Source organism: Grampus griseus, assembly GCF_964374135.1.
Source record: "Grampus griseus genome assembly, chromosome: 6".
Lineage (NCBI taxonomy): Eukaryota > Metazoa > Chordata > Mammalia > Artiodactyla > Delphinidae > Grampus > Grampus griseus.
This window is the reverse complement of record NC_139000.1, coordinates 71,659,887-71,948,244: the sequence shown is the minus strand read 5'-3', so window position 1 is coordinate 71,948,244 and position 288,358 is coordinate 71,659,887. Positions and strand designations below refer to the sequence as shown.

The 288,358-nt window shown below is 39.6% G+C and overlaps 1 protein-coding gene across 7 annotated transcripts; it reads left to right on the top strand.

The window, feature by feature from the left end:
* Positions 1-54,731: 54,731 nt before the first annotated feature.
* ELAVL2 (ELAV like RNA binding protein 2) lies at positions 54,732-184,299 on the top strand (the record flags this gene model as incomplete). 7 transcript variants are annotated; one of them, XM_082657528.1, is made up of 8 exons in its annotated part: positions 54,732-54,814; positions 112,476-112,566; positions 115,352-115,595; positions 146,842-146,945; positions 172,335-172,488; positions 175,752-175,977; positions 183,330-183,368; positions 183,969-184,299. In XM_082657528.1, the coding sequence occupies 8 exons, from the start codon at positions 54,732-54,734 to the stop codon at positions 184,297-184,299; spliced, it is 1,272 nt and encodes a 423-aa protein (XP_082513654.1). The 7 variants fall into 7 exon arrangements, with proteins under 7 accessions (XP_082513654.1, XP_082513658.1, XP_082513657.1 ...); XM_082657532.1 differs by lacking the exon at positions 54,732-54,814 and having other exon boundaries at positions 112,495-112,566; positions 115,355-115,595; positions 183,972-184,299; XM_082657531.1 differs by lacking the exon at positions 54,732-54,814 and having other exon boundaries at positions 112,495-112,566; positions 115,355-115,595.
* Positions 184,300-288,358: the final 104,059 nt, after the last annotated feature.

Genomic DNA, 288,358 nt, shown 5'->3' with positions numbered 1-288,358 from the left:
TGTTATCCTTTTTACAGATGAGGAAACCAAAAGGCCTAGTAGTTTTTCCAAGTTTACACAGCTAGTAGTAGAGATGGAATTTGAACAAATGCAGTTTGATTCTAGAGCCTATCCTTTGAACCACTAGACTATGCTGCCTCCAACTATATATTGTGAACTTGGCAACTGCCACAACTTGCAACAAAATACAATTTATTCCACATGAGCTTTTTACCTGAAACCCTTCTCACCAAGAGAGGAATTCTGAGGCCAATTGCTAGGATGATAAAATATTTTCTCATCTCATTAAACTTATATTTTTAAAGCTTGAGACGAAAATCTGGCATGAAACAAACAACAAAAATTATTATTTGATCACACTAAGGATATTTATATTGACAGAGCAATACTTAGACTCAAAGCATGATGATCTCCTTGGGGAATAGAAGACAAGAGGGAAGGATGGGGAAAGGACTGGGAGCAGAGAGGATCTGAAATGGAACTTGTATCCTAAACTGAGTTAGGTCCTAGGGAAACTGTCCTGGTTGCAAAAGTAAAGCCATGTAAACAATGTTGTATCCTACATATATAGCTTTAGTATTCTCAGTCCATTAATTGGAGATCAGAGTCAGGAAATATAGGAATCAAACAATAATTAGGCATTAATGAGCTAGATGGTAGAAATGCAGGAATTCATTGTTCAGTATAAGTTCACCTGAGGGGAGGAAACCGGTAATATAAGATCTAAGGCAGAAGTTAGCTTTATTGACTGGACAAACACAGAGTAGGGGAAGCTACAAAGGAGTTCCTAAGAACATTAGCCCCTGAACATGAGAGTTATGTGGGCATCTGGAGGTTTTTGTACCTGTCAGGGTTCTTCAAAGTATCAGAAATAATAGGAGATTAGATAGATATAGATAGATAGATAGATATAGATAGATAGTTGACATTGATAGATAGAGATGTTATTTATAGATCTTATATTATTCTTATATAGATAGGTAGGGATATTATATAGAGAGATAGATAGACACATATACATGTGTATATATATATGGAATTGCCTTATGCAATTGGGGGAGCTGGCAAGTCTGGATTTTGAAATCTGTAGGGCAGATCAGCAGGCTGGAAACTCAGGCAGAATTTCTACATCACAGTCTTCAAACCGAATACCTTTGTCCAGGGAAACATTAGTTTTATGCTCTTAAAGCAACTGATTCATGTTATCTAGGGCAATCTCCTTAAGTTAAAGTCAGCTGATTGTAGATGTTAATTACAGCTACAGAATATCTTCAGAGCAACAGCTAGGCTGTTGTTTAACCAAAAACTGGGCCCTGTATCTTAGCCAAGTAGATATAAAATAAACCGTCTCAGTATTCTTTGGAGACATTAGATTTTACATCTAGCTACTAGGGGAAAAAAATGTGGAGCAACACATGCGATTTGCCTCAGTCAAGAAAGACTCAGGACTGAGAGGAGGGAACTAGACTGGTGCTGGTTCTTTGAGCTGGACCTTTCTCTGAGAAGCTAGTGAAATGGGAGGCAGTACAGAATAACTTAGAGGATCATGGTTCTAAATGTTAGGTTAAATGGGAATCACCCGGGAAATTTGTTAATCCCTGCGTTTTTATTCTGTAAATGTGTGCTGGAATCTGTATTTTAACAATCATCTCAGGTGATGCTGATGCAGTTCACACAAAAATGACACTTGAGGAACAACTGAAGTTAATAATGACATTCATCCCATGACTAAAAGAGAAAGTTAATTCCTAAACATAATACAGTCTCAGCGAGGACAAGCTTCACCCACCAAAATGATAGAATGACCAGCTAGACCCGAATCTTATCAGCCCGCTGAAGGAAGATAAGCTCTATAAAACAAAAGGAAGCGATGGCCTAGATATGCCAAATGAATTTAATTTCAGAAGAGCCATTTTTGAATGTACAAATGGAATCAGAACAAGTCACAATTGAAAGCCAATTAAGGATATGGCCTGTACCCTACTTCCTATCCCTACGCCTTTCATTTGTTTGTGGTAATAAAATTAGAGCATAACACAGAGAAATAGAACAAAGTAACTGCAATGCTAACTGAACAGTTTGTTCTCTGTACCCAGTTTTCAAAACTGCTGTTTATGAAAAAAAAAACTTCATTCTTCTTGCCAAATGAGATACTCACCAGTTTGAATGACTTACATAGGGTATATTAGACTGCAAGCATACCAAAGACAAAGCTTCTAATAGAAGATGAGCTTGAAATAAAATTGTAACTGAATTATCGTTGGTTATAGAGAATGGAAAGTAGAATCAAACTTTCATCTTATGGCAAAGCATTATTATTATCACGTGTTTGAAACCATTGTTGTAGCCATGCAAGCAGAAAAATAAAAACTTCTCCCCGTTTGAACTCGATCTAATTCATAATTGCCATCCACGGACCTCTAACCAGTTTCCTATCTTTTAGAATCATGGATTTCTAGAACTTTTAATTTGTAAGTGGGCTTGATACAGGCATATCTTGTATATATTGCAGGTTTGGTCCCAGACCACTACAACAAAGCAAATATCGAAATAAAGCAAGTCACATGATTTTTTTGGTATCTCAGTGCACGAAAGTTATGTTTGCACTATACTGTAATCTATTATGTGTGCTATAGCAGTACGTCTAAAGAGATAATGTGCATACCTTAATTAAAAAATAATTTATTGCTGGAAAAATACTAACCATCATCGGAGCCTTTCAGCAAGCCCCAATCTTTTTGCTGGTGGAGGATCTTGCCTCGATGTTGACGGTTGCTGACTGATCAGGTGGTGGTAGCTGAAGGCTGGGTGGCCGTGGCCATTTCTTAACATAAGACAACAGTGAAATTTGCTACACCAATTGACTTTTCCTTTCACAAACAATTTCTCTGTAGCTTGCAATGCAATTTGATAGCATTTTACCCACAATAGAATTTCTCTTAAAATTGGAGTCAATTCTCTCAAATCCTGCTGTTGCTTTATCAACTAATTTTATGTAATATTCTATATCCTTTATTGTCATTTCAACAGTCTCCACAGTGTCTTCACCAGGGGTAGATTCCATCTCAAGAAACCACTTTCTTTGCTCATCCGTAAGAAGCAACTCCTCGTAGGTTCAAATTTTTATCAGGAGATTGCAGCAAATCAGTTACATCTTCAGACTTCACTTCTCATTCAAGTTATCTTGCTATTTTCACGTCTGCAGTTATTTCCTCCACTGAAGTCTCAAACCCTTCAAAGTCATCTATGAAGTTGAGAATCAACTTCTTCCAAACTCCTGTTAATGTTGTTATTTTGACATCTTCTCATGAATCACGAATGTTCTTAATGGTATCTGGAATGGTGAATCGTTTGCAGAAGGTTTTCAGTTGACTTTGCCCAGATCCATCAGAGGAATCACTATCTATGGCAGCTATAGCCTTATGAAATGTATTTCTGAAATAATGACTTGAAAGTCTGAATTACTTCTTATTTCATGGGCTACAGAATGGATGCGTTGTTAGCAGGCATAAAAACAGCATTAATCTTTTTGTACACCTCTATCAGAGCTCTTGGGTGACCAGGTGCACTGTCAATGAGCAGTAATATTTTGAAGGGAGTCTTTTTTCCCTAGCATCAGATCTCAACAGTGGTCTGAAAATATTAAGTAAACCATGTTGTAACAAGATGTGCTGTCAACCAGGCTTTGTTGTTCCATTTGTAGAGCACAGGCAGAGTAGATTTAACATAATTCTTTTAAAGGCCCTAGGATTTTCAGAATGGTAAATGTGCACTGGCTTCAGTTTAAAGTCACCAGCTGCATTAGCCCCTAACAAGAGAGTCAGATTGTCCTTTGAAGCTTTGAACCTAGGCATTGACTTTTCCTCTCTAGCTATGTAAGTACTAGATGGCATCTTCTTCCAATAGAAGGCTGTTTTGCCTACATTGAAAATCTATTGTATAGTGTAGCCTCCATTGTTAATTATCTTAGCCAGATCATCTGGATAATGTACTGTAGCTTCTACATCAGCACTTCCTGCTTCACCTTGAACTTTTATGTTATGGAGATGGCTTCTTTCCTTAAACCTCATCAATCATCCTCTGCTCATTTCAAACTTTTGCTCTGCAGCTTCCTCACCTCTCTCAGCCTTCAGAGAACTGAAAAGAGTTAGGGCCTTGCTCTGGATTAGGCTTTGGCATAAGGGAATGTTGTGGTTGGTTTGATCTTCTAACCAGAATGTTGTGGCTGGTTTGATCTTCCATCCAGACCTTTTTCTATATCAGTAACAAGACTGTTTTGCTTTCTTATTCATATGTTCACTGGAGTAGCACATTTAATTTCCTTCAAGAAATTTTCCTTTATATTCACAACTTGGGTGACTGGGCCCAGAGGCCTAGCTGTCATCATTGTTCTTTTTGTTGTTTTGAGTGACCAAAAGTCAAAGAAAAAAAGATTCAAAACAAAAGCAGAAACATTAGTTTTTAATGTGTTTATGCCAATCATTTGATTTTAGAACTTGTAACTATTGAAATATCATTATTGATAATAAAAATTCTTATATTTAGTGAGTTTCTAGGAAAACCTTTCATGATAAATATTATAATTATTTTTAAATAAATATTAAAAGAGGTGGGAATTATCACTATATGACTGGTCCTTGGAGAAGTCACTGCTTGATCAGGATCACACAGGTAGTGCATTGAAAAATCAGAACTTGGGGCAAGGTCTTCTGAAATAAGGTTCAGTCTTTACAGTGATAAAATAAGGAAAATCAGAGTTAAAAAAGAAATCTATTTTCTATAAAACAGGAAGGGTCCAATCTGAGAACATGAACCAAAGGTATATAAGCAAAGGCATTTTGAATCACTGTCCATTATCATATATCTCAAATAAAAAAGATTACCTCTTTCAATTGACATTATGTTCATATAGTAATGAAATCAAATGAAGGATCTGTTTGTTAAGATATCCCCGTGAATGTTTTCATTATTAAGTATTAACTATTTTAACTATAGTAATTATATATTAATTTATTAATATATTAATAGAATTAATTTTAATTAATGTTACTGTATAATAATTATGTTTTTATAATATATAAATGTATTTGTGTAATTATACAATATCATAAATATTTATATATTTTATATAATTATAATATATATAATTATATTTGTTACTCATCAATTATTCTAAACATTTGTTGGGAATCATATTGATATAACATTCACTACACTTAGAAAAAGTCTTTTGGACTTCCCTGGTGGTGCAGTGGTTAAGACTCCACGCTCCCAATGCAGGCAGCCCGGGTTCTATCCCTGGTTGGGGAACTAAGATCCCACATACTGCAACTAAGCCAATATACTGCAACTACTGAGCCCACCAGCTCTACAGCCTGCGTGCCGCAACTAGAGAAGCCTGTGCACTGCAAGTAGAGAAGCCTGTGTGCCACAATGAAGACCCAGCACAGCCAAAAATAAATAAATAAAGATAGCTTTAAAAAAAAGTCGTGTAAGTCAATATTCATTAAAGTACTCTCCACAGTCCATTTTATTTATGAGGTGAATTATTACCTTATGATACCTAATGTAAACAATTCCATTACTAATGATTTATCAAAAGGAATTATTTTCTCCCTTTAAATTTCAGTCAGTCAGTCCGTCAGTGTGTAAGTTAGACTACTGCCAAATGGTAAAACAAGTATTTTGAATTATTTATTTTCAGTTTAAGTTTCAGCAAAAAGATAATATAAGACATCCCCCTAAAGGAATAGTTCACTTTTTGTGAACCATATCTTTAAGCATCTAATTATATTTATATAAACAAGATACATTTGTTTTCTATATTGCTTCAATTCTCCTACATTGTCAAAAATAATTTTTATTAAATATTTTGATGGACACACTTCAAACTTGAAAGAATTAAGCTAAAAATAGCTAACCCATGTTTCTTAAATATAAAGTCATAGAAAAAGAAACATCATTCCAAATTTATATTTCTGTAATCAATGTATTTTCAACAAATTAAAAATTCACAGTTCATTTGTATAGTTCTTTAACTCATGAATGCTGTGTTTTGTTTTCCGTCATAATATTTTGCACTAGATGGTGGAGGAGAAAGCAGGTTCATGAAGAAAAGAAAAGAAGAATGGAACAAGGACAGGGTGATTAAGAACAGAAAGGCTAAGGAAAAATAGAGGCCTTGAAAAGTCAAGAATAAAAGTAAAGTAAGAGGCAATTATCATGTTTAGCAATAGAAAAGGAGCCAGAAAACTCTCCATAGGGAAGGGAAAAAGGAGCAAATGGAACATTACAATTATCCCTGTTTTGGGGGCAGGGAGAGGGGATTGGGAACTCTGGAAGTAGTATAATCCCAGAGTGAAATACCATAATACGACAATAAAAATGGACAAACTACATCTATAAGTAACAACATGGATGGATTTTATAATATTGAACAAAAGAATACATATTGTATGATTTCATTTGTATAAAATATAAAGCAAATACAACTAAATGATAATGTTAGAAGTCAGCATAGTAGGCAGAGGCAATAGCGACTGGGAAAGGGCACAATCGACATTTCTGATGCTTTGGTGCTGTTCTATTTTTTGACCTGGAAAGTGCTTTTATGGGTTTCACTTTGTGTCAAGTCACTGAGCTATACATTTGCATTTTGTGCACTTCTCTGTGTAGGTGTTAAATTCAAAGTAGAGCTATACAAAGAAGTATTGAGGGAAAAAAAGCAATGAGATGATGACAGGATGCAAAGCTAACCGCTCAACTTCAGTTATACAATTATTAAGGCTCAAATACTAACACTATTTCATCTGCATGTGCATAACTGCCAAGAAAACAAATTTTTTAATTAAAAAATAATTAAACCAGTAAGCTAAAATAGTTTTTAAATGTCAATTTTTTAAAATCCTTTCATTGAATTAAACAAAATAGGTTTTAAGTAAATTTTAAATGCCAACTACACAGCATTGGTCTTAATGGGGAAACAATAAAAGCATTCTCATTAAATCAGGGACAAGTAAAATACATTCTTTACCATCATTATTGTTGAACACTAATTCATTCATTCAACAAACATTTATTCAGAGTCAATTGGTGCTAGGCATTATTCTAGGCAGCTGGGACAAACTTTGTCCAGAGCAGCTAAATATCTTGCCTCCATAAAGCTTACAGTATTAGGGGAAAATCAATAAATAAGCAAACAAATAAATAAAGATTTGCCCATGGATAACTTCACAGAATAGAAAAATGAATAGTCCTTATGAAATGATTTTACTTTCCCTTATAGTAAAAGAAATGCAAATTAAAATAATAAGATATAATTTTAAAAATTTATCAGAATGACAAATCAGGAAAGCTGAATACACACTGTATTGTATTCTCCTGTGTATCAGAAAATAGGTACTTTCATAAAATGCTGGTTGGGGTGTAAATTGATATACGTTACCAAAATTTTTAAAGTATAAATCATTTTACTTAGCAATTCCACTTCTAGGCATTTTTTCTACAGATGTGCTTGCACAGATGAAAAATGACACATGTAAAAAGAAGTACAAAAATGTTGGTAATAGCAAACTATTGGAAAAAACTTAAATGTCCATCAATAAGGAACCAGACAGATAAATATTACAGGATTTTAAAACTGAAGTTTCCACCAAGGTATATATGAAGTTCAAAAAAAAAGTTGTTAGGGCTTCCCTGGTGGCACAGTGGTTAAGAATCCGCCTGCCAATGCAGGGGACACGGGTTCGAGCCCTGGTCCGGGAAGATCCCGCATGCCGCGGAGCAACTAAGCCCATATGCCGCAACTACTGAAGCCCGTGTGCCTAGAGCCCGTGCTCTGCAGCAAGAGAAGCCATAGCAATGAGAAGCCCGCACACCATGATAAAGACCCAACGCAGCCAAAAATAAATAAAATTTATATTTAAAAAAAAAACAAAAAAAAACCCCCAAAAAACCAAGTTGTTACATGTTGAATTTACAAAGCACATTAAAAAACAATTACTTCATCAAACCTAAAAATTTTTGTTCATCAGAGAACACAGTCAACATGGTGAAAAGGCACCTTACAGAAATGGTAGAAAATATCTGCAAACTATATATTGGAAAAGGTGTTAATATTCAGAATACATGAAGAACTCCTAAAATTCAACAACAAAAAATCAAATACCACAATTAAAAAATGGGCAAAGGGGACTTCCCTCTTGGTCCAGTGGGTAAGACTCTACGCTCCCAATGCAGGGGGCCCAGGTTTGATCCCTGGTGGGAAAACTAGATCCCGCATGCCACAACTAAGAGCCAGCACAGCCAAATAAATAAATAAATAAATAAATTTTTTTAATGGGCAAAGGACTTGAATGGACATTTCTCCAAAGATGATATATAGATTGCCAACAAATGTATGAAAAGATGCTCAGCGTAATAAACATCAGAGAAATGCAAATCAAAACCACAGTGAGATATCACCTCACCCCCATTAGGAAAAACAGAAAATAACAAATACTGAGTGGTATTTGGAGAAGTTGGAACCCTTGTACCCTGTTGGTAGGATTGTAAAATGATTGCAACCACTATGGAAAACAACATGGGAGTTCCTCAAAAAGTAAAAATAGAACCACTATATGACTCAGCAATCCCACTTCTGGGTATATAGTCAAAAGAATTGAAAGCAGGGTATTGAAGAGATATTTGCACACCTGTGTTCACAGCAGCACTATTCACAACAGCCAAGTAATAGAAGCAACCCAAATGGAACCCATTCCAATCTATACAATGGAATACTATGCATCCTTAAAAAAGAAGGAATTTCTTTCACATACTACCACAGAGATGAACCCTGAGGATATTATGCTATGTGAAATAAGTCCAAAAATGACGAATTCTGTATGATTTCATTTATACGAGGTATCTAAAGCAGTCAAATTGATATATATAGAAAGTAGAACGGTAGTTACCAGGGAATACAGACAGGAAGCAAAGGGGAGTTGTTGTTTAGTAGGTATAGACTTTCAGTCCTACAGGATGAACAAGTTCTGGAGCTCTGTTTCATAACAATGTAAATAAACACCACTGAACTGTACACTTGAAAATGGTTGAGATGCTAAATTTTATGTGTTTTTTACCACAATAAAAAAATTAAAAATAACCACTAATATTTAAACTGGCATTACTAACAAGCACTTTATATGAGTTAATTCTTTTAAACCTTACAGGAACTTCGTGAGGAACATAATGCTATTATCTCAATTGTACAGATGAGGAAATTGAAGTTCAGAGAATTTAAGTAATTTCACTTGTAACTGGCAAGACCAAGATGTGAATCAAGCCAGTTGATTTCTAGAGCATATTTCTCAAAGACCTAACCATACTACTTCTTCACTACCTACTTAGAGCCAATTTCAAGACTGGTGGATGCCTCAGCCAGATCAAGGTATGAAAATAACTTAGAGAGCCCAGAATTAAACCCACACTATGATCAATTAATCTACAACAAATGAGGCAAGAATATACAATGGAGGAAAGATAGCCTCTTTAACAAGTGGTGCTGGGAAAGCTGGACAGCTACACGTAAACCAATAAAATTAGAATATTCCCTCACACCATATACAAAAATAAACTCAAAAATGGTTTAAAAACCTAAATATAAGACATGACACCATAAAACTCCTAGAAGAGAACATAGGCAGAACACTCTTTGACATAAATTGTAGCAATACTTTCTTAGACCAGTCTCCCAAGGCAAAAGAAATAAAAGCAAAAATAAGCAAATGGAGCCTAATCAAACTTATAAGCTTTTGCACAGGAAAGGAAACCATCAATAAAACAAAAAGATGACTTACAGAATGGAAGAAAATATTTGCCAATGATGCAACTTATAAGAGGTTTATATCCAAGATATACAAACAGCTCGTACAACTCAATATCAAAAAAACAAACAACGCAATAAAAAACTGGGCAGAAGACCTGAATAGACATTTTCCCAAAGAAATACAGATGACTAACTGGTACATGAAAAGATGTCCAACAGCACTAATTATTAGTGGAATGCAAATCAAAACCATGATGAGGAATCACCTTATACCTGTCAGAATGGCTATCATCAAAATGTCTACCAAAAGGGATTTTTGACCCATTTAAAAAAATTTATCAAGCATTTCTCAAGATTAGCCATTTGATTTACTCAATAATAACAGTCATTATTTTTAAAAAAATTAATGGAATAAATGAGAAAAAAATGCCAATTTGAAAAAAAAAAGTCTACCAATAATGAATGCTGCAGAGGATGTGGAGAAAAGGGAACCCTCCTACACTGTTGGTGGGAATATAAATTGGTGCAGCCACTATGGAAAACAGTACAGAGATTCCTTAGAAAACTAAAAATAGGACTACCATATGACCCAGCAATTCCACTCTTGGGTATGTGTCTAGAAAAAATGAAAACCCTTATTTCAAAAGATACATGCACCCCAATGTTCATAGCAGCACTATTTACAATAGCCAAGATGTGGAAGCAACCAAAGGACCCATCAAAAGATGACTGGCGGGGCTTCCCTGGTGGCGCAGTGGTTGAGAATCTGCCTGCCAGTGCAGGGGACATGGGTTCGAGCCCTGGTCTGGGAGGATCCCACATGTCGCAGAGCAACTGGGCCCATGAGCCACAACTACTGAGCCTGCACGTTTGGAGCTTGTGCTCCACAACAAGAGAGGCCGCGACAGTGAGAGGCCTGCGCACCATGATGAAGAGTGGCCCCCACTTGCCACAAGTAGAGAAAGCCCACACACAGAAACGAAGACCCAACATAGCCAAAAATAAATAAATAAATAAAATTAAAAAAAAAAAAAAAGATGACTGGCTTAAGAAGATGTGATATATACATATGTGTGTGTGTGTATATATATATATATATATAAACATATATGTATATATATATAACGGACTATTACTCAGCCATAAAAAATAATGAAATATTTTTTGCAGAAATGTGGATGAACCTAGAGAATAATTGCTTAGTGAAATAAATCAGAGAAAGATAAATACTATATGATATCACTTATATGTGGAACCAAAAAATAATATAAATGAATCTATATACAAAATAGAAACAGACTCACAGATCTAGAAAACAAACTTATGGTTACCAAAGGGGAGAGGAATTGGGGAGGAACAAGTTAGGAGTATGAGATTAACAGATAAAAATTACTGTACATAAAATAGATAAGCATAAGGATTTACTGCATAGCACAAGGAATTATACCCATTATCTTGTAATAACCTATAATGGAATATAATCTGCCAAAAAATGAATCACTGTCCTGTACACCTGAAACTAACACAATATTGTAAATCAACTGTACTTCAAAAAGAAAAAAACTCAGAGTATGGAAACAGAGAGGATTTTGTGAAGAAAATTTTTTGGAGAGAAGTTTTGCACTGATGTGAAGGGGAAAGAATGAGGGATTTTCCCTCTTTCAGCTCAAGGAAGGAGCAGGGCCAAATGCAAAACTTAAGGGAGCTATCTTTTGGCTATTATAAATAATGCTGCAATGAATATTTTTGTGTGGACATATGTTTTCATTTCTCTTGGGTATATCAATAGAGACAGTAAGTACACTAGTGGTTGCCTAGGGCTGTGGAGAAAGTGGGGGTAACTGCTAATGTGTTTTTTGGGAGGTGATTAAAGTATTCTAAAATTGTGATGGTTAAAAACTCTGAGAATATACTAAAATCCATTCAGTTGTACACTTTAAATACATAAATTCTATGATGTGAATTATATCTCAATAAAGCTATTATTTTAAAAATTTAAGAGGATGCCAAAAACACAGTAATCAAGATAAATAATAGTTAATGCAAGATTTTTAAAAAATCAAAATTAATGCAAAACCAATCCACATTGAACAAAATTTCTGGGAATTCCCTGGCGGTCCAGTGTTTAAGACTCCGTGCTTTCTCTGACGAGGGCACAGGTTCGATCCCTGGTTGGTCAGGAAACTAAGATCCTGCAAGCTGTGCGGCACAGTCAAAAAATAAAATAAAATAAAAAACAGACTGAAAACTACATATTCTGGTGGCATCTAAAAAAACAAACAAAAAAATCAAATTTTTAAATAAAGATAAGTTGTTTGTTTTAGGACCTTGCATTATTGTGCAAGGGAAGAGTCATTTCTAAACAGCCCTCATTCCAGGACAGCACAGTCATTGTGTTCTTCCCTCTGGGCATGTTTATGTGGGTTGGCAAAAGTGTGCAACCACAATGGACAAAAGTGAGGCTTTATATATAGTCATAAGGGGAAGCTTTTAACTTTCTTTCACTTGGTTCAAAACATAGGAGGATATTTAGTTAACTATATATAGGGGTGTACATCTTCTTTTTGCCTCAGACACCATTGTAGTTCAGCAAAGTACTAGAAAGGAGCTTTCATTGAGGCTGGTGGGAGAGCTTGAGATGTGTTCCCTGTAGAGAACCCCATGGGAGCTGAGAAGTTCAGAGGGTAAATAAAGGGGGCTAACTAACCACTTGATGATAAAGCCAAGAGAGTTCTGTTGTGTTTAGGGTAGACCACAGTCCCAAAATTGTCAGGGGAAAAGATATGATTCTCTATGGACCAGCTATGGACATTAAATAAAGAACCACACTGGGGCCATTTTTAGTTTGGCCTAAGAGGGCATCTAGAAACTGGCAGAGGGTGAGGGGACCCATCATTGAATAATTATGTAGGGTGAACTGCCTGCCAGGGAAATGTAAGTTGAGGCAGGATAGGAAGGGGCCTGATGAAAGAAAAGGTACGTGGCCCATGTCAAGAGGGTCATGTTTGGTGGGACCCCGCAGGGAACCTCTGAAAAACCCACTAGAAAGTCCACTTTAAAAATATGTCTGGCCTAGAGGGCATGAGGAAATGCAGCTTGAAAGGGATCAGTCCATATGTCTTGCCTTTCCCATCCTCCCAGCTCTGATCCCGGAGGGCTCAGAAACTAGCAAATTTCAAGTGGTTAGGGGAAGGGGGTTGAAGGGGCTCCATACGGAAAAAGAGTTTCACATCAAAACAACCCTGTTTCCCTTAAGCTTGGCGTGTTAAATCAATTTCAAATTGATTACCTCTGAATTTTGACTAATCTCTAAGACAGTGCATTCTGATTTCTGAATTCAGTCTCTGTGACAAAGTGAGTATAGAACTATATAATTTCCTAAAAGGGAGCAAAAAAGTCTTGGGGATCTGCCCAAGCTTCCACCTTAGGAGCAGGGGAAGATTATGCCCATTAATTATATCTTATGAGTCTCAGTGACACAATTATGCATGGATATAAAATAAAATATTGTGCACAGTTAAAAAGAATACATCAAAAGGGAGGAGATATGGGGATATATGTATAGCTGATTCACTTTGTTATAAAGCAGAAACTAACACACCATTGTAAAGCAATTATACTCCAATAAAGATGTTAAATAAATAAATAAAACCAAGCTGTATATTCCATAGATTCTTTTGTATTTTGAATAAATCATTCACCAAAAAAAAAAAAAAAAGAATGCAGCAGTTGTATATGTTTGTATATGGAACTACCTTCAAGATAAAATAAGTTTTTAAAAAGTATAAAACTGTATATGCTGTATGCTATTATTTTTATTTAAAATACTAAAAATAATATTTATGCATACATGTATACATATATATATATATATATACACAGATATATATGTATTCTGTATACACAGAAACCATTCATTTCTGGAGATTTACACTAGAATTGGTAACTGTAATTGCCTCTAGGGAAAGTATCCATATACATGGAAGACAAGAGTAGGTAGAATACTTACTTCTCACTATACACACACTTGTATATTTTGCATTTTGTATTGTGTATTGCCTATTTAAAAAATTAATGTTAATTAAAAAGAAAAAAATGATTTCAGACTCACATGTAAGGATAGTCAAATGAAATTAAATTACAGAATTGACTACAAAAATAGTAAAAGCCAGACCAAAAATGTCATATATACAAGAAAAAGGGCATAGCCTAAAGGCATTAAAAAAAAAAGATAGCCAACAAAATAAGTAGAGGATTTTGGAAGACAGCATGATGTATCTCCCAACATCAACCTCCAATCTGCCCTATCCCCACCTGAACTATACTGTTGAGGTCTCTGAGGGGGTCTTTCTGGCCTACCTGTTTTCTGAAGGGGAAAAATGAAAAATAACACAAGGTGTAGGCAGACAAGAAACATAAATATTACATTTATAGCTGAAAGAATTTAAGTTGATGACATAGCTTAGAGTAGGAGCAAAATGAGCTACCAACTAAAATCCAGAAATAATCATATTTATCTACCAAATCAGAAGCATCATTACCCATCAGAGAAGTAACTCTATCACCTTTGGCACAAAGAGAGTTAAGAAAGGCCAGAATATAGGCTAATGGATCTCATTCAATAGGAAAATTACCATCAGAAGTGAGCAACTTTCTCTTTTCCTTATCCTGACTGGAGAGTAGTGGAAATGATTGCTAAGGAAAAGGAGATAATACAAACAAAGTGAATGATGTGGGCTCTCTCTTTGAAAGAGGTGAGGTCTACACTCAGAATTAAGAGACCACCCTAATTGCAAGTAAATTCCCCAGTAAGAGTGAAATACACCACCCCTGCCCAAGCAGGAGCAATGAACCCTGGTAGAAGACCTTTAATAAAATGTGTGAAGTGATAGCAGAACCCAGATGTTCACATAATCTTGAGTTCTCCTTCTTCCTCACTTTGCCTTCTTGGTCTAGGAAAAAAAAAATCTAGAACACTAGATCCCTAGCCATCAACTATTTATAAGAGGAGAAAGCAAGCTTGTCTTAGTTAAGGCAGCAAGTTGTCAAAGCATTCCTTTAATTACAGGAAAACAAAGGCAGGTCTGGACAGATCCCAATGCACATGCACAATGAAAATAAATAGCAGGCAATAATACAAACACACTAGGAAGGGAGGAAAAATATATTAAAGACTGACATTGAACCAAGCCTAGAAAAAACATAATGCAAGAAAATGAATTACGTTCTCTGCAACGGCTTTGCCATTTAGAATAACTTAAGAAAAACAAAAACACAAATTCAAAAATGAATTTTAAAATAGCAGAATGAAGAAAAGAGGGATTGCAAACCTAAGGAAGTAGAGAACTGAAACAATATTATTAAAGAACTAATAATAAATATTAAAAGCAAGAAAGACCTGAGATAATCATAGAAATGCAAATGAAAAATAAAGAAATTAAGAAATTGGAAAGAAGGTAATAGACACGGAGGACTGAAAAATTCCATGCAACAGAGCAGTGTCTCTTAGGTAGAAAACTCAGGAACACAGCAATGTACCCACAAAGATGTAATTTTTTTTTTAAATTAAGAAGAAATTTTCTTTGAATTGAAGCAAAAGTTTAATCTGTAGATTGAAAAGAAGCATATGTTTTGATTAGGAAAACTCATCTCTAAGATAAATCCATAGTTAAATTACCAGTCCTCAAGGATAAAGAATTCTTCAGGCACCCAAAAAAGCAGAGCAAATCTCCATCAAAGGGAAATATCTATGCTAGTCTCATGTTATTCCACAGTAACATTCAGTAACAGAAGCCATTGGAAAATATCTAAGAAATTTTGGGGACTTCCCTGGTGGCACAGTGGTTAAGAATCCGCCTGCCAATGCAGGAGACATGGGTTTGAGCCCTGGTCAGGGAAGATCCCACATGCCGCCTATGCACCACAACTATTGAGCCCGTGCTGTAGAGCCCGTGAGCTGTGGCTGCTGAGTCGCGCGTGCCACAACTGCTGAAGCCCACGTGCCTACAGCCCATGCTCCGCAACAAGGGAGACCACTGCAAAAAGAGGCCCGCGCACCGCAACGAGCGAGGACCCAATGCAGCCAAAAATAAATAAAATTTTTTTTTTTTAAAAAGAAATTTTAGAGTAAAGAAATATAACAGTAATATAAACATCCAAAATACACAAAGTATACATGTATACAAAGTATACAACAGCAATATGTAGAACAGGTAGATGTTTTCAAACATGAAAGAAGTCTGCAGAATACAACACCCATGCACACTTCTTCACCAAAACCAACACAAAACATAAACCAAAAAACAGGAACACACACTACTTGCTAATGAAATCCAACTACTTAAGAGATGAGGGAAAAATAAAGAGGAAACACATGAAAAGTCTTGGGTGAACATTGAATCAATTTAAAATATATCTAATTATAGAACAGAATGTAAATGTAAAAACCTTGTCAATATATAAATAATAATATAAATACAAAGATTGAGAGGTGGGAAGAGGGGCAAAGAGAGAAGCTAATGTCTTCATCTTTCAGAGCAGGGAAACAATGGATGCCATCTACAACTGAAACGTGTAGGTTTTAAAGCTATGATTTCAACATTTTAATGTTTTCAGTTATCTCTTCTTAACTTTAGAGGAATCTCTCAAGAGATAATGTTCTCTGTACTGGATACAACATTTATTTGAAGTTTAGCAATCCATTCCAATTCATTTCAGCTTCACTTGGCTTCTTTCTAATTCATTACTTATTTATAAAAATAGCAAGCATTGTGTGCTAATAATGGTAAAAAGGGATTTAGGGTGATTTTTTTAAAAAGCTCTTTTTACTTTTCTGCATGACTTGAACTCATTAAAATAAGCAAGTGTTACATTTACAAAATCAATAAAGTAATTCTTCTTTTAAAAATGAACAGGAAAGATAAGAACGGGGAGACATTTAATTTTTTTTAATAAACTGATGTTGAGCTCAATAGAAACAATGTTGTAATTTAATTATTTCTCAGACTTAAGATTTTCTGTGCACTTGGATAGATCTCATCTCCAAATTCCAGATAAGCGCTTCCATTTGAAAATCCTTTGATTCTGTAAACAGACTTTCGCATGCAGCATAAGTCCTAACACTTAAATTACTGACTTGGCTTCTAAATCAACAGCATAGATGGGATCCAGGGCTGGAGCCAGAGAAAATGATGAAGTTTGAGAGTGGAATTATTACATTATAATAAGAATTCAAAAAAACTGCTTCTACTTTTACAAAGCTATCTTCTGTTCCTTCTCCTTATTCCTGCACCCATTTGAATTGGTCCCCATTTCTTTGGGGGAAGCTCGTTTTTACAGATGCTCTCCTCATATACATAGGTGTGATGCTTTCAGGTTAAAAACAATACTCACAGAACATGAACTCTAGAACAACACAGGAATTTAAAAACATACATTCCTACAAGCTACTAACTGCATTACAATTTCCTTCTCAATCTCCTTAGAATTTTCAGTGCACTACATGAATTCCCTAAAGTCAAAGAGCCTGTGATAGTTTTACTTGTATATTGTCTTTGTAAATCCTAGTGAATAGATATCGTTACAGATACTTGTTTACCATGAGAAATTTGTTTCTTCACTACACAGATGTGATAGGCAGAATAATGGCCCTCCCTAAGATGTCTATGTCGTAACCCCCAAAATTTGTAAATGTATGGCAAAGGGGAATTAAGGTTGCAAATGGAATTAAGTTTGCTAATCAGATGACCCTCAGATGAGGAGAGTATCTGGATTATCCAGGTGGACCCAATGTAATCATAACAGTCCTTATAAGTGGAAGAGGGAAACAGGAGAGTCAGTACCAGAGGGGTACAACGGGAGAAAGACTCCACCACCATCACTGGCTTTGAAGACGGCAAGGGGTGAGCAGCCAAGGAATGTAGGCAGCCTGAAGAAGCTAGACAAGTACAATGAAACAGATTCTTCCCCAGAGCCTCCAGAAGGAACGCAGCCCTCCTAACAACTTGATCTTAGCCCGGTAAGACCTGGGCTTTTGACCTACAAAGTTTTGTGTTGTTCTATTGTGTTGTTTTAAGCCAGTGCTTGTGGTAATTTGTTGTAGCAACAATAGACAACTAATTCAGTAAATAAAAGGTGAAGACATAGCACAAACTTTCTCCCTGGACCATGCTTCTGAATTTCCATGGATCCAGGGCAGAATTTCCATGGATCCTTAGGCAAAACATAAAGTGGCTGTCTAGGGCAACTTGCTCCCTGTCAGCACCTTACTGCTCCTTTTGGGTAACTTTGCCTCATAAAAACCACAGAATTTAAAAAACGAAAAGGGCACTGTCTGCTATATACCTGTACTACACTGCCTTTCCAGGACCAGGCAAGTAACTCATGTTTCACTTTCCTCCCCCTACCATTCATTTCTAAGACCTGGGTGGTGGGTGAAACAGCTGCAATGAGAGAGACTGCAGTGCACAAAAAGAATGGGTGTCTGAACATAGAAACAAGGCAAGAGATTCATTATTCAAAAGATAGGCATTCCAATGAAAGATTTCCATCTTTTGCCTTCTTGGGGAAAATGTAAGGGGGATAAGGAAGCAGAGCAGACAGGACACAAGGACAGCTGGCAAGTAAATCCTGTAGCAAAAAATGATCAGATACCTAGGCAGGTAGGTGTTTGTTTAATATTGGGGAAGTCGAAAGGCAGGTATTGAGCACTATGACAGGTTATAAGATCTGTGCACGGGCATACCAGTCAGTTAATTGCACATAAGGATTTAATAATAACCATTAGCAAAGAAAACGGAGAACAAATCAGGAGAAAATTATGGTCAAAGTAGAAAAACCTATAGACTGAATCAATGCTAAGCTAAAAACTTCAAACATAGGGATCCTTATATTACCCTACCCTGAGACAGGTGTTATCTAAATGTGGAGTTGGAGTTACATGCTACCAACAGGTAACGGTTTAAAGCTGTATGAGCAGGACCCAAGCTCGTCATTTTATACTTACCGTGTTCAAATCATAATACTTCTGAGTCCTATTCTCACTGAAGCTTTTATTCATTAGATTTTACTGTGTGAGTACATTTAGCCAGATAAAATAATTGAGGCAACACAACGCAGTGCAGTAGTACTTCTCAACCTTTGTCGTTGTTAACCCCTACACACCTGGGGGCTGGAGATGATAACATAAATCTATCAATGACAGTAGAGTACTGTAGCAAAGGTTCTCATTTGGGGAGAGTGGGGAGAGGGTTTGTCAGGTGATCTGAAAAGTCCCCTTAGGATGATTCTATCACAAACTGCCTTCTGCCCACACTACACCACCAGAGGGAATCCTCCCTATCTTTTGAAAATCACTGGTGTAGTTTAAAGTTGACCTCACTTGAGTCCTGGCTCCAGGATTAGTTTGACCCAGGCTTTCTCGGATAATTCCTAGCCCACCTGCAGCAGAATCACCTATTATGCTCACTTAAAAATGAAGCTTTCTCAAAACAAAAAAAAAATGAAGCTTTCTCTAGAGGCCCATGTTGAAACGACTCATTGCTCAGTGTCTAATTTTGCAATCATAGGTGAGTATTTGGCACTCTAGAGATTGAAAACTTTATGTTGTGAATCACTTTAGCCAAGTTATTGCACTTCATTGGTTTCTTTATCTGAAAAATAAGAGGCTTGGGCTGGGAGGTATTTACAGTCCTTCCAGTTCCTACACTGTAGCAGAGTGGGAAATACAGGTGATTAAAAGACATGGGTTCCAATATCAACTCCACCACTTACTGTGTGACACTGAGTAAATTATTCAACCTATATTACTCTCATCTGTAAAATGGAATATTATTAATAGTAATATCCACTTCTCTGCAGGGTTGCTGTAAGAATTAGCAATGGTGTGTATAACTTGCTTGATTATTCTTAAAATGATCTTTATAAAGCAAGTGTTAACACCTCACAAATAATGTGATATCTTAACCTCATTAAAGTGTTATCAACGGAAAGCTTCTTAACGAGGGACTAGAATAGAATGTATTCTACACTTTGGGTAGGGTGTATCAATCAACATACTGCTGCATAATGAACCACCCCAAAACTCAGTGTCTTAAAGCAGTAAGCACTTATTATTGTTCATGGGTCTCTGGGTCAGCTGGGCAGTTTCACTCTTGGCTGGCCTTACTCATGCATTGGCTGTGGGTCCTATAGGCAGCTCTCCTGATTTTGGCTGGGTTCTCACATGTGTCTGGGAGTTGACTTGCTATAGCCTGGTCCTGATGCCCTCAGCTGGGATACCTGGGCTCTTCTCCGTGTGCTCTCATATTTGAATAGGCTATTCTGGGATTGTATACATGGCAGTGCCAGGGTACCAAAGGAGAGGAAAAATGAAAGAATTCTTGAGGCCAGGGTACACAACTGGTACACTGTCAGTACTGCCACATTCTGTTGGTCAAATCACTTCACAAAACTAGCCCAGATTCCAAGGGTGTTGATAGAGATGACTTCTCTTGATGGGAGAAACTGCAAAGTCACATTATAAAGAATATATTCCTTTGCTCAAGCCTGCAGCAGTCGTTCTCAAATTTTCATATGCATCAGGATCTCCTGGAAGGCCTCTTAAAACTTAGATTACTAGGTCTACTTCGGTTTCTGATTCAGTAAGTCTGGGATGAGGCCCAATAATTTTGCTTTTCTAACAGTTTTTCAGATGATGATGATGATGTCTGCAGATACTTTGAGAACCATTGGTCTGCAGTTGAGTCCTTTCTATCAAAAAAAATTTTAATTTAACATACATGTAATTTTATTTCTGAATAAACTATTTCCTGCATAGCATAGCATATATTATTCATGCTATATTTCTCTTCTAGTAAAATAAGAAAAATCTAAAATCTAAGTAATTTTTAGAGGATTTTGTTTTTCCCTTTTTCCTGAAAAATTTAATTTCCTTTTGGAGATGGTACCCTAAAAACATAATAAACTCTAGTCAATCAAAAACTATTGAAAGATTTTCTTTCATCTCTCCCCTTGTCTCTCTCTACCTTTCTACATCCTATCCTCCTCCATACAACTATAATTAGGTCAGTGGGGGGAAGGTCTTGTTGAGTCAAATGAGAAAATTTTATTTTATATTTTGTTAAAATTAACTAGAAGCAAACAATTGAATAACTTAAAAGCATATTCATATTTCACTTTCTTATCTAATAGGTCTTTTTATCTTAGGTTTCCAAGTAATGAAATGCTTCTGGAGATCTTTTGTAAACTCCAAGTTAATTGTGACTTCCTGGTTCTTAGCAAAGGCATCCAGTTTTCTATTCTTTACTTACAAGGGGTAAAGAAGTACTTACTGGATTCTTACCTATGTTTTGAGAACACTTCCCTGGAACACAGACATTAGTTACACTACACTGAAGAAATGAGATTTAGGTAGGTTAAGTGTTTTATCTAGATTCATACACTGAAACCAGGACTGCATCAAACAAAATAATAAAATATCCAGATTAGTCCATGTTAACTATCCATGATTAACTCATAATTAACTCACAATAAACATATTGTGCATTTCTTTAGTCTTTTTTTCAAAGTGCCAAAGAAAACAGCTTTATTACATTTAGTTAGCATACCGATTCCTTCCTTGCGGGCCTCTCACTGTTGCGGCCTCTCCCGTTGCGGAGCACAGGCTCCAGACGCGCAGGCTCAGCGGCCATCACTCACGGGCCCGCGGCATGCGGGAACTTCCCGGACCGGGGCATGAATCCGCGTCCCCTGCATCGGCAGGCGGACCCTCAACCACTGCGCCACCAGGGAAGCCCCCTTCCATTTTTTCTTTCCTAATAGATGTGGTTCTAGGTTGGAGGACCTGAAAGGGAGATCAGGGAAAAATGAACTCAGTAAAATATGTTTTTCAGAATGCCTTCAAAACTGTTGAAAGTTAGAATTGTAGAATTTCATGCAGTTCTTGGTAGCAACTCCTATAAATGGCCTAATATTATTTACCTTTTAAGTATTCCAAAGACTTCACTATTTGCCTAACATGGTATTATCCTAAGTGATGCTTGTTGATCACCCACTACATCCCAATCATCACACACAAAGCCCATATATATTATTTAATATTCACAACAACTCTCTAAGATAGGTACGACTTTTATCTTCATTTTATAGATAAAAAATAGGCTTAAATGATTGAATAATCACTTAAATTACACAGCTAGTGAGTAGTAAGGTTGGAGCTCAAATGAAATTCTGTTTTATTCAAAATCTTACTGGTGATATTATTTTGTCTTGCTATTTGTACTTTTTTTTTTTAAAGAACTATAGTAAAATTATAGTACAAAAATGAACTATATGAACTTTGAATCAAATGAACACTGAACCTGTTTCAGAATAAGAAATTTATGACAGAATGGAAGGGGAAAGATGAAAAGGAAACATCTGGTTTATTCAAAGAAATTGCAACTGAGCATAGCTATGAAACTGATGAGTTTAGCTAACACATGTGACCAAGTGTGTGGACCTCCAAAGCCGCCACCTTGGGAAGACGTATGTTTATTTAAATCATGCCATCATTGCTGCAACACATTTTAAATTTGATTATTTTGTGTACATACCTAATTGTTTTTAACAATAACAAAAAATGTGTATTATCCAGTTTGTGATTGCTTACTTAATTTACTAGAGTTGACTCTGAACAACTTTTTGGATATTCTCCAAAATCGAATTCAATCTTCAGAGTACATATTCGTTGATATTGCTGGCATTCCCCAAAATTGGGATTCAGATTCTGAACATAATTCCTAAAAAAGGGCATTTAAAATTGTTTTGGCTATGACAGTAAACTGGAGTCATCAATTAAGTAGGTGTTTATAGTCTTCCAACATGAGTATTCTGAATATTGCAATATGAATACATTCCAAGGTGACTATACCTATATGTTTGTTTGGAAACAAAAGCAAAGAGATATTTTATTATGAAAGGAAGGGAGAAAGACATTTGGATTAAATAAACTTTAAGTTCAATCTATTATAGGACAATTATGGGATTTCCTCAAAAAGAATTGTCAATTGCAGGATTTCCTCAAATAAATGGTCCTTAAAAACCTACTCCTGGCTCTATAATTTGAGCGAGCAGATTATCCCACCAGTACTAGTGACCTGGTTATGTGTGAAGTCTCAGAGAAGACTTTACCTGGAATTCTTCAAAATGGTTGATATCCAGAGTCATTTGAATAATTAAGCAGATTTTATTTACAGGCAGGAAACCACAACAACAGTAGCAGATATGTCAGTTAGGAAAGCTTCAAGTTACAGAGTATTCAGCTAAATACAGATTAAATAAAGAACAGTATGTTTTTTCATATAAAACAAAAAGTCCAAAGTTAGGCAGTCCACGACTAATTGAGCAGCTCAAATATGCCATCAGGAATCTAGGTTCTTCCCATCTTTCTTCTCCACCATCTTTCAAGGATTGCCCTTCGATTTATTGCTTCATAAATGCAGATGGCTGCACCACCTCCCCATCACACAATATCCAAGTAGGAAGAAGGGGGTAGAAAGGGGGGAAAAAGTGGTGGTAGCTGTGTCTATTCCTCTTTCATCAAAAAAGCAAGTTTTTCCAGAAGACCCCTCAGCAATTATGTATTAACATTTGCTTTTCCAGAAATGTGTCAAACAGCCATGACTAGCTGCAAGGAAAATTGGAAAATCAAATATTCAACTTTCTAGTCTCTAAATTAGTTTAAGACAAGGAGAAAGGAGGTTGAGAATTTGTGTTGAGTGCGCCCAATTACAATGTTTGTCTCAATAGTGCTTACACTTTACCAGGCAGTGTTTTTTCACTCTTCGTATCGTTAAATCATCACAACAGTAGTTTATCCTTGCTCTTTTAATTTTACTAAAAAGAGAAGTGTAGTCTAGAGTGGTTAAGAGAATTGTCCAAGTCATCCAGTTGATAAGAATTGGAACCAATTTCTATATGACTCCAGAAATGCTGCTACCCAACATGGGTCAAGAAATCATAATAGCACGAAAATAATGCTTTCCCACAGACTGAGTATTGAACTTGCTCTTAAAAAGGCAGCATGCAGGAGAATCTTTAGATTCCTTATTGGAGTCTTACACAATCACCTTGTTCTTACTTGTAACAAAACTCATGGAGGAGTTCCCAAAAAGGGGAGAGTCAAGGTCTCTTGGGATTAACCACTGTATTCCATCAGTCACTGAAGCCTTAGCATGACTCTCAATATTTACCCACTGGTGGGAGATTTACAGTTGGTAAATTACTTATATAATACCTAGCCTATATATTTTCTAGACTTGTTTTGCTTTTATTGATTATAATCTAGTTCTTGATGTATGCCAAAGAAACTATTTTGTCCTCTATTTTTCCCTGCCACGTACAACAGGGAAAATAAATCAGGCCCCTAATCATAATTAAATAGATTTAATAAAAATAGAAAATATTATCTTCTTCGGGTATTAAACATCCTCTTTTCAGAGTGTACTAATGCTATCATATAGGTCATTATGGAACGGACTAGAAAATTTTGGTAGGACAAACACTTTTGCAGAATGGTAATTTTTTTGTTTGTTTTGTTTTAACATATCTACAGTTTTTCTTTGGGCTTGATATAACCTTCTCTCCTAGAAAAATTTCAATTTACATTTAGGTATACGGTTCTTGCCAGTTTGGTACAACTGTTTTCCACACTAGGCTCAAGTTCTCATTAATGCTGAGTGAGTTGATACATCTTAATAATCTCCAACTGTGTTAACTTCTCCCAGGTGCAGTCTTATGTTTTGCAAGGTTAATACATTTAATACATACATTTACTGGAGATATTTTTATCACATCTTAAAATTTTCATTTGTTAAAAGACCCAGTTTCTAAATTTATTGTTCATTTCTTTAGTCTGTTTAGAGTGTCGAGGAAAACAACTTTATTCCATTAGTTAGCATTCTCATTCCTTCCATTTTTCCTCTCCTAAAAGTTGTTCTAGTTTGGAGGAGCAGACAGGGAGATCAGAGAAAAGTGAACTTAGTAAAGTACATATTTTCCAGAATGTCTTCAGAACTGTTGAAAAGCTCATGGGAGTGTGGGGGGAATTTACCCAGCCACCTAATGAGCTATTGTTTTTTTTCTTTTTTTTTTAATGAGCTATTCTTTTAAAAATGTCCTGGTTGCCTTCAACCAGGGGAATATGCTAAAAGTCCTTAGTGTCTTGCCCATCTAGGTCTTGAAGAAATGGCTAGTTTTAAGAACAACATAAACTTTTATTCTTTATTATTACACTTATAATTAATAATATAATACAAAAGCCATTCAAGCTCTGTTTCCACTCAAAACTGTCTTTATGAACTAACACTTGTACATTATGCAAATTATTAGTAAAACAATGTAAGAGGAAATGTCTTTTTAAAAAGTTTTCTATGTTCTTAAAAGAGCTGTTTACATGGAAACAATTATTTTGTTAAGTATATATAATTCTTATTCTTACTCATTGAAGTCTATCTTTAAGGAGTTCTAAGCATGTTTTAAGTCGGTGTTACTGTTAGTCAATAATTAGTCGATTAACTTAGATTCTCACTAATTCCAACTGGTCTTCTCCCCAACCTCCCCCCTTTATTTAATTATAAGAAGTAAGTGAACATAAGTCAGGTACTACCTTCAAATCATAGAATTGTAAAGAGTTGTAAAAAGTAATTGGTTATAAAGGGGGAAGGTTTTTGTGCCCTTGAAGGTTTATAAGAACTGAAGGAACCACGTAAAGTCAACACCACACCCTTTTTTCTCCTATGTTGAAAGTCTCTGACAAGATCTCTCCTTCCTGTCACTAAAAGTGGTTTCTTATCAGAAGCAATTAAAACCTGCCTGTTCTTTTGCTTTCCCTATGGATCAGAAGCTCTTTGAAGAGTGGCATAAAAATCGTCTTCAGTGCTCTCCCACGGCCTAGAACAGCCTGCACAACCTATATACACAAATTTTAAGTGATAAATAGCAGACATAAAAAGGGAGAGATGCTTCATTAGACATAAAGGTCCTGTTTTCTCTCTGCTTCTTGCTTTCTCTTAACTGCTATCAGGCATCAGCGAAGAAAATACATAAGTCGATTACAGTGTCAGAGAAGTGGAGCCATAAACTCTAATAAAAATAAATAAATATCATCCACGCGGTTCTGGAGAAATCGCTCAGGATGTTCGGAACAGGTGCTTTGTAGACACATCGAGTGGATAGCATCACAGTAAGTTGGAAATGGTAAGCTGAGTGTAAAATAAGTCTATTTGTCCACGTAGAGAAATAGACTGTAAGGCTTTCCTATACTTGAAAAATCAGTGCCTGTGACTGGGAAAAAAAGTATCCGCGGATGTTTCCAACGGGGCAATAGGACGGCAGCGAAGCAACGATTCAAGACTCTCCACAAACGGGGCGAAAGGAGAGGCGTTTTCACGTGCTTTCTGCCTTCTGGGGGCTGCAGGGGCGAGACTGAGGAAGGAGTGAGACTGGGAGGGATGGCAAGGCTGTCAGGACGGGAGAGGAAGAGGCGGGGTCGCGTCCCGCAAGCTGAGACTTAGTGGCGCATCTGCGGCGCCGGCGCTGCCGGACCCGGGAGCCGCGCAGAACTAGCGAACGGGACGGGGCGTCGGGCCGAGCGGTACCCAACGGCCGGGGACAGAACCCCTGGCCCGCCCCTCCCGTCTGGGACCCGGCACTCACTCCAGCACCCCGGCAGCCCCTGCCCGGCCGGTCCGGCTTTGCGTCGGGGTGCAGGCTTCCTCTCCCACTGGCTGCACGCGGTCCGGGTGCCGGGACCCCTCCTGCAATCTCCTCCCGGTCGGGGTCCTCTCGGGTGGGTTTTATCCCCTCTCCTCCCCTGAGCCCGGCCCCCAGGTTGGTTCTGGGGAGAACGCGGGGCGCGGAGAAGCCCGTCCCGTGCCTCTCGGAGCCGCGCGGAGGTGCTGGCGCGAGTTGGCTGACAGCTGTAAACTATCGGCCAGTGAAGGTCCCGGACGCCTGCCCCGGACCCCGCCCCACCCCACTCTTATCCCCACTCCCCCTTCCGCCTGTATTTTTCGATTTTAGGATCTTCTCTTTCCTTAAGGATAAATTCGCTATCCGTTCAGATGAAAATGACACGATGGTTTTCATACTTTTTTGAACGCTGACAGCAGAAAATCCCATAGGGAGGTGGGGAAAGAGGGAAGTGTGTGTGTGTGTGTGTGTGTGTGTGTGTGTGTGTGTGTGTGTGTGTGTGTGACAGAGAGAGACAGAGAGAGAGAGAGAGAGACCGTCCGACCTAGGGGTGGCAGGGGGCTTCCCTCTCCTGGAGGACAGACAGAATGATACATACTGTCATTAACAGTTTTGACCCACCCAGACCCCACCCTTCGGTTGCATCCATCACACAGTCATTACAAAGGGGCAGCGCTGTCACACTGCCTGCCCTGCTCTGGGGCTCTCGGGCTGGCTTAATGAGGTGCACCCAGCCGGGGCTATTGTGCAGCGCGAATGAGGCAAGAACGAGACGGCAACGATCCTAGCAGCTGATCGCTGCCGCCCCGCAGCAGCAGCCAAGCCCAGACCTCAAGTGGATGGATGCCTCTGGAAGTGTTTTCCTGAACGAACCCAGCAGGCAGTGGAAGACTGTGGCAGGGCTAGCGAACTTAGATGGGGCATTCCTCTCCTAAGGTTGAGCTGGCTGGAGGCAAGTGCAGTCGCTCGGGTGATCGCGGGGGTGCTGGAGGCGGGGGAGGGGTGATAGTCGTGCTGGTTTTAAGCCCTTCCTCAGTCTAAGGGCGGCTTGGATCGATTTCCCTTCCAACCACTCAACTCTCCCCTTTACCTTTTGTCTCGTTAGCTTGGCTTTTTCCACCCCCATCCCCTCCCCTCCCCGGTGTAGTCTGAACCGTGCGTCTAGCTCTGGGGGTTGTGCATTTTAATGTAATTCTGATTGGTGAATGTTCTCTCCTTTTTGTTGTGATTACTAGAGATACTTTAGTCCTGCCTTCCCAGTTCTGCGCCCTGCACAAGCAGTTTTGAAAAATTAAGTGCAAAAAGCATGACAAAGCAATATGAGGTTGCCGTGGTAAGTGAACTTTTAAACAAAAAATTACCATTTCTTCTTGGGTGCTCGGTCTGTGGGTGGTTTGAAGGGGACTCATCACACACAAAGGGCTGGCGACTGGGAGCTGTGAGCAGGGGGTGGTGAAACAGAAAATAGTAGTTTTAATTTTTTCTCTTTACTATGGGCAGTAGAGGTGTTCCGTGTTTATCTGTTTGATACTCTTGGGAAGGCAATGGGCTTGATGTATTTCAAGTGGGTGAGAGTTGGCAGTCAGCAGGGTCGAGGTGCAGAGGATGGAGGAGAAGGGAACTAGGTTATTGTCTGGTTTCAAAAGAGCCGTGCCGTTCTCACTTCCTGAACTCAGCACAGTAGCCGGGTCATTCCTGACCAAAATCCTAAGGAGAAAAGGAACAATGGGGTCACGCTAACTTACTACAACTATCTCTGTGTCCTCACCTGCACCGTTAGACTTCCCCCTTTCTTCCTTGCACTTCCTCAGGTAGCAACCTTAGAAACCATCATTCTTAGACAAATTTTAAACGCTAACTGATGATCACATAATGCATTTGGAAAGTTGTGATCTTAAAAGGTATGAGGCTGGAGAAAGGGATTGCTTGCTACCCTCCTTCCCACTTCTCCCTGCTTTCCTCCCCACCCCATCCTCTTTTTAAACTAAAATGAACAGGTTCATATACGGGTCCTTCCTCAATCTCCTCTCCTAATCCCTTTTATTTGTTTTAAATGGGAGGTGTATTCCAGGGAAAGATTTCTGAGTCTTGCCCCTTTATCTCATTCACTTTCTGAGAATAACTATCCAACTTAATATTTGTGGTAAAATTTAATAATTTCAAGTTTGGTAAAAGGCTCAACCTTTCCTCTGGAAAATTCTAAATTGTTTGGCCAGCTCTCAGTAGTCTTAACTTTTTCTGTTTGTGAATGTAGTTGCCTTTTGACTTGTCAAGGGCTGTTGCCATGGAGATGACTGGGATGCCCTATATTGCAATGGACCTGCACATTCTCTGCTGAGGCAAGGCCATCCAAGTTTTCTCATTTGAAGGATGAAATGGAGGCAAAAATGCCCCCTTGAAAGGAATTGTTCTCATGTTTTGTTGAAACCATACTTAACTTTATATGTGTGTAGATGTATAATTGTATGTGCTTACATTTCTCAAGATCTATTCTGAAATAAAGATTTTTTAAGTTATAAATATCTTCTGATCATAAGAAACACAGATAACTTTTAAACTGATTATATTGCAATAATGATTAATGTATTTTATTGGGCATATACTTTAATAACTTATTTTAACAACTGACTTATTTTTTGTCTATTCTACATGAAGCTACTGTAATTTACCAGTAACTATCACAAGAAAGTGTTACCTTATAGCTAGCTTTCAAAATCATCACTATTTCAATCACCATCCTTAAAAAACAGTTTTCAGTTTGAGAGCTTAAACACAAAATGACTAACTAAACTACTGATCTGTTGGTACAGGAAGAATCAATTCAGTAAAGTTTTGGCTCTCAAAAGAGTTTAGATTAGAATATAGTATTTTATATATTTTTAGGATATATATTTAAATCCCATTGAAATTAGGAAGTTTGTTTTTCTTATGTACTGATATTCTTAGAGTACAGATAGTCAACTAACAATGTTTTTAACTATATAATTTGTTTTGGACCATACTACTCAACTCTCATACCTATTTAATTTAAATGTATGGCCTGTACATACGTAAAATTAGATTGCTTTGATATTTGAATTGAGAAAAACATCTTTAATCAGATTTATTTTTATCATACTCATAATCTCAAACAAACCCTCAACTTTACTGTAGTTTTTCATTTGCACATTAAAAATACTATTTCAGTTGAAGATAATCATAACAATTATTATTTAAAATAAGTTGGATAATTGAGAGTTGTCTTCTAAATGATAATTAATACTAGTGCATATGTTTAGTTTCCTATATAAGTACTTAGACTAGAGCTGTATTTTCCTGGCACTTTCACTTACTAATACCCTAATTCTGTGGCTATTGTAGGTTTGCTAAATATTCTCAATATGGAAATTTCTGTATATCAGAATATGATACTATAATCATTTCTTTCTTCAGTGTTCTAATTATATATTATTGGCACATTGGAAATACAGTGGCCATGTTTTGATATTTTCCCTAAACCTCTGTCCATTAGAATAAATTTTACAAATAACAGAAACCTTATAATGTTCATAAGAACAAAATTCTAAGTGTTTTCAACTAAGCAGTATTTCTATACTCTCATAGAAATATGCATTGTTTCCCATAAAGGAGAAAAAAATGGGTGAGATATGGGGGCAGGGGGAGGGTAGCCAGGGTCATCTAATGTTACATTGTAGGTTTTGCCTCTTATACCATTCTTGGACATAAAATGTGCTTGCAAGCAAAAAAAGTAAAAAAGAAATGGCTGAAGTGATACTATGATTTTAAAAATTCAAAATAACTTTCATTTATTATGTCTAATTAGTATTAAACTTTAATGTGTATCTTATATCAAATATAAAATGTAAAACAGCTAAGAAGCTAACTTTAATAATTAACATTTGTTGTTTCTCTACCATGATCCAATCACATATGTAAGTGCTTTACATATATTATCTCAGTTAATCTTTAGAACTCTCTAGGTGGTAGGTTTTAGCATGCCTAGAAACTGAGTAGTTAAAATCAGACAGCTCATAAACCATAAAGTGAGGATTTGAATCTATCTGACTCTAAACTTGGGTCTAAAATCAAGCAAAATGAGAATCAAATAATAGAAAATATGAGCTGATTTACTCAATTTAAAGAGACCTTCCACATAAAACCCATATAATCTCCCCAATTCCAAACATAGGAAAGATTACCTGTTAATCTGGGCACTTTCCTCAATAAAACATTTTGAAGAAAAAAAAATCCTACTGAAACATTCCTAATTATATTCCCAGATTGGGATTGGATACTTTATGCTGGTTTGGCCGGTTGTTTCTTTTTGGGGGCACTAATGGAGGATTTATTGCCTCCTCTGTCCCACCCCAAAAATAAACAAAAGGAGAGGAAGATTAAATCAATTTAATGACAGAAGTATTTTCAAATATGTACCAATATATTTGAAACATACACAACATACACAGATATGTACCAACAACTTAATAAAAGGAAAGCCTAACTGAAAACCCAGTTTTCCTTAAATATAAGGGACATAAATAAAATAAGCAGAGTGATTTTTTTTCATTTTACCAACTTAAATTCAGATTTAATTTTCCATTTTAAAGACTTTAAAAATTCAGTTACAATAACATTTGATAGAACAATGAAATATTGTATGCTTTTATAGGTAGTAAATCACTTCATGATTTTTTTTGCCATATATTTGTTTTCTAAGTTAGAGTTTAATCAGTTAAGTTTTACACTAATTATTCAGTGAATAGGGGCCTCCATTTTAAAAACTACCTTCATTTAGTGAACTAAAGAGACTTAAAGATAGAAAGTGATATAGAAAATATGGGGTCTCATTTTATGATTCCTTTTTAAATATGAAAGATGATAGACTCTGAAATACTGGGGGAAAAAACCTTTCCTTTTAAAAAGCTCTAATTTTGCTCTTTTTTATTTATAAAATCTTTGAACCTAAGAGATTGGGACATAGATATTAAATGTAAAAATATTTAAGGCCATCATGTACATTCAACAGAAAACTTCAATTTTTCACTTTCACCTGAGAGGAAATGAAAGCACTCTATCTGCAATTTTTGCAGTAGATGGGCTCCTGAGTTGTTTTGTGTGGACCTTTTTTTTTAAAAAAATGGAGTTACTTTTTTAAAATGCAGAGAACACACATATTTAAAAAGGCATACATACATATTTTAAAAGGCACACATATTTAAAAAGGCATACATAATTAAAAATTTTGAATTAATGCTCCTGATAAGTGAAGGACTTTTTAAAAACTGATTTATCTATTTTGTAAGTTTGATTTTTAACAAGTGAAATTGTCCAGCTCTATCATGTTTAAACCCTATTACTATGAGAATTCCAATAGCTTTTTTAAGAGTCTGATAATTTTGGACTTTTAAGAACCATGTTATAAAGGGCTGAATTGTGAGGCTTAAACATTTCAAACTCCCAAATAGTCTAGCAGTCAGTCACATATAACTCAATTCTACTTCACTTTGACCTTGGAGACCATAACTTGAACTTTTACCTCTCCAACCTAATTCTAGTTATTGTCTCATTTTAATTAAAATTCAGGCTGGGTCTTCATCATAGTTAATAAAATATTTGTATAATCTATTTTATCCTTGATTTGGAAATTTACATTACATTATTATGTACTAAAATCATAGAGTTGTATGTACAATTTTCTTTCCCTTCAAATTCATCAAAGTACACAAGTCTGTATATATGAATAATAAATGTACAAAAAGTTATAGTTATATTAGTATGAAGCAAAAAAAGTTATTAAAGCAGTTTTTCAGTTTCAGTTTGTGGGATAATGCCACGAAACTGAATTTTACCTAATGATAATATTAACATTCGTTATTAACTAAAAATATAAGAGTATTTTAGGATAGGTCTGTGGAGTCTCTTCTTGTACTTCACCACCCATCGCTGTCCCATAACCTCGTACAAAATAATAATTTCACTTGAAAAATTAGGAGGAAAATGTGGAGTATGTTTAAATTAGGAAAAGAATGAAAGGACCTTAAGATAGTTCCTGCATAGGTCCTGGAATCCTTCATGTTATGCATTTCAATTATCCCTTTAAATTCTTTCAAACATGAAATCTTTACATTTGTGTTCAATGTAAAGTTACACGTTATGAACTTTCAAAGCCTCTCAGAGCATGAAAAGTTTATAGGAAAGGGCAGAATACTACTAGCTAGGTACCACCAAACCTGACAGACATTGACAAAGGCTGAGAAAGCAGTGTTAATGGTTCTAAATTTAAAAAAGAAAGAAAGATATGTAAAGCTAGTAAAACCTGAAGACGTCATTACCATTCAGAAATGAGAATTCCGTTTTTTTAGTGTTTCCAGTAAAAATAACCGTTGGACACATTATAAATATTTAATAAAATCTAAAACATTACCCTTATCCTTTGCTAAAGATAAGGGGAATAAAGATTGCTACGGAAATCTAGACTTTGGAATTTCTAATTTCTCATTGCTTAATATATCACCATTAAATTTGATGTTATGGCAGAGATGGTATTTAATATATGGTTGAGCCTTAAGTCACCATAACATTTTGATGTGTCTTGGAATACAAAAATGATAAACTTCACTCAACAAACATTATTGCATGCTTATTAGGTTTAAGGTACAGTGCTAGAGCCCAGGAATACCCTGCTGAAAAAGATGGCTTTGCTGTCAAGCAATGCAGTCTGTATAGGAGACGGGCATGTCAACAAATGGTTATACTGCAGTGGCATAATTGCTATCAGAGGTGTGTACAAAGTGCTTTTAGAAAGATAGAAGAAGCCATCACCAGTATGCCTGCAGTTGGCTTTTGTGTGGGTATTCAGGAAACGCTTCCCAGTGGAGGTGAAGTTTTGCATCCCGACTTGTTTTTCCATTAAAAAGAAAAGTGTAATAATGGAACTTCAAATAATATAAAGAAAAATGAAAGTATTCATTTTCCTAGTCTTTACATTTTGATATGTACTTATTATGAGGGAGAACAAGTTGTCTGTGTAGGATGCTGAATTTTTCAAGATTCATTAGTGTAATTTCTTAGACACACTGCCTTTGACAAATGTGCACAGCCGGGAAAGCCTTTAATATATTGATTATGTTAGTGTTTTGTTGCTAGTAGCATAATGGAGAAAGCAAAGGCTCCATTTTTATTCTTCTGTGCTCTACCAAAAAAAAAAAAGTATCTTGTAAACCATGAAAGGCACACAAAAGCAAAAGTAATTAAATAACATAAATGGTGAGGGAGATTGCCTGTGATCTGGGCTAGAATTAGAAAGAGAGGTGTAAGAAAGAGGTTATTTGAGAGGAAATGATATGAAAATGTTTTAAAATAGGAAAAAGAGTTCTGCTTCATAACAATAGGGCATCAACTTAAGCGATTTCACTTTCCTTTGTATTGCTTTCACATTTACAGTGGAGGAGGAAAGTACTATTAATCTCTAATTTTCCTTATTTATGATTAAGTTTCATCATTAATCAGACTAAAGCCACCCTATTTCCTTTTTTAAACTCCCAAGTGCATGAAAAATCTTCTCTTGAGAGTGATTAGTCCTTCCTGTGAATATCATTTTGCATTTTGCTCTCTGATATCTTGACAATACAGTTTAGCCCATTCCTGCTGGGATTCTCTGCTGGCAACAATTTTTTATTTCCTTGTGTTCATTTTTAGGAAAATCCTCTCAACATTGTTATATGTATTATTTTATAGGAAGGAAGCATGTAAAATACTCTTGAACTCATTTTACTTGTGAGTTTGAATAGCATTCAGATTAGAATGATTTTCCCAGAATTTTATAGGCTTGCCCAATCCAGCTGTATATTTTATATGCTAATGTAAATTCTATTTTTGTTCCCCTTGGGGGTTTAAGTGATTATAATTGTTGCTCTTCAAAAGCCAAACAGATGATGATTGCTGCTTCAGGAGTATACCAAAAGAAACTGGCTTTCATTAAACCTGCTCAAACACTTCATAATTATCTCCATTTTATCTAGCTAAGAAGCAGGAAAAAATGGCAAGTACAGTTCATTGAAGCCAGTTCAGTTATTTAAACATCGCTTTATTGAACTAGCAGGAGGTGTTAAAGCAGGGGGAATGTTTTCGTTCTAACACTGATATGTAGCCAGTGGCCCAGCTCAAGAGTTAGTTGAGCATCAAATGCCAGAGGCCACAGGGCATGAGAGGGGAGATATTTAAAGCCATTCTGAGAGGTGTCCTCTAGTGGATACAGTAAATAGTACTGCAGTGGCAGCTATTCTGAAACAGTCTTTTTGCTTGTTCTTCTTTCTGTAAGTTCAAAACGGAGTTAGTTATTTAGTATCCATTAAGAAACACTCAGAAATGCACGCTAAATGAAAGGGAAATTTCCTATAAAATGTAAAAAAAAAAAAGGGGAGTGGATATTTATAAAGTCTAAAAGGATGCTAAATCCTGAGACTGACTGACATCAAAAGTCCTTCATGGAATCTTTATGGTCACATGACCCTTGTGATCTAACCATGGGTCGGAAAGAAGACTTTTATGGAGGTTGGTTTTCCTCAACTGAGAGAATATTTCCCACAGGTGACACAAGGGCTCTGAGTTATCTGTGCCCCAGTCCTAGTGAGAGGGTGGAGGGGTAGCCTTGGAAATAGGTTGCATTGGAAAATATTTCTGACCACATACATCGCTGGCTGTCCTCCTAATGGCACAGTGAGGGTCCATGAACTCTCACCCAGAGGAATAGAAAAGTGCCAGAGTCAACAGCTGTTCAAGCTTCCAGCTGTGAGAAAGCAATTCTCTGCCGGTTAAATGAAAAATTCTGAAAGGGCTCTCTCCTCTAAAATTTCAGAGAGCCACGTTTTAGACACCAATTGTCTAAGGCTAGACTTAGATAAAACATTACATTCATAAACCAAAAAAAAAAAAAGGAAAGTTTCACTTTTTCTACAGATTTTCACGTTCCAAGATAGTTCAGCAAGTTTGAGGCAATTTCAATTTTTGAAGTTTTAACATAGGTTTATTATCTTACAACTTGATTTTGAAACTTTGGGGGAATCGTATTGAAAAAGGAAAGAAAAAAGAAAGTTTACTTAAGAAAAAGGAAATATGTTCCTGAAAGGCTTTGGATAATTTGCTAGTAAGTTGTGTACATTAAAAAATAATTTTTGGGCTTCCCTGGTGGCGCAGTGGTTGAGAGTCCGCCTGCCGATGCAGGGGACACAGGTTCGTGCCCCGGTCCGGGAAGATCCCACGTGCCGCGGAGCGGCTGGGCCCGTGAGCCATGGCCGCTGGGCCGGCGCGTCCGGAGCCTGTGCTCTGCAACGGGAGAGGCCACAACAGTGAGAGGCCCGCGTACCGCAAAAAAAAAAAAAATAATAATAATAATAATTCTTTTCCTCTCCATTCTTATGCGACAACAATAAACGTTTTCTCCAATTTTCATATATGTCATCTTATTTTGGCTTCACAATAACCTCATAAAGTAAGAAAATCAAATACTATAATTTCATTTTACATATAGAAACGTAGAGATTTACAAATAGTTTTAAAACTAGAATTTGGGTAAACCAACTTCTTGATCAACATCTTAATCAACATTAAGATTTGATCTACAAAGAGCTTGGCAATACATGATGTTGAATTGTACCTAGACTATTCTGAGTCATTTCTGAACCCTGAGGTGGGGTGGGAGGTAGAATGTTCCCAGGTAATATTTTCCCAACTAGATCTTATGTGAATTTGCATGTTTAGATCCAAGGAGAGAGTATATCAATGGCCCACTCTCTAAAAACTCTCTAAATTCAAAATTCTGTTTGGTGGTATGGTAGTATCGGAATATTCTTGGATTCCTGCACAGAGCTGTGCCGGGGTATAAATAACTCTGGTTGCCTACAAGCAAGGAAGGCCTTAAGTCTGAGACCATACCAGCTGCACCTAGAGCTACCCTAGGCAAAAATGGTGACAAAATGGTGAATGATTGGTTATCTCACCTCCCCATCACCTTCTCTTGATACCTCTAGGACCTGCTATCCCATATGTCCCTAGGCTCGTGCTGCCCCCTTTACAGACATTGGTAAAACCCAAGGTCTACTAGGACAGTCTCTCTTTCCCTTCCAAGGTGACAGACAGGTTGTTAATCTAATAAACTAATCTCCACTAATGGGAAGATATTAAGGAGAGTCCAGGTTTCAGTTAATATTTAAAGGTTGCTCCCAGGTAAAATGCCCTCATTTTTGTTAAACGATCATGATGAGTAACTCATGGGGTGGTCATGTCAGGCCAAAATACATCTTTTTCTAGTAACTGCTTTTCTTAACTGTGTGGCACTCCTGATCTCTATCACCGAGGAGAGGAGACTGCTTACTTATCTCGAAATAAGACAGTTAGAAATGAACTCAACAGGAAGATATAACGCTGAAAAAAATTGATTTGGTAGTATTGGCTTATCTGCCTATGTTATTAAACAGAAGCAAAAGCTACGAGATGTAGTAAACACTGAAATATATCCATGCCAGTGGAATGACTGTAATCTCCCAGGGTTATCTCACGTGTCTATTCCTATAATAACAGGAACTTTTGGAAAATCAAGCTTACTCTGTGACCTCACAGACATCTGAATGTAAATAATATATTTAAAGAGTCTCCCAGGTAAATCTCTTTCAGCATTATCCAGAATACATATTTGGCAATAACTCCAGTTCATCTGCTCAGTGGTGAAAGCCAAACCAAAATAGTTCAAGCCAGAGTTTACTTTAACTCCATGTTAACTGAGCAACTGAAAAATCTGTATCAGTTTTTGCTTTAAATCAGTGGCTCATCAGAATCATGCATAGAAGTTTTTATAAACATGTATGCTTAGACCTTACCTCGGAGTCACTGAGTAGAATTACTCCTGGGGTCAAGTCCAGGTATCTGTACTTTCAAAGAAAGCCTCCACAGGTGGGTTGAGGTATAGATGCACAGCTGTGTGTGAGAACCACTGGGCTTTCACCTCATCTCACCAGTTCTGTCATTCATGGAAGATCCACTCTGTGCCAAGCACTCTCCTAAACACTTGACAAATGTTTTTTCACTTAATGCTCACAACATCCCTAAAAGGTAGCTATTATTTTTATACTCATTTTACCAATGAGAAAGCTGAGGCTTGGAGAGATCAGGCAACATGCCTAGAGTCATATACCAAGGACAGGGGAGAGGCAGAACCAGAATCCAGGTCTGCTTGAATACTTTGAACAGCTATAACCCTGAAAAGGCCTTTTTAATATACAGATTGAAAATGTATGGCTGCATTTTATAGCTGTAATTTCCAACCTAGAAGCTTCCATTTTGCTGCTTTGATTACCCTAAGATTATCCGGAGCGCACAGGGATTGTTTCATTTTACGGCCTTAAAAGAGAGCCACTATATTCATGTGAAAGGAGACGTGGTCTAATAGGTAAAAGATACTTTAAAATTATAGGTAAAATGTTTTGCTTTCTTTTGTATAAAGGTCACAGATGGCTTTCTACCTTAGTTCTTAATTCATAAACTCAGGAGCTGCTGTAAACTACCTTTTAATTTTGTGGCTAAAAAATATTTAGAAATGAGACAATGTTAGAAGAGCATGATTTTCCTTCCAGGTCAGTTTCTTACTAAAAAACTTTAAATTGTATAAAATCATTGCTGAGAAATGCAGTTTCCAGTGTGGAATATGCAATTTTAGGACATGTTCCTTCTGATTTGGGGCTTAACGCCATTATTTAGAATAGTGATGACTCATGTCCAGGACTGAAATCTGTTTTTCATGGGTTTATACATTTTTCCCCTTGAATTGCACCAAAAATGGTTTTTTAATTGGCTTTAACTCATGCCCAATAAATTGGACGAAAATTGATTGCCGCAGTCATGTTTGGTTTAAAATTATTCAAGACTGCACCATGAGTCAAATGAGTCCATGAGTGAGAGCAGCAGCATTTTGTGTCCTCTGTTTATGACGAATAACTTTTTTTCCAAAATGGCCACAATTCATATATAAAAGTTAATATACATTTACATTTTATAAAGCTTAAAAGATAGTACCAGGGTCACATTAAAACACATCATGTTAAAATATAAAATTCTCTTATTTTGATATTGTTTCTTAGTACCTTCTTTTTCACTTCTGTCAATACAAATGTATTCATAGCATTCCTTTAAAAATAAATAATACCTGCATTTAACTCTTGTTAGATTCTTGGTCATAATATTAGAATATTTTTAAATGGCAAAATTAAATAAATGAGGATGTTTGGACTGTACCATCCTATAGACTTGAGACAGTGAAGAGTGATTTTAAAGACAAAAATTAAACAGTATGAAAATTGAATTAACTCAGGTGACTGTTTAGGGCATTGAAATAGCAATTCACTAAATGGTACCTGTCAGGAAGCCAGTTTTTGCTCAATCTCATCATAATTCTTTACTGTATTATGGTTATGATTTATTTATTTGCCATAGAAATATAAGGACTTTGCTAGTTGGGAATTAAAGTTCATTTTATGAGAATCTCCAGCAATTGCAAGAAAGGATAGAGCAGGGAAAAAGAAATGATTAATTAAATGAAAAGAAGAACATCCCTTGATCATAATATAGATAGGCAGTGAGTGAAGGAAATAATTGTTGTTCCTGTGTATAATTAATATTAGGCAATTTGGGACTTCCCTGGTGGCGCAGTGGTTAAGAATCCACCTGCCAATGCAGGGGACACGGGTTCGAGCCCTGGTCCAGGAAGATCCCACATGCCGCAGAGCAACTGGGCCCTTGCTCCACAACTACTGAGCCTGTGCTCTAGAGCCCGTGCACCACAACTACTGAGCCTGTGAGCCACAACTACTGAGCCCGCGTGCCTACAGCCCGTGCTCCACAACAGAGAAGCCACCGCAATGAGGAGCCTGTGCACCGCAACAAAGAGTAGCCCCAGCTCGCCACAACTAGAGAAATGCCATGCGCAGCAACGAAGACCCAACACAGCCAAAAATAAATAAATAAAATAAATAAAATTTTTTTTTAATGTATACATTAGGCAATTCTAATGGGACAAGATAGTTACATCTGATACTGTATTATTCTAAGAAACTGATAGAGCAATTTCTGAGATTTTTTTCATTTTCCTCTATTAATTTATTTTTCATATGTATTAAATCTCAAGATTTGTCTTTATGAATGAATATTATTTTGTTTAAACTATACAGCTCCAGGGCTGTTAATCTGTGCTTCTCTAAATCTAAATTGTCTTTTAAGAGGTCACTGGTCCTCACGACTCAGTATCTACGTCCTGCTCCCACCTGGTGGGTACAAGGCTGAAGCTTGAGCTCTGGAGCTGTAAAGTTTTTTTCCTCCTCAAAACACTAAACTACCTGTTTTTCTGATTTGTATAAAAGAATGCATGCTGAGAATTTTTACAAATTCAATAATGCAGAAAATGTTAAGAAAAAACTGAAAGTCCAACTCCTATTACCTCAAAATAGGCACTGTTTAATGTTCTAGTGACCATCCTTTATATGATGTTTAATACTTTTGACAATTCCCTAAAAAAGCTAAATAATTAAAATTTCTTCAAACCCCCCGAAATTGCTGGTGGTTAGGACATCTTATGTAATATTTCTCAAAATTTTATTGTATTTGACCTGAATAATTTAAAAGAAGCTAATCATCCAATTATCACTTTTATCTCTTTTTCATTTGTCAGCAATAGGTAGCACGGCAAGACAGTATAATTATTTTCATTATAAAACGTAGAGTTTTGTTTGTTTATGTTAACTGTAATATCTATTTTCTTGACACTTTTTTTCTCTTACAAGTATTAATTTCTGCTATATTTTTTTGGAATTACTGAATTTTACGTCTGGAAAGTACCTTACAGGTCATCTAATAAATAGTGGTTTAGGACTTGGGCCATAAGAATGGATACTTAAGGTCAAATCCCAGCTCTGTCAAATTCTGGTTGTGTGATCTTGGGCAAATTACTTAACTTCCTCAGTTTCCTCATCTTTAAAATGATAGGATTATTGTGAGGATTAAATGATTTAATGCACGTAAAGCATTAGAATGCTGCCCAGCACATATTATATACTCAGTTCTTGTTACCCATTATTATTATTAATCCAGTCTTCTCCTGGGAATCATGAGGTTTAGTCAGAGGGACTTGCTGAAGGGAATCAGCTAGTTAGTGGGAGAAAGAATACTAGGACTCAAGTCTCCTTTCTTCAAGCCTAGGAATCTTAGCATGATGCATCCTCTCCTAGCATTGTTTATACAGCTCCCTCTTAGGCACAAAGGTGTTTTAGGGGCATCCATAGCTAAGCAGGGTGCAGCATGATAGGCTCTGGTTCCTGGTTTCTTTCCCTCATAGCTTTCTTGGGCATTTTGGCTCAAAAGTATTATTTGTTCAGAACCCTATCACTGTCCTAATACCTGCTGTAAATATTTGGGCCATCAAAACATTTTCATTATTATCAGTGTAAAAAACCTGTAAAGAGGCTCAAATTTTCATGTATCCTTTTGATATGACTAATATGGAGACACACCTCTATTTTAGTATTCATTTTACATCTAGGAAATGTTAGTATTCTACAAAACAGTGCTCTATGAGTTAAAAAATGAGCCCTGACATAAAAGAAAGACTTTTCTCTTTATTGTCTCCACAAGAAATCTAGAAATATCAGCAAGAGAAAAGAAGAAATTTCACAGTAAATTGTGTCAAAATAATTCAAGGAAATGTTTATTTGTTACTCAGACAGCTTAAGCAGTCTGTAACACCATTCATTTATGTTACATCTTCCAACTCATGTTTACAAAAACTGACATTTCAAACAACGTATTCTCTAATTTCTTATACTGAAATGACAGTGACCAAAGACAGTGAAATGACAGTGACCAGACATATTTCTATTACAACAGTATTCTCAGCCTTAAAATGCATATACATATGCTCAATCAGAGAAATAGATTTTCCATTTAGTCACATCAACATGAAGGGTTAAAAGGAGTTGGTGTGAAATGGCAATAAAGAGTAGCTCTGGCTCTTCTGTGTGTATGCTTCTGTTTCTTCTTGGTGCTAATTACACTTCCTCATAAAAGTCTGGCATTCACATGATTGGGCTTGACTTTGAGTGGGTCAGTCCTATCAAATTATAGGATACATTTAGGCTATAGATAGATACCTATTGAAGTTTAGAGAACAGTAAGTTTGTTTTTCCATTGTAACCTATGAACTTAGACATCCAAATATTTAAAGTTTATTCTTTTATCTGGTTTTTATCAAGTTTTGTTTCCTTCTGTTCTAGTTATTCACTGAAAGTCCACACCTGTAGCTGAATCTATACCAATCCATGGCAAAGTAAGCCCAGGAAGGAACTGAAAAACTATAAACCATACACAAGTTTTACTATTCTTCTGACATTCTTTGTTTTACAATGTCAAGTGGACATTGTCTCCATTTTGTTTCATTCAAAACAAACTATTATAAAAAGCATAGTCTCCTGTGCCCTTTACACAGTCTACCTCTATGTTCCTTTGGATATTTATTTTGTTAGATTTTTCAAGCACAGAAACCTAAGAAATAGAAAACTAGAGCAGAAATTACTGTTAGCCTATGTAAATGGAATAAATATAATAGCCTATAAAAATATATGTGGAGAGAGGAAATGAGCCTGGGGAGAGGCGAGTGATGAGGAGATTGAAACTGATTTCTTTCAAGGCCATAAATGACTAGTAACTTTGAAAATCTTGCCATAGAGTTAACATAGAATGGTAAATAAGAATGGATAATGTATGCATATATATGACACATATATATTTGAATAATAAAAGTTTCTCGGCATAAAATCAAAATATTTTAATTTGATTAGACTGTGATAGTATATATTTGACTCAACTTGATTTCAGTGAGTAATTAACTGAATTATAACCTATACTTAATGGCAAACACTAACATTGTGAGCCTAAATAAAGGAACAATGGTTGTAATTAATGCCAAAGAGAGTAACATTGCAGAAAGACTGACATTCAGGAAAGCTATTCTGTATTCCTATTAATCTTAGAACTGTTACCTAAATTCCCAGTGCCTCTGCTATGCTCCTGAAAATGAGAAATAATTTATGTCCTTCCTTACCTCCTGAGTTACAATGATAAATATGGAAAAGTGCATTGAGCTTTTTGTGATAAAAGGTACTATAAAAATCTAAGGTGTTTTTATTATTATATCAATCAAATAGGTTCTCAGACTAAGTTCCTTTTTGAAGACCCACAACTTTTTATGGGTGAATCATGAAATTGTATTGGGAAATATATTGAAGCTACATAACAGGGCAGACAGATTTTATGCCTTTTGGGGCCTTTTAAACTTGGTTACAATTAGAAATGTGAGAAGATATTTATCATAAGATATATCAGTTAGGAAATTAATGAGAGCAAATGAAAATGTTTAAGAGACATTTTATATAAACACAGGAATTCTAATCCTCGCTTCATCAAATAAATGTGCTAAGTCACCATTTTGTTCCATAATCGTAGTTACCGTGTATTGACTACTTCCTCTATGCCAGGAAGTTTGAGTATTTTACACTCATGACTTCGTTGAACCTCACAGGGATCCTAAATTAAGGATTATTATCACCATTTTGTAGATCAGGAAATCAAGGCTTAGAAGATAAAATAACTTGTCCAGGACCCCACAGTAAGTGGAGTCAGGTTCAAATCCAGATGTGTCTGAAGTGAAAACCCAAGCTCTTAAAATTTTCAAAACTGTAGCTCCTAATAAAGCAACATATCAATTTCCATTAAAAGGATTAATTTTTGGACAAACCATACTATTAAAAAACTTATAAAGAGATATTGTATAAATATAGGCACTCAAAAGATGATTGAATCAAACTGAAATGGGTCTTTTGTCAAAGATCAGGAATAAATAGTTAGAAATAGAAAATGATTATGTATTACTCATTTGACCCTCACCTGAAGATAAATGTTATATCTGGAAAGACAGAATTAGTTGTCTGATTGGTTTTTTTTTTTTTTTTGGTAATAAAATCATAATCAGTTTTAAATAAAAACATTTATAACTTTTAGGTATTTCCAAAGCATCCAGTATTTTGCCTTTATACATCATAGAGAGACTGTTTACCTTAAAAATCTATGATCCCATTTCCCACAGAGAAGAATTAATAATGGGGAATCACTTGAAAAATAAATTTTGCATTTAAAATTTTAAAATTATTTTTCATCTTTCATAATGAGTTGTTATGCCTTTAGAAATTGTATCATTTGTTTGAGTAAATACTCAACAATACTGTGCTTTGTAACAAGCAGAAAAATGTCTCATTATCAGAAGATAATATAACATTGCCTAAAAGTTTGGGATTCATTAAAAGAATATTTCTTAAAATGCCTATATAGCAGCCATTATTTAAACCAACATGATAACATTATGGAAAATGATGTTATGGAGGGGAAAAGCTAGCTAACGTAAACTTAGATTTCTCTCTCATTGAAGAACCCCTACAGCACTCATTCATTCGTGTGCTTGAATATTTTTTAATACCTCTCAGTGTTACAAGGCATGAAGGATTTTTGCAAAAAATGTTCAACAGAAACATGTTTGAGATTCCATGACATATTTATTTGATTACTTCCCTATGAGTAATCAAATGACAATTTCAAAGATTAAAAGAATTGTTTTTTAATGTATCTAAATAGTTTAATAACTATTGAAACGTATACTAGCATCTTACATTTTTTCTCATCATTTTTGCCCAACAGATTTATTTTTAATTCTTCTTCACCCCACTGTGATTTAAGCAATCTTTATATTGCCAGTTAAGTGCACTCTGACATTGATCAAAATTTTGGGGTTAAACAAAGTAAAAACTGATCGATTTTCTAAAACTGTGTTAACCATGTGTTATCAGCTGAAGGTACGCTTTTAGAAACGTTGCTAAAACTTAAAATATAAATGCTGCCTGGAAAATGCACTGCATCCTCTCATACTTACACACTCTCATAAATGCACACCAGTGAATTTACAATCTATTCAACCACATGGAGAACCAGATACAGCACAGAGTCATCAGTGAATCAAGGCAACAGGGTCACTGGCTATATTCTGGTCATTTTACATCTTAAACTCTTTGTGAAACATTTATTCAAATAATGCATAGAACTTCATGCTCCATACCCATAAAAGCAGACAGAAGAGTGTAGATATAAAGTGTGCTGAAAGAATCAAGTGATGTCAAAATACACATGTGGAATTTCTTGAGTTTCCTGAAATACCCCATAGTAATTATCTAGGTAAAGGCAGAGGGGATGAAATATAACTCTTATTCTTGTAAGTAGCTAAAGCAGATTCGTTTCTGTGGTTGACAACTTCTTTGGCTATTCTAAAAACCATCCTGGAATCTCTCCTGTGGCCCCATCACTTCAACAAAAAGGTCAGGTTTACCTCAGTTTATGGTAACTCCTCTGCATCTGATTGATCTACTTTTCTTACAACAAAAGGAAAACTTTAGAGCCCATTTGGAATCTGTTTCTAATACTGTAGTCAGAGAGCTTCCTCTGCCCTATGCTCTGATAAAGACACAATTCAGTTTTTCATCAGATTGGTTTAAATTGTCCCTTAATCTCTATTACACCAAACTTCACACAACTTTATTCTTTTCAAATTGTTTCTACATCGTAGTTATGACTAGGAATCATGACCAAGATGATGTGTCCCTTTGCAACTTTTCCTCACAGCTTCCTCTCCCCAAATAATTTTTAAAACCGGTGGACTTTTTCTCTCACCGCTCCCCTCCCCCCATTAAAAAATATATCCCATTCCAGGCGCCCCCTCTCTGCCTGCCGAAAGCATTTTAATGACAGTTTACTTTAGCGGTCTGTCAGCCGACTGCTGCCTCTGCCACCTGAATTTCAATTTCTTAATTTACAGCCCAGATAAAACAGAATGGAGCAGGATCTGGGCTGCTCTCTACATTGGGTTGGCCTTATCAAGCGTGAAGTTTGGCGCATTGCAAACGTATTCAAGTGATTATCTGTTGAGGACCTCTCGAGCCATCTCCATCTCTGCAGCGGGCTGATAAGACAGCTGTTTCTCTAGCCGCTGTCTCCCCGGGCCTCAGTCTTCTTCTGCTACAAACTCTGCCTTTGTCCCCGGGCCCTGGTACGGTCACTTGCTCTATGGGGCAAGGGTTTGATCTGAACACACGTGGGGGAAAAGTGTGAGTGTGTGACAGGGCAGAGGAGAGAGGAAATAGGAGGGGGAGAGCAAGGAGAGCGAGATAGAGGGGAGGAGGGAAAGAGGGTTAGAGATCCGAGGAAGCTGGGGGCAGGGCTGCGTGCCGAGCGCAGTTGATAGCTCTGATTGACTGGTTGCTCAGCCCGGCTTTATTATTTCAAATTAGACGTGCATCGCACACAAGTGGAAACATAAATCTTCAATATAAGAAAGAGCCTCCGAGCATCGGAAGCAGAAAAACCGTTTCTTCCCAGGTCCCGGTAAAGGGGCCGGCGAAAAGACTGATTGCCACCAGCTGAGACAGATGGTTTCCTTTAACTTTGGAATCTGCTATTTTTAATTACTTGTATTAATTTTGCATGAGATGTATCGGCTCCAGGAGGAAGCTTAGAGAAGGCTGTTATCATCCCTGGAAGAAACGGACACAAAGCTCCGACTTGCCCTTTCTCACCTCCAAGTTTTTTCTTACCTCACCCTCCCTCGTCGCCTAGATCACCCTTTGCATGCTCAGGAAAGACGTGAGTTTACCTTGCTAAAAGTTGGTCCTGAGTAAAAGAGAGGAGGGGAAGAAAGCTGAGGGCATTTGCAGGAGCGTTTAACATAAATGATCGTTGATCCGAAGCTGCAAATAAATTTTCCGAGACACTCCGGGGCACGTGCAACAGATTTCAGCCTGAATATCCGCAGGCAAATCATCTAAAGGAGAATGCACCTCATACACATTTTGCTGAGAGGAGGGGGAAAGGCGGTCGTAGTAGGGGGCGGGGGGGAAGAACAATATAGGCTGGTCTTAATTTACCGCGACACATTACGTTTAATTTTTTTAAAAACCTGTACAATTCACGTGTCTTTAAGTGTAAACAGTAACCTCGGAATTTAGGGTAAATTCTCGCTGAGTCTGCTCCTTTTACAGCCTTTTCCCTTGAACAGGAGTTTAAAGGCATGATGTAAAGAGAAAGTAAAGGATGTTTGTGGTCCTGCTCACTGCCGTCTCTGGCACTGTTCCTAATGGAAAGTGTTTGCAATATAAACGGTTCTTTGCGAAATAGTCTCGGAGGTCACTCACCTTCGGATAAAAGGCTTTGCCCCTTTGCCAGGAGATGGAGGGAGCCGGGGGAAGAACGGGGGGAGGGGAGAGAGGGTCGAGCGTGTAGGCGTTTTTGTTGCGATTCCCTCTGGGAATTTCGAGGATTAACAAATCTGGAGTAGGTTTAGCTGACTTTTCGATGACTACCTGGATTTGCATGTATTTTGTATGACCTCTTTGATGACTGACAGGCTCACTAGGGGAAGAAGTGTCTGGAAAGAGGACAGTGGAGGGTGCGCAGCGAGTTCGGGGCGCTAACCTTCCTGGCGGTTTGTCACTATGGCCGAGTCCTAGCAAAAGCCAGCCTAATTCAAAATAAACGTGTTTCTATGGAGTAGGACAGCCCTATAGTCTGTAGAAATGAAATGTTCCCAAGAACTGTAGTTTCTGTGTCTCACTGGGAGGGACAGAAAACTCCAACAAGCTTTGCAAACCTTTATTCAGGCTCGGCTTGTCTCTGTCCATGGTGCTAACTCATGCCTCTTTCTTTAGCCCGGTTTCATGTTCTAAACTCACATTGGTATCAATTTTCTCGACATTTTTTTTTCCTGTTTTCTAAACTGTGGAAGTAAAGTTGACGTACTTCTTTAAGAAGAATAAATAAAATAGTAATCATCAAGCTATATAATAGCTCTATTTCTCACTCAGGCAGTAAACTGTCACACTTCTAACATTATGAACAGCAGACACCCCCCTCCATCATCCCAAACAGCCCAACAAATTAACACAGAATAATATTTTTATACATCTGAGAGGGTATAATGTTTGGAACTATCATCCTAAGCCAAACATTGTAAACTCATTTAAATAGCTTAACTGCTTTCTTTACTTTAAAAAAGTTACAATTGTACTTTACAGCCACCTTTATCATAAAACCCTAAAAGTATCCTCTCTTCCTCCCCAGAACTAGTGTAGGGGGGTTATTTACCATAAAAGACATTGCCCGCAATAGCTTACGAGTATTCCTATGAATGACTGTTCCTTTATAAAGATATTTTAGTAAAATAATCAATTGAATTCATTACTTTTTCTGCTTTGAGAACTATTCTTTTTGCAGCTTTCTCCACGTCGAACTTTTTCTCCAAGCTCTCAGTGACTCCCTATATCTCTCCCTTCTCTGTTGTGGTTTAATATCAAGTACTTTGAAGATATATCAGAGCTAACAAGACAATCATAATTCAAATGCTTTTCTAATACAAGATCAGATGCTGTGGATAATTCTTTACCTAGCTATGAATGAAGAGGGATTGATTACAATTGCTTAATGTGGAGTGTGATGTTTACACATAGTCTTTATTAATTGCAAGATAGAGTATGTTAATATTTCAGGCTGTAACAGCATGAATTTCAAAGTGAAATATATATCCAGGTATCATTTGTGTTAAAGTGATTGTATTCAGTTTTTATTTTTAAAAGTTGGAAAAGTACGTGTTACTTATACTATATTTATCCATTTAAAAGTTTTTAAATGTAAAAACATCTGTTTGAGGAAGTAAACTAGTATTTTAAGACGTTTTCAATTTCTTAAATAATTTAACTCCACTTTATCTACATAGAAAAAACAACTTGTTGAAAATGAAAACATTCTGAAAAATATTTGCTCCTCTGAAAAAACTGAAAAAAGCGTACATACTGAAGCCATAAAATTTAGCATTTTGCATTTGAATGGACAAGTTTGCCATTTTTCAGGTAATTTCTTTAACTACATAACACACAGGCTGGATTTTCATCACTCCACACCACACCCAGCTTTCCATACCCACCCTCCCCCAATCCTTGCAAAAATATACTACTGTAATCCACAAAATCTTTCTTGTGGATACAAACATCAAAAAATAAAACAAAGTATTAGTTTCCACATAATTAGATGGAATTTATGTAATTGTAAGTTAATGGTAAAGATTTTCTTCAAATTGTTGAGAATATTATGTGAACAAATGCAACTAATTCAATATTAAGAGCATATTAACAAGGATAAAAGACAATTCACTTCATTGGTAATTCTGACTAAACAGTATTACACTTTTATCCAAATTGTATTTATTACCTTACTCTTTGTACTGATCTAGGGGTGAAGGGAGGGGTTGAAGGAGAATGACAGCGAACTCAATCTTCCAACTGTTTATTCATACAGTGATTACTTTATTGTAGATGAGGTGGAGGTTTTCTGTTTTTTCCCTTTATTTGTTGTTCCCTCAACCCCTTGACTCTCTTTCTTCAAACAGCTTTTCTTTCTTCTGCCCCTGAGTTCCACCCAGGTCTAGAGAATAGTTTTATGTTGAAATTAGGACCCCAGGCCTGTTGTTATATAAAAAGTAGGGGTGGGGATTAAGGCATGATAATTATAAATGTCAGTTATATAGATTCAGGCCTCCTTTCCCAAGTCCCAGTTATTGTTATCCAAAGTATAGAACTCGGACATATTGTACGGGCTATATGGGACATAAACAGGTCTTCTGTTCTTTGCCATTAAGCATCTATCAACACTCAAAGACACTTTCAAGGAACTATGATTTACTTCAACCCTGACTTTCTAGTCATTTTGCTTTGTGACTATCTGTCCATTTTCCCTGCATTCCCATTCCACCCCCCTGCAGTCTCTAACTCTTACCTGTGCCTCCTCTTTCCGGCATTCTCAAAGATAGAGGCTAGTAATAAATAAACAAGTAAAGGAATTTCTTTTGGAAAGGAATGAGCTTCCAGAAAGATGTTACACTGTGCAAGAATTGTAAGTACTGTGTAGGAAGCTGGTGTTACCTTTCAAGATTAAAAGAAGAAATCCAAGCTGGAAAAGAACCTAGGTCAAGTGAATATTGTCTCTACTTATACATCAAGTCGATCCTGAGAACTACAGTTTCACTTGGAGGAAGAAATAAATACCATGAATGAAGCTATATTTCATCCTCCTGAATGTTATTAAAATATGAGGTTTAATAAAGTAGCCTTCATCTATAAAACAGAAGGGTTGACAGCACTTGGTCTTCTGGTTAAACTTTCTAAATCCTCAGAGTAAGAGTCCAGATAAAGGCTTGACTATCTTTACTGTCAGCAATACATGTGTGGCCCAAGAACTGTACTGCCACCAAATGCAGAGGAGTGGCTTGTTCTAATTTTATATACAGCTGCTCTTTTTGAGTGTCATCATACACCCCAAAGTGAAGGACCTTAGCTCAACTCAGCACCTCTTCCCCTGGACAGGATGTTTATCCTGCACTTTTCTACTCTGACATGAAGTGAAAGGTAATTCAAACAGTGCAGCTTTATTTGAAAGCATTTCTGACTTCATTCTTATCCTAAAAGACGCTTAAAAAAACCCAAACAAACAAGAGAGCAGCAATATGCATATATTAAAATAGAGAAAGACATTAAATTACCTAATATCTAATATAGAATGCTGGAACACAAATCGAAAAAGGCATGCGTGCAAGTAATGGATGTACATTCATCCCTTTCACTCAGTTCAAAGAGAGGGAGCTCTCAGTGACTCATACATAGGGGACAGAGTTTAATGTTATAAAGAAAAGTGCCATAGATGAGGCAGTGATGGCAAAGGAAATGAGTCTTTCCAAAGCAGAAAGATTTAAGAGGAAAGGAGATCGTGCCATATCGCAAAAACTCTGATAGTACTGTTCCAACCCTCCCACGTTGCTCTCTCCCCATCTCTTTTTGCTTCTTGCATTTCCCTTCGCCACCAGTGTTAAGCGTGTACCTCCCCGCACAACTTACCTTGAAACGGGACTCCATTGAGCTCTCGAGAGTGACACAAGGACCTAACCAATCATATCGCGCGGCCTCTCCTGGGCGGCCTCAATAGAAGCGTCTGGACCAATCAGGATCCTGGGTAGATGAGCAAGTTGCGTTGTGGCACGACTCAGCGTATACTTCCGCGCGTGCTGCCCGGGATAGGAGCCTGGCAGAGCAGCTGCACACACGGCAGTGCGGAGGCAGAGAAGGGGTTGGTGATACGGTGCTATAAATCTGTGGTCCAGTCCACCTCCCTTTTAAGACGTCCTCCCCCCTTATTTCTGTTCTCAGTTAGAGATGCAGCAGCTTACTCCTGTAGCGACCTACTAAAAAGCAACAAGGAGAAAGACATCGTCTTTTTGAAAAAACGTTCTTTCGTCTCTTTCTTTGTTCCTTCGTTTGTTTTTCTTGCCCCTTTTTGTTTAGTTGAACGGCAATAGGAGGGTAGTCTCCGTCTTTTTAAACTCTTTTTTAAGTTTCCCCTCCCCTTTCATATATATTTTTTTCGCCATTTCTCTTAGCGTTGGACTTTGGGGTCGAAAGCATTTCTTTTTATTTGCTTCTTTTAAGCCGAGCACAGTTTTAGGTTTCGTGCTGTCTTAAGAGAACTATCCAGCAGCCTCTTGCTCATCCTTATTGGGAGAACTGCACCGTTACTTTAAAAACACATATACACAAAAACCTTAAGGGAGAAAGGTAAGTTTCGGTTTGGTTTCTTTAATCATTAGTTGCAGCGATGCGCTGGCAAACCCAGAAAACCTGTAAGTGAGCAGAATACAGAATACGAAGTTAATTGCACATGTTTGTATTATTTCAAAGATACTGCTCTGCTTTTTAATTCTAGAGACCTAGACTAAAAGACCGTGGACGCATGCTTGACGTACTGAATATTCACAAATGTCAATGGCAGAAACTTAAGTGGTAAATGTGGCCAGGGAAGAACAGGGGTACAATGGGAGTCTAGATATTGAGTGAGCTTCGGGATTGAGGTTGGAAGTTCATTTCGTGGGAAGAGAGGGATAACTTGGGTTTGGGGGGGCGGGGGGATGCATGCCTCTACTTTCGCGAAGCAACCGAAGGACCGGAGAGGCTTTAGGACCATTAAGGGGAATCAGAAGCCTGGACTTGGAGATTAGACCAGCGAAAACCCCCGACTTAATTGCATTAACCAGATAACATGTGCTGGGGAGATGGGATTGCCAGATGGAATTTATATGCTGCACTAGGCAGCTAGTTGTAGTTGGCTGAAAAAAGTACATGCCGCCTGAGGGCTGGGGCTGGGCTGGGGCTGGGGTGGGTAGAAGCTGTCAAAGCTCATCGTTGCGAGGTGTGCGGGCTCTAATTCACGGCCGCCAATGATCATGGTTGTGTTTAAAAAGAAGATAGACAATTTAGGGCCGAATTCTTAAGCCTGTACCGGATATGAGATTCCCTTTGTTCAGAAAAGCGTAAATAAGATCCTTGGAGCTGTGTCTGTTGGAGGGGCGGCTGCCTGGGAGCCTCGCTGTGCTGCGCGCTGGGAAGTGGATTCCAAGCCCTGTCCTTGGTCCTACGCGGCTGACTTCGCCTTCTGGGTGAGGGGGGAACCCCCTTCGCAGCCGACAAGGCTTCGCAGCCACTCAGTAGCCAACTCGGCTACACATCCCTCAACCCCTTCCTTGCGGCCCCCCACCCACCCCTTTTCTCGAATAGCTATTGTTAAACTGACGCCTGGAGAAAGATGGTTGGGGATGAGACGCTGGGCAGACACTTGCTTCATTTTAACTTTTGTGATTTCTCAGGGTTTAGGAGAAACCAGCTGGCTTTCTACTGCGAAAAAGAGAACACAGGGTAGAGGTGGGAAAGGGGGAGGATGTTCGCGGGGCGGGGAGGGTGGAGGGAATGGTGGTGGCAGTGCCCTTGCCTAAGAGAAGTTTAAATTATTGGCACGAGGGGGTGTGGGCGAGTGTGTGCATGAGAGCGCCCGTGTGGTGCTTGAGAAGGAGAGGATTGGGAAAAGGTACAAAGCCGGCTGGCTTAATTTCTCTCTGCTCTCCATCCCACCCACCCTCCCAGTTCGAAAAGCCAACGCGCGGCCGGTCTTCTCCGGACTCGACTTTGCCATCTCCGGGGTCCTGGGGGCTGGGGATAGCAAGGTGGCAGTGCCCACCCCGGGATCTCAGCGGCGAACAGGACTTCGCGTGGCCATTGTTGCTTAATTTATGCCCAGCACGTTGCCACGTACGCACCTATTTCACGTCTGTAAAGAATTAATATGAGAGCTGTATAACTGTGGGAAATTGGAGGTTGGATACATTCTCTGTTTTCCATTTGCAAGTACGGGTTAGCGAAACTGATGTCGAGACTGGGTATTTTCTCTCGTAATTACCAGCTGCAGATCTGGCTTTACTGTGGCCAGAGTGAGAGAAATTGTCAACCATTTAGAATTTACTCTTAACACCGCTGGGCCAGGATGGATGTCTCTGTACTTTCTCCCCGAAATGAACAGGTTCTTTCCCCTCCCCCGCTCATGTACAACCATCCCTGTTGGTTAAGATTCTAAACCTTCAGCCCTTCCCTACACCCTATTTATTATACCCATCCTCTGGATGTTGAGAGTGGACGGGAAATGGAGGTGGTTTATTTCTTAGGCCTACAGTGCAACCTATAAAATGTAGGCTTAACATGGGGGGGGCGGGGTACAGAGCAGACAATAGTAACCTAAGAAATTATTTTCCTAACTGGAAATCAGTTCCTAAAAGTCAGGGGGAAAGGTGTGAGTGTTTGGGGGATGGAAGGGTATGAAATCTGTTTAGGGCCCATAAGATTTCCTTGGTAAAATGGCTTCTTAAATGGGACATCTGAAAGATTTGTTAGAATCTAAAATAAGTCAAAAAAAAAAAAAAAAGACGGAGAGAAAATGTTGAGGGTTTAAAAATCACCTTTTGGGGGATTAAGAGAATAACTATTTCTCTTAGTTTTTGCTGAGTCTGTCTTACACCAGGTACTCCTGGGTTCCCCTTCCCTCTTTTATCCAAGTGCTTGGCAGCCCCACTTTATAAAGCTTAACCTGTTCTGGAGTTCTCCACGAAAACGCAGTGTTTGCCAACTAGAAGTGGTTTGGAAGACTTGGGGAACTCTGTTGAGAGAGAGGTCTCCCATGACTTCAAGAAGTCAGTTTCGGGAAGTAGGGCATCATAAGGCATTCTAAGAGTTTTAGGCTTGGATTGGCAAATTTGGTAGGCCCATTTTTGCCTAACGTTTGGAAACAGGCATTCTTAGCAATCCCCCCTGCCTGGGATGGGAATATTATAATTAACTGTTTAGAGGGAGGTCAAAGAGGCGCAGGCGCTTTGAGCCGTTTCCCCAGGAACCCGTACAAAGTCAATTAAGGTCATTTAATTGCAAATCGTAATTGGGGTGACAATAGAAATGCTGATATAGAATCAATTAGCTATTTCTGGTGTCCCCAGTCTGGGTCCCCCAAATTGAGGGATGGACTGTCTCCATTTCGATCATGGCTGAGCCCCCTACTTTACTGTCTGATTTGACTTCGCCCAGGAGGGCAATTTTGTCTCCTCTACCTCCCGCCCTGGGTTAGAGGAGTCCTTCCCCGCTTCTCCCCCAGCCCCGCCCGTCGCGTGGGGGGCGGGGAGCGCTGGCCGCCCTTAGCGGACCTTGCTGCATCAAACCCGCATCATGCCCTTGAAGCTGTAACCTCGGTCACGTTCTTGCGGCGACTCAGCCGCCCACTGCTCAGTTCTTTCTCTTACCTCGTGCGATTACAGGTAGGTTTGACAGGTGATATTTTTAAATGTAGTTTTTTAGGGGGAAGGGTTAAAACGGAAGACTTTGCATTGAAAGAAAACAAACACACAAAAAAGCCCCAATATGACAGGTGCTCTCGTAATTAAGCGGATGAGCAGGTGTAAAAACGTGCTTCCGCCGCGTGGTTTGGGGTCGGTTTTGACTCCCAGTCTTGGGTCTGGGTCTGAGGACTGGCACAGGTTTTTCCTGGGGAAAGCGATTGAACTGGGCGTGGGGGCGGGCCAAGGAAAGGCAGCGATGGGACGCCCCCTCGGTGAAGAGTTGGCCGTTTCAGGGCTTCGGTGGGGGGCGTTGGAAGGATGCGGCGAGCGACAGGCGCTTATATAGTCGAGTGCAGGATTTCCTACTTTGTGTTTGAAGCAGAGTATAGCACCCCACACAGGTACTCGGGGCTTATTTGAACATCAGATTCCATCTAGACAGGCAGAGAAGGGCAGCGGGGGCAAACCTTTAGTTTTTCGCGGAGGGACCGGACCCTTCAGCTGTGAAGTAGGGAAAAAGCCCTTGAGCTTTGCTTGCAATATGTTAATATATGTATGTATATATGTTTGATATACATATATCAAAGTACCCCCGCGCGAATCGCTCTGGCTGCCCGTTAGAGTCCGGAGCCTCGGGCTTTGCAAACTTGCACCTGGTATCTGACGCCTCTGGGCGCGCGACGCTCTCCGCGCTGCCAGGGGAACCTGGTCCAGGAGCCTGCCTGGAATCGGAAGCTGGGAGGGAAGGAGCCAAAGAGTCCGCAGTCGGGCGTGTGCTCCCAGGCACCGACCCTCGGGGCTGCCGGGCAGGGCACGCGCCGGCAGCAGTAGCCGCGGCGCCGCGAACTCGCCGCCGGCCCCGCCTCCTGGCGCTCTTCCAAGCAAGCCCCTCCTCCCCGCCCCGCTACAAACGGCGGGACCGCGGCGCCCGGGCGTCACTGAGGCAGCTGCGGGCCGTGTGAGGAGGCCGGTTGCTGGCGCGGCGCGGGTGGGGCGGGGGTTCCGCTGGGTTCCAGGCCGCCTTCCCGCCACCGTCAGACCTGGGGACGCCGCTGCCGCCGCCACTACCGCCTCTCCGCGGAGCCCGCCCGGAGCGAATCCTCCGCGGCTGTGTGACGGTCGGCAGCGCGAGCCGTAGTAGCTGCAGCTCTGAGTCACAGCAGGCAAGTGCGGGGGTGGGGTGGGGTGGGGCGGGGGCGGGCACGCCTCGCCGGGCCGCGAGTCTGTTTCGGACGCCGAGGCTGAGGGCGGTGCGCGCCGCCGCGGCGCTGTGTTGCGGAGTCCGGCCTCGGCTCGGCGGGAGCCCTCGTCCGGGCTCAGGGCGGGAACGTTGGTGGAGGCGGCGGAGGTTGTGCACGGGAAGTTCCTAGAGCTCGACCCCTGGCGGCGGGAGTCGAGGGAATTGGTCGCCTCGGGAGGTGGCACCGCCCCTCTTGTGGGCACAAGCTGGTTGGGGGCGGCGGGAGCCGAGCGGGGCCAGTTGCGCCAGGCAGCGTGCACAGGCGTGGACGTGTCGGGTTACGGCCGCGGGTGGCGCGAGAAGAACTGCGCCGAGACGCAGGTGAGTGTATTGGAGGGAAAGTGGGGGAGGGGGCTTTTCTAGAAAAAGGGCAGGATTCCTGTGGTGGACTGGCACCTCCGCCTTGTGGGAGGCTGCGTGCACTGGGTTCTCCAGCCGGGTGGTGTCTGGTGGCGTGCCCACTTGGTACGGCGCCTCCTCGCGCGTGGTCCTTTGCGCTCCCGGGGCGTCTCGAGACTTGCTGCGGCCACGCAGTGTGCGGAGGTGGGTTGGGACCGTGGGCGCCCAGGACAGAGCAGGGAGGATCCTCGGGCCGCTCTTCCCCTTGCGCCGTGTTAGGTGAGATCGGGCGCAGCCGCGCGAGGTCGCAGCTCGAGGTCGCATCCCGGGTTTGCGCGCGAGCCGTGCGCTGGGCGGGAACCACGGGGCGGGTCGGGCCGCCGGGCGAGGCAGACTCTGGGCTTTCGCTTGCTCGCGGCGGTTGCGGCGGCTGCCTCCAGCTCGGCCAGGAGGGCTGGCCAGCGGCGCCCCGGTGCACGGACGTGTGTGCGCGCCCTGGTGAGACTCGTGGAGTCTCGGGTGGACCAGCCTCTGTTAACCAGCAGGTGCTCCTCCAGTGGTCGTGACAGTGACCAGCACACAGTCTTCCCACGGCGTTTCCTTAAAAGCTGACTTGTTATCCTAGAGGGCTGGAGTGCAGGACATTGCCTCTAGATGTGAGCCACAGGCACGGAGCCGTAGCTGTCCAGGTGGTCATTTAAAATAGTGTGCATTTTCAAAGATCATCTTTACGATAAAATGTTCATCTCCTATCGTCTATGTTTTATGAAAATGTGAGGAAAGGAGGGTTTGTTACCGGCTATCCTGTCTCCTTTATTCCTTCCCCAAAGGATGGTGCTTAATGCCACACGAAATATGTCCGGCAAGGACAAAGAGCTTTTTAAAACTTAATATTTTTGTGGACCTACCCATAATAATTGTCTTAATAAAAATGTAGCTCAGCCCCAAACTTATGGCAATTAAGTCCATTTAAAAACTCTAATAGCAGTTGGGATGTAATTTTCCCATCCTTTTAAGTAAAATCGGTTTGTTTGAAATACTGTTCAGTTGCCCTTGAAGACAACATTGTCAAGAATCGTTTCCCCCAGAGTCGTCTGAATTTTTCATTTGTGCTAAGGCCGCTTTTTCTTGCGGAAGCTGACCTGGAGTCTCCATTTTGGTGAGCGGGTGGAAAAGCTTTCCTGGATCTACTTTCTCATCTGGACCTTTGGTTCTAGAAATGGGTGACTCTTGATGGAGGAACTGCAAAGTTACTGCCTTTGGTTTTGAGCTGTTCTTCATAATACGTTTGTAGGAATGTTGGTTTAACACTGTTCAGGTGTGTGTGGGGTACATACTTTAAGTTCTCTTGGAAATGGGGGAGAGAATAGAGGGGGGAAGAGGAAAACAGTTCTGGAAGATCATGGCTGGGGTGCGGTGGGGAAAATTAGATTTTGAAGAAACACGTTCCATCCAATTTTCTATGCTTCCTCTACTTTCTTTTCCTTCTTGAGAGAATGTTCTTGTGTTTGTGTGCTCAAAGCTGGCCCCTTAATGCCCTTTCGGGTAACTTTGTGCTGCCACCTTTCGGGGGAGTAAGGTTTTTTGTTTTTTCTTCAAAGACCCAGCCTTAGGCCTTTAAGGCCCCCCCACACCCTTTCTCCCTGTCTTTAGGTGTTTCCTTCACTGTGTCTTGTTTGCTGTTAGAAATCATGTCAGGTCAGCTGTTTAAGCTGCCACGCACTCTTTCCCCGTGGTTCAAGAGAATTTCAGTTTTAGGATATGCTACTAGAATAGAACAGGTACCCAAAACTGGTCAGTGTCCGCCAGGCCTGTCTGTTATTTCCTACTGAACCTTATTTTCCTTTTCTAGGCTCAGAATGTATTGGTTGTTAGAGTTCCTTTTTTGGTTTTGGTTTTTTGGTTGGTTGGTTCTGGTTAATGCTTCTTCACCAGAGAAGCGAGGTCCTTCTCTGTCTGGTTCAGCGCTTTTAGTTAAGACTCAGCTCCCAGCTGGTTACTGAAGAACAATGCTCTAAGTGGCATTTCTACTTCCTCATTTCTTAATCCAGCTTTTGGTTCTTTGTATACGGACAGGTGTTCCTGGCTGAATCCTTGTTGCCACTTTCAGCCATTCTAGCCTTCTGTGCTTTTCCTGTTGATGTTATTTTAATTAAAAAAAAAATACTGCTTTGCCCTCTCAAACGTCTCTTTCTCTTCTTCTCTTCTAGAAGGAAGTCCCAAGTTCTCTTTAAGGACACAACAGAGCCATCCAGAATACCCCAGCTTCTAGGCTGGGATCAAACTTTTCCTCTTAATTTGATTGGAAGAAAAAATATATTTTTTAATTTATGATGCTTTTCAGGCATCAGCATGGCACAAGAGCACCACAGTGGCAAATTACTCTTCGCGTTCTTTCTCCCCAAAGAGCTGGGTACTCCTAAATAGCATCTTATCAAGACTGACTTTACCTTCACCTTCTTGATGGCTTGGTCTGCATGGTAGGGTCAGTTCTTTTGCTTCTCGTTTGAAATCTTTTAAAATCTACCACATTATTACATTCTTGTTGCCACCTTTGTCACAGATAATGTTTATTTGGAAGTAAGGGAGGTTGGAGATCCACGGTATTTAGCCTGGTCAGGTTAATTTTTTTGATGGCATTGGGAGGGGCTCTATAGGTGAGATGGTATGGGGCCTGGGTGGTGTGCCACCCTGTGGAAAACCTGCCCATAGCAGTCCTCCCCAGCTGTTTCTGATTCTTTGGAAAATCAGCTGAATGGGCCAATAATCATAGTAAGCTACCACATTAAAGTGTTGATGATGTTGTGTTTTTTCTTTCTTTTTTTAAAGCATGGGTATTTGGTTGGAGGCAGGGCCACTGAATGGGCACATGACCATAATGCCTCCGCATTGAAATTCTTGATTTTTGAACAAGGGAGCCAGTACTTTGATTTTGTACTGTGACCTACAGATTATGTAGCTTATCCTGCCTGGTTAGAGGCTTTCTTGATTGTTAATATTTAGCTGGCAGCATTGCTGCTTTATGCCAATACTATATTATAGAACTGTTGGAAATCCAAGGCTCTGTGCACTAGTGATGCCACACCCAACTCTTGAATTAACTCTGGAGGACATTAGATGCATAGAATGTTTACTTGCTTTGGCCAATTTCATTTTACTGATGTGGCAGTCTTCACTGGTTCTTGTTACTCACAGAACCCACGTGTTGTGTACTCTAATGCCAAATCCATTGTTTTGTTTCTAATTTGGGAAGAACATTTATCGTCTATTTATTTGATTCTAGATACTGGTTGGTTTGCAGCCCTTGTCGATTTCAAGTGCTAAGTGGAAACAGAAGGTGCTTAAGCTTGAAAGGCAATAATTTGTTTTAAGCCTTTTGTGTGTTAAAATATACACTTTTTTTTTTTACTGTTTAAGTAGATTTGGTAACTTGAAATCTGAATTAAAACTAGGAATTAATGTCTAGTAAAAGTCTACAGAGGTTTTATGGTGTATTTAGGAAAATTTTAACTAACAGGAAATGAACAGATTTGGCTTTTAGCATTCATGATGTATATCATGACTTTAATTTTAGTAAGGTCAAAGGAGAACTTTTTTTTAACGGGGAGACGACTTTCTATATCAATAGCCTTGTAGTCCATCGTATAAAACAAAACAAAAGGCTACTCCTCTGTAACAGTGGGTTAGGTGCATTTTCATAGCCATCATCCCCGCTATTACCAATGCTATGTTTCCCAAGATTAGTCTACATAAAAATACCTGTTTTTGGTAAAGGTGTTATTTTCTCAGAGCTATGGGTTTGGTGTTGAATGCATCAATTTCATTAATATTCTTAGCCGTATGTTTCCCTTTCGAATGTTGCTTGGTAGTTTTGTGTGATGACAGATAAGGGTTTTCCTTGTAAGCAGGGTTTATGAGGAGGAGGATAGGTGCTTTGGCAAGGAGTGGAATAAGGAGTAAAATAACTGAGAAGGTCATAGGAATAGGTGGCGTGGGGTTAAAGCCAAACCAATTTGGAGGTTGCCTTATTAATTGCAAGTAATTGTGTTTTATGTTTTTTTGTTTTTTTTTTAAAAACTTGCACTTTCCTAGTACTTGTCTATATTACTGATTTCTATTATGTCAGTTTCTGACTTAAAATGAATAGCAAAGAAGGTTTGACAGGGAAGACCCTCTTTCCCACTTTTAGAAATTGTTTATTTGAAAAAACTGGATGATTTTTCTCAATAGACTTATTTATCATGAGACAGTTATAGTAAAATGTTAGATTTTTTTTTAAAACATGAAGGTTTTGTTTTAGCATCAGATAAGTTTTGAACTACTAGGTTGAGTTTTCTGTATATTTTTCCCTTGTCTAATCTAATAGTGATAGATTTATACCGGCCTTTTTCCTTGACTTAAAAAAGGAGTCTGTCTCATAAAAAGGAAATTTATATTCTATATGATTAGCTTTTCTTTTCCTCCAGAATTTTTGTTGTTGTGGGCTATTCATTACTGGAGATTATTTCAGCAGCTTTAAAGACTATATTAATGGAATATCACAAAAATCCCTATTTTCACAAATATCAGACCCATTAACTGTTCTTTCAGGATGGATTTTCATTTTATTTTGTTTTGCATTTAGTTAGCAGTGGTCAGACTCACTTCAAGCTCAGTATTTTCACTAATTTTATCTCCTTATGAGAATATGGGCAATAGTTATTTCAGAGTTCTCAGCTTTCCTATATTTCCTTATTATGGAGCCACTGTAAAATTGAAATTTCTTGTTAAGATTGAGGAGTTTTGAGTCTCTTTGAGCATCTGAAGAAAGCTGCGGGCCCTCTTTCCCAGGAGAAAGTCACATATCCAGAAATTTCCATACAGTTTCTACCATCTTGCCCTCTGGAGTAAAGACTATTAAAATAAGGTTCTATTTAGGAAACAGGACTTTGAAAATTGGAGTTGTCTTACATTGGTGAGAGCAGGGAGAAATTCAGATTGGTTCTTGTGTGCCGTCGTGTTAGTGGTGTGGGCCTTTAGCTTTCATCCAAGGCAGTCTCTAAGCTTCCTTGTCTCCTCATAGGTTGTTTTAAAATTCATTCTGATTTTGTAAACAAATATTATACATGTAAGGTCTTCTTGTGAACACAGTGCTGCCAGTTTAACTACTGAGTTGTCTTGCCTGAATAGATTTTGTCACTTTGGTTGAAATTCTTAATTTAGCAGATCCAGGTGGAAAATACTAGGCTGGTATTCTGAAGTTTCCGTCATCTGGTTTTGGCTCAATTACCTATGTCCTTGGTTTTTTAACCTTTCTTTGAGTGTGAAACCTCACACCTCATTGACGGGGTGAAGATGAGCATATTGAAGTATGAGATTTCTGGCAGCGGAATGACAATGTTTCCTGAATTGGAAAAGTGGTAATAGGTGGTCCCCATAGATGAGTTTTATATATTTGGCCTTCAATGTGTTATTATGAACCATTGTTTTTATAACATACCATCTTTATAACATACCATCATACAATGTGTATTTCTGCCACAGAGAAAGAAAATTCCCAGACTGTAGGGAGGTTTTGGGAGAATTGTGACTTTGAACATTTCAATATGGAAATAGATATAAATATATCAATGGAATTTGGAAGGGAAGTTTAAAATGCATTTTTTTTTCTTGAAAATATAAATAAAGCTAAGAGATTACATGTGAAATTATGAGAAGTTAGCCAGCTAACATTCCAGGAATATAAATATCTTAATTTAAATTTTCCATCTTTTTTCAATGAGAAGTCAAATTTTAAAATTGAAGCATTTACATTAAAATAATCAGCCCATATCTTCTTGATTTGAATTTTGTTTGATCTCTTATCAAGGATCTATTCCTATACATGAAAAAAATGAAATTTACACTGAAATAACATTTTTCCCCTGTTGGTTTCAATATCTTTTTACCACCCCAAGTGAAAAGTCATTGATGGATGCCCTATCAAGTAAGTTATTGGAAATGGCTCACTTGTTCAGTTTTTAAAGGATGTTTAACACTTTTTTATTCTTTAGGCATCATTTGTGCATATCAGAAGTATAAGAGGTATGTCTCAAAGCAAATAAGTCACAGTGTGTTTGAAAATAAATTCACCGAATTGGGTAAGGTAGGGAAAACACTCCTGGAACTGTTTGTACTTGATCTTGAATTTCCTCTGAGCTGCTTTTCAAAAGTGAGCTTTTTCTATTTCACTGTTGCTGCTGCTCTACTGGGGGTACCTTTGGTGACACGAGGATCATCCATCTTTATTGCAGGACTATCTAGAACATTTTAAATATACAAAGTTTATTATAGAGTGAGCAAGTTTTTATGACCTCTTCCCCGGTAAGGCCTATTTCTGTATGAGTTTGCTCAACACCACTTTCTCTCCCCTAGGTGCTACTTAACTGGTTGCTGGCTTATTTTGTTTAAACCCTTGGGGTCCTTTTTGGCCTATGGCTGTGAATGACTCATGGACTTTTCCCAAATACCAGGTCATCAGTGCTTTAGGTTTTCATCCCTTCCTTGCCGTTGTCCCTGCAAAGAACTTGAACCACCCACAGCCTTCCACTCCTCTCTGTGACGCCTCTTGCTAGCCCTCTGTCCCTTAGTCACCTGTCTATGCTTCGGAGCCCTGTGCCAGTTCTGCTGCTAGCCTGGCAGTTCTGGGTCAGGCATAACCTACGCACTTGTCCCTTTCTTTTCTTATTCAGCTTCCACTTTTGCATTGGCTCTTAAGCATTTTGTTACATTTTATTCACTGAAGGTTATTTTCTGTCATCAAGACAGTTGCCGCTATTAGAGGACGAAAGGGAGAAATGGGTTATCAACTGACAAGTGGATTCTGCCACGGGTCCCAGATGGTGGCCCATGGGCTGCATATTCTGGGGCTGTTTCATTTGGCCTAAACTGTGTTTTAAAAAAAGTAGTGAGTTGTTGATTTAGGCATTGGCCAATATCATGTAAGGATCTAGAGCCATATTTTGTGTCTCTGGAAAACGTGTGAAGGTGGAGCAACGCTGAGCCCATATTCACTGCACTGTTTACATGGAGCATGGTTTATTTCACTTCAGAATACATTGTTGCTTGGCCTTTGTGGGTATTTGAGTTTGTGATTCTAATGCTTCAGTTCCTAAAGCCATGGGAATTAAAAAGTTTATTAAAATATCTAGACAAAGGCAGTAGTTCTGAAGACTTCAGTTCTTTTGATTTTCTTTGTGTTTGCAAATAACGTTTGAATTATGTTAGATTGTTCCTTATAAATTTACATCTTGAAGTCTTCTTTATTTTACATAGAGAAGTCTCGTCTTGGACCTCCTCTTCCTTAATGCCTGGCTGCAAGACAGCTTCTCGTTCCTTTACAAGATGTGCTTGCATCAGGGTATCTTACCTTTTTTCCCCTCTCCCTGGGATTTTAAACTTGCCCTCATTGGGAGCAGAGATTTCTTCCTGCCTGTTGCCTGCTTATATTTGTTCAGATGCTTTGAGGTCAGCAGAAGTTGCTTGGTGCTGTGAAAACTAATAGGATGTTATGAGCTGTTTCAAAGAGCCCCATGGCCCACCTGCTAACCTCATTGCTGATGATGTCAGCTTAGAAAAGACATTCTCCCCTCAGAATGCTGTAAAAAAGAGCTGATATGAGAGGTTACCAGGTGTGAGGTTTATGTGTGTGTTGTTCTTCTCTCCTTTTCCCCCTTATTTTTTTTTTTTAGTTTTCAGCCTTTTCGAAACCCCCTCTCCAGAAACAGCAGGGCAACCCAGCAAAGCTTTCTCCCACGTGTGCAGTAGAGCAAGCTGATACGCCAGCAGAAGTAGAAAGAGGCCCCACATGTCGTGTTTGGACCAGTGTTGTAATTTTATTTTACAATAAGGAAGGTGGATATTATTAATCTACTCCTGAGCATAATAGCACAATTTGAATAGCAGAGAGCAACTTTGGTGTGCGTTAATGTCTAGTGAGATGAATACAGATGAATGGTAAGTAGGTAGAAAATGTCAGTGTAGAGCTTTCCTTTTGGTGACTTTAAGCACTTACATTTCCAGTTAACTTTTTGTTCAGCCCAGCACACAGATATGAAGACCTGTTTTATCAACCCAGCATTAATGTAGCTTCTGAGGATGGAACAATGCCTATAAAGCCCTGCTCTCCTGGCAGCCACTTGAGCTGGGCCAGTCATAACAAGGAATTAGAATGTGTCCCTGTATTGAACATCTTAGCAAAACCTTTCAGAATAGTAGGAGCTTAATGCTGGCAGTTTTAAAAATTGGTGCAGTTTCTAGCCCAGCCACATTTTTTTAATATTTGGGAGTGAGTGAAAGTGTGTGCTTAATTTGAAAAAAACTAATTTTGAATTAACTGTGTGTATAGTTTAAAAAATACTGTAGGTCTATTCTGAACTAATTTTTAAGAGGCACTTTAAAAATAAACTCTTGGTACCAAGCATCTTCCATGATTATATGATTCTTTTAGATGAATATATTGCTTATTTTGACATGCCCTGGAGTGTCTTGTTGAGGGGCTTCCAGGGTGTTTTCATTGTTGGGTGGGGTGGGGCATTGAGAATTTGTTTTTTAAAAAAAGAATCGTGTTTTATCTTCCTAAAGGTTGAGAATTATTGTCATGGAGCTTCTACTGTGCTATTAGAAAGGCTTTGGTTTTGGTGGGCTGGTAGTTACCTTGGAGACTAGACCTTTTCCAAATTCATCTAAAGTTTTTTCTTCTAGTTTTTTTTAAAAGGATCTTAAGAAATGTCTTCACGTTTTTTGTATTGGGACCATGTTCAGAAGCCAGGGAGTTTGTGTAGTACTTATGGTTTCATCACACATTATTACTGAGTGCTAGGTACTGAGAGAGCTTTAGAGAAATTTATAAAGCATCCTTGTACTCATTCCTTGGTCTGCCTGCTTAAGGAGATGCGGCAGAAAACGATATCACAAGCCTCCCCCTCTAACTTTAATAGTAGTTTGAGGACTTGAGAAAAGGGACATATCTCTATAGTCTGGGCATTAAGGATATGGCCAGGATTCTGCATATTGTTTTGGGGACAGGAGTGTGGTTTTCTTGGTCTCAGTTGTTTTGTGTGTATATTTGCTTAGTTTTTGTGTCTTCCCTCCTCCCTCCCTCCCATGTCATTGTCATTCCTTTTGGGTCTCTCTTTTGTTGTATGAATAATTACTTCCTAGTTTGCCAGGAGTCCGGTCACAGGTAAAGAATGTTTATGCAATGCAGAACCTGCCAAGTTTAAGTTGTGGCTGGAGAGAGACACCACTGCGACTGTCTTAATTCTGCTCTTGTCCAAAGAAGATCGGATCCCAGGCATGTGTGTGTAACCACTTGAAGCCTCCAGTGTTTCCCCCATGGTTTTACTCTCTTGATAGCATGATGTGCCAGGAGCTTCTTCTGTGTATAACATTTATTTTTCAAAACATTTAGGAAAAAGTCATAAGGATGATAAAGTTTTTTGGACTCCTTCCCTGTTAGTATAGTTCCAGTAGTAGTAAGCCAGTGACAGGTTAGAATCTGGGATGCTTTTAAAAACACTGATCTATACCTTCTCCTTGATTCTTGCTCATGCCTAAGACCACGTCTGCCAGGAACAAGGGTTCTTAAGGCTGCTCATTGTAGCTTTCTCATGCCAGTTCTTGATGTTCTTAGGTCTGCCTGTTGCTTTTCTCCATTAATGGCATTTACATTTCTTACTTCGGAAAGGTGATTGGACAGCCTGTATGCTGCTTCATCTCCTTGTTTTGCTGGAGAGGCTCATTCCCTCAGGTGGAACTGGCTCTTGATTCTTGGACTTTTTAAAAAGGATTTGGCTAATCTACCTGTATTGTTTGTGGACAGTAGGGGGCAAAGTTTGATTTCTTGGTGAACAACATAGTTTGTGATCCAGAGAAGAAAAGTGAAGGGGTTGGTTTTTCCCCTTTTGTACAACTTCTAAAAGTAACTTCTAAATTATTGCCTCGTGAGAATGCAATTAGAGTAAGAAATTTTGTATTTGATGGGACAGTAAGGAGCTGCCTGTTTTTAGTTGCTGAAAGCCCTGGCTGTTAGGACAGAGGAACAGGTGGAATTAGTAATTGAAGGTGGTGTACTGCCCACAATGATGGAACCAGGAGACACGAGCATTGTGTTTTCTGTTCTTCCAGGACTTCACCACAGTTCCCTGGGATAATGAGTTTACAGATGAGGGAAATGAGGCTCAGAGGTCAGGTGGTTTGTTAAAATCATCCTGCTGGGTGGGTGTGAAGGACTTAGGTCTGTGACTCCTAGTTCACTCCCTGTTACCTTGGTCTCCAGAATGATGTTTTTTCTACCTCTGGTAGTTCTGTTGGTTGTAGTTTCAGGTGGCTGAGGACACAGAGACAGATCCGACAGGCAGCTCGACGACTGTGTCATCTCCAGGCCTTATTGTTTGGCCCCTCAGTGGTGGGGCTGTTGTAACCTGTAGCCACTCCCAGCAGAATGCCCATACCTATTTCCCCAGGGCCAGGATTCTGACCTTGCATTTTTTTTTTTTTTTTTTTTTTTTTTTTTGCGGTACGCGGGCCTCTCACTGCTGTGGCCTCTCCCGTTGCGGCGCACAGGCTCTGGACGTGCAGGCTCAGCGGCCATGGCTCACGGACCTAGCCGCTCCGTGGCATGTGGGATCTTCCCGGACCGGGGCACGAACCCGTGTCCCCTGCATCGGCAGGCGGACTCTCTACCACTGCGCCACCAGGGAAGCCCCTGACCTTGCATTTTTTAAGGTCTATGACCAGATGACTTCTGGAAGAATTCCATCACAGGCTGGTGTCTTGTTGCCAGCTGGCAGTCTCCACTTGCAGGATTACTTTTTGGAACTATATAAAGTATAGATCTATAAGTGAGGAAATGAAGGCACTGTCTTCAGACTTATTTTAGGATTCTGTTAAAATCAAGAAAAAAAGATTGTGATACTGTGAGCTCTATTCCTGGCGAAGGTGACATTCTGATAACCCTAGCTCGTTGTAGTAGAGAATCTGTAAGGGCTATTCCTTAAAGTTGTTACGTTTCTGGGACTAATATGTTCCAAACCTGATGGGCTTTTAGAAATGCACCTATCTTTGTTCTGAGAAAAAGTTGCAGGTCAGGTGCTCCATAGGATGTATGATGTCCAAACTTGAATCAACAAAATATCTACCCAGTAAAGATGGTTATTGATTTATCTTGTTTCTCCAACTTAACTGTCAGAAAAATCTGTTGGAGGGAGGGGGGATGGTGAAGAATACAGATTCAAGATAATCTTTCTGTTCTTCCCTAGAAAGGGGACATCTGTCTTGTTTATTATTTTATCTCTTGCACCTAGTGTGTTACTTGTTTGTAGTAGAAATACAGGAAGTTATTTTTTTAATTCAATTGAATTCAGAGTCTGGAATTGAGATAATACAGTACTTGAAACTTACTGTCAATTGAGAAAGTTTTATTTGCTTCTGTAGGTAAACCATGAATGATAGGTGATCTTATTAAAATTTTAATCACTACAAGGAAATTTTAGCAAAAAATGTTGGTTTAACTAATGCCATATTTCCTCAAGTCTTAGATGTGCAATTTTTACATAGTTTTTGAATCTCATAAATATGTCCACTTAATGTAGTGATGTTTATTTTTCTTACAGCTGGGAAGCTAGTGGTGCATCTTTCAATCCAAGATATTGTAGAATAGAGACGCTTCTTGTTAACGTGTCCCTTGGTTTCTTATCTTTGTGTATATTTTACTCTTTCAAGCCTATAAATATTATCCTTGTGCTCTGTGAAGCTGTTGTAAACCTAAAAAAAAAAAAATAAAAAGAAAATCATCTCTACATATTTCAAGCAAGTGTCTCTGGTGTAAAATTGGCCCAACAGGCTATGCACATAGCGAAGGAGTATAGCATAGCAGTCAGGTGGAATCCTGCCAAGGGTGCTCCATGCTGTTTAGCCAGATTTAGGACATCACAAGATGAAGCAGAAGTTAAGATAGGTATTGAGAATTCAAAGCTGAATAGCTTTTTATATCATTTCATCGTATAGGACACTGCAATCCTAACCTTTGACTTTAATAAATAGCCTGCACTTCCTTTTAATTTCTGTAAGTTTCTTTTTTTTTTAAAGTTGGCCTCCACTATCAAAAGATTTTGAGTGAAAGGTTTCTGTAGTTCCCCAGTTCTCTAAGAAATTCAGAAACATAAAGAGATCAGGGGACTTGTTGTCAGGTCTTGGGTATTTTATATTGAGCTTCCCTAAGGAGTTTTATGGAACTTTACCTGTAAGGAATTTTTCATTGTGGCTGGAACCTCTTTCTCTTCCCCATTCCCTATGATTATTTCCTGTTTGTTATTGTCTAAAGAAATGAAGCAAATTTGCTGACAGTTTATTAAATGACTGTTTGAAAATGTTCACTATTCCTTTTTGCTAGAAAGTGGCTTCTTAAAACTTTAAACTTTCCTCTAGACCTACAGCTTTATAGGATTTAAATTTTTATGCTTGTGTTGTGCCTGGCCTCCTGACCTTAATGATATTTTGTTGTCTTCTTGATTTCTTATGCATTCACTTTTTTTGGATTGTTTATCAACCTCTTTTACTCTGCAGTAGTTTAAAAACAATTATTTTTCCAGCTTATACATGAAAACATCTCAGTTTCCTTAGTTTCATTTACTTAGTAAACATTTTGTTCATACTGTGTACCACACACTGTCTTAGATACTGAGATATAGTGGTGAGTGTGATCTAGTCTTTGCGGACATGAAACTCAGAGTATTGGGGGAGACACATGTTAAAGCTCTAGAAGTTATTATTTATAATGGTGATTTGTGTTACGAAGGGCAAGAGTCTTTGGGGCTCCTAACTTAGTGTGGGGTGGTCAGAGAAGTTCATTTGTTAACTTCATCTTACCTCCCATCTACCCTCTCCCTGCCTTACTCCATCAAAGGCAGACGTTTTGTTTTTTAATTTTATAGGCAATAGAATATTAGAATAGAAAGGGGTCCTGAAGTTGAACTCTCTTTTTCCCTGATAAATTCATGGTGAACTTTGAATCCTGGATCTGATCCCTGCCATCTAGTTTATATCCCACCAAAGGTCTGGCTTTTTTTTTTTTTTTTTTAAACAGCCAAGAAACAAACTGTAATGTTCTCAAGTATACCAGTAATTTAGCAGCTTTCACACTAAAAACTATACAACCACTGCCAAGTCCAGCAGTGTTATCTGCATAGTCTACATCTTTCACTCGTGGCTTTGAAAATGCGCTGCTCTACTCAATTTTGAAGTATAATTTATCAACATTTTTTTGATAGTACTTTTCTAGTGTATAAATTGCGGTTGTAAAAACTATAAAGAGAAATGTCTGTTAGGCTTTTTGATTTGGTCTAAAGGACTTTACCTACTCGCCCCAAATTATAGTTTGTCATTGATTGAATTGTTTGGTTAATTTATGAATAACCTTTTATAGAATCCCTCTGCCAGATCGAGGCAACCCACCCCATTTCTTCACAATACTGTGTTCCTCCCAGTATTCATTTAAATTTGAGCTAAAATCAAATACCATATTATTTTGGAATTGTCTTTGAAACATTCGTTGGGATGGGAGAGGCTTAGGCAGTTTTCTTTGTAGAAACCTTGGAAGACATTTATTGAAAAATACTTCTTTCTTAAAATGACCTGAATGGCTTTTGGGCAGTCCCTTAATTCTAAAGGGCTATGTGTGTTTGTAAGAGATTGGTAGCAGAGTCTGGGAAATTGCTCTAAGTAATCAGAAAAAGACAAGAAGAAAAAGAGGTTAGAGAAAATGAGGAAGCGAATTCTCCATGTGGCTTGTTTCCTCAACCCACAAACATCATCAGAACTATAAACAGTACTGTGAATTTATGACATGGTATTTTAAAATGATACCCCACCTACTTATTAGATCATTACATTTACTAGAGTATATTCTTAACTCATTGTTTTCCTCAGAGAGGTAGACTCTGTTTGCATTTTTTGGACACTTATTAAACGTTGTTTTCAAATGCATTGGAAGCTCCTTGATGTCAGTGATCCTGTTTACAGCTTTGTTCCTCGATATAGTAGATCCCTATATTTTTAAAATAAAGTTTAAAATTATAAAATTACACATGCCAAAAGTAAATACTACATGTAAGTTTTTTTTTTTTTTCTTTAAGGCATACTCAGCTTTCGTACTCAGGTTAGTGAGAAGTTGCCATGTGTAACATACATATTTGACCAATTGTAGTTAATCAGAATTCTTAACATTTAAACTGAGCACTTTGAGATTTTTTATGGACATTAATTATTACTATACAATACTATTTAAGTGCTGGATAGTAGATAATACAAAAAGTCATCTTAGAATATTAAGTTAACAGTGCTGTTTGTCTTCATCCATTCCTGTGAATAATTAAGACTTTACCATATCTATTTGCAGTCTCCTAGTTGGTGAATTTAACAGTGGACCACACAGGAAAAGATCTGGGGTGATGCTTCTGTAACCACTTTGACAAGACTGAGATTATGCCTTTTACATGTATTTATGACCTGTTTTATACAGCTTCAAAGCATGCTATATTAAAAAAAAAAAATCCCTGCTTTAAGACTGGATTGAAGTGGCCGTGTTTGCCAGGATTAAGGAGGCAGGCTCCAGGGATGACTGCCAGGCTGGTCTAACAGCAGTGTGAAACCTCCTTTGGCTGTTGGGAGAATGGCTGCTTTCTGCTCAACACTGAGTCTTTTTGGAAGCAGATAGAGAAGTTGAGGTCCAAGGTGGATGCTCTGATCAAGGATGGCTAATCTTAAGAAGGGTTATTGGGCTGGGTATTCCTGAGGTATATGTGTGGCCCCTGTACACACACACACACACGCACGCACGCACGCACGCACGCACGCACGCACGCACAATCCAGGGTACAGCGGCAGCTCCATCTGGTATGTTGCAGGCCTGCCGTGACATAGAACTGTTTGTTCTAAAGCAACTCATTTTAAAGCTGCAATATGTTAAATGGGCAGCCCTTCATTTGAAGGCCCGGGGTATGTTGGCAGTTTATCAGCAGCAGGGTTGTGATCTTGTCACTTCTTGTTAATAAAGGCTTTTATTTAGCTTAGCAAATCATATCTCCTGTTAACATCCACTCTTTCAAATGGTAAGCTTGAAAGGGATGTTTGTGACTTTTTATTAATTAGTAGCCATCAGGGTGCTTTGGTCCTCCCTTGTGATAGCCATTTAGCTGCATTTCTTCTACTGAGATGGCTTGTCTTAACTAGGAAAACCACCAGATGATTAAAATGATCCTTTTTTTGTTTGTTTGTTATTTTTGAAATGGTTTTTTATCTTCCCTCTAAGGTGGCCATTTCCTCCAGTCTCAATTTCACTTCCATTTTTAAATTCCTAGCAGGGGTTTTATCAGAGCATTTACTTTCCCAGTGCAGCAGTTTGACTTTCCCAGCACTTGTTTTGTTTATTTCCGGGCAGCCCAAGAGAATAAGTATTTTGTCTTCAGATTTAATGTGCATTTCTTATATATAGCAAATTCAAGGACATCAGAGAATGTCAGAGCTGGAGGGGCCCTTACCCACAGTGTTGATGAAAACCCTCATTTTATAAACATGGAATTTGTGGTAAAGGTGTTGCCTAATGTCTTATAAAAAGCGATAGCGGTTGGTGACTCTAAACCCATAGCTGGTTCCTGACATGCCTTTCCTTCTCCCAGTTCCCTCTCGGCACTGCTGCATTATTTCCATTTCATTTTTAAAAATGCAGGCGAAGTCTTGGTGGGATTGTAAGTTGATAGGATTTTTTAGAGGGCTTTTTGGCAGCAACTTAGCATAATTAAAAATATAAATTGACTATGAACCAACAGTTTCTATCTTTAAATGTATATTTTTGCTCTCTTGTATAAGGTATTTATTGCAAGCATTGTTTGAAATAGTAAAACCTTGGATATTTATCAGTAGGGAATCATTTATATTAATTTGGGCCATCTCAGTTATAGTCAGCTCCTCTGTATCTGCAGGGAGTGGGTTTCCACGTCCACAGACTCAAACAATTGTGGACTGTATACTATGTTTACAGTCGGCAGATGCAGAACCAGAACCGGATATGGAGGGCTGACTTTGGGACTTGGGAATCCTCGGGATTTTGGTATCTGTGGGGATCCTAGAATCATTACCCTGAGGATACCAAGGGACCACTGTATAGCCATCTATAAAGAAAGAATTCTCTTATGTGCTGATATTTAACTGTAAAAAGCAAGTTGCAAAGATCATTACAGAAAGATCTACCTGTGTGTATCAACTAAAGTATTTGCTTTCCTCACCTGTGCTTGTACATGTTTGTATTGGCTTTGAAAAGGTTCGAATTGTTAATGAAACTGTTAACTTCTGGTGTGTGCGTTGGAAGAATTAGATTTCTTTCATTTTATAGTGTTCAACAGTTATCTTTTTGCGTCATGTATACATTTTAGTTTGCAAAAATATTAACATGCAGTTACTAATTACTTCAAAAGATAATCCCCCTTGTATTTTTCAAAGCATTTTAGCAGATTTTCAGTATTCTCTGCATCTCAACTGTTTATTAATGTTTGGTGCCTCGATAGAGCCTAGCACTGTGCCAGGTCTTTGGGAGTTCAGGAGCAGTAGGATATGGATGCTATCCTTAGGTTAAGTCTAGTTGACAGCCTGTAGTCAGGAAGTGTGATGAGTTGATTGTGGGAGAGGGGGTTTGGTGAGGGCTGCTGCATAGTTGGGAAAGGTTTGAGAAACTAGGTAGATGTGAGTAGCACTTTGGGGAGGTTTTATAGAGGTAGAGGGAGACTTTTTTCCTTGGAGAAAAAGAGGGGGATTAAACATGATGTACTCCCAGCATATTGAGGAAATAGCTTTGACTATTAGAGTGTGGTTAGGTTTCTAGAGGGCCTTGAAACTCAGGAAGGAACGTTTCCCTTTCTGTATGGTGTAGGGTGTTGTAAAGCCTTTGGAATATGAGCATAGTAGGAAGAAAACTTGAGAGAAACCAGATTGGGGACAATTTTGTAGGATGACCTGGTGCAAGGAAAATGGAAATAAAGGATGTGGGTTGGTATGGCAAAAGCAGCCCTAGAAAAGAAGGAGCAGGACTTCAAGAGTGAAATGAAATGTGATTTGGTGCCTGACTATGGTGGAATCTAGCAAATGGAAAACTACTACTTGGCATATTGTATACTGTTAGTATTCGCTAAACCAAAGTAAGTATGCAACATGAAACATAACTTATTATGCTTTATAAAGTGTCTTTTCTGAGAACCAGAATATAGAGTTTATTCATGGTTCCCCTATCATGGTTTTATAGAAATTCTATATCAAAGAAAGTTGAACTGATTAAAGTGAGTACTGGGCATAAGAAGTACTTCACACAGTCCCAGGGCTGGAGAAACATGTCTTTGAAGGTAAGGAGAGGAATAGGACACCATTCTGAGGTTTACCTGTATATGCTTAAAAGATTCACCATGGGATTTCCCTGGTGGTCCAGTGGTAAAGAATCCACCTTCCAATGCAGAGGACTCGAGGTCGATCCCTGGTCTGGGAACTAAAATCCCACATGCCTCTAAGGGACAACTAAGCTCACGCGCCACAACTACTGAGCTCGCGAGCCTCAGCTAGAGAGGCTGCATGCCGCAAACTACAGAGCCCTCGTGCTCTGGACCCCACTCGCCACAGCTAGAGAGAGAAAACCCGCACGCTACAACTAGAGAGAAGCCTGCGCGCTTTGACGAATACCCCGAGTGCCACAATCAAGACCCATCGCAGCCAACAACGACAACAACAGAAAATCACCACGGAAGAGAACTTATTTAGCACTGGTGAGACTAGCAATTCTCAAACTTTTTGTTCTTAGGACTCCTTTTTACACTTAAATTATTGAGGACTCGAAAGACCTTATGTTTATGTAAGTTATGTTTATCAATATTTTTTGCATTAGAAATTAAGATGAGAAAGTTAAAAACAGATATTTAGCTCAAAAAACTCCAATAGCATTAACAAAAGTAACATTTTAAAAATGATGGATATGTATATTTTGCTAAAACAAAAATAATGGTAAGTGGCATGATTTTACAGTTTTTCATCTCTTTAATGTCTAGCTTAATAGGAGTCAGCTGTATTCTTATATATTGCACCAGGCTGAATGCAGAAGCAGCTGTCACACATCATATAACCTTTGGAAAGCTCTAGTGTACTTTTTTTTTTTTTTTTTTTCTGTATGCGGGCCTCTCACTGTTGTGGCCTCTCCTGTTGCGGAGCACAGGCTCCGGATGAGCAGGCTCAGCGGCCATGGCCCAGCTGCTCCGCGGCATGTGGGATCTTCCCGGACTGGGGCACGAACCTGTGTCCCCTGCATCGGAAGGTGGACTCTCAACCACTGCGCCCTCTACTGTACATTTATGAGAGAATGAGAGGAAAAGGTATTGTTTTGACCTTCTGGATCTGTGAAAAGGTCTCAGGGACCTTCAGTGGTTCCTGGACCACACTTTGAGAACTGCTGGGTTGGACTCATGTCTTCCTGGGATAAATAGGGCAAAGCTCACTTGAGCCTTAAAATTTAGAAATCTGTATTACAGGTATTAATGGACAGTCATGTTTCCAGTGGAAGTGCAAATTTAAGAATAAAGGCATGGAATTAGAATAACTGAAGGTGAGATTGTGCTGGGAGTTGAAGCCTCGAATAGTGTGACCAGGTTCAGTCACTAGCAGGTTTTACCTTGGTCCAAATCTTGGTACTTATCTTCCTTACCTTAAAATCAAAGCTGTGACTAGCTTTCAGAAGTTCCATGTAGCACAAACATTCTATGATTTATTCATGTATTTTTTTTTATAGTGCTCTCAACACTTTCTTTCTATAAATACACACATGCCCACACATCTACGTACACACATTTGGAGCACTGTAGAAGGTCACATGAGCTAAAAATGCACTTTGGAGTACTTCACCTAAGCATTTTCTTTTTCCCACATTGGCTTCATTGTCCTAGTTTGTTTTTAAATAGAAATTGACTAAATTGTATTGTGGGTGTATATAGAATCTTAACCTCTTTTGTCAGCTGTTGAACACATCTGCACTTTTTTTTTTTTAACCTTCCACTGCATTTATTCACCCCCCCCCCCCCCAATTTAGTCAAGACTAGGTGGGTAAGAAGGAGGCAGGTGAGATATCATCCAAACCACTGTTGTCAGGCAGGGCTCCGCTTGTACATTCCAGGTTGCTGAGGTCCTTGAGAGAAGAAAATGGCACAGTAGTCCCTTCCTTTGAAATGCAAAATGGGATTGGTGGTGGTGAGGTGGTGCCCATTTAATTTTTTGTGATACCACATTTGTTTAATATTCTGATAGAATTAATTACTTTCAAGTCTAAATGAGCAAATTTGAAACATTTCCTGGATTTTAATTTGGATAAAAAATTCCTGAACATTATGTTGTTATATATTAAGGCCTTCATATGTCCAGACGGGATCAAGAAATATCCACTTACATGTGGAATCTAAAAATTACAACAAACTAGTGAATATAACAAAAGAGAAACCGACTGAAAGAGAGAACTAATTAGTGGTTACCAGTGGGGAGAGGGAAGGGGGGAGGAGCAATAATACGGGTAGGGAATTAAGAGGTACAAACTATTATGTATAAAATAAGCTATAAGACTATGTTGTACAGCACAGGGATTATAGCCAATATTTTATAATAACTATAAATGGAATATAACCTTTAAAAATTGTATAACCAATATAAATTGTATAGCCAATATTTTATAATAACTGTAAATGGAGTATAACCTTTAAAAACCTTTAAAGTGAATCACTTTATTTAACACCTGTAACTTATATTGTGTATCAACTATACTTCAATTTTAAAAAAGTTTAGTTAAAAAAAAGAAATATACATACCAGCATTGTCTAACATTCTTTTTTTAATTAATTTTTATTGGAGGATAGTTGCTTTACAATGTTGTCAGTTTCTTGCTGTACAGCAAAGTGAAACAGTCATACATATACATATATCCACTCATTTTTAGATTTCCTTCCCATTTAGGTCACCACAGAGCATTGAGTAGACTTCCCTGTGCTATACACTAGATTCTCGTTAGTTATCTATTTTACACATAGAAGTGTGTATATGTCAATCCCAATCTCCCAATTCATCCCATCTCCCCCCCTCCCTCCTTGGTAACCGTAAGTTTGTTCTCTACATATGTGACTATTGTTTCTGCTTTGCATAAAGGTCCATGTGTACTGTTTTTCTAGATTCCACATATCAGTGATATTGTATGATACTTGTTTTTCTGACTTTACTCTGTATGACAGTCTCTAGGTCCATCCACATCTCTGCAAATGGCACCATTTCGTTCCTTTTTATGGCTGAGTAATATTCCATTGCATATATGTACCACATCTTCTTGGTCTGTTCCTCTGTCAGTGGACATTTAGGTTGCTTCTATGTCCTGGCTGTTGTAAATAGTGCTGCAGTGAACATCGAGGTGCGTGTATCCTTTTGAATTATGGTTACTATAAATACTATGTATTTATAGATATACTTATAGATACTGTAAAACTCTTAGAGGAAAATATAGGCAGAACACTCTCTGACATAAATCACAGCAAGATCTTTTTCAGTCCACCGCCTAGAGTAATGAAAATAAAAACCAAAATAAACAAATGGGACCTAATTAAACTTAACAGCTTTTGCACAGTAAAGGAAACCATAAACAAAATGAAAAGACAACCCTCAGAATGGGAGAAAATATTTGCAAACGAAGCAACTGACAAGGAATTAATCTCCAAAATATACAAACAGCTCATGCAGCTCAATATCAGAAAAACCCAATCCAAAAATGGGCAGAAGACCTAAATAGACATTTCTCCAAAGAAGACTTACAGATAGCCAACAAACACATAAGATGCTCAACGTCACTAATTATTAAAGAAGTGCAAATCAAAACTATAATGAGGTATCACCTCAGACCGGTCAGAATGGCTATCATCAAAAATTCTACAAACAATAAATGCTGGAGAGGGTGTGGAGAAAAGAGAACCCTCCTACACTGTTGGTGGGAATGTAAATTGGTACAGCCACTATGGAGAAACAGTATGGAGGTTCCCTAAAAAACTAAATATTGAGCTACCATATGACCCAGCAATCCTACTCCTAGGCATGTATCCAGAGAAAACCATAATTCAAAAGGATGCATGCACCCCGATGTTCATTGTAGCATTCTTAATGATGTTGTTGATTTCTATTTAATACCAAAGTCCCTTTTCCAGGATACCTCTGGTGGGTGGTGGTGAAGATTATTGATGTTTTGGAATTTCAGGTTGCAAGAAACTTAGTTCTCTGAAAACTTTGAAGTCCTTGAGAGCAAAGAGACACTTTTATATTCTGATAGTTCCGTGTACATAGAGCTTAATATTTATTGAATGAATGACAGTGAAATTTTTATTTCCTTTCAAACACAAAATTCAGGACAAGAAACATTAATCACTTTTTATTTTGGAAATCCCTGTAGCTGTAAAAATGAAATCTTCAACCTGAGAAAATTTCTGCCTAGTTTAAAGAAATAAGGCCACAGTTAAAAAAAAAAGAATTACACACACACACACATATTAAATTTGAGACTATTTCCAGTAGTGCTGCTTTTGTATGTCTCTGGGGCTTTTATATTTCATACTTGCAGGTGTCTCAGGGTAAGGGTGACTCTAAAGGTCAAGAGCTGTTTGGAGAAAAAAGCCTGGAGGGCAACTGTGTCTGTGTTATACAGCTCCAAATGGAAATGAAAAGTGAAATTAGAAGGAATAAAGGGGTGATATACAATACATGATATTTCGGCTTGAAACTGGGTCCAACTGTAAGGTTTACTGGTACATAATGTGTTCTTAATCTGAAAAGCCCAAATGAGGTGTTTTTGCTTCAGAAGAGCAGGAAGAGGATGTTAATGCCAGTTTTCCTGTGGTTTCTGCTTAATAAATGAGAATGAGATCCTCTGAGGAGATTTAAGAAGCATATTCATTGCCCTTGAAGGCACCCATATCGAAGGAAGATAGATCTAAGTTAGTATTTGGGTAAGAATTTCAAACATGGTGTGCTTCTGCAAACTAAATTTAAAAATTGGTTTTAAACTTTTACTGTAACTTTATTTTAAATAAGTTGATTTTTTCTAATTTTGCAGATTCATTTGCTAAGAAGGATTCTAGACTGATTCTGCACTCACAGACACCAAGTCATCTGAAGTAGCTTTTCTTTCTCACACTACTTAGATCCCAAGGAGTTACTCTTAGTAAAGATGAGGACCTCAGTCCTTTGAAAAGTGTTTTAAAATTTCATTTTTAGTTTTTTAAGAAAGTGAATGGGGCTGCAGTCCATTTCAAGTTACCCTTAAATGAGAGGAAATGAAGTTGGGGGAAGAGTTGCACTGCAGATTTCAGAGTCACTTTTGGCATTGAAGCATGCTCCTACCAGCTTGGCACAGTTGCTCTTTGGCTGCACCGTTTGGGGTGTGAGGTGACCCACCCATGTAGGACCTGACAACCTGGTTACTTCTGCCAGTGTTAGAAAAGCTAAGAGTAAGAAATAGGAATGCTCTCATCTTATAGCTTGATGGTTACACCTGAGGTTAAGAATTCAGGGACCTTATTTAAGTCACCCAACCTCTCCCAGCCTTCCAGCTTCTGACCTACAAAATGGGAATGGTGATGATACCTATGACGAAAGGTTAAGTGCGATGCTATAGTAAAGCTCCCCCAAACAGTAGCTGTTTTCTTTTTTCATCCCTGAATTGGAATTCTTTGGAAAACTGAAGATAATGAGATTGTCTTAGGAGAAATTTAAGGCTCTGTTTCTACAGTAGAATCCTTCGAATCCTGCATAAAGATCAGATCTGTCCTCTGCACTAGAGTTCTTGGACAGCTAAGTTTAAAGGCACAGCCTTGGTTTAGATTTGCTGGGAGACCTCTCATAGCTTTTGAGAAAAGAAAAAGAAAGGAAAATAAAGAGATTTCTCTTTTCAGTGATAAATAGAGCCCTCTCAGTGTTTTCTAATTCTTAATAGATTTCTTGCCCAACTGTGTGTCTCTTGTTTGGTGTATTAGGGCTGTAAAGAAGCTTAGTCTAGCCAGAAGGGACTTGGGTGTGGTAAGGCAATTATAGGCTCTCAATAGATGATGCACTAATTAGTGATCTGCATCCCTTTCAAACTAGGGTGTTGGCTGCTGAGAGTAGCAGGAGTTACTATTAAGCATCAGTAACTAAGAATTAATCTTATTTGGCTGGAAATGGGGATAGATATAGTATAATTAGATGTGAGAGACACAGCTATCAGGCTTGAAAATGTAGGCTCTCAGAATTATTTCAATTTTCTGTACTCCCATGATGGAATAGAGGTGTAGAGTACAAAATACTGTTTTTTTTTTTTTTACTGGAGGAGACCTAGGTTCTAGCCTGGTTTGACCCTGAATGTCTTAGGAGGGCACCACTTCTCAGGGTCTCTGTTTCTTATGTCTAAAATGTGGGATGGGAAACAAGCATAGGGTTGCTTTTCTCCTTTCAAGGTCTGATTTGCAGATGTCAGAACCAGGGGAAGGGTTGGATGCTGTTACCAATGACTTTGTTTTCTTGTTTAGAAGGTAGTAGGTGAGAGTTAAATACTACCTTCTATATTGGGCTTTTTGTGCCCCGTTGTTTTTCACCGAGATGGAGGTGAAATAATTAAAGAAAAATGCTGCTATGAGATTGCATTAGGTTGTGTTAGGCTTTCTCCTCTCAGATTATGTCTGTCATAATTGGGTAATAATTAGCACTTTAGGCCATTATGATAAGGGTTTTTAATAGTTCTTATGCCCTTCACTTTACATGACCACCACCTGGGAGAAAATTTTGTGCACCTATCAAGGAAGAAAATGATCAAGTTCTGGATTTAAGAACCTAATTGTTAAGTCTTTATTAAATGATGCCTGTTAGGTTGTAATTATATCCACCCATAAAAAAAGATGATAGCAGATTTGATTGCTGGGCTTCCTAAAGCAGTCTTTTAAGATAATGAATTTTAATTACATATGTGTGCCTGGGAACCATTTTAAGCCATTGAGAAGGGAAAAATGGGCAAGACATATTGAAAAAGGAAAGTGTTCACCTAGGTACATAGCTTTTGGCTTGTGGTTTTGGAAGGATAGGAACAGAAAAACATGACTCCTCACTCCATCCCCACACACAGACTCCTCTGCAAAGGCTCCTGGATCAACATTCCTTCATTTTATAGGAAATGTTATGTAACTTTGATCAGATGTCAGAAGGATGTGGCATAGTAGAAGTGGTTGTATCAGCGTCACTTGGAAGCTATTTCTCTGTGCCAGGCCCTGTTGTAAGCAGTCTGCATTCTTTCACTCAAGTTATCAGAACTCTAAGGTGTACGTAGTAAAAATTCACCAGTTTTGCAGCACAGAGAGAAGTGGCAGCACAGAGAGGTTTAAGTTACTGGCCCAAAGACACAAAGTAAGTGGCAGAGCTAGAATTAGAACCTGGGCAGTCTGGCTCCCGAGTGCATGATTTTAACCATGCTAGAGTTCTCTGGGCCCAGGTATTAGACGTAAATTGTGGATCAGCTGGAGTACTATTCTGCTTTTGTAACCTTTTTAGCATTGATTTTTATGAACCATCTCCTGGGATAAAAGTAGCCCTGTAGAATTTAGACACATTTGAGTCAGAACTTTGTAGAAGACAGGTAAAGGGCAGCTCTGGCTGTCACTCCTGCCTGAAACCTTCCTTGGCTCCTTGTGGCTTTCAGAACAGATTTCAAGGACTTTTGAACATTCACATTCTCCATTCTTTCTCAAATGCAATGTTCACTTTGTGAACTAGCCAAATACTCTTTTTTCCCTTGAACATGGTCAATGAATTCTTAGCCCATACTTTTTATTCACTCATATATCTTATTACTGCAACCCTAAATCCTACACATGTTGCCTTTTTTCATCTCCTCTCAGCCCATCTTTTACTAGTTCTGTCATCACCTCCCCCACTGCTCCATCCCCCCCAGCACTTTAACTCTGTTTTGAATTCCCATTGCCTGGCATTCAGGTCTCATTTAAATGTGTATTACATGAAATTTACCTAATAACAGGAAGATGACTTACAGATTCCTTCACCTGGTTTGTGTTTACACTGCTCCTACTCAGTATGAGGAACTTCCTCAGGGATCACACATTTACTTTGGGCAGCTTATATTTTAAGATTCAATTAATGATTTTCAAAAAATACTTCTCTTTTCAAAGTGCTTTTGTTGGTTTGCATTGTGGGAAAACTGCTTTTTTCTTTTTTTTTAGTAATAGGATGACGGTTCATTTTTGGGTTTAAACAAAAAGTTGGATTCATTCTGGATTTTGGTTCATTTTTGTCTCAGATCTTAGGCCATTTAAATCCTATTGTTAGCAGCTCAGGACTCAGCTGGGCAGATAGTATCGATTGTATAAATCAGGACATTGTAGCATAAAGGTCAGGTTAATTCAACCTGTATCCACTTAGCAAAATTGGCTACTGTGTCATGCTTGTGGGTTGGACTCTACATCATCCAGCTTTGCTTTCCATTACCCTCTTCCTCATCCTTTATGGGTTCCTGTCTATCAAATGCATCCTTATTATTGGCCATAGGGAGAATGTGGTTAAAGTGACAGGATAAGCAAACTTAAATTTAGTCCCTCTGTTGTATTTCATGATCATGAAATTGAATCAGTAGGGAAATCTATACAAAGGACACAAGCAAGTGCAGTTGTTCTCAGAATACCTTTTGCATATTGGGGATATTACTCTTCGTTTTGAAGATTCTTAATTATAGAACTATGACTAAATGCCTTTTTGTTCAGGGAATCAAATCTGTATGTAGAATTGACAATGGTAGTGTCAAGGCTCCCTGTAAGGATAGTAAACCCTGAATACCTTACTTACAGAAAATCATTGCTCCAGTGAGGTAAATCACAGATCTTTGGACTGTAATGACTATGTAGCAGAATTATAATCTGGCAACTTTGGCTTTACCGTTAAGAGTGTGAAGCTGTTTTTGCCTTTTGGCAGTATTTGCTTTCATCAAGATGATCTCAGCTTTCATTAAGTTTTCATCTAATTGAAAAGATTGATTTTTGAGTAGGTGAGAGTCCTTTTATGTAATGTCTCAGAGGACAGAGTGGGGGTCAAATCACTCTTCAAATGGATGGTAATTGTGAAGAAGAGGCTTTTAAAGTGGAGATAGCAAGTTATCCACAGCTTATTGGAACTAAGAGCTTTTATATGTAATAAGCTTCCACATTTGTAAATAACCGGAACCTTAATAACCCAGTAAAAGCCGGGAGACCAAGGTTTGAACCACAGTTATGCTTTCCCGTTCATCACCCTTTGAACACTTGAGTTTTGTATTAGGCACTCCTGTAGTAGGACCTGAAAAGTTCGTCATTCTTCCTTGGATTGCTGAGGTATTTTACTCTTTGTAGTTTTGTTTCTTGTAAAATTAAGACTCAGAAAAATCCAGGGACCAAAGTGAGTATACTTCCTATGTATGATATTCCACAACCTGGTGGGAAAAAATATTGAGATCAAGTAAGTCATTGAAGCATTTCCCCTGATCCGTATGGGGGTGGGGTACCACAGAGCAGGTTGTGAAGAGGAGTCAGCATTAAAAACTATTGCTTAGCTCTTGGAACTACTTCCTTGGATACGCTAAATAGCAATAAATCCGCTTTCAGGGAGGAGACACATTGCCATTAAATGCCCTTTTTTTGTGTCAGCTTTGTAAGAAACAAAAGAATGTTCTTTCTTAAATGCATGGAATCCTGGTATTTTAAATTCCTTTCTAATACTGGCAATTGAAAATTTCTCCTCTGTGTAAGATGTTCTACATTTTATAAGAGTCCCATTCCTTTGGGGTAATTTTATATGCTGTTAATTGTTAGGAACTTCTTATTGTTCCATACTTAAAATTCTGTCTTCTCAGTGTCTTAAATAGTCACTGGTAGGATCTTGGACTCTTTGGGAATCTTTATATAAAATGTGAACAAATAAATTCCCCACTTAATCATGAGCTATTACTCTTATGGTCTATGAAGGTAGGGGCTTAATTTAATTTTCAAGGTTGTGGGCTTTGAAAATATTGTTTAAAAATGTGTTTTTAAATGTCTAAAGAGCAATAATGTTATTTTACTCCTGCAGTTTATTTTGATAGCTGTTGATATGTAGAGTGTGTGTGTGTTTTATGTATGTGTGTGTGCACGTACATGTGTTTTCTGTGTGTGTAGAACAAAATAAGAGGGAAAATTTGATTAAGGAGGAATGTTAATCGTTTTAGCTTTCATTAAATATTATTTTTCTAGGAGCTATATATACCAACCAATATGCTCCTGGCACTCTGTTTATCACTGTAACAATAGAGGGTAGAAATATTAATACTTACTTTGCCATATTTTATCTGTATTTCATTGGTCAGGAAATCTCCCCAGATTTTAGAAAGCAGTGCCAAGTGGTTGGTGTACTGGCACTGAAAAGATTAGGTAGCCTTTAACCACATGAATTTTAAAATGATTTCCCTAAACACTAGGGATTGATTGTACAAGCTTTGTGGAATTTTAATAATTAGTCTGGTTTGACAAATGTAGTTACTTGATCTGAAAAGGGTTGGTATTTTGAAATTCTCAAATTGTAGGAATTTTTAAAACAGAAAGGTAGTTTATTAAGTCCTGAATTTGAGAAAGGGTGCTGTCTGTCAAATATGGGTTAATATATATCTTTGCACCTCTTAAAAATTGCTGTTCTCAGAAGCTTTTGAGAACTCTGGCAGGACAGCTTGCCTTTTCCCCTTTGAGGCCTGCTGTACATGTGTTTAACAGTCAATCTGTCTTAGAAAGTGGGTGGTTCTTTCCCCCTTTTGATAGGAAGCTGATGGCCCAGCCCTCTTGGGCACTTGGTGTCCCAGGAAATGAGAAAATGTGAAATAGTCACTGAAGTCCCTGAATGTTATACTGTCAATTTGCTTCTGATTCTGGACCTAGATTGTAGATCTGCTTGGTATCATTTCTCTGTTCTTTCACTCCTGAGTTAGAATGGGAAAGATAAGCTCATCAAGCAGTTTGAGTGCTCTTAGGGTGCTAATCAATGACATTGGAGTATCTCTGGGTGCTGCTGACTATAGGGTACTTTGATTTGGGTTGGAGCAATAGAGCTAAGCCTCTTCTGATATAAGTTTCTACTCTGGTTAGGTTTCTATTCAATACATAAAAACTACTACTTAGAAGTGAAGTTATTGGTGGGGTATTAAAAGTGTCTGTATGATACAGTACATGCTAAGTTAACAGGAAAAATCTCTTGGAGGATAACTTTTAAAGGAACGAGGGATTTGAAGGTACGTGAAGTTTTTATAGTGATGAGCTTGTATGTGTGTGAATTGGAACTAGGGGAGGGAAGATGCCAAGTGGAGAAAATAACAGTTATGAAAGTATGGAAGAGAAGGCCCAGTGAGTGGGACAGAGGCTATTTTAGTGCATGCAGAATTAAGAGCCAGGCATTCACTTTGTGGAGATCTTGGCATGTTACTGTTTTTTTTGTCACTCACATGATAAAAATCAATAAGGATATAATGTAGGTTATGAAGCTCAGTTATGTCCTCAGGAAAAGAGGGTTGATGAGGCTTGGGAAGTTCTTTGGAGAATTGATAGGGGAAGGGATCATTGAAAATCGGGAGAATCCAAGAGAGACTCTGTTTAGAACTTTCATTGCTGGGATTTAGGTGCTGGCTTTGGAAATAAAGTAGTGTGTTTGAGAGGGGAACTGGTTGAACTTGGAGATCAAGTTCTTGGGTGCCTCATGGTGTCTCTAGACCTTCTGTGATGCTTACTAGGATGTAAGATTTAGGGGGAGATAAGAGTCTTCGGAAACTTTCTGAATTTATGTGTGATCTCCCCATTTCCTATTTATATGGAGCTGAAATTTTTATGTGTTGTGAAAGTTAAACATCATTGACTAAGTAGAGCATGTAGTCTGTTTTAATGACTGTTTTCAAGGGCCAGTTGAAAACTCATGGATTTTCTCCTCTCTACTCCCAAACGAAAAATAGTTGGGATGGGGATGTATTATGAAATGCATGGACATGATGTGGAATTTGTGGTGTCATGTTGCCTACTTCTCTTTTACTGGATGGTACCATCTTCAGATCTTGTGTAAGACCTTGGCATGATGCCTTGGTGAGGCTAAAAGCCTATTTGAATAAAAATAAATCGGCAGGCAGCATTTTGGAGTAGAAGATTTTGCCACAGCCTCTTGTATAATGTTCTTCAGTAACTTCTCTTCCAGCCACCATTTAGAAAGAGGAAGTAGAGCAGAGAGGACATTCTAAGTTGTAACAATGAGAAAAAAAAGCGCAAAGAAATAGGCAAATTTGAGAGGTATTCAAAGGATGGCTATGGGTCATTTTGACCTTGTGCAGGGTTTTTGCATGAGAAGTTGGAAGAAAACATGAGGGCAGGTAAGTTGCTATAAAGTTGAAAATGCCCTTGAATGCAGGCCTGTATGGATGTAATTGATGGTATTTGAGCAGGTGATAGAGTGAGATGTTTTTGGGAAGTTGAAGCTAGCCAGATGGGGATGAAATGTAGGTGATGGGGGGAGACAAACAGGAAGCAATGTATATGGTGATAAAGGTTTGCCCTTGTGTTTTGGAAATTGTAAGATGGAAGTGTGGATGTCAGTAGTGAGAGGAAAATTAATGGTTGTGAATTCAAAAGTAAGGAGGTATTGTTTCGATGCCAAGGTTCAGATGCCAGGAGCCTGTGAAGGTTGGGTGGCAGCATTAGGAAGAAAAAGATAATCGAGAGGAAGAATTAGTTTGGGGGTTATATCAGTCTACTTGGGCTGCCATAACAGAATACTGCAGACTGGTTGCTAAAACTAAAGAAATGTATTTTCTTATAGTTCTGGAGGCAGGAAGTCAAAGATGAAGGTGATGGCAGGGCTGGTTTCTGATAAGGCCTTGCTTCTTAGCTTGTAGAGGGCCGCCTTCTGAATGTACCCTCACATGGTGTTAACTTGTGCACACTCCTGGTGAATCTTCCTCTTCTTATGTGGGCACTAGTCCTGTTGGTTTACAACCCACCCTTATGACTGCATTAACCTTAATTACCTACTTAAAGGCTCTGTCTCTCCATATACAGTCAGTCACATTGCGGGTTAGGACTTCGACGTTTGAATTTTAGGAGAGACATTCAGTCCATGACAGGGGTAAAGGTATTTAATTCCTCCAAGGACGAAGAGAAATTAATCTCTTTTTCCTGCATTTCTGATCTATACTTTTCCTTTTTTCAGTGCAGAAGAGAACTGCTTTCTGATCCTTACAACCTGTCAAAAACTTCTTTTCTTGCTTCTACCCTAGGGATTGGGCATTTCCAATGTGGAGAGTTTCTCCTCGCTTTCACCCTGTACAACAGTTTCTGACCAACTCTACCTTTTAAAGTTGCTTTTTGACAATTGATACACAATTGATTTCTTGTCTCTTCAATTTTATAGTCTGACCTCTTATAAACTGCTTTTAAAGGCACGGTGCTTAAGCTTTAAAAGCCACTTAAACAGAACATGTATTTAAAAGACATGATGCTTTTGCTACAGGTGTCAAGACAGTCTTGGCAGTGGTTTCCCTGAATGTCTGCTGAAGTGTCCGTGCAGCTCCGAGATCCTCTGGGCCCCCTTTACTTGGAGAACATTAAGAGGTCAAGTGTTCATGGAACTGGTGATATTTGTGTTGGAAATGTGAAAAGATGTGAGGTTTGGGGTGCCTTCTGTTTCTTTTGCTTTGTGTACTTATGCAGAGTGCACATCTGCAAGTCACAACTTCTTAGTGAGGCCCTGGTTTTCAAACTTAAAGAGAAAATGAGCAGTGGAACTCTAATACAGAAACTAAAATCAAAGCTCTGGGATAAATGACCAAAACCTAGTTAAGTTATTAGCTAGTCCGTTTGTGGTTATTGGCCCCGACCTTGCTTAACTATTGCTTTCCTATCTATCTCTTCAGGGTAACTATGAGAGATCCAAACCTTTAAGTTTCTTCTCTTGTGGGAATGTAGCAGGATTTCTAGCTTTCTTTGGGCTGAGTTATAGGTGTTAGTGAGATTGAGTTGTGAGAACGGAATGGAGCCTGAGATGGATATTATCCCATTTCCTTCAGTCAGGTTTTTACATGGCCTCATTTTATTTGAAAGTAAACTCCCAGGGCAGCCGATATGCCTGTAATTAATCTTAAGTAGAAAATCCATTCCAAAGCCAAAACTATATTTTTGCTTTACCTGTGCAGGCACAGAATGGGAAAGGACATGTGTGGGTCTCTGAGAATGTGAATTCAAATGATTTGGTGAAAATATCCACTGCCCTTTCATCCAAGCAGTCATTTCAGTATATTTTTGTGTCCTCTTCTACGCTTTTCACCAAAAAAAATGTTGTCAACTTCAGGATTCCCTCTCTGATCTCTTCCTGTTAGATATACTCTGTTTCCTGTACAAAACAGGAGAACAGCGGTAGGACACTTCACTTGGTTCTCTAGCAAAAGGATGATTTAGGAGAAAACTTCTCACTTGCTGAAAGGCTTTTTTCCCCTTCTTCCGGCAACTACCATTTTATTTGTGTCTTAAAGAGTTACCCAAAGCATTATAGTGTTTCCCTGTGAGAACTGGTTTCAGGGATTGGAAATTAATGTAATTACTTCACTGTAGGAACATGAGTTCTTCTGAGTTGCCCTACCTTTCTACAGTCAAGAGAGGGTTAAAAGAACACAGCTCTTTTAAAAACACCTTCAAATATCTTTTTTCTAATTTGTAAGCTATACTTAAAGACTTGGACAGTAGAAGAAATTAACTCTTTTTATATCTATACATCTTATTTTTTCCCCATGTTGGCTCCCCTCCCCTTTTTTAAAGAATATTTATTTTCTTAGAGAAGGAACCCAAGTTCTTTTCTAGTTACCAAATCAGGTTTCCATCATAATGACCAGACATGGTAGCTTATATCAATATATTGTAATATAACAAATTATTAAGGAAGCAATTTTTTGCCATTCAGAATGTGGGTTTAGAGGTCACTTAGCTAAAGGATTATCCACTAACTGTGTGGGAAATCATCTGAAGACAAAATAAGGTATATGAAAGTGAAAGTTAAATGGGAAATCTTGCAGACTACAAGCTTTATTTTGTGTAGGTTATTTTGATGAATAATTGACAGTTTAACCAATCCTATTACTAGATTTGTTTCCTAAATAATATTTGTCTCCAAGAATTCAGTTGAGGACATACAGAGTATATCTTAATATATACTTTTCTATATAAATTATATAAAGTTAGTATATTGCTTAATATATAAATTCACTAACCATCTGTAAAATGACAGTCACTTGTGGGCGGTAGGGTACATTCCACCTTACCATTTAGGAAAAATTACCATTTTTTAAAAGTTATTTATTTATTTTTACATCTTTATATTGGAGTATAATTGCTTTACAATGGTGTGTTAGTTTCTGCTTTATAAAAAATTACCATTTTTAAATGGCTGCATCTTAGCTCCTTGGGTACTGGCCTGGACTGATGTAGAGAGTAATTGAAAATAGAAACTAAATAGACAGGTCATGCTTCTATTCTACATTACTGAGTCTTTAAAGCTATCAAGGGCATCTAAAGATGTACTGCTAAGAAGGAAAAAAATTGGGGTACTATTTTCTTATACTTCTGGAATACAGACGCTCCAAGTCTATTTTCTTTTATTTGGATTATCTTCTCATTTATTCCTTCCAGTAAGTGGGCAAGATGGCGTGATTATTTTCTCCATGTTCTAAATGAGGAAATCGAGGCTTAGAATGGTGAATGTTAGAAAGGATCACTGCAGAGCTTGTCGTTATAACTACTGAGCTACATCTGATTGCTCAGCAAGCCCTACTCGTTATCTGTCCCTTCCTATATTTTGTATCTCTGCCCATTTGCTTTAGATTAGTCAATTATTATTTCTTATCTTGCTAACATTCAAAGCTCTTTTGTCACATTAGCTATAAAAATCATTTTGTGCCCCTTTCTTACTATAGTCTTCTAAATACAAATTTCCCAGCCTGTACCTTGCTTGCGTTGTCAGCAAAAAAGATTCCAGTTGACTTTCTCTGCCTTTTAGTCACTGCTCTGGTGAGACTCCCTGAATGACCTCTGGCCTGGCTCTGCCTCCACAGCTTCACTGATGCTCAGTCCTGTTTCCCCCTAAAAGTTGGATGCCTTTCCTTTCTCTGATTATTTGGATCTTGTCTGTTCTGCACATCCCAGCTGATACTCCACTTGTTTTATGAAGGTCTTTGCAGTGGCTCTCAACCTTGGCTGCACATTAGAATCAAATGAGGTGCTTTTAAAAATCCCAGTGCCATGGGCCCTTTCGGGAGAGATTCTTATTTAATTGGTCTGGAGTGAAGCCAGGCATTGGTTGTTTCAACTGCTTTACTGAAGTGGTGCAAAGAGCATGTGCTTTACAGTCCGATAGACCTGGATTTGCAAGTTTTGTAGTTCAGGGCAAGTTAATCTTTTCTAAGCCCATATCCTCATCTGAAAAATCGGGATAAAATGACCCATTTCCTTAGGTTGTTAGGATTGCATGGAGATGGTGCCCCTGAAAAGGGTTTAGCACACTGCCTGACACACCCTAAATTAAACCAATACTACCTAGTGTCTTTCTCACCCCATCTAACAATGCTGTCTTTCTTTTCAAAATGCCCAGAGTTTTTGTCACATTTGCCATTTATATATTGCCTTTTCCCCCATGTTTGTATTTTTCTTTCCCATTAAAATTTGTTTACAGGTCCAAGGTTGTCCTCAGTGATACTTTATTCCATTGTGTGCTTAAGTAAAGCCATACCTTTTACCTCTTAAAATATATTAGATATGAAAAGCTTCCAAAGAAAAATAGATATATAGCATCAGAATTCTTTGAATAGAAAAGTACTGGGTCATGTAAGTGTCATTTTAAAATTTCAGTGGCTTAGGTTTTTAAAGGCTTTCTTTTCTTTTCTTTTTTTCTCTTGCCACTAAAGACTGTTACTGAATCCACTGCAAGTTTCCTGCTAATATGCTTTTGAACACTTAGGTCTTAGTTTTTTGTCTTAATAGGCCCCTAGTCCTATCCTTACCAGAAGTTTAATTCCCCCCCCCACCCAAGCTTCTTTATAGCTTCAGGGTGACTTTCTGAGTGACATATTCTATTTCCAGTGATAAAGGGCAGATCAGCACCAGTTGAAAGGGATAACTCTTGCTATTTTTTAAAGGTGGGTGGGTTTTTGTTGAACTGCCTTTTTTTTTTTTTTGAGAGTAAAACTTTCTTCTTCAGAACTCCCATTGATTTTCTGATATGTCAGTAATCACCTTTGGGTTGTCACCATTTTAGTAGCTCAGGGTCCATGTACATTTCTAAATCATTCATGTCTTATAAATCTCAGTATGAAATAAGCATCCATCCAATTTCCTTGCTTAGAATAGTCTGAGCTATGTATTAGTTTGTCGTGATATAAATTATATCTTTATTGCTTACATTATTTTGATAAAATTAGATATCAAGGTTTTAATTTTCTTAAAGTTCACCTTGACTTTCCTTATATATAATGGAAGAGCGTTTTAAACTACTTCTCCTGTTCTGTTACTTTTTTATTAGTGCACATGATGTGGGCTTTCATGGCAATTCTTCTGGAAGGTGACTTTCCTTCAATAACAGAGATAAATGCTCTGGTACAAAAATGTTTCGGATGTCCTTGAAAGATTTAGAAATCTCTCAAGTTCAGGTAGCTTGAGACAGTGTCCAAAATAGAGTGTGGCATCAGTGAAGACCAGCCAGGCTGTTCTTCCACTAGATCAACCCACATTCTGGGAGAATTCCTCTTCAGGGTGACCTTATCTGGTGACCTTCAGGGCACAAAGGTCTAGAATTCTTACTTAGGTCACTATTTTTTCCATTGAGACTGTAAATTAAAGTGAAAAGGTTGAGAGAAGCCTTCTTCACGTGGGAGCCAGTGTCTTGTCAGCTCTATGCAGAATTCTGTTAAATGGATTAACTGTTTTTCCCATTTCTTCTCTCTCCACTTCTAACCTGTTATTCTGCTCAGGCTGAACCTGGTCATACGCTTTAGAAATGCCTGTTTGCAGGTTGACCTGGACCTTGAGCAGCAGTTAATGGGCAAAATAGGTCCAGGTTTCTGTTTTAGGGCTGATTGTGTTTGTGGTGGGAGTTTTGGGTTAACCAGACATAAGGCAGTGAGGGCTGAGTTGTAATGGCTCCAATTTGAAAGGCATTTCCCCCCATGTTATTTTTGTTTCCACATGATCCTTAAAGTATAATGTAAGAATTGAAAACTACGTGATTAAAATTTAATGATTCTTTTTTTTTAAATTTATTTATTTATAGCTGTGTTGGGTCTTCATTTCTGTGCGAGGGCTTTCTCTAGTTGCGGCGAGCGGGGGCCACTTTTCATCACGGTGCGCGGGCCTCTCACTGTCGTGGCCTCTCTTGGGGAGCACAGGCTCCAGACACGCAGGCTCAGTAGTTGTGGCTCACGGGCCCAGTTGCTCCGCAGCATGTGGGATCTTCCCAGACCAGGGCTCGAACCCGTGTCCCCTGCATTGGCAGGCAGATTCTCAACTGCTGCGCCACCAGGGAAGCCCCTAATATTTCTTTTTGACTATATTTGGTTTATAAGGGCAGCTGTAATAACTTAAAAGATTATAAATCCCTTTTTGTCCTGAAGGACACAGAATTAAATTGATCAAAATTCTGTTGTGCTATACTTTTGTCTGTGCGTGGGCCCTCTTATTTCACTGCTGAATAATATTCAGTTGGTGAATGTATGACCATTTATTTATCTTCACATCTTCCTTGCTGTTTATCTTCCTTTGATAAGCACTGGAGTTGTTTTCTTTTTTTGCTTTAATGAACAGTGCTGCTATGACCTTTCCTCTTAGTGGCTCCTCACATTCTCCCTACTCTCTGTAACTCAGTGTTTGTATTTCTCAGGCAAGTACAATAAAAAATAAGTATATGGAGGGGAGGGGACTGATAGATTTGCCAACTCTTTTTGCCAAGGAAAGGCATTGAAAATAATCTGACAGAATTGCTATTATCATCATTTCCTGGATGCTTACATACCCCAAAGTAGGATGCACATAACTTCAGAAGAGAAAATGAATACATTTCACTTCACCAAAAACTGGCTACATTTCTCATTGTGTTCTGATCAGGGAAAATTATTCCACAATGTCTAGTGAAGTGCTTGGAGCTTAGATCAGAGTCCGCTTATTTTCCCTACAGATATTAAGCATTCCTTGTACATTACTAATTTACTGAGCTCTGATTGTCCAAATGAGTTTTCTGATCAAAAAACTAATGGGCAGTGCCAAGTAATGAGAGTTAATAATAGGCTAGTGCCCCACCTCTGCCTCTGCCTAGTTCAGGGACCCCTGAGCCAATCTCTGGGCTTCATTTCCTTCATTTAAAAAAAAAGGAATGGTTAAGCTAGATGGGTTTCAAGATCTCCTCGGGTCCTTAAGGTTCCATACCGGTAGAACCCTGCTTACTGGGTTTCCACATTCTGCATGTGCCTGCTTCCCTAAGATGAGATTCCTCCGGGCGTAGGTTGTATCTTATTCACCGTTACCTCCTGGTCCTCCATACCCACAGCATCTACCATGTGGCATGGCACCATCCCCTCCCTCCAAAGAGACAAGTATTAATACAGCTAAACATGTTCCTTATCTTGAGGTCTCAGTTTAAATGTCACTTCTCTAGAGACGCCTTTCCTGATCACCTTCCCCATTTTATTCACATGGATGCTTTTTTTCTTTTCCCCATGGCATGGGTTACAGTTTTAAACAGTAGTTTTATCCTTTTGTTTGTTTAATCTCTCTACCACTAGGTTCCCCAAGTGCCTGTTTTGTGGACTCTCATAGTAGGCATTTATTAAATGTCTGAATCCATGCGTGTCTCATCCCCTATGTGAACATATGAAAACAGATAGCTTAGTGCATATGTCCTTTCTGTTTTCTGAACCTTTCTGATTTTTTTTCCTCTGTCATCGAGAAATAATCCCTCCTCCCCACAGGTTGTGTCCTGTGTTGTGGTTCTGCATGTGTTCCCTTCTTTGCTAGACACTAAGTGGGAACTCCTTATCTGAGCCATCTGAGCCATCTTGAGTATCCAGCACAGAGCCCTGCATGTTACAGGATTTGCATATTAGAATGAATGTGAATGTCTTTGTCCTTAACACATGTTTATTTGAGGCGCATCTATTTTTTTCTGTGTCCTTTTAGTTGTGACTCAAGCCTCATTCGAAAGCTCCATCTCAAAGGATTCCTGATGCCTTTTCTTATGTAACGACCCTCCTTGTTTGCAGGCTCGTAGATGGCCACTTTGTAGTTGTCCAAATCACACGGGTTTGTCATGCTGTCCGCAGTGATGTGTGTTTCTTCAGTTGAACTTTGGTTTTGCTTGCAGTCACTCCATTTAAGTGGCTTCTGGATTGTAAGCTGAGATCTTGCCGTTTTCCATCCTTAGCCCTTTGAGCATTTCCTTTCATGTTCACTTTAGCTATTTTCTTTTGAACAGTAAAGGTTAACAGATGAGGTAAGGATTGTTTTGCCCAGTGGTTCCTCTGGGAATGGGATGACTGCATCCTCCAGAGAGTAGATGTTTGGCTACCTTTCATAAGTATTGGAATACATTTAGAGGTATTTCTTGCCTTTTGAGGCATGAGTTTGTTGGATGCATAGAAAATGAGATGGGCTTCTTCTTTCAAGCCAGGTATTTACCAGTTAGTGTCTTGGGGTATTATTTGGGGACCCAGCTGAACTCTCACATGGGAGAGGGGATGAGGGTTCATTGAGCAGCAGAGATGAGAAGCTAGGAGGGAAAAAAGGGTTGGTAAGATAAGTACAAGACTGTCAAAGAAGTTTGGCCTCCCTGCTTTTCTTCCGATTCCCCCTACCTCACCCCCATTTTTCAGTGCTCTGGGATTTCCATCTTCAGTTATGCTTTACCTTTGTGCTCAAGTCTGTTTGGTAGGCTTGTAAGTAGTTTCTTTATCAGTATCAGTATGATACTTTATCAGTATGTTCAGGTAGGAATGCCTCATCAGCAGATGATACCAGAAAGTATTTGGCTTTGTAAAGTGGTTTTCTTGGTGTGGTATGGTACATACTAATCATCCTTAGGCTTAATTGTAGTTCATAGTTGTAGCTCTCTAAAATGGCCTAATCTCTTATATGTTTTAAAGAATGCTAAACATTTAACATTAATTACAGGTAACTGTCAGTATGTTGACCATGCTAATAAGACCCTATGTTATATGCTAGGCTCCGAGCAGATGCCTACCATGTACTTTAATTACTGATTATGGCAGGATATCTGTAGTGCATGGTTCTTAAGTCGGCATCTGAACATCACTGTCAACTGTTTAGCAAGAAAGTGTTTTGACTTGGTATGTGTTTAAACATTTTTATGTTAAACTTTACTCAGTCTATTACGTCTGCTGTTGGTGGTTTAAATATTTGGAACTTAGTATACGAGAGTTTTTGGTCTGCTTGCAGGTCAGTTTAAGGCAGATACTGGCCTTATTATTATTATTATTCTTTGGACCAAGTGAAGAAAGCACAGCCTGGCCTATATGCAGGACTTTTGTTTATTTGAATTTCCCAAGTTACAGTGATTGTGACAGCTTGACCTTAGCACAAATTAGAAATGTGCTGTTAGAGAGAAGAGGAGGGCAGAAAACAGTTCTATAGAAGGTTAGTGTCTTAAGAGCAATACTGTACATAGTATTTTACAATTTTTATAAGCTATTTTTTTCGTTTTAATCAAAGAATTTATTTAAAAAACAACCTGTATATAAGTATATATTAAAAGTATGATGAAAACAATGGAATAATATATATCAAGCTGTTATCTCTATGTCAGGTGGGGCAGGAGGGGTGGTTTTAGAGGAAGATTTGGGAGGGAGATTTAAATTTGAATGTGTAAGCTGTTGTTTTATCCATTAACTTATTTCTTATAAAAACTCTGTTTGCTAGGCGAAGTGGGAAAAATCTATACTTTATAGATGAGGAGAGTTACTAAGGTTAAAAATTTGTCAAAGATCACAAACTACAATATTTGCCCCCTGCCCCCAATCAGTTCCTAGCCCTAACTTTGTTCGATGGCGAAAGCTTAAACTCCAGATTTCCCTCAAATGCTCCGTAGAATTGAGACTTGTCTTTTCTTGACCTTGGTTTACCTGGCCATCACTTAACTCTTCTGAAGAACTAAACTGAAGCCTTCATTTTAATACAGGTGGATGCAGTTTGTATCCATTTTAGGATATTCTGATATTTTAGGTATGGGAAATAGTAGCCATACTTGGGAATTGCTGTGTGTTATAATGATAATTTTGATTTGAGTACAGACTGATCCAGTGCACTCATTTCTGTAACCTTGGCCCTTAATGAAGAATATAATAAGAATCTTGACATGGGCCAACATAATTAATGGGAGCTAAGAGGTGTACCTCTTATCTGAAATTCACATATTCTAGAGTTTAGCTTTCATAAGGTTATAGTAAACTGACCAAAAATATGAGAAAGTGATTATGCAAAGACCCATAAGGAGTCAGTGCTTAAAAACTTCCATTAAGTTGGAGGTATTTAGTATGTGGAAAACCATTTCCCCGGGTTTATTAGGCTGAAAGCATACCTTAAGAGTTTATAACAACCAGGCATCAAGGGGAGAACATAAATAATTGACAGTGTTTAAACCTGAGAATTTCAGATTCTGTTCGGTAAGTTCTCTATTGTTTGACTACTTTCTTGTTTTGGAATCTCATACTGGATTAGTAAACAAAAAAAATTTAATGCCAAGTGTTGGTCTGTTCCCAGTTCATGTTTTATAATACAGTCCTGGAAGAAGAGAGAATCGACCTAGGTTACGTCCGAGGTTTAGCACAGTGGGCAGTGTACCCTGCACATTTAGGAACTCATGCCCCTTGACCTTATTATAAAGATTGGACTCGAAGTTCATGAGGAGTTTTGTTTTTAAGGAAAGTTACCATGGATTTTGGGGGTGGTGGTGGAATCAATAGCATTAAAGTAATACTCTGCAGCCTAAAGATTGGCAGTTGATAAAGCATAATTTAATGTGCCCTATAAAACCCTTAATCTTTTAGTTCCCCTGGCTTTTTATTTTTTAGCTGTGGCTTTTAGTTAACGAGAAGAGGTGAAAACTGTAGTTTTCTCTTAGTCTCTGCAATTACTGAAACTTTCAATGCTGAGACAGTTCAGGAGATCCTTGGGGGAGACCATTATTTGGCATTGGGTGGTGGTATCTTCTGCTTTGTTCAGACCTCTATTTCTAGAGAATTCTTTATTTCTGGAGAATTGGAAAGAATGGTGAGTTAATTATCTTAGGACTTTAACCAAATTGTAATTTCTGTGATGTTGCCAAATGGTCCTAGGGACAGTTTTGCAGTTCTTTAAAGACTTACAGTGGAAACAAAATAGCAGCTTTGGGGCCATGGAAGAATACATTCAGCCTACCCTCTAGTGGTTCATTCCTTTAACCGCCTCCCAACGGGGGCATTCACCCCACTGGGAAAGCAGCCAGTCTTTAGGCAGGGCTTTCGCAGGCTCAGGGATCACCTTTGTCCCACTGCCTGCCCACTCTGCAGGTTTGAAGCAGGTTTTCATGGGAATCTATTTGGGTACACTGAAGGCAGCAGGGAAAGTGCAAAGTAAGACCTCTTTACGCTTCTGTTCTGTCCCTACTTACCCTCTATTCTATCTCCAAATATAATTCGTGGTATGTCATGAGACAGTGTTTAGAGATGATGACCTTGAAATTTGTTTATATTAATTCAAGGGCTTCTGGTATAATGCAAGGTAATTTTTATCTTTTTGTATATGGATCACTTGCCGCCTGCCCCAAATCCTGGGGATAAAGCACTTAATGTGTCCCTTCCCTTCTTTATGGTCTCAAAATATTTAATTAGGTCTGAATTAACTTTCTCCTCAGTCTCTGGAAGGGACAGGATATACTTAATTCTGTATGGACAAGATAGCTTTTAGTTAGTCCTAATCCAGAGTAGTATAACATGCCAAAATCGATCTCCTTTTAAGAGTGCTTTGAATGTATGTGGAAGACTTATTAGGATGTATAGTAACACGGAATTGATACTTTTTGTTTGTTTGTTTTTGGCCACGCCCTGTGGCATGCGGGATCTTAGTTGTCTGACCGGGGGTCGAACCCACACCCCTTGCATTGGAAGTATGGAGTCCTAACCACTGGACCGCCAGGGAAGTCCCGATGCCTATTTTTGCTTCTTTATTATGCTTAGTCCTTGGAATATTTCATAGATAATTAGCTCTAAAATTAAAGAACTTGAGTTTAGATGAACTTGATATGTCAAAAGTAGTTAAGATTAATTCATTCCACTCCAGGCCATCCTTAATGTATCTCTGTACTGTACCTACAGTGACATTTTCACGCATTTTACACTAGGCATTATTGTCTTTTCTATTCCCCCACCCACTTGCCAATATTGTAGTCTTCTGAAACTTTCCATCACCATAGTAGAAAAGCTGTGCGCCCTTCAGCATGTTTGACCTTTAGGCTGTGATGTTTTACTTGAGATCCAGCCCTTGCAGGGACTAGGACAGTCAGGCTGAAGAGAAAAGCTGGTACTGGGAGAACAGCAGAGAACATGCTCCATTTGAAGGGCAGCCTGCTGGCTCATAGCTCTGTGGGAATATGGCCTCTGTTGCCAATCTGTTTGTTTATTTTTTTAAAGAGAAGCTGGGAATTTTTTTTAATAAATGTGAAATCGCTAAATTGGTAAAGTTTTATATGCTGGACACTACTAGTTAAAAAAAAAAAAAAGGACATTGAATAGACCAAATAACACATATTTGCAGAATAAATCCCCCCTCTGGCATCCAGTTGTGACTCTGGCCTGAAGATCTTGAGCGTTCATTGCCTGACTGCTTGTTTCCATCTATCTCTTGGCTTTCCTCCAAGAGGCATATGCATGATCATATGTGGTTACTAATGACTATATTTTTGGCACCTTTCCTTACTTCTTCTTTTAGATGTGATCCTGTAACCTCTTAATGACTTTGTGCATGAATTAAGGGAAGTCCATTGTTGCCTTTATTCTTGGTGTTATTTACTCTGATCATCTGACTTAGCCATGTACTTGAATGCGTTATACCTTAATTAGAAAGACTTCTGACTTCCTACCCCAGATTTTCTTCCTGCTGGTCAGAGCCACTGTTGGGTATTATTCACCATGCCATTGGTATATGATGAACTGTATACCACGAAGAATGTCAGAAGTGGCCACCTGGCTGTTGTCATTTCTGTTGGCCATGTTGAGTAGGTCTTAGTTAATGTGTAGCCAACCTTGACAGATAAATAAGAGGATTCATTTGTTTGCGTTTTGGTCCGTTCTTTTTTTTTTTTTTTTTTTTTTTTTTTTTGTGGGCTGGTTCTTTTTATTTTTTATTTTTTATTTTTTTAAACATCTTTATTGGAGCATAATTGCTTTACAATGGTATGTTAGTTTCAGCTTCACAACAAAATGAATCAGTTATATATATACATATGTTCCCATATCTCTTCCCGCTTGCGTCACCCTCCCTCCCACCCTCCCTATCCCACCCCTCCAGGCGGTCACACAGCACCGAGCTGATCTCCCTGTGCTATGCGGCTGCTTCCCACTAGCTATTTACCTTACGTTTGGTAGTGTATACATGTCCATGCCTCTTTATTGCTTTGTCACCGTTTACCCTTCCCCCTCCCCATAGCCTCAAGTCCATTCTCTAGTAAGTCTGTGTCTTTATTCCTGTTTCACCCCTAGGTTTTTCATGACATTTTTTTTTTCTTAAATTCCATATATATGTGTTAGCATATGGTATTTGTCTCTCTCTTTCTGACTTACTTCACTCTGTATGACAGACTCTAGGTCTATCCACCTGGTCCGTTCTTAAATGTAGGAAACCAATCGTTTTTAGTCTCAGCAAGTCAAGAGATGGGTCATTTTCAAATAGAACAAGAAGTTACTTTGGTGAAATACTGCTTTGTCTTGGCCAGTGATGCATAGTGATTGTTCTTTCTTGATCTGATGGCAGTGAAATTCACTCTAATGACTGTTCCAATGCAGTGAAAGTTTTGTCCAGTCTTAATTTACTACTCCTGCTTCTACCTCAGTGATTCCCTTCCTCTGTTCTTGCTCTTCTTGAAATACAGACCGAAGAATAGTATCCTGATTCCTCAACTTACTTCCAAGGGCTGCACTCCCCTGACCTTTGCTGTGAATCTTGGGTTTTAGCCTGAGACAAGATGGCTTTAAAAAGCATGCTTGAGGGGGCTTCCCTGGTGGCGCAGTAGTTGAGAGTCTGCCTGCCGATGCAGGGGACACGGGTTCGTGCCCCGGTCCGGGAGGATCCCACATGCCGCGGAGCGGCTGGGCCTGTGAGCCATGGCCGCTGAGCCTGCGCGAACGGAGCCTGTGCTCCGCAACGGGAGAGACCACAACAGTGAGAGGGGCCCGCGTACCAAAAAAAAAAAAAAAAAGCATGCTTGAGCAGGGCTAAGGGTATAGAAAATCACATTTTTAAACCATTCTACTTCCCTTATATTGATGATTCTCAAGCAGAGATTGGCAATCAAAATCAAGTCAAGAAACTCTTTAAAATATGTCTTAGAGCGTACTCGAGTAAATTTCCACTGTCTTTACAGAAAGTGAAAAATTTAGGTTTGGGGCCATAGGCTCAAGGATGGCTTGAGAATCTCTCTTTTTTTTTGTTTTTTTTAAATCTATCTGAGATTAAAGTAGTAGATGATGGTAAAAATTTCTTTCCTTTTAGGTTGATCTGAAAGAGATTGCAGTCATAACTGCTCTGGACTAGGATGTTGCTTGTTACATAGTAGGTACTTTCTGAAAGTCTTGTCAGTGGTAAAATACAGTGCATTTCCTGCTAAGCAATTTATGTGTTAAATCTACTGTACTGAGAGAATTCTTTTAAAGAAACTTGCTCTTTATATGGGATAAAAGTATAGCAGGAAGTGGGTACCAAGAAACTCCTAGCAGTCCTAAATCAGGAAAACTTTTCAGCTTGTGATTGTAATTTCAAATTTTCATAATACAGAAATCCAGTTTAATGTTGAAATGGGAAAGCTGTGTACAATCTCCTGTTACCCTCTAGCATTTTAAACATTGGGAAGCAAGATGCTTCATTTCTGCTCAAATATATGTTCAGGCTCAGATGTTTAAGTTAGCAGTGGTAGTTTCCATGGCAGCAGTGACTTTGCCCTTTTATCTTTTTCTTCGACAGCTCAATATTTAGCATAGGTTGTCCAGAGGGATTATTATTCCTGGCTTTGTGTTCTTAAAGACTTTTTTGGGAGCCTTTGACTTCTCTGGGTGCAGGTGTGTTCCAGAGAAGCTCCCTGAGAGGTGGAATATGAGTCTGTTTTGTATACCCTTGTTTTCTTAGCATCTTGCACAGTATGCCTGTCATATCCAGTGAATCAGAGATGTTGCTTCTCTCTCCTGGGTGGTTTCTTCTGTACTCGCAGCTTCCTGAGACCTTGGCTGTGCTGGAAGAGAGGTGTTAACTCCCCAAGTGGTCTTGGTTTTTCACATTGGTGGTGAAGTTTGCTTTTTTAAACTGTGATGTGATGACAATGGACCACTCCTATATTCTCCTCTCTTCCTTCCTGAGGCTTGTGTTGTTTTAAACAAAGGCTTGTAGCTAGGATTTTTTTTTTTTTTTTTTAAAGCTGATTCAGCTTAACGCTTGAGCTCAAAATATAAGAATTAGTAGGTGTATCTGGAAAGGTGTGTCTGGAAAGGGATGTGTGCATATGTTAGTGGTGGGGAATGACAGCATACTATACGTCTGCCTTCCTTCCCCTTCATTATCAACCTGCGGTGACTTTGGCTCCTCCAGGTATGTAGAGTTGCAATAGAAGGTTTCCTGCATGGCAGGGAATATAAAACCACGTGAAAAATTCCATAAATAAATGGGATTTTTTTTTTTTTACTTGTCACCTTGAATTGCACTTCACAGCATTGATGCTCTTTCTTTTATGGATCTCTGTGCACATTTATTGCTGAAGAGACAAAGGTGAGTGTAGGCTAATAGGAGCACAGAGGAGGAGTGTCTGGCTCAACTGAGTGGTTCACAGAAGCCTTCCTGGAGGCGTTGTGCCTCCTTTTCATGTGCTGAGGATGTTTCCATTACCAGGAGAAGAAAGGTAGTGAGGCTCTTGCGGGTGGAGAAAAGACCGTGAGTAACAGTGGGAAGCAGCCTGTGTGTGGGAGGAACCGCTGGGAGATTGTTCGAGCCTCATGTGTGCAACGTGGAGGGGTGGGCATGGAGCGGTGGGCATGCCCGTGGAGGGGGAGGTGGGAACCAGGTCAAGTCCGATGATGCCTCACTGCAGACTGAGATGTTACTCTGTATGCAATGTGGGGTCAGTGAAGGCCTGAAAAAGAGAAATGGTCCTGGGATGCTGACTGTTTTTAGGTAGATCACTGTAGCAGTGGAATGGAGGATGGATTGGAGAAGGGACAAACCTGGAAGCAGAGATCAGGTAGGAGGCTTCAGATGGAGTCTCAGCGCTGGTTACAAATCCCAGTTTCTCTACTTAATAGCTGTATAGTTTTGAAATCCTTATTTGTAAATGGAAACTAATGTATATAGCTCATAGTGCACAAGGTGATTAAATGGGATTTTGTCTGTAAAATATGAAGCTTCAGGCCTTGCCCAGAATAAGGAATCAAGGAATGCTACTTTTCCTTCCTCACTTTTCCCTACTCTCTTTCAGTCATAGGATTCATTAAATTCTACTACAAGAGGCAGTCAGATCATCTTTCCTGTAGCAAAAGATACCCAGATCCTTCGGAGAGTTCAGGAGGATGCCTTTTGTATTTTTATTTTAAGTAAACATGATCTTAAAACCAACATTAGTGCAGTCTTAGAAAATGTGTAAATTCAGGTCATTTTGAAAATCATGATAGGAGAAAGATGGTAGGAGGCCATACAGTTGTGTGTGGATGTATATGGATCATTGCCCTGATTTGTGAATTGTAGCAACTGTGACACTATGCAGAACATCTTAGTGTGCAGATTATCGATCTAGCATACAATCATGGATGAGACTTCTGCGTTCTTTTTCTGCCTTGTATTGTAAATAATAAATCTGAATTTAAATAGAAGATGCTTATGTCATCCTTGGAGTTCTTAGCAAAAGGAACAGTGAGGTAGCAGTTTCTAATCTTAAATACTAAAATTCCAAGAGGCTGAGCAGCTGATGATGAGAAGATTGAATTGGGGAGGATGGAAGGCATGTGTACTCTTCTGTGCGTTGGGTGCGGGGTTTTACTCTTTAAAGTAAGGTAAATTAAAATAGACAAGGCTGTAATTCCGATGTGGAACATTTAGGCTATTGGCATCCTTTGTACTTAAATATAGTATTTGGAGGTCAGGGGTCGAAAATTGCAGCATTTTAAGTAAAAATTCTAATCCTCCTTAGTCACCATTTGTGACCATGTGCTAAATGTAGTTTAACATAGCATGTGCTTCAGGGGCCCTACACAGGAGTTGACAGTCATGATTGGGCAGTCTGCATACTTCACTTTCTGTCCGGTGTTCCCTTTTCAAGTTAAGAAGCTCCCAACACAGCTCTGCACCCTGTTGCCCATTGAGACATGGAAACAAAACAAAACAACTATGCCTTAACCTAAAAGACAGATGAGCAAGTTCTCTATGCCAACACTTTAAGGTGCATCTTCCTTTGCCCAGCAATAGTGATAATAGCACTTCAGAATTTGTAAAGTGCTTTGACATATCTGTCTAAATTATATGCATATAATTGAAGCTTTTATAGAGAACAGGCCCCTTTACCTCCTCTCCCTCTTACCAGAGTGGAAATAATTCAAAGGCTAGATGTGTGGGGTTTTTTCTTTGTTAAAATATAGCCTGTGGTTACACGTGCCCCCTTTCCCAACTTCAACCTATGGGTGATGGAGATTGCTTCTCTTCAACTTTTGGAACTATGCATGTACATACACAAATAGGTTCTGTATACATGTATATGCTCACACCCTTGCTTCATTGTTCATTTATACAAAGGGGGAACTTGCCTCAATGCACTTTTAAAGATCCTTAACTGTTTATTTAAAATATTCTTTACCTTAGTGATAAGAAGGTAATTTGCAAAGTGGGAAGTCTGACAGAAGTTGAAGTGACAGTCATTGACAGGGAACCCAAGCACCTTAACTCCTTTTTTTCTGTTAGAGAGGTATCCAAGATCTGGGATTGGGTGTGTATGCCCACTATGGATATAAGCAGGCAAGGTCTGAGGCTAAGAAAGACCTTACCCTCATCTGTAGTGTAACGCATTAATTTTCTTTTTCTTTTTAAACATTAACTCTTATTTTTTTCTTAGTTTTTCTTTTTTTTTTGGTAATGAAAAGCATCACTCGAGATAGATTCATTTATTTTGTGAAGGTAACACAAGTATGCACCATGGCCATGTGAAAAGAACTTAAAGAGTCTTGTTTTCTGTGTCTTAACACTTTAGAATGCTGATCCCTGGAAAGGGGTGAATCCATACGCTGAGAATCTTTTTCTTTTTCTTTTTTTTTTTGCGGTACGCGGGCCTCTCACTGTTGTGGCCTCTCCCGTTGCGGAGCACAGGCTCCGGACGCGCAGGCTCAGCGGCCATGGCTCACGGGCCTAGCCGCTCCACGGCATGTGGGATCTTCCCGGACCGGGGCATGAACCCATGTCCCCTGCATCGGCAGGTGGACTCTCAACCACTGCGCCACCAGGGAAGCCCTTTCTTTTTTTTAAATTAATTTTTATTGGAGTATAGTTGCTTTACAATGTTGTGTTAGTTTCTGCTATACAGGAAAGTGAATCAGCTATACGTATACATATATACACTTTTTAGATTTCCTTCCCATGATTTCCTTCCCATATATACACATATATACGTATACATATATACACTTTTTAGATTTCCTTCCCATGATTTAGGTCACTAAATCATTAGGTCATTTAGATCATTGAGTAGAATTCCCTGTGCTATGCAGTAGGTTCTCATTAGTTATCTGTTTTGTACCTAGTAGTGTATATATAAACATTAACTCTTACACACATTTCTAGGCAGCAGATTAACCAGAAATTTCCTTGTGATTCTCTCCTTTAGGCCCCCTCCCCCAATTGGAATCACTAGAAGTTAAAATAACACTTTGATTGCCAATCCTTGCCCCCTCTTGAAATGTAGTTAATAACCATAAGCTTAATTACCATAAGAAGTCACAGATGTATGTAGCTTGTTTTTTCTAGCTGCCATGTAGCTTTTAAAGAAAGCCATCTTTTGGGGAGGAGGGGAAGAGATGGACCAAAGGAAATAAAGTATCTTTCTTAGTGTGAATCATGTTTTTTAAGATGCTCCAACTTTCTGTACTAAATAATTCGTAGTCATGTTTCTAAATCAAACGCAGTTATCTCTTGGGAGTCTCAGGACTTTAAACATCAACTGAAAAGAAAAATACATTTCATAGGTGAATACCAGTGAAATGTTCTACATTTCAGAGAGGAAAGGAGCTGGCCCTCTGTGTTGATCAAGGTTTACACTCTCACAGTCCTTCCGTGGATGGGGGAGAGCCCCTTGTTCTATGCGCCACAATGCATTAATGAACTACAAGATTTTATATGTCCTAGGGTAGCGTCTCTTAATTTCAGTTTCTTTGAAGTTCAGTAGAAATATTTGTAGCCCCTCAGCATTATTAAGGAAATATGCCTTCTTCTGTTGACATTTTATTTTGTTCACTTTATTTTGGTATAAGCTACTTGGGGTTAAACACTAACTATAGTTTTTAGTTTTCTGTGTGATGACAGTTAAGAGTAAAATAACCTTAGTGGCCAGATGGAGTATTGTGGCCCTTTATAACACTTCTGAGTTAAAAAAAACCAACAATATTCGTGACCATAAACCTTCCTTGTCTTTTATACTCCCTTTAAGACTAGGCATACTTGCTGTTTTGGAGCTCAAATATGACAGTATTCTACTGTCTGTATCCTACAGAGGAGCTATGTTTTTAACCTACCTAATGAAAACACTCAACTAGTGGGATTAATTTGAGGATTTCCAATCAATCTTTCACAATTTGTACTACCCTGAGGGGGTTCCTGTTAGCTGTGACTTTTGTAGAAGAATGTGAAGTTAATCCAATTTCTATGTTGATTACTATTTTAACTGTCTTAATTTAGCAATTCAAATTTATCTGCCTATACCAAACAAGAACTCTGCTACAAAACTGTGGGAGTAGTTGATTTTATTCTTATTACGCTCATAACCTATTTTAGGTTCTACAGACAAATAATGGCATGGAAATTAATAATGCCCACTGAGGTTGGAATGATTCATCACTAGATGGTAGTGTATTCTAGCCTATAACCAAGATTGAGTTAACCCCTGGCTTAACCTTGCTATGGTGGAGGTGTGTAAATGACCCTGTTGAAGAATATGGATTTTAAAGTTTAATTACACGTCACAAAAATGTAACTTATTCTCGTTATCTTCATCTACTTTGTCTTTCACCTATTGGGGTGAACTTTGAGATTTCTTTTTATTTTGAATTCTGACAGCTTTAAGGGGCTGTCGTAGGTTACAAAGCCAATTTCTGACATGCTATACTCTTAGTAAGTAGTTTCATCTTTTAAGTTATTCTGAGTTTTTAAAAATTTTGCATTTTCTATTAAATGAATCACTTGCTTAATTCTTTAAAGAATTCATAGATAAAGTGGATAACGCTTGATTTAATATTATAAACCCAGATTTTCATATATTGGGTTTTCTTAAGGAGATCCCCCCCACCCCCAAAATAAGACATAACTTTCTATAGAAGTTTAATCCCTTTCTTAATCGTCATGTATTCCTAGTGCCCAGAAAGTAATAAATGAGTTGGTTTGTTTGAATGTGAACAGTTAGAATCTAAACCAGTTTCTTGATAATGAATTTAAATAGTTTACTGATGTAATTATAGTAAGTACTATAGTAAGTAATATGTTTCCTCCTGCCTAAGTCCACTTCTCACCCTGATCGGGGTCACTGTCATTCTACATCTTGGTTACTGCAATTATTTCTTGATTGATCTTCTTGTTTCCACAGTTGCTTAGTTCTTCCACACAACCATATCCAGTTTATTTTCACAATAGCCACGTGCTACTGTTTTTGCTCAAAACCTTTCTGTGGTTTCCTTTCTTTTTATGGTGACCTCTGATGGGGTTTAGGACACACTACCCCAAAGTACGGTACCTTGGCGTATTGACTATCTTAAGCTGAAGAAGTTTGAGAAAACTGCAGAAGCAGAAAGGTTATTCTGACCGTCTCTCTCTCTCTTCTTCCCTGAAACAGGTAATAAAATTCCCATGTGGAAGGTACCCTCCCTGTACCAGGAGGAAGGAAAACATTCCTATCACCCGTACAGGGATTTGGGACCTGGAAATCTGTATATGAGCAAACCTTATTAAACTAACCCATATCTTTTTAGTTTAATCCTTATCACTTACGACCCCCAGCCCAAACCCCTTTGTCTTGTCAATTCTTCACAACTTTATTGTTTATTTATCTAAAAGGTATATAAACTTTCTGCTCAGATCGCTTCTTTGGATCTTCATTCTCTTGTGAAGATTCCCATATACATGCACAAATTCGATAAAATTTGTATGCTTTTCTCCTGTTAGTTTGTCTTTGTCAGTTTAATTTGCAGACCCAGCCAGAACCCTAAGGGTGTTGAAGAAAACTTTTTCCTCCCCTGCACCTCCAAGATCCTATGTGGTCTGGCCTTATACCTCTTAGACTCATCTCCCTCTGGCCTCCTCCTAGCTTCACCCTAGCTGGTCTCTGCCTGGAGTGCTTCTCTTCTAGATATCCCTATGGGGATGTATTTATTTACTTTTAAATCTGTAACAAATAACCATGAACACTTGGTGCTTAAAAAAACACAGATTTATTATCTTACAGTTCTGAAGGGCAGAGTCCCCTGATGTGGGTCTCCTGGGCTGTCATCAAGGTATTGGCAGGGCTGCATTCCATCTGGAGATGCTAGGGGAGAATCTGTTTCCTTGCCTTTTTCAGCTTCTGGAGGCTGCCCACATTCTTTGGTTGATGGCTCCCTTCCATCTTCAAAGCTGGTGACTGTGGGTTGAGTCTTTTTCAGGTTGTACCACTCTGACACTGACTCTCCAGCTTCCCTCTTCCATTCATGTGGACTCTTCTGATTACACTGAGCCCACCTGGATAATCCAGGATAATCTTCCCATCTCAAGGTCATCTGATGAGCAACCTTAATTCCATCTGTATCTTAATTCCCTTGTCATGTAACGTAACATGTTCAAAGATTTCAGAGTTTAGGATGTGGGCATCTAAGGTGAGCCGTTATTCTGCCTACCACAAGGGCTGGCTTAACTGTCCTTTAAATCTTGGCCGAAAGCTCACCTTCTCAGTGAGATCTGCTGTTTAATACTGGAAAGTATCCATCCTCCATCTCCACATTTTCAGCACTCTTACTCTGCTCTACATTTTCTTTTATTCCAAAGCACACTTATTTCTAGCTAATGCACTGTTTTATACATGTGTACACCTATTGCAGATGTACACTCCAGGGTATTTCTTCATTGCTGTATCTCAAGTACCTAGGACAGTCCTTAGTTCATGGGAGTTGTGAACAGATGTTTGGTGGATGAATGGATGAGTGAACTGAGTGTGAAGATTAAGCCAGTCTTCTTCACTGGATCTTTGTTTTCCTGTTGCCCAGCATAGAAGCCAGATACGGACCTAGAATGAAGGAAGGGACTTGGGACCGACCCCCTAAACTCACTTGCTTTACTCTCTAACTGCAAAGCTTTTAATTCTGCCAGCTCTAGAACTACAAAACCTCAGAAAGACTGGCGTCAGAAAGACTGTGCAGTTTGCCTGTAGGAGCCATAAAGGGCTAAGAGACAGAGAAATGTTAACATTCACTGCCAGAGAACATTCTCCCTGTGACTTCTGCAGCTGTTTGGTGCAGTGTCTCTGGCAGCTCTTGGACCCTTGTTAGCCCCAAGGCCAAAAATCTGAGCTTGACAAGGCTGAGGAATCCTTGGAGCTGGTGAGGCAGCTAAAATGGTATGGGGGGGTAGGATGGGGAGTTGACAGGGATTCCAGGATTGAGGAGCTCTCTTGAAGTTTAAAGCCACAAATGTTTATTACTTTAGGAATGACAAAGCAAAGTGAAGAGGCTTAAAGAAAACAAACTAATGGCTTATTCTTAGAGCTGACATGTCTGCCCCATGAGTGCTTGGTTGACTCTTCTGTTGTTTTAATTCAGTAAAGCCAAATTTTATCCTGAAAATGCCACTTTAGTGATTTGAATGGGAAAGATAAAACATTCTGTAGGAATGGTGTCTGCTAGACAGATGACCCCACCTGCTGCTTACCCAGCTCTCATTTGTGAGCTCTCATTACTCACTTCACTGAGTATTTCGAGAGCTTTAGCTACTTGCCTTGAGTTCCTCAAAGGAAGATGCCTTTTGGCCAAGGCTGCTGTCTTTATCTTAGTGGGTTCTGCTCTTAAACTTTAAGACAAATTGCTTCCTTTCATCTTGTGACTTGGCCTTTAGAGAGGTTTGATGTCATCTGAGGGAAGGCTTTGCACTATACTGATTCTGCCCCGGTTCTGTGTTGCTCAAGGCATTGAGAACCCTCTAGCTGTAAATAAGTATCCAGACCAAGGTCACTTTATCCAGGCCAGACCTTTTGAGTGTGAGAGATGCTTGCCCTTTCCCCTAGCTATGATTCTTTTTAGAGATGTTACCTTTTGTGTTTGCTTATTACATTTTCTAGTTTCTATCAAATTAAAACCATTTGAGATCCACAGCTTAATTACGATGTTTTTAAATACCTTTGAGTTAAAATTTAATTTTTTCACATTTACCTGTACTTCTGCTGTTTTCTTGAAGTTAGACCCAGATTCCAGATGCCACAGCTCCATAACCCTGCTGGACAGAGGGTTACCATGTTTTTGGATTTGTCTTGGCTTCCGACTTTTTTGTCGTGGGCATATGGTCATAATAGGCTCTTGAAATAACAATCCACAACTGATCACTCAAAAGGTAGTTTCCTTTTTCGTGCCATTGAACAAGAATTTGGATTTCAGTGGGTGAGGGTGGCTGATGGAGTGTGCCAAAAAATGAAAATATGCTTTCCTGATTATCGATGGTTTGAAGTACTTGAAGTGAGATAGAAGAACAAGCTACCAAGTTTGCATGTTATTTAGAAAGGTGATTGCCCTTTCAAGCTCCAGTTTTTTAAAAAAGGAACTACTCTTGTCCTTACATCTGTTTTTGAATGCTTAGTCTGTACAAACCCCTGAAATGGAAGTGGGATAGGTATGACTGAGGGCCTTCCAGGCAGCTGGAACTGCATGAGCAAAGCCAGAAGAATGTATGGTTTTCAGTGCACTGTGATTGCATGAAGGACAAGGAGCAGTTCAGATTTTCAGATGCTTGAATAAGTGGGCTGGTAAAAGCAGTTGTAGAGGATCTCAGATGTTTATACTCTTAATAATATAAGTAGTTTGTACTTTATTTGATAGGCAGCAGAGAGCTGTTGAGAGTTGAGGAAAATCTACCTGGGAAGAGTGTAAAGTGGGGATTAGGATGATGGAGGGACCTTTTGGGAGGCTGTAATTTGGTGGTCCAGGTAAGAGATGAGGGCCCAGATCAGGATGGTATACGTCACAGTGGACAGACAGGCTGGTGCAGATAGGCAGGCCTCACCAGGGTATGTGCAGTGACCCTTTCAGCAGTCCTGCTGTGACTTTAAACCAGAGATCTGATCCCTGAATCAGGTGGGTTCTAGGTCTTGGAAACCTTTTTTTCCCCTTGCAGACAGTGTACTTAATGAGAATTCTCAGACTATATTTAGTATGTTTTTGATTAGCCATCTGTCTTGTTTGGTGGCTGTCTGAAGGAGGTTTGAAAATAGGAAAGAAGCTGATTACTTTAGTTTTCAGAATTTTTTATTAGGAAGTTTGGAAAATAGAGACTTTTCTTTTTCTCTTCATGTGACCAGGAAACTGTTAGTCCCAGCTATAAGCAGTCAAGCAGTAGCATTGGTTTCCTAAAATCCATTATTGTAAGAAACTTAAGATATGAAAGTACATAGAGGGCCATTTAAGTAAAAAAGGAAAAAAATTCCATTTTAAAAGTCTTTATAGAAATTTGGAAGTAAGCTATGAGTGAAAACATAAAGGCCACTTCCTCGCCTGTCCTCCACTCCCTTCAAAATCCATGCTCCCACCAAACTAACAACTCATCATTATCTCTCGGAACCCAGGGAAAGTTTAGAATATTCTAGACTGATCTGTGCTCAAGTGTCTTTTCATAAATTATTTCATGGAGGATAACAAGAGTTAGTCTCAGTTGACACAATTGATGTCTAAATTAAGAGACGAACATATATTGAGACATTTTTTTTTTAAGCTTTAAAATTAATGGTTCTTTGTTGCTGGAATATGGCCTTTTATTTTCCTTCCAAAGAGTTTCAGAGCCAGTAGAATCTATAAATAGTGCACAGCCTGGTTGTCTGTGGTAGATTGAGTAGAGCAGAATTGCCTGTCCTTAAGCGAAGGGGAAGTAGCTTTACATTTTTAGTAACTGAATTGTTGGCCAGCATAAAGGTAAGGGCCATGTGAGCAACTTATTTATAACTTCCCATAAAGGTATGTGTCTGCCTCAAGCAGAGAAACTGTCTGGGGTGCTTGAAATGTAAAAGTGCAGTAGAATCATTTTCCATACACAGCCTTCCTAGCTAGTTGGTGCAATAAAGTGATTGTTCGCATCCCTGGGGCTTTCAGAAAGAGGGGTGTCAATAGATTAGCTCATTAGCGTCCGCTTCCTGTGGAATGGAAGGGATGAGGCGATTAAATTCGAATCTATGGTTTTATGTAGTGAAGAATGTTTAGGTATTAACTCCTGAGGGTATGGAGGACATAAATTTAAGCTTGGTTTAACCTGTTAGGTGTGGTCCTCCTAACTGTTCTACCCATGTAGTCTAACCACAATTAGGTTCTTGTCAAAATACTTGATGGCTATGAAAGCACTTTATTTTTTCACAGGTTCAGTTCAACTGTGTGTTCTTTTTTTTTTTTTTTTTAAATAAAGGACATAGAATCAGACTGAATTCCCTGGTAACAGTGGGAGAAGGGAAGAAGAGTAAAACATTTTCATGGCATCCCGTAAAGTGTATGTTAAACCCTTTAGATAGATGCCGGAAAATGGAATCTGTTGTCACATGTTACAAATTTCATCGCACTTGCCTCAAGAGTAAATAACGTACAGCCAGGTTTAACTCTAAGGATGAAATTTTTATAATCATAAATATGCACATAAAAGACATTTTCAGCCCTCCTTTGTTACTCATTTATTTTCATAGACCGAGTTTTTCTGAATATTATGTTGACCATTTAAAGCATCTGCGTATATGGCTAAAATGTAAACCTTGGCTTTTGTGCCAGTATTGTGGCTCTGTTTAGTATTTGGGCAAGTTGTAATAAGTGGTAAATGGCCCATTAACTATATTGGAGGCCTCATAGCAACACTCATTTCAAATTGTGCTGGGTTTACAATTTACATATTAAAAAATGTTCACTTGATTTCGTTCAGGGACAAAGCTGACATCCTATATAAACATTGCTTCAAACGATCCTATTTATTGGTCCAATTATTTCAATTGAAGGATGCTGGTTTACTGCCTCTTAGTATATGTGAACAATTCTCAGCAAAACTGTTAGAGATCCTTTGACTATAGTGGCAGAAAAATCTCACAGGGTTTTGATTCACTTTTAATTTTAAGTCCCAGGATTAAGGATCATTTATTTATAGTATAATGTGACAGTGTGGGCAAATATAGCTTCTCTTAATGCCCTTTTGATATTTTGGGGAAAGAGTGCTTTTATGCAAAGCATTCACTAATGACTGCCTTTTCTCACTCTAAATATAATTTCATTCACATTTCCTCCCTTCTCCCACATCCTTAAGAGATAGGACAGCATGCAGCGTTTTGCTTCATTTTATTATTTAAAAAAAATTTTTTTAAGATGTGGTTTAAGGTAGTTCTTTAGGATAGATGCCAAGGTAACTAGTTAATACTGTTTTAAAATCAGGCTCTTAATTAAAAATGCTTAATTTGTGCAAGAAAACTACATGTTAAAATGAATTTGGAAAGATTAGATTGGAATTGCCTCAAATTCAATTAAGCCACACTGCATGGACGTGCTGGGAATATCAATACAATCACTGTAAATTTTGTACAAACTGATTTGTTGCATTATCTTGCTCATCTAACATACGGTACTTTTTGTGTCCATATTGCAGACGGCAACTCCAAACTAACATGGCAGTCAGACTGTGTGATGTGGCTTCTCTGCTTAGAAGTGGTTCGTGGGCAGCAGAGCCTTGGACCGGGGTCTGTGGGATTTTTCTTAAATTCTGTAGGCTACTTTTTTTTAGCATGTTGCAGGAGTGCTGAGGCCATACCAAACACTTGAACTTTTCATTTGGCGTACTAATTATTCTTACATTTAACCTATTGTGGTATGGCCATCATTAGGATGTAAAGCACATTGCAATTTTAGTGGTACATGTAGCATCAGAACCTGCTTTTGTATGTAACTTTTTATTATCTTATTTAGGATTTAGTACAGCCTCAAAAGAGTGACAAGCTTTTTTTAAAAAAAAAAAAGTTTTGGTATGGTCTGAATACTAAGTTACCGTAATTCTTTACATTCTGTTTACTATGTATTTTTTTGGTTACTAAATTTTGAAGTTATTTATAATTCCTGATGCTTAAAAAAAAATGTCGAAATTGTAAATCTGGCTGAAAATTATTTGCCCAGTAACTGTTGAAAGAGTTTGCATTCTGTGAACAGTTGTGTTGAGCCTATCAATGGAATATGCATTATTTGTAAAATATAGCACATTAGTATCATTTTATTCTGAGCAGATGGTCCTATAGCTGAGAGATGCTGTAATTTTCAGCGCACACAGCCTACTGCAGCTGTTCACTTGAATGTTGGCTTAGGAGCTCATTCTTGCCACCTGAACATGGAAATAAATGTGCAATTAAGTGAGGAGTGTTTGTTGTCCTTGCTAAATCCTGCTAATTTCTGTCAATGAACGCTTATATATTTCAAATGCCATCCCAGTGAGCTTTAGTCCGAATCTCTTATTTGGGTCTCATATAGTCTCCACATATACCCTAAGGTTTGAATAGTGATTTGTTTTAATTGGCCTTGGCCACTCTCATCTTGTAGCTCATTGTTTTCCTAACTGCTGGGCAGAGGTTAATCCCACAAGCATTTTGCTGTGGAAAGAGTGACCCATGGCTAATATTCTATAAAGTGAAACAGTTATGGTTTATTAGGAAATCTGAAACCTCCTTTCTCAGTGTCAGATAAATTTGTTAATTATAATAAAATGCATATCTTGAATTGTTTCGGGTTTTTTAAAATATAGATTTCCAAAGGTTCCTTTATTTTCCTTCCCCCCCCCCCACCCCCAAAGTATTCTCTGAAAATACTTGCTCAAGAGAGGTAGCTTGCAGTTTGCAGAGTAAACAACCCATTTCTTTGAAAAGGAGATGAAGTTATGGAAGGGTTATAGGTGGTTTGGTATTTCATAGATAGCCTGGATTTTTGTCTCCTATTTTTTATCCTGATAACACTGATTCTTGTCCAGTCTGACCAGTCTCAATCTGTCCTATGCTGGCTTCTTTTATAAATATCTCTTGGCAGTAGAGATTTCTTCCTATTGCTTATCCACGGTTGTGCCCTTTTATTTTTCTTAGGCAATATGCTTTTAAAAGACTTTTTTTCTCTTTTCTTGTAACAGTCTTTGCCTCTACTTTGCTTTTTTTATTTTACCTCAAATTCTTTGCCTTTTATATGTTAAAACTTCCCTAAAACTAGCATCCTATCTATTCAAAATTGTCAATTTTGAGAAGTACTTCTTTGTGGAGCTGAGAGATGGATGAAGTATGAAGGATAATCCTTTCAGTGATGCTTTGATTTTTTTGGATTCCCCTACAAGCTTGGCTGTCCAAAGTAGATAGCTATTGGAGGATGGTTTTAGAGAATTTGGGGCTGTGGTTTGTAGCTCTGTTGCTCAAAGAGCATAGGATTGGTTTTTAGGAAACTAGATCCAAATTTGCTTACTAAGTGATTTTTAGAGTAGCCTGAAGAGTTTGAGGCCAATTCCCCCAACTCTGCTATTTATTCTGTATCTGGAGTTTATAGATACCTTATCACTTGCATTTTCAACAGGCTTACATGCTCAAATGAAAATTCCTTGGGCTCGTCTGTTTGCAAAAGTTGATATATTTACATTGTTGTTTGGTGGACTGGATAGGGATTTTTTTATTTTTATTTTTCCTTTAAAGTCAGAGTCAAGGCAAAATACCATTTTGAATTGTTTGGGGATTTTATTTTGACGCTGTAGGTCAGCTACCTTGTTGGTGATCTTTAGCTGCCAAGGTTGACAAGAATGGCTTGTTAGATTCTACAAGGTACACTAAGTACTCAGTTTATTATTCCCCAAGTTATCCTACAAACCCTTTTGACGCCCTAACATATAACATTTGCTATTTTCTTATTTCTTACCAACGATAGAGGTATAAGATATTGTCAATTAAAAACATTTTCAATATGTAACCAAAACAGTACATGTTGACAAATTTATATTTTTTTAAAGTACTCTTGCTTCTTGATTTTAAGTTAATGGATGTGTCAGTTTTAGAATATTTGAACTTTTAGGCTAACTGAATATCTCTGCAAAGTTAGGTAGACCATTTTTGGGGGCTTGTTTTTGGCAGCATGTTAAGCACTTTTATTTTCTGGTATTTTTAGTCAGGGTTTAATTCTATGCTCTTTGGTACTAAATTTCCTCAAGTCTGTGGACACATAGCAGGTGAGTAAGGGTATGTGAGTAGACCCAGAATGCGGTTCTAGAGAATGTTAAAGATTTAAATTGTGCTTATGTGCATGTATGGAATATGTATGTGAAAAGTACAATTGTGATCTTAAATCGAATAGCTTAATGTGAAGTAAGAATTGCATAGGTGTCGCACTTTTTGAAGCTTTGTTGTAATTTCAGCTGAACGACTTGTGTTTAGTGACAAGTGTTTAAATTCTTCGATGGAATCTCTAATAGTTTGTGAAATATGAATTCTGACATTTCTTATCTTCTGTTTTTAGCAGGTAATTGCTGCCATGGAAACACAACTGTCTAATGGGCCAACTTGCAATAACACAGCCAACGGTCCGACCACTATAAACAACAACTGCTCGTCACCAGTGGACTCCGGGAACACAGAGGACAGCAAGACCAACTTAATAGTCAACTATCTTCCTCAGAACATGACACAGGAGGAACTAAAGAGTCTTTTTGGGAGCATCGGTGAGATAGAGTCCTGTAAGCTTGTAAGGGACAAGATAACAGGTATGCAGTTTTATGTAAGGTTCCTCACGTGTAGAGGATTGTGTTTTAAGGTATGGGAAAATAAGTTTACTGCTTGTAAATGATTCAGTGCTCGAGTTTTACACATCTAGATTTTCTCTCTGTTTCTGGCTACATCAACAGTATGAAACTTAGTTTTAGAGAGTTTTAAGTTTTCCTTTTAAAGCATCAAATAATATAATAACTAGACTTTTTTATAATCTGAACTATACAATAACATCTTTGAAAAATGCTTTAAAGGTGTGTGTGTGGCTGGAGCAGCAAGTATCATGTTAACCTTTAGTTTTGAGATCTTTGAGCTTACATGATTTAGCATTTCAACAATGAAATACAAGGAGAATTGTTTTAGGAGAGGAAAAAACCTCTTAAAATGTCCTTTTTCTTAAGTCTCTATAGTCCTCCATTTGTATGGCCAAGTAAATGGTAATATTGACATTGTCAGTACGTAAATATTTGTACTGATACAATTTGAGTTTGGTAAGATCTTAGCTTCTGGAAAAAGTGGTATATGAGTGCTCCTCTTATAAAGGTAAGAATGAAAAGATGAGTATTTAGCCTTTAATGATGGTATATTTTGAATATTGGGTAGTGGAAAATCTCCTTAGTGTTTTGTAAGATTTGACTAAATTTTTAGAGTAAGGCAAAACCTAATTAAGGAGAGTGTTCTTGGCAGAGAAGGGTTAATGCTTCCTGCGGGAGTTGTTTTTAAACACTGAAAACAAATGAAGTGTAGACAGACTCTAGCTTTTTCATGTTACTGTTAAATTTGAGTGATGGTGTGTATTAAATGGCTTATAACCAAAATATTAAGCTAAATATTTGAAATGAGGACAGGATACTTAAAGGCAGTTTGAGGAGTTGGACGAGGAGTCTGAACTTTGACTGGTCGTATGATGTTGGTCACGTCAACCCTTGGCTTGAGCTTCAGGTTTCCCTTGGTAAAATGAGGTAGAAGGCAGAGGAAGGGGCGCCTAGCTAATTTCTGAGGCCAATTCTGACTTTTTCTGAGACGGTACCTTTAGCTGTTCTTTTATCAAGACAGCAGGGCTTATTGTCTCCAGGGTGACTTAGAGCTGTCACCTGGGCTTGGCCTCATAGTCGTATTTACTTGAGATACAGATTGAGGTTCACAGAGAGAATTTATTCATTAAACTCAAGTAAACCAAGTAAAAACTAAGTAAAACCTGGTTGTCATCAATCCATACATAATTATATTGTAACTAATTATGTTACTTAGACGTTCACCATGATTATCAGGAAGGTTTCTTTTTTGTTTTTGAATATTGATGTTTGAATGGATGAGATTTTTCCATTTCTTTTTCCAAAATCAGTGTGAGCAGCATATGTAAAATTTAGACGTGAAATTTATTAAAGAAACAGTTTTTGAAAAGTTGGGAAAAGTAGAGAACAAAGGCTTTTTATTACATGTGTCTGTCCTGGTACTGAATTTTATTTTATGTTTTTAGCAAAACAGCATCCTTTTATATGTGAATTTTGCAGTCTCTTCAACATAAATGTGATAAATGGTTTGAAGGTTTTGACATAAATGATGAGGTTTCTGGTTTGATTGCTTAGTAGTTATTCTTATTATTTAAAAAAATGTTGCTTGAACTAGGCATAAAGGTCACATTTTTTGTTATGGTAGATGAAAACAGTAAACCAATCATACATCCTTTGTATTAGGCATTTTCCACAGGAAACATTGCACAGATTTTCATCTCTTACCTCTGGTCAGTCTTGAATTATCTTACTCTTCTGTAAACCTTTTACTAGAACTATTATGTGGCAAAATTGGATAAATTTGACTTCTGTATCTTCAGACCCTTTGCTTCTCTGGCTTTACGTGGAGGATGGTAGTAATAGAACCACAGCGCATGGGTAATCTGAAAGAGTACCTGGTTAGATACTTAGATACTGGCAAAGTGTGTTAACATTTGTTGTCCATTTCTTTCACTCTCTCACCCCATTGCCTTTTCAGGGAGAGCTGGATAATGGAGGTTTCCACCATAGTGAAATTTCTGTTTAAAATCTCTCATAAGCTGAGTACCCAAGAAAATGAACAGTGAGCACCAAGGTCAAAAGATGTTTTTTCTAAGCGTAGTTCCATGATTTAGTCATAAATATTCCTCAAAATAACTGTTGCACTGGCAGACAAGTTTGAGAAAAATCTGTACTCTGTAGTTTTTAAGAACCATATTGCAGATCATTAACATAATAAAAACTATATTAAAATCCTGCAGTAAAGAAACCAGTTTGATTTACAGTTCCCCAGTCTTATTTAATCACAGAACTCATGGCGGCGGGTGTGTGGAAATACCTCCTTGACACTAGATTTCCATCGAACGTGTTGCTTTGGAAGTCATTTGTTAACTGGTTATCAGAAAATCTGTAATTCTTCCATAAAACTTGTTCACGTCAATAAAATATGAGCATGTTTCGTAAAATGAACATCCATGATAATGAACTATAAATTAAAAAGTTGAGTAGGCACATCGGAATACTAAGGACCTCTTCTAGTAACCCTGTTTTGATTTGGCCCACTAATGTCTTATTCTTGGTATGTGTTAAATCAGTATTTAGACGGGTCTGAATTGTTTAGCTTCAAACATAAAATTACCTTAGTTTTTTTTTTTTTTGTTATTCTGAGTTTCTTAGTAAGTACTTGTATTGAACAAAATAGTCTAGTACGTAGATTTCTAAAACTGGGTTTTGAATTGTTGCACCTGGCAAAGTGGGCATGTCTTCTGAAGAAGCTACTATTAACATATCTGTAAAAAGGTTTTGAAAGAATCTGTGGGGATTTGGACCCTGCCCTGTGGCATTTAGCATTAGTCATCTTGAGCAGTTTTTCAGTATATGTTTTTAGGGTCAGGGCAGAGTTTCTCAGTCCCTCTCTAATTATCCAACTTATTCTACCTCCTGGGGAGCTACCAGGGCAGTTCCTGGTATCTGATTTTGTAGGAGCGGGAGCATTAATTGATTGGGTTGTAAGAAGACTGGGATCACTCTGTGGGAAGAAAATTTAAATCCCTCCTTTTCACTTTTCTTAAGTCTTTCCTTACTTACATGGTGCTAAAACTAAGAAACTGTGTTTCAGGTACAAAATACCTAGTTAGGAAAGTATGTACCTCTTTCCTAAGTCCTAAAAGAGAGTATGTCATTTTTAGATTGTGTCATTGTTAGCAAATTAATGTCACTATTTTGATAGAATGAGGATTAGGGCAATACATTAAGAAATGTGTTCAGTTTCAAATACAATTATCTTCTCTCTAGTCGAAATTCTATTTATTATGTTGTTCATCAGGCTTGCTTTGGGCTTATGCCAGCTTTATGCTTCACCCTGTTTCCTATCTATAGGCATTAATTATGAGAAGCTAATGCTGTTTGTACAACTTAGCTGATGTCGGTCTGTCCCTTTGAGTTCTCAAATGCACTTCAGAGTCCTTGACACCTGCTGATGCTGCAGGAGTGAAATGGATTTTATGAAGCAGGGAATGAATAATAGAGTGTTGAGAGTCAGAAAAACCCTTGAGGTGACCTTAGCCAACTCCCTCGCTGACAGGTGAGGAGAGGCCCAGCTTTGTTGACATGTTGAGTCCAAGACTACACATCTATTAAATGGCAGAGCAGGGACCCTAATTCTGGTTTTCTCATTCTTCCCTAGCATGTTTCCTCCTTGCCTTTGTTGGAGGGCCAGAACTCACTCTTTAAAAGCTAAGCACAGGACCAGCTGATGAATTTCTAGTGAGACGTATAACTTGTACAGGGGTCACGAAGGGGCGTCTTCTGGTGAGTGGTGAGTCTCCCACAGGAGGAGAGTGGAAGATTTTTGAGGGTCAAGGAGTGAGGGATACATAAAACTAATGAAAGCATCCATGCTTCTCTAGAAACTTTAAATCTATGGTTGTCAATTCAGATAGTCTAGCCCTGTGGTTCCCAAGTCTGGCTGCATATCTTTACCTGAGGGAGTTTTAAATAATAAAGATTTCAGGGCTTCCCTGGTGGTGCAGTGGTTGAGAATCTGCCTGCTAATGCAGGGGACACGGGTTCGAGCCCTGGTCTGGGAGGATCCCACATGCCGCAGAGCAACTGGGCCCGTGAGCCACAACTACTGAGCCTGCGCATCTGGAGCCTGTGCTCCGCAACAAGAAAGGCCACGATACTGAGAGGCCCACACACCGCAATGAAGAGTGGCCCCTACTTGCCACAACTAGAGAAAGCCCTCGCACAGAAACGAAGACCCAACACAGCAAAAATAAAAACATAAATAAATTAATAAACTCCTACCCCCAACATCTTCTTAAAAAAAAAAATAATAAAGATTTCAGAGGCCCTGGGAATCTGTTGTCAGGAAAGCTCCCTAGGTGATTTGATGGGCAAGTGAGCAGTTTGGGGAATCATAGTCTTTATGGTCAGTAGAGTACCTGCATTGGAATCGCTTGGGATGACTGTCAGAAATACAAGTTCCTGGGCCCTGCCCAGATCTACCTATGGAATCAGTCTCTGTAGGTAGGGCCTGGAATGTGCCAATTACCTGGGAGTTATTGACTTCTTTTCCTGAATATTTTGCAGGGAGATAGAACCAGGGATTTCCAGGTTTATCTGAATTCTGGCTGGAGGTGGGTGGGACAGGTGGGTGTAACTGCAGTGCCTAATTGTATGGCAAACTAAGTTTCAGATGCTGTTCCCTCCCCAGCTTTTGATCTCCTGGGGGTCAGGACTAGAAACGTTGAATGTAAAAGTCACTGGGCTGTGTCTTTACTGAATGCCTGACCTGTCCTTAAAAGAGTGTGTGCGTATGTAGGTATGTGCATATGCACATATGTGTCTGTAAGTGTGTAATTAGTTTTCACGACTCCAGGATAGCTTGTTCTGTAGCTGTTAGTTTTCCTTCAAAAAGAGGAGATAAGAGAATTATAGTTGAAGACCTCAGGTAATGAGTGTTGCTCTTTTTAGTTTTGATGTGATAGCTTCATTCTTAGCCTAGGAATTGCTTGAGGTGCGCCCTATGCTGACCCTATAAGCTGCCAATTAGAAGCTTTCAGACAAAATGGAAAAACAAAGGCCAAAACAAACATATAAAAATACAAATTACAGGCGCCCAGAGGAGGGGAGGGGCTTTGCAGATGTAGATTATCTGTGGACAGGCAGTGCCTTGGCTGGGGTAAACTTCCTGAGGGCCCATGGGGTAAAAAATCTCATATAAAATGTGAGGGTTCTTAACTTATGTCCCTGTTGCTTCCTGAGAACTTCAAAGTTAGTTTTAATGCTGGTTTCTTTTATGAGGATAATGTGATTTTCAAACTTTATTTTGATGACACGATATTTTCCCCTCCTCTTTTTAACAAATATACTCTTAGCTCCTCAGGATTGAAACAGATAAGTGGTATTTTATAAGTCTAATGCATACCTTCAAATTTAATAGCATTTATTTACTGTGATGAAGTCAGTCAATCACAGTGAGCCCAAGGCTGTGATGAACACTAATTTGAAAATGTGGTTGTGTGCATCAATTACAGTCTTAAGGTCAGCTGTTAGTTGTAGGTATCCATAGTATCAAGAGATTAAGAATTCTGATTCTTGCAGACAGGTACTTGAAAAGATCTGGGCGGTTGGGTGGGTGGGTAGGTGAGTGGTGGTAGCTTAATAAATACCTCATTTTGCTGACTCTGGGTGCTATTTAATTAGAAATTTGGCAGAAAGGCTGGGTGTATGCCCAGGTATTCATAAAACAAGATAACTTGGCAGCACAGGGTAAATGCCGTGATGTCTAGTGTATTAACTGTGGAATATACATTTGAATATGGCTGTCTTTAGATATTAGTGGCTAAATTTGTATAAAATGAAATTTATATAATATGAGATGAAATTTACTTTTTTGTGGTATTGAAGAAACTATTTGTCTATTTATCAATATATCTTTAAACCACATTATTTTTCCATGTACTCTTGTTTTTTCCAAACATCATGACTAATCAGTCATTTCAAAAATTTGATGTTACTACTTGATGTTACTGGTTTTTATAAAGTTTCAGGGAAAAACTTTAAAATTTATTCTTTCAGGTTTATTTTTCTCCACTCAGACCTAACTTGGGTGTCTTATAGAACAATTTTCAAAGTGTCAGTCTTGATTAATTTAGATGAAGGATTTCAGGATGATGAAATTAGAAATTTATAAGATTTAAGAAACCAAGTACGTTTTTTTTTTTTTCTTTTTTAAAAAAAATCGTCAGGGAGGAAAAACTTTCCTCCACCCTCTTAGTTTAATTTGCAAGCCCCCAATTATTGAACCTAACAAAAGATAGGTTATACAATGTTATATGTCCATTGTATCTCAGTGAAACTGGGGGAAAAAGGGATTAACAGGAGAAGAGGCAACACAGTTTTTAGTAATATTTCACATGCATTGGAGTTCACAGAAAAAAAGTGAAGCAAAGAAGTTGTTAGACTCTGAGGCTTATATACCATTTTAACAAAGCAAAGGGGGTTTGGGTTCTGAGGGTGGGTAAATTGTAGGGGAGTGACCAAGAAAATATATAGGGGGAACTAATGGAAGATGAGAGCTATTTTAGCAAGGTTTATCTATGCAGATTCATCTTGGTGCTGACTCTCCATCCCCAGTGGTAAGAGTTGCTCTCCTCTTCCTGGTATAGGAGAGGGGAACACCTTCATAAGGGAAATTTATAACCTGCTTTTAGGCAGAAAAGAGTAGGGCAGAGAAAAGTACTCTTCCTGCATCTGTTGATTCTTAATTGCCTTTAACTCAAAATATTCCTTATGCTTACAACTGGCATATTTGAGGGGTGGCAAGGCATATTCTGACTCTCTTCACCATGAAATAAGTTTAACTCTCAGCAGACTTAGAAGAGTTTCTTCTTCTGATAGCCTGTGGTAATGAAACCTTAAATGACTAGTTTCTGGGAAGAAAAACATCTATTGTGAGGATATGGAAAAGTTTGAAAGAGAACCGTTCCTGATTAATTTGTAAATCATCTGGATTTTTGTTTCTCTGATTTCTTGATGGTGATCTTTGTATTAATTTGTTTTATTCCACTAGAAGGAAATGAAGAAAAGTATTGTAACTCTCAAGAGCAGGTTGCACAGTTCTCCAGCAGCTTTTGAAGACTATTTACTGTGAAAATAAGGTTGAACCTGTTGGTTAAATGAAGTTTAGGAGTTTTGACTCTGTGCTTTCTTGGCCCTTGTTGTCACTGGGACGTTTTGCCAATAGATTAGGAACATAGTGTTTTAGTGCCCTTGACCTTACTGCGTTATTAGTTTGATACAAAACATAAACTTTGTTAATGTATGCAAATTCGTAGAAAACAGAATACAGTTGAAGTTCTTTTGTAAGGATTCACCCCTTGAAATTTAACAAGATATGAATGCGTGTGTGCTCTTTGCTATTCCAGACCTTTCCACAGTGTTTCTTCTAGTTTTTGTTTACTTTTACATCAGAAAAAGTGTACATACGTACATATATCTATACATCAGGTGGTATAGAATAGAAACCATTTTCAATTTATTACTTAGTGGCTGTCATCATAATGATGGAAAAATGTAGATGAGAAAAAGATGAACTAAATGGAAGAACATAACGAACAAATTCTGATCCAGGAATCCTTCTTCTTTTTAAAATCTATAGAATGCTAAAATTCTGTTTCTCAGGTACGCAATTGATTTATCAATCTGCTTTTCTTTTGGTGGATTTTACTCTATTTTACTGCCTTATCTGTTACACTACCTTAGCACCAGCCTTTGCTTTCTTAACTTTCTAAATTATGAGTAGAGCAAAGTGTTTTTCTTTTGCACCTATTGGAACATTTCCTTTTAAGTATTACTTGAACAGAATAGTTGATCGTTGAAACTAAAGCTGTGCTTCAGAATTTGCCACCTTCTTTTGAGCTTGTTCTAAGTTACTTGACTTTCAAGTCCACTGCTGCTACTGGATTTTGAGAGCTGGGGAAACCATCAGAGTGTCCTTTCCAGCTAAAAACACTAACTTTAAAAAATATTTTCTGTCATTTTACTTGTGAGTGTCTTTTGATCTGTCAGGCCTATTCAGTGACTCATTTAGCATGATTTACTTCTTTTTTTAACATTTAATTAATTACTTATTTTTTGGCCGTGCCACGCAGCTTGCAGGATCTTAGTTCCCTGACTCAGTGATTGAACCCGGGCTGTGGCAGAGAAAGCATCAAGTCCTAATCACTGGACTGCCAGGGAATTCCCTAGCATGTTTCACTTCTTAATGTATCTGGTTTTGCTTCTTAAAGTATCAGAATGTCAGTTTTTGACACCATTGGATATCCCTTTTGTTGGTTATGGTATCTGTCATACATTTTTTGAGAGACTTCAAGCTGTAAAGCAGCATTGGCAGCTCTTCCAAGTATTGTGAAGAAATGGAGCCTCATTTAAAACTATATTTCTTGTGATCTAACTACTCAGTAGTCTCTTACATCATACATCACCATAGGTAATTGAGGGGTGATGGCAGAGGCCACGGTCTAAGACCTGCTGTCCTCCCTGTTGGAGGACCCCTGCCCATCCCAGAGGGTCTTAGACATAGCCTTCCTTGGCTGGCCCAGCCCTACCCTGAGCCAGAGCACAGGGTAAGTGTGTTCAACCAGAAGAACCAGGAGGGCTTTCCTGTCTTTCAGATCAAACTGTCATCCACTTCTAGCGTGCTGTGCCTGTGCTGAAGAAGTTCATTTCTTTGGAATCCAAAGAGCAAAAGTTGCACAGGGTTCCCTGAAGCCTAGAGCCTCTGGGTGGGGCTGAGTGGGAGGAGGGGAGACAACCATCTGTACCTCTTGCGGCCCAGGAGACTGTCTGACCATTTAAGAAGAAGAAGAAGAAGAAGAAGAAGAACAAGAAAGCAATATTCAGTTTAAACTGTGTTGATAAGCGTTTCTTCCCATCTTTCCATGTGAAATGGACTTTGAATGCAGGGGTGGTAATAGTATTTACCAAACCCCTATGTACACTAGGGTTGTTATTATGTTATTAGCTTAGCTTGGCATCAAGTTCTTGGGATTAACATTGAAACAAAATGCCTGCTGTCTTCAACTCCCCTGCTAGGGAGGTGGGCTCATGAGCACTACTTTTAGAGGTTTTAGCCTAGAAAGAACGCATTACACTTAAGTTTAAGTCCCAGCCTAGCCACTTACTTTATATGAGCTATTTGACTCCCAACTTGAGTTTCTTCCATAAAGTGCCTAGCATGTTGGGGTACTCTCTGTGTCCCCAGTCCCTTCTTACCAGTTAATATTCATTTGGTTAGAAGACAGTTGTAGATGTTTTTTTCTTTGGGTAAACTGATTTTTGAAAAAAATCTCCAAATAAATCTGTTGTTTTAGAATTCTTAGATTTTCTCATGATGTGGGAAGTTTGCAAAGCTAATTTCCTGTTCTTTGCTTTCTAGGTGATTTGACGAACAAAATTGATTTTCTAGGAGTGGGACAAAGTGGGACTAGGAAATACAAGGCAGGACTTGTGAGCCCAGAAAGATGATTGATGATATTACACCAGCTTCTCTGAACTAGAGCACTGGAGTATGGAGTTATTGCTCTGTGTGGTATTGTGTGAATGTTATTCAGAATGAATTAGCTTGACTTAAAATATGGACGTACTCTAAGCCAAGCTTCCCCAGTGGAGTGTTATTGATCTGGAAGGTCCGCAAGTTGTTAAATAGAGCCATGAGGTATCAGATAGATGAAAACTAACTGAGGCTTGTTTTCACTGTTACTGACAGCTTCTTCCTTAAGATTAATACCCCTTTAATATAAATTGTAAATACCAGTACTAAATATTCTAATTTCATAAAGTAAGGTTTTCAAGTAGAGAAATAGAGATGTGTGTGTGTGGATATTAAGAAGCCCAGTATTCCTGTAGTGTTAGCAGATCAGAGGACTTAGAAAAAAAATTGCTGTCCCTTTGTTTTCTTTCTGTTGAAATATTCATTGAAAGCATTTAAAGCATTGCTTTATTCAGTCATCACAGATTTTACAGATTCTAGTTTGTGTAAGGGGGGGTGGCGATTTCCATGAGGGCATGGTTAACTTAGCAGATGCAATTTTACATCTTGTTTTCCTTTTTTTGTTAAATCCTTATGCATATTGTGAATTAGAGTTTATTTTTAGCTCTTAATGAGTTCTTTTCTCATCATTGTACTTTTTGTTGGAACTCTGTTTTCTACATAATGCTTTGATTTTGAAGGGGGAGTGTATATGGCTCACAAGTCTTGTATCCATCCCCAATCCCCACTCCAACTCAACTAGAATTTGCATTTTTTTCATTTGAGGCAATAGATCTGGTTATTACCTTGTAGAGTAGATGTGGTGATGCCCTTGACTCTTCACAACCTGTTTGACCTTCGGGATTTATCCTGAGAAAGTCAGATTCTCCCTTTAAAGTAAGGTTTAAAGGAGACATATCTGCATGTAAACAGGTAAGCCAGAATCATTTCATTGTATTCAAGGTCACTGGAGCCTGAGGGAGCAACTTTATTTCTTCACGTTTTGAGCTTTAAATCCAGTCTTAAGGAGTCACTGGGTCATTAACACTGGCCTCCAAGATACTGTGTTCTGAATCCTTCTTCCTAACCCTGATACTTGTCTCTGAGAGCTTTTTTCATACCACTAAAATGAATTATAGTTGCTTTTAGTCCACTTTAAAATGTATCTAAATAGGCTGGTTATGGTGTGTCAGATCAATTGATTTCTATAAAATAAAGGCACTTTCCTAAATGATCTGAAATCGTATCTAGCCCTAGAATTCTGTGACTTTTCTCTTGTGAACATAACTGCAAAGTTACTTCTTCTTAAGCATAGTGCTTAGGGATTCTGACATGTATGGTGCAGACAGCATATTACCTTTTCAAGCAGAATGATTTGGGATCTAACATTTAACCTCAAGATATTTAACCAGGGTTGTTTTTTTTAGACCCTTATATTCTTGTTATTTCTGGGCCTTTATTTCAGGGGTAAATTCCCTTCATTCATGTTGTAATCAGGTTAAAATACAGAATTGTCAATACTGATTTGTTACTGTGTTTTTTTATCAATACATTTCCTTTTGTAAGTGCTGGAAATTGGAAGCCTTTCCAAAAAGGGATGATAAGGTTGTTCACTGCATTATATTCCCCAATTCCATATTTGGGAACATTAAAAACAGACCTAATGAGCTATTAAAAATCAGAATGTGGAATCTTCTGAGCTTAGGTTCCTTGATTTTTTTTGAAATTTTACTTCTCTAAGTGTTTATGGAAAACAACATTATGTGGACATAGCCATCATGTAAGGAGGGCATCTAATATTCTTTCCTGGTTTCTAGAGCTGGACAGCAGAGTTTTAGAGTCCCTCCTGCCTTTTTTTGAGGGTGGTGGTGGTGAGATATTGCAAATGAACTTAATTTAGTGTATACAGTTCTTAGGTGATTTTGGGTAGGTGAAAGTAAACATCAAAGAGGGAGGAGTGAGGCTTAGCTGTTTCTCAAGACCAAATTCTGCCACATGTACAGACATCTAGCAAGCTGGCCCTAAGTGACTGATATAGTTACTTTGCAAGCTTAATGAAGTCCCAGTTCTCTGTTCTTTTATAGGTGCTTCGAACACACCTTCTGTGAAATGTTCACTTGAGGCTGACAGCATTCCAGAGGTGTGGATCTGTGCCCTCTGTTTGCATATGCAAAAGGAAATCCTTCTAAACAAAGGCTAAACCCAGGACCATTTCATATTTAGGGGTCCTATCCATAAGGGTACAAGTTAAAGCCATCTTGGATTCTTGTGTCCTGTTTATACAGGGGTGGGTAGTGTTTGTAAACTACTTTAGCACATCTGCATATCTTGAATACCTTTGATTTTACCAATGAGACCCCATTTCTAACTCTCATTACACTAATTAACAATAAGTAGCTTAAGGAACTAAAACCCATTTTGACATTCATTATACTAATCAGCAGAGAAATGGTTGTTGATTTAGATATGGATAGTAGATAGTCTTGTTAACTAGTCATTTTTGGATGTTGGTCCTTACTTGTGTTTTGCTAGTTAATTATTCCTGGGCTGTGTGTGCATTCAGGATAGTGTGTTAGATGACCACTCCTAGAATTAAAGCTACTGGCACATAAATAACATCACACTGATTCATGAAAAACTAAAAAAAAATTAATTGTGGTAAAATATATATATAACATGAAGTTTACCATTTTAACCATTTTAAGTGTATAGGTCCATGGCGTTAAGTATATTCACAATGTTGTGCAGCTGTCACCACTATTTGTAGAACCAGTCCATCATGCCAAACAGAAACTCTGTACCCATTAAACAGTAACTCCCCACCCTGTTTCCCCCAAGCCATTGGCAACCACCATTGTACTTTTTATCTCTGTGAATTTGCCTATTCTGGGTACCTCATATAAGTAAAAAGTGAAATTGTACAGTATTTGTTATACCAAAGTACTTTATTTGTTTATTTTTTATAAATTTATTTATTTATTTTTGGCTCTGTTGGGTCTTCGTTGCTGCGTGTGGGCTCTCTCCAGTTGTGGCGAGCAGGAGCTACTCTTCGTTGCAGTGTGTGGCCTTCTCATTGCGGTGGCTTCTCTTGTTGCGGAGCACGGGCTCTAGGGTGCATGGGCTTCAGTGGTTGCAGCTCAGTAGTTGTGGCTTGTGGGCTGTAGAGCACAGGCTCAGTAGTTGTGGCACATGGGCTCAGTTGCTCCACGGCATGTGGGATCTTCCAGGACAGGTACTCAAACTCGTGTCCCCTGCATTGGCAGACGGATTCTTAACCACTGTGCCACCAGGGAAGCCCTACCAAAGTACTTTAAAAGTAAATTTTTTTTATATATATATATACACACACACACACACATATATATATAATTTACTTCTAAAATACTTTTAAAAATAATATATATAATATTTATAACATATATATTGTATATACAGTAATAGTTTCAGGAGATACTAAATTTCTTTCTTTGGACCATGGGCTTTTTCTGTGTATTTTATTTCCTTTCATTTCAACTTGCCTTTAGGAATCAACCCCTCCCTTTGAAATAATTTCTTTGTTTTCAAACTTAGTTCTTGCTAGTTTCCCATAAAAGGAATATCCAGGTAAAACAGTGAATTTGTGCAGTATTTAATCAGATTGCTCACTACTTGCAGGGATTTCATCTCGCCCCTTTGCAGTGGTCCCGCCTGGTTCAGGCTTGTTTTCTTCTTTTGGAAGTTGCCTGCAATCTCCATGGCATAACGGCAGGCCACCTGGAAGAAGAGGCAGTGGCACACACGGTAGATTCAGAAAAGAACTAAAGCAGCTTTGCTCTCCAGCAGTTTTCTCTGCCTTCACACTTTTTTTCTACTTCCTCTTCTCCCAGAGAGTCACAGCGTCCAGGGATGACCGCCTGTGGGGTGTCCTGGGACACAGGGCGATGGCTCCAGACTTCTTTCTCTTTATCTCACTTCATCCTTTCCTCCACTGAGAACCTGAAGGAAATCTTGGCAGAAAGCTGTTGCTCAGTAGAAGGAGCCAAAGAGGGAAAAATAGAAATTCTCTTCTATAGTTTTAGCTTTTCCTTCCATTTTTCTTCCTTCCCCAGCACTCCTTCTACCCACCCCACCCCACCCAATCCCACCTCCCCTAAAAAAAAACCACCAAAAAAAACAATTAACCAACCAACCAAAAAAAAAAAACAAAAAAAAACAACAAACAAAAACCCAGCCAGGGACATTCCTTTTTAGACCACAGGAACAATTACTGTAGTAAAGAAAGCCTTAAGCATCTTCCTGCAGCAACTTTGGGAGACAGATGCTGATGTAGGTTGAATTTAGAGGCAGGTGGTGGCCTGTTTCTGCCTTTACATTATTTCAGATTCTATGCTACTGAGTAGAGCAGTCTTCCTTTAAAATTTTCGGTCTCATATCTTCGCCTCCTGCCTTCTCTGTTGGCATCTGCCAGATGCCTGCTGGCTACAGGAACATCATTCCACGCTTAGTGACTGTATTTATTTTCAGTGCTGGCTATTGACAACTTAAAGAGCAATTCCATGAGTTGAGACTTAGCAGAAAGGCTCCCCCGGTGGAGGCTTTAATAAAATAATAAAAAAAAGTTAATACTTTTTATAGTTTAAGGTCTTAATTCAGGCTTCATGCAGACTTCTCCGCGCTGCGTTCTTTGTGGCGAGCTACCAAAGACCTCTTATTGGGATAGGGAAGATGTTCCTCTGGAGCTGTAAGTTCTTGACCGGTATTAGTGGTGAAAGTGACTCAGGTTAGCAGCCTTTGTCGGACTAAGAATCTTGGCATGCTGGAGAATATCAGCCAGTGTTGGGTACTTGATTCAGGGTAGTGACTATCTGTTAAAGAGATCCTGAGTCACAACATACTCTGATAATGTAATTTCTTACATTTTTTGCACCTTATTTTTAAGGTGTGGTAGAGGTGGAGGGAACTGGTCATAGTTTGCAGAGGGAGATGCAGAATGTTCTAAACTGGTGACTTTCTTTTGTTTTTGAGCTAGGAGTTAGAAGCAATGCTTTCTATATGCAGGGGATGGTCTGGTCCACTAGTGATTTGTTGATTATTCCATTTTATGGTCAATCTTTGAAGCAGTCTTTTATTTGATCAGAAATAAGAGAGGTATTTCTTTTCAGTTTGTATGGAGAAATTTGTAAGACCCTTCATGGATGCAAGAGAAGATTGTCTCTCTGATTTCATAAGACCATTCCATATTGAGGTATTCTCTTTCCTGCTGTACAGTTGGTGGGAGTATAGTTCCAGAAGCCAAGAGACAGGTTCTCTCTGTCCTTGCCTTAGTATAGACAAGGGGCCAGTATGGGACCCAAGCAAAATCAATTAAGTATTTTCTCCCAAGACCTCAAGGAAGTGATGGAAGGATGAGATGGTGATGGTGACCCATCTCATCAGACTGTGTGTTTTAGATCTGAGATGATGGCTGTTCTTTTCACTACTTAGCCCACTGGAGCCTGGTTCCTAACCCCTATTGATTCTGAAAATTTCTGTGCCTCTTCCAATAAATTCCCTTTTGCTAGTTAGCTAGAGTCAGTTTATGTTACTTATAATATAGAACTCTAGTGAAACAATTCTTGCTTAATTCACATTTCTGTCTCTGTGTGTCAGAGTTTACTTTTCTACACACCCAAAAGTAAGCTTACTGATTTTTTTTTTTTTTTGGTTGACATCACATTGATCCATAAGAAAGTAACTTTTGAAATTGCTTAGAAGTCCCTGTTTTGAACTCACTGTCTTTCCACACAGGGCTGTCAAAGAAGGTGCAGGTTCCAGGCCTCACTTTCTAGATAACATCTTGTTTAGACCAGAAAGTTTTCCATTAGGAAGTTATTTGAATCGAAATGGGAGATTGAGCCCTTTTTTGGCTCAGGTCATATTTCCAGTTAGTTGGATACCTTTCACACCTGTATCATTCTAACCTGAATTTTTAGTTCTTTAACATACCATGTGTGTTCAACTAGATTCTCTAAAGCACCTATGATGTGGAAGAAGTTAAGCTGCAGTCTAGAGTCATCAGATACTCAGACATATTACTGCTTCGTAGGGATAAAGGTGTTGTGATTTTTATTTTTATTTTGGTTTGTTTGGAACAGCTTTTACCTCTGATGGAGTCTGAGGGTTGTTGTTTAAGGACTATCTTTCACTTCTAACAAAACAATTACCCCTTTTTGTATGGTACTCTTTATTGCCAGTAACCCTCCAGGGTTCACATCCTGACCATTTTCCCAGTGTCTGTAGGGTAACAGTTTTCCCTCCCTTGAACCTGTTAAATTTGTCATAGCTATAGTAGATGAACTGCCCAAGCTGACCGCTTACTTGCCCTGAGACTTTTAGCTTTGAGGAAATCAAAAGCTATTGGTAAAGACGTCTGTCTCTGTTTTGCGAGGTATATACGTATGTGTATTTTATAAAGTCACTTGGCTCTATCTTTCAAAGAGTTGACTCATATTTGATTCACATTGTCATTGGTGGAGGAAACCGAAGTTCTGATACAATTATGCAAAAGTCGTAGGTGCAATGAAGATAATTGATATTCTGTCCTAAATAACATCTTGTGACTTCTCCCCCATTTCATTATGTTTTGTGGTCACTACTTTCCTCCTTGAGTGAGATCACCGGTAGTAATGGCATTCTCTGTGGTCACTCAGCTGGTTAATCTTCAGAGGTCAGTAATGTTCGGTGGCTCCTGCTGTTTATAGCAGCTGATGAGAGGCATATACCTTGTAGAAAAACAAGTTTGCTTGTGATTAACCTTCGTTTATTCCCTCTGCTTACTTAGTCATCATTTAATTAAAACCCCTTGGTTTCTAGCCATGTGGGGACATAGGTATGCTTAGAGGCATTAACTTTCTGTGCTCCATGGAGTCAGTGGTATACATCATCAGTATCCATTTTTTTGAACAGTCTTCAGTTCTCTTCGAAAAGATTAAATTCTAGTTTTATCTTTATTTTTAGTATTTTTATTTCTAATCATTGATGCAGAATCTTAACTTTGTTTGAAATACGATCAATTTTATGTTCTTACCATGCAACCTGTTAAGATATTTATGTAAGCTTTAGAGGATTAGATTGGGATTTCTGTTCAAGTAGCTTTAAGTAAAAACACAGCATGGAGGTGGGAAGAAGGATGGCCTGGCCAACATATTACCAGGTTTTAGGAAATGATACAGAAAATCTTTGAATAACACCTTAATTAGGCTGTAGATTCTGCATTCAGAAAACAAAATCCTGTGGAGATTGTAAAAATCTCACTCAGCTCCTGGTCACTTGATTTGAATTTCCATAGAAATTTTGCTTCACTTTTTTTTTTATCCTAGATGAAAGTGATAGAAAATTAAAATGAAGGAACACCTTAGCTTTGTAAGGAATGATGGAATCAAAGGCTTAGGCAGCAGTCAAGATTGGGAAGTAATTATATCTTATGGTAAGATTTAAAATTTGACCAAGGACAATTATTTGACGAAATTTGGTAACTAATATAGTTATCACTATGGTTAACCTTTAGGGTTTTTTTTTCTGGATATTCAACCAGAAGTCTTGAATTGCTAGGAAAGAGAAGAAATTATGGGTTAATTCCCATGTTTTAAGAGTGGAAGGACTATAATTAAGATGGCCAAGTAGCATAGAATACTTAATTGAATTTTTAAATTATATGTTTAATGTAATCTTTCATATTCTGGAGGCTTATGAAAAATAATTTGCCCCTCTTCCTTGCTTCAAAAGAATGCTGTTTAGAACCAGTCAATCTTTATCTGAATCTTAACTAAATCTCAGAGATGTCTGAGGTTTTTACACATACACAAGTCACAACTGTAAGATGATAAAACTTTTTAAACCATAATACAAGTTTTACTTCCTTTAGTTTTAGGTGTATGTTTTTTAGGGAAGAGCAGAGGATCAAGAACCCAAATAAAGTATAGAAGGCTTTTGGGTTAAGGAAATGCAATTCAGAGTATATATATGTGTGGTTTCTTGCTAGGAAATATTCTTCCTTGGGGAAAGTAAGATTGGTAATTTAGGTATATATGGAATACCTTAATAATGTTAGTGTTTATTAAGAGAAGTAGAATAAGCATTATATTATATTTGGGAATAGGACTTAACTAGTAAGTGATCTGGCAGCATACATGAGGTTTTCAAGTTTTTCCCCAAAGAAAGGAGATTAGTTTGTAATATATAACTATTTAGTGTTCTGTTGCTTTATAAAATAGCCAGTAAGAAATTGTCAGCAACAAAATAGGAAAACTCCTCGACACTAAAGGTTATTGCATACTAGAATGAACTAAAGACTAGTGTTTAGTGAAACCTTTGAGTGATGTACTTGTAGTCAAATACCTAGTGTTTTGTATAGCATTCTCCTGAATAGGATGCTCTTTAATGTGACTGATTCGAATGCACAGGTCTGAAATTATTTGTGAAACTTACTTGACAAGAGCAAGGTAGATTTTGTCACTGATGAGGTATCATTTAATGGATCTAGGTCTTAGACTTAGCAGGAGGCCATAAACTCCTTGACCCCTTTTCTTTAAGGGACGCTTGGTGGCAGAAAGATGAATTAGTATGAATGAGAGCTCTTCTGTTACCTGTCTTTGCCCTAATCTTGAAATGTGTTTGTAGAATTATGTAATATGGCCCCTAAAACCTAGAAGCTCTGTCTGTAGAAGTTGCTTTCTCACATCCAGAGGGTCCTTAATACTAATCTGGTGCCATGAAAACACAGCACTTTCCCCAAGAGTGAACCTCAGATATGAGAATAAGCAAGTAGTCCAGTAACTTTAGTAATAGCAGATGAAAGAAAACATTTTAAAAGTTCCTAAGTTGAATTAGTTGAGATGCTCTTCTTCTTTTTTTTTTTTTTTTTAACATCTTTATTGGGGTATAATTGCTTTACAATGGTGTGTTAGTTTCTGCTTGAGATGTTCTTCTTGAATAAAATTTTTTACCTGCACTCTGCTTGTAGATTTGTGGGTATATGAGACAATAAAATGGTAATAAGTTAAAAAGATTATTTTCGTGTTTAGGTTTTTCCTGTCTCACAGGGTTAATGTATCCAGGAGTTAGCAGCAGTGGTCAGGTATACTAAGTTGTGGACTATATAATTTGAATATTTCATTTTTAATATACTTTTAGTGGTAAAAGACACACCTCTCTAGTTCCATGTGATGGTGCTTTTGCTGTGATGCTGATGTGGACAGTGCTGCATCACCTTTGTGTGCTGAATGATTGTCTAGGCCAAATCTTTTAAGCATTTGCTTTTTTGTCCTTGTGTTTTTGTGAATTTTTAATTTAGAGGATTACAGGACCTAATATTTTCAGCTTTTAAACTAGGTGATTGTGGAAGAGATGCTTCTGTGTGATATGAATGTGGCAGTTGCAAGAGCTAGCCCCTTTTGTATTTCTGTTTAGATGCCATCTGTTAATTGGTGGAGAAATTGCACTGGGGTCTCAGAGTGGTTTGCTGTAACATAGCTGTCTCTTAGCAAGAAACAAGGCGGATATTTATTTTTGTCAGGGCACCTCTTTGACTTAATGGTAGCCATGGCTCCCACCTGACTTGCAGCCTTTACCACTTTTACTGTGTCCTGCTCAGCTTCCTCTATAGATTTTGTTCCATGGGGATTCTTTCCTCTTTACTGCTTCAGAGAGGGCTTTTTTGAGGTCCTTGAAGCTGTATCTGCAGTATTTAAATAGGTTTCCTTTATAGTCAGCATTTATACCCTAACCTGCCAAAACACAATTGGTCTGTTTGGGGATTTCTCCTAAGTATAAAAATCAGTGCTTTTGTGTGACTATTTTAAATTGAGGGGGAGGAAAAAAAACCCTGCTCCTCACATCGTCTTGGAAATGTAACTGCCTTTCTTTATTAAATATAGACTAAACAAAATGTCCTGTACAGAGAGAAGGAAAATCGTATGTTATTTATACCTAAATCTTTGTGTAGATTGGGGACAATGGATTCCTCTGGAATTTTACTTCCTTTGTTGTTGCTAAAAATATCAGTAATTTCATTCTGGTCTGTCTTTTTAAAATAAAATGAACTAAAGTGGAGAGTTGTCCCCAGATGGAAGCCTTGTCACTTGTATGGAGGATACTTTATCAGTGATGCAGATAAGAAGGTGAAATATGTGCTTTTACTTTATTTGAAACTTTCTTTTCTTGATGATACAGTGCTCTCCAGTGTCTCCTCCTTAAATGACCTGGCCTTCCTCCCTCCCCATCTTTATTTTTTGACTTGGTATTACCATATTATATGTAAAGGACTTAGATATGTGTGTGAATTCAGAAGTCGTGTATAACTTCGTGATTGCTACACAAAATGTCAAAGTGAGGTTTGTTAACACTTTGCGCCCACTTAGGGTGGTTATTAACACTTTCACTCATAATAGCAGCTTAACTGGGAGTTGGGGAGCATTCAGGTACGTATGTTTTTATAGCTTTGTAAAAGAGATCTCAGAAATCGTAAGCCTTCCCTGGGGCAGTCATCTTGAGTGCTGCTCTTTGTTGTCTGGGGGTTATCTACACCCTGTTAGATTCATAGTGAATGAATATTTGAGAGGTCATTAGGTGGGTGGTTCTGTATTCATGTCAGAGTATTAACCTAAGGTTCTAAAGGTTCCTTGTGTCTTATTACTCTTATGAAGGTGAGATGTTATCGCGCCAAGGAAATACAGACCCTCCTGGGGTTTGAGGGGTTGCTTTCGATTCCAATCCTGGCCCTTAATCTGGAAGGCCCTCTGAAGGAAAAGAGTACTTGTTCCGAAAGTTCAGTTTTGGGGGAAAAGGCCACTTGGATTGAGTTAATCAGGCTCATTTTCAGATACGAGTGTATTTGGCAGGGACTCAGAGAACTGTAATGTGAACCAAAGTTTTTGTGGAATAGGAGAATTAGGAATAGAAGGTTTGGGCTGGGATTTGTCCAGATGAGAAGTTTGTGATTTAGGATTGGGGCGATTTGTAGGGACTTGTGAAAGATATGATGAGTTTTCATCCTCTCATTTTTGTCTTTTTAGAGATCTCTGGAGACTTTATTGAAAGGGATTTGGGGTCAGATCCCAGTTCTGGGTTGTCACGGCTTCTTCCCCAGGAGTCTCCTTGATGCTAGATCTGTATCTCCTTAGTGATTGTTCAATCTGCCGAAGTTAACCTCCGTAGGTTTCTCTCATGTGTTTCATCGTCACTTCCTGCTTGGTTCATCCTACAGTATGACCAATACAAGCCTTTACATGGGGTGCCCCAGTTCTCAAGATGGAGGGTCTGCTTCTTACCTCTGCACAGACTACTTGTTGTTCAGTATGCCTTTGGTCTAACAAACTCCTCTGTACTTCTCCACCAATTAGCTCTTCTCCATATGCCTGTTTCCACAGTTTCTCTGACAAGAATCTCCTTAAATTTCACCTCCTCTGTTTGAACCAACTAAAGCTTTCTCTTCAAGTTCATCCTGGTTAAGCTTGAAACGCCAGTGATTAAATATAGGTGTTCTGTCTTCAATAAGTGCCTGCATCTCTCTTGGTTATTGTCTTGCTTTAAATTTTTGAGCTAAGATCTTAGAGGGCAGAGACCATGTGGTACTGATCCCACCTGCTTTTCTACAGCTAGAAAGCCATGCTATGCGTATGAAAGCATTTCAATGCAATCTGCTGATGAGGGAAGTGTCTTGTGTGGGAGACGATTTTGGCAGTAGCAAACACGTTTGGCTTTAGCCATAAGAATTGCTTTCTGAGTTTCTGGAAAAGGAGTATGTAAAGCAAGTCCTGTTTTAAATGAATATTTTTATAATGCGGAGATCTCTAATCTATGCGTTTTGTAGTGATGGATTTGTTTTTGAGGGTTGAAGTGGTTTGTGTACCTGTGGGGCGATAAACCTTTTCGTGGTTTTTTCTTTTAATACATAGTGTCTTGATGGATTGAGAAAGAATGGTGAAGTTCCAGTCAATCAGTTACATGACAAAGAACAAGAAAAACAATGCAGGTGTATTTGGAGATTATGAACATCCTGGTTGAAAAGTTGTGTACTTTGGATGCACAGGACTCTGCCTCAAAATAATTCCCAAGCTTGGCCAAAGGCAGTGAAATGTATGCTGAAAAGACCGAGTTTGGATAAGTCAATTACGGTTTCGAAAACTACACTACCACTTAACAGCTACCTCTGTGCCTTTTGAGCAAGTTAGTTAGTATCTCAGGACCTCCATGTTTTTACTGTAAAATGGGTTACAGAGAGCTTTGTTGTGAGAATTAAATATGTTGGCTGTATGTAATACAAGGCTCATAAGATGCTTGATAGCAGTCAATAATTAGATAGTGGTACTGTTTGCTTCCAGAAAGCTAGAAAAAAGCATTTATGGGGCAGTGGGAACAGACTTCTCTCCCAGACTTACCGAGCTTTTCCTATTGGAAGGTTTTGGCTGGTGAACCTTTAACTTTGGGGCGAGTGAGAGACTTTTTTAAAAAAAAAACATTGTGTGTTCAAGAAGAAAACTTACCCTCTGTAACAATTTTTTTAAATCATGTGGACCTGGTGGGATTTGCACGGTCTGACTAATGTTTCCCATTCTTCTGGACAAAACACCACACCATAGTGGTTGGCAAAACTCTCTTATACAGCTCAGAAAGGGCACTGGGCTAATTATAGTGTTTAGGGCCTTTACATTTTTTTTCTTGCAATATCTAAATTTAAAAAATCTCTTACAAAGAGAGAAGCACATTAAGAAGCTGTACTGCTTTTTGATGGACTGCTTACGGATTTCCGTGTGTGTGTAGATTGACACCAGCTGGTAGTGCAAGCAACAGCAGATGCCCTTTTTACTACTGCAGTTGTTAACTGGTTTCCCTCTTTATCACAGTAATATTTTGAGGAGTATAGTTCCCTGGCCCTCATCTCAAATGATATTTATTTGAACAACTCTACTGCTTTTTAAGTAAGCACAAAATAAAGCAGGTAACACAAGCCCCTTTTTGTTTTTTTGGGTATTTTTGGCTGTGCCCTGCGGCTTGCGGGATCTTAGTTCCCCAGCCAGGGATTGAACCTGCGCTCTCGGCAGTGAAAGTGCAGAGAGTCTTAACCACTGGACTGCCAAGGAATTCCGCACAAGCCCCATTTTGTGTGTGTGTGGCAGGGGAAATCTGTATAGAGTTAATTATAAGAAACAAAGAAGTGAGACTATTGTAGCAGACTCAGATCTTTAACTGAGAGTTGATTTTGCCCTAGCTCAGGGTATGTTAATATCCTAACGTTTTTTGAATGGTAAGGTCTGACTTTCTGGCCAACTAACAGTTTTCTGGCTTTTGCTTTCACCACGGGGATAGCTCCAGTGTTTGAAGGTAGGCCTGCTGAGTTTTCTTTTAGAGCAACTACCTAAATCAGAGAGTAATGAGAACTGGTTTTTTGTTGTTTTTTGTTTGTTTGTTTTTAACAATGGTGTTGAGATGCTATAATATCATATTCGAATACTTTTTCTCAAGCTAGAGAACCTGGTCCAAGTTAAAGTCTTCTCCTAAGATGGGTGTACTAGAAGAAATAGTTTATTTTCCCACTTTAAATAAAGATCATTTTTCCTATTCTTCCTGGTCTCCGATGCAAGACATCTTAGTACCCATATGCACTATTTGAGAATTTAGAGGATTTAATATGCTGTTCTCAGAAGCCTAACACTGAATTGTGTGGGAGTTCTTAATGTCTGAAATGGTGATGTATTAAGAACCCACAGTTTTGCCAACTTAAGCAAGGTCATGCTGCATTGCCAGCAGATTCATAATTACTGGGACTGGAACTATAGGAAAATGGAGCTCTACCAGTTGTGTAATCGGAGGACAGATATGGCCATTAAAATTAACTCAGTAGGAAGATGCTCCGGTGCTTGAGGTCATTAACTGCTCCCTCTCGAATTAGGCTACTTAGGTAATATTTACCAAGTGATGACTGTTTACAACTTTGATTTCAGCAGAAAAGTTACGATTTAAACTCTTCTATGTTATCTGAATATATCTGTAAAGTCCTGAAAACCATTTTAAAATATTGGGCTCTTTAGTCTCAGGCCAGCTTTATTAGCAGTTGGGTAGAAGATGAGTCTTCTGGTGAGCCATCTGTTTTCTGTATTATGTGAGTGTCTAGGTTGAATTCTCCATCCTGGTGATAATCCCTGGTAATATCCTTTGGGAAGCTGGTAAAAATGCTCCAAGCTTTCAAGGGAGTCTGGCTTGGTCTGTAGTAATAGGATCTCACCAGTTCTCTGCCTCACAATTCGATCTTTCCCATTAGAGGGCGGTGAGGAGGACCTGTTTAATTTGACCTGAGTTAGTTGAATATTTAAATGGAAGGACCTCCTGCATCTGGCATCTGAGGAGACTCAGGCTAAGTCAGGAATTAAAATTTGGAGAGACTGGAGAAGATGACATCCCTCTGTTCTTCTAAGATTCTCTCAAAGCTTTCCCCTGATGTGTGGTACCTGCATGGTTTTGTTACACATCAGATCTGAGATGTTGAGAAAGCTCCTTTGTAAAGTCTGATGCATGTTGTTGTGGTGCCAGAGCTGCAGTGCACAGCCTGTCTGAACAGACACACAAAACCAGTGCCCAAGAACAGAAAGTCCATCTGAAGAAACACAACACATTTGCAACTTCATTTTGTGTTTGGGGGAGGAGGGAAGAAGGGTGTTAGAATGAGGGAAAGGAGTGGGTCTGTCTTTAAAAACAAAAATTGTACCCCCTTGGAGTGAAAACTTGTTTTCCTAAATCAAATTATTTGCTTTTTTTGTTAAGGGATGCAGTTTTATATAGGGACTATGTTTAGAAACAGTGTATCTTCCCAATTTGCTTTTTTGTTGTTGTTGTTAAGTGTTACATTATTAAACCTCAGATTGCAAATAGTCTTGCTTGTCAGAGAGGACCATAGTGACCTGTTTCTGCTTACTGGGGGATTTAGAAAATAGTCATGCTGCTTTTGTCCTTTTTATTTCATAAAGCATTACTACTGCTTTAAATAAAATAATAGATACACATCAATCAGCATAGTCACCTTTTATTGTTGATTCAACTACTAGGTTTTTACAGAATTCACTCTGCATTTTATTTGACTTGTACATGAATAGTCTCGGCAGACTTAATTATATTAGTGAAAAAGCACTTTCAACAAAATTATATGCTGACATCCCATAATTTATACTTACAGATTTGTGAAACAGATTTATGTAAATCTATCAAATTACTCTAGGTGACATTATTTTTTTAAATTGAGATTTTATTTAAATGGTATTCGTAGAAAATTTTCATATGAAAAATTTTACATGAACTGTTTGAAAAAATGTATCTTTACATCACTCCCTTATAAAGACAGAATACTGTAACATTTGAGCATCTTGTCTCCTTTTGTTCTGTAACCATCTGGTACGATGTAGGGACATGGGGAGCATGTTTATAAGGGCATCTCTCTTCTAAACCGTAAGTTCCTGGAAGGCAGATGGCTGTTTCTTCGTTTGTTCATTCTTTTTTTATTAGCTTGTTCGTTCATTCATTGTTTCAATGAGCATGTTAATAATCTATGCTAAGGTCTTTTATATCAGGAACTATGCTCAGCTTGCCCTTGCTCAACAGTCTAAGGGAGGCGACATCCAAATTGACTCAATACCCATACGTATTAAGATAAAGGTATATAATATAAAGGCTGTGGAAGGACTAGGGAGGGGCACTGAACAGTGAGCATTGGGAGTGGGACAAATTGTGGCAGGAAATGGTCTCAGAGAAAGTCCTAAAGGATTTGTCAGGGCTGGCCAGTTGGAGATGTGTATTCCAGGCACAGGGAACTGATTATGCGTTTCAGGGTATACGTATGTATAGGAGTAGTAGAAGTAAGCAAGAAGCTGATGGTGACCTTGGAAACCAGAGTGTGATTGGGATTTTATTCTAGAAAGATAACCCAGACAACATTACAGTTGAGAATGACTGGTTTTGGAGTTAACAGGAGTCTAGGGAAGGGATGATGGGTTAGGATATTGTAGCAATAATCCAAATTAGAATAATACATGAGGACCTGTGCTAATGCCAAGGGGCTGGGGCTTGGGGTGGGGGCAGATTTAGCTGGTAGAACAGACGGGATGTGATACCCCTATGGTAGAACTTGCACTGAAATGAATCTGCTTGCACAGCTTCCCTAGTAAACTATGAGCTACTTCCTTGAAGTGTTGGATCAAATGTTATCTTCAGGGTGGGGCCTGCGCTCACCACTATATTTAGGTCAGCAGCCCTGACCCTGCACTCCAAACTCTCCTCTCTCTGCTTTTTTTCTCCTTAGCCCTTAGTCTCTTGTAATATATACTGTAGAGCTTGTTCTTTTGTTTCCTTCTACCAGAATGTAAGTTTTACGAAGAGGAATTTTTTGTCTCTTTGCTTATCCTCAGGGATTAGCAAAGAGCAGATTTTCTATAATCACTGAACAAATGAATGCTGAATGTTGGTGAGAAATATGTAGGATGACTTTTTTAGAAATTTATTTTATCTATTTTTGGCTGCGTTGGGTCTTCGTTGCTGCGCGCGGGCTTTCTCGAGTTGCGGCGAGCGGGGGCTACTCTTCACTGTGGTGCGTGGGCTTCTCATTGCGGTGGCTTCTCTTGTTGCAGAGCACAGGCTCTAGGCGTGTGGGCTTCAGTAGTTGTGACTCGCGGGCTCTAGAACGCAGGCTCAGTAGTTGTGGTGCACGGGCTTAGTTGCTCTGCGGCATGTGGGATCTTCCTGGACCAGGGCTTGAACCCGTGTCCCCTACATTGGCAGGCCGATTCTAAACCACTGCGCCACCAGGGAAGCCCTAGGATGACTTTTAAATACAGAATTTTATTTTTCACAATTCCATGTTGAGAAGGGTCTCACTTAATATAGGTTGGATAAAATTAAATTTATGTACCAGGTTTGTAATCAAGAATTGTGGTGATCTATTGCTTTTACCTTTAAACCTGAGGGGGTAATTTGATACTTAGGACATTGATAATCATGTGAAATAGAAAAGACTAAATAAAGTGACCTTTGAATTAAATGGGTCCAGAAGATTGTGTATTTTTAATTAAAATATGCAATTAAATTTGTAATTAAAGTATGCTATTAAAAGCAATGTAGGTGGCAAGGGAACGGCTGCTGCTTTGAATTATGCACCGTTTGGGATAAATTGGAGTTTACTGTGTTTCCCACTAGCACTTTGTCACTAAACAGATTCTATTCCTGCTCTGACCCCCGCGCAGCTCTCAATGTGCCTCAGTCCCATTCAGAGGCCTTGGAGTGTTTCAGCTCTGTGCTTTAGATCACTTGACCATGGCTCTAAGCAGCCTGTTTATAACTGTTCTCCTTATGCCAAGGAACAGTTTATAAGTAATTGTTCTGCCTCTTGTGAAGAAGTGATCCTTCTCTGTGGCATATATTTAGATTAAAAAGAAGGGTGCAAAACAGAAGGCATCCACACAGACACTGTCTACAGAATACCATGCGCGGAAGTGCGGTATTGAGCTGGAGCTTTCAGTACCTGCTTTTGAAGGTTTTAGTCCTATGACTGTAGAGATACCTTCCTCCATAGTGAAGTTTTAGAATCCCAGCTGTGACTATTAGGACCAAGACTTAGATTAGTGCTTCCAAAATCCCTAAGAGCATGGGACCACGAGTAGCTTGTGAGGATAGCTGGGGACGAGTGGCATTGACCTTATTCTTGATGTTCAGCTACCAGAGGAATTTTTTGGCTTCTAAAGACAGGATTTATTTGTCTTGAAGGCTTTTTGGGGTGAGCCTTAGCTTTGTCATTTTGTTCAGAAGTTTCTTTTGATCATGTTGGTTTCCATAATTGTTATACTTGGAATTTAAATGTAGAGCTTTATAGGTTTTTTAAAGAAGTGATTCTTGGTTTTGAGATTGTCAATATGCACATTCTAAATTCAGAATGACGTGAAAAATAGATTTGGAGGATATGGTTAAATGATGCTTGGTTTCCAAGCCTTCCTTGGTAGTTTATGAGTGTTACTAGCTGATGCATACAAAAGTGGGAAAAAGTGGGTCCAGGCTAAATATTTTTTCTTGATGTTTGACTTGCTACTGCTTCTGTTTTTTAAAACTCTACTCATAATAACCTGAAACAGGCACTGTATAAATAAGGTGCCTTTACATTGTCATAGGAATGAATAACAGTGTAGGAATTCATATATACTGAAATTGATATTTGCACAAGAAGTACTGGAATTTGAGACAGTAGGCAACTGTCTCAAAACAAGTTTTTCTGGTAGAGCTCTGTTAGAAAATGTGTGGTTACATTATATTTCAGGCATACTGAAGGTGACCCAGGTTCAGATATAAACTAGTTGTGAATTGAGGGGAGAAGAACATAGCATTTCAGAGTCTTGGATTCAAGTCCTGACCACTACTTTCTGCCTGTTTTTTCCTTTAAGGAAGCTGATTGACCTTGCCCAGCTTCAGACACCATTTCTTCCTTACAGGGAAGAATATGAGTATCTCACAAGATCAGTGTGAGGCTAAAATTAAACACTAGAACACCACACAGCTTAAAGATGAGAATGGGGAGAGTCTTGCCTATCTTTATATCATTTGTGATGCCTCTGTGTATTTTAAGCATCCAACACATATTTGCTGACTTGATTAACTCACTTTAAAATGAAAATCTGTGAAGTTACTAACTCCCTTGTAGTTCCAATGCCAACATGTTAATGCATCTACTACAGTGGATTTGGGAATGCAGCCGTTTAGCAGCAAATATCTCCTTTCATATTATTTTACTTAGGGTAGTAATAACATTTTGCTTACCTTAAATACTAATTGGCAGGTGTTGCTCTTCCTAATACTACCACTAAGCAAATTAGAAACTTTGTGGCAGAGAGCTCATCTGGGCATAAATATTGATTTTACTCAATTTCCAAGAGTTGAAATTTGGTTGACTCCTCATTAAAACTAGCCATGGCTGCTTGAGGGGGTCAGGTCAAAGACCCATTCATTCAATGGCTAGACCATCTGATGGTGACATTGATGATAATACCTTTGGTTAAATTAATAACACCACTGCGCTTCTCATTCGTGCATTTAGCAAACTTCTTGAGTGCCTACAATGTGCTAGGAGTAAGAGCTCAGAGGACAGGGCAAGAGACAGCTAAGCAGGTTAGGATTTTTTACTTTACCCAGTGACCCAACTCCAGCAGGCACTGCTCTGCTAGAGAGTGACCTCGGTAGGCAGTAAACTGTTTCTCTGAAGTGATGGATAACTTGAAGATTTTAGAAGAAAGACATCTACTGGTTTTTTAAAAATGCATCGGTAAAAAAGGCAGTCTTCTTGCAGCGTCACTTCGCATGCCCAGACCATCAGCATCTGGCCCCTCTAAGAGCTCCCAGAAGCCTTATTTGCAGCCTCAGAGTATCTCTCACTATTAAAACTGTGATTCTCAGCCTTGACTGCATATGTTAGAGTCACCAGGCTTTAAAAAACCTGGTATCAATGCTTCATAATAGACCAATTAAAAAAGAAAAACTTGGGGAAAGGGACTCAGGCATTAGTTTTTGTTTTTGTTCTTGTTTTTTAAGTAGATGATTCCAGTGTGTGCCAAGATTAAGAAAGGACTTTGATTAGAAGCTGCCAAAATACAGGTGTGAGGGTGGTGGAGAGGGTAGGTAGGAGAAATGGACTCAATGCTAGTACAATTGATAATTTGATTAATTTTGTTATAGAATAGCAGTGTGACAAAACCACTCAGTGTTCACTTTGCCTTTCCTTCCCCTGTTATATTGGTAGCATCTTTCTGGTTTAATTTTAAATGAATACATGTAAACTCCTTAACATGTAGTAGATATATGTTATTTTTCCTCACTTTATTTTTTGACTGGAGTGGTCTACCTCCGTCAATAGTGAATGTTCTCATCACTGCCTTAGCAACCTCACTGGGTAGGAATTATCCTCATTCTAGAAATAAGGAAGTTAATGACTCAGAGAGGTTAAGTAGTTTCTTCAAAGTCACACAGCTGGTAAACAGCAGAGCCAGGATTAGAACTTCTGTGTGTTTATCTCCAAAGCCTGTATTCTTTTCATCATAAACAGCTTCTTTGAGCAGATTTTTTAATGTTCAGCCTATTTGAATCCTGCTCAGTGACAACAGAACTGCAGCACATTTCATAAGAGGGCACTGGGCATGCAATAGACACATGATAAATGTCAAATTAGGAAAAAACTGAATGCTTAAAAATGCAATGGTTTCACATGCAACTTTTAAAAAACAGAGCCTCGAGTAAAACACAATCTATATGAGTAGTGTGAGAAAAAAAAAAAGAACTGAATTAGTTTTAGCTCTCTCCTAACCCCCTTTTTTAAAAACAGAAAAAAATATAATTTGATAAAAGGGTATAAGCTAGCAATGATTATCCCCTCAAAATTATTGTGGTCCCCAAAATATAATCCCAAGTTTTCATGGTTATTAGGCATTGTGTTTAGCCTTCTCTCTCGCTCTCTCTTTTTGTATACTTATAAAGAACCACATTGACCACTCTGGTTAGCCTATTCTAAATATCTGTATTCATAACCACTTGGACCTAAGGTGCTGCTTAAAAGAAAAAAAAAATCCCTTTTTTTTTTTGCTATGAAATTGATCCAAAAATGGTAATTAATAAGAAGTATTTGGACCTTTACTGGGAATCTTCCAGGAAACCCTCAATTGGTTTGGTTTGACTTTTAGTAGACTAAATCTTTTTAATGTCCATTTTTGTCACCACCCGTATAGTGTTTCTCGCCTTTTCAAACTGAGAAACTTGCCCTTAGTTGAAAAATGGAGACCTTTAGGATTGGCTTTACTTGTCTGTGCGTTCCATTGATTCCGATCTCTTGTTACTTCCTATAGAGTCGGGACACATCAGTGAGCCAGAGGCGAGAGGGCTAAGATGATGGATAAAAGCAACAATAGACTCATTTGGAAGCAACTCTTACTCCAGAATTATTCTGTTTTTTATCTTTGTTTATGCTTTTCTTTCTTTTCCACATGTTCTCATGGGCTTGGATGTCCTCAAGTGTAAATCTTTGTGTTCATATTTCCCTGTATTCCTTAGCTAGGTCTTCAGACCCCTTTTAGAAAATTGGATTCAGTTTATTTGAATAAGCTCCTCTAAAATTAATGTACTTATGCATATACACACATATATTACATGTACACACACACATACTCACGATTCTCCACCGTTTTAGAATCTGAAATAATTGTACTTGGTAAAGGCTGTAAATTTGTCAGGGTAATGTGTACAGAACACTGACAGATTCTTGGTTGATGCTTTTCGCTTTCCAATTTTATGGGTAAGGAAACTGAAGCTGAAAAAGTCGTGCCCATGAAGCCCACACAGCAGCTCAGCGGAGACTTGCACCCACAGTTTCCGAAGCTGAATGTTGCCTTGCTGCTGGGTGCTCTGGCTCAGGCAGGACATGTATGATGGAACACTTTGGGTATGTGTGTTTTTTAAACAGCACAGCTTGCTGAGTTCTAACTGATGTTTAAACTTGCAACTGTAATAGACAGGAGATGAAAAAAGGCCACATGTATATTTCTAGAAGAATTAATGTAGACTTTTTTTTTCTATTGAGAGAGTGTGCTGGCATTAATGACAAGACCATATGCCAGAATGAAAGTGGATGTCTGTCATCAGTGGTGTAGAGCTAACGTATGCCTTTTTCCCATTCCCTTTCATTAGGACAGAGCTTGGGATATGGCTTTGTGAACTACATTGACCCTAAGGATGCAGAGAAAGCTATCAACACCTTGAATGGATTGAGACTTCAAACCAAAACAATAAAAGTAAGTTTATGGTTTTTTTTGTTTTTTTTTAATATCTGCTTGCAGAACAGAGGTTAAAAGAATTAAGGTCTACTTGCAGTTCTTTCCTTTATTCATTTTGTGCCCATATGGACACTTCTCTGGGAGGCATAGCAGAATTTTTTTGTTTGTTGCATGATGAGGGAAACTTTATTCATGAGTACTACATGTAATTACTTACGTGTTAACAAAGGGACAGAGCAGCAACTTTCTCAGATAAGTACTTTATGAAACTTACTGAATTAAATTTCCTTCTTTGATAGAGAATTACTTGCCTATAATTTGAAGAAACCTTATACCATTTCTTCTAGCACAGGGGTTGGCATTCTTGTTCTGTGAAGGGCCAGGTAGTAAATATGTTAGGCTTTGCCGGCCGTGCAGTCTGTGTCACAACTTCTCAATTTTGCCCTCATAGCTTGAAAGAAGATATAACCTCCATATGAACAAATAGATGTGGCTGTGATCCTATAAAACTATATTTATGGGCACTGAAACTTGAATTTCATGTAATCTTCATGTGTCACAAAATAGTCTTTTAATTTTGTCCCAATCATTAAAAAATGTAAAAATCATTCTTAGTTCTTGGGTCATAGGAAAACATGTCCTTGGGCTGTAGCTTGACTCTGTTCTGGCAGATTCAGTTTACTTTGAGGAGACTGACTAGAAGAGTGTACATGCCACACAGGTTATTTTTTCTGTTACAGTTTTCTTTTCAAGACAAATGGTAAATAATTTTACGGATGTTTTTCCTGCTTTTTTGAATTTTTGAAATTCTGATGTAAATTCTCTCTGGATAAGAAGTTAATCCAGTTTGCTGTGTAGATTTCTTTTCCTTTAGAATATGAAAGGGACGTTGCCTCTGGAAGAAGCTTAGTTCACGTGCCATCAGTTTTCCCTCTCCTGCCCAGTGCATCAGTCTTTCTCACTGAGTCTGGATGAGGCTCCCAAGTATTTTTTTCAAAATAGTGTTCCAGACAACCTCTGTCAATTGACTCAAGTTGGAACCTATTTTCCACCCTTGATTTAAGAACTCAGCTCAGACCATCGCCTGGAGTGGTAAGGGGAAGTTAGTCACAGCTGACTGTGGTATCCATCTTGCTTAGAGACGTGTCTAGAAGATTTCTGCTCATTTTCTCAGGTATCTGGAAATGCAGTGTCATCTTTGTGCTTAAAAGTTGCTTCTCTCAGGGCTTCCCTGGTGGCGCAGTGGTTGGGAGTCCGCCTGATGATGCAGGGGACATGGGTTCCTGCCCCGGTCTGGGAAGATCCCACATGCCGCGGGGCGGCTGGGCCCGTGAGCCATGGCCGCTGAGCCTGCGTGTCCGGAGCCTGTGTTCTGCGACGGGAGAGGCCACAACAGTGAGAGGCCCGCGTACCGCAAAAAAAAAAAAAAAAAGTTGCTTCTCTCAGAGTTGTCAGTTAAGGTAATTCACTAGCCCTGGGTAGTTTTGACATCTTGTTCTTTATATTTTTTGGCCCAGAGGGAAAATGCCTCCCACCACTGTCTCATCTAAAGGAAACTGTATGCAGTGGCCCCCAAATATACTTGGATGTAAGATGTCCGAGATTCTGCATGTTTCTTGGTCAAGAAAATGTCCTACGTACAAACCGTCTGATTATTAGATTTCTAATCCATTCTAAGATTGCAAACACTTGTTTATTTTGGCCTTGTTTTTTCAATCTGGATGATTTTTTCTAATTGTCCACACTTCTTTGCACGCTCTCTGTTTGTGTCACAGAGATTAACCTTTTAATAGTACTGTTAAGTGTAATGATCAAGTGTCCTTAAAAAGAAGACATTCAATGTCCAGTTACCGTCAGATTGTTTTGTGAATGCTGTATCCTACTGCAGATTTTTGTGAGGCTCCCAACTTAAACTGACTTCAGGATTGCTGCTAATTTATCGTAGTTTTGAGGTCCTGAGTGGTGGTTAAGAAGAAAATGGAATAGATGGTTGGATTGACATACCCTTTTCTCCATTCCAGAAGTATCACCCTCATTTCGTTCTACTGAGTCAGCTCTTTTGCTCTAAATCAGTTCTTTTGCAGTAAGGTCCACGAGAAGGTAGAAATGCAGGGGAAACAGGTCTCCATAGAAGAAATACCCATGGCCTGCACAGAGACCATTGGTGACAGCTGCTTCCTCACTGTCCATCACCCGGCCTTCTCTTCAGGGCCCAGCTGCTCAGGCAAAATACGTGGAAGAAAGGACAGTAATGCCTTGTGGCTTTTACGCCACATGTGGCATCTGCTACTTTTCTTTGGATTTTCTGAGATGGGGGTGGAGGTGGTGGGTAAGCAGCAGGCTACTTCTTTCCCCACCCCCATTCAGTTCCTGCAAAGATACCAGATAACAGCTGGTGTCCTCAATTTGGCCCACATTTCTCTGAGGCAAAGCAGACCATTTTCCAAAACTACATAGCACCATTTTTGTCTATTTGTTCTTTCTATGTGTGTTTTTTTCCCCCCTTATTTTCAGTTAGATGTGTCTTGTGTTCTTATACAACATTTGAGCCAGGTTTTTCCTAGTGTTCACTGCTCTAAGTACCCTTTGGAAGTTGTATTTAAGCCTTTCCGGTCCCTATTCTGTAAATTAGTCTCTTTTTCCTTTCTCCAGTCTGTCCTGGTCGTGGCCGTCAAAAAACACCACTTTCCTCATATTGCTTCTCACTCAAAATTCTCTCATATTCCCCTACTCTTTACCATATCATTTGGCTTAACTTTGGAGTGACCCAGTGTTATTACTGTTCTCTATGGTAGTCAGACTGGCTTTTTGCTTGCAAGCGGATCTTATTCCCAGCCTCTGCATATATGCTCGTACAGCTCCCACTTCCTGGCATACTCTTTCTCACTCAGTTTATTTTTTATTTAGTTTTTAAAATAAATTTATTTATTTATTTTTGGCTGCGTTGGGTCTTTGTTGCTGTGCACGGGCTTTCGCTAGTTGCGGTGAGCAGGGGCTACTCTTTGTTGCTGGCGGGCTTCTCATTGCGGTGGCTTCTCGTTGCGGAGCACGGGCTCTAGGCATGCAGGCTTCAGTAGTTGTGGTGCGTGGGCTCAGTGGTTGTGGCTCGTAGGCTGTAGAGTGCAGGCTCAGTAGTTGTGGCGCACGGGCTTAGTTGCTCCGTGGCATCTTCCCGGACCAGGGCTCGAACCCGTGTCCCCTGCATTGGTAGGCGGATTCTTAACCACTGCACCACCAGGGAAGTCCCTCTCACTCAGTTTAACAGCAATCATCTCATCTTTTAGAGCCTGTCTGAAGTTCTTTCTTCAGCTGCTGCCTTCCTGGGTTGTTCTAACTCGTGTTGGGTTCCCCCCTTCTTTGAAATATGTTCTCTTTACCCATGAGGAATCACAGAAGTTTTGGGGTCGAAGGGACCCATATATGATTTAGACTTAAGCACTAACCTCTGCCCCCAGTAAAAGAGTTGAGACCTAGGTAGTGGTCATAGAGTTTAGCTTAGACCAGGCAGTTGAAGACAGAGCTGTGACTCAAATCCTTGTCTTTTGATATCTACACTAAAACTCTTGCCGTGACACCATGCTTTCCGTTAGAAAGCTGCAGTAGATTAATTCATATATACGTTATGTACAAGTGTACAAGTGTTTGTGCACCCTTGAGTTCAGGTTTCTCATATGTCTTCCAGACCACCTAGCATTTATGCATTTTATAGATTGGAATATTAAAACAGTGAATCAAGTGCTGTGAAAGGTGGTTTATTTAGCAGTTTCTCCTGGGGCTTCCTAGTAGCATTAGCCCAGTAGGGTTTTGTGCAATAGAGGGATGGTATGTTGAATAAATGACGAATATTCAGTATTTCTGCAATGAGTAAAGCAAAGTCCCTCAGGCACTGTGAAATCCTAAAGCAGTTATTCCCAAACTTGGTTGTATCAAAATCACAAGGAGAGTGAGTTAGAAGTACAGGTTCTGGGACCCACTTCAGACCTACTCAATCAGTGTCCAGAGGTGAGATGCAGGAATCTGTTTTTAATATGCTTTCTAGGTAATTGTGACAGTGAGTCTAAGACCTAGCACTTAGAAACTACCAAAATGTACGTTTTTTTGAATAGATGGTTTCTCTAAACACTTGGTATTTTTGCATGCAAAGTTCCATTTGTCTTCATCTTTTACCTTGATAATCTTCTTCTGGATAATTCACTTAACTGGAATATTAACCATGCTTTTTTTTTGAGCGTGCTGAATGCTAGTTTAGTATTCAGAGTAAAAAGCAGTTCATGCAGTTTTCACTTTTTAAGAGGTGTGGCTTAGAAATTAGAAAAACTTAATATGTTCACCTTATGTTAGAGAGAGGTTTATTTATTATGAATAGCAGCATTCATAGGTTAAAGGTTCAAGATGAGGATCACTTTTTTTTCCTGGTTGGGTTAATGTCCCAGCAGCTTACATTGCTGGTGACATCACACCATCCTTGAACTGCACAGGAGACAGTTATGATGGGTTAAGCCTACCCGCGTTGTCCCTAATAATCAGCTGGTAAATAAAGTGGATATTACAAGATGTTTTTAACTTTTGATATTAAGGAGGGTAGTAAAAAGGGAGTATATGCACAATTCTTTCCAATCCTAAAGGAAAATGTATTTTTTTGCCTAGGTTAATGGCATCAGACTTAAATTCATAATTAGCAGAGTAAAAGCATTCATTTCTGAAAATACTTAGACTTTCCCCCCACATCAAGTACTGTGAATAAGAGAATATCACATACACAGTAAAATGGATATCTTGACTCCCAGCATCTCTTCCAACTCCTCCCCCTCCTACAACGGGCCTAGGAAGCTTTATTCCACAAAGTGGGCTTGCTTCATCTGAAAGTAGTAGGAGCTATTATCTCAAGGAATAGAGAACTTTTCAGCATTATTGATAGGTACTACCCTTAGAAATCCATGTCTTCTGTCTCACAACAGAAGAAACCCTGTCTAGAAATGCTACCAGCATAGAAAAACTGCCTAGATTTGGTTTTGATTAAATTGATTTTTCTTAATCATTCAGATGTAAGTCAGATTAAATCTTACCTTGGCTTAAAAGTTATTAATTGACATACATTAATTTGGAATTTCTCATATTAAAACTAATTAAACTACCATTTCAGTCTATATGGAAAAACTGTTATAAAAAGTTGGAATATTAATTACAAATAGTAATATCCATTCCTTAAAGTGTTCAGTTTATTAGAGAGCAATTAAGTAAAGCTTAATAAACCTTTATTCTAAGCTACTGTATTGCTTTTAATTTTTTGTTAAATTTATACCATTTCCTAGCTTATCCTTTTCTCAGTAAATGTCATGTTTGCAGACTCTTTTGCTGTTTAGCATGAACTATATCCTTAATCTAGGAGGAATATAGAACTACATTTCTGAAATCTTACCCTCCCTGGCATTGCTTAAGTGATTTAACTGGCTCTGCAATCTTGGACTTATCTTTTAACCATTTAAGTTTCTATCTATATCTGTAAAATCTTTAAAATTAATGAATTAACTTATCACTGAGTATGTTTATTACCTGACTCTTAACTTTCCGTAGTCTTCCAAATTGCATATTAAGAAAAGGTGTAACTGTTTTTAATGAACTCATGGTTATCATATAGAATGGTTTAGTTGAGAATGCATTTAGAATGAAATGAAGCACCCTGTCCTGAGGAGGTAACAATTTTAACCGTTTCCCTTTGCCACTGTTGAATGTGTAGCAGCCACGGTAAAATTCATACTGGAAACACTTTTCTGGCTCAACCTTCTTTTTGGTTCAGGATTATCTGGGATGGGGTTGGTTTTTATTCATTTAAGTTGTTCATTTATAAATGTTCTGAACATGAGGAAATATCTTGTAGATAGACTGCATAAATCTGCTCCCCACTGTAGAGAAAGAAAGAGCATGGAAGCAGGAATGGGAGAGTGAAGCTTGGCTACAGGCTTGCCTCTTGGTGGGTGCTCTGTTTAAAATATCTGCAGCACCATTCTGGGGTGTGGGTTTTATAATAGTAGGAAAGCTGAGAGTTCATACTTTTGTCGGAAGTTTGAAAGCGGGTGTTAGGGAAATCACATAGATTAGCTAGAGGAGAAAGCTGGGTGGGGGTGATGCAGAAATGAGCCTGAGAGCAGTTAGGGATCCGAAAAGGTATGGTACGTGTGGTTTTATAGTGTATGTGAGGGAGAACCACCAAAGAGTTTTGAGCAGAGTAGTGACGGAATTGGACTTGAGTGTTTATTAGGAGGGGAAGATCTGCTTTGCATTTAACTCCACATCTCTCTGAGCATCTCAAGCCACCCTAGTGTTCTTGTGGCTTATGTAGTTGATATTTCCCTTGAAGGTACAAACTGTAGGTGCTTGTAGAAGTGTGGGCTTCACAAATTTATAAAGCATCTTCTATAAAGTGCCCATCAGTTCAACACTTGAGTACAGATCATCATTTACCTTTTACCTTGACCAGATTTGGAAATTTTGAAAGTAATAGTCTGAAGGACAGGCCTCAGATTAACTGGCAACTTGTGAGACGTTATCCTAAATTGTTATTTAGCTGGTCAGATCTCTGAGGGGAGACAAAAAAGTTGAAAATGTGGAGGCAAAAATGGAAACTTTGAGTAAATGATTTCTTTGCCTTTTAAAAAATACAGACTGAGTGCACGTTTTTCTAACTTCATTTTTAACCCATGGTCTGGAACTTTCTAGAGCCATGTGCCAAATTTTAAGTGTACTGCCATATCTGATTATCAGAAACTCTTCAGTGCATTTAGATAAAATTCTTGTATCTATATTGAGTCCAGTTTACATAGTCCTTATATGAAATGAGGAATAACAGATTTTTTTTGAGTAATGTGTTATTTGTATAATGCACATCATGTGTTTTGTGGAATGATTTATTTTCAGCTTTGATTTTTTAAAACATAAAAAGCCCCAGAGATTTTTACTTATCTCAGGGACCTAGCAGGGTCCAGACTTTGTTTGTCCTGACTTCAGGCCTGTTGTGTTACTTCTGCTCCTTACAAGCTTTGTCCATATTGGGAATTAGACATTTGAAAGTTCCTAGAGGGCAATAACTTGGCATTCTCTGAACAGCTTTTCTGTAGATACTTTTCCACAGTTGTTGGAGCAGAGGCTGAGACTGTACAGAGGAAAGGGTGAGGAGGATGGTTCCTGGGGGCAGTGTCCTAGCTTACTTCCTGTCCATCCCTGCTTGTGAGCCATGGAGGGTGGTGGTGGGAGAGTCTTAGCAGCTGAACTAACCCATTTTCCTTGGGAGGGATTTTATAGATCACTTTATTACCCAAGCATGGCCCTACATTTCCTGCCTGTTTCATAAACGTACATCAGCAAAGGCATTTCTGCAAGGCACTGTTAGCACTTGTCTGCTTAACTTTTCTACTGCTCTTTAAGGGTAGGGTAGGACTTGTTGTTGTTCACGTATAACTCAGGAGAAGTAGTGCTGGGTCAGTTTGGTGGCTTCAGTCTGTTCTTCCAGAGCTAGCTGGAGAGGTTAAGATAGGTGTGCTACCTTCTGAAAAAGTCTCTTAATTTCTTGCTCTATCTGCTTTGTATAGTATTTTCATAGGACTTTTAATCCTTTTGCTTGTCTGGATTCATGCCAAAACAATAGTGTCTTGTAGCCAAATACTCCCTTTGGCCAGTGAAAGGAAGCTCAGGTTAAGGGACTTGTTCAAAAACGATATAGCTAATAATAGTACTACTAGGACCAGAAATAGGCCACATTGGCTGATGCTGGCACCTTTTATGGTTTTCTTTCCGTTTCACATTATTGATGTTCAAGCGTCCGTACACTATAAACAAACTGAATATTCTCTTGAGGACCTTGATTTGGGACTTTTAGCGTCCTGAGATTTTCTGAACCAGGCCTCTGTTAGGTGCGAGGGAGTGGAGCTGTGCCTGGTGGTAGAAAAACTCTTTCAGGCTGTGCAAGTGAGACAGCCAGACCTCCGGTTTGAGAAGAAAACTGGTATCTGGAGGTCCTACTTAGCAGATAGGTGAGTTAACATCGATTTAAGTATTTCAATGGTAATGGACAGTAAAAGAAGCATTATAGTAACTTTTTGAATCTCTGTTTTATAGGAGACCACTCATTCTTCAAGAATGTTTTTCTGGTAGGTTCCTTTTGAGTCCTAGATGCTAGTTTAAAAATCACAGAAAAGTGCATTTGTCTCTCTTTAAATTTGTGTGGGCTCTTTACAAAAGCATGTGTAGTCGATTTTCTTTCACTCCCACCTCTGCCAGGTTTTCCTGTAATTGCCTTTAGCATCAGTTCTCAGCCATAAGTACTACATCAGAATTCTTGGTGGAGCTTTTGCTTCGGGAAGTTTCTTGGCATGCTGTTTATGAGCAAGCAAGAGAGGCGGCTATATTTTGAAAACAATACAGGAAATTGATTACTTACCCCTGTCCCTCCCACCCCACCCCACCCCACCTTTGAAGAACTCCTTCGAATGCTGCATCAGGACGTGGAGTCACAAGTCCTGGGTTCGTGTTCTGCTCTTGCTCTGTTGGCCTAATTCGCTCATTTATAAAATGGTAGAGATGGTCCCAGGTTACATAGTTCCGGTGAAACGATTGACTTGACATCTAGAGGTAGAAAATACTTGTGTTGACCTGTTGTTTTCAGAGACAGAATATCAAGAATATTCCATTGTTTTTCAGTCTGCATTTTCTATATTAAAGTGGTATTTTAGAAGTCTAGTTGGGGAGGAATTAAAAAGCTACTTTTACTCTGAAGAAAGTAGTCACAATGTTTAATTCTTTGGTGCAGTTTTGTTGGATATTTTTAAAATGGCTCTAGTTACCTTGTGTTATAGAGAAGTAGGTTTTGAAAAAAATAAATCATGCTAATAGGCTTTCTTTTGGGTCATTAGTACCAGGTTACCTCCTCCCAGGGGAATGAGAAGTTTAATCCTTCCTGCATAGGTTCTGGGCTTGCTAATGAGTCTTGAAATGACCCACAGGTGAGCCGAAGGAAGGGCAAGCAGAGTGCCTGCCTGGCCCTGGAAACTTATAATTCAGAAAATGCTTTAGTTTCCACAAATTTTGTTAAATGACTCTTTAGAAATTTGACCATTTCTGACCACCCAAACGACCCTGTTCACCTTCCTAGAAAGATTCCAGAGCCATTGAGAGAGGCTCTGACCTCATAGAATCAAGCACAGCAGCCTTTTCGAGACTGGCTATACTGATGGGCTCCCCAACCCAGCTGAGCCGCTTGCAGCAGGTCCGGTTCTCAGAAATACCTTTGGATGGGTTTTATGGGCTTTGTTTTACTTTTGCATTTTTGTATTTGTTGGTGATTTATAGTCACATACACTTTCAAGCTACCTGGGAGTTTGTGTTATCCAGAAACCAACACTGGTGGATGGTGAAGAGAAGGGCTTGACATCTGTAATTTTTATGAGCTCTCCAGGAAACCCAAACACGCCCCAGAGTTTGAGACTTTTACCTATTTAAAATCCCTCAACATAAGAGACTGCTAAAACTTTAATGTTCATCAAAATCACTGGAGTGGTCTGGTTGATAAAATGCAGATTTCTGGACCCTAGTCAAGACTTACTGAATATGATTATCTACAGAGTGAGACCAAGGAAATTGTAGTTTAACAAGCACCACAGGTGATTCTTAGCAGGTGGTGGCCTGACCTGAGAACCATTGTTTAGTGGACCTTAATAGTTTACACTTGGATAGGTCTCTGGTGCTTGTTTCAAAACAAATCTATTGATATATGTAAGTAAGATTTTCATTTGTGGGTCCTCTCATAAGCTATCTGGAATGCTTGTGATTAACAGGTGTAATTTTAATGAATATAATGTCATACTTACCCTTTCTCTCACACACATTCATTCTCTCTGTCTCTCGTACACAGATGCGCGTGCTCATTTTCAGAGCATTTGAATGTCATTAAATACTTCTAGCGTTACAAGTACGTAAACATCATTTAATGTTTGATTCTGAGAGTGGAGAATTTGCCGCATGGTTCTTCTGGGGCTCATTCATTTACAATGGGTATTTCATAGTATAGAGTTTAGGACTTGAATTTTATGATCCAAGATGGTTGTGAATCCTTAGATTATAGAGGTTGCTTTTACAATACAATAAAAGTTTGTCACATTTTTATAAACTTCTAGCAACACTCCTGACCCACCCTCCCTAGTATCTGGATACTTGAACTTTCTAGTCAGGGTCTGAATAAATGGGAATTTGCTCTTATCATAAAGGACTCTTACACATAGCATGTTGAAAATATTTAAAGAAAAAAAATTTACTGTGTGCTACCTTAATGTATAAACCTTTTGACCTATAAACTGTATTTTGTCCCAAAGCTGTGGGAAAGTAGTGTGTGCATACTGTTGCCCAAAGGCTTAGTATGTCTCTGTTCTGCTCAGATTTGCAAAAATGGGTTAATAAGTACTTGTCACCAACTTGCAGGGTTTTCCTTAGTGTTCTTCTTCATTAACCAGTGTTCTTGGGGGAATTGTGAAATATGCATTGTCTGCAAACTCCTCTGAAGCACAAAGTCAAATGAACTGTGAAGGTGAGGGCTAAAAACACCTCTCTCACCTTTGTACTTTGTTCTTTGAGTATTAAAGAACATTGATCTGCCAAGTGACAAAGGGGATACTATTTGGCGGTTTAATTACAGCCAGTGAATGTTATTGATGCTATCAATCAGTGAGACCCAGGGAAAGGGCATGGTGCCAGACCATTCTGTGCTCCCAACAGTGTAATTAAATACCGTAGAACTGGATTCTCAAGGTAAAGTGAGGTCATCTGAAGCAGGGGAACACTTTGTCTTGCAACAAAGGTAAAGGTGGTTATCTCCTCCTTGCTTCCCCTCTTTACATTTCTGGAGGAGTTCTATGAATGGCAATGAATGATATACAGTCTCTTCTTTGTGTACAGTTAAGGTTGTTGGTGTTTTCCTTAAAAACCCTCTCTCGTAAAATCTTCACAACTGTCATACAAAAGGCTTTAGGAGTACAGTAATTACTTTCTGTTAAAGCTGTTTGGGGGAATATATAGCTCAGGTGTCTAATAGATATTTGGAGAATCAGAGATTGTCTTTGAATGAGACTATTAGTCCCGCAAATCAGCTCATTTAAAAAAGCTTTCCCCATGATTATTCTCTAATGTCTAATCATGTTGAGAGAAAAATATCTTGGTAGGTTTGAAGTTATAAAACATTCAGTAATATTTCAGGGGTTATTCCTTTTAAATTATCTATTGAACACTTTTCATAGTTGTATAACTTAGGTCAGGTCTACAAAATATATGTAGGTAAAACTTTCTTTGGCTCTGGGGAAGGCTTTTAATAACATTTCTATTATCCTTTTGCTGTATGTTTTATACACACACACACACACACGTATCTGTTATGCAAATCTCCATCTAGGCCTATTTGAGAGGTAAGAAATGCCATAGCTAATCCAAAATGTTTTCTGTTACTGCCTCTTTTTTTTTTTTAATCGATGTATAGCTTATGATGATCAAGTCTTATTTACCAAAGACAGTCTACCCTTGAAAGAGATTTTGGTTTCCTAATTTTTTTTTTTTTTGAGAGTATAAGTGCATACACACACACACCAGATCCCCGACAAATGGGTCAAAACAAGCCCTAAAACAATAATAAATCTTGGCTATTGTAGTATACTTGTAATACAGGTATGGATTGCAGACTGTTTATATTTCTAACAGGTGTTTGAAGGGGGATTGTTGAAATAAACTATCTTCTCCTTTGTTTAAAAGAGGAAGATCATTAGAAAATTTCCTTCAGAAGTTTGAGGAATAATTTTTTAACATACATTAAAGGTTTAGTAAAAGAGTCTCATCCTATTACAGCCTTATTACATTATATGGAACTATAACAAGACCAGTGGGTCAGTCTCCAAGTTTGTAGGGAAGGTCATGTGCTTTAAAAGTTATTATGTTCATTATACATGTGCTTTTCCCCCCTGCTTCTCCCCCACCCTAAAGGCAAAGATATCAATCATAATATTAAAAAATAATTAATCGCAAATTATTGTAAGACTGTACAGTCATGGTTATACAGTCTTGGATAGGGAACACCTATGAGTAACTAATTAATTCTGGAGGCATTTTGAGTGGTTAGTATGTACCAGCCAGCTTTGCTAAATGTTGGAACAGTGCTAAAATGTGACAAGATGTAGTCTTGTCCTTGATGTCATTGTGTAGCAGGGGAGACAGCACTTGCTTTATGTGACCATTATTTGGATGTATGGTAAGTGAATGCAGAGTGCAATGGAAAAGGATATGTCACCAGCTGTTGAGAGGCCTCTGTAATGGTTTCAGAGATGATAGGGTTTTACAAAATAGGATTTATCAGGGAGAGAAAGAAGAAAGATATTGCACATGAAGGAATGTCTCATCCAAAGACACAGAGGCCTTTATGTGACATGTACTTTTTTGGAGGACACTTGCATCTAAAAACTGTAAGTGTGCTTGTTCTATCAAGTAATAACCTTCTACAAAAATGATTGGTAGAAAAATTTGATCCATCCTAGCCCCATATTTTACATTTATCCTTTTTAAGTGGAGACCTAATTTATAAGAGGAACTATAGGAATGAATTTGGGGCAGATTAATTCATTTGTTCATAGACACATATCTGCCTTGTTTTGAAAAGATCCACTGTGACCTTTGAGACTCATTTAAGATATTTACAGATGGTACCAAGAAGAAATTTCTCTGTGGAGTATTTAGTGTACACACAGAGATAGGATCATTATAATTTCATTACAGTATGTATAAGTAGGTCAGAGAAGACTCAGATATCTGAGGTAACATTACAGTGAAGCAGTTTTTTTCTTCTAGTTATAGAACAAAAGGAAACTTATTGTAGATGGTATTCAAATTAACTTTTTTTTTAATTGCCACACTGATTTTTTTTTTTGTTGTTGTTGTTTTTTTGTTTTTTTGTTTTTTGTTTTTTCGGTACGCGGGCCTCCCACTGCTGTGGCCTCTCCCGTTGCGGAGCACAGGCTCCGGACGCGCAGGCCCAGCGGCCATGGCCCACGGGCCCAGCCGCTCCGCGGCATGCGGGATCCTCCCGGACCGGGGCACGAACCCGCGTCTCCTGCATCGGCAGGCGGACCCCAACCACTGCGCCACCAGGGAAGCCCTTTTTTTTTTTGCGGGCCTCTCACTGTTGCGGCCTCTCCCGTTGCGGAGCGCAGGCTCAGTGGCCATGGCTCACGGGCCCAGCTACTCCACGGCATGTGGGATCTTCCCGGACCGGGGCACGAACCCGTGTCCCCTGCATTGGCAGGCGGACTCTCAACTGCTGCGCCACCAGGGAAGCCCGCCACACTGATTTTTGACTATTCTCCTCACCTAGCTTATGATGGAAAAACTATCTCAGTATTGTATATGTATATGACAAACGCATATACATTTCTGTAACCTGTTACTCCCCTGCTTATAAAAGCTTCACCTTGACGTTTAGGGCTCTACCATTACTATTCCAGTGTTGTCACTGTCCTATAGAAATTTTTATCCTGTCACATCTGGGTTCTTTACTCTTGAAGATGCAAGTCTGACTCTTACCTCCTGCCTTGCTTGGGTCATCCCTGCCTATACTGCCTTATACCACCATCATTACTTACCAAGTTTTATTTGGCCAACAAAGCACTTATTTTTCGCTGCACGTTACCTTTCTCTCCTATTCGGTGGTCTGCTCTCTGAGGGCAGGCATCTTCATCTTCAGAGCACGTCATAGAAAACTTATGCTTTTGTCTGTAATTTCTGAATGAGGAAGTTTCTATTTATTGTTCACAAGAAAGAGTGGGAGACCTGCTCTATGTACTCAAAGATGGGAAAATTCACAATTTAAGTGAAATTAAAAGTGAAACTGTGGCTTCCTGTTAGGTGTTAGGATTCAGTGAAGATACGGGCAAATGATGGGTGTATAAGGGACCTACTGGCTTTTTTTTTCTTTTCTACAATAAATGAAGATTTAGCTGTTATTTTTTTACGTGAGATTTTCTACATAATGCACATGAGCCTGTGTTGTTGTCTATCATCTGTGTCTCTTCCGTATATTCTTTCTCTCTCAAACCTTAGATGGAGTATGTGAAAGTCCTAGAATGTGTAACCTACCAAAATTGGCCTGTTGAGAACCTTTTTCTTTTTCCACACGTTACCAACCAGTAAAAAAAAAAAAACTAATTAGCTTTTATTCTAAACAGCTCCAGTTTACTTATATCACATGTAGCGTGTAGTCCCTTCTTTAGGTTTAACTTTGTAACTCAGCTATTTAATCTGTTGACAGTGCCTTAGACACGCTAGATGCTCAAATATTACATAAATTATATTTTAACTTTATTTTGGGGGGTAAAGTTGTGACAGGTATCCTGATAGTATGGTTTTTGTTGGAGATTGCGTCTGATGAAGTTTCAGAATCTTGAAAGAACCCTTAAGAGCTTTTACTGCAGAATAGCTTTCTAAGAATTGGGTGAGTACGGCTATTTTTCTATAAGCCAATTTAACTTGTATTGTTTCCAGTGAAGCACAAAAAGCCAGATTGTTTGGACAAGCATCACACCTTCTAGTCATCTTGTCTGAGAGGTACTTTAGAAATAGCCCCTGCAGGAGGCCGTGGAATAGATTCACTCAGCAGGTATTGGAGTGCTTACTTGGTAGATGGGGCTATCCATACATACACACATATAGGCAGCCCTCGGGTTCACATCTGCAGATATGGAGGGCTGACTCTCTTTGTTGTACTACACTGTTCTATATGAGGACCTTGAGCATCTGTGGATTTTGGTACCCACAGGGGCTCTTTGGATACTGAGGGATGACTGTATGTATAAGAATAAGTTTCAACCCTTTAGGAGCTTAAAGCCTAATACTGTAAAAGCGTTGTAAGTGAATTGCAGTGCTCCCAGTTACTTGGGGGCAGCAGGGAGGCTCTGAGGCAGTCTGCTGCTCTGCTAGTGTTGGAGAAGCCCAAGCACATCTGGGTATTGAGTCCTAAGTACTGAAATTTCCCTTCTCTAAATCTCTCTAACGTCCTCAGAGTATATTTAGTGAAAGTGTCTAAAATGAAAAATTTACAATTCTCCCTGCTAGTGTAGGATTCTTAGTGTTTTTTCATAGTGTGAATTCACATTGAGTCATTAGGCCCTGGTTTCTTGGTGACTCTTGTAACCATCCCATATTCAGAAACATTCATGTAACCCTAATCTAACTTGATGTTAGGCTCTATTTCATGAAGTCCATTTATTGTGTCTACTACTGTCTACCAAAAAAGTATCCTGTTTCTCATTCTGCATTTCACATTAAGCTCTAAGAGACCTCTGAGAGGGAGTGAAGAAGTAGGAGGATTTGATATGTGGCAGTTTCTTTGGAGAAATTGTTGGCTTTTCTTATCAGCCCATTTAAAGATGCTAGATGGGAATTCCCTGGCAGTCCAGTGGTTAGGACTCCACACTTTTACTGCCGAGGGCCTGGGTTCGATCCCTCCGGTTGGGGAACTAAGATCCCACAAGTGGCACGGTGCAGCCAAAAAAAAAAAGATACTGGATGTTGACCCTGTGTATGACAGTAGGATGGTCTTTCCATCATGCTTTGTTTCAGCCAGGCTCAGGCTTTCCAACCTACTCATCTGCTCTTCTCTTAAAAAATACTTGTTTTGTAATATTGTAATTACAAATTTTATTGTAATGAGAGTTTTGATAATAACTGCAATAGATTTGGAAGAAGCTTTACTTAATCTTTGAACTGTTTTTCTGTTAAAGTACATACATCTTCCTTGTGCCAAACCTCAGAGATACTGGTAATATTTGAGTTTTTTTCTTCCATAAATTGGGGCCTCTGATAATAATAACCAATTAATACCCTGGTTATGAGGATCAATTGAATTAATAAATGTAACATACCCAGGACAGTACCTGGCACATGGTAAGCACTTAATAAATACTAGGAGCTATCATCATCTGTATTGTTACATAATTTTATATATGTGAAATCATTATATTATGATGAAAACATTATTATTGTTCTCCAGCTCTATGCTCTTAGTTTTATCATTCTGTTTAATCATTGTAAAATCACTGTGAGGTAAGGACTATCATTAACATCAAATTACAAATAAAAAAATACCCGCTTCAAAGGACCTAAGGAAATTATTCCCAAGTTATATAACTGGTGACAAAGCCAAGACCTGAACTTAGTTCTGTGAGACTTCGTGCCCTATGATCTTACTCCCTTGTAACTTTGGAGAGTTCTAGTGCAAGCACCAGTTTCAGGCCACTAGTTCAAAATATGATCTCTTGTGGCCCGAATTTCACCAGTAATGGTGCATTCTCTTTTGCCGTAAGTTTTTTGACCTAGTACTAAAGTAACTCGTGTTTGCCTCAATTCCAGCCTATTCATTATTCATGTTACTTGACGTTTCTAAAGATTATGTGGCCAAAGAAAGAGGCTCATTTCTCACTTTAGATATTAAAAGTAAGGGAATCTGCTTTCTTAACCACTATTGAAAACAACTTAATATAGACAAAGCAGGAATGGATTCTTCGGTGGTTACAGCTGAAACTCCCATCTATTTTTTTTTTTCCATGCCACTTTACTGAAATCACTTTCTAAAATTTTAATGAGCTAAGTGAAGGTATGGGATTGGAAATGGAATACGGAACACTTTAATTGACGGATTCCTGCTTAGACCTTGGAATGACTAATCCACCACCACTGCAGTAGTGGATATGATTTAACCACACACTGCATTCAGATGTCATATCCACTACCATCGCTCTACTTGTGTTTTATTTTTTGGTAAATTCTTTGCGTGCAAAGATCTTGAGGAATTTGGAAGGTATTTGTGGCCTCTCCAAGTTGCATTTCAAGAATATCTTTACCATGGACTTCCTGTTTGCTTTTACCAGCATGAGAGTCCTTGCCGAACCAACTGTGTACTACAGCCAAAGCAGAAGCAACAATAAAAGGACAGATACCTGCCAACTATGATAGTTTAATAAAAAATAAAGATGCCTGTCATGACAACCTATTTGGACCCTCATTTAATTGATGCACATGGATGAAACTGTTTTGGGTAACATTTAATAAACTCTGCTTAAGGTAATTTTTCAGAGGGTGTTTAAGATGTGTGAAAAGGGAAATCTAATCTGTCAAGTCCTCCGTTTATGATTAGTTGTGTCATACAGATTTCACAACCAGCATACTTTTGTTTTCCTATGGCTCTTTAGTAGTTTTAGTATTGTTTTTAACAGTGTCATATATGATCACTTATTCTTAGCTTCACCTTTAAGTTGGATATAAGAATCACCTGCCTTGAATTTTATTTAATGATGTTGCACTAAAACTTGGAAATGATGTGAAACTGGGAAAGTCCCTCTGGTGTAAAACATCCAGTTGCTGTTTTCCCTTTATCTTAAATGGTACGTGATTCTTTTAAAAAAAGAAGGTAAAGCGTGTTAGCCTCAGGATTCTTTTTTTGGCCACGAAGTGCACTGCATGAGATCTTAGTTCCCTGACCAGGGATCGAATCCACGCCCCCTGCTGTGGAAGTGCGGATTCTTAACCACTGGACTGCTAGGGAAGTTCCAGTCTCAGGATTCTTAGTTTGATTTATTTTTTTCTCTTCAACTCCCCTCACCCCTATTAGATTTTTCTCAAATATCTCATAAATCTCCTAAATAATTCTCAGGCACTACTAGTAGGAGAAATACAGTAACTGTCCTAAGGGAAAGACTCATTTGATGTATTTCAGATTTCCTTATGTATAAGAAAACATTTGGCAAAATTAAGGTTCTTTCCTTCTCGCATATCTTTTCTAGTATCTCCTTATAAATGTCTGATCATTTCTCTAGAAATTTGCATCGTTTCAGACTGTGTGTTGCAGCCAGTGGTGTAATGGAAAACCCCTTGACAAAGAGTCAAGACTCTGGTATTCTACACCCAACTCTTTTGCTCTGTGTCTTTGGACAAGTATGAAGTTTCCCTTTTTTTCTAAATACAAAGAGTTTGGACTAAATGATATCTGTATTTTTGCTCCAAAATTACGACACCCCCCACCCCTGCAACATATAACTGTGTTTAAGGTTTTATTGCCTCTTGAGATTTGAATCCCCAGTTTACAAAATGAGACTTCATTTTTTTTTTTTAATGTTTAGTGGAATCTACAGTCAAGTATATTCAGAAGGTACCATCACATAGGATTTTTGGTATATTAGCAGATTGTGGCCTCTCCTAACTTTCTAGACAAGATTTCAAAAATAAAATCTCCTCAATAAGTGTGTGATGATAAATCATCCTCATTACAATATATGTTTGGTAGGTACTAGGGTGAACAAAGAGGATAAAGACAAGGTTTCATATTTCAAGCAGTTAAGCCACTCACAAGACACAGTAACAGATGAGTACATCTTCGTTTCTTCAGTATTTAAGAGAACAAGGCATACAATGCAGTGTGGGCACAGGTAAGGGGTACCCAGCTCAGACTAGAGTGGAGAGGATGGATGAGAGTTGACTTTAGAAACTAGGTGATGCCCAAGCAGAGTCTGAAGTGACGAAAATTTAGATGACTGGAAAGAGCAGCTTACACTAACACAGGGAAGTGAGAGCAGGAAGCTTTGGGAAACTACTGAAGGTTGTATGTGTTTATATAGAGAAGCTAGTCAGTACCCTGAGTATAATGGACTAAGAAACTTGAAATTAATCTTAAAGCATTAGGGAGTCCCTGAGAGATTTTAAGCACAGAATAACCCAATCAAATGTATTTTGTGGTATCTCTGAACTTCTCATTTGAATCAAGACAATCTTGATATAGACTGAAAGCATTCAACCAACCCAGTCTCAGTAAAATTTGAGGTTCCGTGTGTGTTTTCCATGGATGCAGTATTCTGTATTCTTGGAATACCTCTTAAAGGCAACTGCTCTAATCTACAGTACCTTTACTAAGTCTTCCTGTTAGGTATGATTATTCCTTTTATCTCCAGCACCTTTGCTAGAGGGAATCTTTAATTTCTTATGGACTTACTTCTGTATGCTTTGTTCTCTCAAGTCTACTCATTTGCAGCCCTCTGTGAAACATGCTTGTCCTCTGCAAAACCTAGTCTTGGACGGATATGTGTATGTCTTGGTGTGTGTTTGAGACCTGTTTCTGGTAGGGTTTTGCGTTTAGAAGTAGATCAAAGGACATTGCTTCCTTTTGGTGGGTTTTGAGGTCTGTGGCCTGAATTGTGGTTAGAGGTCACATCTTTCTGTGTGTTTCTGAGCTCTCTTGGAGGGTCCAATATAGCTCCCTGCCTGTAAAGCCTTGATGCTTTCACAAGACCTTTGCTACTGCCTGCCAGAGCTGGAGCTAATTTTTATTTAGCGATAGTATCATTTTCCTCAGTCCCATCAAGACTCCGTTTTTTGATATGAGCAGCAATTAACTCTCAGTTTAAATAGGCATAACTATGACCTTGTCCACTTCTTTCAGCTGAAGAGATTGAATGGAGCTTTTCAAAAAAAAAGTCTGAAGTGGCAAGTATCTAATTTTCAGGTTTAATGTTTGTAGTCCTGGGTCAGTAATTGACAAGTGATAGAAGTTGTTCAATGGTGATCTTGCCAGTGGGAGATTTTTCAGATGTCCTTAGTTTAATAAAGAAGAGATTGCTTTGTTCATTTATAGTCCTTATCACTTTAATCTGTTGGTATTAATGTTCACTGTCACTGATCATTGATGAAGCAGAGAGAATTGAGAGCAGTTGTATTTTTGGACAAAAGCATTTAGATGGACTGCTGATAAAGTGATGTGCAGGGATTTTAAACTTTACTATGTACATGAAGTACCAATTCTTTCCATAAGATATTTTCATTTCTTTTAGTTCTGTGTATTTTGATTAACTTGTGTTTTGATAGCCCATTCTTAGTATATGTGTTACTTGTCCTTGAAGGTTTAATGTATAATTAGTTTTAGTTGCTGATGAAGAAATGAGGTTTTAATTGCAAGGAACATACTGTGTCTCAAACTATTCCATTTTCAAGACCTAATTACTTTGATAACTCTGTTTTTATCTCTGTTTTGTCCAGTCTGATCTCATTTGTGCAGAACAGTTTGAGAAGCCATTGGCTAGAGCATTTATTTGTCTGGTACTTCCGATTGTCTCCCATCCTTTTCCCTTCAAGTAATCTCAGCACTGCTTGTCTTTGTTTATTATATCACTTGTAGGGTTGTGAGGAATTCCAGAATAAACCTGAGTTTTAAATTGCTATCTTTGGAGTAGATTGGTATTCAGTGTTGTACTTTCTGTATCATCTTTAAATATTTAAATTGAAGACTCTCTGGCTGCCTCTTAAATTAGATCCTTCACTTAGTAGTTTTGATATTTCATAACCTTGCTCCTCAGGCATTAAATATTTACCTGTTTAAATGGCAGTGAAAATGTAAAATCCAAACCTATCTATTAATCCAGTGAATGTAGATTGGAGAACAGCTCTCACTTGGTGAAAGAAGAAGCTATTTTGACCCCACTGGAACATATGCTGGAGGTTCATTGTATCAAAGTGTTTCTTTTTTTTTTTTTAAACATCTTTATTGGGGTATAATTGCTTTACAATGATCTGTTAGTCTCTGCTGTATAACAAAGTGAATCAGCTATATGTAGACATATCCCCATATCCCCTCCCTCTTGTGCCTCCCTCCTACCCTCCCTATCCCACCCCTCTAGGTGGTCACAAAGCACTGAGCTGATCTCCCTGTGCTATGCGACTGCTTCCCACTAGCTATCTATTTTACATTTGGTAGTGTATATATGTCCATGCCACTCTCTCACTTTGTCACAGCTTACCCTTCCCCCTCCCCATGTCTTCAAGTCCATTCTCTACGTCTGGGTCTTTATTCCTGTCCAGCCCCTAGGTTCATCAGAACCATTTATTTTTTTTTAGATTCCATATATATGTGTTAGCATACAGTATTTGTTCTTCTCTCTCTGACTTACTTCACTCTGTATGACAAACCCTGGGTCCATCCACCTCACTACAAGTAACTCAATTTTATCGAAGTATTTCTACTAAAGAAGTTGCCATAAAACAAGACCATGTCTTGGGTCTTCTCCATAGGGTTTTATTTTAGTCTTGAAGAACCACAAAGATAGACTTAACACTTTGAGGTTTCAGGTAGCGCAAGAGTAGTTCTCTAGGTAAGTATTAAAGCCAGGCACCAGTTTGAGCTCCAGACCCACAGAAAAATCAGAGTCAAGAATTGCTGATAATTGCCAGATAGAAAATTTGGTCTGGAAACTGATTTGAATCTCCAAAGTAAAATACAAGTCCATATCCTATTGCAAGTCTTCTGCCTACTTTGGTCTAAGTATGTTTTCTATTTATAATCCTTTGAGGTAGAAGAAGAGGAAGAAATACTTTCCGTTTCCTGGAAGGGAGGATGTTGCTGACAGTGATATCCTTGATGGGGCGGGGGGCTGCTTTAATTCCAAGAAACAATAAACGTATAGAGGGGAGACATAGCACATTGATCTGGGAGGAGAGAAGTTGCCCTTCCTTCATCTTTATTTCCTGGAAGTGGGCAAGGGGGAGTGGTGGTACGATGCTCATTTAATGGAATTCTAAATCTTAGAAAGTAATAAAACTAATTTCAGAATTCTTATTATGATGTGTAGTTTTTCCAGTTAATTGCAATTAGTGGCCACTCATCGTTTCTTGGGAAAAGTTGCTTTAAAAAATATTAATGGGAAAATAAAATAACTTGACTTAACTGTAATTTTTGGTGCCATCCTATTCTACTGTCTGTCCTCAGTTTCACTGTGTGTGTGTGCTTAAGAAACAATCAAGATTAATTTAATTTTTCAAACTCTCAGAACAAGTGCACTGATGAGCTAGTTACTGTAATGTGGTACTGTGGCATGAAAACCGGACAAAGGAGACAAGGACGTGGGTTCAGAAGATCAGAATTTTAAGCCAGAGTTCAACACTTGTGTATAACCTTAGGAATTTTACTTACCTTGTCTATATCTGTTTCCTCAGCTATAAAATACGAATGTGTGCCTTCACAGGGTTGTGGTGAGGCACAAACAAAATACTGTATCTGAAAATGCTTTGCAAATGATGAAGTCCCATAAGCCCCTAATTGTAAGTTAAATGGAAATATTGTTACCACCATGAGCTTCTATACAATCAATCACCCTGCCTGTGGTGATAGGAACCAGTTCTTTGACAAAGTTACTGAAAAACAATATTTTGAGAAGGTTTGTTATTGGTTCTTGGAGCCCTTTGAATGTAGCTGTGTTCTAAAAATGTACCTGGGATTTGTTTTAATCAGGTGTCTTACCTTACATACAGACACATAAATGATTGTTATGAAGGAAGAAGTTTATACTTAACAGATCTCTAGAAACAGCAGGCACAACGTTCCATGCAAGGCCACATGGGCAAGCACCAGGGATGGCTAGGAGGCAGAGGGGAGAGGGCAGAGCATGGCTCAGAGCTTTTGTTGTGTCCTAGTGGAAAGCTAAGGACAAGGCAGGACAGGTACACTGAGTAGGTTTGGCGTTGGGTAGTTTGAGTAGTTTTGGAGGGCTCTGGTCTATAGGGGTGGTTCCTGATTGTAAGTTACCTGGCCCTAAGCTGATTTAGAGCAGGAGGAATATTAGCTTGATGTGAGGATTTGATAAAGGAGTTGGGGGTGTGGTCTCTGGATTGACTGGTTTGTGTATCAGAGGTACCTCACGGGGGGGGGGGGGTCACTTACTATCTCTAGAATTAGCTATTCCTGGGAGGGGCAGTCTCTCCAGGATCAAGGCCACAAATGCCAGAGCATCGAGAATACAGAAAATAAGAAAATATAGTCAATACAGGTTGGGAATTAAAGAAGCAATGTGAACTGAAGACCAGACACTGAAAGAAAAAAAAAAATGCAGATAACATAACTGACCCAAGTATGTTTTCAAAGCTTTTACATAAGCACTAAATATAAACCCGTTTTCCTAAATATATTTTAGGATAACTTTTAAAACACTCCACCCACACTCCTCTGAAATGCACAAAGCAGTGAATGTCACTGCGTGAGTAAATTATTCTGGAACACAGTAAGGGACTCAGGTTGCTCTCAACTGTAATGGTTGAGGTCTTTACCTACATTCTCAGATGCATGTAGAGGTAAATATAGTGTAGTCACCTAAGTTTTTAGGCTCTGTGCTAATAGCAGTTTAGGTGGATTAGAGATTATTTTATTATTCCTATTAACCATACAAAGAAGGTAAAATTTGTTCAAATTCAAGAGCCCTTAATGAATTAAACCTGGTTTTGAGCCCAGGCATATTGGTTAGAGAGGTGTCACCTTTGCTTGAGCTTGTGTTGAGGCTGCCTGCTTCATCAGTCATTGGAAGTAAACCTCCTAACTCTGAGCATGTGTAGGTGCCTATTCTGTTGCCCATGGGAAGTGGCTCTTTATAAGGGGAACACTTCAGTCACACAATCTGGAGCAGACTAACAGCTGACTTGGTGAGAGCTCCCTGCCACTGAAATAAAGCCTTAGAGTCCTAGATTCTAAGAGTGTCTGAGTGGTGGGATTTTTAGCTTACCCAGGTAATGAAGGATTGTATTTTAGAAAAGAAATTGGATGTTCGTGTATTCACATCACTGAATGCACATATAGTTAATTTGCTTTGTTTTTATCAGTTTTTAGCAGTCCCAAGATTAGACGCCATTTGAATTATTTTGAGCACTTGGGAAATTTCTTTCATTTCTTAATTTTCACTTATATTTAAGTTCCCAAATCTTCATTGTTCTTAAGTATTTAGGCATAAAGAAAAAAGGAGTAGTATGTGAATAGTTATCTATCTTTTCTCCACCACTATTCCAAATTACCTGTGTCTGTAGTATAAGACAGTGCTAATGTGACTTCCAAATACAGCTTTTGGAACAGCAGGTATAGTTTCACTTGTTATTGAGCAAACTTGTTGAATAAAGGGTAAGAGTATTAAATGTTAACACTGTGGGGATTGGGGTGAAAGAGAGCAAGACCTTTATAAAACCTGTCTTTTTTTCTGGAAAGAAAAAAATAGTGATAACACAGAGAACTGTGGACATAATTGAAATCATGGAGAAAATATTTGGTGTTTCATACCAAATATCAAAAACTGTTTAACTTGAAAAGGTATTTTTTTAATTTTGTTTTGCAGTAAGCAGTGAGTCAGATTAAAGGTGGATACTAATGGCTACAATGAACAGGCAGAAGTTATCTTGTCATGGTACTCCACCAAATCAAGCCCAGGAGTAGACTCATTGGCCATTTTTATGAATGGTCTGGCAGATGGGGTATACTGTGAAGGTCCTGTCCTAGTAGTCAGTTCAGAAGAGCTTACAGTTAAACTAAAGGAAATGAGGTCAAAATAGCACATGAGACTCAGCACTAACTTAAAATTGGCAGAGATAGGTTATAGGCACAGAGCTATTGGTCACAGTTTGGGCAAGATCTAGATGACGTGATGAACTCTCCTTGAATGCCGTGTGCCTTGCAAACTGTTGTGGACCTACGGGATCAATGGGGTACTATCCTGGCTTTACTCAGCAGATATTCTAGCACGTGTGATGTGCTAAGATACAGTGATAAGAGAGACAGATACAGCTCCTTTCCTCCTGGAGTTCATGTAAAGAGTGTTGATGATAAATACACATGGACTTGTTGTGTCTTCCATCCTGGTAGAAATTTGGACACTATATCGCAAAGATGGGAAGCTTTTTGAAAGGGTACCTAAAATGGCAGATAAAGTCAATAAACCAATAGACAGACTTAAGACCTTTTGAAAATCAAGATTAAAGAGATTTGTGGACAAGAAGACAGTAGGCAAAGGATAACGGGAGGTACAGTTCATTCATGCTTCAACTTCTTGCAATTTAAGGACGATAGCTATTTTCGAATAAATCAAAAGGAAGTACTTATAATAAATTCTTCAGAAACTTTGTACCATCACCCCCAACCCCCGAGATGGGAGACGTGCAAAAACAGTTCACACAGATGTGTCAGGTGAATTTAGAATCTTTAAGCTTGGTCTTCTGATTGAGCCTAAATTCCTAGTTTAGGGGGATTTCCCCCCTCAAGGATAACTTATTACCATGAGTAGTACTCTGCTATGTGCACCACTGGTCTGTTTTGAACACTTACAAAGCTAGGGGTAAATACTGTCTTCTCTCCATGCAAGGGAATGGCGTTTCTCATTTGTCGAGAATTTCTCCAGAAATGAAACAGTTCACTCTGGACTTGCTTGCACTTCAGTGTTTGTTGTGTACTTCTAATGCAGAAGCTGCTAACTAACTTGAGGCAGTTTTTGCGTTTGAGAAGGGAGGTCACTGAGTGTGCATATACGTTTCATTGCTCTCTTCCAGGTTTCCTATGCTCGCCCAAGTTCAGCTTCTATCAGAGATGCAAATTTGTACGTCAGTGGACTTCCGAAAACAATGACACAGAAGGAGTTGGAACAACTTTTTTCACAATACGGACGCATTATTACTTCTCGTATTCTGGTTGACCAGGTCACTGGTAAGTAGGCAGCTGCTCTGGACAATCTTTTCTGCTTTCCGACTGGCAGATGGTGAAATATTCTGCCTTCCCATACAGAAGTCTTACCTGTGGAACACATCAAAGGTATATGTGGGACAGAAAATGCAGTTTTCTGCTGGGACTGTTCATAGATATGCATGGATAAGAATAGATTGTGGAGTGTAGTGAGCAAGCTTGAGTCATTTCCTCTGCAGACGTGCAGGTTTGGAGTCTGTTTTGTGGCTTGTAATAAATTTATAAGTATAATTATTACATGTAAGTTATTACAAATTAATCTTCATTTCCAAGCCGCTGCATGGAAAAAGCTCCCATCCTCCTTATAAAGTACTAATAAACAATCTTATTTTTGTGAAAAACATAGTTTAGTGCAGCTAATTCTCCAGGAGCGGATTACACTACATCTACCCTGGTAATTGCTGTTAAGGCTATTTTTCAGGTCCATGCTGTGTTGTATAGGCATGTGTAAGAGTTTAAAATTTTGAATGTTAAAAATTTATTTTAGCCCTTATATTACTTTTAACCAAACCAAAATAAGAAGACTAATATGTTTATTAAAAATTTTGTATGTAAGGGAGCTAGCTCTTCTGCTAAAGCTTTGAGTTAAAGAAAAACTAGCAATATAGATTTGATTATGGATCTTAAAAATAAGGCACCGGCATATTTTTCTATTGTAAAAGCAATATTCTTTTTAAAACATAAGGAAATTAGGGAAACATGGTAAGGAGGGGGAAAAATAACCTATAATGCCATATACTTAAGCAGTCACATTAAGATTTTGTGAGTAGTCTTTTTTTGGGGGGTGGGGTTTCTTTGTTTTTTAAGAAAATAGGTTTTTCTTTTTTCTGTGTGTTTCTTCTTTCTCCCCTCCTTCACTCTCCCTATTCTCTTTCTCTCTCCTTTCCCCTCTCTCTCTCTCATAATTATTGTACCTGTGGAGATAGTTGTACATTGCAATGTGTGATTTTTAAAGAAACAATGGACCACAGAGTAAAATTAGGCCAAGTTTTTAATTCTTCAAGTGACGATCAATTTAGTTGATCTGAATTTGATCAGAAGCAGCCTATGTTATGCCCCTCTGTGCTGTTAGTTTACCTCTTACAGAGTCTGAATACCATACTTCTGAGTTCTGAGTAAAGTGATATCTACCATCATTCACATACTTGGGAGAATGGCCTGTAGGTTTTGCTGTATGGAGAAAATTTAGTCCAGTGAGGTATATACAAATGTGGTCTTTTCTTCTTAGCTGCATTTTGTAATTATCATACATTCTATCACAGTGTATTGTACAACACAGACTGCTAATGGGGTCATATAGAAATCCAGGCCTAGCAATCTAGATATATTTGTTTAGAGCAACAAAAATGGCCTGATATTTTGTTCATGTTTCTCATGCTTTTTCATTCATTCATTCTCAGTGAGGACTTGTGAATCAAAAGTAGATTTCTTTCACCTGTGATACAGAAAGCCCATCTCTTAACTGCAGGTCCATCCTGAGTATATAGGCTCACAGGTGGATTTATCTCACCACCTCCTGGTTTAGTCAGTGGTTCTCATGTGTGATTCTGCACCTGGAGCATCAGCATCCTCCTGGAACCTCCTTAGAAATGGAGCCCTCCTTTGGGCTCCACCCAAAACCTAATGAATGAAACTCTCAGAGTGGGCATTTTACCAAGCCCTTTGGGTTATACTGATGCATGCTCAGGTTTGAGGACCATAGGTTTAGATGACTCATCCTATATAGAGGCCATTTCGTTGCTTATCTAATGCTTTCCTTATGGAATAGTCAAGTCCTAGGGGTTATTCATTCTTAATAGATAACTGAAAGGATAGATTTGCTGTCATTTCACCATTTCATCTTTATACTTAAGACTTACAGAGTGAAATTATCCACTTTACCTAAAATGAAAAATCCTGCAATTTTGTTATTCAGCCATCAGGTGGTAATAATGTGCAGCAGGTATAGCTTAAATAGGAAGAGTGAAGTGATAGGGGCTGTCTGAAGTACGTGTATATGGAAAAAAGGCCTCATCTACCTTAGAGTAAAATTCTAAGCCATTCAACTTACACAGTATTAATTGTAAAGCAAGCAGACCTTTATCCTTTTTAAAGTTCCTATAAATCATAATGGTCTAGTGCATTTTCTTAGCCTATCTTTCTTAACAACCTCTCACTCTTTTCTTCAGTGACATACTCTGAATCATCTAGGCTTTTCTCACTGCTAGTCCCAAGCTGGTACTGCTACTACCAATTTGCTTGCCAAGAAAGTCTTTCCCTACAACTACTAATCTCATGATGGCCAGCTATGGCCACCCCAAATAGCCTGTTAAGCTAATTAAATGGAATGAGTTGGGTTTCCTGCTACCATTTCTCAAAAGCTGGACAGGTATTTGGCCATCCCTCTGCCTTCCCCCATTCTTGTCTCTCAGGGTGGGGAGAGCGGGAGCCAGGGAATGACATTCCGTAGTCAGAAGTAAATGCTGCCAAAGAAAGAGAGCTTTGAGGCTTTACTTCTATCTTATTTATTTTTAAACTCTACCTCCTCTTTCACCTCTTTTTCTCCATATAATATTATTTCTCTAATAAAGAACAGCCAGTTAAAAACAGTGGGGGAACTTCAGGGAACCAGAAAAGCCTCTTCAGACATTTTTCTTAAAGGGTCGGTTTCCTATATAATATGATTAAGTAGAATTATATTGTTTAAAAATGTAGCTGAAATATATTTTTCTACCACTGTGCATATATTTTTAGCATAGCTTTTTAGCATTTTTAACAAATGTCTGTTTCTGTTCTCCTTGTAACAAGAAAAAGAGCTACTGTGCCCATCATTTCTGAACTGTTTGTCCAGTAGCATAATTTGAAAAGTACAAGTCAGGCATACTGTTGAGTTTTTTAAAGAGTGTGAGTGCATGAGAGGGAGAGAAGAAGGTGGGGAAAGGAAACATGGATATGCTTGTGTGCTTTCTTCTTCTTCTTGGCTTATTGGTAGCATGTGGTAATGGACTTTAAAATGCGTTAATTTAATTTAATGCATTTCATGTATTTAAAAAAATACAAAATTGTAACGCTATACTGAATTGCTACTAAGTCAAGGTAAAACTTTTCTCCTCATGTGATTTTGTGGCAGATGTTATATGTGGGTGAAAACATGTTCTTGAGAAGGAAAAATTAATTTATCCTTTCTTCTCTCCCTCCTGTCTCCTTCCACTCCCTCTTTCCCAAATCCTTACCCACATCTACCATAGGCATATCAAGGGGTGTAGGGTTTATTCGATTTGACAAGCGGATTGAGGCAGAAGAAGCTATCAAAGGCCTAAATGGCCAGAAACCTCCTGGTGCCACAGAGCCAATCACTGTAAAGTTTGCTAATAATCCAAGCCAAAAAACAAATCAGGCCATCCTTTCCCAGCTGTACCAGTCTCCAAACAGAAGGTATCCAGGACCACTAGCTCAGCAGGCACAGCGTTTTAGGTAAGTCTGGTCTGGTTCTTATGCCCAGCTACTCAACTCAGAACTCTCAGGTTCATTGTCCAGTACTTTTACGGACAGGGTCTCCGGTTTGCTATTATTATTGTTATTTTCTTTCTTTTTCTTATGGGCACAGAGAAAACCTACTTGGGGAATAGGGTCTGTTGCAAATATCCAGGGTGGGGACAAAAGGACAATAACCTACAGCAGTGGTTCTCAACCAGGAGTAGTTTTGCCCCTCTGGGGGCATTGGCAGTGTCTGGAGACGTTTATGTGGGCACAGCTTGAGTGGGGGGTGCCACTAGCATCTAGTGGGAGAGGCTAGGGATGCTGCTAATCACCTTGCATGTACAGTTATAGCCCCCAACAGCAACAGATTATCTGGCCCCAAACAGCAGTAGTACTGAGGTTGAGAAACCCTGACCTACAGAATGCTGGGGGTCTTCTTAACTGTTTCCAGTGCTTTCAAATTACCCTTTTTAGTTTTTTTCTTGCTAAGATCTTATTCTTGTGTTTCTTTTTTTTTTTTTTTTTTGCGGTATGTGGGCCTCTCACTGTTGTGGCCTCTCCCGTTGCGGAGCACAGGCTCCGGATGCGCAGGCTCAGCGGCCATGGCTCACGGGCCCTGCCGCTCTGAGGCATGTGGGATCCTCCCGGACCGGGGCACAAACCCATGTCCCCTGCATTGGCAGGCAGACTCTCAACCACTGCGCCACCAGGGAAGCCCTTGTGTTTTAATTTTTAGGTCAAGCTCTTTCATTTACTTCGTTTTATAATATGTGCACCACTAAGGGTACCTAACTTATGTGATGACATTACGTTTTTATAATTTAGTTCCTTCTTCCCTTTTTAGGTTTTTATTCCTTGCAGTTTAGAGGTTGGCAAACCCCTGTAAAGGCCCAGATAGTAAATATTCCAGATTTTGTGGGTCATGGTCTCTGATGCGTGTCTTTTTTTTTTTTTTAAACAACTCTTTAAAAATGTAAAAACCATTCTTAGCTCCTGGGCTGTAGAGAAACAGATGGCAGTCTGGATTTGGCCCGTGGGTGGTAGTTTTCTAACCTCTCTATAGTCCATAGAATGACCATGCATTTTTAGCCCAAAGAGGATATTCTGTCTCATAGATGGGTATAAATATTCTGATTTTTCAAATTTTATTCTAATACTGGGGCAACAACCAAATTAAGTCACTTAAAAAAACCCCTAATCTGCATGTGAGAAGAATGGTGACTTTTAGATGTTAAACAGAACACAGAGACATAAACATTTTTTATTTTCCGTAACATTTTTAATATCCTTTTTGGCCATATGGTATACTGCAGCCATAATGCCATGTAACCTCCATGCTAGTATTTTTTTGTTTTGTTTTTTATCACCAGTGAATATCAATTTTATTTCCTTGCTGGAGCAAAATAGTTAATTACCAAAAATATAATCACAAATTTAGCTTAATAAAGAGTTACATGTTTTCTAGCTTAAATCACATGCATTTTTTTCATTCAGGTGTTTTAGAGTGCTGAAGAGAGTAAAGATAAAAATTAGTAAAATATCTCCTTTAAAAAAAAATTATGTCACCTGAGGTATGAGAAAGAAATTTTCCGTAAACACCATGTTCATTTCCTACTTAGGGTGGCTTTTGCCTTGGGAGAAGAGGGTTTACTGTCAGAGGCTCCATTTGGAGCTGTATGACTTGGTACCCAGTTGACTAAGCCTTGTGTTCACTTCGCTCTCTGCTTTAACTTTGTAAGGTTTAAAAAAAACATTGGTAGAAAGGGAACACTGCCACTTTTGACTGTGGTGGTTGGTGATTGGGCTGGAGGAAGACATGCATGGGGCTGCTTGCTCCTCGCCCTTGCGGAGAAAGAAATTTCACAGTCATTTCTTAACTCTGCCTGTAGGTTTCCTGTGTGGCATCTTAAGTGAGTAATATTTTTTTGCAAATTTAGCACAGACATGCATGAAGGAATTTTAGAGGTGTTTCCTAGGCAGCCTATCCAGTTAACTTCAGAGCTCTTTGGGGCCTAGAAAAGAATTTTGAGCTTATTATGTAGAGGAAAGTTGTTTGAAACTTACTGGTTGATTTTAATACTGTGAAAATACAAGATGTTTGATGTTAGTAGAAAGCTGTATTAGTTTAAATTGTTATTTTTGGTGTTTCCCAATTTAACCTCTGGTTTTTGTTTTATGGTAGTTACTGAGTAAAACTGTGCTCTTAAAATCAAGATTGAATTCTGAGAAAGATTGAGCAAGAGGGCTGAAATGATAGGATCTCCAGGAAAATGCCTGATTATTGAAATGACAAGGCATGTAGGTGACTCAAATATTAGGTTGTTGATAGCTATTTCATCTGCTCTCAACATCATCTAGCCCCCTCCCTGCATGCTTTTTTTTTTTTTTTAATTCGGTAAAGCTTTACAGGATGTTCTGATGATCAAATTTAATATTTTAAAAATTATCTTCTGCCCATTCTGTGCTTTTATCTTTTAGTTCCGTATGTAATTAACTTAGCGATTCTTACATTCCTTATCTCCTATAAAAAGAAGTTTTGGAAAAAGGGAATAAGAGTTGTCTGTTTTAAGGGAAACTGGATTTCAGAAAATCGGGAAGAAGTTTATTGTACTTTCAGATTCTTAACTCCTGTCTACGTCACCCCATTTCTCATAATCCATCTTCAGATAATAAATTATGAACTAGTCTTTGAGCTCAGTGAAGGTGTTTGGTTTAGATTCAGTGTTATAAGAAATTGAGAGCCTTTATTCCTAGATTTTAAGTTTACCCTGTTGTGTATTTGGTTGCTTTTCTTTAATATCTTTGAACCTGGTCTGTCATTACCTTGATTTTTTTTTCTTATTCTATTGAATTAAGGTTGAATCTTCTTTCATCTCAGAAGGACTCTTGAATTGAAGGACTGGCTTGCTTTGTTGGTATTTTGCTCTTTTGTAGTTCAGGCCTAGGTCATTACCTAGATCTTTTGTCTCTAGTATCTGTGTTCTCATGCTCTCAGCCTTGAGTTTGTCACCTTCCTGCGAACACTTAGAAAATTTTGCACTGTGTGTTTTTATGTTGTCATAGTGCCTCGGGAGTTGAGAGACATTAGCGAATACAAGTTATAAATATTAATAGCCAAGGATGTTTTTAATATTTATGCAATGTACCTTATCTTTTAAGGTTAAAAAAAATTAAAATCCATGTAATAAGAGTTAAGTTTAAAAGTGGGCTTGGGAGGTTTATGGCTCAGTCAACCCATATGAATAATTAGAAAGAGAATTATTTTAACATGAGCACTGCTAATCTAATATGCTTATTTAATTGACTACAGTTTTCAAAATAAGACCGGCCTTGTTTATTTGGATGGATAGTGTAATTTAAGCCCCTTAAGTATGTTTTTGGGACATGGTATCTGAATTAAACTTTCAGCCAAATTTTTTTCATCTCTCTACTTGTGGAGCAGCCTTAATTTTATTAAATGTGGTCTAGTCTAATGGCTTGTGTGCCTGCTTCTATAATAAGCCTTTATGCATTTTTAAAGGAGCCTTTTAAATCAGCATTTGAGTTTCATTTAAGGCATGTGCTGGTTGCACTATCACAATTTACTTTGGGAAGAAACTGGTATCAATCGTCCCGAATAATTTTTTTCCTCTGTTTACAGGAATTAGATAAGGAGATGAGTTGATGATCTTGTTGTGGGTTAAATTCAAAGCAGATCTTGGTCAGTGATCTTTAGTGAGGTTTTGGGAACCATTATTTGTAGAGTTCAGAGTTTTCTTTTCTTACCCATTAGTAATCTCTCTGTATATTTTTATTTCTCACTTTGACTGACATTTCCCCTTCTACCTGCGTGTAGGCCCTCCCATAGTCTGTCAGCTAAATTTCTTGGAAACTGGGAAGGTACCTTCTTTTCACTCTCTACTTACAAACATCTAGCTTTGAAATGGGAATATTCTATTCAAAATATTGCCCACTTATAATCAGAAACTAGGCATGTAGTCATAAACTATATGCACATGGGGGCTTGTGCTATTATATTCATTAATTCATAAACCCTAATCATAAACAGAAAATAAAAATAAGGATGAAATAAACAATATATCAGTGTTTTGCTAATCATGCTAACTGGCTCATTTTTCACTTACATAATATCTTAGTAAATAGTATACCTTTAAAGCAAGAGTCATAAAATTATGATCTTGATAATTTGGAATTTCTTGTCTGACTTCATGTGAGACATATTAGATTATTTTGTCTAACCGCATAGTGTAGCTTGTACTAGGAGTAGGAGAGAGAATCAACTCTCTCTTTTCTTATTTACTTGGGCTTTCCTTACTGGTGTCATCCTCCCTCTGATGATGGTGATGATGGTGATGATGATTTGTTGTTTGCAGGAATCTTTTTAAAACTACCTCTTCTTTGAGGGTTGTTTTAATTAAATCTAATCCTTCAAATCCACTTAACGTGTTATTTGTAAAGTGGATTATACCCATGCTAAAGACCAGGTGACTGTGTCACTTTCCCTTTGAGGACCGCTCAGTCTTCCCTCAGGAGAGTATGTGATGCATGGGGACTGAGTGAGGGCTTTGGATGCAGTACATTTATTCAATATGAGTAAAGAATACTTTATTTTTAAATTAGAAAAAATTTGTATTGGACACTTTAATATTTATTTGCCATACAGCTGTATATCATCACACACACCCCTCCTAGGTCATTCTGGAGGCTATTAACTTGGTCTCCACTAAAAATTGGCTTCTGTCATTAAATGATCACATGCAAAAGATGGCTGTCCCTGAACTCTGGACAGACCCAGAAAAAATGTATAATTCTGGAGAGTAATAGTGGTCCTTGTGTCTGAGCTAACTGCCTAATTGACAGTTTTCCAACTTCTACAAGGCTTGGGGTACATGGTGCCCTAGTGGAGCACACACTGCCTTCTCCCAGCTCCTGTGGGTGTGTGGCACTGAGAGCAGGGTAAACTGCTAGGTCCAGCTGTGGGCAGGCGGGGGTTTTCAGTGTTGCCTAGGTCCTGTTTCTTAGGTGCCATGTTCCTCCTTGTTGATGGGAGAGGAGGGAGGGGCAAGGAGAGCAAAGAGAGAGAGGGAGAGGCAGATAACTTGGCTTGAATTGCGTAGGATTGAATTTTTTCTAAAGTGAATATTGAGTGAAGATATCAGTGGGCAGGATTGTGGTATCACACAGGATTTCACAGGTAGGGCAAATATGAGGCTCATTGAGAGGGTCCTCAGAGATCCTAGTATAAAAGTCCTAGGCCTCCTGCCTGGAGAATCCTGGGGTGGAGAGTGAGAAATGAGATATCTCTCCTTTTAGCACATGTAATCCACTTCTGGGGCAGTTTTGGTTTCTACCCTACTTAGAAAATACTGAAAACCTGCTTAGGAGATTCTGTCTCTGGACTTTGGTTAGTGTCCTAAGCTGGTGGTGATAGAGTCTGCACAATTAATGGGCAGAGATGATGTGACTCTGTTTTGGTGTCTCTGCATCTGAGCCTTTGAGTACTTTGGAAGCAGACCTCAATATGCTATTCTGTTCTACTGGTGTCATATGCCAAATGCATTCTGTATTGATCATTCAGCAATTCTATGAAATTATCTATATCAGATTACTTTATTGTTGATGATACTAATTTGTTTGCATCCTTATTTCTGGTATTTGTGGCCTCTACTTTGGAGTGTAAGGGTATGGCATCTTTGACTATACTCATTACCTCTGCACAAAACAAAATCCCCCTCCCACCTGTGTACTTTTTCCATACATGTGCTCTCTCCCTTGCATGTGCAAACAGGCTCCCCAGTCTGCCCTTCTGATAGTTCTTACTCTGGATTAAGCAGTTAAGGGTAATGTTAGTAACCTCAATGCTTTGATTCGGTCAACAGATACTAATTGTAAACCTGTAGTGACCCAATCTGTCTGTGCTCCACGATTAGTGGTACGATGAGTAATGAACTTGTCCCTGCTCCTGAGAGGGTAGAGGGACAAGGCACACACCACACACAGATGAGGCTCCTTTGTCACTGTGATTTGTTCCTTTTTTTTTTTTTAATAGTACTTTGCATTACAGTCAGCTCGGTTCTTTCTTTTTAATTTTACGAAACACACAAATGTACAGAGGTAATTGGGAATAGGAACCTGTGAAGATTCTTTGTCCAGTTCTGAAAGACCAGAAGGAGGCGTCTTGAGGCTTTTATGAAACTAGGAGGAGTTGCTTTCTCATGTGTGCTCTAGCCTCACTTGAGGCCACAGGTTAGACAATAAGGTTGAAACATTTTTCAAACTTAACCGTTCATGGCTGTTAAAGAAAAAAATGTTCTCCTGACCCAGAGTCTTACTTGGAGAGTGTTGAACATTGTGGCGGTTGAGGTATTCAGTTATGCCTACCTCCTCTAAACACACGTCACTGATTGGTACTCATTGCACAAATGTGGAACATTGGAACGGTCTCTTTGAAACTGATAAAGCAAGAAGAATCAAGTGCTTAAAGACATCAATTTAATTTTTGAAACAGGAAAAGGGTAGAGAGTTTTAAAGAGTACCCACCCACCGCCATCTACTTCGTAAAAAAAAAAAATTGTTAAGAGAAGCTCACTTAAGTTTGTTTCTATCTACCTGCTTCTTACACCCTGAGTAGTGGGACTATACTTCTTGTAGGACAATCAAAATAAGCGTCAGACTGGGGTCTGAAGTCCTTGCTTTGTTGCTCAGTGAGTCTGTCGTCTTAGGTTCTGTGGACCTCAGCTGAATACATTGAGCAATGGGAGGTTCAGCTGAGGTTGTCTATAAGGTTCTTTTTACCTATAATAACACCACTTTGATTTTAAGTAATGAAAGTCCTTTGTATTTGGGGGGTTGAAGGGAAATTTATGGAATTCTGTGTAAACTGCAGAATTTGAATATCGATGCCACCATTTCCTAACTCTTTGGCCTTGAGCAAGTCCCTTAATCTGAGTGCCTTATGATACTCAGGAACTAATAGCTCTGAAAACTAAAAATAATATAAGGACATGTAGGTGCATGTGGAGTGCTTAGAACTTGCCTGCAAAAGGTGAGAACCCAAATGTTAAGTATTCCAGAGCCTCCACATTTCCTCTTGAAAGGGTTTCCTCAGATGACCACCAGTGATTTCCCTGACCTTTGTAGAGATAAACTATATCCATTGGAAGAGCTACTGTATTATGGCAGTGGGTACCATCCTCTCAGAAATGTAAGAAGCCCCACTGTTCTGAGACTTCACATACAATTAATATATAAAAATCCCCTTGGAAGATGGCAGTAACGAGCCCAGCTTTCTTGGACATCAAGGGGAAAAATTAAAAACTGAAGTTTGCTAAATGTGTGTTTTGCAGGTTGGACAATCTGCTCAATATGGCTTATGGAGTAAAGAGGTAATGATAGAGGTTCATGATAACCATAATCCCTTCCCATAATTGACTAGTTTCTTTGATTTGGGGAGTGACACCCTTCATAAGTTTGTGTTGGGTTTTCTTTTGCATGTACAGCCTAATGAAAAGCTGTTTTTGAAGCACGGTTGACTCAAGGAATATTATTATACCACTGGATGCCACCTGGCCTTTAAAAACCCCATTATTTGTTTTCTCTTGCATTGCGACGTTATAGCATGTTTCTGTCTGTGTTGGTCCTTCTTGCCCCCAGTCCTGCTTAAGTTCATGAAGCCAGTTCCAAATTTATTTCTTTGCTATTGTGAGTAATATTTTTCAATACAGCATATGTGGCCATTTCATAACTTATTAATACCGTGATATTATAGCATGCCACTGCAAGCCACACACCGACTTTGGTTGAAACCTCAAATAGTTGTATGTATCTGTTGTGGGGAGGGGAGTTACCGAAACTCTTGGGATGGGAAAGGGGAAAGAATTAAGTCCATTGCTGTAACCAACCTCTGTTTCTATTTGTGCGTGTGTGTGCGTGCGTGTGTGTGTGTGTGTGTGCATGTGTGTGTGTGTTTCTCCTATTTTGTTTAGTAGGTTTTCTCCAATGACCATTGATGGAATGACCAGTTTGGCTGGAATTAATATCCCTGGGCACCCAGGAACAGGGTGGTGTATTTTTGTGTACAACCTGGCTCCTGACGCAGATGAGAGTATCCTGTGGCAAATGTTTGGGCCTTTTGGAGCTGTCACCAACGTGAAGGTCATCCGTGACTTTAACACCAATAAATGCAAAGGTTTTGGATTTGTGACTATGACAAACTATGATGAGGCTGCCATGGCGATAGCTAGCCTCAATGGATACCGTCTGGGAGACAGAGTACTGCAGGTCTCCTTTAAGACAAACAAAACGCACAAAGCCTAATGAGCTCTTGTCCTCAGTCCATTTATATATGAAAACTATACAACAAAGGCAAGTTAAGAGAAACTTTATACATTAGTAAATGTCTTTGTAAGTCAGTGTTGAGATGGGATAAAACGACTACTTAGCATCCTAAGAAATATGTGAGATTTTTTATTGCTAGTATTTGAATTAAAACTTCTTAAATATCTTTTATGTTTGAATATGGACAAGAGGTACAGGGTTTTTACCTGTCACATTGCATTCTATTGCCTTCTTTGAAGAAGGTGGACCTTTTAAAGTGTTTCAGCTAAGGGAAGACATTTCTTTTCTTTTTACATAACTGCCTTGAACCTGTGAGTAAATATTGAGGCTTTGTGTTGTAATTCTTTAGTTGGTTGTGTCTTTCCCCCCCCTTTTTTTTCTTTTTCTGATTAGCTTTGTGTTTGGTTTACATTTAAAGCATTGCTGTTATGTCTGAGAAAAGTATTTTGAAGTTTACATTTTTATTTATGAAGTTAAAAACAGTATTTATTTTGTAATTATGATTTGGGTTGGGGAAGGGGGGCTACATTATAAACGCTTATTGTAAGAATACTGGAGAACTTTTCGTAAAGCAGTACCTTGCCAAAGAGATAAGAGCCTCTTTGATGTGGGTTTAAAAAAAGCATCTATTTTTATAAAAAAGAAAATTTGGAGAAACTTTTTACTGGTCCTGGAACAAATATTTTGACTTGAATACTTTGAGAAATCTCTTCATATGACACCTAGTGAGCTTTTAAAATTTACCAGGAAATTTGCAGTGGTTGGAAAATTTAGAAAGATTTATGATGTAGAAAATACTTTTGAGATCTTTGTATGAAAGGAGTAGAATCAATGGGGGAAACACTGCTGGTTTCGTTTTTGTAATCACCAGTGGAGCGTCTGATCATCCTGGTTATTATGTGATAGGTGGCTCACATTGATTTGTGATTTTGAAACAAAAAAAATTTACAAAAGAATATATAAGAGCAGGCAAGAAGTTTAAATTACCACGAGATGGGGGAAAAAAAATCTGTTCTTCCTAAAGAAATCCCTTCAGATAGAGCTCATGGTGTTTAGTGATGTACTTGCAGTATTGTTTGAAGAATTGTTTTGTCTTAAGGAAAAAAGATGTTGCACATGATTTGTACTGCAGCAGATCGGCAAAAGTGATCTGAGTTGGATATATTTGAAGGTATTTTGAAAGTTATGTTCAAGGCTAACACCTGAGCTTTGTGTAATGTAAATAAGACCTTGTGTTATGAACCTTTCAGCTAATTTGATTTTTTTTTTCCTTACATGCCAAGTGATGTTCAGGTTTTGAATGTTTTTGTATCAGTTTTTTCCTTTGTAAATGGCATTAACATTGTTATTTGAGGTCTTGCTTAATCACTTTTGTTGTCCTGAGGACTTGAATTTACAGTGCATCAGATTTGTTGCTAATTTTGTCTGTAGATAGTCTAGCTTCAGCTGTTTATGGTGATGCTACATTTTCGTTTATAAATATGTTTGTGGTAAAAAAAAATGAGTATAACCATAGGTTTTGAACAAATTTCCTTACATTTTTCATACAAAAGTCATAAATATCTGTATGCTATTGAAATTTAACTTTGTATGATGCTTAAACCACTATTTGGGGAAATAATAAAATAAGTCTTTACCATGTATGAAAGAAATTTTAAAAAATACAAAATATTTTCTGATTAGCATCTAGCTTATAATAAATTTTCAAAAAAGCTGAAGGCAAAAATGCCTTCATCAGGATGCACTGAGAACTATATAGTTACGTCCTGCTTTTTGTATAAACTGAGATGCTCACATGCTTCCCCTTAGAACAGGCAATGTGCTATGCATAACATAGTTGTACATTATCTTTGCAGTTGCGTTGAGTTTTATTTTTATTATTTAAAATTGTAGTTATAAAAATTTTCAGTATAGTACAGTACATATACTGTGAGGCGCGTGCTAAAGTGAATAAGCGAGTTTTCATGCTGACCCACTCAATGCTATTCAGAAATCAATTGGCTTAGCACTTTCTCATATCCTTAGGTGCATTTAGATTGTCAGAGTTAACCTGCATTTAAAAAAAAACAAAAAAACTAAAAAACAAAATACATGTATATACTTAAAAAAAATAAGGTTTCCCTCACGGGAAAACAGCAGCTACATGCTTCTTTCCTATACTACTGTAGCAAACCAAGGCATTGATGAGAGGGCATGCAAATTGTGCTTCACTTTACAGTGTTTATCAGAGCACTTAATAAAATGTAAGGCTGGTATTTATTTGAAGTTGTACAGTATGACTTAATTCACATCTGTTGGAATAGAAAATATATTCTGTTGAGTATTTAAGAGGCTGTACATGTTTTCTTTTGTGTTTGGATTCTTTGTACTTTTTCATGTTCAGTACATCAATAAACAAAGTTGAAGGGAAAGAACAGTGTGGTGAGTAGGTCTTTATACATTTTTTGGGGCTCCTGTGCTCAGTCTAATAAACTTGCTCTCTTGAGTTAAGAGGTTCCCTCAGAGCTTTAGTTGAAAGCAGTGTTATGTAAAGTATTCCAAAAGGCATGTTAATTGAAGTAGAATGTGCAAAAAAATTTTTTTGAATGACACCTTCTGATAAGTTAGCTTTCAAACATTAACTCGATGGGTAATTTTTATAGGGATACGTGCTTTCATTGGCTAGTTGTACAGTTTGGGTAATTGGATGCTGACATCATTCTATACCTCTGATTGAATAACCATTAACTTTTTTTTTTTTTAAACAAATGGAAATTGTCCTCACACATTTACTTGAGCTAAAGAAAAACCAAATAGAAGGAAGGTAACTTACTCTGCTGCCACTGGCAAGATTTAATTCACCCATAGAATCAACTGTTGTTGAGTGTAACTTTTGTTGCCAATGCCAGATTATCAAGAGACTCCTCTAAAATCAGAAACTCAGTTTCCATTAGGTTAGGGTTGATGTATGTAGTACACGTGTACAAATCATGACCTCTGCCAACGCTGTGTTTCACATATATATTCAGCCCTGGTAAGCATCCTTAGCAGATCTGTGGAGGAAGGAAAATATTTCTTGCTCATCTTTTATACAAAGGTTCTACTTCTGTAGAACTTAAGAAAACTTGATACGATAATGAAGTGCTTTTTTTCTTTTTTTTTTAAACAAAGTATACTAAATGGCTTCTTTTAATTTGATTGTGTCTGTCAGCTTTTTTGGTAAAAAGCCATTCTAAAAGTAATTGTCCTGAATTCACAGTTTAGTAGTCAAGAGCTCAGCTGAGTGACAAGACAATTTTTTTTTCTTCCAACATGCAATTAATCTCAAATCTCCATGCTCCCTTTTTTATTACAGGAATTCAATACTCTAATTTTGTGATTTTGGAACATCCTCCCCTCACCTCTCTCCTCTTGTATGCTTATCAGTATTTTGACTGGTTTGCATGTCAGCAGTTCTTTTATATTTGAGCAGATAAGGGGAAAATTCTCAGTAAAGGTTTGTGACACTGTTGGTGTGCTTGAGGAAATAAGTTTTTTTCCTCAGAATTCCTTCTCACCTTATGCTTGCAAATCATCCAGGTTATCACAATTCAGTGTTAGATTAGCCAGTATAAATTTTGAATCTTAACATCATTTTACATTATTATAATCTGATTTGAGGAAAGGTGTTAGCAATTAAACCTTAATGTTTTTTAAAAAATAAACAGATTGCAAGTGTCCTAGCCTTATTTTATGCGATGATCAAAAAAAATGTAGTGGAAACTTGTAATTTCCCACTCAGAGGGGTACCTAGAAATAAAAAAATGCATATACTTTAGTAAGAAGTATGTTGACATTTTAATATACTTCTAGAACAGTATGTGTATACCTTGTTGGTAGAAAATACAAAAAAAAAAAAAAAGAGGCAGTGGTTTTGATCCTTTATGCCTGTATTACCATATTGGATCCTCAAACAGTGGAAGAGAACAAAAGTATTGCTAGAATTATAACAGAATTGATTATTATTTGAAGAGCATTTATAGCCTCAGTTATTTCAGCAAGTGGTTCATTTTTTTCTCTACTGTTGTTTGTATTCTTTCTCTGAAAATTTTCAAAAGTGGGCTCAATTCCCTTCAGGTTGGAAGGACTAAAACATCTACACATTAATACAGGTAGCCTGTTGACATGGGGTTACTGAAATGAACCTTTCCAGTGTTCTGGTTCATAGAAATAAACAGAAGTATTTTTTGGTTATTCAGCACAGGTTTATTGGTTATCTATGCTGTGTCCTGGGTCTGTAAAAATGAGCAAGATGTGGCTCTTACCTTCTTGGAAACTGTTACTTAGAAGTGAGAACAGACAAGCCACCCTGCCATGCCACCTGGAAGCAGGTGTCCAGCTAACTTGCTGTAGTTGTTACAAACCCTTTTACCACTCATAAGAGTGAACCTGCTCTGTTCTTCTTATAGATTCTGCTTTTCCTTTCTTGGATTGATTATTAGCTCATTTGTTACTAATTTTGTTTTTTTTTTTTTTGACCGTGCCCCTCGGGCATGTGGGATCTTAGTTCCCCTGACCAGGGATTGAACCTGCGCCCCCTCCAGTGGAAGCGTGGAGTCTTAACCTCTGGACTGCCAGGGAAGTCCCTCATTTGTGTAATTTTCAATCTGGCATCCGTATCATTTAGTTTAGTCAATCTTGAGATGCTCTTCTGTTCATTAAGTTGTCCATATCCTTTCTGAAGCAAAATAAACGTTATTATACACAATAAAGACATTGCCTGTGTGAATAGTTAGGTTAATGGAGGAATTGGCTGGATGGTCTTGCTCTCTCTAAACATATAATATATGGAGTGACAACTTGCAAAGCACTCATGGTAAAATATCCTGAATATTAAAAGTATGCTGACTAGCTTTATTCTTTGAATGAAAACATGTCAAAATCTTAGGGTCTCACACTCATTATTAATACTACTTTTAGCTTAAAAAACTAAAGATGTAGATTAAGATGTAATAGATACTAACCCCCAGAAATACTCATGGATGTTACATTTTGGAATACCTTAGAGCAGTCAAGCATGAACCCCTGTTTGGAAGTCATATGCCTCTCTGTCCTTAACATAGCCTGTCTTATTCTCCAGAAGATTTGTCCGCATCCACAAGTAGCTATACAATACAAAGAAAGACAAGAATGCTATGAACAGAGTACATTAAAAAGAAAAGGAAGATGGGAGTGACTCATACATGTCTGCGTGTGTGTGTGTGTGTGTGTGTGTGTATTGGGTGAGGATAGTTAGTGGGGTGGGAATGGGCAGCCACACAAAAGTGGTAGCAGTTGAGCTGCATCACTAAGGGTAGGTGGGATTTAAAAGAGATTAGGGGAGGGAATCCACGAAGAGAACACTGATTAAAGACATGTAGGTAAGCTTCTGTCTACTTGTAACAGTTTCTGGGCTATTAAGTCACATTCAGTACAGACCTATGAGCTCATTAAACATTTTTGTGTTCATGACTAGTTAAATCTCAGATTAGTCGGAAAATTGAGTCCATAATGAAATACAGAGTATCTAAACATTGAAATTTTGTTCTTGTTACCTTGCCCATTTCTATTGTAACACTAGAAATACTTGCTATGATAGATTATATGTGATTTTTGGAGTTGCAGAGTACTTGCTGGTAAGGACATTGACTTCTTTTAAAAGAAGTCATTGGTATTTGGAGCATGTTGTTCAGTGTATGCAAAGAGACCAAATGAAACTAGATCTCCCTAGTAAGAGAATAGTGGATCAATCTCTTTCTCACAATGTATACTTCTCAAACTCAATAATTTAAGATGATAACGTGATCCTTCTTTAGTGGTTATGCTATTTCTAGTGCCATGGTACCTGGTTCACTCTTAAATGTTGGATTTACGTTTCATACTTTTCTTACCTATCGCTCAGGTATCACCTGCATGGAAGGTGAGGGGAAAATTATAAAATTGAAATATTTCTCAGATATTTCCAACATGAGGTTTTAGTTTGACAGCTTTTTACCTTTCTGTTGTTGTTTGGGAAGGTCAGTTAATAGCCATACCTTGCATTTCAGTGAAGAGCCACAGAAAAGGCAGCCCATTTAAATAGCCCTTCAGGGGAAGGCGTTTGTTTGTTTGTCCTGAAGGGCCCTTTGACCTACAGATTGTCTCTAGCCCAGTGCTATCTCTAACTCTGATCTTTATTGTGCACTCCTTCCGAGAATTCTCCTTGTCCAGTTTCGGAAGCAGCCAACCCTACTGTGGACCTCCTTGCAGATGTGAAGAAACTGGCAGCCATCTTCAGGGTGACCCACCCTGTGGAATGAAGCACAGCTGTCGAGGTAGCTTTGTTCTCTGGATTGGGCTGGATTGTGACAAAGGTGTGGCAGCTGCGGTGAGGATGGGGGGAGGGAGGCTACAATGCACAAATGCAGGTGGTCAGACATCCAGAAGATGCACAGCTTTTAGTTCTCAGACCCGCAAGTACCAGGTTGAGCACCGTGTTGAAAGTAAACCCTTATATGTTCACAGGCATGTTCTAGGTCTTTTCCTTTATCAAAACGTAGCTTTTGTGAAGTTGCAAGTAGTAATAATTACAAGAAATAATGCAGATTCTCACACCAAAAAATCCCTGAATACTTACCCAAAAGGATAAGTAGCTATTGCTGTATATGTGGAAGCAGAAATTGCAGTTGTTACCGTATTACTTACATGTTTAGCAGAATTTCATCTCTTGAGAATGGTTGCTGCTGTGTGTTCTCCATTTGAACTCAAGTATATGTTGAGAGGATTCTGCTTTTCAGGAATTACTCTTTAAGAAGTACCTGCTTTGCACCCGTACATCACGTAAGGAAAGCCTCTTTGCTTCTTCAAGTAAATTGCTCCTTATGTTTTCTGTCTTAGGATTAAATGGCCTGAGTACCAAATGATAAGGCAGACATTCTGTGTTTCCTAAGTGAAGGGTGGTGAGAACTTCTTAGAAGTTTATCTGAAACTTATCCTAATACAGATGATTTGTTTTTGGTGTGATGGTAGTATTAAGTTGTGCTTCTCAAACTTCTTCATGTTCTTGGCTCCAGTCCTGAAGAGATCAATATCTCTACACACCCATAATCCTTCTATGATAAGGCAGCTTGCCATGGCACACAGGTTGGGAAGCTCTCTTTTAAATACATTATTTTTTAAAAACTTCCCTTCTGTTAACTCTTTCATTAAATGTATATTAAGCATCTACTCTATACCAGTTGCTTTGCTGTTTCAGGGCTGAAGATTTAATTTGTGTCTATTTTCGCTCTGGCTTTGAGCAGGAAGACACCTCAGGCATCTTTTAGCACCTTAATTCTTCAGATTTGAGTCAGACCCAGAGAAGTTAAGGTTCTCCAAGGTTCTTCTGCTAACATGAGACCTGGCGCTTGAACGCAGTTCTCCTAACTCTTGGAACTCTGCCCATTGCTATCATTCAAGTACCAAAACACACTGAATTAACTTTCATAAACTTTGTCCTTTTGTGGGATGAGATTTCTTGATTCCTGCAGGATATGTAGGGTATCTAGAAATTGAATATAGGCAAGTGCATGTAGTATTTTATTGTGGTACACTCAGTATAATTTACATCCTTGTGGATAAGTTTAAGCAGTAAAAATATGGTCACTGTAGGAAATTTATACAGTACAAAAAGTAACAAGTCAAAAATTACTCAATCCTTTCCTGAAAAAGATACCTTTTTTCCTCTGACACTTTTTTTTTTTTTTTTTTTTCCGGTACGCGGGCCTCTCACTGCTGTGGCCTCTCCCGTTGCGGAGCACAGGCTCTGGACGTGCAGTCTCAGTGGCCATGGCTCACGGGCCCAGCCGCTCCGCGGCATGTGGGATCTTCCCAGACTGGGGCACAAACCCGTGTCCCCTGCATCGGCAGGCGGACTCTCAACCACTGCGCCACCAGGGAAGCCCCCTCTGACACTTTTTTGCTTGAAGCTGTGATTATATATCTCACCTTCTTCATAAAGATTTTAAACATTCAAATTTGTTTTTTTCTTGATAAAGCTGTTTTCCTTCCTTTTGATTTTGTTCATGAGTGTATGGAGAAATTTTTTAACAGACGTAAAATAATGCGTTTTGATTTTGGTTTAAGATAAGGCACATGAAAACTGTTATCTAGTTTTGTTTGTATTGATTGCTGCTCACATGTCAGGGAGGTATAGAAATCAGGAATTCTACATGGTTTCCCATTACAACTCCATTCCTCCAGGTTTTAATAAAAACTGAAGACCAATTGAAGTATAGAAACTGCGGCAATATCTCCAAGTCTCAGTGTGGGGATGTGCCTAAATGCCTACTTGCCACTGTCTAAGGTGGGCAGTTTGGTTGCAGACTTCAGCTAAGCATCAGGGGCCTGAATGGGAAGGGAGAAGTGTGAAGCTACTTCTTCTCTGTCTGGACAGGGGACACGCAGATACCCTACCATACTGATAAGTCAACTGCTTCTATCCTTTCTTTCCTTAGAAAAAGGAAATGCTCCCTTCCTGAATAGGGGCTCTGAGGAGAGGAGGACGATGAACACAAGTGTGGGTGAGTAAATTTTCCTCTTTCCATGGGTCTCTGATTGCCGTGATCTTTCCAGCGAGGGTCTGCGTAAATACTGGCTCCTTATTGCATGTTCTGGGAGAAAAAGCTGATGGTAGGAGAGCACTTGTAAAAGGATGGAGGAGACTGAAAGACGCTCGTTAGAGTGCACCTGGATGCTGCTGTGACATCACAGGCGGACCATAAACGGCTCTCCAGAAAATACGACAGTCTTTTTTCACCCCTTTCTTAACAATGAGACGTAGATTGGGCTTGTTCTCTATTCAAGCATCCTTATGAGTAAATGTCTATTTTTACAGTAGAGCTGCACTTTAAAAATAGCTCCAATCAGTGCGACTCTTTTCCCCCATATGTTAAAAAGTTATGAGTTAAAATAAATTTTATCTCAGATTGCTTAAATTCTTCCAGACACAAGGCACTTTCCTTTTTTTCTTTTTTTGGGGTGGGGGGAGGAAGGGGACAGGGGAGGATTAAATACAAAATAAGGACTTTTCTTTCTGGACCTCCTCAACCCTGTGTTTGTTCTTTGAGACATTTTATTTTTACCGGTAGCAAGGCCTTTAAACCAAGATTTGCGATTTCTGACTGTTAAAAAATTCATTAATATTTGGCGGGTTACAGTCTTCTTCCTGGAGTGATTGTTTATTTTTGTTGCTGAGAGCAATTAGCTAGAACAGTCATAGTTGCAGCTGTTAGATACTCTAAGCTCCAGCGGAGATCACAAAAGGCTTTCTGCACATTTAGAGTCTGTATTTGGATTGTTTTTAATGGGTGATTCTTCTGGAGTCACTGTGTTAGCAAATTCAGTTGGGTGATCCCGAGCCAAGTCGCATGTACAATGGGATCCTGAGCCTGCTGTGTTGATCAGAGTCACCTAAACCACTAGCTTTGTAGAAGCCGGGGTGGCAGTGGCTGCTGTGTGTGGAAAGAACCTGTCCCATTCCTTTTCTCTGTATCTTTACCATGCAAACCTGGGTATGGCTTGTCCCCAAACACTGTGCCCAAAACACTGCGTTTTCTCAGGGATTTGTCCTTGGGTGTTTACTCCTTGTTTTGTTGCTCTTAACTTGCGAAGGCTTTTGTGGGATAATCTGCCTGTGCAAATGTGAGAAGGAGATTCATGGGTACAATCTGGTGCCCAGTGACTTACATCTTTAGGAAAGACTGGCTTCTTAGAAAATCTTGGCTCCAGTTGAATGCCTGACACTTCAGAAACAGCAACTCAAATGAAAGGATTGTTTCACTATTTTTATAGTGTCTGTACTTTCGCCTTCGAATATAGTTTTGATAGAAAAGTATTTATGTGTGTACATATTTAATAGTCATACTGCTTTAGGGTTCACAGTATGCTTTTCTAATTTGAATATCACAGTGACCTGTGAGGCAGGGAATTCTGTGTTGTCCCTATTTTACGGAAGAGTAAATAGTCTCACAGTTGGTGGATAGCCAACCACCTGCTTGGTTTTCTGTATTGCGGCCATTTACTTTGTGTAAATAAAAAATACATGTTTTGTATATTTCACTGCTAGCATATTGAGCAAAAGCAGGTGGATGGACTTAGCTTTATTTTAAAGGCTGCCAGAGATTGCTCTAATGTACAAGGCTAGAGTGACAACTCAGTAAAGTGGTATAGAATCAGGATACGTTACTTCGTTTTTCTTTCAGGGAAATTATTTGGGAATCTTGGAGAGGTTTGGTAATCGTATTACAAGTAGGAATCTAAAATGTGCAGTGAAAGTTTGTTTCCTGCTAGCTAACATAAATTAGAAGTCATTACATTTTGATGAGATTTAGGTACTTATATGAAGGTATTTTTAGAACAGCCTTTCCAATGGCAGTTGATTGACCAGATGGCAGTTGGCTTGATCAGCCAGCTTGGATCTATTACTAAGTCAGGTGGATAGTTCTTCTTTAATCACGCCTCCTTCCAATAAAAATTTTCATATAATTGGAGAGGTATGAGCACTGGTAAATTAAAAATTAGTAATTTTAATGAAATTTTTCTGTAAATATTTTATGTCTCTCATATTTTAAATGATACTATAGTCTCCTGAAGTATCATGATTTGAATTGAACACACAAAAATTTCAAGCAAAATGCAAGACTTTCTTCTCTCTTCCCTTCTTGAAGATTAAAATAATTGTAATAATATGAATTATTGATGGCTTTCTTGTTTCCTCAAACTTTTAAAAATAATTAATGTTTTAAAATCTTTTGGAAACCTAGGCAGTATCTACTAGGACACCACAAACATTAGAATTGACATATGTAGACAAAGTTTTTTAATACTCAGAGTTGACTGTAAATATATTTGAAAGCAATGTGGCAACATCATCTTGGATAAATTAGTTAAGGATTCACTGGTGATGCAGATAAGTGAGATGAGAAGGATGTGGAAACAAAAGGATAGATGGGATGGCCAGAACATCTGAATGGAGGAGTGAGGGCATCTCTGTGTGATGCTCTCCTTTCCATCACAGTGAATGGAAGCCTGGGGGGAGGTGCTGATGGATCAGCAAGAACCCTGTTAGGAAGACTTCTGGATAGAACTTTGGACAGTGATCCTGAAATTTTTTTTTTTTTTTTTGCAGTGTGTGGGCCTCTCACTGTTGTGGCCTCTCCCGTTGCGGAGCACAGGCTCCGGACGCGCAGACTCAGCGGCCATGGCTCACGGGCCCAGGTGCTCTGTGGCATATGGGATCCTCCCGGACCGGGGAACGAACCCGCGTCCCCTGCATTGGCAGGCGGACTCTCAACCACGGCACCACCAGGGAAGCCCGATCCTGAAATTTTGAAGCCTGGAATCTCTGTTAGCCTCAAAGTAAAGCATCAGATCTTAGCTGAATTATGACTAAAACAAATACTGAAACAAAATATTTTGTCTTCCACAGTCATTCTCAGACTTAGGTATGCATGATACTCACCTTTTTTTTTTTTTTTTTCTTGCGGTACACGGGCCTCTCACTGTTGTGGCCTCTCCATTGCGGAGCACAGGCTTAGCGGCCATGGCTCACGGGCCCAGCCGCACCGCGGCATGTGAGCTCTTCCTGGACCGGGGCACGAACCCGTGTCCCCTGCATCAACAGGTGGACTCGCAACCACTGCGCCACCAGGGAAGCCCCATGATACTCACCTTTGAGGCTTACTAATATAGATGCTTGAAGCTCACCTCAGATTCTGATTCAGGGGCTCTAGAGCGAGTCCCAGATAGGCTCCAAAATGGAGGGGGCTTTTCAGCCGAGGTAAAGACATACTGGTCTAGTGTATATTGAAATGAGCTATCAAGAGTATAGGAGTTCAAAGTGTTCCTACTCTGCCTGTTGCCTGTTTCCTCTTCCTTCTCTGTTGTATTCTCTTCAGTTTCCAGGAAGCCTGTGGTTGTCTATTCCTACCCCAATTTTCACCTAGAAAACTGAGTGATAATTTGGGTCAGACAACATGCTTATAAGCACTCTGTTTGCAGTATCTCAATCTTAATATCACGAGAGAGGTACTCTAATAATCCCTACTTTACAGAGGAATAAAATGAGACTTAAAGAGGTTGAGAAACTTGTCCAAGGACTTTAGCTAATCGGCTGTTGGGCTGGAGCTGCAGCTCACTGACTTCAGAGCTGTGGTCTTAACGACACAGTCTGCTCTAGTGGTTAACAGTGGGCGACCGTGGTGGAAATACTTGATTTTACCCTAACATGAGCTAGTTTGGTTTTACTGCTCCAAATACATCTACTCTTGGAAAAGAGTTCCAGATGTTTGTTGTTGTTGTGTGTGTAGTTTATAATATAAAGATAGGTTTGTTTGTGTTTTAGCTCACTTTCTAGACTGGGAAATTCCTTAGGGTAGGATCTTTCTGTGATTCCTCTTGGTGTTTCTTTCCCCTTATGTCCACCATGGTCCCTTGCACATACATCGTGAGTGCTCAGAGGGTTGTAGAATACATAAAATGGAAAAACGAAGTTTGAGGAGCCGCTACCTACTCAAAATTAGGGCTGGTGTGAGACCTCGTGTATCCTTACATTTGTTTTCTCCATTGGGAAATTAGTGCTGATGCTGTTCCATGTTTCTTGAACATTTCAGGTTGCTTGCTTGTTTTGCGGATGAGTCACGGTTGACAGTATACCAAATTGTAAAATGATGACTCCAGGAAAAGTATAGAAAAGGAATTACTGTGCTCCAGGAGAAAGTGCAAGTCTGTACACCCAGGGATTTATTCTATACATTCTGGTTTCTGTTCTCCTCGGGTAAAAAAGTCTTCTAAGTGTGAATATTAGGGATATGAACAGTTAATTTCTTTAGTCTTGGACAGTGTTTAAGCTGGTCCTATGTCTGAATAGGGTATGAGACAGAAATGTAAAGAAAAGTTGAAATGTCTGATTCTATTGCTCAGGAGACTCAGGTGAGCCCGGTATTTGGTGTACATTTTTAAATAAAAGATTTCATAGCTCTTTCATTTTTTTAAATGAAGATATTATGATGTTAATAGCCAGAAAGTAATTATCCTTTTCAGATTTACTCCGAGTGATAGAATATCCTCTGCTTAGAGTTTATGCCATTAATGCCACTAATGCCATTTCTTGACTAAATTGAAGTACTTAGTGAAAGTCATACAAAAATATCAGGATGTTAGGTACAGTGTGTTAGTTCAGGTTGCTGTAACAGATTCCCATAGACTGGAGGCTTATAAACAACAGAAATTTATTTCCCATAGTTGTATGTCTGAGATCAGGGGGCCAGTATGGTAGGGTTCCGGTGAGGATCCTCCTCCAGGTTGCAAACTGCCAACTTCTCATTGTGACCGCACAGGGTAGAAAGAGAGTGCATCAGCTCTCTGACCTCTTCGTATAAGACCCTCATCCCATTCACGAGTCTGCCCTCACAACCCAGTTACCTCCCAGAGGCTCCACATCCAAGTAACATCACGTTGGAGACTACATTTTTTTTTCGCAGTTTGTCTTTTTGTTTTTTTTTCTTTTTCTAATTTTATGAAGTATAGTTGTTTTTTTTTAAACATCTTTATTGTAGTATAACTGCTTTACAATGCTGTGCTAGTTTCTGCTGTATAACAAAGTGAATCAGCTATATGTATACATATATCCCCACATCTCCTCCCTCTTGCGTTTCCCTCCCACCCTCCCTATCCCACCCCTCTAGGTGGTCACAAAGCACCGAGCTGATCTCCCTGTGCTATGCGGCTGCTTCCCACTAGCTGTTTTACATTTGGTAGTATATATATGTCCATGCCACTCTCTCACTTCATCCCAGCTTACCCATCCCCCTCCCCGTGTCCTCAAGTCCATTCTCTACGACTGTGTCTTTATTCCTGTCCTGCCCCGAGGTTCTTCAGAACATTTTTTGTTTTCCTTAGATTCCATATATACGTGTTAGGATATGGTATTTTGACTTGCTTCACTCTGTATGACAGACTCTAGGTCCATCCATCTCACTACAAATAACTCAATTTTGTTTCTTTTTATGACTGAGTAATATTCCATTGTATATATGTGCCACATCTTCTTTATCCATTCATCTGTCGATGAACACTTAGGTTGCTTCCATGTCCTGGATGTTGTAAATAGAACTGCAGTGAACATTGTGGTACCTGACTCTGTTTGAATTATGGTTTTCTCAGGGTATATGCCCAGTAGTGGGATTGCTGGGTCGTATGGTACTTCTATTTTTAGTTTTTTGAGGAACCTCCATACTGTTCTCCATATATCAAGGTACATTCCTGCCAACAGTGAAAGAGGGTTCCCTTTTCTCCACACCCGCTCCAACATTTATTGTTTGTAGATTTTTTGATGATGGCCATTCTGACTGGTGTGAAGTAATACCTCATTGTGGTTTTGATTTGCATTTCTCTAATGATCAGTGATGTTGAGCATCCTTTCATGTGTTTGTTGGCAATCTGTATATCTTCTTTGGAGAAATGTCTGTTTAGGTCTTCTGCCCATTTTTGGATTGGGTTGTTTGTGTTTTGGATATTAAGCTGCATGAGCTGCTTGTATATTTTGGAGATTAATCCTTTGTCAGTTGCTTCATTTGCAAATATTTTCTCCCATTCTGAGGGTTGTCTTTTCATCTTGTTTATGGTTTCCTTTGCTGTGCAAAAGCTTTGAAGTTTCATTAGGTCCCATTTGTTTATTTTTGTTTTTATTTCCATTTCTCTAGGAGGTGGGTCAAAAAGGATCTTGCTGTGATGTATGTCATAGGGTGTTATGCCTATGTTTTCCTCTAAGAGTTTGATGGTGTCTGGCCTTACATTTAGATCTTTAATCCATTTTGAGTTTATTTTTGCGTATGGTGTTATGGAGTGTTCTAATTTTATTCTTTTACATGTAGCTGTCCAGTTTTCCCAGCACCACCTATTGAAGAGGCTGTCTTTTCTCCATTGTATATTCTTTTTTTTTTTTTGCGGTATGCGGGCCTCTCACTGTTGTGGCTTCTCCCGTTGCAGAGCACAGGCTCCGGACGTGCAGGCTCAGCCGCCATAGCTCACGGGTCCAGCTGCTCCGTGGCACGTGGGATCTTCCCAGACCGGGGCACAGACCTGTGTTCCCTGCATCGGCAGGTGGACTCTCAACCACTGAGCCACCAGAGAAGCCCTCCATTGTATATTCTTGCCTTCTTTATCAAAGATAAGGTGACCATATGTGTGTGGGTTTATCTCTGGGCTTTCTATCCCATTCCATTGATCTATATTTCTGTTTTTGTGCCAGTACCATACTGTCTTGATTACTGTAGCTTTGTAGTACAGTCTGAAGTCAGGGAGCTCAGCTGATTCCTCCAGCTTCATTTTTCTTTCTCACGATTGCTTTGGCTATTCGGGGTCTTTTGTCTTTCCATACAAATTGTGAAATTTTTTGTTCTACTTCTGTGAAAAATGCCATTGGTAGTTTGATAGGGATTGCATTGAATCTGCAGATTGCTTTGGGTAGTAGAGTAATTTTCACAATGTTGATTCTTCCAGTCCAAGAACATGGTATATCTCTCCATCTGTTTCTATCATCTTTAATTTCTTTCATCAGTGTCTTACAGTTTTCTGCATACACATCTTTTGTCTCTTTAGGTAGGTTTATTCCTAGATATTTTATTCTTTTTGTTGCAATGGTAAATGGGAGTGTTTCCTTAATTTCTCTTTCAGATTTTTCATCATTAGTGTATAGGAATGCAAGATATTTTTGTGCATTAATTATGTATCCTGCTACTTTACCAAATTCATTGATTAGCTCTAGTAGTTTTCTGGTAGTGTCTTTAGGATTCTCTATGTATAGTATCATGTCATCTGCAAACAGTGACAGTTTTACTTCTTCTTTTCCACTTTGGATTCCTTTTATTTCTTTTTCATCTCTGATTTCTGTGGCTAAAACTTCCAAAACTAAGTTGAACAGTAGTGCTGAGAGTGGGCAACCTTGTCTTGTTCCTGATCTTAGTAGAAATGGTTTCAGTTTTTCACCATTGATAACGATGTTGGCTCTATGTTGGTCATATATGACCTTTATTTTGATAAGGTAAGTTCCCTTTATGCCTACTTTCTGGAGAGTTTTTAATCATAAATGGGTGTTGAATTTTATCAAAAGCTTTTTCTGCATCTCTTGAGATGATCATATGGTTTTTCTCCTTCAATTTGTTAATATGGTTTATCACATTGATTGATTTGCGTTTATTGAAGAATCCTTGCATGCCTGGGATAAACCCCACTTGTTCATGGTGTATGATCTTTTTAATGTGCTGTTGGATTCTGTTTGCTAGTATTTTGTTGAGGATTTTTGCATCTATGTTCATCAGTGTTATTGGCTTGTAGTTTTCTTTTTGTGTGACATCTTTGTCTGGTTTTGGTATCTGGGTGATTGATGGTGGCCTAATATAATGAGTTTGGGAGTATTCCTCCCTCTGCTATATTTTGGAAGAGTTTGAGAATGATAGGTGTTAGCTCTTGTCTAAATGATAGAATTTTGTGAAACCATCTGGTCCTGGGCTTTTGTTTGCTGGAATATATATATATATATATTTTCTGCGGTACGTGGGCCTTTCACTGTGTGGCCTCTCCTGTTGCGGGACACAGGCTCTGGATGCGCAGGCTCAGCGGCCATGGCTCACAGGCCTAGCTGCTCCGCGGCATGTGGGATCTTCCCGGTCCAGGGCACAAACCCCTGTCCCCTGCATCAGCAGGCGGACTCTCAACCACTGTACCACCAGGGAAGCCCTGGAATATTTTTGATCACGGTTTCAATTTCAGTGCTTGTTATTGGTTTGTTTATATTTTCTCTTTCTTCCTGGTTCAGTCTCAGAAGATTGTGCTTTTCTAAGAATGTGTCCATTTCTTACAGGTTGTCCATTTTATTGGCATATAGTTGCTTGTAGTAATCTCTCATGATCCTTTGTATTTCTGTGGTGTCAGTTGTTACTACTCCTTTTTCATTTCTAATTCTGTTGATTTGAGTCTTCTCCCTTTTTTTCTTGATGTGTCTGCCTAATGTTTTATCAATTTTGTTTATCTTCTCAGAGAACCAGCTTTTAGTTTTATTGATCTTTGCTATCATTTCCTTCATTTCTTTTTCGTTTATTTCTGATCTGATCTTTATGATTTCTTTCCTTCTGCTAACTTCGGGTTGTTTTTGTTCTCTCTCTAAATTGCTTTAGGTGTAAGGTTAGGTTGCTTATTTGAAATGTTTCTTGTTTCTTGAGGTAGGATTGTATTGCCTTAAACTTCCCTCTTAAACTGCTTTTGCTGCACCCCATATGTTTTGGGCCATCGTGTTTTCATTGTCATTTCTTTCTAGGTATTTTATGATTTCCTCTTTGATTTCTTCAGTGATCTCTTGGTTATTTAGTAGCGTATTGTTTAGCCTCCATGTATTTTATTTGTATTTGTATTTTTGTATTTTTTACAGTTTTCTTTCCTGTAATTGATATCTAGTCTCATAGCATTGTGGTTGGAAAAGATACTTGATACGATTTCAGTTTTCTTAAATTTACCAAGGCTTGATTTGTGACCCAAGATATGATCTATCTTGGAGAATGTTCCATGAGCAGTTGAGAAGAAAGTGTATTCTGTTGTGTTTGGATGGAATGTCCTATAAATATCAATTAAGTCCATCTTGTTTAATATATCATTTAAAACTTGTTTGTCCTTATTTACTTTCATTTTTGGATGATCTGTCCATTGTTTAAAGTCCCCTACTATGAATGTGTTACTGTCAATTTCCCCTTTTCTGGCTGTTAGCATTTGCCTTATGTATTGAGGTGCACCTATGTTGGGTGCATAAATAGTTACAATTGTTATATCTTCCTCTTGGATTGATCCCTTGATCATTATGTAGTGTCCTTCTTTGTCTGTTGTAATAGTCTTTTATTTTAAAATAAATTCTGTTTTGTCTGATATGAGAATTGCTACTCCAGCTTTCTTTTGGTTTCCATTTGCATGGAATATCTTTTTCCATCCCCTCACTTTAAGTGTGTATGTGTCCCTAGGTCTGAAGTGGGTCTTTTGTAGACAACATATATGCGGGTCTTGTTTTTGTATCCATTCAGCCAGTCTGTGTCTTTTGGTTGGAGCATTTAATTCATTTACGTTTAAGGTAGTTACCGATATGTATGTTCCTGTTATCATTTTCTTAATTGTTTTAGGTTTGTTGTTGTAGGTCTTTTCCTTCCTTCTCTTGTGTTTCCTGCCTAGAGAAGTTCCTTTAGCATTTGTTGTAAAGCTGGTTTGGTGGTGCTGAATTCTCTTACCTTTTGCTTGTCTGTAAAGGTTTAAATTTCTCCATCGAATCTGAATGAGGTCCTTGCTGGGTAGAGTAATCTTGGTTGTAGGTTTTTCCCTTTTATCACTTTAAATATGTCGTGCCACTCCCTTCTGGCCTTTATAGTTTCTGCTGAAAGGTCAGCTACTAACCTTATGGGGATTCCCTTGTATGTTATTTGTTGCTTTTCCCTTGCTGCTTTTAATATTTTTTCTTTGTGTTTAATTTTTGATAGTTTGATAAATATGTGTTGTGGCATGCTTCTTCTTGGTTTTTATCCTGTATGGGACTTTCTGTGCTTCCTGGACTTGATTGACTATTTTCTTTCCCATATTAGGGAAGTTTTCAACTGTAATGTCTTCAAATATTTTCTCAGTTCTTTATTTTTTCTCTTCTTCTGGGACCCGTATAATTTGACTGTTGGTGCATTTAATGTCGGCCCAGAGGTCTCTGAGACTGTCCTCAATTCTTTTCATTCTTTTTTCCTTATTCTGCTCTGTGGTAGTTATTTCCACTATTTTATCTTCCAGGTTACTTATCCATTCTTCTACCTCAGTTATTCTGCTATTGATCCCTTCTAGAGAATTTTTAATTTCATTTATTGTGTTGTTCATCATTGTTTGTTTGCTCTTTAGTTCTTTTAGGTCCTTGTTAAATGTGTCTTGTATTTTCTCCATTCTCTTTCCAAGATTTTGGATCATCTTTACTATCATTATTCTGAATTCTTTTTCAGGTAGACTGCCTATTTCCTCTTCATTTGTTTGGTCTCGTGGGTTTTTAACTTGCTCCTTCATCTGCTGTGTAATTCTCTGTCTTCTCATTTTGCTTGACTTACTGTGTTTGGGGTCTCCTTTTCGCAGTCTGCTGGTTCATAGTTCCTGTTGTTTTTGGTGTCTGCCCCCAGTGGGTAACGTTGTTTCAGTGGGTTGTGTAGGCTTCCTGGTGGAGGGGACTAGTGCCTGTGTTCTGGTGGATGAGGCTGGGTCTTGTCTTTCTGGTGGGCAGGTCCACGTTTGGTGGTGTGTTTTGGAGTGTCTGTGACCTTACTATGATTTGGGCAGCTTCTCTGCTAATGGGTGGGGTTGTGTTCCTGTCTTGCTAGTTGTTTGGCATAGGATGTCCAGCACTGTAGCTTGCTGGTCATTGAGTGAAGCTGGGTACTGGTGTTGAGATGGAGATCTCTGGGAGATTTTTGCCGTTTGATATTATGTGGAGCTGGGAGGTCTCTGGTGGACCAATGTCCGGAACTCGGCTCTCCCACCTCAGCGGCTCAGGCCTGACACCTGGCTGGAGCACCAAGACCCTGTCAGCCACACAGTTTAAAAGAATAGAGAAAAAAATAAGGAAGGCAATGAGGGAGGGAGGGAGCAACGAAGGAAGGAAGAAAGAAAATAATAATAAAATAAAGTTAGTAAAATAAAAAATATTATTAAAAATAAAAAAATTAAAAAGTAATAAAAAAAGAGAGCGAAAGGAAGAGAGCAACGAAACAAAAAAACAAATCCACAAATGATAAGAAGTGCTAAAAACTGCTAGGACAAATGGTGGAAGCAAAGCTATACAGACAAAATCTCACACAGAAGCATACACATACACACTCACAAAAAGAGGAAAAGGGGAAAAAATCATAAATCTTGCTCTCAAAGTCCACCTCCTGAATTTGGGATGATTCGTTGTCTATTCATGTATTCCACAGATGCAGAGTATATCAGGTTGACTGTGGAGATTTAATCCGCTGCTCCTGAGGCTGCTGGGAGAGATTTCCCTTTCTCTTCTTTGTTCACAGAGCTCCCGGTGCTCAGCTTTGGATTTGGCCCCACCTCTATGTGTAGGTCGCCTGAGGGTGTCTGTTCCTGCTCAGACAGGACGGGGTTAAAGGAGCAGCTGATTCCGGGGCTCTGGCTCACTCAGGGCGGGGGGAGGGAGGGTTACGGTATGTGGGGCGAGCCTGTGGTGGCATAGTCTGGCGTGACGTTGCACCAGCCTGAGGCGCACCATGTGTTCTCCTGGGGAAGTTGTCCGTGGATCACGGGACCCTGGCAGTGGCGGGCTGCACAGGCTCCCTGGAGGGGAGGTGTGGATAGTGACCTGTGCTCGCACACAGGCTTCTTGGTGGTGGCAGCAGCAGCCTTAGCATCTCATGCCCGTCTCTGGGGGCCGCACTGATAGCTGTGGCTCGCGCCCATCTCTGGAGCTCGTTTAGGCAGTGCTCTGAATCCCCTCGCCTCGCACACCCCAAAACAATGGTCTCTTGCCTCTTAGGCAGGTCCATACTTTTTCCTGGACTCCCTCCCAGCTAGCTGTGGTGCACTAACCCCCTTCAGGCTGTGTTAACGCAGCCAACCCCAGTCCTCTCCCTGTGCTCTGACCGAAGCCTGAGCTGCAGCTCCCAGCCCCGCCCGTCCCGACGGGTGAGCAGACAAGCCTCTCGGGCTGGCGAGTGCTGGTTGGCACCGATCCTCTTTGCGGGAATCTCTCCACTTTGCCCTCCGCACCCCTGTTGCTGCACTCTACTCCATGGCTCCGAAGCTCCCCACCTCCGCCTGCGAAGGGGCTTCCTAGTATGTGGAAACCTGTCCTCCTTCACAGCTCCCTCCCAGAGGTGCAGGTCCCATTCCTATTCTTTTGTCTCTGTTTTTTCTTTTGCCCTGCCCAGGTACGTGGGGAGTTTCTTGCCTTTTGGGAAGTCCGAGGTCTTCTGCCAATGTTCAGTAGGTGTTCTGTAGGAGTTGTTCCACATGTAGATGTATTTTTGATGTATTTTGGGGGAGGAAGGTGATCTCCCCGTCTTACTCCTCTGCCATCTTGAAGGTCCTCCAAAGTATAGTTGTTTTACAGTGTTGTGTTAATTTCTTCTGAACAGCAAAGTGACTTAGTTTTGTATGTATATGTTCTTTTTCATATTCTTTTCTATTATGGTTTGTCATAGGATATTGAATATAGTTATAGTTCCCTGTGCTATACAGTAGCATCTTGTTGTTTATCCATCCAATATATAATGGTTTGCATCTGTTAATCCCAAGAGATTAGATTTTAGTATATGAATTTTGGTGGGGACACAGACATTCAGTCCGTAACATATAGTGTGGAGTTCTAAGGTATATTTGGGCAGACATGTTTCTGACTCAGTGTGAGACTCTCAGCATATAAAACTGTTCTCGTTATAATGGCTTTCTTCTGTTGACTCAGTCATAAGACTGTTCATTTCACATGGGCTATTGTTACTTCTCCTGATGATGCTGCGAAGTATGTAATACTATTTCCATTTTACAGATAGGAAAACCTGAGGCTTGGAGAGACCTCTGATGGAATAAAAACATTTTAGCTTCTTTCATCATTGCTAAGTAAAATGGAAAAGGCAGTTCTCCATTTCCAGGTAAGTTAATGATAAATGATGTGTTTAGTAATTAAAGTGTGGTCAGGGGGATACATTTTGGGACTGGAACTCAGATTACTCCCTTTGTGTCTTGTGGTACATGCACCTCCGAGAGATCAGAAGAAATCTTGCAAGCTTTATTGGAACCTAGTTCAAATTAAATCTTTATTTTTCTGACTTCAGAGACAAGAGAGCATGTGTTATTTTCGGTGGTAAGATACTCAGTTATCTTACTGCTTTTTATCTCAGTAGCAGTTGTGGCTCTTTCTGTTTTTACTGTTTCCTGTTGGTCATGCATGTTATTGTCCCTGTAAGGAGTATATAAGTCTGTGGGTTAGTTGTAAATGCCTTCATTTGACAGGTGAGAACGTCCGATAAAGGAGAAGCAGGTGACTTGACTAATGTACAGTCTCTGTGTAATTAGAACTGCAGCCCCTCAGGTACCAGGCTTTGATTTAGAAACTGAGCAGTATCATGTGAAATGGTACCTGGAAACACATTTGGCAGTAGCACTCACTGTCTAGACGGAAGTGCATACAAGTGGAAGGTATGGGCTTTTCTAAAATAAAATGCACATTTCAGGGAGTTGTCCTCTTACCTACCATTATTACCTCTCCCCATTCAACATCACGCAATTTATTAGCAATCCTGGTTCCCAGATTTGATGGCTAATAAATTATTACAGTACACAGAATAAGAGTATTGGATTCTGTTCTGTAAGACCTCGCTCTTCTAAGTATGGTCCGTGGGTCAGCAGCATTAACAGCATCTGGGAACTGGTTAGAAATGCAGACTCAGTGTATCTGCAACCCCCAGCTTATTCCACTGTAATCTGCATTTTAGCAGAATTCCTGGGTTCATCCATATGTATATTAAACTATTAAAGTTTAACATGAAGTACTCTAAATCGGTTTCTCAAATTTGAGCATGCTTAAGATTGACCTGGGAGAGTTTGTTAAAACACAGATTCCTGAGCCCACAGATTAACTTGGTAGGTCTGGGGGCTATGCACTGGGAGTTGTCCTGTCTTTGGACATGTTGCAGCATTGGTTGGATGGCCCCTGGTGCTGGGATGTTCCAAGTATAATTTGGGTAGTTGAACTCAATGACCTTTAGATCCTGTGCAACCAATTCTGGGAACTTTTACCAAGGGCCGAAGATGGAGTCCACACGAGTTCCACATTTATTTATTGAAAAGTTACCTTGCAGAGGACTAAGGTCGATGGAAAACTGTTCTGTGGTCACTAGGAGAAGGGAAAATCTATCTATATATATAAAGGTAAGTAGAACAGGAGAATAATGTGTGAACAAGTTCCAGTAAACCATTTAATGGGTTGACCAGAAGCATTGCCGTCTTTATCCATCAAAAAGGAAAAATTGCACTTTTCAGCTTTTCTAAGATTCCACTTCCTTCTAAGAATTCTGATTGCTTCCCTTGCCAAGTATAGCAAACACAGATCAGAACTTAGTAGCTGACATGACCATCCTGCCTCCCCTTTTGTACTGATTTAGGGCAGCTCTTGTACAGGTGAGGGTAGGCTACCTACGACTTTGACTTAAGGCATATTTTTATGTGTTTATCCATTGAGAGCATAGGTACCTTTGAGGATTGCAAGCAATTCTGGTGATCCAAGCAGTCAGGAAGTACTGAACTCCCCCACCCTTGTACGACTGCTAAGTCTGCAGGGAAGTAGATATTGGATTTTTTTTTTTAATTGAAGTATAATTGGTTTACAATGTTGTGTTAGTTTCTGGTGTACAGCAAAATGATTGTTATACATATATATTTATATGTTCTTTTTCAGATTCTTTTCCATTATTATTACAAGGTATTGAATATAAACTCTTGGTGTTCAAGTGTACTCTTGTTTGTATTATGAAATTTTTTTTTTTTTTTTTGCAGTACGCGGGCCTCTCACTGTTGTGGCCTCTCCTGTTGCGGAGCACAGGCTCCGGACACGCAGGCTCAGCGGCCATGGCTCACGGGCCCAGCTGCTCTGTGGCACGTGGGATCTTCCTGGACCAGGGCACAAACCCGTGTCCCCTGCATCGGCAGGCGGACTCTCAACAACTGCGCCACCAGGGAAGCCCTGTATTATGAAATTTTAAAACAGTAGAGGCACTGGAAAATTCATACACACCCCAAAAGTACGTTTTTCTTGAGGACTTTTTTTCTGCAACGTTTAAACCATTGTTTATCTTCAGTGGTTAGCATTAAGTATTTGATATGTCTTAAAGGAAAAAGGTTGCTTTACTACTGGTGGTGGGTGGGATATTCAGCAAACTCTGCTTCTTTTAAGTTTGCAGGTGAAGCTTTGGGTATGTGAGGTTTTATTCATTTGCCATTAATTTTTAACGAACTCCTTTAATTATACTAAGTAACTTATTCATATATAAAGTACTATTAAGAGGGAGAAATTACTATATGACAGATGTCGGGATTTTAAAAGCTGCTCACCCTGTAAATTTCTTTTGTTTCAGCTTTTTTTTTTTGCTTTTGAAACAGTGTAATAGTTGAAAAAGTTGGATGCATATTTTCTAGAAAATGTGTCCTAGAAAAACGTTTAGTGTTCATTTTGGGCATGGCATGTATATGTACTTACTATATTATGTCATATATATGAGATATATATCATATGTCCTGAGATATTATGGTATCACAAAGCTGATAAGTCCAGAAATTTTATTTGGAAGAGCTCATGAGATTAGAAGAAGAAAACCAGTGTTTCATGGAGTGGCCGCTGTTAGCCTAGCACTGTGAGGCCCCTCACAATTCTGTAAAGCAAGTTGTATGTTCTTACAGCTAAGGAAACAGAGGCTTAAATCAATTCCCAAGATTTATATGCAGAGCTGAGATTTAAATTCAGTTTTGCACATGGACTCTGGAGCCTGTTGTCAACATGTGCCTTACTTTGTTGAAAGCTGGGTAAGAGAGATTTGAGTCTGTGCATTCATGGGGAAAAAAAAAAATCTAATGCCTACCTCAGGATTTCAGAGTTTTAAATATATATTTTAATTTGATCCTCAAAATCTTGTGAAATAGACAGGACAGGTGCTAATGTGCTCATGTACAGGTAGGAGGGAGTGGGGGTAGGTAAGGATCTGAGACTCAGGTTGAAGGACTTGCGGAATTGAACAAAGCTAGGAAGTGGCAGAGGCTCTGATCGGATCCTCATGTTGACTCTTCAAACCTCAGGCACTTTCTCATGCCTGCCCTCCCTCTTTGCTAAAAGTGTATTTCAAAGAGGCTGGAGGAGTTGTTAAGCAAGAGTATCTCAGGATTGTAACATTTCCTAAAAAAGGCTTTTAAAAAAACACCTTTCTATCCATGCCTTCCCTACCACAGCATCCTTTATAAATTGATTCTAGCAGGAAGCTGTGTGCTGCCCACGGCCAGCTGGATGAAATGTGTTAATAGTTGGGGGTCTAATCTAATCATATTTAATACCCATGTCTGCAGAGCTTAATTTTCTTAGGAAAAAAGTTTTTAAATGTGCTGGTGCCCTTTAAAAATATTCTATCCAGTGGATTGATCACACTGCTATAAAAGTTTATTCATCTTTAGGCTTCTGTTGCAGCTTAATGTTGACATCATTACTTGTTATTTGCATAAAAGGAGGTTTTACTTACCATGAGAACGTTTTTAGCCTCTTTGCTTCTCAAGAGACATTTGGAGTTTGAAGGTAGTGTCCAGTGTGAACACTTGGGACTTTGGTCGAGATTGTGGCAGGGGTGGGTTTCTAATTCCTGCAGGGTTACTTTGTGTTTGTTCTGACCAATCAGGCCCGCATGTCTGGCTCTATCTAGTCATGCGTGGGGGTCTGTTCTTTCTGTCTGGTCAGCCCAGGCTTAGAACGTGACTGCCCCGAGAGCCTGCTTGCGAGGCTTGGCAGACTCTCTTGGTCATGCTGTGAATCCCTCAGGCTTGTGAGGGACGACAGATGGTCGAGCTAAACCCAGAGCCACCCCTCTACGTAATGATGAAAAATGACCAGCCTCCTGGTAAGTGGAAGTCAGAACCCATGCACCTTTTTTTTTGTTTAATTTATTTGTTTGTTTTTATTTTTGGCTGTGTTGGATCGTCGTTGCTGTGCGCCAGCTTTCTCTAGTTGTGGTGAGCAGGGGTTACTCTTCGTTGCGGTGCGTGGGCTTCTCACTGCGGTGGCTTCTCTTGTTGCGGAGCACGGGCTCTAGGCACGCAGGCTTCAGTAGTTGTGGCACGTGAGCTCAGTAGTTGTGACTTGCGGGCTCTAGAGCACAGACTCGGTAGTTGTGGTGCGTGGGCTCAGTAGTTGCAGCTCACGGGCTCTAGAGCACAGGCTCAGTAGTCGTGGTGCACGGGCTTAGTTGCTCCGCGGCATGTGGGATCTTCCCGGGCCAGGGCTCGAACCCGTGTCCCTTGCATTGGCAGGCAGATTCTTAACCACTGCGCCACCAGGGAAGCCCCCCATGCACCTTTTAATTCTGATAAACAGGACATTGAAACAAACACAAAGGGAAGAAGGGGAGGAAAACCTTTCATAAGTTACCAGTCTGTCTTCGTTGGTACTTCTTGCACTGATTAGTAGAAAACTCTTCATGTTCATACTGTTTTAACTGTATATTCACTACACATAGACTACTGGGACTGAGAATTTATCCTTTGTGCCCCTTTGGGTGTAAATAATCTCTGTAAATGCCAAAAATATGAGGCAGGATCCAAATGAGGGAGCAGTATTGCTTTCTGTATATGATGGAAGCAGCATGGGGTTCGTGCTCATGGCCCCTTCCAAGGTTGTCTCCCTCTCCTGTAACTCGTGCTGAAGTTATGGTCCTCTGCAGCCCCTGCGACCCAGGCTTCTGTAACTGGCCTCCAGTAAGACCTCTGGCACCTGACTCAAGGACAGCCAGGTTGTAGGCTAGCCAGTGAGTGACTTGGGTTAGTTACAGAGTGGAAACAAGTTAGTTGAAAGCAGAGAAGCAGGCAGGCAGAGTACCTGAATCCCAATAATCATGGCACTCAAGAGGGAAGACTCTTGAACTTGTGCTGCCTGCAGTCCCTCTAGTTACTTAGGCTTCCCAAAGCATGGCACTGGATTCTTGTAAGATTTGTCTTCCTCATTACCAGTATATCCTTATGATGACACTTCCTTATTTAAGCTGGGCTACGTGAGGCCTGTCCACGGGCACCGTAGTGCAGTAGTTATGAGTGCAGTCAGACAGCTTGGCTTCAGTGCCAGCTCCACCCATTCCTAGCTGATGAGTTCTTGGATGCTTACCCCTTGTAAGCATCAGTTTTCTTCCCTGGTACAATGAGATAACAGTACCTGCCTCAGAATGTTGGAAGAATTAATATATAGCAGATGCCCCCCCTTAACACAGTGTCTGGTACATGGTATGTGCTCAAAAGATGTTAGCTTCTTCCGTTACTATTATTCCGTTACTATTATTCCGTTACTATTATTGTTGTTTGTTATTACTGTTATTATCATCACTCAGAGCAGGGGATCATAGGAATATACTTCCCTTTTCTGAGAGTATACAAAATCCCAAGATTATCATTGTCCAGTTCTTGACCACTGATGTGACTGATTGTGTTGGGGCGTTATAACAGTGAGAATAAATTGTAGGCTTTCCCTTCCTTTCCCTAAGCCCCTTGGAACTCTGGAACTCTGTTGGCCTGATCTTTGTCGACAAACCTGAGGCTTTTTTCTCCTGTTCTGTTTGAGAAAGAAACATGTAGCATACAAAGAGGGCCCCAAATCCCATGAGTTGCAGACTACTGAAGGATTATCGTACCAGGATAAAATCATATGGTGTCTTTCTTAAGTGTATGTGCACTTTAAATGTCTCTCTGCCAACCAGTTGTAAAAGAGAAATGGATTTTAATAACATCCCTATATATTTTCCCAAATAGCTGTTGGTCAGTGAAATATACAAACATGGCAGTCTTTTGACTGGATCTCTCCTCCTTCAATGACCAAGGCTCTCTGGGTTCTGTCTTGCTGGTGCCTGGAGCAGGAGAAGAAGGTAAGCAGAGACAGTCTTTCATCTCTGGCCTGTTCACCTTTGGCTCAGTGCCCTACTGCTTGTATAGAGGAAAGAGAAGTAAAAAGTAATTATTAAAGAGAACTCCCCCACTGTCAGTGCCATGACCTCCTTCCCTGGCAGCCAACTTTTAAAACAAGCGTCTTAATATTTCAGCAGATGGTGATGAGGTTTGTTAAAGCAGCCTACAGTATTCCCAGTTCATTCCCACATTTCTGGATTCTTTGTAATTAGCTTCCAACATGGGTGAAAGTGAGCTCAGATGTAACCCAAACCCGGGGGAGCTTGGAAAAAGAGAAGCATGTGGTGACAGGAGGAGGATCATCTCCCTTTGCTTTCAGGGAGTTTCCCTCAGAGATGAGCTCTGAGGGGTTAATGGCAGCCAGAAGTCATTGCAGCTGTGTCCTGGAGTCTGTCCTGGCTACCCATTTCCTTCCAGATACAATTCAAGTATTGATTTTCATGTATAAAGCCCTTTGTCATTTTCATCCCCAGCCTGGTTTTCTTGAAAAATGGACCGTCGCTCCTGGGTTGATTATTTGTTCACTGTCTCTGTTCCTGCGTTTTGTACATATGTCTGGGGATCTCATGTAGAAGGTGATAATTTTAGAAAAACACTGAGTTTAATTTTGTAAACAAATAAATAGTATGTTGTTAAGAAAATCTTGTAAGACTAAGTGATTTACTGCATCAGGGTCAGTGATCGTATTTTGCTAATGTTACAGCTGCTTACACTTTCTTTGTCAAAGGAGCTCGTTCTTTCACAACCCACTCTGCCTAATTCATACTGGGTAGGTAACTATTTCTTGATGAATTTATGTGGCCTAGCATCATTTGCAGGGACCCCCAGTTATTTGAGGTGACATCTTCTTTCCCCTTGATGTTGCACCTGGGTGAGGTAGTGTCAGACGGCCTGCGTCAGTAACCCCACAGAGGGCTTTGGGATCAGAAGCACTTTATTTTTTTATTTTTAAAATTATTTATTTATTTATTTATGGCTGTGTTGGGTCTTAATTGCGGCACTCGGGATCTTTCGTTGTGATGAGTGGGCTTCTCTCTAGTTCCGGCACACGCGCTCCAGGGCGTGCGGGCTCAGTAGTTGTGGCGCATGGGCTTAGTTGCCCGGCAGCATGTGGGATCTTAGTTCCCTGACCAGGGATCGAACCCGCGTCCCCTGCATTGGAAGGCGGATTCTTAACCACTGGACCACCAGGAAAGTCCCCCAAAGCACTTCAAAGGTGGGAGTTGCTTTAGTATTGCTCATGATGAGAATAGCAGAGGTAGAATTTAAAACCATCTTTTCTACTGAGAATTTGCCTTTGTCTCCAAGTGAATGGCTTAGAAGAAAGTCGAGAAGGATATCTTCCCCTTGTGACTCCTTCCCTAGCCCATCTATGTTTCTGTTTATAACAACCACTGTGTTCTTAGCAGGAACTTTGCTCAGTAATGGTTCTTAAGTATATATTAAGGACTTAAGTACATATTAGGAACTTACTATGACCCAGACACTGTTAATGATTTATATGCATTTTCATTTAATTCTTCTAGAGATAACTCCACAGGTAACTTGGTTATTATTTTGTTTTATAGAAGAGGACCCTGACATTATCCAAATAGTAAATGGTAGAACTGGGACTTGAACTCAAGTCCATCAGGCTTCAAAAGCCTGTCAACTGAGACTGGATGGAAAGAATTTGTTTGGACTTACTGTCCTTGATGCTCTTGTTTCTTCTTTGTCGGTTCTTAATTTTGTCTCTTCCACACTTAAAGACAAAACAGAAACGTATACGCTACACCGTGGAGTAGAATTAGGAGCAAAATGGAGGAAAACATCAGTTTTTCTGGGTTAATTAACTTTGCAAATGTATGGTTTGTTACCCTGGGAGAAAAACTCTTTAGAAGAAGGTCAGTATCAGAAGCGAGTTAGGGCATTTAATGAGAGGAGAAGCATTGCTGTGTCTAGGGGAGAGCAGCTGGTAGCAGGTCTGAAGGTAAATACTGCTCCTCCTACTTTCTGCACATGGCACAAATATCTGGGTGTTATCTTCCTCCTCTGGGGGATTATTTACTGTAAGAGGAGTGAACAAATCCTTTGAAATGGGGCCCCTAAATGAGTGTTAGCTGTTCTTATCTTCAACCTTACAGTCGTCTTCTGACCTTATAATTTTTTGAGATATCTTGTCTCAAGGGCAGAGTTGGAATGCATTACTGACATTTTGTCAGAGAGCAAATACCTGAGCTTCTAGCCTTGTACCTAGGGTTTCCCTCCTGAATGCTGAACAAATTCAAATAGCAAAGGTACTCCTAAGGAATCCTTTTTGGCCAGATGGACCAGGGATACATTTCCAAAATTAGTGCTGCACAGAGAATTCTCTCTCATGGACTAATTCTTCTTCCCTCTCTAAGGACCATCTGTCTCATGGGCAGAAGAAAAATAGGCATCTGTTCAGATCTGCAGGGTTGCCACCTGGACCTGTTCCTATAGTGCTTCCAAGTGGAGGGTTGGGCTGTCTTTGGGCCAACCCAAAGCCTTAAGTAGTGGTTCTTCAGTGAGGAATTATAGAATGAAGACAAAATAATTTTGATCCAGAACCTAGTTTTGTAGAGCAGGGATTGGTGGATGACCCATCACTCTAGACCAGGGGTCAGCAAACTTTTTCCACAGAGAGCCAGATAATATGGCTTTGCAGGCCATACAGTCTCTGTCACAGCTATTCACCCTTTCCTTTGTAGCACAAAAGCAGCCATAGATAATTCGTAAAAGGGTGATCATGGCCGTGTCCCAATAAAACTTTATTTACAAAAAGAAACGGCCAGCAAGATTTGGCCTGCAGGCCATAGTTTATGACCCTGTTCTAGACTGCAAGAATTCAGTATATATGGGGGATTTTTCCATTGAAGGATTTGGATTCATCAGTGTAGCTGTCCAGGCTGATGTTGTGAAATCTATGCTTCTGGATTTGCAGTTTTCTTAAGGCAGTTTTGCCCTCCACTTCCACGGTGTTCACTGTTTAGTCACAGTTCTGATTATTTGGAAGTAATTTCATCATCAACACAAGATGACACCAAGAAGATTCTGTGCTGATGTTGGACTCCCAGAAGAACACCAGATGCTTTTTGAATGTCAGTCTGAACACATCCACTTAAATATGCTGCTTCTAAACTGAGTGTGACCAGCTCAGTCCTGACGTTGTTGTGTATACTGAATAAAGTCAGTCATCTCGAATAGACTGTTCCTTTACTTCTAGATTTTGCCTACATATGGGTTGGAGTTCTTCATCAGGAAACTAATAACTTCCTTCTAAAGATGCTGTGGGTGGTACAGCTTATCACAATTACAGTGATGGATTTAGGCCCAGTAACTATGTTCCCTTCCCCGTTTTGGCTCTGAAAGGATACACTGAAGGGAAAAAGCTGCAGATGTGAGCCACCAAAATAAATGCACTTGTGACAAAACTGATGCTTCCTGTTTCTTGGTTGGGCTTAAATTCTTTACATCCAGACTGATAGCTAACTATCTAGGCAAATGAATTAGAAATTGTTTACAAGCTAGAATGTGAATACCAGTCAAATATTCCCACATTATTTTGTATCATTTCCTTTCTCTTCATTCTCCAAGGGGAGGGATGGTAATTGCGCCCATCTGAACATTCTGCTTTTCCTGCCCAATTTAAAGAGACAATGCCTTGTTAGACACGTGCAATGTTTACTTTTTTATTTGTGATCAGGAATATGCAGTAGGGAGAGGTACTAACCTCTTTGCTAGGTGACTGAAAAGCAATATTTATATTTAAGCATTGGTTTTAAGACCTAATTTTCTTTGATTGGATAAGTTGAGCAACTGGGCAATGACTTGTTTCTCACTTAAATTAAATATCTTGTTCTTGGAGATACATGGAAACCTCAAATGCATGTAGTAGGCCTTATGTGCACTTGAGCTTATTTTTACCAGGAAAATTCTCTGTCAAACAACAGAGAAGAATGAATGAGAAATGAAGAAGGTAAGGAACTGTAGTGAGACAGAGGGATGAATACTGGTGTATTTTCTTCCATCTTAGTCCAGTGAAGTATAAGCTTCTAGGAACCATTAATTGATGTTAATGGAATTTATATAGTAGTGTCATGAAAAATGGTACATGTGAACATATAGTTTTTTTTCCTATAGTGTTTTCCTCAGAATTGGAGGGAGAGTTGTGAAAGATGAGTAATGAGTGAATAATACATAAGTATCAGTAAATACAGTAGTATTGACTTACTGTGGAAAATAGTTCACTTTTTCATTTGTGAGATTGCAGGGATTTGATGAGATCTTCCACAGCTTCTTAAGATAATGAGTGAGAAAGACAAAAAGGCAATTGCAATGCAGAATGTGAGGGTGCTGTGGAGGAGAAGAATAGCTCCTAACTGAGACTTGAAGAGATAGATCTGTCTTTCTGGTAGAAGTAATGTGCAAGCTGAAACACTGAAAGATGAGGGCAGTTAGCAGGGAGCAAGGAGAAAGCAGGGAGATGCATGCCATGTGCAGGGCCTGGCCTGCTCAGAGATGAGAAAGAATATATGTGAGTTCAGGAACTTTCCAATAGTTCATTTTAACTAGAGTATAGGGACAAGGGAGAGAAGAGTGGGTGAGAGGCAAGGCTTGCAGATATGAAGAGGGGTCAGATCTTGATAGGTCTTATACACCATGTCAAAAAGATGAGTTTAAAAAACATTTTTTTTTAACCCCTGCAGGGCCAGTGGGATGCCTTGAGGAGTTTTAAGCAGAGGAGTGATTCGATTAAATTCAATCACTATGGAAAATATGGATGAAGGGTTGGGAGGAAGATAAGACCGGAAGCAAGGAGATTGGTTAGACCATTGCTGTAAAGCAAATGAGAGATGATGGTATCCATTTCTAAAATCTGACTAGTCAGGGAATTAGTGGCTATAGAATCTTCTGAAAAATTATATTCAAAATCAGAGCAAGGGAAAGGTAGGAGTTTTGGTTGATGATGAGGTATCTAACTTGATTTTGCCATGTATTCAGTTGCTCATTTGTTGATGGGGAGCAATGGGGGAGAAACAGGGTTGGGAAGGGAGGAGATGAGTTAATGGTTTATTATCAAAGCCATTACAGCTGATTGGGAAGAGGCCTAAACTGAACAGGTGTAAAAGAACGTTGAGAGGTGGAGCAAAAGATGAGGCTTGGGACCAGGTGTGGGGGGGTGGGGGGGTGGTCTGTGAATGCTCCACGTCAAGCCAGATTTGCAGATGAGGAGCGGTGACAGGATTTGAGCTCTGTTTGAAGGAGAACTCAAGAGAGATGGAAAAGGACTAGGAGACTAAGTGGCCTTCGCTTTAGGCCGAGTGAGGGAAGGGAAAGTGTCCACGGAAATGGAAAAAGAGGCTTGCAAGAAAAGGCAGGGGTAGATGTTGGAATGTAGCAGTGATACAGAAGAGTTCAACATAATTCGGAAGCATATCTCATTTGCACAGCTGGCCCAGTTTTACTTTCCCAGTCTTTTTTTTTTTTTTTTTTTTTTTTTTGCGGTACGCGGGCCTCTCACTGTTGTGGCCTCTCCCGTTGCGGAGCACAGGCTCCGGATGCGCAGGCTCAGCGGCCATGGCTCACGGGCCCAGCCGCTCCGCGGCATGTGGGATCTTCCCGGACCGGGGCACGCGTCCCCTGCATCGGCAGGCGGACTCTCAACCACCGCGCCACCAGGGAAGCCCTACTTTCCCAGTCTTACCTTATACTTCCTTTCCTGCCCTTACATCTTAGCCAACCTTGATAGTTTGCAATTTCATGAACATGTGAGCTTCATTGTTTTTTGTATTTTTCTCCCTACATTTTTCCTTTACCTTAAATGCCCTTGTCCCACTTACCAAACACCGATGAGCCTGAAAGAAAGGGTAGGACTTCAGTAAGAAAAGGGAACTTTTTCCTCTTCGCAGGCTTCACTTCAAAAGCCACCTTCCCTCATCCTCCTGCCTTGGCCTGAAATCTGTTGTAGGGTTTCATAGTGACTGGTTCTCACATCTGGCTCCACTAAGCTTTAACCTCATTGACAGCATATGTCTTGACTTACTCAGGCCTGTGTTCGTTCTGATGTACCTAGTAGTTTCTCAGTGAACGTCTGTGCATGCTTACTGGGATCAGTCTGGGATTGAATCTGTACCATATCACTTATTGGTTCTGTTACCTGGAGCAGTTTATTTCATCCTTTGAGCCTCAACTTCTTCCAGTGTAAGACAGATTTGTTGTGAAGGGTAAGTTAGGTCACGCATATTCTGTAACGTAGCGTGGCGTTCGGTGCGTGACAGCTGGCATTATTGAGTGCTGCTACTAATAGCTATGTGGGTATTGGTTTATGAGGGGCACTTCGCATAATGATTTCTTGTAACTAAGAGAGGACACCTGTACTAATGGATGTCCCAAGGTGTAATGATGAGGCTATGTCCAAATGATGGATTCTAATCATTTTCCTGTACTTCTCGAAGAACTAGCAGATACCTGAAACTTAATTAACAGGAGTCTTGTGAAAAAGAAATCTGCAACCAGCGTAAACCCATCATGGTTTTTTTTTTTTTTTTTTTGCGGTACGCGGGCCTCTCACTGTTGTGGCCTCTCCCGTTGCGGAGCACAGGCTCCGGACGCGCAGGCTCAGCGGCCATGGCTCACGGGTCCAGCCGCTTCGCGGCACGTGGGATCCTCCCGGACCGGGGCACGAACCCGCGTCCCCTGCATCGTTAGGCGGACTCTCAACCACTGCGCCACCAGGGAAGCCCAACCCATCATGTTTTGCTTGGGATTAAAGCATATCCAAAATATCCCCACCCAACCCCAACCCCCACCCCCCCACCTTTTAGTCTACTAAATTATAGAACGAATCTTGTTCCCAGATCTGGAAAAATCTGATTCTGTATCACGAAGGGCCTTGATTCCTCCTCCCATTTTGGAATGTCAAGACCACTCAGGGAACTTCTTAGAGGTGCCCTAGATAAGTAATATGCTTAAAAATGTAGTAAGTCTGATGATCAATGGGCTCATCCTAATTTGTTTAGTTTGAAGAACGTCTAGCAGCTTATTTCTCACATTTATACACAGCATTGCCGATTCTTAAAGGTTTTTTAAGATTTTATTTTTCTTTATGTTTTCTTAGAAGAGTTGATTGTATGAATTCTATAGACTTTCTTTCAGGTCTCACCTGTGTTTCGTTAGGACAGGTAGATCTTGCTGTACTTGAATAACTAATAAACTGGCTGTTTTAGGATTCGGGTTACAAAACCCTGTTTTCCTCAGTTCATCCAATAGACAGGGCAGATTCCTGGGTGTTGTGAGTCTACGCGTTGTCTCTTCCCCATCCCTCCCCGTGGACCTTTTTGGGTGGCTCACGGTCTATAGATATTCTCCATATCCTGAAAGTTTGGCTCCTAACACAGTTATCTTGACGTGAACGCTGTTTCTGTTTTTAATCCACACAGGCAGTTTCCCATTATAATATAGCTTTCTTTCACAGTTGAGTACTGCTGATCTCTTGTGTTCTTGAAAATGATTGGTGATTAAAATCACCCTTTTTGCAAGCAGCTACCCACGGCTGCCCTCCACAGAGAATAATAAACTACCATACACAGAAATATTGAGATACCACTTAGAGTATTAGAATTTTAACCACTTCATGTGGCTGAGACAACAGAGGCCTTTTCAGCACCAATGCTAGTTACCTCAAAATTGGTAATGGCCTAGCTTAACTTGGTGTTCCCCTGGGGCCCGGGCTGCCTCCTGCAGTGCAGTGTGAAACTTAACTGTAATGTGTTGTGACTGATCCCTAATGCAAGTGTTGACAGTGGCTACTTGCCATGAGTAGGAAAGTGAGAGTAAGTGTTGTTTATCCAGATAAGAAGTGATACCAAAATGAGACTGGAGGTGTGATTCTAATTTGCACCTCCATTTCATTTGCCCGGAGGAACTACATTTCTTTGTCATTATTTCTGAATATATATAGTGACAGGAGAAAGCTTACCAAATGCACTGCTAACAGATGTGGCAGTCACACTGTGCAGCCCCTCATTTTGTTCATTCATGCTTTCTTCAAACCGCCGTGTGCTTTGGAGAAAAGACCCATACCAGAATTGCCCGAACTCTTAGCCAAGTAGGAAATATGAGTAATAATGCCAGGGAGCATTTTGAAGCACATTCATCGTCCTATTATCTTTTCTATATTGTGATATACTACATATTAGATTGCACTATGCAAAATATCGTCATAGAAAAGTGGGAAATAGTGAAGAGTGTGTGTGTGATAGAAAAGATAGTAGAAGATTCCTAACACTTTTTTTTTTTTTTTTTGTGGTACGCGGGCCTCTCACTGTTGTGGCCTCTCCCGTTGCGGAGCACAGGCTCCGGATGCGCAGGCCCAGCAGCCATGGCTCACGGGCCCAGCCGCTCCATAGCATGTGGGATCTTCCTGGACCGGGGTACGAACCCATGTCCCCTGCATCGACAGGCGGACTCTCAACCACTGCGCCACCAGGGAAGCCCCCTAACACTTTTAAGTGACCAGTTCCAGAGATTCCAGAAGTTTGTCCCATGGAACACTAGCCCTACAAAACGTGGCGCTTTATGAAAAGGAGTTCAGTGGTAAAACGTTAAAGAAGATTTAGAATACATGTCTGAATATTAAACGCTCAGAGAAATTCTGCAGAAAAGCATCCAGGTTAACTTTTATCTCACTCTGAATTTCTTGTACTTATTCCTGTACTTGTTTGATCAGAGAAGGCTTCTTAGTCCCTACTTAATAAATTACACTTTTGAAAAGGCCAACCTGTTCTGATTGTCAGGCTAGATAGACATTTCTTGTGACGTGAATCGGCTTTTGTGGCCCTGCATTCTTGAGTAGACCAGTAGTATGTTCAGGAATCTAAGCGAAGCACAGCAATTTTTCAGCAAGAATATTCATGACATTGCCATTATTTATTTACTTATTTTACCACTGCAATTGACTTTAAACAGCTCTATCCTAAAGAAAACCAAAGTGTAAGTTCAGGGAATAAAGTATAGTTGGAATCAAGCTGTGAGACCATTGTATTTCTCACTCATGCAGTTGAGGAGAGAGGGACACGTCCTCCTAGAAACCTAATCTTAGCAGCTGTGGGAGGCTTCACGAGTCAAATGCTGAGGAATGCTTTTATCCTGTAGTCTTACTTATTAGAAAGCCATGTTGGAGGTTTTCAGGCAAATTGAGACATTCCCTCATTTCTAGCAGTTACCCGTGTATTGTGGAAATAAAGCTTTAGGAGATGTACGATCAATTAATGCCCTCCTTCCCTTTGTGCCTTTCAGCAATAGCTCACAAATACGTACTTTGAGTCAAATAAAGAAGTATTGTATAAAGGGAACTGCAGTACAAACTGAACTGCATTGCCTTGTAAAAATGCAGGGCTGGAAAATGTATTTCTAGTGAATCAAAAGGAGCTCCGGCTTCACCGGCCAGCACTTAATCACTTTAGAGTGTGACCCACATAATTGGTTTTCTTACTGTCACATGACAGACATAGCACCCCAACATTATATCAGAGAGCTGAAAAATAAAACAGCCTGCATAGTAATGTCTAGAGCTAGGAAAGAATAATGCCTGCAGTTTTGCTCTGGTTGCTGTTTTGAAGTTTGCACCTCAAGGTACTGCTTTGTGAAGAAAATCTAATTCAAAGGGGAAGTGCCCAGATGTAAGTCACAATTAAATCAACGATCTTTTTCAAGAGATCTTGGGGAAGCATCGCCACTGATATTCCTTTTTGCCTATATGAACAGAAAGTTGGGCCGGTATAACAATAACTGCCTCGTTTTCCAAAACTTAGCCCCTTTGCAGCATGAAGTTCACACTGGAAAAGTGAAGGGATTAAGCCTTTTTCAGTAGAGCAAGTACAGGGGTCTCCTTACTTGGAAGGAAAATTGTACAGAAAGTGAACACATTTCACAGTCCAATCCCATCCATGTTCTACATTAAAGAACTAGGTGAGCAGGATGCTATCCCAGGCACACACAGACCCGAAGATCTTTTAGGGTCTGAATTCCCTGTGATAAGAAGCAGTTCTAGCAAAGGAAGATTTCCCAGGGCCCAGTCCCCAGAGTTGCTGGCAGGTTTCAGATAACTGTATCTGGCCTCATTGGGGAACTCGGGTGTAGGGAGACAAACTCACGTAACTAGTGTTGACAGGTTATTTTATCTTCAGTTAAGTTGTAGCATGCCCTGAGATCAGATTGTTCTACTTAAAGATGTTCTTTGTATTGCAGTTTGTGAAGCAGGGGAGGGGCTCAGAGGGTGAGTTGGACCACAGCAGTTAGAAGCTCATCAGCTTCATCACCTACCAGCCACAAACAAATCAGTGCATACCCGTCCTACTTTCACTTTGCTTTCTGCGCACTGTGGAAGTTTATCTCCTCACAGGCCAGTGTGGGGAGTAGGAAGCAAGCACTGACTGGGTGGAACCTGCCAAAGGTAGCTGTAAGTCATAGGAAAAAACAATTTTTGTTAGCAGAAGATGATGTTAAGCCAATGGGTGCTCAAATTCTACTTTTCAAGACAAAGACTCTCCTACTCTTGGGCTGTATGCACTGCTGAAGGTCCTAGGTACCTCAGTTCCCAGCACATGGCAGGTACTTAAAAGTTTGCTGAATGAATCAACTTACCTATTTGATTTCCTCATTCACTTGGTGCATTTTGCTGAATCAGATCGGCGGGGGAGAAGATTAAAGGGTACGAGCTGGGACATCATTCTTCTGCCCTTGGACTGGACTTAGATCTTGTGATTCCCCAGCCTTCATAATCCCACTAGCCAATCTCCTATTGGTTCTGTTTCTTTGGAGACCCCTGCCTAATACAGAGGGCAGTCTGTTTTCCTCAGTCTGCTGGTTGAAATGTTAATCTCATCTAAAAACACCCTCACGGACATACCCAGAATAATATTTGGCCAACTGTCTGGGTACCCTGTGGCCCAGTCAAGTTGACACATAAAATTTAAACATCACACAGGGTCAAAGACAAGGAGAGGAGTACAAAAGAGGTTGGAGAGAATGGCACGGGCTTATGCAGGTCCTGGTAAGAAGTTTGGAGTTTATTCTGAAAGTACTTGGGGGCTATTGAAGGTGCTTATTACACAGGAAATGACTCGGCCCCATCTCCTTTCCAAGCCCATCACTCACGTTTCATGCTTGGGTGGAGGCTGCTCTGACGGCATGAGTTGTGCAAGATGAGGCAGGGTGATGGGAGGTGGGGAGACACGTGGATCCACTGGAGGAATATTTGGAAGGATTGAGTTTGGGGAAGGAAAGGGATAAATCGGGTGTGACCAAGCCTCTGAAGCAAGGCTCTGTGCTTTGCATTCTCTGGGGTAGGATGCTGAATATGACAGTTGTCTCATTGTCAGTCAGGTATCAGCACACTACAGCCCACTTCTTTTTGTGTGGCCTGCAAGTTAAGAGTGCTCTTTACATTTTTATGTGGTTGAAATAAAGGTCAAACAAAGAATACAGTTGACCCTTGAGCAAGGCGGAGGTGAGGGGCGCTAACCCTACACACAGTCAAAAATCCCCATATAACTATGTATTTTGTGACCTGTTAATAATTACATGAAATTCAAATTTCAGTGCCCATAAGTGGTCTTATGGGAACGTTTGCATGGTGTCTGTGGATGCCTTTGCCCTAGAACGGCAGAGTTGAGTAGCTACAACAGAGACCATGGCCTGCAAAACCTAAACTATTTATTATCTGGCCTCTTACAGAAAGTTTACTGATCCTGTGCTAGCGGTCTCTGGAAAAACATGTTGGTGTTCATTCGTCCATCTTATCTCACCCTGAGATACGTCTTGGCAGGGGCGTTGTCAGAAGTGTGCATTTTTCTGTCTTTGCTGTCGGTGGACTGAAGAAAGCCAGCATTAAAGAGGCATTTTGTTCACCAGCCTTAATGCCTTGACCTATTCCAACAACCAGTTAAGGAAGCTTCTGAAATTGAAGAGATTATAGAGGTGGTGAACAAAGATCTAGGATCAGGAACACAGCCTCCTCTGTCCTGGAAGGGACCAGCTGGCCAGTGTCCCAGGGAAAACAGACCAAAGGGCATTGGCTGCCTTGAGGATGGAGGGACCAGCTGCCAGAGGTAAAGGAGGAAAGGTGCCTGGCAGTAGCTCAGACCTAACCCTTTTCATTTTTAAATTTAAATTCTGCAGAGATTGTTTTTGGCATCATTCAGTTGTTCTGGCCCCTTGAGATGTGAAGTTGTGTGTTAGGCGTCCAGCTTCCGCCTCCATATAGGGCCAGAGGTCGTTCTCTTGATCAGCTCTTGCTGGGGCTGAGTTTTATACAAATAGAAGCTTCTCAACAGGGATCCTCCAGTACCCCCTGTCAAGATAAAAGCAAAACCCACCCAGCCTGCTTTTCAGATACAAAGGCCATATTCCTGAGTTCTTTGGGGGTAGGTACTGCACCTGCGTGGTAAATATCCTTTCATTTGTATGAATTTGATACATTTAAAGTTTTCTTCATTTGGGGGGATAATATCTGAACATTTATGGTTGGGACACAGTTTCCTAAAACTGATGTTGTTCAGAATTTACATTAGTGGAGTGTATTTCGATAAATGTGAGTGTGACCTCATGATTTGCCATCACAGAAGCATAGAATGGCTCTTTGGTTGGAGGTGGGGTCTTGCCCTAATCCTTTTTACTAAGGCTCCAGGGGGTTGAGGGAGTTTGCAAGGCTGCAATCTGGTCAGTGAGGAAGCCCAGCCCGGGGCCACAGGCCGCTCCCTGAGGCCGTCAGCGGACTCCATCCACACCGCCCTTGTGCTCTCTGCACAGTCATCTGAGAGGCACTTTTCTGGGCTCCATGTCTGCAAGCTCTGCTGGTTCACTTTCAGTGACATTGAGAGGAAGAGTACTGCTGTCAGAGAAATGGCACTATAGCTTTCGATGGCTGAGATCGTCTAAGTAGGACTCAGGCTTAACACTGAAGCCAGAGAAGGTGGGCTTCCCCGTAACAGCTCTTGACGCTGGTCCGTGCAGGCGAAGATGCTCAGGCTTGGTGAAATTTACAGCGCGGTGCCATGTAAATACTCTTCAGTAAAGAGTATTTAGTGTTCCTTTCTCATCTTTGTTTACTTCCTGTTTCTGTCTTCTTGACCTATTGTTCCATCTCACCTTTGCTTATACCTCCTGGAGAAATCTGAAACGAATACTGAACAGGAAGCATTCTTTAAAAAAGTAGAAAAATATTCTGCTGTTCCAGCATTATTTTTTCATACTATGCTAATCATTTTCGAATACGTTGTACAGATGGTAGGTTGTATTTTTGCGGAGAGTTTTTTTCAAGCCAAGTTCATAGACATGATCTTGAATTTGTAATGCTGTATTCCTAAGTGTCTTTTTTGGCTGTCAAAATAGTGCTGTCTTTAAAAAGTGCAATGTAGATACTCTGGGTAAGGCTGATTATATCTGCTTGCTTTCTTTATAAAAAAAAGAAGTATTTTTCCCTTATTATAAAAGTAACATCTATTATAGAAAATTGGGAAAAGGAGAAAAGTAAACAGAGGGACAATGAATTGGTTTAACAACCACCCCCTCTTTCTTATCCCCCCACCCTTTTTTTTTGGCCGTACAATGAGCAACATGATACAGATTCATTCAGTTCCATCTTAACTGTCTGTATGTGTCAGATATGCAGGGAACAAAATATCTGGCTCGGAGAACAGATTAATTTTATGGAGTTTACATGATAGAAAGACCATGGGTTTTAGGGACATAGAAATATGGATTTGAATTCAAGAATTAGAGTTAATTGTATGTTTTTGGGAAGTCACTTGTCTGCATTTTAACTGTAAATTAGACACATGGTTATTTTGGGAGGTGTTGCATGAAGAGCCTCAGGTACTGCTGGCTGGGTGTCCACCTAGTCCATGTGGTGGCAGAGGGCAGCAGTGGTTCTCACCTCCTGAGCGCCCGCTACTTGCAGACCTGGCTCAGGTCTTTATAATGAATTTTCATTATAAAGGGTCACATGGGAAATATTTTAGGCTTTGAGGACTAAGGGCACAATCAAGGATATAATGCAGGTACTTACATAACCGTTTAAAATGTCACAGTCCTATCAAAACAGGCAGTGGGCCTGTTAAGGTGTCTTCCCATATTGTTATCTTTGCGACCCCGTGAGGTCGTCACACTTCTAATAAATGGTGGAGGCCCGATGCACACCGAGGCAGCCAGAGCCAGGGGCCACCCCCGTCTGCACCACCCTCTCTCCTGCCTGGAGGTCCGTCCTTCCAGTCAGTGTAACCACCAGGACCACATTTCCCTCATGCTGTCCCCTCAGCTCTGTCCCTTTCTCTGCCACCCGCACCCCCTTCCTCCCCCTCAACCCTGCCCTCATCCTTAAACCTGCCAAGCTCTTGGCACCCTTGGGACCTTTTCACCACAGATCTCTCTTTATGGAATGCCCTGCCCCTGGGTGCTTGTCGGGCTCGTTATCCCTCAGGTTTCAGTTCGAATGTTACCTCATTTGGAGAATCCTACTTCAAATACTCATCCTGGTGCTCCAGGCATTTTGTCACATCATCCTTTACCTTCAGATTCTTTCCTTCCTTTCCCCTACTTCTTAGCATTCATCACATTCTGTAATTGTGTTGTTTCTGTTTCCAGGTTTATCTGCTTCTGCCCAGTAGGATGTAAGCCCTTCCTCAAGGGCAAAATCAGGACAAAGTTCTTTTCATTGATAAATTCTCAGGGCCAGAACAGTGTCGAACATAATAGGTGCTTAGTCGATATTTGAGAAATGCCATTATTTGTCAAATAAAGGTGGCTGTCCTTATTCCTTTGTAGCTACAAGAGCCACCTATTATTTGGTAAGCCCAGCATCTGAGAAAAAGACCCATTGCCTCTCCTGTGGAAGGTGTGAGCCTCAGGAACCAACAGCGGCCAGGATTCCTGCGTGAGATAGAACCTCATCCTCAGCGGGAGGAGGGAGATAATGTAAGGAAAGACTTGCCTGGTGAAGGCATTGCCTGACTCCAGTTGTTACTAGAGCAGTAGGTAGTGCTTCTCAAGTCTTGGTGTGCTTAAGAGACACTTGGGATCTTGTGCAGGTTCTGATTTAAGTAATTTGGGCTGGGATTACAGTTCTGAATTTCTGACCTGCTTTTAGGTGCCACTGAGAGAGCTACTGGTCAACAGACCATATGTATAGTAACGAAGGTCAGTGTTTCTCAACCTTAGCAGTATTGACATTTTGAACCAAGTTATTCTTTGTTGTGGGGGCCTGTCATGTGCCTTGTGGAATGTCTAGCACCGTCCCTGGCCTCTCCCGACTAGGTGCCATTAGCATTCTCCCAGTGTGACAACTGGAAGAGTCTTCAGACTTTGTCAGATGCCCTGGGGTTGGGGGTGGGACAGAATCATCTCCCATGAGAACCACTGGCCTAGATGCGCCTCTGCTCTTAGTTTGCTTTTCAGTGCTTCTTTAGATTCTCTGATGAGCCAGTGAAGTTCCTTTTTGCTTAAGCTAGTTTAGTTATTTTGGAACGTGTAATTGAATCCTACTACTTAGATACACATAAGTATGTACTTATTTGTGTGATTTTATTTATAGTGCCTGTGTATTCCACCAAGCTCTGTAAGTGTACATTCTGTGTATCTTTATTTTAATACCTAGCATGGAGTCCCGTCTTTGAGAGGTAGTTGATAAATGCCAACTGAATGAGTGAAATTCTATAAGGGATGGTATATTCGTGCCTTTTTTCTCCCTTTTGGGCTCTATAATATATTTTTAAAAGTGTCTTATTGAAGTATAATATATATACCTCAAAAAGTACACATAAGTGTATAGTTTGATAAGTTTTTACCTATCAAACATTTGTGTGTTACAGATACCCAGATCAGGAGCAGAACGTGCTCAGTATCCCAGAAGCTTCACCTTGTACTCCCTTCTACTCACTCTATAATCTTTAAAATATTTCTTACTTTTTAATAATGAGAGGGAATCCATGTTCACTGTTGAAAATTTTAAAAGTACAGAGAAGCAAAAGGAGAGAAACACTGTGCTCTTTTATACATAAATTTTAACTTTCTGATGTATATCCTTCCAGTCTTTTCAATGCCCACATATGCACATAGATGTATTATTTAAACTAAAATGGGATCCCGAGATTCATCTTGTACTGTGACTGGCTTTTCTAGCTTAATACCACATTGTGTCCATATGAGGAAATGCACATCTAATCACTGTTGTAATGGCAGTGTGGAATTCCACTGAATGGATATACCACAATTTATATAACTCATCCCCTCATTTCTTGGAAAATTGGGTATTTAACAGGCTTCTACTTTTCACTCTTATAAGCACTTCTTTTTTTAAAAAATTTTTATTGGAGTATAGTTGATTTACAATGTTGTGTTAGTTTCATATGTACAGCAAAGTGAATCAGATAAACACTCTTTCAACACCCAGTGGATTTAAGATGACTTCTTTATCATTACAATTGCAGAGTTAAATAAAATGAACCCTAATTAAACTTCTAATCCACATAAATTAGGTTGTTAGAACTGTTTTTTAAAGAACTAATTAAAAACTGTGCATGCATACATATATACATAGAAATTGAATTTAACACATGCTTTTGCTAAAACAGTCAAAACGAACAGGAAGAATATGGTAGAGAGTAGCTTTCTTTCCCAACCCTCCAGTCCTTCTCCTCAAAGCAAGGGCCATTATCAGTTTCTTGAGGGTACAGGAATGTCGACATTAGTGGTCAGATAATGCCTTTTAAAATAAAGTTAGTGGAACTGTTCTCTAAAACCTGAGATTTCCCAAAGACAACAAATGGACTTATCAGTTGACTAAATCTATACTCTAGATCAGGGGTCGGTAAACTTTTTCCCTGTAAAGGGCCAAATAGTAAATAGTTTGTAGACTTTACAGCCCTATGATCTCTCTTGCAGCTCCTCAGCCCTTTGTAGTGCTGTTGCAGTGCTAAAACAGCCATGGGCAATACATAAGCAAAGAGGTACGACAATAAAGCTTTACTTACAATAATAGCTCAAGGTGGGATGCACACATTAAAAGGTGTCGTAGGTAACGGGGACCCATATCCCATGGCTAAGGATAGTCTCCCTTTGGGCCAGTCTGGTTACCCCTTTTGTGCCCTGCTCATTGTCCTGCCCTGTACTTGTTCCTCCCCAAGAGCCTGTTTTGGAATCAGTTGCTTTCATTGCAGGGGCGTCTCAACCTCATAATGAAATCAAAACTTCCTTCAGGTACAAAATCTTTTCAGTTGGTTTGAGTCCACTTTCATCCACAAAATACATGCAACCAATCTCTGGTAGTCTAGGCACTGCTGTCTCTGTGTTGTGGTGTGGTGGCTCTACCTATGTCCTCCTCTCATTTCCTGCCCCTGCTTCCAGCCTCCCTGCAGTAGTGGGAGGAGTTGCATGCTGCTCTGTTGGGTGGTAAGATTTCTGCCTAACTGAGGTTCAACTAGAAACTATTCTGTTTACGGGGTACAGATAGCCTGAAACCTCTAAATTATTACTATTAAGAGCCCTGTATCTGCCAAAGCCGAGGGGCTCACTTCTTCCTTCTTGAAAGGGCCGTGTTTAATGTTACGTGACTACTCCTACAGGAGCATTTTTGGCGCTCATTTGATGAAGGATTCAGAAATCAAAGGTGATTTCCTCCTTTTTTTTTTTTCCTTCGGCCGTGCCTTGAGGCATGCGGGATCTTAGTTCCCAGACCAGGGATTGAACCTGTGCCCCTGTGGTGGAAGTGCAGAGTCCTAACCACTGGACAGCCAGGGAAGTCCCCAAAGGTGATTTCCTTCATTAAAGTTGTGCAGAGTTTTCCCAGTTCAGAGTTCTGTGCCTCAGCTGAGGACTCTGCCTGATGGTCCGCACCCTGGGGTCCAAGCTGACTGAACTTTCTGGCCTTCTTCTGGGTGCTCTATTCTCTCCAGTTTACATATGTGTAATGAGTTGCCCATGAACCTTTGGATGGCGGGTCTTGTTTCTCCTTTTTAATTAACAGTTGAAAAGTCATTACCTGACTTCAAGACTTAGTGTAAACCTGCAGTAATCAAGACAGTGTAGTACTGGTGAAAGAACAAATAGATCATTGGCTCAGAATAGAAAGCCTAGAAGAAGATCCACACACAAATACAGTTAACTGATCTTTGACCATAGGAGCAAAGGCCACACAATGGAGAAAGGAGGTCTTTTCCACAAATGGTAACAGCTGGGCATCCACGTGTAAAAAAATGAATCTAGACACAGACCTTGCACCTTTCACAAAAATTCACTGAAAATGGATCATAGACCTAAATGTAAAAGTCCTAGAAGATAACCTAGTGGAAAATCTAGGTGACCTTGGGCTTAGTGATGAGTTTTTAGATACACCACCAAAAGCATGAGCCATGAAGGGAAATAATTGACAAGTTGAACTCCATTAAAATTAAAAACTTTTCTCTACAAAAGACACTGAGAGAATGAAAAGACAAGCCACGGACGGGCAGAAAATCTTTGCAAAATCACATATATCACAATGGTTGTGTATCCAAAAGATACCAAAAAACTCTCAAAACTCAACAATAAGGAAACAACCCTATTAAAAAATGGGTGAAATATCTGAACAGACACTTCAGCAAAGAAGATATACAGAAGGAAAATAAGCATGGAAACGATGTTCCACATCATATGTCATTAGGGAATTACAAACTAAAATGAGGTATACACCAGTTAGAATGGCTAAAATCCTAAACAACCACAACAGCAAATGCTGGTGAGAATGTGGAGCCACAGAAACTGTCATTGGCTGCCATTGGGAATGCAAAATTGTACAGCCACTTTGGAAGACAGTTCGGCAGCTTCTCAGAAAGCTCAGTGTAGTCATACCATACAGTGCAGCAGTCACACTCCTAGTTATTTAATCGGGTGAGCTGAAAATTTATATCCACAGAAAAACCTGTACATGAATGTTTATAGCAGCTTGATTCATAATTGCCCAAATTTGGAAAGCAACCAAGATGTCCTTTAGCAGGTGGGTAAGCAAACTGGTACATCCATACAGTGGAAATTTGTTCAGTGATCAGAAGAGTTATCAAGCCACGAAAAGACTTGGAAGAAACTTGAATGCATATTAGTAAGTGAAAGAAGCCAATCTGAAAAGGCTACATTATGATTTCAACTCTATGATGTTCTGGAAAAGGCAAAACTATGGAGTTTTGGAGTAAAAAGATCAGTGGTTGCCAGAGGTTCAGGGAGAGAGAGGAAAGGAGGGAAGAATCAGTGGGGACAGGGAGATTTTTAGGGCAATGAAACTGTTCTGTTTAATACTCTACTTGTCGATACCTGATATGGTGCATTTGTCAAACCCAGAGAACTGTACAACACAAAAAGAAAACCGAATGTAAACTATGGACCTTTAGTTAATGATGTATCCATAGTGGTTCATCAGTTTTAGCAAATGTACCACATTAATGCAAGGTGTTAATAATGGGGGAACTGATATGTGTGGGGTAGGAGAAGAGGTATATGGGAACTCTCTGCACTTTCTGTGTAATTTTTCTGTAAACCTAAAACTGCTTTAAAAAATAAAGTCTATTAATTTAAAAAAATTAGATGCTTGCCTTTTCCACACAGTTATTTCCATACAGTTTTTAACAAAGTAAGATTCCAGAAGACATTCCTGTGGGGAATAGTGCCACGTCCTTAGCCACTAGCCAGTGTGATGGCTCTCTTTACCTGTCAGAGATCTTTTCACTTTTGTAAGGTTCTCATGAGCCTGGTTGCTTGACAGCCAGAGCTCTGGATAGATGAGCTGTTATTGATACTTTATATTTATTGTCTCTTCTCTTGGAAATTCTCTGTGATAAGTTTATAATGGGAGCATGTAAAAAGTGATAAAACTTTTAGATTTAGGAAAGAGTCATTTACCCAACTGAATATATGCATTTTGGGAAATATTATCCTGGGTAAGTTTTAGAAGGTTGATTAAAAGTCATACATGCAGAACCTTTGACTTGTGATGTAAGAATTCCAGTAGCTTGTAAGCATTATCTCCCTATTGTTGGTTCTTTTCCTTCCTGAACTATCCCGTCTCCTAAAGGGAAAAAAAAAACAAACCTGTCCTAATATGTGGGTGTTTTTCCCCCAAATCATGGTTTTAACTCTCTGTGCCCACCATAAAAACCTTCAGTGACTTTGCATTGCTTTGAGGATGGAGTTTACTCTCCTTAGCAAAGATATTACCATCATTTAGTCAGTGGGACTAGTGTTTGAGGGTATCACAAAGAGTGCCAAGCCTGTGGTTATCACTCCCCTGCCAGTATGTGAAGCCTCATCTTTTACTACTTTCCTCCATTCCATTCTCCACAGGACCCACAATCTGGCCCCTTACCACTTTTTCACATGGTTTTTCCTGTGATTGGAAAAGCTTCTGTCATACCTGTGCTTCAGAAATCAACTTGGGAATCATGGCCCATATTCCCCTAGCACCACTCTCCAATTTCCACAGGAACTTCCAGAACTCCACATGTATTTCATTCATAGGACTTAGGAACATGCATCCTTGGATCTTTGTCTACTTGTGTGGTTTCCTTGACTGGCAAGTTTTCTGGGTTAAGTCCTGTGTTTCCTCATTTTCTGGCACGTGTGGAGTAGCCAGTGTATTATTGTTTTTAACTGAGTCAACATAGAAGTTAACAAATTAAGCAAAGCAACTGTATTAAGCTAATGCTAGCTGCTTCAAGAAATAAAGGCAATAGTTTATTCCTCCAGGTTCATTTGATTTTGTGGCTGTGCAAGCCTTCTTTAACACATGGCTCCAAAGGCTGGTGCAGAAGGATAAGGAGTGTGGAGAGTCATCTCCTTGGGGGTCTGTGGGCCAGGCCTTGAAGCGATGCACATCACTGTACCTGAACTCAATCCTATATTCAACCCTAACTACCTAGAGGCTGGGAAATCTAGTCTAGCTAGACTTTCATGAGGAAGATGGATATGGTTTGTGAATAGCTAGCAAGTCTTTGCCATATGTTTATTTAGAATTGATCTACCTTCAGATCTGAATTCCCATTACTTTCCATGGAGATACTCAGCCACTTTTACGTAGAGTGTGGTGTGGCATGAGTAGTAGGAAGGGGGAGTTAAGTCCCTCTTGTAGAAAAGTGAGTTGTGTAGCTAGTTATCCCTGCATTCTAGTAGTTATATATCATTCTTTCCTTATTTAGGATACATTGAGCTATCGATACTTTATTATTTTGCAAAGCCAGATTTTCTAGAAGACTGTGTGAAAAAAATATACCATGCCTCATCATACTCCTTGTACGCAGCACCACTACTTTCATCACTATGTGGCAGTAACTCTGTCTCATTCAATTAAGTGTCATATAAATTACATTATTTTTTGGAGGATGAAGGAGTTCCTGTAAGTGTGGTATGTGTTTGAAGGAAATGGCGTTCTGGAATTCAACCTAGTAAGAGAATTAGAATTCAATCAGTGTGATAAATCATTGAACTTACTGTTGAAGGGCGTAAATTTAAATTAAACCCTTAAAAGCAATAACCTCTTTTCAATTTTGGTACTACTAGGAGATAATGGAGCTCTTAAGTGGAATGAATTTCATTTATAAGAACAGCAATTCTTTCTTCAGTTGCTGATGTTTTTCACAGTGTATGTTTTATTCTTTCAAAATTTAATCAATAACTAAAGTAAGTGAAATGTCTCTTTCTCATTTGTTTCCTGTATAAAATATTCTCTGGTTTCTAGATTCGTGGAGCTTTTTGTTTGACGTCGGGATTATAGGTATATGTATAACTGTGCCAGGTGCATGTTTTAATAATATCCTGGCCAGAGAGATGATTTTAAACAGATGCTAAAAATGTCAGGGGATAATGTATTTAATGATAAACTCACATTACCCCAGGTAGCTTTCACATGACTGGACTCCTATCTCCTAGGTTTAACTCACTTTAACAGTGTGCCACTCAGAGGTGCTATGTCCAGAGCTTGCAAGCCAGTGTCCTGGTCATTCCTGAACCAAGGCCAAGGGACAGTCACTCAATGGTGGGGATTGCCTTCAGGCACCAGCTGGTCAGCCAGAGAGTGAATCTCCTGTGTCCTGGTATAAATCGAGACCACTTGTGTACTTTAGACTGGGTCATTGCATTCGTTTCCTAGGGCTGCTGTAACAAATGACCAGAAACTTGGTGGCTTAAAGCAGCTGAAATTTGTTCTCACGATTCTGGAGGCCAGAAGTCTTAAATCAGATCCATTGGGCTGAAATCAAGGCATTGGCAGAGCTGTACTCCTCCTTGGAAGCTCTAAGGCAGAAGCATTCCTTGCCTCTTCCAGCTTCTGGTGGCTCCCGGCATTCCTTGGCTTGTGGCTGCGTCACTCTCACATCTGCCTCTGTGGCCACAGGACTTCCCACCTTTGTTTGTCATATCTGTCTCCCTCTTATGAGGATACATGAGACTGCGTTTAGGGCCCACCCAGATAATCCAGGATAATCTTCCATCTCAAGATCCTTAAATTATTCACATTTGAAAAATCCTTTTTTGCCATATAAGCAACATTCACAGGCTCTAGAGATTAGGATGTGGATATCTTTTGGGGGAGAAAGTACATTATTCAGCCTACCATAGGCATGTAAGCTGTTCTGGAAGTGACCGTTCTGGAATTGACTTACCGACTAGAATGCTGAATTTTTTTTTAGAAAAAAACAATCTGAATTCTAGGTAGGCAAGAGCGTATCTTTAGGTGGTGTGCTGTGAATCTCTTGCGAAAGTGAATGTTTTCCTTTCTAATGAAGGGCAGCTCCTATACTTTGCCAGAGAAAACAAAGGCAAATTTGGCACTTTCGGCTCATTTTTCATGTTTTAGTTTTAATTTCTGATCTAGGTTTTCTATAGTCTATTGGGTGTGCAGATGAAAATGATGACATTGTAAATAGTTCTATTATAAAAGCTCCCCTGAGAAGCAACTGCATTAGACTACCTTTTAAAATGATATCTAACATTTATTTTGCGATTAGAAAAGGATAGCTCATTTTAGGAAATTTATAAAACCCAGAACAGCATGAAGATGAAAAAAAGCCTCTGTAATTTAACAACTAGAAATGACGACTCTTGATATTTCGGCTTCTTTTATCGTGTTACATTGGTTCTTTCCCTAGAGTGTTTAGCAGTTGTTACACCATTTGTCCACACTGGGTTGAAACACCATGATTATTGTTGGTAGGATTTTCTGAAATGCTGGAGAACTGAAGAAACAGTGCTGTTGTTCAGCTTAGACTCTGCTTTCTTCCCACAGTTTTAAGAGTTGGCCTTACTGACCCTGAGTTTGAGTTGGTACAGAGATATCCGGATTTTGCAAGCATATCCTTAAATGGAAGGCCATCAGTTGTTGGGGTAAGTTCTTCCTGAATGCATCTTTAAGCCATTTTTCTAGCATGTTTTAGTAGAACCCCAATCCTGAGAGATGCTCTGAGGGGGAAACAAATGTTGTTCAGGAACAAGTAAGTTTGGGAAACCGTGCATGCACGTGTGTGTTTTAATAGTCATGATGCATATTAACATTTTAAAAAGCCAAAGACCTTCTAGAATAAAGGAACCTGTTTAACGTAGAGTTTCCCTCCAGCCTGTTATGAAGAACTATGTGGAGCATTATTTGTGAAACAGTGTTAATGAATTTAGATAAGGGATAGCCAAATGTTTTGGTGTGATATGATTTCGGTTGGTCAAAAAAATGTGTGTGTGTGTGTGTGTATCTGTATCTCTATGTAAGTAGTGTTGCTGTCATCCTTGCCAAAATCAGAGTTTTTAAAAAGTGGCTTATTTGATTCTAGTATTACAAAACCTTTTTTTTTTAAACTAAAGATATCTTAAATTATAATACATTAGATAGCTTTTCTCTAGCCTTTGGGGAGTTAGGAACTAAAATCTAGGAATAGTACCAAGCAAAGTGAAAGTTCAAGGGAAGAGTGAAAGAAATGTGTATGTTTTAAAAAAATATAGTGTGAGAGCTTCCCAACCTCTCCCACCAAGTGTCATTTTGGCCTGAAGCTGAATTAGTTCTCATCTGATTAAATCAGAACTAAATTCTGCTATTTTCTAACTGCTGTGAAGTGCAGATTTTTAAAATGTGTCAAAAAAGCAAGAATTTAATCCTGGTAGGAAACAACTCTCTTAAAAGAGAATAATTAGCATTTCATTTATATCATCATTTTACAACTTTTCAACATATAAAATTATTCATCGTGTTTATGTAACATGTAATTATTAAGTGCCCCGTCAGAACACCAGCTTTAATTTTGAAATTCAGGTTACTAAATTTAGATCTTTGAAGGCTTGAGAAATCTGCGGGGGGATGGTGGATGGAAAACCACACTAACTTTGTTTTAGTGTCCATGTCTGTCAAATGAAAATGGTGATCTCAGAACCATAATTAAACTTCTGATTTTTATACTTATGGGATCAAGAAGGGGCTCAGGTAATGTAAGCAAGTGGCTAATCTGGAAACTGTGTATATGAATTTAGGAAGCAACCACAGATGTATACTTTTACACATACCCTCTCTACGCAAACACACTCCTCAAGTATTTGGAGAACGAAACCCTCATTTCCCTGGTCAATTCAAAATTAAAAGGCCTGTAAAGGAAGAGAAGAGGTAATTGTAGTTGGATACCCTTTGCCACCAGATGATGTTATGTTTTCTCACTTATCTTCACCACAGTCCTGTACAGCAGTGGCTCTGAGAGGACCCCAGGACTTCAGCATCACCTGGCATAATGGTTAATTTTAGTGTCAACTTGGCTGGACTGTGGTACCAGTCATTTGACCAAACACCAGTCTAGATGTTGCTGTGAAGGTATTTAAATCAGTAGACTTTGAGTAAAGCAGGTTACCCTCCATAACCTGGGTGGGCCTCATCCAGTCAGTTGAAGACCTAAAGAGAAAAGATTGAGGCTCAACCATTGTCAACATGTGACTTCCAAGGTTGCCATGTTAAGGGAGAGAACATGGAGGTTTCGACTGGGCAGGCTGGGAAGTGGTGTCATCAGTTCCATCTCCATTCTGTTGTCTGGAACTCAGTCATGTGGCCGTGCTTAACTACAAGGGAGGCTGGGAATAGGGTCTGACCGTGTGTCCGGGAACAAGCAGAAATTAGTTTGGTGATCAGCTGTCAGTCTCTGCCACCTGAGCTCTAATTGCTCTGATGTTAGTAGGTTTGTGCTTCTGCTCATGTTGGATTTATGTTCTTTCCTAATAACCAGAGCAAGGAGGGTGTGAGGAGTAGGAATAGACTCAGTCACTACTGGCCTGTGGGACCAGATAGAACCACAGAAAAAATAACTCAAATTGTACTGGCTCTTGCCCACAGCTTCAGCAGGGATCTTCTACCACCTCTAGGTTTTCATCTAGTTATGTCTAATAGGTCAGTCTGTTAGCAATACTTTTCTGTCTCCCATTTCATGTGCACCCCCAGCCCTTATCCATAGTTTAAACTCACTCCCTGTTAGTCACCTGAGGGCACCCTAGTGTTGCTACTGTGCCACGAACACTGACTTGGGCTCCATAAATCCTCGTCCCCTGAGAGGCTGGAGTGGTACTGTATTCAGGGCAGAAATAAGGAGAATTCCTGTTGTCTTAGTTATCTATTGCTGTGAAACAAACAATTCCAATTCATTTTTTTCCACAAGTCTTTGGGTTGATTGGGCTCAACTGGGCAGTTATTCTGCTCCATGTGCTGTCCGCTGGGTCTGCTCAGGTAGTTGCTTTCAGCTGGGAACTCGGCTGGAGCTGGTAAATCCGAGATGGGCACCCACTCTCCAGGGCTGTGTCCACATGGCTCTCATCCTTCAGGAGTTTCTCCTGGACTTCCTGACAGCTCAGTGGCTAGGCTCAGCGAAGGGGGAATCTGCCAGGTCTCTTATGGTCTTGGAAGTCTCAGAACTTCACTTCCGCTGCATTTTATTGGTCGAAGCAAGTCACAAAAACAGCCCAGATTCTAAGAGAAAGGAAATAGGTCTCGTGTGTTTGGAGACAGGAGGAGTTGTCGGTGGTCATATTTGGAGGTTATCACCATGCCTTGTCACCCTGTCCACTTTGTTACCTGTTTCCTCAAGGGTGTGCTACCTGTATTTTGGTATATCAGAGTCACCCATGAAATTACTCCTTCATTCCACCCACCAGGATAATTTTTCTTCAGCGGGTTCAGGCTACTAACATCATCACTGTAACCCTGGGCAGAGAGGCCCTGATTCTGGGAATGCGTGAGGTGTACACAGGAAATAATGAATGAGCTAATTTGATTGGTGATGAGGGTTTGTAGTGAGGAGGGTAATGAGTTTGAAGAATTAAGTGGTGGCCTGAATTCAAGACTAAAGGCTCAGGGAGCCTTGAACTAGTGGTGGTAACTCACAAAGCAGTGTTTAAGGAAGATGAACCTCACAACAGTGTTATTATAAAGAGGATTGAAGGGTAGTGTCACTGACCTTGGCCACCATATGTGGGCATGAAATGAGCAAGGCTTGGACCAGAGGCAGAATAGCGGGGACTAAAAGAAACGGTCATGAAAGACAGAAATAATCAACGTGACTCAAGAGGCAGTGGGGAGGCAGAAAGGAAAAAATGGAAGGCTGGGTGCAGTCAACTCTGCCACAAATAACAGTTTTAAAATACTGTTAACAGGGAGGTTTGTACTAAACATGAAACTCTAGAACTAATCAGAGATAGGTAACTGAGAGGCTCTTATATTTAAATCTCAGTTTGGTCTTGTTTGAGTGGTAGTAAAAATTCATACATCAGTCAGCTTAGAGTTTATTATGCTCTGGCAACAAATAGCTCCGAAATCTCAGTGGCTTATGACAACTGAAGACTTACTTCTTCTCACTCCTATTACGACTATTGCAAGTCAACTCGAGTCTGCCTCACATCTTCTCTATTTTGTGATCAGGCAGAAGCAGCAGCCCTATCTGGAACAATCCTGTCTCAGGGTGGAAGGAAACTAAATTAAAGTACATGATAGCTCTCAGAGTTTCTGCTTGGAGTCACACATGTCCCTTCGATGTTTTATCTTTCTTGTATTAGCCAAAGCAGATCACATAGTTAAGCCAGATGTCTATGGGGACAAGAATTATATTCCTCTCACAAGAAGAGTCATCAGGAAAGAGCTGCATTGGGGCAGCAAATACATATGAATAAATAATGGTCAGCTATGGTTACATTTATCCCTATTTTGAATTACACAAACAATGAAAATCGTCATAGACAACACAGAAAAGCACATGGCAAACATTTCCAGTCACCCCAAGTTTCTCTCACTAGAAATAACTGCTGTTGTTAGAATCTTGATATAAATATCTTCAGATATTTTTCCCTGGGAAATTTTTATAATGGAGTCAAATGGTCTATACTATCCTGTCACTTAGGTACTGACTTCAAGGTACACAATGGCCATGCACCCATGCAAGTAAACACACATCTGTATCCTAACTCATAATGACTCTCTGGGATTCCTCTGTACAAATATACCATAATTTACTTAATTGTTGGACACAGATCTTTTTCCAATTTCACTGTATAATAAAGTACTATTTATAAGTCTCTTATATGTATATTTGCACATTTATCAGACTATTTCTCTTGGATAATTTCCTAGCAGTGAAATAATTGAAGAAATTTCTTGATAAACTCTTTTTGATACGTCATTGACAAGTTTTATAGCTTAGTTTTTAAGGCCCACTCTTTTCCCTCTCCTAAAATGGAGTAGTGTTACCATAGCAATAGGAAAAAAATAATCAGTACTCTTGGAAGGGGCTAATTTGTCTTTGTCTTCATTTTAGCTCAGAAAGTTAGATTTTGTGCCAAGACACATAAAATACCTGTTCGGAATCTCTCCTGGGTTAGGGGGTCAGTGCTTCTGGCGATGACCTCAGCATCCCTGGTTATCCTGTTTGACAAATTGGCTCCCCTGTCATCTGCTGGAAAGGCTTTGTCAGTCACCGTCGGTCACGTAAGTTGCTCTGTCTAGGGAGACTCAGTGACTGATGAGTGTCCTATCAGCCTGTAATTTGGAAAGCGGTCAGTCATAAACAAGGCAGTTTATGTAAAGATCATTAATTTAAAAAAAAACCAATTTGTTATGGTAGATTTATTTGGGGATCTGATTCATTTCTCAAAACCAATTTAAGGCATGGTGCCAGCTACCTGTCGTCTGGATTTTCTTGAAGACAGGAAGAAAATTAGTGTATGATTAAACGATGAATTTAGTGCCTTTCACTTTAGACCAGCTTCTAGGGAGGGTCTCCTGTTTTGGAAAGAGAGCTTGAAATCTGGATTCTCAAACTGGCGGTTGAATTAAAAGATGGTCAGAGATGGTCCTAGTGTAACTTCAGAAGCATCCATGTGAGGCAGGTGAAGCGCTCATGGGGTGAAGGGCGGAACATGGTTCTTGGGAAAGTGGAGATGAGCAGCAGGAAAACGTCCTTTCGTTACACAGCTGCCGAGATCGGGCTGGGGAACCCTGAAGCTAGACTTAAACAACTCTGCGGTGGTGCTAACTGAAGTACCAGCTTGCTTATTCTGTGTGGCAGAAAATAAATTTACATTCACGTTGTAAAATGCAGAGTCTCATGTGGTAACTGGAGCGAGAGCCATTATATGGCATTCTTCTCTTGTTTGTTGTTTTTCTTAAAGAAGGCGGGTAGCAGTTAAGACTGCTTTGGAGAAAGACAGCGTAGGGCTTGAGTTCTCGCTGTGCCGCTTTCTAGCTATATGACCTAGGCTCGTCCCTGTTCCTTTCCCTGGGCCTAAGCATTCTTATTTATGAAATGAGCCAGAGTAGCAATATCTCCCTTATCGGATATTTGTAAGAGTACAATGGCATAAAACACATAGTAGGATCCCTGCCTAGCACATGGAAAGAGGTCAGTAAATGCTGGTTCTTTTTCAATATGATATATAGTATAATTACAATTATTTTCTTAAAGCAATAGCATACTTGATGGGTTTGAGTCATATAATCAAGGGCAGTACCACAGCCCTCATAATCATAGGAAGATGACTTGAAATAGAACCTTACATGGTTCTAGTCTTCTCGGTTTTTGTGCTGTAATAAAGGAAACTGCAATATTTCAGTGACTTAGTACCATAAAGTTCATTTCTTAATGTATCTGTTAAATGGGATGTTGCTGGGCAGAGGGTAACTTTCCTTCACGTAGTGATTGAGATCCCAAGCTTCTTCCATTCTGTGGCTCCACCAGCCCTTAAGACCTCTAATTTGATTGGTGCCAGCAGAGAAGGGAGAAGCATAAAGGGACGTTGTGAGAGGGTTTTCCATGGTTCTGGCCTAGAAGTGGTGCATATCACTTCTGCTCACATTCCATGCTCTAGAACTAATTCACGGCTTCATATGTACTGCAAGTAGTGGGGCTGAGAAATAGAACCTCTGGGTGGGCAGCCACTTCCCAGCTCTACACCACAGAGAGGGTGCATGAATTCTGGAGAAGAGCTAGCCAACTTGTGATCTATGCTGAGGTTCCAAAGCATGGTCAAGTGTAGGTTTAGATGTTTTGTCTGTCCCTAATATTTTAAAGGAAGAAGTGATGAGATTTTGGTGACAGAGGAGATTAAAGGAGAAGGGAAGAAGGATTTGAGAGTTTGAAGTAGTGGTTCTAACTAGGCTGGTGATCGTGACATTATAGGAAGTAGGGTTTGGGGCAGGTCAGCACCTTTGTGGGAAAAAGACCAAGGAAGGGTGTTTGAGGCAACTGTGAGCTGTACCATGGAAATCTTCCTTAGGCGCTTGGAAAAACAGGCCCAGTGCTTCAGCCTGGCCATCTTTCCTAAATGAGGGCACATTTGCCTGTATCCGTCTTAGATACTGAGCTGTCAGAAGACGAAGCTCAGGACTTACCTTTCCTTCATGTGCAACCCAAACAGAGGGAAAAATCTAGGCTTTTTTTGGATATCTTTTTCAGAATATGCATTTTCAAGAAGACCATGCCTAGCGTACCTTGGGACTGGATTTACCATCACATGATTTATATTTGTTCCACTGCCACCCAGGGAGAGTGAGCCACCCTTGAGTACAGGAGATCTCTTGAGGAATACAGATCCAGCAGAACTCCGGGCAAGCCGTTGCGTGATCCATGTTCATTATACCATCATCGATCTGGTGTCTGCAAACTTTTTATGGTATTTTGATTTAAGTTGGCCTCAGTGTAGGACTGGGTGACTGGCTGCTTGCACTTAAACAGTTTGTTAACCTCACACCACAGGGGAGGAGTTTTCTCACAATCCGCAGATTCTGTAAAGAAGTGTTTATTATTTGCAGTAGTCAAAATTAGATTCTTCCTCCATAGCTTCTTATGCAGATACTTCATTTAATAATTCAACCTGGGTGAACATTTCCTATGGTTTAAGTTTACCTTCCTCGGTGCTATCCGTATTTAATCGAATATGCCTTTCATGTTAAGCATCTGTGAGTTTCCTGTCCTCAAGAATCTTACACCTTGGGCTTCCCTGGTGGCGCAGTGGTTGGGAGTCCACCTGTCGATGCAGGGGACATGGGTTCGCGCCCCGGTCTGGGAAGATCCCACATGCCGTGGAGCGGCTGGGCTCGTGAGCCATGGCCGCAGAGCCTGTGCGTCTGGAGCCTGTGCTCCGCAACTGGAGAGGCCACAAGAGTGAGAGGCCTGCATATTGCAAAAAAAAAAAAAAAAAGAATCTTACACCTTGATGTAAGATGGTATACCCAGGCCATCTTCATCTTGGCAAAATCATGTGATACATCTAGTAATCACTCTTAGTCTGCTTGGACTGCTGTAACAAAATAGCACAGACTGGATGGCTTAAACAACAGAAATGAATTCCTCTCAGTTCTGGAGGCAAGAAGTCCAAGATGGAGGTGCTGACTGATTTGGTTCCTAGTAAGGACCCAATCCCTGGCTTGTAGATGGCACGTTCTCAATGTCAGCTCACATGGCCTTTCCTTGGTACATGTGCATGGAGAAAGAGCTCTGTCTTCCTCTTGTAAGAGCACTCATCCCATCATGACGCCCCACCCTCGTGACCTCATCTAAACCTAGTCACCTCCCAAAGGCCTCACCTCCAGATACCATTACACTGGGGGTTAGGGCTTCACAAATGAATTTGGGAGACATGCAGACATTCAGCCTACAATACCTACCTTTATCAATTCAGTAGGTTTTACCCTACACAGAAACTTGTTTAGTGGAGCTGAGGGTCTTTTCCACATTTCAGATGGAAGAAAGAAAAAGGTACAGATGGATCATCCTGACGGCACTTTTTTCTTGTCGTGATAACATTATAGCCGTTTATTTATTCATTTAGTCCTTAAACATTGATGACACAGTTATGTACCAGGCAGTGAGCTAGGTGCTAAGGATGCAGAGACTTTTCAGACATGGTCAGTACCCTCAGATAGCTTGCAATTAAAAATAAGGTCAGCCTTTACACAAATATGCCTGGCAAAGTACTGTGATAGGAGCTAGTGTAGGGCACGATGGGGACCCAACAAAAGAAGTGGTTCTTTCTGCCTAAAGATATAGGGGAGGGGATCCTGTCAGAGGAGCTTGTGAGCAACGGTGGGTTGGTGTTCGGAAGTCGGGCATAGAGGACATGGGCATTCGACTGAGGGATCAGCGTTGCCAATTTATGTAGCTCTGAAATGACCTGGTGTGTGTGGAAAAGCACACAGTTCAGCATGGGTTTTACATGAGGACTTAGCTAGAGATGAAGCAGGTGCCCTATGCAGGAGGACCCCACCCCATGTAAGGATTGTATACCTTATCTTTTGGGTATTGGGGAACCATTGAAGGGTATCAAGCTTGGGAATGACATTGACTTCTGCATTTTAGAAAGATCACTGTGGCACATTATAAAGAACAAATTTAGAAAGTCATGTTACGTTTTATTTCATCAGTAAATTGGACCTTGAAAGTTGGGATGTTAACTATTATCAGACATCTTTTGAAGATCACTGTGACACAGGTCTAGAAGTCCATTTATGAGAAAGTGTGGGAGAGACATGAATTCTGTTGCTCAGCAGCTCTGCCTTGAACTTTGACCTAAAGAAGATTGAGCTCATTCCATCCTGGGGCACTTATACCACCTAGAAAGGGTCGTTGCCCTCAGGTTCTACTGCTTTACCTCATACTGTCAAGTAGCTTAACCTTAGATGAGAAAATACAGTGTTGGCCCAAGAGGAGTCACCGGCTTTTTTTTTTTTTTTTAAGATAAGTTTCAGCAAAATGTTTAATCTTTCTGAGTCAGTTTCCTCATCTGTAAAATTGGAGTTCCTACTATCTGGCCTGCAGAATATAATCAGTTCTGCTATAATTATTTTGAAACCATTAATTTGTTCTAATATGCTCAATAAGGGGAAAATTTGATCATAACGTGGATTTTATATTTGCTTATTCAAGATTTTGTCTGCAAGAAACATTAGGTGAACACAGCTGACCAGGTCACATAGGAGTACACAGATCACAAGTCCACACCTCAGAAATCTACCAGCTGCCTCAGTTCTCTGCAAGGGTTGTAAGCCACAGCCATTCCAATCTGGTATTACAACTGTCCCTCTGGTTTCACGTAACCCTCCCTCCATCACAGTAACTCCTGAGCTGCCCATTTCCACAAACAAACTCTGGGCCTTTTTCAAGGTGAAGTTCCATAAAATTCCATACATACTTATTGTACTATTTATGTATTTCTTAATCATTCAGTATGTATCAAACTATGCTACTCTTTTTATTAGGTTTCTCTGTGTCACTGACAAAATTTTGTGAGTGTTGTATCCCTAGCCTCAATTTTCCCGTGAACCCTGTGGTTTTTATTGTGCGATTTTGCATAGCATAGTGATTTTTAAGAATGCCCGTGTTGAGTTCTAGCAGAACTGACTATTTTGTAAAGATTAAATGTTAGGATGCATATGATAACATTCTTGGTACAATATTTACACGTTGTGGGCATCCGCGTAGGCTGATTTCCCTCCATTCAGGAAGCCATTCGATCAAATAGGAAGTATCTTTTCAGTCAGCATTAATATGGGTCACACTTCATCATCAGGTGAGGGGACGGGACCGTTGGTGGTGGGCTCCTGGGGGCTGCTCTGTCTATTCCATTTACCAGTGCACCCCGATGGGATGTGTGCTGGTTAGTACCTAAGCTTTGTCTCCGACTCCCAACTCGCACTCTATACTCGACTTGGGGTTTGGACTGGGAGTCAGTCCTTGAAGCCAGCTCCCACTTTGATCCCGCCCACAGGGAGGGAGACTGGGAGGCTGGAAAAGGGGAGGAGGGGTTGCTCCTTCCTGTATGTTTGTTGTTATGCTTTTCATCCTGGCAGTGGTCCTTTGGTTCAGCCTCCAGTTTGTTTGTTGTTTTGACACAGCCAGCACTGGCTGGGCAGCCCCGACTCCTCAGAAGTCCACACCCAGCTCACAGAGCCCCTTCTCTAAGCTTCTAGAGCTCTACCCTTTCTTCCCTAAGGGTGGTGGTTGCTTCCTTTGGTTTTTAAATTATTTTAATTTTTATTTATTTTTGGCTGCGTTGAGTCTTCGTTGCTGCACGCGGGCTTCCTCTAGTTGCGGTGAGCGGGGGCTACTCTTCGTTGCGGTGCGTGGGCTTCTCATTGCGGTGGCCTCTTTGTTGTGGAGCACGGGCTCTAGGTGCGTGGGCTTCAGTAGTTGTGGGACGCAGGCTCAGTACTTGTGGCTCGTGGGCTCTAGAGCGCAGGCACAGTAGTTGTGGCGTACAGGCTTAGTTGCTCCTTGGCATGTGGGATCTTCCCGGACCAGGGCTCAAACCCGTGTGCCCTGCACTGGCAGGCGGATTCTCAACCACTGCGCCACCAGGGAAACCACTTCCTTTGGTTTTTATTTCTGCATTAACTCACTGTTCCCTGTTTACTTTTTCGATTCCACAATACCTATTTAATTCCTTATATCAAAGTCTCTCTGGTAAGATACTTGGCATGGTTTCTGTTTTCCTCCCAGGATCCAGGATGGAAGATACGGTAATTACAGTGTCAGTAGAAGTGGTACAAGAGCAGAAGGTAGGATGACTGGTTGATAACCAGGATTTGAGAGGCTCAACTGAGAAGCAGCAGCTCAGAGATCCTCTGACTAGGATGCCGGATTAGTGCCATTGGGGTGAAGAACTTGGGCCCTGGAGCCTCAGCTCTGCCTTTTAACTAGTTGTTTCTTCAACAGTTTATTTGATTCCTTTAAATATGAATTTCTGTACCTGAAAAAATAGGGATAATAATATCAGTGAGTTATGGTCAGGACTAAATGAGATAATACTTACAACGTGTTTAGGGCAATGGCTGGCACATGAATAAGCTCTGAATTAAGGATTTTCCATTTCCATGCTGCTGCTGCTTGTGTAGTCACCCTGGGGAATGCCTTTTGACGTCTGTGGCTGTAGTTACTCATGTCCTTTTGTTTTGAATGGCATCAAAGGAGGCATTTCATAGCCCAAGTTTTCAGTATTGAAGTTATCTTTTTACCCACAGATAACTTGCTAACTGTGCTAAAGAGTGACTCACCTTTTGAAGCTCATTTTAAGCAGAAAGCTTTGTTCGATGAGCTGAATTTAGAATGGTTAGTTGCTTTGCAGGGGAGTTGCCGCTCATCTGTTGAGGAAGCTGGTGACCCTGTCCCAGTGCTTTGTCACGCAGATTGGATGTTGGAATGTACTATGGGCTTGAAGGCGTGATGCAGCAGTGCTGCAGATGCCATGATATCACTCTAATAAAACGATATTAACTGTCTTAACACTCAAAAGAAAATCCCTGCGTAGAGTTAATATAGTATGGGTCCTGCATGTAAGTGCTGGATATGAATTTGATCTATTCTAATTGAATGCATGAATGTTACATTTCCTCCTTGCTCAAAATTCAAATTAGATCTGAGACTAAGCCCTTTCTTGCCAAAGTGGAGAGATGCCCAACACAAGTTATTGGGATGGGAATCTTCCTAAGGTTTCCCCTGAGTTCCTGAGACCTTACACAGTTCTGACGTTCTGTGAAAGTATCATTGTTCTTATCTGTATCGGTTGACATTGACTCATTTTTTAAGTCAACATGATCCATTTTAAAGGCAAGATGGGCACAGCAATCATTTGTCAGGGCACTAAGCTGCAGGATTTGTTTTACACTTTCCAGGTACCACATAGTCTTATTTAGAGGATGCACTTGGGCACCCTATTTGTTGTCTCACTCGAAGGAAAGCTAACCCGTCCCTCTTTCCTTGCCACCTGCTGCCCCTTTCAGCCCTCACATAAAGCCCCAGAACTCAGATCACAAAGACGTATAGCTATGTTTTTATAACAGGGAAAATACGACTTAGGATTTTGCTTCTTAGAGTTGTGAGTAAAATTCAAACGATCACCTCAATAGATATTACGCCACAGTCCTGCTTGTCAGAAATCATGTTCAAAACTTTGCGTTCAGTACCCCTAAACCTTGATAATTCTGCATGGTATCGACCCTGTTTAACAAATGAGGAAGCTGAGGCTCCAAGAGTTTAAATGATATGCCCGAGGACACACAGCTGTTAAATGATAGAGCTTGGATTAGAGGGTTGAATACTTTTTTTGTTTGTTTTTTTGCGGTACGCGGGCCTCTCACCGTTGTGTCCTCTCCCGTTGCGGAGCACAGGCTCTGGACGCGCAGGCCCAGCGGCCATGGCTCACGGGCCCAGCCGCTCCGCGGCACGTGGGATCTTCCCAGACCGGGGCACGAACCCATGTCCCCTGCATCGGCAGGCGGACTCTCAACCACTGTGCCACCAGGGAAGCCCGAGGGTTGAATTTTTAATATATGAGACTTTCATACATTTCTTTATGGACGATTTGATGATTGGCTCAAAATGAGAGAGAAAAGGCACTCGGCTAGCCATTTGAAAGAGACCGTTACACCTTAGAATGTACTTGTACTTTAGAGTATTCACAACTTAAGTGTTTCGCATTTTGCCTTGAAAGAGAAAAACAAGGTGAACATCAATATAGATGAAATTGTGATTGTGGCTGAGTGGTTACTCTGGCATGAAGGGTGGTCTTCTGCAGGAAGCCTGCTTGTTACACGAATGTCTCAAGGCATGCTTTTGATTTCTGAGCCCTAGGCCATGTTTGTATGGGGACAAGTATTTTGGTACATTGGCATTTTTATGTTGTTGGCCTAGGGAGCTGCTAAATAAGAGTATCTATCGCTGGTTATGAGGCTGTGAGCTGCATTGCCACGGCCTCCGTTCTCTTGTTCCTACATGGTGGTTTTGTGACCTCTTTTTTTTCCTCTTGATAGATAAACTGCAGTTAATCCTTGTTTTAAGAGCACCTGGCAAACACAAATATGGGCTCATGGTTAAGAAACGAATATACATTTTTTAAATGGAAGAATTTATCTTATCAAAAAAAAATTTCCACCTTCATATATTTTAAGTGCTTGGGTCATGTCACTGAACAAAATTAAGATTTCTACTTAATTTTGTGGATTGTGGTGGATCATATAGTCTTTTGAGGGGAAATAGGCCACAAATATTATGCATAATGTATACATATATTTACATGGACATAGAAGAAATAAGACAATTGTGGATAAAAAAGAAAGTAAGGGGTATCAGGAGTCAAGCTGAGGAGTGTTGAATCATTAAATACAGTGGGCAAAAGGATTAGATATACATGAACTTATAATGGCTATTGCTAAAAGTTTGCAAAGAACTCAGCAAGGGTTTGCAAAAATGTATTTAGCGCTAGGCCTAGTTATTTGACCTGTCATTTCTGTGTGGAGTAGTGCAAGCTGATAATGGCAGTGCAGATTCATTGTTTCCAGTCAAAGATAGAGCAGTCTTGGTTTCTTTCTGTCTGTGACAATCCATGAAAATTAACTGGCATGGTTTCTCCACAGATACATAAGGTATAGAAATAAACATTAATTCTTATAATATATTGTGCTTTATGGAGCTTTTGATTTAATACATTTAATTACTTTGAAAGATTTGGAATAAATTTACAAATATGCTAGATATAATGGTGTGTAGCAATCTACAAATTAATTGGTCTTCATAAACTAATGGTTGTTTATTTTTATTATTTCTCAAATAGATTTCCTAGGGGCAGTTTTTCAGGAGACTAACACACATTCTTTTCAATGGTAAGTGAGAAAAATCTATTAAATTCATATTTGGCCAAATATAAGTAAGCCAGCTGTTCGATTAAGTTTGCAAATTTAATTTGAAATCAGTTTCACTACTTTTCTTTCACCTGCATTGCTAAAGGGACCATTTTCAACAACCTTTGTAAAAACCTGGCAGTCAGTATTCAACTAGTGTTAGAATTTATTCATCCCATATATTTGGAGCATTTTATCCATTTCACTGAAGTTATTATTTTTGCATTGGAAAATTTTATCATTCAACTTTTTGGCAGTCATCAACCCATATAAATCAAAGTCAAGTCCCATTAGAGCAATACCATTTCAAAGGATTCTGTTTAACAGGATTCTATTTAATAGAATTCTATTCTGTTAATTTTTTCTTTAACGGAAATAGGAAGTTTTTGTTTTGCCCACAAAGAAATCCTCTGTAGGAAATAGTACAGTCCAACAAGTGCCTTTGAAAGTTGCTTTCTAATTCTCCATTAGTGTGTAAATTTTTACTCTATATGTGGAAACAAAGAAGAGAAAAGAGCTAACTTTGCTCTTTACTTTGGTTCAAAAAGAATTCTTTAGCCTCCCTCAACTCCAGCATGTCTCCAATATAACACCCTCCTACAGAAGAGCCAGCTGGGAACACAGACGTGCATGTTCCCAGCCACTCCATGCCATGAATCTGAGGGAGATGAAAAAGGGAGAGGAGCTGATTTCAATTAAGGGATTGCTTGGAGGCGGCGGATGCTGTGCTAGGGACAGTGATGAAAATGATTTCAGTTAATGCGGTGCTAACTCTGTCCATAGCTCTCTTTACAGCATGTCACGTCATTGTCACGTGTAAACCACATTTAACCTTTGTGGCGGGTGATTATTTCAATTATTATTGTACAATGGGTGTACAATTATCCCCGTTGTACAGGTGAGGAAACTGAAGCCCAGGGAGTCTAACTCTGCCTAAGAACATGACTTTCAACTAGTTTAGCTGGGTTTCAAACTGTGCTTTGTCCCTCCAGGGTGAGGGGGGATGTGAAGGCTGGGTTGCAACAGCGTTTCTTGGTCCTTGCCATAACCAGGAAATGCTCTCCTTTCTTAGAGAAAACTTTCTGAAGCAGCCTGTTATCCAGTCATGACTCATTTATTCTTCTGTCCTTTCTCTCATGTGGCACTTGGTACTGTCTGACGTTACAGTATACATTTATTTGTTGAGAATGGTTTTTTCAGTGGTGGCAGAAACTGTGTTTAACTTGCTGCTGTTCCCCAGCACGTAGAACAATTCCTGGCTTTGCAGTAGGCGTTAAATAAATTTTTACTGGACGAACACATGAATCCACTTGACTACAGTACTTCACTCTTCTCAAGCCTGTGCCCTGCATTGCTGCAGATTCTCAGAATGAAAGGCTCAACCCCTGCCTGTCCAGAATAAAGCACTTTCCATCCCTCACCCATTGACTGCCCATTTCGCAGAGCCAGGCCCAGTGGCTGTGAAGCCCTTAAATATGATTTTTAGCCCTGAACAACTTTTGACCCCACACAGTTCAGCTGTGGTATCCTTGTGTGTGGAAATTATTCTTACATACAGTCCCTGAAACGCTGAAGAAAGCCAGGTTAAAAAACTCTTATTCTGTCTATAAAACTAATCAGGAGACTCAGATCCTTCAGCCCTAATATCTCTGAGAGTAAGTCATCTTGAGAAGCAGAGAAAACTCAACCAGCAAATTTATTTCAATAAAGAAGACTGAGTGTAGATATTCAGTGCAAATGATTTGATAGTGCCACATGCCCCAGAAATCCTTAAAAAATATCAAAACGAGGCCCCTTTTTATTTCTCTTCCTTGGAAATATTGAACCCAATATTAAGTTTGCTTTGAGAAAAGAAGAGGAAACATAAAAGGCATTTATATCCAAGGCTAGCTGGTAATCTTCTGCAGGCCCTTCTGGGTTAGAGTAGCATTTCAGGTGCCTAAGTTCTAGCGGGCCCTCTACTTCGTCGTACTTTCTGCTGCTGAGATGATCTCCAAACCCTTACCTTAAAACTTTGATCACATGGTACGAACCATTGGTCTCTCAGCTGCATCTGGCACCAGGTGTATTTTGTTTGACCTGGATGTGTTTTACGTTTGTTGCCAACATTTCAAAGTTGGGGAAGTTCACATTAAAATTTATATTTCTACTTCTCTTGAAATATCAGAAGATTTGTCCATCCCGGCCCTCCATGCTGTTATGACAAAATGTTGGGCTGAGGTTGAACAGTGGCTGCCCTTTCAGTAGAGCCCGAACTCTCCAGTTTGCCACAGTCCTCTCCACTCTCTTACAGTAGCGTCCATACTTGCTTCACTCAATTACTTGTCTGGTTCCTGCAGAATTTAAGCACTAACTGATTCAAGGTGACCTTAGAAAGGCTACACTCTTGGTCATCACTTCATGCCTTTATGCTCTCCTCCTGAAAGAGCTGTGCATCTGTGCTTCCTGCAGAAATGCCTAAGTTTCGCTAGGATGGCAAAGCCCTTGGGAAAGTCTCAAAGAACTGATTTGGAGACTGGAATATCCAGTTCAAAGCCTGTGGGATTAGAGAAGATAGACTGTAGCCTTCTCCTCCTTCCTGAGCTTTTTCCCATCAGGATGAGGCTCAGTGGAAACTCTCAGTAGACCTTGAACAAGCTGTGCTAATAACTGGAGTCAGCACCTGCTACCCAGTGTGTGCAGCGGGCTAAGCACATTGACAGTCTTTCTTCTGCCCTCCCACTCCTTTTGATTTTCAACACTCTCCTCCTAATGCAGCCCATTTTAGTTGACTTTTATGTGACCCAGTGGATAGAAAGCTTAATGTCAGTGCCATTAAATCAGTACCTACAGAAATAATCTGGAAATGCTAAACTCTGGCAGGAAGTACGTTCTAATTAATATTAATAAAAGTACAGTGAGCTGAAAACAAAAGTGACTTCAAGTAGGAAAGACAAAGTACAGCTCCTCTGGCTTACTTGCAATATGCAAAGAGTCTCAAGAATTAATCTTCCTTGTTAAGTATTTCAATTATTTCTAAAAGAAAGTTTCCCTTGTTTTTTAATTTACTTCACTGGTTGAAGGGGATGTGAATGTTCCTTTGCAAGGATGGAGTTTTAGGATTCTGGGACTCTTATTAGTGTCTGTGTGGTTGTGTGCATGCACGCTGCACAAGAGAGATGGGATTTTAATTGCTATCTTTTCCTAGCCAAATTTCTTTGAGATGCCATAGATTTTGCCCTGTATGTCAGCTGGGCCATCAGAGGAATCACTGGGGCCTGTGTTAGGAAAAATCATGCCAACTTCCCGTGATCTTCAGAGAGAGAATTTGATTGGCTGTGCTCAGATCAGATCTGAATCTCACAGGGTTATATTAGACTTGGAAAAGTTTTGTGTACTAGAAATGTGTTCTGTTGTTATCTATGAAAAAAACTGTTAACTTTAAAATGCTGTTTTCCTTTTACCCAAGTAATTCCTGCTTATCCTTTAAAACTAACCAAGAAGACTTTAGAGCTCCCACCCCCTCCCTATCTGAGCTAGGTATGCCTTTCCATTGCTCCCAGAGCATCATCTGTAATCTTCTAACATACAATCTTATGGTCAGTGTTTTGTCTCTGCCGGATTCCAGGCAGTGTCTCCTTGAAAGAGTGTCTTTTTCTTTCATCTTTTTACACTCAGTGCCTATCACATAATAGGAGCTTAGTATATGATGACTGAATAAATGAATGAGTGAATGAATACTAATTGGATGAGTGGATAGATGAATAAATGCATTTTTTGCTGAGTTAGCATTGTTTCTGGATTTTATATATGATTGGACTAAAATACATTTTCCAGTGTATCTTCACTTGTCATTTTGCTTTCATTTTATGGGTTTGCGTATCCTGATTTTAGGTTCTAACATACGACATGTTTAACATAAACATGAAGCATTGTTTTTTCAAATTGTTAATCGGAATGTTCTATGAAAAATGTGCAGCACTGAAAAAAGGACTTGGCCCTAGAGGAAGCGAGGGTAAAAAGGAAACGTTTACTGAAATATTGACAGGTTTGGCTTCAACAGTGCAGAGGAGGCTGATAGAAGTTGTTTTTACCTCTAGGCCCCTTTTCCTGCAGGGAGAAGATGGAAGGAGATTTGCCACCTTCTTCCCTGATGAGGAATGTCTCTGCAGGAAGGGACAAAAGCACCTCAGACTCTGAATCCTTGGGTTTAGCCCGTCTCATGGACATCTCTTTAATTGCATTACAAAAAGAAAAATCAAACTCTAATGCTTTTAGAGGAGGTATGAACCCTCCTTCCAGAGCCAGTCTTATGGTAGCTGTCCAAATGGTGAAGACATTTACTCCATCTCCTCTTGCTCTCTCTCTGTCCTAGGTTTTACTCTCACTATTTCTGTTATAGAGGTTTAAGGACTTGCCCAAGGTTGCAGAGTTCAAGCCTCCTGCCTTTCATTTCACTACAACCCCATTGTTTTGTAGGCACCTTGGTGATTCCACTCTCAACCAACGACAATAAAGATTTTTTTTAAAAACGTGATGTAAAATGAGAGCTTTTGAGTGAAAAAGTCTCAGAAAGCAAAGACCTTTCTGTATGGCAGACCTTTCTTGAACTGAAACTTTAAAGAAAGCATGTTGCTTTTGTTGACGGCCTCATGCATCAGAGCTTTGTTTTCTGTGTTACTCTAAAAGCCAGGCAGCTTAAACCTAAGACTTAAATGTGTTCAACACAGTAGTCCTAGCTCTGGGGGCTCTGTAGATAAAATAGTTTCAAAACCACACCACACCTCTAAAAATACTGCAGAAGGTAAAAACCAGGTTAGAAGTTTGCCTTGAGCTTTTAGCACAAAGGGGACACAGAAAGCCTAAGGTAGCTGTAAATCTTTCTTTAAACTTGTGCTATCAATGTGGAATTTTAACTCAACAGCATTGACATTATTAGATAAAATGTAGACGCTAAAAGTACAATAATGTGGTGCAGAATTATTTCTATTTGGTAACTATTATGGTATAGTGTGTATAGATGAAACAGCTGCTGAAGCTCATGGAAAACTACAAGATATATGTCAAATTACGGGTTTGAAAGGACTATTAAGGCGTCATTCATTCATTCATTCATTCACAAAACATGTAGTTCTTCCTCATGCTATTCAGTAACCCTTAATTATCCCAGACAGATGAGGAATATTGGAGGTTGTGACTTCCAGAGAAGTTGTTTCTGTTTTGTCTTCAGTAACTCATTCAAAAAAACCAACCAACCAAAAACACAACCAACCAAAAACTTCCTGTATCTTAAAATTTTAGGAAAGACGGCAGCCAAACTTACTATCTTCCATTGCATAAAAGCCCTTCACCTACTTGGAAGATACCTCATAAAAATTTTCCTCACTGCTGCTTCTGAATGCTGAGCATAATAAAAAAATTTTTTGACCTTATAGGTTAATTTTTTCACTATACCCTACCTATGACATGCATGTTTAATGAAAATTAGAACAGACTATGAACTTTTATAAGAAAATTACTCCATCCAGTCTCCATTGAACTCTATTCTGTTGTGACTCAGTGAGCTCTCTAGATTAGTCATTTTGAAAATCAAGCCTCTGAAACAAATTTCTGACCTCTCCTCTGTAATATGTCACTTTGATAGATTATGTTTTCAGAACCATGTTGGGAAAGGACTTTAAAGATCCATCTAGTCCAAGGGTTTTTTGTTTTGTTTGTTTTGTTTTCACTTGGTGTCCATTTATGAATGTCAAGGGAAATGTGAAGTCTTGGACATTATTAGTTAAAGGGCTTGGGTGTTTTTCTGTGCAGAGGGTCTAAAACTTTTATCAGATTCTCTAAAGGGTTGGGGACTCCTAAAAAAATTAAGAATAATTAAATCATCTCTCTTTTACCCACCATTTTAACTTGAGCAGTTTTACGGCTTTGCCTGAGGTCCATTGTTACAGTCTTTGGATTTCCTGTCTTGTAGGTGTAGCTCATAGTTGGCCAAAGTAAATTCCTACCAGTAACAGGTGAGTAGGGGGCCTTGCGTCGTCTTTCCACATAGCACTGTCAGTACAACTGTCTTCGACATCGTGACTAAATAGACAGAAGTGGGTCTGGAATGTCCAACATCCATTTGGATATCATTTTAATGTCCATAAGAGTATTGGGGCAAAGGTAGGAAATACAGGAAAAGAATGTGTATTCTGCTGTTAAGACATAGGTCTTCAGACTTAAAAGAGGAGATATCAGTATCCGAAGAAACATGTAATTCAGTCAAAGTGGTATAACCATCTGAGTGGCAGTTATAGGCTCTAATCTGATATAAAATTTAGAAATGATGTGACTAAAATCTTAGGAACCAGGTATGTGACCACCAACTTTAGTTTGAAGTCCCTCATGTAGAGTATAAATAGGACTCAGGATGTCCTATGAGTTTTACCAACAAGAATCCAATGAGTGTCCTGGTCAAAATCAATAGTTGTGTTTATTAGCTGGAAAAGTTGTAATCTTTTTTTAGCCAGAAAGGTTTTAAATTAAATATAGAAATATTTAAGAGAATCAAAACTTAACACAAGGAGCTTTTGTGTTAAAAAAGGAATCTGTGTGTGTTTGTTATTTAAAGTTTTTATAATATTTAAGAGAATTTGATCTGGTAGAGTAACAGATCAGTTTCATAATTCCAATTTAAAATGTATAATTGAGTAATTGATTTAGACTTGTGGTTTTAGGTTGAAATATTACTAAATTAATCTACAGTGTTGGAATATTTAGAAGAACTTGATTCACTATGTTTATAAGTTTATTTGATTTAAGAGGTTTATTTAATTACTCAGGAAAGTTTTAAGTCAGACAATTGAAATACTTAAAGGAAATCAAATACATTAAATTTATAAATGAATTTTTAAATGTTTGAAGAGCTTTAATTAGCTGTTTATAAATGAAGCTAAATGTTCCTCTAGGTCCTCTTAAAAGCAATTGCTAAAATTTGCTACATTATAAATAGAATTAAATTTGTAAGCTGAAATGAGAAGCTTAAGGAAAAACTAGGCTTTTAAATTTGTAACTTGAATAAATCCAACATTAATATTTAAAACCAAAGCACCATCAGACTAATCTTTTCTGAGCACAGAGGTCACCCTCAAGGACTCTAGAAACCTCACGTTTAATGCACACTTTTTGTTTTAAACAAGGATTGTTCTTCACTTCCATGGAGAAGCACGCATTCCTTTTTTTCCTAGAATTATGAAGTACTTTCAGTAGTTTTCCTTTTTCCATTTTTGATAGTCCCATTTTTGCTGGGAAAGGAAAAATCAGTGCAAATGTGATGTTTGGGGAACAAGAGTGGTAGGGATTGTTACAATCTAAATAATGCATACTAGTTGGCTAATTATTGCTTGGTGATTATCCCAGTGAATGCTAACATCTTTTGTTTTGTGTTCCATGAGAAGTCGGAAATTTAATGTCAAATCTCTTATATGAAAAATGTTGGTACCAATTTTTAAAAATAGCTGGAAGTTGGGGGTAGGGTGGGAGCAAAAATCTACATCTGAGACTAAATTAGCTTGCAGGTCACTTGTTTTAGGACTTTGGTATATAAGAAAGTGCTCTGAACAGTGATGTAACCTGATGTCAGCTGTCCCCTTGTCATTCTGTGCCCCAGAGAGATTAGAACTCCGTGACTTTCTGAGCGTACCTAGAATCAGCTCAGATCAAAGCATTGGTAAATAATGTAGTTTCTACTGAAGATTTTGAAGAATAGGAGGAGAGGGAGTTTAATGTATGGCCATGCACTCATGTCACATTAAAACACAAGAAAAACTGTATTACAGATCCCCCATTACATATTTCTTTCCTCCAGTCTTTTCTACACAGCTGCTGTGCTTGGGGTGGGGAGCAGAATGATTTTTTTCTCCTCCTCAACCTTCACACAATACCCAGTAAATTAGGCTTCTGTTCCCTTCCCTGATTCTTTTAGGGGTCTTCAAATTCCACTCCTTTTATTAAGCAGAGCAATCCAGTTTTGTCCCACACTTAAGCATCCTGGGCACTCAGCCGTACTACTGCTGCTGCTGAAATGGATAGAAGTCCAGTGACCATTCTGGTCGCGGTTGAAACCAACAGATATCAGTATCTGAATGTTGAGCACTCATAGCTCGCCCTGTGGTCCACCTCCAGGTGATGGCACTTGTCTCCTTTCTGACTCTTGTTCTTGTAGCAGCAGCTGTAACTGCTGCCCTTCCTACGTCCCCTCGGCCTGTGCCATTTCCGTGCACACTGCACCTGACTTTCAGTGTTAGCGCCGGCTTCTCTTCTCCGAGCTTTCTCTGCCCTCCCACCGCAGCCGTGCAGGCTGGAGGTGCCTGGCAAGTAAGGCCCTCCCTCCGCCCCCAGCAGCGGGTGTGACGGCAGTTGGTGTTTGAAAACACCAGCCCCTCCTTCCTCAGGTGGGGGAAATATGAGGCTGCTTCTCAGAATTCCTCAGTGGGGGTGAGCTCCAGTTGCCCATGCTGGTAACCAATTGATGATGACCCCTTGATTAACTTTCTTCCTTTTCCCTGCCTCATGTTTTAACTGATGTTTCCCCGAATCACTTCCCAGTTACATTCTGGTCTCCCCCTCTAGATCTACTTCTGGGGGAACCTAAACTATAAAATAACCTGAAACCAAATGCCACTTTAATGAAATAAGGTAGGCATGGAATTTCGTTAGCCCTGAGCAATCTCAAGGGAAGGCATATGCCTTTCCTACAGAACTCTTACAGAGTCTGGCACTTAGGCCCAGCACTTCTCTTACTCACTAGAAAGAAAAACGTGCTCTGATAGTAGCCTGGACCTAATAACGGGGCCTGGGTATTAGAAAAGGACGTTCTTCTCTCTGGAAATTTTGATTCAACAATTTGAATTTTAATAAATGGTGCCGACCCCTGTTTTCTAGACAAAATCAATTCCCAGGAATCCCATCCCAACTTGAGGTAGAAAATAATGATGGTCTGGGCGAGAAGAGGGTTTCCTCTTTAAGCCCTTCCACAGTTGTCTTCACACACCTTCAGAATGGGGCTGCACTAATGGTTTTCTGCTCAACTCTATTTGGGGGCCAAGTATACTCATGGGCCTAATGGATGCTTACGAAGTCGTTCATTATTCCTCCGATCTGCCTCTAAACCACCTTATTGGTGACTCCACCGCCCCTGGGAGGTTTGCTTCAGGGAAGACATTTAAAATTTCTAACCACTGACGAGGGAGTGGCTTACTCACGCAAAGGATGCAGTCTATTCACTCTGACTAGGCTCTAATGCACAGACTGTAAAGTATTCATAAGCTTCCCCTTTGCCTCAAAACAGAACCCATTTCTCCATTTGGGTAAGGTATGAGAGCTTTAAATGCCTCCACAATGCATCTGCTCACTTCTGGGTTCCAGTTGTTTCTCTCTCCTCCTTGGAGGGTGACTCTGGTGTGCTCTGCTTTTCTTAGCCATCTGTCCTTTTGCATTTGCTCTCGCCTCACCTCCCTGTCTCACTTTTCCCTTCAGCCTTGTTTACAGTTCTTTTTCTGGAGGGGTGGCTGCGGAGTTGACTTCCCAGGAAAAGACATTAAATATTCATGAGGAAGATGGTGCGGGCTTACGGGGTCTGGGAGAAGGTAAACTGAATACACAGTAAATGAAAAAATTTAAGCATGTTAATTTTAATACTTGAACAGGCACTGGCACGTCTGTAGCCCCTCACAAGATGTAGTCTTCTGGATAGCCTGTGTTGTAGTTATTTTAGTCATGCATGATTTTTTCCCCCTCTGTCATTAAATAAGAAAAAGATTACCTCTTACAGCCAAAATAGCTCCCTTGGGTACTAAGTAATATAATTTATATCATAAATAGAATAAAAACACCTTTATTAGATGGTAGTGACTGGGGAAAAACAGCATTTTATTCATTTTAGTATTGACTCTGTTTTATTACATTTAAGCAGAGTGGGATTTTGACAGTTACTGAGAGAAGTACTCTCAACTTTTATCCGTGCTTCAGCTACCTTGCTTGAAAGATGCTTGTTTTTTCTTTTAATGTAGAAACCAAACTGTTGGTGACAGATTCTTTTCAAAACCACAAGGGCTACATGTTGAGTTTGTCTGAGATCTGGGCTCCCAGGGCTTTCTTCCTCTTGGTAGGTTCAAGTGAACGGGGGCCACAGAGAGCGTAATGTGCAGAGCCCGAAGTAGAGGACCCATGAAGATACTTTTCTTCCTCCTTCCCTTCTTGCCTTTCTTTTCTGTTTTCCACAAATATCTATTTAACACCTGAGGATTCAGCAGTCAACAAAAGAAATCCCTTCCCTTATGGGTCTGGAATATAGGAGGAGATGGACAATAAAAAATAAAGACACATGGGCTGTGACATAGGGCGTGTCCCTCATTCAGCACAGGTGTTCTGGGCAAGTGCTGTGTTAGGTACCACCTGCAGCCTTTACCGCGTGGTGGCTGGCAGTCATACTTAGACTTTCTGTCATGTTTTGCCCAGGAGATGACAAAAATAGGATATCACCTCACCTCTAGTTAATAGAGGGCATAAAAAGAATTACTGGAGACATTAAAGGTCTGTTTTTGTTTGTTTGTTTGTTTGTTTTGTAAGTGCCACTTACGAGAAAGGTGATCTTGGTCAAGTTATCAGACTTCCGCATCTCAGTTTGTTCTACTGTAAAATGATAACGGCACCTGTCCCTGCGGATTGTTGTAAGGGTTAAATGAGTTATTTTTGGTGTACCTCCAGTAGTGCTGCTGGCATGCAGTAAGTGACATACACATGTTAGCTTTTTGGTCTGCTCTCCTGCCTGAGGCTTGAGCTTTTTGTCTCTGTTGGGTTGGTTGGCTGGCTAGCTTCTGCTAAACAGCTCCACTGATGGAAGTCGGAACCTTCTGAACTTTGCCTGCCACTTTGCCTGTTAGTGCCCTTTCTTGTGTAGAGCTAACATATCCCTTTCTCTCATGTGGCTTCTACCCCGTGGTCTTTCCCCTTGGGGATCAGTTCAGAGGAATTCCAGTTCTTCTTCCATGTGATGCCCTCCTGATATTTGAAAAGAGTATGCACCATTTGAGAGTACTTTGCACTGGGCTAAATATCCCACGTCCTATAATTTTCTCTCAAAAGACCTGGTTTCCGAGTTAGTTCTAGTCTCATCCCAGGCTACTAGGACACACACACACCAGTTCCTCCTTCATAGCCTGTGGCTCAGGGTGTCCTAATTATCCTAGGTGCTCTCCTCTGATCTATTTTCTGTTTGTCTATCATCTGTTATAGGATGGGATGTCCAGATATGTATGAATAGCCTACTGACTACTAGCTCTGCAATGTACAAGTAATGAGATGGAAGAGGCTCTGCGCTCATAGAACTACATTCTAGTGATGGAGACAGATAATGCTGTTTCATATTGGATGGACAGGGAGGGCCCCTTTGAGGAGGAGATCTCAAGTGGAGAAGGAACCAACTGTGTGACTATCTAGGAAGGAGTGTTTCAGGCAAAGGGAAGAGCATGTGCAGTTACCCTGAGGTGGGAACCAGCTTAGCCATCAGATCAAGCCGCAGAAAGAAAGGCCATGTTGCTGGAGCAGAGTGGATGGGCAGAAGGAGGAGAATACACTAGATGACGGTCTAGGTCTCTGCTTATCATATGGGATCCTGGCCACAGCTCTCCTCTTGCATCCGGAAAGTTTAAAGATTCTCAGGGTTGGAAGGGACATTTCCCAAACGCCCCAGTCTCTCTTCTCCACAGTACTCATACTCAGCCTTCACTCAAGCTGTACTTAGGTTCTTACGGCACCCTCTGTAGCGGCACTATAAACACTGGAGGTGCTTAAAAAAATACGCAGGTGCCCAATATGTAACTATTGCAAAAAAAATTTTTAATGAATTGCCTTCCTAGAATGCTAGTGCCAGGTTCCCTCACACTTCTGTTCCTTTACACATACTGTTTTCTGCACCTGAAACTCCTTCATCCAACTTGTGAACTCCTGTGCATACTCTATAAAACCCAACTAGAAGGCACTACCACCTCTGAGAGGCCTTTCCCCCTCTTTGTATAACCCAGCCACACTCCAGTAGTTAGAGGAGCACTCTGTTCTTTCAGCACCTGTTCACATTTCTAGATTAGCCATGTATGACTCTCTTGAAACTGGTTACTTATTTCCTTATCTCCCTCTGCTAGTCTCAAGCCTCTTGCAAGAGAAAGCTTCATCTTGTGCAGTTAACCCTAGAGTGCCTGAAACTTACTTGCTCAACCAAATGATTGGTTATTGAACATTAACTGAAACATGCCCTCCAGGATTTGTCTAGCCTGCTGTTTCTCAGTGGGAGCATGATTTGCATGTTGGGTAGTAGAGTTATTTGTTGTATGGAGACATCCCTTGCCTTGCATCCCACCCCCTTCACTAAGTGCCTCAGTGAATTTCCAAACACCCCTAGGGGGCAGTCGTGGCCCCAGTTGAGAACCATTGCTGGCCCATTAACTTATTTATTCATCCAAGCTCTGTGACCAGTGTACGTGTTTTAAGTAATACTGAGGCAGGAATTCATTGCTTCTCATTCTGCCCATCTTCAGTCATCTCTGTAGGACTCTTCTTCATTATATCAAAATGTGCCTCTCCTTATTATAGAACCAGACTTGGGTCTGCTTGCCCGTGCAGTCAAGCCAATCTCCTGACATCGGGTTGTGGTGAAGGAAAGTGCAGCGTTTATTGTAAGGCGCCATACAAGGAGTCCGTGACAGGTAGTACTCAAAAAGCCCAAACTTCCCGATGGGTTTCAGCAAAGCATCTTTAAAGGCAAGGTAAGAGAGGGGCATTCCAGGGTATGCGATCTGCTAGTGCACAGTTCTCTGATTGAGTGATGGTGAGGTAACAGGACGGTGTCATAGGGGTTAACATTGTCAGTCATTAGATGCCGGTAGGTCTGGGGGGTTCGTGGTCATCAAGTAGTTAATTCCTTTCATTTGGTGGGTGTTTTAGCACCTGTGAAACAACTCAGGAAATGTGCATCAGATACTGTTATCTAGGTACTTCAGAGAGGAGCTACAGCAGAGGATATGGGGAAGGGGTCTGTTCCGGGAAGCCCCACAGGGTCCTGCTTAGTTATATCCTAGCATCTAAACGTTGATTCTGGTATGACTGTGTAGTGTAATACAGAACATATCCAATCTTCTCCTTTTGTGATAGGCTTTCAACTATTTGAAGACATTTTTTACTGCCCTCTGTGCATCTATAATTTTTCCTTTCTCTAAGTGAAAAAATACTGATTTTTTTTTTTTTTTGACCATTCCCTATGACATGAATTTGAGTGATCTCAGCTCTTGGTGTCAGTATGCATCCACTTTGACTGTCAGGCTATAATATTTTTACTCTACTTTCACAGTTGGCATTTTCTCCATTGTTTACAACTCAAGCAGTGATAGACCTGCAAGGTGTTTGTGTGGGCAGTATTTTTAAATGCATCAGGTCACATAGATGTAGCCATAGCCAACTCTTCTTTGTGGAACGATTGCCTCTTTCTAGGCTTCTAGCACGTGGCAGAATGTTTAGCACCTACTGTGTATGCAGTACTATGTTGAACAACACAGAGGACAAAGAGAAATGTGAAACACCACTACTGTCAAAGAGCTAATGAACTCATTAGAGCAGTTTACAAACATGAAGAAGTTAAAAGCAGTGGTATGCCAGTGAACATTTAACAACGGCTCTGTCGTTTGGGAGTGGAGAGAGAGCCTGGATTTGCATTTGCTGATTTTTGTGGTGTAAACTCTCCTGTCATGACTGATCGCAAGTTGCCAACATGATGTCACAGCATGTGACGTCGGAAAGAGAGGACGGTAACCCTCCATTTTATATTATTTTCTCCATACACATATAACAGACAAAAAAAAACCTGAAGGGCATCAGTCATAGTAAAATATAAGACAAATAGCTAGGAAGTGTTATATTTTGAGTGTTTGCTGCCTTTGCTTTTAATATAATTTATTTAAGTATAATTTTATGTAATGTAAATTATAATAATGGCTGTTTAATAACCACCTCTCAAAATTCCTGAAAATTTAACAGTTAGCTCTCACAAGCTGATGTGAGCTGACTTCAGCTCACTACTGGAAATTCAATTTATGACACAGTATGATGGGGCATTAGACACAATGTGCAGACTAAAGGGCTTGGAAATTCAGATAAGAAAATAGTCACTACATTTTGTGTTGAAGTAATCAGGAAGATTTTCCTGGAGGAGGTGGTAAGACTTGAAGAGCACACAGGATTTGGATTAAGGAAGAGAAGGGAGAAACATTATGGCTTTGCAGTATAGATGAAGATGGATAGCATCTTAGTAACACAACAGCTAATATTTCTTGAGAGCCTACTCTGTGCCAGGCATCGTACCACACACAAAAGTGTATAGTTTAACATAGCTGTCTTGGTTAGCCTCCTTTTAAAATGAGGAAACTGAGACTTATGTCAAGAAACTTGGCTGAAGTCACACAGCTAGTAAGAGTTCTTTTGCTTCTCATGTTCGTCTTGTCTGAGATGAATTTCAGGTACCTTTAGTAGAGGCAGCCACACCTGTGAGCATCCTCTGGCTTGCCAGATCATCTGTTCATACATCAGCGTTCATGATTATAGACGTCAACTAGTGGTTGCAAATACTCTTAGCACTTAAACATTCCCATCCAAGTTTTCCTGATGGACAAAGCACTAAAGAATGCTTCCCCGTGGATATCACTGGGTCTTTTTTGGGGGTGGGGGGAGATGGCATGTGACCAAAAACCCAGATGAAATTAACTTAATAAAAAGTGACACTTACTGGCCACAAAGCTGAAAGTACAGAGATACGTCTAAGGTCAGGCCCGTCTGGACTCAGGGATTCACATACTATTATTGCTCCATCTCTCCTCTGTGTTTGGCACCGTCATAGGCAGGCTTTCCCTTGGTGAGGCCAGATGTCTGCCCTCAGTTCATGCTTACATTCTCACCACTCTAAGTCAGGCAGAAAAGGGAAAGCAGCTCTTTTTTCACAGTGTGAAGAAACTAGGACTCTTAGGCCATATTCTCCTTGGCCCTGGTTAGGCTGTACCTTCATCGGTGAACCACCCGTTCCGACCAGGAGGATATTCTCTTCCCTCTTCCGGCCAAGAGTGAGTCACATGCCCTCCTTCACCCCACAATACACGATGAGAGTCAGGGAAGGATATTCCTCAGAGGGAAATGAAGATGCTGTTAGCTGAAGCCCATAATACCTATGTAAGGAAGAGAAATAGGGGACAGAGGAATAGACAGTCATAGAGGAGATGATGACACAGTAAGCACAGACATCAGAGAGAAACCGTACTATGAACATACAGAACACAACTATATAGACACATGTAGAACACATATAACACTTACAGAACAATAGCTCCTGTATGGGGAGAGAAACTGTGCCCATAAGAGGTCATTTCTTCAACATTTTTGGAGCACCTACTGTCTGCTAGGCACTGTGACAGTTCACATTCACATTCTCGTTTTTTTTTGGTCTTTATACTTAATTGAAGAATAAGCTGCACGTATTTAAAGTGTACAATTTAGATTTGACATATGTATACACCCGTGAAACCTTCACCACATCGAGAAAACAAACATTTCCATTGCCCCTAAAAGTTTTCTAGTGCCCATTTGTAATGGTGCCCAGCGCTCTCCCTTCCGTCCCTCCTCAGGCAACCTTTCTAATCTGCTTTCTGCCACTATAGACAGTGATTTGCATTTTCTAGAATTTTATGTAAATAGGAGAATATAGTACGTACTCTTTTTTTAATGTTTTTTCACACAGTGTAATGATTTTGAGAGTCACCCATGTTGCATATATCAATAATGTGTTCTTTTGTGTGGCTGAGTAGCATTCCAATTGTATGGATATACTCTATACTTTGTTTATCCATTCACTTGTTGATGGATGTTTGGGTCCTTTCTTGTTTTTTGCAGTTACAGATAAAGCTGCAGTGAACATTCATGCCCATGTCTGTGTGTGAACATATGTTTTGGCTTCTCTTTAGTAAATACCTAGGAGTGGAATCCCTGGGTCAAATAGCAGGTATTGTTTAACTTTGTCAGAAATTGACAAATTGTTTTCCAAAGTGGTTGTACATTTTACATTGCCACTAGCAGTGCATGGGAGTTCCAGTGCCTCCACTTCTTGGCCCATTGTATGGTCAGTTTTTTTAACTTTATTCATTCTAATGTGTGTATGTAGTGGAATCACAGGTTTTAATTTACATTTTCCTGATGACTAATGACACAATCCCATTCTGACATTATTTCTTACCTAGAGATGATGTGTTTTTTTTTTTTAATTAGGTAAAATTTTTTCTGTAGATATAGACTAAGCTCTTTTGAACTCCCTGGGCACAAAAGGTGTTATTTCTGTGTCAAATAATGACATTTCACTCATACAGCATCTCCCTTGACTTCTTATATCCATGAAACTTTTCTAAGGAAATTAGTTGCAAAGAATCCTCTCAAAGTTTTGACTCTTGAAACCATTGCTTGAAATCAGAGTAGTTTAAAATAATGAAATTTTAGCAGACTGTAGCTGGCCCTCCTTTTTCTTTCTGTGACTCAGCATTTGCATATAGAAATTTATTAGGAGGTCTGTCTTTAGAAATAGTCAAGGCAAAATCTCTCTTGAGTCTCTTCTCTCTGGAAAATTCTGGACTCACAGCTGGAGATAAAGGGACATGGTAAGGGAGAGGAAATTTACATTACTGTGAAGTGGTGCAATTATCTTTCTTTCTGGAGTTGCTCATATCCACACATCCGCAATATCGAGCATTGTCATGAGGTTGGACTTTTAGAAATAACCACTTGATTACTGTGCCTGCCTCTGTTCTGACGCTGTGTTTTACTTTTTCTAATCTTAATCGGATGCCTCTGATTAAGTCAGTATTTTCTGGTGCACATGCACGCGCACAAAACTTTAATTTGAAGGAGGAAATCGGATTATTTATCTTTGTTTTCGGGTTTCCAACTTTCTGGCATTCAAGTCAGAGGCCTGCCTTTGAATGGGGTTCCTGGGTTTCCAAGGCAATCATCGACCAGTATTCTGTCCAGCAGTCTGTCTGCTCACCTCCAGAATTAGTGGTGGTTCAGTTGTGTTTGCCCTAGTCGTGGAAGGAAGGAGGAAGAGAAACAATGAGTGGCCTAAGGGTTTTCTTTAAAGAAAGACTTCAGGGCTATGCTGGCAGCACATTTTAAAGAACTCCATCTAAGTTACAGTAATCACTTCTAACGCTTATTAAGCATTTGGTGTGTGGCAAATGCTGTGCTAAGTTATTTACTGGCATCCTCTGTTTTAGTGAGGGGAAGCAGTGTTGTTATCCTCCCATTTGTGGATGTGGTTCAAAGAATGTAATTTGCTGAAGGTCATTGTGTATGTCTTGGCAGAGTCTGGGTTTGAATCTGGGCCTCTGTGTTCTAGAACACATTTTAATCACGACGTTATATTGACTTGACTGGGGCAAACACTTATTGGCTTATCAGAAAATATGGAAGAAGATCCATTTTTATAGCCTTGGAAATTTTTGCCATTCGTGTCTCTAAAAAGCTTGTTTTCTGCTGGCTGAATGAGGAGATTTTAACGACAAATAACGTGCTAAGCACTTACACTATACCTGCATGCTCCACTGAGGGTCAATAGACTGGCTCCACTGAAATATTCCCAGAAAGAAACGTCAGCTGAAAGCGAGATGAGACAGACGTGAGCCTTAACAAATTGCTCCACTTCCTTTTCTTCTTTTTCAAGTTCTGGATGCCTATATATGCCCTCCTGATGAAACACCCTTAGAAGCTAGTTTTGAAAATGCCCTTAAATGTCATTGAGACCGTTGTGTTGGTTAATTTTATGTGTCAGCTTGACTTGGTGATAGGGAATAGTGCCCAGATCATTGTCAAACATTATTCTGGGTGCATCTGTGAGGGTGCTCCTGGATGACATTAATATTTCAATAGGTAGACTGCCGGCCTTTGGAGTGAAACTGTACTCACCCTGCAGATACTGGGATTTGTCAGCCTCCATAATAGTGTGAGCCAATTCTTGATAATAACTCTTTACATTATACACACTCACACTCTGTTGATTCTGTTTCTCTGGAGAACCCTGGTTAACAAAGACCCTTAATGCAATTTCCTCTACATAACTCCATGCCAAGAGATCATTCAGTCTGTGTGTAATCAGAAAGCATTTCCCACTCTCCTGGCTCAGGGGGAAGTGGGGTTGGTCCCATTCAGCTCTGCCGGAGTCTAATGGTTTGACCTTCCCTTTCCAGCCTCTACCCTTTCATCTCTGGAGCTGAAAGCATCTAGGACACTGGAAGGCTGTAGTGGGAGTGAGTTTTCTCATGGGCTGTGTCTTCGAGGCTAAGCAGAGACTCTGGGCATGGGTGGGCTCTTCTACCGGGCATCTCTGTGCTTGCAGTGCTGGTGCTGGGGGTCCCCAAAGTGGGCAGCAGGCAGCACCCTGAGGCATAGGCAGTGTGTGCACCTGGTTCCAGGGGAACTTGTGCCATCAGTAAAGGTGGACTTGGTTCTTACCTGTAGGGTCTCTCCAGGGGAGGGGCTGTCATCCTGGACTGCACCAACTCAGCATTCACGAATCTCTGTCTCCAACTTCTGCCCAGGACATGGTTTTATTTTCTAATGTGAGTTGTGCTGTTGTTTAGGCTTTTGGAATACAAATGCAAGAAAGGGCTCCGTTTTTCTCCGCTCTCTGTTCCTTCCTTCCGTGAGGCAGTGAGCACCAGCCACCTGGCTCAGAAGGGTACAGAGAAGGAAGGGTTAAGAAGGAAAGGAAAACTCTTGGTGGTGGGCTGAGGAAGTCAATTAACATTTCAAAAATACCATCTTTACATCTGCTTCAGGGCAAAAATGTAACCAACTCCTTTTCCTCCTTCCAATCCAGGGAAGACCCCTTCAAGTTTTGGAATGTGGTGTTAGCATGAACTCGGTTCTTCCAGGTTTAGCGTCTCCAGTTCCTTCCTTCATTCATTCTTCAACTATTCATTCCCATGTGACATCCATTTAAGCCTCTCTCTTGTCCGGCCTGATCACTTTCTTTGAATGTGCTTCATGTCGTGCTTAAGACTGAGACTAGGCACCACCTGTGGTCTGAACAGGCCACGTGCATAATTTCAGATGATTTCTGTTTCAGTGATAAAAACCACCTAACCCCTGCAGTGCCAGTGTGCTTGCGTGTGTGTTCGCGCGCACACACACACACCCACACACACACACCCACACCCTCCTGCTGTAAGTTAGAGCAAAAGCAAACACAGGATATCTTCCTGCAGCTTCACTTGGTCCCCAGAGTCTCTAATGGGTTGGCGGGCGGGGGGCATGCAGCTACCAGGAACATTGTCCGCTTAAAGTCAGGTCCTGCAGGATCCAAGAAGCTTAATTTTGTGCTGGGCTAGACTTTATATCATATCTTTCATCCCCATTTAGAAAGAATTTACATATTCACTAAAAATCTCTGTGTATAATTCTTCCATTTAAGGGGATATTTGCACACTTTAAGCTTGCTGGTTGCTGAACCAAACTCAGGTCGTCGGAGGGTTCCATCCTCACCTGGGGAAAAAAGCAGTCAGTGTGCAGATTTCTGGGCTGTGTCTCTCTGCCCTCCATTCTCCAGCATCCCGGAAAGCCCATTCATTCACAGCACCGTGGACCACGTTATTGCACTGTAACAGTGGCTTCACCTGGCTGGAGAGAGGTTTGCGTTATACAGTGTGCCCTGGTAGACCTGGCTTTGCCAAACAGCACAGAATTTAAAGCTGTTTTCTTGTATTTTTCCCACTCCACATCCCTTAATGCCCAGGGTTTAAGAACATAAGAATTCTGATTAAAGTTTTTCCAGAGGATTGTACACCTGGGCATCTCTGTCAGTGTGAGAGTACACCCACCACCCACTTTGGAATATAACGGGTCATGCAAGACTGAACACACAGAGGGACGACGGCCAGATCATATAAGAGAACTCTGACCCCCATCCTCCACAGCACTTGGCCCATTAACATCAGGACTTGGTCAGTGACTGCCAGTTCCCCTATTTTTTACCCATTTCCAAGTCAGGATCAACCAGAGAAAATCAAATATACTTTTCAAACCAATCAGTGAAGATGCTCTGCTTCTGGTTAGCCCACCTCCAGCCTCCCCATGCCAACAATCTCCAGTCAAAGCATACCCCTTTCTTTTAATTTTTTTAAAATAAATTTATTTTATTCATTTATTTTTGGCTGTGTTGGGTCTTCGCTGCTGCACGCAGGCCTTTCTCTAGTTGCAGCGAGCAGGGGCTACTCTTCCTTGCAGTGAGCGGGCTTCTCATTGCGGTGGCTTCTCTTGTTGTGGAGCATGGGCTCCAGGCTTGTGGGCTCAGTAGTTATGGCTCACAGGCTCAGTAGTAGTGGCTCACGGGCTCTAGAGCGCAGGCTCAGTAGTTGTGGCACATGGGCTTAGTTGCTCCGCGGCATGTGGGATCTTCCTGGACCAGGGCTCGAACCCATGTCCCCTGCATTGGCAGGTGTATTCTTAACCACTGCGCCACCAGGAAAGCCCCCCTTTTTTGATTATAAAGCTCTCTCACTGCCTTCCTGTCTGAGTCTCTGCCTAATGCAGGTGATGGTGTGTGACTCCTTACTATACCGAGCCTGTGTTGGTTCTCATTTGGGCGGTCTTTATTTATGTACATTTCATTACTTAATCCTCACTACAGCCCTGTGAACAGACTATTACTGCTGTCTCCATTGTTCTGATGAGGCATAGAGGGGGTAAGTTATCTGCACAAGATCAAACGACTACTAAATGATGGATCAGGATTCGAATCTAGGTTTGTAGGCCTCCTAAGCACATATATTTAAACTGGTACCTCTTGCTGTTCCTCTGTGAGCACTAAGGAGCTATGGGTTGGTATCTGCTGTCGGATTCGTAGGAGCTGAGATTTGGTAGAAGATCTTGTGGTTTTTTAAAATATATGTCTACCATAGGTTCTTCAGGCCAGAGATGGGTAGCTGATCACCAGCCTGGTGCTCCCCTCACGATGTAGACTTGTGAAGTGCCGTTCAGCTGGGACTGCATTTCCCAAGGTTCTTGTGTCTAGCTGAGGGCATGTGGCTGTTTCTGGCTAATGGAATGTGAGCCTAAGGGATGCGTGTTCCTTGGGAAGAGGTGATCAAGTTTCTGATAGGCCGTGTCCACCTTCTCTTATCCTTCCATGGAAATTGTGTAGGGTTATGTCACAGGTGCAAGCAACAAAAGCTGGAAGGGAAACTGAATTGCTGAGTTTGTACTTAAAGCAGATCCACCCAGGAGAGCTACCAGACCAGGGATATCCCCATTGGACTGGGCATAAATGTGAAATAAATGTTTTTTCTCTTAAGTCTTTGAAGTTTGGGGGTTCTTTCAGCAGCCAGCCTATCCTGACTAATATACTTCTCCTTAAAAATACTTTTAGGCAGAGAGTTAGGCCCTCAGATCACTTTCCAGAAACAATTAGATTTCATTTGGATCAGTGAAATGTCCATGCTGGTGTTTCCGTAAAAGCATTTGTAGACTTTTTAGCTTGTAGAGCTTGAAGTGAACAGTAGACTGTTGCACTAGAACTTGACATTGAATACAATTGATTGCACCGGGAGCAAGACAGACAAGGTAAATAAATTATGGATTCTGTTATGAATTCTGGGGGAAAAGAGCTTTTGCAGTAGCTGCTGTTTCATTTCCCTCTTAACCCCCTGTGACTATAAACATGCTTATAGATATATTTTATTAATCATTGTTTTGATGTATTTGGATTTTGCAAGTGGCTCTTGTAGCTAAGGGATTTCTATACACCCCTGTAGCTAATCAGATTAAGGACACGAATGCTGTGGTGACAAACTAGCGTATGTATGAAAAGACAAATGGAGAAGCTCTCCCTTACCAGCACTTGTAACTAGCTGTTTGTTTAACATAACAGCTTTAGACCTCTTTCCAACTGTGCTGTCCTCACTTCTGGCTACAAATGATGGACTTTAGATTGAAAATTGCATGAGAGATACTTAACAAATGGACATCTTTCAAGGGACATCAGAATAAAGCACTTCAAAATTTACTTTATGGTACTTGAAGAAAGATAGCATTGGTACGATATATTGAAAGAGCCATAGCCACCAGAACCTTAAAAGACCTGTTCATTTTATAAAGAAGGAAAGGCAGACATCTATATCATTAATGGCACAGCAGGCTTTGCATGTACAGGGGACAAGATAGGCTTTGCATAAACTCAGCGTACCCACACAAGTTCGTGTGTGTGTGTGTGTGTGTGTGTGTGTGTGTGTGTGTGTGTGTGTATTTCTGGTTTATTTCTGTCCTGTACTTAATAGGGTACAGATAGTGGTAACTACTAGTCTCAAACTTGGGTTCTTTTCAGAAAACCACACAGATCCCGGGAAGCTTGATGAGATCACTTTTCATTCTGATATAGTCCTTCCTAGACAGTCATCTTGTGGTAGTGCCTTTTGCTATGGAAATACCCTTTTCATTTTCATATCCTTTTTGCTGTGCCTTCTTTACTACTTGTCTGTTTTGTTCACTGTTACATCTCCAGCACCCAGCACCGTGCCTACCACAGAGAATGCGTTCAGTGTTTGTGGAGTATATATACAAGGGTGAGCAAGGTGACTGGAGATGACAGGGGTTGGGGAAGTCTTAACATTTAAACAGAAGATGGGACTTGGGATAAAATGTGAAGGTTGGATAGATGTGAGTACGTAAAGAGGAGCAAAAGTATTGCAGGTGGGGAATGGAACACACCCCGGGCTTAAACCTAGGCGTCAGGAATGATTTCAGGATGTTTTCAGAACAGTAAGGAGAAGCTGGGGAGATAGGGTGGCAACATGGAAGATGTGTTCCATGGCCGAGTACTGCTTTTGGATGCCAAGCATGAATATAAGTACGGAAAATTCATTTAAAGTTTTAGGATAGCCTTCTTTTAACTCAAAAGTCGTTATAAAATGTCTTTTGTGGGTTAGTTTTACTAGTTATGACCACACACTTTCATTCCTGTTAACCTGTATGGTTCATCTGCATTAAATTCTCATTAATACTACACATGTAAAACCAGACTATAAGAGCATTTATTGGTTTTATGTTCCCAAAGAAAAGAATAGAAATTCATTTGTCACTCAGCCATTGTACTTTCCCATTCCTAGCCCCAGGACAGAAGATTCTTAGAAGTCAAGAAGTATTTCCTGGGACGGATGTGGTTATGTCAGACACAATTTTCGTGCTTCCGCATGGACCAGCGTTCAGTCACTTGGGTTCTGGGGTGTCCATTCCTGGGGAGAGCTGGAGGAGCAGGGCTGGGTCTAAGACATCATTCTGAGGGATGTAAAGCCAGCTGCAGTGGCCCCAATCTGTGTGGGGACCCAGATGTTTTATGGTCCCATCTCCCTGCTGCCCACCAACTCCTTATGTTCAGAGAAAAAGAAGCTTTTCGTCGGTCACTCTCCCATAAAGCACTTACTTGTCAAGTCAGGGGTCTTATCTCTCTGCCTTATTTCCTTCTTACCCAGAAGCAAAGGAGTAGGTAGTCTGTCTGCCTCAGCTCAGCTGTCTTGGCTCTCTTAGGGAGACGAATTTAATAAATCAGAACATTCTTCCACCTCAGACCTGTTTTCCAGCAATTAATAACAATAATTACTAATATGTATTTAGTCATTACTAAATGCTTAGAAGCACACTAAATACTTTACCTGAGTTATTTAATTTATTCTCCAAGAACCAGATATTTTTATGATCCTTAGATCAAGAGACTGTGCCCTGAGAGTTAGGGAACGTGCCCAGTCTTACAGAGCCAGTGAGTGACAGGGTTATCTGTGGATTCATGGTATGTTTTGGTCCAAACTACAGTCACTACCTAATGCTAGCCTTTGCCTCCATTTTTGAAGGGAATGATTCTCATATTTAGGCTAAAATCTTCTTCATGGTTTTCTGTTGGGCCTCCAAGTTTAGACAGTCACAGACCTAACTTTAAGAGAGATCTTTGGGGCTTCTCTGGTGGTGCAGTGGTTGAGAGTCCGCCTGCCGATGCAGGGGACGTGGGTTCGTGCCCCGGTCCGGGAGGATCCCACAGGCCGCGGAGCGGCTGGGCCCATGAGCTGTGGCCGCTGGGCCTGTGCGTCCGGAGCCTGTGCTCCGCAATGGGAGAGGCGGCGGCAGTGAGAGGCCCGCGTACCGAAAAAAAAAAAAAGAGAGAGATCTTTGGCAGGGATCATTCAGGTAGAACTAGGAACACCACAAGAATGTGGTGATCTCAGTACCCACTTACCTGATGGCCTGGGCTCAAATCCCAGTGTACTGTTTACTAGCTCTGTGACTTACACCTGATTTCTCATCTGTAAAAATTGGGATAATACTTACTTCTCAAGGGATGTGAGGCTTAATTAAGATACTATGTGTAAAGTACATAGTATTGCAGCTGGCACACGTAAGAGCTCTGTAGATTCTATTAATAATTTCCTCCAAAGTGTACACAGTTTGAATTGACAAAGACGGAACCATTTTCCTAGTTCGAGGGTGTGCACTGCCTCACCTTTTCTTTTGTCTCTGAAAGCATATGTTGGAGTGCTTGGTGGTCTAGATAATAAAGGAATGAAGCAGAGTGGACAGGTGCTTCTAACCTGGAGAAGAGACTGCAGGACTGACTGAATAAATGTATTGTCATATATTTGTGGGAGGAAATTTTAAAATAAAGTATATGTGGAAGCTGAAGTTAAAAGAGGAGTCATAAAGTGCTGAAAGGACTTCTTTGTGAACCCTGACCTTCTCTGGCAATGCTCTTGTACTTTTAGAGTCACAGAGCAATTGGTAGTTGCAGGACAGCCGGGAGCATCTACCCTCCCAGTGCACATACACACACAGTTGTGCATACAGTTTTGGGGTTCACAGAAACATCCTGTAAAGCCCATTCATGTGTTTGCTCCCAGGCTATTATAAAGGCCTGTGGGACACTGATGATTCTTTCCCCTCAGGAACCTTCCTCAGTGGTGTTGAGGGAATTGGAGGTTGAAGGTTGAGGAGGAGTTTTGTAGTTAAAAAATAGGTGTTCTGGGCCCAAGATGGAGCTGCTCTTGCCTGAGTGCTACTTCAGCAAACTGAAACTTAGATAACTTTCACGTCCCTGTAAGTGCTCTCCTTGACCAGAAACGCAGTATATCCAGCCAGCCAACCCCCAAACACCAAGCCAGCTCTGGGCTCTATACTTACTTCCTTGTTCCTTATTCTTTATCCTGTGAAAGCTTCCTGCCTCCTGTCCCATTTTGCAATTCTCTGGCCCCTCAGGGATGGAGACTGCCCACTTCATGAAGTGTCAGTTTGTTTCTATCACCTAAATTGTCATCTTTAGTCATTTTGAACAGAGGGGAGGTCATAGCAGTAAAGGGGATTTCATGGATGAACTTAAGAGAGAGTGAAAGTGAATGGTGGGGTGTCCTAGGGAATAGAAAATAGGCTGAGACTAGATGAAGAATGTTTTTGATATCGTGTGAAGGAATTTTGTCTCATCCTTATGTCTGGCCATCCTCAGAGGATTACAGGCCTGGGATGGGGCAAATCAGGGGGTGGGGAGGTCATCTCGATGTCCCTACCAGAGCTGTAACTAGAGTAGCTACATGTTATGATTTATATATAAGGTTTGGTGTGGATTAAGGATTGTATAGCTTTAATGTATTGGAACAAAATCTGTTATAGGCAGAAGAGACCCAAGAAAATTTTAAGACAAGGAATTGATGTGAGGCAGTATTTGAAAAGATAACGCTGGCAGCAAGACTCAACCAGGATACCAGTCAGGAAGCCAGGATGAGTCTTGCCTCTGGATCCACACTGTCCTGTTGTGCGGTGGTGGAAATGCCTCATAACTGTGCTGTCCAGGAAAGAAGCCACTAGCCACATGTGGCTTTTGAACCCTTGAAATGTGGCTGGAGTTATGGAGGAAGTGGGTTTGTAATATTACTTTTAATTAGTGTAAATTTGAATAGCTATGTCAGGCTGATGCCTACCATATCGGACAGTCCAACTCTAGATGGATGGTCTACGTCCCGAAAGGATGCAGCCCTCCCTACACCTTGATTTTAGCCCACTGAGACCTGTGTCAGACTTTAGACCTGTGGAGCTGTAAGATAATACATTTCTATTGTTTTAAGCCACTAAATTCATGATAATTCATTATGGCAGCAATAGAGAAGTATTAATTATAACCCTCGAATGGCATCATTAAAAGGGCTTTCGGACAAACATTATTTCAGTTTGCAAGCTGCCAACTGAGACAGTTTTTTCCTTTTCGGAATTATGTTTCTTTTCTGGTGATCTGAGTAGTCTATGGTCATTACATAAAATTTAGAGAAAACACAGGACATTATAAAGAGGAAGAAAGCAAGTAACTATGTCTTCCTTTCTGGAGGTTGATACTAATAATCATTGGATATATTCCCTCTTAGTTTTGTATTCATATTTTTATGATGGTGGAGATAATAATGAGCTTAGAGTTGTTGAATGACTATTATGTGCCAGGCCCTGTTCTAAACATTTTTGTTATACTAAGTCAGTTAATCCTCATTGCAATCTGTGAGATAGGCAGTTTGCCCACTACACAGATAAACCAACTGAGGCAAGAAGGTACATATACATGTATGATACATTGTATATCTGTATAGGACATTGCAGAGCAGCGCATCTGTCTCAGGCACTAAATTTCAGGGCACAGCTTAATCCTATGCTATACTGCCTATATTCTGAATATAACTTTTTTTTTTTCTTTTGGGTTCGCGAGCCTCTCACTGTTGTGGCCTCTCCCGTTGCGGAGCACAGGCTCCGGACGCGCAGGCTCAGCGGCCATGGCTTACAGGCCTACCGCTCTGCGGCATGTGGGATCTTCCAGGACTGGGGCACGCACCCGTGTCCCCTGCATCGGCAGGCGGACTCTCAACCACTGCGCCACCAGGGAAGCCCTGAATATAACATTTTTAATCTTGATTTTTTTCACTTAACCCTTTAAAGATTTTCTCATGTTCTTTACAACTTCTCTGTACAACCATGGATAGCACAAGTGTTACCCTTTTGGGGCCACATTTATGCCAAAATAATTACAGTGACCTTTATTATCATTGAAAAGAAGCGTATTGGAAATAGAAATCCTTCTGCTTAAAGGTGAAATTAGCAGGATGCTACTTATGATTGGAGGTGAGGGATGGGGGCAAGTGTCAAGTAAATTTGTAAAGTCATTTACTTGGAACTTGAAGTTAGTTTTCCTTTAGAATCATGTGATCCATTATTGGATTTTCACCAGCACCCCTTTCCCACATGCCTGTTTTTCATATAATGGAACTACTAAATGTTGTCAGTCCATCGAGATTTATCCCAAGAACTTGTGTGTGAGGGAAAGAAAATGTTCCCCAGCTGCAAAATTAGTGTAAAATTGATCAGAACAGAGATATGCAAAGTTATCTTTAAAAAATCAATATAGAATCTGGGCCTCTAAGATGTTATCCAGAAAAGGAAGACATAAGTCAGAAACTTCTTTGTCAGCCCTGGGAGAACTGAGAAAAGGGCTCCTGGGAGATCCACTGGCAGGACCCAGGGAAGCACTGCACGTGGTGGAGGGAGCTTTATTTAGCTGATGACCTCTGAAGGGACTGGCCTCTGTGCAAGACAGATGCATCAGGTTATTTTAGGCGATGCAGTTAACATCAGCTCACTGTCTTATTTGCATTTCCACCCAAAAATTTCTGGTTAAAATTTGGCTTCCTAAATAGGTCTACCTACAGGGAGAGATTTCTCTGGCCATGCTGCCACCAGTATTATTGGCCTGTCACAGTTATATTTATCATTGTAAAGTAAAAGATGAGGAGGACAGTTCTATAAATGTTTCCTAAGTTCAGTTAAATCAAATATACCTCTCAGGTCTGGGTCCATTCTGACAGTCAGTCCCTGAACCGGGGGCTCACCAGGTAGCCTGGGTCTTCACCTCGCTTCATCTCCTTTGACTTTTCATCGGTCAAGCTTAGGCTCCAGTGTTATCTAAGCAATTGCAGTGTAGATTTGTAATTAAACAATAGGAAAAATACAGTTGTGGTCTTAGTAATTACTGCAAAAGGATGGTAAGGTGCAATAAGAACAGTTTAATTAGAGAAGGATGTAGATGCTGCTGCTCATAATGACGAATAACATTAATCGGGGACTTAAAAATGGGTCAGGCATTGTATTATGCACTTTAAATGAATTATTTCATTTACTCCTAACAACTCCCTGAAGAAGGTACATTAGTATATACAATTTACCACTGGGAAAATTGAGGATCTGTAAGTCTAATGACTCATCCAAGGCTAGACATTCAGTAAGTGTAGAGCCAAGTTTACAAGTCCAGGCAGCATGAGTCTTTGCTCAAACTCTTAGGCATAATGCTCCATGAAGGGGCTGAAAGGAGGCTGTGGAAGAGAAGCTAAGGGGAACTTGCATTTCGGCTTCAGGAGTTGATGTTACTGGTTTCTGTTTAAACCTTCTTCTTTGTGATCCAGGTATAGGCAGACCTTGGAGATATTGCTGGTTGAGTTCCAGACCGTGGCAATAAAGGGAATATCGTAATAAAGTGAGTCACAAGAGTTTTTTGGTTTCCCAGTCCATCTAAAAGTTATGTTTACACTATCCTATAGTCTATTAAGTGTAACATTGTGTCTTAAGAAAACAATGTACATACCTTAATTAAAAAACACTTTATTGCTAAGAAATGCTAACCATCATCTGAGCCTTCAATAGGTTGTAATCTTTTTTGCAGTTATAACATCAAAGATCACTGATCACAAATCACCGTAACAGCCATAAGAATAATGAAAATGTTTGGAATATTTTGAGAATTACCAGAATGTGACACAGAGACAGGACGTGAGCAAATGCTGTTGGAAAAATGGTGTCGATAGCCTTGCTCGACGCAGGGTTGTTACAAACCTTCCTTGTAAAAAGTACAATATCTTCGAAGTGCAATACAGCGAGGTAAGCCTGTATATCATTAGTTTTTCCTACCGACCAATCAGGGTTCGATTCCATTCTTGGCTCACCACTTAAGAGAGGAGAGGATCTTCTAAGAGAACTAGATAAGAATTGAAAGGGACTGGGGCATAGTGATGAAGAAGGGGTCAAAGAAGATACATGTGTACAGAAAAGATTGCCAGATAAAAAATTAAACAAGCAGTGGACATGGAAGAACAGGGGAAAGGCAGGTTTAATGGCCAATTATAACCTTTTTGAGGAAGAAAAAAAGAGTGGATCAGACGTCAGTTACTTGAAAAATCTTTGTTTCTGTTTGGCTAGGCGGTGAGGGGTAAGAGAAACATGCTCGGCTGCCCATCAGTCTGTATGTTCCCTGGTTTGTAACTGCAAGTCACTGCTATTGCCTTTGAGCTCTGGAACTGTTTTATTGCTTTTATAAACTACTAGCTATCTTCTTTTAGGGGGAAATAACAGATGGTCATGCTGGAAGTGAGCTTTTTATCTGAATCTTCAAAACCTTTCTGTACACAATTTATGAGGTTCACTTCTTTGCAAATTCAGTGCTTTCTTGTAGCTTTTCCTTTTGAGATGAGCCACAAGAGCCTCATTTTTGTTGGGCATTGCCTATTAGTGGCAAAACTCCTTTCTTATTTAATCAGCTTCTCCAAAGGAATAAGGCTGAGTCCAGATACGTTCTATTTATAAGGGTGAAAAGATTTTGGTGGTCTGACTAAAAATAACACGTGGAATCTGCCACCTGGGTCTCTCTTCCATATTCATCTTGTATTTTTATGCTTTTTGCTCATGGAGTTCAAGCTCACAGGTCAGCCCCTGTGCGTGTGGAAGAGATTTGACTGGGTCAAGTGTTCGCGGCTGAGGTATGGAGACCACGGCAGTACTGCCGAGAGGCTGACCCCGACCTGGCCAAGTGGTTGCGAGGCAAGGCTGATGTAGCCCCCAATCTTGGTCATTTTGGGTTCAGAATGTATAGAGGATTGTTGCACACATTCTGTGTTGAGTGGGAAAATAAGAGTAAAATAGTATTGCCTGTGAAAAAACCCTAGGAAATGGTGTATTTTTTCATAATTACTAAAAATCTACAAGATAGTTGGATATACACTAGGCTCAGAAAACAACCAACCAAACCAAATCAAAATCAACTTTGCAGAGTTAAGCCTATTCAGAGCTCATTTTGTTCTACAGGCTTATTTCCCAAATCACTTGGAATTAATACTGTTCTGATTTATTATTCAGATCCCTGAGTCGACCAGAGATACTCGTAGCCAGCTTTTGTGCAATCTCTGAATACTGCCTAGGCTTAAGGATGGCAGGATAGTTTAGTGGCTAAGAACGCAGGCTCTGGAGTCAAGGTCTGGGTATCATCATCTGGGGTCTGTCACTTACAGGCTGTGTGACTTTGGGTTAATTACTCAGGTTCTTTAAGCCCTTCAGTTTTTCTCAGCTGCAAAATAGACATAACAAGTATCGCCAGGGTTGTTATGAGGATGAAGTTATACACATAAACATAAGCACGTATACACCCACATAGACTTGACCCTTGGAGGCAGGGGGTGCCAACGCTCCAGGCAATTGAAAATCTGCGTATAACTTTACAGTCTGCCCTCTTTATATGTGATTCTGTGCCCACAGATTCAACCAACCTCAGAGCAGATAGTACTGTTATTCGTATTTGGTGAAAAAAATCTTTGTATAAGTGGACCCAGGCAGTTCAAACTTGTGTTGTTCAAGGGTCAACTGTATATGTGTGTGTGTGTGTGTGTGTGTGTATATATATATATATATATATATAGCATAACATGTATGTGTGTGTATAAAGTGCTTGTATGTAGAGTACATGCACAGTAAATCACAGCTGTGTTGTTGTTCAGTTGCAGACTTTGCTCCTGTGTTGTCTTTGTGAAGGAAGAAATACTGTTTTCAGTGTTGGGTACTGCTTGCTTTAATTATTTTGGCTTAAGAGACAGGGCTAAGTCTATGGTAAAAAACCCAAAAATCTCTTCTGGAAACTATCCTTCTATTTGGAGGATCGTGAAGGCTCTGAGAAGTCCTGCATTAAAGAAACCTATTTAAATTCTTATATGTGGAATATTCCCAAAATGATTTGATCACTAAAACCATTTTTTTCCAGTTATACCTATTAACATCCTGTGGATCCACTGCTCTGCAAACCCAGCAAACACACTTTAGGAAATTCTGATCAGCTGATATAGCCATGGTCTTGAACATAGAAATGTGTATCTGAATCCTTGTTCTATACTTTCTGGCTCTGTGTCTGTGGTATAGCACTGAACGTGACTCTCTCCTATCAATTAAAACTCAGCTTGGATGTTATCAGCTCCAGGACCATCAGCCCCCAGATAACTGGGTAAGAAACACTTCCTGTATGTGCTCATGATCAGTGCCGTGAAGAGCCATATTAGAACCTGAGGCAAAAGAAAAAATCAGTTAACCTGATACTGTCTTCATTTAAAATGAAGTTCCTCACTTGTCTCACCCTCTTTCTGGCCCTGCTCATAATGCCATCAACATGCATCTCTCATACTATAATAATTTATTTATATATGTCTCCACAAATAGACAGAAAGCTCCTGGTGGGTCAAGACAATGCCTTATTAATCTTTATATCTATGACACTTAGCTCAGTGCTGGCACAAAGTCAGTTTTCAACAATGTGTTTCAGACTAGAATGCTCTTCCCCTAGAGATCCACTCCCTCACTTCCTTTGTGTTTCTGCTTAAATATCATCATCAGAGAGGCCTTTCCTGTAAGGTGGTGTCACCCTCACTACCACCTAGGTATGTATCCCTTATGTCATTTAATTTTTCTTCATAGCACTTATCATGATCTGATATCTTTTTGTTTATTTTTTTTATTGTGTATCTCTCTTGACTTAAACCTTGGTCTAGCAGCGTCTTGGTCTGTTTTTTCATTTCTGCATCTCCAGTGCCTAGAAAAATAGTACCAGGTACATAACAGATAATAAATATTGGCTGAGTAAGTAAATTACTGAATCAGTAAAGGAATGGATGAATGAATATCTTTTTCCTTCATTGCCTTTCTGGCAAATGGGAATAATGCAACCTATCTCATCTGCTAATAGCATTAAATAAGAATGTGTGTAAGGTGCCACTTAATGTATTGCTTTGTGCGCTGGTGGTATTTAGTAAATGTTTGCTAGATAAATCTGAATCTAGCTGAAGGTGAATGGAAAATGGTAATTCATGTGAGGGTTTTAGGGGACTAACGATAACTTCTGTGCCAGAGTTTTCTAATACTACAAAGAGAATGCTAGATACCATGGTGTCATTTATTGAGTGGTAATTTTATAAACAGAATATTAACGAAACAAGAGTCACATTCCTTCTTTAAAATAGAGTGTATGTTTAATCAGAGACCGAGATAATGATTTTTCATCTTACGGCTCCTGTTATTGGACAGTATCATGGGACGACCTTAGGTATTGGGGTCCCAGCGTCTGAACTTGAATTCTGGCTCTGCCCTTTAGTGAGGGTGGGTAATTTCAGATAAGTCATTTACCCTCTTGTTGAGCCTTAGCTTCTTCATTTGTAGGAGAACATCATTATAAATAGCTATAGCTCAGATTTGATATAAGAATCACGTGTGCTCATTTTATAAAACAGTGAGTGTTCGTTGCTGCTGCTCTTTTTACTGCTATTACTACGAGTACCACCACTGCTGCTGCCAGTACCACCACTACTTCTACCAAGCAATATCCTCTGGAAATTTCCAAGCCAAGCTATAAGGAAAAAATGCTACCCACTGTTTATTTCTCTCATAAACTTTTAGCAGATCTCAAAGTCTAAAGGGAAGCTGGAACCAGGACCAATTGCAGTAACTGATTGTATACACTGACAGAACCTGGAAGCCGCTCTTGCCACCAGTAAGTCATCCTTCGGGTCCTGTAACGCTGATCTCCACATCCCCTTAGGATTCTCCTGCTACCTGAGGGAGGTTCCAGCACAGTCTGACACATCTTTAGGACTGCGTCCATTAGCAAACAAGGTTGTTGACTTGCACGTGTAGAACTGCAGATGTTGCACGTTGCTGGTTTATTAACGTTCTGTTTCTGTTTCCCATGTGTGTGTTTTTCAGAAGGTAAGCAAGCAGCTTTGCACAAATCAGTCTTTCCTATTGAGCCAAGACCATTTCAAGAAAAAGTCTGGAGGAGTGACCTCCGCACGCCTTGGAAGGGGGAGTCAGTAAGACAGTGCGACCCTGACCACAAAGCAGAATCCAAGGAGCCATTCTTGAAAGTGAATCATGAATTTTTATTCCACAGCTAAAAAGGTATATTTGTTTATGCTCTGTTTTCCTGAGGACTTGAAAAGAGCTAACAGCTTCTCTTGGGTGCTCTTTCTTACCCACCTCTGCTCTCTTTCTTTTGCTATTCCTTCATTTCTTTTTGGAGAGATCACAGCAAACTCTGTGTGTGTGTGTGTGTGTGTGTGTGTGTGTGTGTGTGTGTGTGTGTGTTCTCAGCAAGCACTAGAAAGAAAAGGTAGCCCCCTTAAAATAGAATTACTGGGAACGTGTCTCCTTAAAAGAAGCTGAGATAACAGATTTCATTAAAACTGTGCTTTAATGGAATTGAAGGGAACTCTATCATTAAGATGTGTTTGCAGAAGGTAAGTAGAAAGTGATTTTAATTACTGAGTGTTTCTAAATATATCCACCCACTCCTCCCCAGCCAAGTCATGCAGATCTGTAGTTCCAGGAGAAACTGTATCATATTGTTGAAGGGTGACTCTTCAAACTGACCATGATTTGGTAAGGTCTCTGCTTAATTAACCAGAACAGAGACAAAACTAGAATTTTCTACCTGTATAGTAGAATAGAATTTTGAAATATGCTTAGCAGTGTTGCTATAACCTATATGCAGAAATGTAGAATAGGCAATGCTCAGATTTCAGGTTTCGTAATTGAATTCTGTGAGGCGCAGATATACCTCCAAACAGTTTTGGAGATTTTGTTTTCGGGGTATCCTGCTTTCCAGGAAGTCAGGCCCTGGGGTGTAGCCTGCAGTGGTGCAGATGTGACCCAAGAGCTCAGAGCTGGAACAGGAAGAAGATGGTGAGCACCAGATGGGAACCTGCATGTCTTAGCAGATGGGTGGCCTGATAGCAGGATCTTGGCTTATGAAACCTCCCTTTAAAAAAGAGGTCCTCATCACATGAATGTGTGACAGTTGTAAGCACTCTTTCGGAAATAATGGATGATGATTGGGTAAGTTGATTTAGGTAAGTTAATACAGTAGAACCTGGAATGCTTGGCATGAGATTTTGACTTGATACATTTGGCAACTAGGAACGATTGCAGTTTTTTGGGAACGGGATTGACAAGGCAAAAAGATGCTTAACATTAGAAGAATGCAAAAAGTATTAGGAGGACCAAAAAGACATTTAGGCTTCTAAGGTTAAGGACTGGGTCTTACTCATTTTGAAGCCCCTGGCGCCTACTCGCACGAAGTCTGGCACACAATTAGTACTCAATAGATGTTTGTTGAATGAGAAAAAGAACAATTCTATCTCATGGATATCCACATGGATTCCTGAAGTTTAGGGTGATATGAGGAAGGTTTTTTTTCTGGTGAGAAATTATCACCCCATAACATAGAAACTGAGGGAAAATGTGGAACATCTTGAGAGGTCTCTATGGGTTAGACTTGCTCTAGCCTAAATGTCAGAGGTAATTTTGCTGACTTTTCAACTCCAAGATGTATATGACATACTTAACTCTATTACATAGATGAAAAGTGCTCAAAAAAAAACCCCAACAACTAGCATGAACAGACACGGAGGAACGTTAAATGCCTATTGCTAAGTGCGGGGAGCCAGTCTAATTACACTGTATAGTTCCAACTACATGACATTATGGAAAAGGTAACTCTATAGCGGTAGTAAAATCAATCAATGAATCAATCAATCAAGGGTTGGGCGGGGAGGGCAGGAAGGTAAAATAGGTGAAGCACAGAGGATCTTTAGGGCATTGGAATTATTCTGTGTGATACGGCAGTGGTGGATTCATGGTAGTGTGCATTTGTCAAAACCCAGACAACTGTACAAACACAAAGAGTGAACTAGTGTAAGCTATGGACTTCATGTAATAATAGTACGTCGTTTCATCGGGTGTAACAAATGTGTTGCTCTAATGCAAGGTAATAATAGGGGAAGCTGGGTGGGGTGGACGGGAGAACCATCTGCACTTTCTGCTCAGACTTCACATAAACCTAAAACTGCTCTAAACACGGTTCTACAGTTATTTTTTAAAAACTGTAAATCATCACAACGTAGAGGAATGAGGCATCTCTGAACTTGGGGGGACATTTTTTCTTTCTCAACTGTTAGAACTGGTATACCTCTCTTTCTTTACTAATTAGAAAGGAACTAGGAGGAATTGAGAAGAGAACCATTATTCTCCTCTCTCAGACAGAAATAAAAGGGAATTGTAGCCATCAGTTCCTTTCTGCACGCTCCAAGCTGGGAGATACAGGAGAAAAACGATCCTTCTTTGACTTTTCTCCTGGGTAATTGATGGCTTATGTTCTTGGCAGTTAAAAGCAACAGACATGTGAGTGGGCATATGGAAATCAAAGGGCAGAATGTAGTTGAGTCCAGGCCTCATTCAACATTTTACAAAAGCAGGGTCCGGTATTCAGAAGGAAATGGCAAATCCCATTCCCGTTTTTGATCGTGCCTCCTTCTCCGTCATTTCCCTGGGGTTTGTCCCAGGTTTCCCTCATTTGGGGGCACACATTGCCTCTTCTGGTATTACCCCAGCCTGCATTATGTTGCCAAATGGTATTTCCAGTTTGTATTTCATTCTTATCCAGCTATTAGAGCGGACCTGGCCTTCTGTTGAATTTTTTTTTTTAAACTTTGTCGTAAATTGAGCAGATGGATTTGAATTCCTAATTTTCTTCAAAAATGTGCCAAGTACTTGTTCCTTTGTTCCTCATTTTCCCCTTGACCAATTCCTTGTGGCTTTGCATTTTTCTTCTTTGAAAGCATCTCACTGATGAGTCTTGTGTCTCTGCGTTCTGGGCATCTCATTGGTAGCTAAGTTTTCTAGAATCCACTCCCCTTTGGTTTTGAGATGCTATCCTGGTTTCATACACCTAGGATATATGGGTGTACACATAAATATTACCACTGAAAATCATATTAGAATGCTAAAATATAATTTATACTTCTTGAGATTGCTTAAGAAAAAAAGGACATATTTGTCTAGTGTTTTATTGAATACTATGACCAGTTAATTTGCAAAGTGTTTCAGATAAATTATGTCAGTTTAACCTCATTGAATCCCTTCTGATAGCTCCATTTTACAGAGTAAGGTAGTGAGACCATAAGAATGGACTTGCCCAAGGTCAGTTACCCAGTAAGCAGTAGAGCCAGGAGGCAAATTCAAATTTATTTTATGCTATAGTCTACTTTTCTTTTAATTAAAAGAGCATTGGCTTTGTAATATGAAGGGTTTCTATTTGAGTTCTTTTGGGGAGCGGGGATGTTCTTTAAGTTGCTTAAACCTTAGTGTTTCTATCTATAAAGCGGGAATGATGTTCATTTACTTTCAGTATTGCTCTGAGAATTAAAAGAGATAATGAAGTTAAGTTCCTTGCACAGGGCCCGGTATGCAGTTATTTGTGGAGTGTCAATTTTTTTTTATATTCAAACTGTTGTTTTTATTGCTGATGCTATAATTCATCTTGGGACAGAAAGGTAAACTGTACTAAGTTAAGACAAAAATTACCATATGTTACTAGATCTGTGTCCTTTACTAAACCCTGTGACTGAAACCACCTCTTACATTGTTGTCTGTGAGTCCTCTCCTGACACCTGCCATCCCACTGCCCAGCCCTGTGGCAGAAAGTTCTTTGGAGACCTGATTGTTTTGCTCCCTTTTCTCGGAGGCCATGTTTTTCTGGTCAGGAGCAACCTAATTATGCCAGCCTTTCTTCTTCCATCAGCACAACTGTCTGAAACCTTCCTACCAAACTGATCTATTTTCCATCCTTAGTGAGACTCTTTCTGGATTAAAGGTCAGCGGTCCACACGTCAGCCGCCTGTGCAGATAGCACTGTTACACTGACTTGTCTTGCCTTTTGTCTCCCTCCTGCCTCTCCTGCTACCAGTCCGATATTAAAGCCTTACCTTGGCTGGGTGCTTACTTGCCTCTGCCACCGGTTTTAGGAGTTGAAATGCAGACCCAAGATTATCAAAATAAAACAAACAAAAGTAGTAATGAACAACACAAACAAGCAGCCAGTGACCTTTCACTCTGTAACATACGGCATATATGGTGTTTTAAATTCAACACATATTAAAATTCCTTTTCTTTTTTTGCTATAGTGTAGAGGTGCTTTTCTTTTTGTTTTCTTTAAAAAATCTGTTTTCAATCTTGGAAAGTCTTCCTTGTTTCCAGGACGCAGAATCCAGACCAATCTATAACAACTTAATAGTGTGTATGTGGAGGGGGGTTGTTGCTGGTAGTTTCCTATACCTTGGTACTTTATTTGTGTCAAGTTAATGTACATGGAACAAATACCTGAATATCTGTGATGTGTCAAGTGGAACTTGCATGGCACTGGGCATGAATTAGCAAACAGAAAAGCCCCAGGGAGCTGTGGGTGGATAGGCATGAAAAAGGAAACATAAGGATGCTACACTTCAGCTCAATGGGAGGCCAACTTCCAGTCCTGATACAACCAGGAAGCTCTAGTTCCCACTAAAGAGCTAGCACGTGAAGACCACCCTGCCCCCAGCAACCTCTGTGGCCCAAAGAATACAAGGTAGCCTGGTAGAGAATGCTTAGAGAGGGGGATGAGACAGAAAGGCATCTTGCAAATGGTATTGATGGAGAGTAGTCTCCTTAGTGGTATTATTGACTTGAGTTGTTGATTTAAAACCTGAACTTTGATCACTTGCAGACAGAGACATAGTTTCACAGTTACACATCTGAACTCTGATACAATGAAGCAATGTCCTAATGTGCCCTGTAATGTGATGAGAAGAGAGGGAGTGGAAAAGACCATCAGGCATCCAAACTGGATCAGCCACATATCCTTCAGAGGTACAGTGGGCTAATGATTCAACAACTTCTTACTAAGAAGGAGTTGGAAGTTGATACCAGAATCTCACCTTATGGAAATTGAATTTTGTTATATATTAGCTATGTTTAAGCTAACTATCATGAACAAGAAATAAATCCCACAAAACTCCTTTGGGTTTTATGATAGTTGGCTGTTTGGGGGAATGGCTGGTCCAGCCTGACCATTGCAGTCAAGGACCCACAGACAGTGATACCAGATACGCGCAGCTGTTTACGGAGTGTGGTATATCCAAGCGGGCTTCTGTTTCCTGTACCATCTGGCACAATAGCATTGTGAAGAATATGAAAGACCAAATCCCTTCCATGGAAGAGCTTACAGTCTAGGGGAAAGGCAGGATACATTAAAATGTAACAAATATACAAAATTATTTTATTTCTGTTTTATTATCAAAGTAATGCATGTGTATGGTAAAAGCAAGACAAACACTAAAATAACAGAGCAGACTCCATGTATAAACTATTGATAAACATCATATATTATCTATTCCTCCCCATGGTATAGGATTTAGCACACCTCCTCCTTTCTTCTTTTCCAAATTCATAATTGTATTACTGTGTTTATCTTTTCTGTTGATTACTTTTATAACTAATTACAGCTCTATTTTCCTATTCCATCAACTTTTGATGGCATCGTCTTTCTTTCATTCTCTCTTTTAAGCCCCCTTCATCTGTTGCCCAGCTCCATGTCAGAGCCTGAACTTTTACAGGGTAAAGCCTGATAAATTTGACTTTGTGTTCTGTAAGGAGACTTGTCCCCCCCAGGCTTTGTACATAAGGTATTTAAATAACAAGATAAATTTCTTTACAGTGACTTGCAATTGCGAAGTTTCTGTTATTCTAGTTCCTTGACCAGTTCTGAGGCCTGAGAAATCAGTCAAGGTAAAATAAATGTAGAATGGTTCATGGAGGCGTTCGGGCATATTCTGAGTCTCAAAAGATGTGGAAGACTTAGAGGGC